The 248,336-nt window shown below is 56.4% G+C and overlaps 16 protein-coding genes across 26 annotated transcripts; 6 read left to right on the top strand and 10 right to left on the bottom strand.

Annotated features, from left to right (window-relative positions):
* Positions 1 to 5,749: 5,749 nt before the first annotated feature.
* On the top strand, positions 5,750 to 11,485 carry CCNB3 (cyclin B3). The gene is made up of 11 exons (XM_063313489.1): positions 5,750 to 5,873; positions 6,696 to 6,778; positions 6,969 to 7,087; positions 7,472 to 7,589; positions 8,007 to 8,105; positions 8,443 to 8,535; positions 8,906 to 9,043; positions 9,863 to 10,018; positions 10,213 to 10,362; positions 10,819 to 10,949; positions 11,292 to 11,485. Exons 1-11 carry the CDS (start codon positions 5,783 to 5,785, stop codon positions 11,359 to 11,361), a joined length of 1,248 nt encoding a protein of 415 aa, XP_063169559.1. The 5' UTR covers positions 5,750 to 5,782; the 3' UTR covers positions 11,362 to 11,485.
* A 2,341-nt stretch (positions 11,486 to 13,826) lies between these two features.
* Positions 13,827 to 30,550, bottom strand: DGKK (diacylglycerol kinase kappa). Its single transcript, XM_063313492.1, has 29 exons — positions 30,449 to 30,550; positions 30,021 to 30,131; positions 29,531 to 29,611; positions 28,559 to 28,663; positions 28,015 to 28,147; positions 27,677 to 27,783; positions 27,438 to 27,563; positions 26,826 to 26,928; positions 26,159 to 26,321; positions 25,830 to 25,938; positions 25,011 to 25,150; positions 24,732 to 24,813; positions 24,512 to 24,603; positions 22,878 to 22,977; positions 22,384 to 22,606; positions 21,823 to 21,921; positions 21,286 to 21,385; positions 20,262 to 20,369; positions 19,137 to 19,233; positions 18,786 to 18,893; positions 18,456 to 18,569; positions 18,224 to 18,358; positions 17,706 to 17,872; positions 16,910 to 17,030; positions 16,648 to 16,734; positions 16,426 to 16,545; positions 15,930 to 16,053; positions 14,970 to 15,100; positions 13,827 to 14,527 (listed from the first exon to the last, which is right to left on the bottom strand). Exons 4-29 carry the CDS (start codon positions 28,610 to 28,612, stop codon positions 14,453 to 14,455), a joined length of 3,018 nt encoding a protein of 1,005 aa, XP_063169562.1. The 5' UTR covers positions 28,613 to 28,663; positions 29,531 to 29,611; positions 30,021 to 30,131; positions 30,449 to 30,550; the 3' UTR covers positions 13,827 to 14,452.
* Positions 30,551 to 47,885: 17,335 nt separating this feature from the next.
* SHROOM4 (shroom family member 4) lies at positions 47,886 to 70,988 on the bottom strand. Its single transcript, XM_063313743.1, has 11 exons — positions 70,492 to 70,988; positions 63,574 to 63,725; positions 60,043 to 60,174; positions 56,507 to 58,676; positions 55,705 to 55,766; positions 54,000 to 54,779; positions 53,668 to 53,768; positions 53,313 to 53,586; positions 52,719 to 52,899; positions 51,389 to 51,670; positions 47,886 to 50,939 (listed from the first exon to the last, which is right to left on the bottom strand). The coding sequence occupies exons 1-11, from the start codon at positions 70,732 to 70,734 to the stop codon at positions 50,670 to 50,672; spliced, it is 4,647 nt and encodes a 1,548-aa protein (XP_063169813.1). The 5' UTR covers positions 70,735 to 70,988; the 3' UTR covers positions 47,886 to 50,669.
* Positions 70,989 to 75,071: 4,083 nt separating this feature from the next.
* On the top strand, positions 75,072 to 78,839 carry BMP15 (bone morphogenetic protein 15). The gene is made up of 2 exons (XM_063313648.1): positions 75,072 to 75,725; positions 76,570 to 78,839. The coding sequence occupies exons 1-2, from the start codon at positions 75,374 to 75,376 to the stop codon at positions 77,433 to 77,435; spliced, it is 1,218 nt and encodes a 405-aa protein (XP_063169718.1). The 5' UTR covers positions 75,072 to 75,373; the 3' UTR covers positions 77,436 to 78,839.
* Positions 78,840 to 81,503: 2,664 nt separating this feature from the next.
* PHKA1 (phosphorylase kinase regulatory subunit alpha 1) lies at positions 81,504 to 100,578 on the top strand. 2 transcript variants are annotated; one of them, XM_063313685.1, is made up of 33 exons: positions 81,504 to 81,911; positions 83,484 to 83,642; positions 84,851 to 84,898; positions 85,210 to 85,378; positions 85,553 to 85,635; positions 86,229 to 86,309; positions 86,669 to 86,767; positions 87,068 to 87,214; positions 87,325 to 87,378; positions 87,918 to 88,040; positions 88,255 to 88,350; positions 88,897 to 89,004; positions 89,670 to 89,748; positions 90,035 to 90,169; positions 90,465 to 90,574; positions 90,993 to 91,137; positions 91,282 to 91,360; positions 91,461 to 91,636; positions 93,285 to 93,461; positions 93,647 to 93,735; positions 94,073 to 94,212; positions 94,694 to 94,850; positions 94,982 to 95,061; positions 95,544 to 95,622; positions 95,704 to 95,833; positions 96,021 to 96,122; positions 96,346 to 96,461; positions 96,887 to 96,919; positions 97,729 to 97,773; positions 97,854 to 98,024; positions 98,460 to 98,513; positions 99,397 to 99,597; positions 99,913 to 100,578. In XM_063313685.1, exons 1-33 carry the CDS (start codon positions 81,834 to 81,836, stop codon positions 100,084 to 100,086), a joined length of 3,717 nt encoding a protein of 1,238 aa, XP_063169755.1. In that variant the 5' UTR covers positions 81,504 to 81,833; the 3' UTR covers positions 100,087 to 100,578. The 2 variants fall into 2 exon arrangements, with proteins under 2 accessions (XP_063169755.1, XP_063169756.1); XM_063313686.1 differs by having other exon boundaries at positions 81,506 to 81,911; positions 91,461 to 91,540.
* Positions 92,180 to 204,117, top strand: PLP1 (proteolipid protein 1). Of its 3 annotated transcripts, none has more exons than XM_063313690.1 (7): positions 92,180 to 92,186; positions 197,842 to 198,028; positions 199,002 to 199,263; positions 201,200 to 201,368; positions 202,011 to 202,084; positions 203,007 to 203,072; positions 203,438 to 204,117. In XM_063313690.1, the coding sequence occupies exons 2-7, from the start codon at positions 197,871 to 197,873 to the stop codon at positions 203,507 to 203,509; spliced, it is 801 nt and encodes a 266-aa protein (XP_063169760.1). In that variant the 5' UTR covers positions 92,180 to 92,186; positions 197,842 to 197,870; the 3' UTR covers positions 203,510 to 204,117. The 3 variants fall into 3 exon arrangements, with proteins under 3 accessions (XP_063169760.1, XP_063169761.1, XP_063169759.1); XM_063313691.1 differs by lacking the exon at positions 92,180 to 92,186 and adding an exon at positions 190,704 to 190,825 and having other exon boundaries at positions 199,002 to 199,158; XM_063313689.1 differs by lacking the exon at positions 92,180 to 92,186 and adding an exon at positions 190,704 to 190,825.
* On the top strand, positions 101,461 to 106,754 carry HDAC8 (histone deacetylase 8). 5 transcript variants are annotated; one of them, XR_010068643.1, is made up of 10 exons: positions 101,461 to 101,597; positions 101,701 to 101,753; positions 101,836 to 101,966; positions 102,062 to 102,203; positions 102,519 to 102,631; positions 103,682 to 103,759; positions 104,045 to 104,153; positions 104,735 to 104,907; positions 105,388 to 105,486; positions 105,943 to 106,053. XR_010068643.1 is itself a non-coding variant. In XM_063313415.1 (10 exons), the coding sequence occupies exons 1-10, from the start codon at positions 101,508 to 101,510 to the stop codon at positions 106,090 to 106,092; spliced, it is 1,134 nt and encodes a 377-aa protein (XP_063169485.1). In that variant the 5' UTR covers positions 101,463 to 101,507; the 3' UTR covers positions 106,093 to 106,754. The 5 variants fall into 5 exon arrangements, 4 of the variants coding, with proteins under 4 accessions (XP_063169485.1, XP_063169487.1, XP_063169486.1 ...); XM_063313415.1 differs by having other exon boundaries at positions 101,463 to 101,597; positions 105,392 to 105,486; positions 105,943 to 106,754; XM_063313417.1 differs by having other exon boundaries at positions 101,464 to 101,597; positions 101,836 to 101,914; positions 105,392 to 105,486; positions 105,943 to 106,754.
* On the top strand, positions 107,428 to 112,161 carry LOC134504276 (small ribosomal subunit protein eS4). Its single transcript, XM_063313410.1, has 7 exons — positions 107,428 to 107,499; positions 107,905 to 107,982; positions 108,799 to 108,979; positions 109,557 to 109,654; positions 110,450 to 110,621; positions 110,863 to 111,020; positions 111,989 to 112,161. The coding sequence occupies exons 1-7, from the start codon at positions 107,497 to 107,499 to the stop codon at positions 112,088 to 112,090; spliced, it is 792 nt and encodes a 263-aa protein (XP_063169480.1). The 5' UTR covers positions 107,428 to 107,496; the 3' UTR covers positions 112,091 to 112,161.
* On the bottom strand, positions 112,923 to 115,949 carry LOC134504494 (serine/threonine-protein kinase Nek3-like). Its single transcript, XM_063313742.1, has 3 exons — positions 114,792 to 115,949; positions 113,799 to 113,933; positions 112,923 to 113,119 (listed from the first exon to the last, which is right to left on the bottom strand). The coding sequence occupies exons 1-3, from the start codon at positions 115,903 to 115,905 to the stop codon at positions 112,923 to 112,925; spliced, it is 1,446 nt and encodes a 481-aa protein (XP_063169812.1). The 5' UTR covers positions 115,906 to 115,949.
* Positions 142,793 to 150,984, bottom strand: TSC22D3 (TSC22 domain family member 3). 2 transcript variants are annotated; one of them, XM_063313752.1, is made up of 3 exons: positions 150,417 to 150,984; positions 144,474 to 144,525; positions 142,793 to 143,897 (listed from the first exon to the last, which is right to left on the bottom strand). In XM_063313752.1, the coding sequence occupies exons 1-3, from the start codon at positions 150,707 to 150,709 to the stop codon at positions 143,646 to 143,648; spliced, it is 597 nt and encodes a 198-aa protein (XP_063169822.1). In that variant the 5' UTR covers positions 150,710 to 150,984; the 3' UTR covers positions 142,793 to 143,645. The 2 variants fall into 2 exon arrangements, with proteins under 2 accessions (XP_063169822.1, XP_063169823.1); XM_063313753.1 differs by lacking the exon at positions 150,417 to 150,984 and adding an exon at positions 144,619 to 145,179.
* LOC134504379 (glycine receptor subunit alpha-4-like) lies at positions 164,039 to 174,301 on the bottom strand. Its single transcript, XM_063313562.1, has 9 exons — positions 174,131 to 174,301; positions 171,979 to 172,109; positions 170,293 to 170,360; positions 169,642 to 169,865; positions 169,468 to 169,550; positions 168,667 to 168,807; positions 167,449 to 167,663; positions 165,691 to 165,840; positions 164,039 to 164,380 (listed from the first exon to the last, which is right to left on the bottom strand). Exons 1-9 carry the CDS (start codon positions 174,187 to 174,189, stop codon positions 164,087 to 164,089), a joined length of 1,365 nt encoding a protein of 454 aa, XP_063169632.1. The 5' UTR covers positions 174,190 to 174,301; the 3' UTR covers positions 164,039 to 164,086.
* A 5,405-nt stretch (positions 204,118 to 209,522) lies between the features above and the next one.
* On the bottom strand, positions 209,523 to 210,270 carry RAB9B (RAB9B, member RAS oncogene family). Its single transcript, XM_063313531.1, has one exon. The coding sequence runs from the start codon at positions 210,263 to 210,265 to the stop codon at positions 209,660 to 209,662; it is 606 nt and encodes a 201-aa protein (XP_063169601.1). The 5' UTR covers positions 210,266 to 210,270; the 3' UTR covers positions 209,523 to 209,659.
* A 5,125-nt stretch (positions 210,271 to 215,395) lies between these two features.
* On the bottom strand, positions 215,396 to 216,803 carry LOC134504371 (thymosin beta-15A homolog). The gene is made up of 2 exons (XM_063313554.1): positions 216,623 to 216,803; positions 215,396 to 215,837 (listed from the first exon to the last, which is right to left on the bottom strand). The coding sequence occupies exons 1-2, from the start codon at positions 216,720 to 216,722 to the stop codon at positions 215,800 to 215,802; spliced, it is 138 nt and encodes a 45-aa protein (XP_063169624.1). The 5' UTR covers positions 216,723 to 216,803; the 3' UTR covers positions 215,396 to 215,799.
* Positions 216,804 to 219,754: 2,951 nt separating this feature from the next.
* Positions 219,755 to 224,331, bottom strand: SLC25A53 (solute carrier family 25 member 53). 2 transcript variants are annotated; one of them, XM_063313548.1, is made up of 2 exons: positions 223,926 to 224,331; positions 219,755 to 221,466 (listed from the first exon to the last, which is right to left on the bottom strand). In XM_063313548.1, exon 2 carries the CDS (start codon positions 221,347 to 221,349, stop codon positions 220,492 to 220,494), a length of 858 nt encoding a protein of 285 aa, XP_063169618.1. In that variant the 5' UTR covers positions 221,350 to 221,466; positions 223,926 to 224,331; the 3' UTR covers positions 219,755 to 220,491. The 2 variants fall into 2 exon arrangements, with proteins under 2 accessions (XP_063169618.1, XP_063169619.1); XM_063313549.1 differs by having other exon boundaries at positions 219,755 to 221,391.
* Positions 224,332 to 225,666: 1,335 nt separating this feature from the next.
* PRPS1 (phosphoribosyl pyrophosphate synthetase 1) lies at positions 225,667 to 229,510 on the bottom strand. Of its 2 annotated transcripts, XM_063313380.1 has the most exons (7): positions 229,148 to 229,504; positions 228,866 to 229,049; positions 228,695 to 228,793; positions 228,232 to 228,356; positions 227,310 to 227,483; positions 226,846 to 227,005; positions 225,667 to 226,757 (listed from the first exon to the last, which is right to left on the bottom strand). In XM_063313380.1, the coding sequence occupies exons 1-7, from the start codon at positions 229,267 to 229,269 to the stop codon at positions 226,665 to 226,667; spliced, it is 957 nt and encodes a 318-aa protein (XP_063169450.1). In that variant the 5' UTR covers positions 229,270 to 229,504; the 3' UTR covers positions 225,667 to 226,664. The 2 variants fall into 2 exon arrangements, with proteins under 2 accessions (XP_063169450.1, XP_063169449.1); XM_063313379.1 differs by having other exon boundaries at positions 228,695 to 229,049; positions 229,148 to 229,510.
* A 1,165-nt stretch (positions 229,511 to 230,675) lies between these two features.
* On the bottom strand, positions 230,676 to 247,383 carry FRMPD3 (FERM and PDZ domain containing 3). Its single transcript, XM_063313741.1, has 14 exons — positions 247,233 to 247,383; positions 246,667 to 246,769; positions 246,259 to 246,304; positions 244,892 to 244,996; positions 243,918 to 244,025; positions 243,374 to 243,505; positions 241,987 to 242,106; positions 241,467 to 241,603; positions 240,690 to 240,816; positions 239,207 to 239,296; positions 238,892 to 239,071; positions 237,746 to 237,896; positions 235,532 to 236,362; positions 230,676 to 233,440 (listed from the first exon to the last, which is right to left on the bottom strand). The coding sequence occupies exons 1-14, from the start codon at positions 247,381 to 247,383 to the stop codon at positions 230,676 to 230,678; spliced, it is 5,046 nt and encodes a 1,681-aa protein (XP_063169811.1).
* Between the last annotated feature and the right edge of the window lie 953 nt (positions 247,384 to 248,336).

Below are 248,336 nucleotides of genomic sequence, written 5' to 3'. Positions count from 1 at the left end.
GCTGTGTGGGTAAGATTCATCTCCACCAATATTCATTTGGTCTTGAGCAGGGAAGCTGAAATTACCTGCTCCAGCCTGCCTGAACTTGCAGATCCTCTGAGAATTCAGCTCTGGTGCAAGGGAGCCGAGGGGCTGAAGGCAACTAGCTTTTCCAGCCAGGCCAACTTCCCACATGCTGCCAGGAAGTCTGCTCAGGGCTGCCTGCATATTTCTGGGAAGAAGGGCAGAGTCTGTAGTGGCAAAACTGTCCCAGTCCCAAAATTTTAAACAAATACTTTCTTCCTGAGAACATCCACAAAAGAAATTCCATTTCATTGTCATCCTGAAGGGCAGTGAATGTGGGGGGTGGGGGGTGGACACAAGAATCCAATGTAATTTGCAGCAAGGATGCTAGGCATTGGGGGAACAGGACCTCATGGCTATTCTTGGTGAATGGGCTAACTTGGGGTGCAGGAAATCAGACCTCCCAGTCCTCCAAGCAGCCTTGAACCTGCCCAGTCAGGCCATGAGCGTGACCTTGACTACCATTGCTTGCATGTGCTTGTGCATAGTTTCAGAGCATCTCCTTGTGGCTTCAAAGTGTCCAGAGCGTAAGCAGTGGGCAAGGGGGGGACATGTTTTCTCTCATGGCTGTCTTGGTGTAGAATGAGTGGGCCGGCCAAGGCTGAAGGGCAGCACAGAGCAGCCCCGTCACCCCAATTTTTAATGGGAAACCGAGTCCCACTGAAGTCAAAGTCACAGAGGCATGAGAAGCCTCTGACAAGAATCCTTGACAAGAAAGTCAAGGATTCCCAGAGAGCTGCTACTTCAGATTCTGTCCCTGTCAGCTGCCCTTTCTTCCCATCAGGAGGAGAAAAACAGCTCCACTTGGGAGAAGAATCCTTTTAAGTATGATTTGATAAATCCCTGGGAGGTGCTCTCCCTCCGGCCACAACCTGAAGGAACCACGTTTCTGCACACATAAACCACCAGAAGCGCCTCCTTGTTGTTGTCGCTTTCCTAAGAGGAGGTGCTGGAGGTCTTGGCCCCTGTTGCCAAAACGGGCCTCTCTTCAGGCTAGGAGGAAAGATCAGTGGAAGTGGAGCCTGGCCAGGCAGAGGGGCTTTCCCACATCACGGTGCAAGACCCATGTGTGATTTGACTGCCCTTGTAACATATTTGTGGTTAAAACAAATAATGGCTTAGTGTGTCATGTGAATCAGCTGTTTCTGCTCTGGATAAAGGGAAACTTGCTTGTATGAGTTGCTCTAGAAATGAAACGAAGAATGGAGTTCCTCTCCTTTTCAAACAGTGCTTGATCCAGGGGAGTCCTGCCACCATCAGGGACCGAACATGCTGTTGGAGCAGAGGAAGTGTTCTTGCAGGGGTGCCAGAGATTGGGGGGGGGGGTTGCTCCAGGTTAGCAGGGGGCTGCATGGAAGGGATTCCCAGGCAAAGACATCTGGGACCAAGGAGGGAGACCCTGGGTCCATCTGGCCAGGGAGGCATCGGCAACAGAGAGCAGGCCTGGGGGGATGCCTGGCTGGGGGGCTGCAGAGCAAGAGAGGCCTCTGGGGCCCGTGAGGCTGAGGGATGTAGCTGGTGTGCCACTGCTCAAGCTAACAAGCAGACTCTTGCATAGCATGGTCTGGAATGCAAGGGGGCTGTTATTCGATCCAGATGTTGGGCCGTTTCATTCCCCTCAGAAGGGGGTTCATCAGATGCTTTCACAGAGAGCCCAAGTCCAGCACAGGCAAATGGTGCAGAGCCTTCTTGGAGGCCCACAGAAGGGGACCCTCCCCCAGCCCTGGCTCGGCCTTCTGGACAGCCTTTTAGAAGAGGCTTAGCAGAATGGTCTCCCTGGCACACAGATGCAGAAGAGGGGCAGGGCTGAGATTTTAGCCTGCAACGCGTGGTGATGGTAGTCTTGCCTTCGCCCCAAGTCAACCCCCCCGCCCCCCCATCTGGTCCAGGCTGTCTCTCTCTCCAAGGTCTTGCCTTCCACAGAAATGAACATAAAGCCAGCCTCCTCTGCATGAAGCTAGCCCCGCCTGGACACTGTGACATCTCCAGATGCTGCTGGCCCATTGCCCCCTGCCTCTGGATTGGGGCAAAGGAACGTGTCAGCAGAGCAGCTGCCTTTGGGGCCACATGGAGTTGAGGGGGCCACATCCAAGCAGGCAACCATTTTCACAGCAGTAGACCAAGGGGGCTCCTGGAGGGTCTTCACTGCTTGGCTTTCTCTCCATCCTGCTCTGCACACACCATCTTCCAGCTGCAGCCACTCCTTGTGGCAACGTGCAGCCCGGGCATTGCTCGTGCCCTTTTCCCCAGACAGCTTTGCTGGAGCATGGTTTTGTGATGCCCCCCAGTTTATTTTTAAGCCTGGACATGTCCCTTTGTCACAGACTTGCCTGGGTAGGAAAGCTGCTCAGGCAATTTGGTTGTTCTGCCCCATCCCACTTCATCTTCAGAGAAGCTTGTCCTCTTCTCTTGACCCCAGGGGAACTTTGGAGAGAAGCGCTCCCCCGTTCTGTACGGGGACCGAGTCTACAGGGACACTGGCTCAGGTCTGCCCTGAAGACCTCCGTGCAGGGCTTGGCCAGTTGCTGTCCCTCATCCTAACCACCCAGCAAGGCAGTTGGGAACTGGGAAAGAGCTTTCTAAGCTCTTTGGGGGAGGGAAGGGTGTCCATGGGGTGCAGGCTGAGTCTGACACAGACACACACAGACACACACACACACTCTGGGATCACATTCAAATCACTTCTGTAGCAACAGAGTTCCACAACTGCAGCTGTTCTGAGAAGGTAAACAGCTTTGCCACCCAAGTGAAAGTGGCTGTGGAAGGCCACCCTGGGAGGTCTGGGTGAGTTGCAGAGATACTCTTCCTCCTAAGGCTGAAGTTTCCACAGACAGACAGACAGACAGACAGACTTTCTCTCTCTCTCTCTCCTTTATGTGCTTTGGAACAGCAGCATCCCTGTGGAGCAATACTGAACAATTCAAAAACCGAACGGAAGGGTTTCTTGTCTCATCCATATCCCTTTTCAAGAGCAGCTTGCTTGCATGACATGGCACTAAGAGGAGCCATAGAGGAAATCTGTTCAGCCTCAGATATGAGCTCAAGTCTGCCTTAGCAGGCTGCCCAGATAGACCACTGCAAGGGATAAGCTGGAGTTTGCCACAATTATCAACTGGGGGGTGCTGGTTGGCCCGGCAGCCTGGCTCCAGGGCCAGACTGGGGCTTTCCCTGGGGAAAGCAGAGCCCCACTCTTGCCCTGGGAAGAGTTGGGGCGCTTCAGCAGAGCGACTGGGGTTCCAGCTGGAGGTTACCAGCTCTGCGGCTCAGGAGGGGCGAAGCTACCCAAATGCCCTGATTTCTCCCCAGGCTCTTGCCCATCAATGGAAACCTTTCCTTCTGAAGGAACACGTGCTTTACGTACCCCTGAGCAGAGGGCCGAGGCTTGACTCAAACTGGGGAGGGGGAGAGGGCAGTTAGCAATTTTCACAAGTATTTAGAATATATTTTCAGGGGTATTAGTTATACGTAACATTTGAAAATTCTTGTACGCTACTCCAGGTCCCTTTTCAGGATGGAGGCACAGCCATATACTTCTAAAATGAATAGCATGAGGAAAGACCATTGCTAATCATCACCAGGAATGCCGGGTTGTGGTGAAGAGAAAACCTTCTCTGAGAAGGGAAAGGAGATGCAGCGCCATAGAGATCAGTGCCAGGCTGGCACGCAAATAGCCACCAGTTTCATCCCTGCCACCTCTAAGCAGGGCTGGAAAACTCTGGTTAATCCGGCCAGTCACATGGATCACTGCTTGGACTTGTTGCCCCCTGCTGATTACAACCCCAGATCCGCATTGTTTTTGCACCCTGGCTGGGGGCATGCTAGGAAAGGTGACACATTGTTGCCTTATTTCCCCTCTTCAAAATGCAAGGGCGGAACTGTTCATGTCGTTCCCTCTCTTTGCTTGCGACTGTCCGAGAGCAACCCCCTCCTTCCTTTTTTTTTCTGCACCAGGGAGGCTCAAGCCTTGACTTCTGCAGGAGACCCCAAGCAAGGCCCTTCTCGGCATCCGCAGGCAGCTTGCTCAAAATGGATCAGATAAATCAAAAGTCACCCTGACCTGACCCAGTGCATTTTTATCACCCACCAGGAAGAAAGTCTGGCTCCCTGGCTCCAGAAAGGAATCCTTTTTCTTTCCCCAGAAAGTACGATAAAATTGTTTACAGCTGAAAGGAATGTTAAGAGAGCAAAATGCTGTTGTTTGGAATAATCATTTAAGTGTTGCTGAAGAGCTGGGCTGAAAGGCAGCAATGAACTTTCAACATGTTTTGAAAGCCCAATAGCCTTTTTGTATCCTAATCAGTAAGGCTGGCTTAAAAACCAGGAACAACAAAAATATTGTGGTGTTCTCAGAATGCAAGGCTTGCGGAGGTTCCCGAGTTCTTCGATTTCTGACCGCGAAGGAGCCCCGGCCAGGTGGTCCCCCCGCCCTCCTGCTCCTCCCCGCGCCGCGCCGCAGTTGAGCCTTTTGGCAGGGCCCCTCGGCTCCCGCGCGCGACTCCTGCGGGGGACGAGGGCATTGGGGGTCCCCGCGCCAGCGCCGGCCGGGTTTTCGCGTGCAGCGCCGGCTCCAACTGGCGGAGCTCAGAGGCGCCGCAGCCGGGTCCTGGCCGGGAGTAGCCGGAGGGGTAGCGCTGCCCTCGCCGGCCCGGGGAAGCAAGGCGAGGCGGGACCCCGGGCGGGGAAGAGAGCCACTGCTGGGCGGCGCGAGGCAGGGCGGGCAGGGGCTGCCAGGAGAGCTGCGCGCGCACGAGCCGCCGCCGTCCCCCACCGCCCCACCGCAGCGGAGCCCGGGCTACTTCCCCGACCGGCTCCGGACTCCGAGGCCCCGAGCTGTGCGCTGTCATTTTCGGGCTCCCGGGCCTTTAAGGCCAGGGTCGCTCCGCCCTCCTTCGGCCAATCACGCGCGGGGAAGCGTCTTCCCTCTCCCCCGGTTTCCAGGAGCCCCCGCCCTTTCGGGGCGGAGCCACGCCTCCTCCCCTCCCCATTGGCTGCTAGAGTCCGGTTTTTAAAACTCCTTGGGCCCCGCCCTTAGCAACTGCATTCTCTCCGGCTCCGGGATTGGCTGCCGCGGGGCCAATGATGTCCGCTCTCTACTAATGTAGCAATTTTCAAATTCGCACTTTGTGCAGCGGAGAAGAAGGAGGTTTCGTAGCAGCGGGTTCAGCTCCAGGTGAGCTTTGCTGGGGGGCCAGAAGGGGCGCTTTCAGCCGACAGGAGTCCTTCGCTTTCCCCTCCCTGAGCACCGCCATGCGGCTGGGCCTCGGGTGGACAGGACGAGCTGCGGATCGCCTCCCTTGGCCCGCCGAGGGAAGGCGCCCGGGCTGCTTTCTTCTCCCAGCGCAGCCCCGGACTTGAGCGGAGCTCCTCCGCCCTCCTTCCGCCGTGGCCGCGCCCGTGTTTGACCCTGGTCGGCACCGCCCTTTGTCCCAGGGAAAAGGGCCGGACCCGCCCCTGCGCTGGCTGGAGGAGGATGCAGGGAGCCGAAGTGAGGCGCGCTTGGGGGTTTCCCTTTCAGCTGTCCTGCCCCTTCCGCCTGCGCTGCCCCTTCTGGGGTCCCTGCTCCGCCTGCGCTGGCTTTACTCAGGCGCGTCGGGAGAAACGAGGGCGAAGCTTCCGGTCAGAACTGCTTCGGCGGGGGCAGGGGGCAGCAGTTCCTGTTCCAGCCTGTCTCCCACCTTTGCCCTCTTGCAGCCCCGCCGGGAGGCCCACAGCTGGAAGGATGCCCCCTGCACGCAATTCCAAGAGCCTGAGCAGCAAGCAGGCCCGGCCCGGCCGAGGGGCAGGTGTGGAAAATGTTCAAGCTGACAAGGTGAGTCAGAGTGTGCCACAGCCAGGGGGTGCACAAGCCACACACACACACACACTTGTGTGCACCCATGTATTCTGATGCAGTTTTTCCAATGCTGTCAGAGGCGGAGGTGCTGAGTCAGAAGAGGAGCCATCTTCCAATTTAGGCAATCCCTGGAGGGGGATAACCTGTGGCTGGAGAGATGGAGCCTCCCTCTTTAGACGCAGTCTGCCTTTGGTCACAGGTTGCCAATGATAGATGTGTTTGTGCTGCTGTAGCAGTTGGGGCTGAGCCTTCCTTGAGGCACCTGGACTCTTGAAACTCAGATGGAAAGGCAGCCGGAAGGTCTACCTCATGTTCTGTAGTGGAAAGCCCAGAAGCAGGGCCCCCTGAGCGACAGCGGGTGCTCCTGTTCCCCTTTTCCCCCCCAAGTGAATTTTCCTGAGCCCCCTTAAAGTTGTTGAGGTTGGTGACTGAATCTTGTGGCAGTAGGTTCCACAAGTTTTCCTGAGCCTCGCTTTGCTGGCGGGAAGGCCTGTTCTCGGCTAATCCAGGAGCAAGTGGGAGTCAGGCAGATGGCTGTCGCATGCGCGTGCTGTCGCCCCCTATGTGCTCAGCCAAAGAGCGCCAGGTTACTCTTGCAGCACCTCTTCCAGCTCCACAATCTTCTTTTTGGCGGCCAGCAGCTGGCACTCTGTGTGGTGCTCCGGGCTTGGGACCAGCATAAGCCGCTCCCCTTGATTTTGCTCCGAAGAGGCGCATGGCTCTGCTTTCCAGATGCCTTGGTATGCCCAGAGGAAAGCCGTGGGCTGCACTGAGTGGCCTCTTGTTCCTCTTCTCTTCTAGGAGATTTCTCAGGCAAAACGATCCCCCTCTTCACCCCAGGGGGCACCCAGGAAGCGTTCTGCCTTTGGAGATATCACGAACGTAAGCATGGACCTGTCTTCTTGGGGAGTGCCTGCAGCCCGCCTGGCCATGCGGACGGTCCCTTGCCAGCTGTGGAAGGCGGTGCCTACTTCCTTTTACAGCTGTGTCATTCCAGGGTGAGTGAGTGGGTTGGGGATGCTCACTCGCTCTGGGGTGGCACTCAGAGGCCCCTCTTGGTCTCTCCGCGCAGGCACACAAGGCACAGGGCTTTGTGGGGAAGGAGGAGCCGGAGAAGGCAATTCTCAAGAAAGCCTCCAAGGGATTCGCTGCACTGAACGTAGCCAAGAACAACGAGATCAACCTGAAGAAGTGAGGGGCTGGGCAGAAGAGGGCTGTGGTGTCACCTCCTCTCCCCATGTGGCCTCCCTCCCCGAGTGGGCCCCTGGCTCCGTCCAATGCGCCCATGCCACCCGCCAGTCTCTGGTGGCTTCAAGGCGTGTTTGTACAAGGATGGCAGCTTCAGAGTGCCCTCTTTGAACAAAAGCCATGCTGGCAAAGCTGCCATTCCATTCTCACCTTGGCAGACACACACCCCATACAGTCTGAATGCGGCCTCCGGCTCCAGGGTGCCGTTGATTGGAGGCTAATAAAGTGGGGCAGAGGCTTCTTGGGGTCTGTTTCTGCCTAAGTCCCACCAACCTGGAGGTTGACTCGGGCCTGCCCTGTCCTCTAACTGTGGCCTGCCTCTTCCAGGTCCCTAGACAAAGCCCCCTCCAAGGAAGGTCCTGCTGAGCTGGGCCATGCGGTTAACAGTGACCTCAGAGAGGAGCAGGTCGACCCATCAGTGGTGGTGGCTGCGCCAGCAGGCCTGGTAGGGAAGAGCCACACTTGTGGCTGTTGGCTCCTTACTGGCAGGGCCTGCCTCTGGGGTGCACCACTCCTTTGCAGGCCGCCAGTTCTGGCACCTTGTGCTGCTTCTGGGAGACAGGCCTGAGCCCTGCCACAGGCCATCATCCCAGGGAAGGCCCCAGGACCCACGGTGACAGCCCGAGGCTCACTCTCTGCCTTGCAGCTGGGCCTGCGAATGCAGGGGACTGGGCGTCCACACCCTGCTTCCCACCATGGGCCCTTGTGGAGAGCGGCCGGGAGGAGAGCAAGGCGTTCGGGGCTGTCCGCCAAGGGGGCACAGGGCACCCTGTTGGGCTCCCCCCAACTTGGGGCCGAGCAGCTCCTGCCCTCAGTCTCCGACTCAGCAGGGTAATTTTTAAAACAAGTCCCTTTTGTCCAGGCGGCTCCGGCTGAGGACATAGACGAGGGCCAACTGGACGACCCCTGTGCCAACGCCGAGTACGCGAAAGACATCTTCATCTACATGCGGGAGCGAGAGGTGCTTGGTGGTGGCACGGGGAGGGCTTCCCTTCCTCTGCCACTCAAGGTTCCTTATGACCGTGAATGCAGGTTAAAGCCATGGCCGGAGAAGAGATTGGAGGAGGCGGTGCTGGCCGAAAGAGCCCCCCATGGCAGCCCGCCTGCCTCTTTCAGGTCTCAGAGGAGAAGCAGCAGGCTGCTTCCGGGGATGGGCCAGCTTAGACAGATGCGCTCCCTGCTGCCACCGCTCCACAGGGCTGAGTGGATTGGTCCTGGGGGATTTTCCTCCCCCGGGAAGGCTCGGGTGCTGCCTGGGGAGCCTCGTTCCCCTTCCTCACTGGCCCGTCCTTTGGCAGAAGAGCTTCCTGCTCCCAGACTACATGAAGAACCAGCCCGACATCACCACAGACATGCGGGCCATCCTGGTGGACTGGATGGTGGAGGTGCAGGTGAGGGGGCGGCACAGAGGGGTCCTGGCCAGCAGTGGGAGGAGGCGGCAGGAGAGCCTCGGGGAGGGGCAGGTCCCATTGGAGAAGGTTGCGCTTGGAAGGCTGGCAAAGTGGCCCTTGTGCACAGAGGGGGGCTTGTGGGCAGGTGTGGCGGAGGGAAGGGGTGCAAGGTGGGCTATGGCCTCCCTGTCTGCGTGTGAGCCTCCCCGACTTCTCGAGCCACTTCTGTGGTAATCGGGGGCCTCATGGTTTGCCCAGTGCCTGGAGCTCCTGGAAAGGAGGAGGACTTTGGCCCTCGGGGTCTTGCTGTGCCCAGGGGGAGCTGCCTGTGGGCAGGCAGGCTGGACTCGTGACTTCTTTGTGTCTGCAGGAGAACTTTGAGCTCACCCATGAGACCCTTTATTTGGCGGTCAAGCTGATGGATCACTACCTGGTTCAGGTGGGGGCCATGAGGGACAAGCTGCAGCTGATCGGCTCTACCGCCATCCTCATTGCCTCCAAGTTTGAGGTGAGCCCTGGCAGCAGCAGGCCAGGCAGGGAGTTGTCCCCTCTCGGTGATCTTGGGGATGGAGCAGCCCGAAGCTCTGACCCTGCAGCCCCTCCGGGGATGTTGGCCTCTGAGGAGTTGGCCCCTAACCTTAGCCTCTCAGGTTCTGGGCAGGGAAAGGCTGTGCCTTTTTGGGTGGTGGAATGTTGACTTTGTGCCAGCAAGGATTCGCGATCCACCCTGAGCGGCATTCCAAGAGGGGATTATCTAGAGAGCCTGGGGGTGGGGTGGGGCAGGGGGGAGTGTCTGCTTGTATGGTACTCAAGGAGCCCAGGCTGGAGGCATGCCTGTTTCCACGCCTCCAGAGCAGTGGTGGTCAAAGGGTGGTCTGGGGCCCCCTCGTGCCTACACCAGTCTCTCCACATCCACTTGTCAGAAGGGGGTTCGTGCTGCAGCCTCCACCATGTGTGAGCAATTGATATTTAGTTTTGGCTTTCATTGTTTGCTACAAAATTTGCCTTACAAGGCCTCTTAAAGTGGAGGGAAGGTGTTCAGGAGGGTCATCCTCATGTTTTCTGGACGTTTATTTAGTGGATGCTGACCAAGAGCATTTGGAAGCACTGCTTAGAGCCTCGTTCCCCAGGATGCTGCCCTCCAGGCGCGCCGGGTCCTGAGTTCCCTGCCGGTGTGGCCCAAGATCAGGCTGGCCAAACGTTAAGAGTGCGGGGGCTTGCTTCTGGGGGAGGGTCTTCCAGGCCTCGGCTTGAGGGGCAAAGGGATCTGCTTGTGGGGGTTCCTCCCAGGGCCGTTTGCTTCTGCTGGAGCCCTCCTTCCCTGCAGGAGCGCTGCCCACCCTGCGTGGATGACTTCCTGTACATCTGTGACGATGCCTACAAGCGGGAGGAGCTGCTTGCCACGGAGAGAAGCATCCTGCAGACGCTACGCTTCGACATCAACGTCCCCATAGCCTACCGCTTCCTCCGACGGTTTGCCAAGGTCAGCGGTGGACTGGGGGTGCTGGCCCCTGGAGCAGAAGGAGGGGCCCACTTGCAGGCCTGAGAAGGTTCTGGGGGACCAGCCAAGAGAAAGGTCTGCACCTGTTGGGCAGAGAGAATGCTACGGAGGGCACCAGGTGCTTCAGGGCGGTGGTACTGCCCCCATGCCCTTTCTCACACATCTGTTCCTCCCAGTGTGCCCAGGCTACAATGGAGACCCTGACCCTGGCCCGGTTCATCTGCGAGCTGACCCTGCAGGACTACGCGTTTGTGCAGGAGCGCGCCTCCCGCCTAGCTGCCAGCTGCCTCCTGCTGGCGCTCAAGATGAAGAGCCTTGGGGGTTGGGTGAGGAGCCCTCTCCCTTCTGCCCCAGAGCCCCACCTCCCGAATAGACTGCCCCGATCAATCGGCCAACCCACCGGTCGCCTTCCTCTGGCCTGGGGCTGTAGACATCGTGTCACCAAAGGAAGGATCTGGGCAGGGAGGAGGAAACCTGCAGAGCCAGGGTCCCGGGGAGCAGAAGTTTCCCTTTGCCACTGTTTCTCTGGCCCTTGTGGTTGCAAAGCAGGGTGGGTAGCTCTTGGTGGTGCGGAGGAAGCAGAAAGAATGGCTTGCAGAAGTTTTTGCGGGATCCCGCTCACTGCCAGACAGATCAGTCACTTCCACACCTGTGTACCAAGCAGCACACATCTGTGTGTGCATGCAATGAGTATGTGCAGCCCCTCCAGCAGCTGCCAGAGGCCACCCAGGGCGGACCCACCTGGCAGCCCCTGGAGCAGCTCCTCCCTTGTGTGTCGACAGAGCCCAACGCTGGAGTACTACAGTGGCTATGGAACCCGGGATCTTCTCCCTCTGGTGAAGCAGCTCAACTGCCTGCTGACCTATGGCCGGGATGACCGGCTCAGGGCTGTGCGCAACAAATACTCTCACCGGTGAGCTGCTTCCCCTGGGCCAGGCTGGGCCCTCTCTCTTCTCATCCTAAGGGGGACCTGCCCCCCCATCCCCAGTGCAGAAAGACTTGGGTGTTGTGGGAGGTATAAGAATCAGGTCAGTAATCGATCCACCCAACCTCAAACTGCAGTTTGGTGGACCTAGGAGTGTTCCTCCTCAGGAGGTGGAGCTGGTCCTTCACCCTCAGCCTTCCTTTTTATGACAGACAACTGGGGGCAGCCAACAAGGCCAAGTGGGGAGGGGGAGCCCCTCCCTGTCTCCTGGGGGGTTGAACCCTGCCCTCCACTCTTGCCTGCTGACTCACTTGCGGCCTCTGCCTGCAGGGTCTTCTTTGCGGTGGCCCAGACAGAGCCGGTGGACACGCAGGAGCTGGAGAAAGCCTTGCAGAGCTAGCCCTCGGGTGGAGGGTCGGGGCATCTCCACCCTTGGGCACCAGGGCCTGTCCTGCATGGAAGCTGGAGTTGGCCTACCTTGTAAATAAATGTGGGGACTTAGCCTCTGAGGCCTGTAAATATATATTTTTTTAATGATGGGAGGAAAAAAGGAAAAATGTTGTGGGAAGGGAATTGTATGGGCAAAATAACAAGCTTTCAATAAAAGAGTGTGACCATCTCAAGCCCACCTCCTTTCTGTCGTGCCTCCAGCAGGCACTCCAAGAGTGCCCCCTTTCTGGGCAAGCCCTGCCTGCCACTGGCCTGGCTCCAGGTAGAAGACCTTGCTCTGAGGGCACAAGGAAACACCAGGCCAAGTGCACCTTTGGCTGCCCAAGGCCGTGTACACTACCTCTGCACACCCCCAAGGGAATATGGAAGGGAAGACAGAACGCTGTTCTAAGATCAAATCTATGTTCAGATTTATTTTGGGACTACAGTCCACGGTCTTTCCAACTTTAGGATCAGCATTACTTTTTCTGAAACTGCAGCAATTTCACATTTACTTAGTTATCTGGCTTCTATCCCACATGCTTCGGTGAACCAACCTGCCCCCCCATCTGCCCACTTTGCTCTCGAATGTGGCTTTGCAGATGGGCTGGTGGCTCCCAACAGGTGAAGCTCTTCCTGGCAGGCAGAAGGAACACCAAGTAGTTTTGCTCATGTGGCCTTGGGGGCCAAATCTCCTGGCTTCTTGGTCAAGATCTTTCCCACCTTGAGGCAACGGGTGGTGGGTCCAAACAGCAGCCTTTCTACTGCTAACTGGTTATAGGGCAGAGCAGCAGAAAGGCAGGGAGTTGGATAAATTGACACCTAAAGGCAGCCGCCCCCCTTCACTAGGCTGCAGTGTGTAACTGTCCCAGGTTGATGCAGTGGCACAAGGATGCCCAGCTGGCAAGGAGGAGGAAGCTGCTGAGGAGCTCCAGGCTTGGGGTGGGCACAGCTGATCCATGGCCACGCATCTTTGGGAGCAGGGGCTTCACTGGGCCGCAGCCTTGAGTAAGGGGCTTTCTTCTCCCACTCTTGATTTGCTTTGCAGGGGGGACAGACTGTTCTGGGCCTCTAGGGCCACCCCAGGCAACTCCTTTACAGTGGAATTTCTTTCCAGCTCTGCTTGGTAAATCCAAGGTGACAATGAGGGTCTCTTTGGGGGCTCCTCCTTGCTGAGCCCAAAGGAGCCAGGCTTCTCTGCGCTGAGAACAGAGCTGGCTGCTCCGTGGCCAAGCTTCCTTTGCAGCAGGGAGGGATTTGCAAACGCCTTCACTCCTTGCATGTTCACAGGACAGATCCCTGCTCGGGTATGGAGAGAGACGGTCATGGCCAGCTCCCAGCACAGAAGTGCCCTGCCCAGCTGTGCCCATGCACAGCACAGGGAAGGAGTGGCACCACTGGCCACCAGTCCACTTGTCTTGGGGTGGCAGCAGCAATCTCTCCCTGCAGTTGTCCTCCAAGGCCAGCAATGGCTGTGGCAACCTTGGTCTAGAAATCCAGACAGGGTGGTACAAGGCGTTGGCTGCTGTCTCGGTTAGCTGAGAAGCCCACACGTCTGAGTGCCAGAGAGAAGCAAAGATGCCAGTGGGGTCCTCCAGTGGGGAGAAGGTGCCCTCTTGGACTAACTCCTGAGGCGATGGTCAAATGCAGCATCCGGGTTGTCTTCTGTCCTGCTGGGCAGAGTCAGCTGGCGCATGGCGTCTCAGTCTGGTGCTTGCAGCCCAACCAGGCATCCAGGGGGTCCTGGCCTGGCAACCCCCCATTTAGTTTCTGCTAAAAGCCACTCTGCACCACAGTGGCTGAAGAGCTCTCCCAGAAAGCTCCAGGTCTCCCAGGTCAGATTCCAAAGTGCATTTGCGCAACACAGGTGAAAAATAAATTAAGTTATATATTATTCTTTAAATAAATATCTTCTTTCCAAGGTATGTACATTTTTATCACACTTTATAACAGACTGGATCAATGTGGCAAAGGTGCAGATAGGGAACAAGAGTTGGGGAAAGGGGCAAATGGAAAGCCCACCAAGAGCCTGGAAGCTGGCACCATGGGGCCCAGTCTGCCATGTGGGTGGGCGGGCGCAGCACAAACCCCAACCTCTGAAAGTCTTGCTCCCTGCTTTCCAAGGTCCTTCTCTAACTGTCGGTAATATTAGCGTGTTTCCTATCTGAGCAATCTTAGGTTTCTTGATGGAATCTTCTGTCTAATAAAGAATGTTGTAGAATTTGAGAGTTTGCATGTTTATAATTAGTCGGTCAGCTGGCAAGTGACCTCGGATCATGAAATAAAACTATCTGGAATTATACGTCAGCTGAAATGTGCATGCATGCCACGACTGAGGCTTCAATGACTGGCAAGAAAAACTTTAATTTTAAAAAGAACTGCAAAGGGCTGACTGGCCACCCAAAATGGTGTGGGGGAAAAGGGCTAGCTGGGCAGGGAGTCAGTGGCAAGGGCAGGGCGGTGGCCACCTTTTGCTCCCCCTCACAGGCGCCATCACTCCTTTAACGGACCTGGAAAAGCTGGATCTGTTGTGCTTCCAACTGCCACCGACCATTGGCAGCAGAGAGGATGTCCCTTGCCTAACCCTGAAACTGGCACTGCAAGAATAGGGTGCTGCGAGCACCCCAGGTGGCACTGCAGCCGGTCATCATCAGCCTCACTGAGCCTAGCTCAAAACCGGGGACGAGGCAAGCACTGGTGTGGCATGATAGGAAAGAATAGCTGAAGGCTGCCCCCCCACACCTCCGTTACAGGAACAAGTGGGTGCGTGAAAAGAAGCACAATTCAAGCTTATGAACGTGACTCACAGCAGCTGCCACACAGAGGGGTTGGGGAGATTGGAGGCAAGGAAGGGTGAGCACAGCCATACCGCAATCTTTGGCAAATGTGGGAATGTAAACGCTTGGCCTGGGAGGGTGGAAAGTGGTCCTCGCATGAAAACCTTAGGGGCCCCGGTGCAGGCGAGGCTTGGCAATGAAACGGCCCAGCGAGCCCCGAGGCCACCAATGGCGGTGGATGATGGCCACCAAGTGCAAGGCCATCTTCCCTTTAGAGGACCCTCTCTATTGCTGGCTGGTGGTATCCTTAATGCCCTGGAGAATCCTCTTCAGATGGCCCACCTTTGATATCCCAAGTTCCTGGAGGGGAGAAGAGAAGAGAACTTGCTCAGGGAAGCAATGAGCCCCTCCCCTGTTCAGCAGGCCCTTCTCCTTGCAGTCTCTTAATTATCATTTTGCAGCTCCACACACCTTTCTGCACCATGCGTTGGAGCAAAAGGAATGACGCTATTTGACTGCAGAGCCCCATGCGGTTAGTTCCGTAGCCCTCCCCAAGCGGAGCTCCTGCATGGCCCTTCCTGTTGGAGATCCCCTTCCTGTTAAAGGAACGGCTGGGGCAAGGGCCCTCCCTGCACAGGGAAGCCAGGCAAGGGGCTGATCTGCACCCCTCCTTGTGCCTTTGCTGGGGGGGGGGCGCAAGAGGCAGATCAGGCAGGAGAAGCTTGGCCATGCGCTGCACAAGCAGGACGGTGGCAACCCCTCCCACCGCCCCCTGGGCCTGGGGCAGGACTGCATGGGGTACCTTCAAGTCTCTCCTCTCCAGCAGGATCAGCTCAGAGCCCTGGATGTCGTGGCGCATAAAAAGCTCTTTGTATTCCCCTAAATCAAGACCCTCCAGCCAGGCGGCCACTTCCTCAGGGCCCCAACTGTCCACTGGCAAAAAGGAAAATCACAGGATGGTTGGTTGGTTGAGCTGCCGGAAGGAGGGAAGGAAGGAGGGACAGACTAGGAGAGGCAGGACTGCAGGCAGAGGCAGGTGCAGAGCAGCAGGGGTGGTAGGCAAGCCAGGCAAGGGGCAAGGGGGCATCAGCAGGAACCTGTGTGGGGGAAGCAATGAGCGTGAAACAGTCGCAGCCAGGCGGGGCTCTGTTGACACAGCATGCGGAACCACAGCTAGCCAGCCTCCCTTGAACCCATGCACAGTGCAAGCTCAGCCCCTGGGATTCATTGAACGGTCTGGCAGTCAGGCGAGTCCAGAAAAGCTGGTTCACTGAGAAAGCCGCTGCTGCATCAACCTGGGCAGGCATCCTGTGTGAACATGCCCTGGCACCCCAGAGCGTCACTGCCTTTGCTGCACTTGCTCAAGGAGCAGAGGGGAGAAAGGGGCTGCTGTGGGGCATCACAGTCCTCCCCCCGGGGGACAGTGGGGGAGCCTCCAGCCCCTCCCCTGAGCTTGTCTTAGGGCCATTGCCAGAGGCGCTGCAGGCCTGCAGGGCTGACAGCTCTCGTGGGCTGACGTGGTACCCACAGCTTCTGTGCCTGTCCTTGCCGGAGGCCCCGGGGCTTCCTTCCTGACAGGCCCCCACCCCACCCTTGGGAAGCAGCACCCTGGCCACAAACCGCCCTCCCACCCTGCCCCCGGCTGAGGGGATGCCGACCACCATTTCGGAAGGGCTAGCTGGCCCGTTCCTGGTGCGCCTTTGTCCAGGTGCTGCAGTGCCACATCCAGCCCTTTCGGGTGCTGGGAGGGCTGCCAGGTTACCTGGGGTGATGCCACCAGATCTCTGCTTCTGGAGCTTCTCCTTCTCCTTCTTGGGCTTTGCGAGATTAATCCGTAACCTCAGGCTGCCCTTGTTGCTGCCCCCGGGAGCCTCCTGGCCAACAGCCTGCAAGGAGGGGAAACTGCTGCATGGAGCCAGAGACCCACCCTTGCTGCTTCTGCCCCAACACCTTTCCCTGGGCTGCAGAGGGGGGTGGCAGTGGTGGTGGCAGGTATGACTCAGTGGCCTTCCCTCCTGGCTGGGTTGACCATCCAGCATGTCGCTACTGCCCAGCCTTCCCATGGGGCCATGGGGCTGGGAATTCGGGAGGCGTCCTTCTGATGCAGCCAAGCCGTTCCATCCTTGCAGTGTTCCTCCCCCCAAAGCAGCCGTTCTGTTCCCGACTCCTGTGCTGGTTGCGTGAGGAGACGCGGCTGCCTGCCCCAGCATGGCAGCTCACCGGGCTCCTGCCGCTCCCACCTGCCCATGGGCGCCTGCCTCTTCAACGGCGCTTGCAAGTGGGGCCATCCAGTGGAGGTCGGAGAACGTCTGCAGTTCCTGGCTGACGGTGCCCAGGGCCTGGCGGAGGGCCTCCTCTTGCTGGGGCGAATCCAGCTGCTGTGGGAAAGGCTGCTGAGGAGGGCTGCCTTTGCCCCCAAAAGAAGGCAAGGCATGTCTGGGGCGTAGTGGCATGCCCAGCTGCTTTCGTCCTGTGCTCACCTGTCTTCCTTCCAGGAACGCCCGAGTTTCGGCATACAGGGCCTTGACGCTTACAGACACCTCCATTGCCGTGCTCCGGCTGACCAGCTGCAACCCCTGGAAGGAAAGAAGAGAATCAGAGGCAGCTGGTGCGGAAAGCTATGGCACGGCCGCCAGGGCTCAAGAAGCTGGAGCAACCCCCTGGGACTGATGCCTAGGGTACATTCCCAGTCCTCCAAGCGGGCCCTGCTGAGCCCCACGTGGGACAGTCCCCCACTCTCACCTCTGGGGCACCACCATTGCTCTTGCAGGACGAGACCTCGCTCAGGGCCAGGGAGCTGCTGTTCACGGCATGGGCCAGCTCCTGCTCCATGGCTTTGCGGGCCTTGGCAGCTTCACGGATCCTGCAGGAGGGAAGAGGAAATGGCCCCTCAGCCACAGGCCTGGCATGGCGGGCAAGCCACTGGCAAACTGGCTTCACCCCGTCCCCTGTACAATATGTGAGCTTGTGCAGCTGAATTGTCCCTATTGAGCACAGGAGAAAGCAAAGGAGGGCCAAGAAAAGACCCATCAGGCTCCTGTAGAGCAGGGTTTTTCAACTTTGGCAAGTTGAAGATGCATGGACTTCAACTCCCAGAATTCTGCGAGTTGGAAGTCCACACATCATAAAGTTGCCAAGTTTGAAAAATCCTTCTGTAGGGCAAAGTGGCTTATTTATTGCGTATGTCCTTCAGTCAGAGCTGAAGCCAATGTATGCAGTACTCTCCCACCCTCCTCCTCCTCCTGAGCCCCAACCTTTTGAGGGAAGTCAGACTGAGAGCACACTCAACCCACAGATCTTCAGAAAGCCACCATCGTTCATGAAAGGCTTCCCCAATGCCTTTCCCATCACCCCGTTGTGAGGTACAGAGATAACATTAATCATAAAGGCATAACTGGAGCAACATTGGAGCCATGGACCACAAGCTGGTCCATGGCTGGGAAGCAGGTCCCCTTGGCCACAGAGGGCCCTTCCAGCAAAGGCTTCCGGGGCGGCCTTTGGAAAGGTGGCCACTTCCAGGGGACCGGCATGGTGGTACCTGCTAGTGAGGGTTTCGGTGGCTTGGACCAGCTGCTGCATCTGGGCTCCCTCTTCCTCTGTCAGGTACTCCATGGACTGCTGGGAGCTGAGCCGAGGCCGAGATGGGGCTCGGTAGCCCTCCCCCTTCTGCTTGTCCTCCCATGATTTCAGGGTGTTCTCAAAGGCCTGCAGGGACACGGGATGGCCATGGCTGACTCCTGTGGACCACAGACAAACAAAGACGGGGGGCCAAGGGCCTCAACGCACAAGCCCCCTCCCAACGCCAGCCACGGTGCTGGTGGGTCTAGACTTAGGCCAACAGGCTGCCATTGTTCACACACAGCTTAAACTTCCCTGGGATGCTGATGGGCCACAGTAATTGCCCTCCCTGGTAGCTAGGTGAGAGCAGGGCAGGGCATGGCCCCCATTTTGGGGGAAGAGGCCACTTCCAGCTTGCCATAGGACTGACCCCCCCAACAATTTAGCTGCAGCTAGATTCTCATGCAACCGTCCCGCACCCTGCGATGGGTTTATCACCCTGTCTCTTGTCAGCATCTGAGCCCGGTTCTTGTGCTGGATCTTGATCGTCCCTGGGGGCTGGATCCACGCTTCCCCATCCACCTGCACCGGGACACCCTCGTCTCCCCGAATTGTGATCTTCACCATCCGGCACTGGAGAGGGAAGTGAGCCATGAGAGATGCGCTGTCCTTCTGTGCGGGAGAGCCATGGTGGACTGGCCAGCCAGGCCCAGCCCGGGCCCTGCCTCACCTGGGCGATGCGGTGATGCTGCAGGCTGATGACCCGTGAGACCGCCATCTGGATGCTCCCAAAAACAGCAACCACCTCTAGCTTCCTGTCATCGAAGGAGGGAGCCCCAAAATTCTGACAGGGAAAAGAACGAGCCTTCTTACGGCCCTGAGCCAAATCTGGGGGGGGGGGGGCTTCTCTCACGGGAGTTTCTCAGCCAGGTACGCAGAGAAACACCTCACGATTCTTCAGCAACGTGGGCAGCAAAGTCAGCCACCACTGCCCTCCCCAGTTAAAAGGAGAGGCAAGGGCAGCGCAGCTGTGGCATCCCTTGGGCCCAGGGAGACTCACGTTGTCTTCCTTGGTGCCTCCCCAGAAGTTAATGCCACCGGCGTAGCTGGGAATGTTGAGCACCGCAATGCCTTGCAGGCTGGGCAAGGAAACGGGAACCCCGTCACACTGGAAGAGAGTGGGGAGGAGCACTTTGGGCCCCAGGTGAGGATGCTTCTGCCCTGGTGCCCCCGAGGCACACAGAGGCGGGTGTGCCCGGAGTCCACCGCCTGGCGAGAACAAGAGAGCCGAGCGCCCGGCTTCTCTTGCTGGGAGGCGCCGCTCAGCAGACAGCCAGGTCGGGGCTCTCCTTCCTAGATGGCGGCCCTCCTTCAGGCAGGAAGGGGAGTGGGGCCAGCCCCCTTTGAGTACCTCGAGTTGGACCCTCTGCTCCAAGTTCTTGTAAGTCCGTTGCAGCAGCTCCTTCGTTCCCAGGACACCATACCACATCATGTTTTTGGTGCGGCTGCTGCAAAGGCAACGAAGCAGATGTGTGTGTGTTTGTGTGTGTCCTTCTCTTCTTTCTTCTGGCAGGACAGGGCAGGTTGCCCTCCTCTGTGGCTTCCAGACCCCTGAATCCTCGTGCAGTGTGGCTGCCCCAGGAGGTCGTCCGCCCACCTCCTTTCCTTTGGCCTGTTAGGATTAATCTGCTCTGGCCAACTTCCCTTCCTCCTCTTCTTGGTAGCCGGAGGATCAAATGGCCTTTCTCTCTCCAGAGCCAAGTAATTAGCCGGCTCCTTTAGGCTTAGCAGACCTTTGGAGGGCGTGCAATTACAAATAATTAATTGCACAATTAGGCTCCCTCCTCAAGCTCCCATTTCCTTGCGGAGAAGCCCGGGTCTCCTGTGCTGCTGGGGCCAGGGCACAGTTTCCATGTTCCCCAAGGTGGCCTTGGGGAGGCCTCATTAAGACCTTGTTCGCAGAGTCCTTGAGCAAAAGGCCCACCCCTCCCGAGCCAGAGAGAACAACTGCACCCATAGGTGTGTGGGCACAAATGTGTCAGCCCAGAAATGGGGCCAGGAGGCTCAGGGCGGTTCTGGCATTGGCCCCTTTCAAGGAAGGGCCCCTGAAGCTGCACCTTCGGTGTGACTCCGAGTGACTGGAGCAGCTGTGCCAGAGCTGGTTGGAAGCTGTGGTGCAGAGGCTCTGGGGCTCTAGGGCAGGCTGCAGCCATGCCACAGGTGGGGCTCAAGCAACCCACCTCCTCCAGTCTGAAGCTGCTGGGCCAGGGGAAGCGCTGCAGCGGGGGAGAGGGCCGCAAAGGGGCAGGCATCTTGTAATCAGTTGTCAAGTAGCCACCCTCTCTGAGTATGCGTGTCTGCACAGACACACGCACATGCTCCTGCATGGGGCAGGGCAGGAGAAGGAGCTTCAAAGCCGCCCCTGCAGCTTTTTCTCTGACAGCCGAGGGAAGTTCTGGCAGAAGTTTCCGACCCTGATGGAAAAGAAGGGCCTCCGTCTCTGAGGCCTCTGGGCTCCCACCTTCAGCAGACTCACCTGCACTTCTTCGGATGTTCGTCCCTCTTGTTGTTGAACTCCAGGGAGATCTTTGCGTCCAGGCCAATGCCAAAATAGTTGTTCATGACGCATCTTTCGGAAAATTGTCTGGAGCCAGCAGATGGAGGGAAAGGAAACAGTTCAGGAACGAGCATCGAAGCAGAATCAGGAGTGAGGTACCGGAATACGAATGGCTGGTCTGTCCTTTCAGCTTCTTTCCGAGCATTGCGGGAAGGTGGGCAGGAGCATTTGGACGCCAGCCCCAGAGGCACTGAAGTAGGGAAGGACGGGGGCTGGACGGCTGTAAAGCCAAATCCCGATTGATGTGACTGTGCCTTCTTCCAGCCTCCAAAGGCAGGCTAAGATTAAAGGACGCCCTGGCTGACTTCCAGAGACCCGTCCATCCGTCTCCTTGAAGGATGTTAATGGCGTGAGATGGCCAAGCTTTTCAAGGTCACCAGAAGTGGTGGCGGCTGTGGGGGGTGGGGTGGGCAGGGGATCTGCTGAAGCAGGTCTGGCCAGAAAGGAGACGGGTGGCCTCCTCATCCCAGAAGGCACCACGCTGCCTTTTTCTCGGCCCGCTAAAATGGCGGAAGAAAGAGGCAGACTGTCCAGGAGGGCACAAGCCTGTGCAAGCTGAGAGTGGCCTGGGTTGGGTATCAGAGGCAGGCGGCACAAACAGGCTCTACCAGCTGTGCCCCTCTTCTTTGCCACAGCAGTTCAGGCTTCAGGAGATGCTTTTGCTGTACTGTGTTTTATTTCACTGCCTCTTTAAGGTGGGTGTAGGCCATCAGTTTAAAATGAATTTGCTGAGCTGTTTACTAGCCCTGTCTGGCATTTTTAACTGCCATATGACGGGAAGAGCAGAGAAATCTTTTCTCTGATCAGCAAGTGATTCTTTCGACAAGGAGTCACTTTCTCAGTGTGTGCAGGCCTGAGAAGCGCCTGCCATGGCCCTTCTTTGCGCTCGTCCCACGCGCTGAGCCTCCCTCTCCAGGAGCTCTGGGCAGCTGCGGCCACTCACTCAGCATCAGGGTCCTCGGCGAAGGGGGTGGTGGTGAAGCTCTCAGGCCGGTCCAAAAGGAGGGAGGATGTGGTGGAGATGACCGTGTTGCGTCGGGACTCTGGAAGACACAGCCAGAGAGAGGCCAGGAAGGCTGTGCAGCTTCCGCTCTGCCGCTCAGGAGAGATGCCGGCCTCGACACCTCTGCCTTGACATCCCTGCCGCGCCCCCCTCTGCTCGGGACAGAGCGTCCTTGTGCTGCCTGGCCCCACCAGAGGCAGAGGGATGCTCTCGCGACCCTCGGGCCCCCGAGATGGAACTGCAGGGTCCCTGTGCCCCGTGCAGGTTTTCTGCCTGCAGAACAAAGGGCACAGGACCTGCCGCCAGCGAAGGCCTGGCATCTCAGCCAGGAAGCTGAAAAAAGCGAGCCAGAGGATCTGCTCTCTGGGTATTCCAGGGAGAGGACAGGCAGCCCCAGGGTTTTCCCTAATTCTGCTTCTCTGAAGCCAACAATCCTGCCCCCCACTCCTAGCCCAAACCAGCATCTCAGAGACGTACTGGGTGGTTCAGTCTCCTTGGTGAAGTCCTCGCTGCTGTCCTTGCCAGCCACCAAGAGGCTCCTGTAGGTCTGGGTCTGCTTGTTCTGCTCATCCACCGCTGTGTGTGGGGGGGAGTAACAAGTCCTGCTTCTGTCAAAGAGGGACATGCTCTGCCCTGCCCTGGCTTCCACAACAGCTGATACAATCAGCAGATAAAATGGGATTTAAAAGGGACTATTCCCTGTAGAAGCAGCAAAGCTATCAGTAATAAAAGGACAGAAAGTGCAGCAGCAGCAGCACACACAGGAAGCAGCAGTTTAGCCCCTCTGTGGGCCATCCACCGAGCCGGTTGCAGGGGCCTGGGCGCCTGGCAGACAGCGCCCACTATGGCCATGGGCAGGAAGGTCCTGCTGGGAAGAGTGTTCTCAGTGCCCTGCCCGCCTGACCTCCATGACCAGCGGGGCCCCAGCTCTCCGGCACATTCTGGGCTTGAGCCAAGCTCAAGTAGGTGCCACTCTGGCACCGCATCTCCAGCCGCTTCCCTGCTTGGCTCCGGCATGGAGGCCAAGGGCGTGCTTACCCTTCTCTGCCTGCTCGATGATCTGGCGCAGCGCCTTCTTGAGGCTGTTGGCCCTTAACATGAGCTGCTCCTTGGACTTGAAGATGCACGGGGGTGGGCCAGGCGGGAACACATTCTCCTGGGCATGGGGGGCTGGAGAGCTGCCTTCTGGGGCCACAGCAGCTTGCGACTCCTCGGTCAGCTCCCGAACCAGCGAGTCCAGCTTCTCACTCAGCGTGGCACACTGGAAGTTTGGGGGGGGGGTCAGCGGGAGGGCTGAGCGGGAGGGCCTGCAGCTTCCTTCACTCTCTGGACTGGCCCAAGTGGGGAAGGTGGCGATACGCATGCGTGCGCACACACACACACACAAAAGCAAAAGTAGGGGTGCCTGGCAGCGCCATGCCTCTCTTCCAAGACAGTCCAAGCCCTGCAGATCCCAGCATTTCACCATCGCTGCTCTTGAGATCCCCACCCCACCCCATAATGCTGCTTTGGGTGCTTCGGGGGCCACTTGCCTTGCCGGCCATGATGGCGGCTTCCTGCTTGCTGTCGGCTGCCCGTTCGTAAGCTCTGCCCACATCAGCTACGAAGTCGTTCACCGTCCCACACAGGAACCTGGGCGAAAGTGCAACAAAGGGTGCAATTTCCAAGCTACCCAGCTGGGCCCTTGAACCAAACAAAACCCACAAGCAGGTGGAGAAGGCAGAAGCTTCTGACTTGTGGAAGGGAACCTTATGACCACAGGAGCAACTCAAAATGACACCCAGAATGTTCGTATTTTATCTGTTATGCTTTGAAATTGCCCAGTAGCAAAGTTAAACTGATGAGAGCTGCAGAGTATATCTAAGCAACATTTACATACAGCGTGGAACGCGCTCTCAATGGGTAGGTAGAAAGTGCGTATTAATTTATATTCATGGAAACTCAGCAGTGTGGGAAAAACAGCAGAACCCTCTTCTATTTCAGTATGGTGGAGTAAAGCAAACTGCTCCATCCTGCAAGTTCTCACTGCGGAGGAAAGTTCTTGAGCATCTCAAGACAACAAGGCCAAAACCTCAATAGGGTTTGGGGCAGGCGGGGGGGTGGGAGGATTGTCCAAAGATTGTTACGACTTGCAAAGGGTTGTGGAGATGCTTGCAACTTACATTTGCCTCCCTTATTTATTTATTCATTCAATTTCTATGGCCGCCCATCTCTAACTAGTGACTCTGGGCGGCTAACTAAAACAGTCATAATACAAAACAATAGAAACAACAACAAAAATTAAAAATAAATATAAATACAGCCGAGCGATCTAAAAGCCATGGTGTTAACATAATCAGGAAACGGGGCCCTTCCCACACTCGGGTCCCCAGGCCCAGGCACAAAGCCAGGTTTTCAAGGCCTTCCGGAAAGCCAACAGGGTCGGGGCCATCCTAATCTCAGGAGGGAGGATGTTCCGGAGGGCAGGTGCCACAGCAGAAAAGGCAGGCTTCCTGGTCCTTGCCAGCCGACATTCCTTGGCTGACGGGACCCGGAGCATGCCCATCCTGCTGGACTGGATTGGACGGGCAGAAACAACTGGGAGAAGGCAGTCCCTCAGGTAACCCGGTCCCAAGCCATGGAGGACTTTAAAGGTGACAACCAGCACCTTGAACTCCACCAGGAAACACAGTGGCAACCAATGCAGCTCCCGAAGCAGGGGTGTTACGTGTGCCGAGTAGCCGACACTATTTACAACCCAGGCAGCCGCATTCTGGACCAGCTGAAGCTTCTGAATGTGTTTCCAGGGCAGCCCCATGTAGAGCATGTTGTAGTAGTCCAAAGGGGAGGTCACGAGGGCATGAGTGACAGTGAGTAGTGCCTCCTGGTCCAGGCTTGGGTGCAACTGGCGCACAACCCGAAGGCGTGCAAAGGCCCTCTTAGCCACAGCTTCCACCTGCTCTTCCAGCAGAAGCCATGAGTCCAAGAGGACCCCCAGATTGCGCACTGGGTCCGTCTGGGGCAGTGCCACCCCATCCTTTAAAGTACAAAGTGCATAAGAGAAACCAAGATGGACTGTTATGCCCGCACGACTAGCCCAGGGAGGGTTGAGATTCAGATCCAGCCAGGCAAACCAGTGGCCTGAATCCCCCCTGCCCCACCCCAGATGGAAGAGCATCACCCTTACTTTGCCGAGGAGATCACCACCGAGTGTTTGTCGGACTCCAGGATCTTTGCTAGGTGGAGGGCCACTGAGTCAGCGTAGTGAGAAATCTGAGCCTACGGGAATAGCATCCAAGCAACTGTCCTTCAGGCTCCACTATGCCACCTTTGCCTCTGCCCACAGAAGGACCCGGGCAAGGACCCGCCCCAGCACTGCCCCACTTCCAAGCAGGCCTCATGCCAACCTGGATGGTGGAATCCTCGCTCTCCTCTTCCCCGAGGGCTGGAGGTGACTGCTTGGGGGCCTCGTACGTCATGACGCTCCACCTGCAGGGCAAGTGAAGGGGATCTGCAGTGCTTCCCACCTGGGCAGGTAGACAGGCAGCCACACCTGGCCAGGGCTGAAATGGCAAGGCCCATGCCACCACCGGGAAATGGGCCAAGCGTCCTCCTTGGCCTCCCCCTGCAATCGCTTGGCTGCTGGCCCTCCTTTGGGAGAGCGCTTTGACCAGACCCCTCCCTACCTGTCCAACATCTTAGTGGTGGCCCGCTCCAGCTTCTCCAGAACCTGCAGCAACTGCGTATCATCATCGCAGAGGCTGCCCCAGCCCAGCACCCGGGCCAGGTCATTCCCGGTGCCCAGGGGCAGGACCCCAAGTTGGCACTGCAGAAACACAGAGGGGTGGTCAGTGGAGTGGCCGCAGCTGAAGCTGCATGCAGCTTCACTCCATTTCACCTGGGGAAATCGGACTCTCTCAGAGTTCATGAAATGCCACCTCCCAATTCTTTCTGAGCTTCCCAAGGCCTGCCCCCTCCCCTCCCCTCCCCAATTCCCCAGACATGCCACTCCCGCTAGACCAGCAGTGTCTCCGCATGGCGGCAGCACCAGTTGTCTGTGGCAAAGGGAAAGACGTTGGTGGCACCTTAAAGCCAACCAATGTTCTGCAGCAGAACAGTTTGTCAATTCTGAAACGGCAGACTGGTGGTAGGCACCCTTCTTTTTCTCCTGCTCCTCTTGTGTCTCCCCCTCACAAGTATCAACAACTACTCAAATTGTCTGCAAAGTTCCCTTGAGCTCAAACCCTCCACAGACCTCCACAATCTCCATTTGCCATCTGTTTCTGCACAGAGACCACATGGCCTCAGTCGCAAGTTTTCTCCCTCTGATTTGGGTTCTGGCAAGGGTGCGTGCGTGCATGCGTGCGTGTGCGTGCGTGAGATGCAGAATGGGAGAGAGAGAGAAGTAAATCAGGAAAAAAGAGGCAATGAAGCTGAATTTGCTCCCCGCCTCCTGACTCTGCTGCGCAAGGCTGACTTTGGGGCTTTGGGAAGGAAGAGTTCACCTGCTTGTGCAGTCCCAGCGAGTCGATTTCAGACAGGACCCAGCCCACGCTGCCATCCCCACCACACACCAAGATCCGGAAGGTGGAGAACTTCTGAAAGAGCCGCAGCCTGGCCGGAAGATACCAGGAGGAGGTTGGCAAGGGGCACAGTGAAGCATCAGCCATGGGTGCCCACCTGCTGTTCTTCCAGCAGGCAGATGGAATGGGGCCTGCTGCAAGGGAAGGCCATGTGGGGCCCGGGCCCGGGTGGAGCACCTCAGCTCTTGGGCTCCCTCTCCCACCACCCAGACAGGACAGCGGGGGCTCTGAGGAATCCGGATGCGGCTTACCCAAGGTGCGGCCCTCCATTCATGAGATCAAAGACTTGGGCTGGATTGAGGAACTGCTTGAACTTGCGCAGAAACTTCACCCCCTGGTTGTCCCCACTCTTGGAGTTGACAAAAGCCAGAAGCGGGCTGGAGCAGCTGGAGGGGCAGGTGGCCTTCCAGAATCCTGGCGCAGAGGAGGAAAAGCATGTGGCAGACGGAGGGCTGCTGCACCCAGCCAGCAGGCACTTCGGGCATCGCCCCAGCAGGGGCCCTCGGCTGGCAACTCCGAGAGCTCCCGCAGAGCTTCTCTTCCCAAAGGCGTTCGAAAAGCACAGAATGCCGCCCCAGAGGACCGAGGGATCTCCAGCGGAGTGAGCCCCAGGTTCCTCTGCAGCCGAAATGGACGAACAGCTGCAGCCCGACTCTGGCCCGGTGCCGCCCTGCCCAGGGAATGGGCAAGTGCCTCTCTGCCTGCCTGCCAGGCCGGGCTCCTTGAAAGGGCAAAGCGCACCCCAGGCACAACACTGCTGTGCCTCGAGCGGCTTTCCAGAGCCTGGTTCCCATCTGCAGGGGTCAGGGTGCCATTCCAGGATGCCCGGCAGGCGCAAAGGTACCCCAGGCTGGTGTTGTGCAAAAGGCTGGATGGTGGGCCAGGAGGCACCAGCTGCTCCCAGCTGGCACTGCTTACCATCAGAGTCAATGCTGTTGAGGGCGGTGGGGGGGATGATGGAGACTTTGTACTGCCCCAGAGGGCACTTCTTGCCCAGCTGCTCCCTGCAAGTGCTGTGAGCCTGTTGGAGGGGAGAAAGGAGCCGTTTGGCGATCCTGCTGGGGGAATGCCTGCCGGAGCAAGTCTCCCCAAGGAAAGGATGGGGCTGTGGACTTGGCCTTCAAACTGCGTAGGCTCCTGGCCCCTCAACTCTGAGCAGAAAAGCACAAAAGGGAACAGCTCCCCCCTCGGCAAGGCTCCACCAGAGGCTTCTGGGGAGCCCGGTGGGGCGGGTTGGGGTGGGGCCACTTCCCCTTCTACAGAGCGAAGACTTCCAGGCGGCTCCCGTGCAGACTGCCCCCTCCCTTGCCTGCCCTGCGCTTCTTTCCAGCAGTGCTGACCGATCAACTGAGGGGCACCTGAACGGGCCGGGTCATCTCTGCAAGCCAAAGCAGCCACCTCTCCTCCCCTTAGCCAAGCCGTCAGCATCCTCCTTGCCTCCCACTGTGCGAGCAGGCCCCATTCCTACTTGGAGGGAGCCCCCATAGCTGGGCTCTGCTGCCCCTCTTCCGATCCCACCGTGGCTCTTACAACGGCCTTGCACCAGAGGCAGCGCCAGTCCTGCAGCCTCCGCACGCTCCCAGACGTCTTGTCACACACAGCGCAGCGGGCACCGACTGGCAGGTTCCCCTCCAGCCACTGGTGGGGCATGGCCACCTGTGAAGAGAAGGGGTGGGCTTCATCTGCACGTCTAGCTACCTCCCTTGAGGAGGGTTCCTGGGAAGGGGGGGCCTGGCTGGGTCTGCTGCCCAAGGCAGCACTGGACTGACCCCGTCTTCATCCTCGATGATGTCATTGCCAATGGAGGCCAGTGTGGTCCACTTGCAGTTGTTGGTGGCTCTCACAGCACAGCGTTTGTGGGCTTTGAATTTACAGACTGCGAGAGAAAAAAACAGATGCTCAGGAGTTGCCAAATGGGAGAGGAGAGCAGCAGAGAAGAGAAGCTGCAGCTGCTGGAGGAGGAAAGGGATGGCTAGCCACAGCCTGGGGGAGGTGGGATCCTGCCTCTACAGTCAGAGAACCTCCTCATGGGCTGGGATGGTCCCCAGGACTAGCCGCTGCCCTCTCGTGCACCCCTGCTCACCTCCTCCGGGGAGAAAGGGCTTACCTTCACAGGAGAGGCCGTGGGATGTGACGCCGGACAGGGCCTCCCGGCAGACGTTACAGAAGGTGGGACGGGCGTGGGAGCAGGCGTACCAATTGTGCATGCCAGAGAAGTGCTCCATGTTGAACTGGGAAGCCTGAAGAGTCAAAGCAGAGCAGGGGGATTGGCGGTAGGACCGAGGCAAGACTTCCCCGGCCCCAAAGAGGTGCTCCTCCACCTGCTACCTGGGCCAGCAAGGACCTTCTCCCATCCTAATCTGCCCCAAGATTAAATGGGAGGCAAATTAGAAGATTCCCCAGTCCCTGCCCCACCCCCTCTTTTGCCCTGGACTGGCCGCTGGGAAGGGACTTTGGTTTCTCTCAAGGGTGAGCTGTAGATTCCTTTATGCGCAAACACAACCAGGCCAAGGGGGCACCTCCAGCAACGGTTCTGGGGAGAAATGGAAGGCATGAAGCACCCCCTCCCCAAACCTTTTGGCCTCATGGTTTAGGCCTGTACTAGCTTCCCACACATGCCCTCCCAGCAGGGGCCCCTCTCACGCCACCACCTCATTGATTTCCCATTTCTGGACAGACTTCAGGGCCCCAATCCAGTCCTCCATCTCCTTCCGGTTTTCTGCACAAAGAATGAGTTTTCGGAAGGGGGTGATCACCTATGGGAAGAGTAAGATCAGAAAAGTCCTGCTCTTTCTGCTGCCACCAACTCAGCAACATCTCTTTCCTCAGTTGGCCAATGGTGGGCCCCAATGGGAGGCCCATTGTCCCCTGGCTCCCTCCACAGACTGGCATTCAGGGATAGGATTCTTCTGAGCCAGGACCTCTTATCAAGTTGTCATTACCAAGACAACAACACAGTTGGCTTAATCCCCCAAATTGGTTTAGTCCCCCAAGTAATATGGGGTTCTATTTTCCCCACATGCAGTCATCCCATGTCCCCAGTGGATTAAGCGAAAGCAGCATTTGAAGCTTCTTCTGATTGCTGCCTACAACAGACAAGCATGGCTCTCCTCCTACAGTATCGACAATGAGAAGCATCCGGGTGAGCTAGAAGTTCTAAGTACTTTGAGAAATGGAGCTCTGCATCATTTGACATTCGTCAGAAGCCTTCTCGGCTGAGGCTGGTTTGCCTGGGCATCTAGCCCAGGACTGCTTGCTCTCCAGGGTTTCAGGCAGAGGGAGGCCTGTTCCCACCACCTGCTCCTGCATCTTTTGCAAAACAGGATGCCTGCTGGTGCTTTGAACATGGGCTCTACCTCTGATTCTTCCCAACATTCAACTACCAAGCCTGCAGCAAAAGAAGATTATGGATGTGGGATTATAGGATGAAGTGAGATACTGTTATCTATAGGGCACCGAAACCAGGAAAGTGCTCTAGGAGATCCTGGGCTGAGTCAGCAGAATGATGGATTACGGGAGGGAGGGAAAAGAGACTCCTGGGTGTGACAGACCAAAGCCCACTGTCAGGTTTCTGACCCCATCTGGTCTACTGGGAAGACTGCCAGCTCGAGTGGCAGACTTACTGTAAAGCTGTTGTTGATGTTCTTGGTGCTGGTTTCTGCCACGCTGGCGTCCGACAGGTCCACTTCATCAAAGATCAGTGACTGGAAGAGCAAGGGGGAAAGGGGGATGTGCCAGAGACACGGCCTAAACTCCAGAATTTTGGAGACCAACCCTTGGTCAGTCCCTCACCCTGCTCAAGCAGCTTCCCTTTAACATAACAAGTACACAGCTTGGCTCAGAATCAGATCAAGAAAACGGGCAGAGTCCAGCTGCTTATACTCCTTTGCTAGCTGCAGGATTTTTAAGAGAGATTTCTGTGGCTGTTTAGTGCAGATTTCAAGCCTGCTTCCCATTCCACACAGCCGTTTCACCCCCCTGGCTCTCCTCAGCCTTGTCCTTACTGTGCAGATCTGGGCATCTATGTGCACGCCAAGGCGGGGAGTACGTTGCCTCTTGGGGAGAGCCCAAACTGTGGGCTCTCCGAACTGCCCAGGGCTCCTGGGCTTCTACCTTGGAATCCTTGGCGTAGTAGAGGGTCCGGCCACGCAGCTTGAAGAACCGTCTCTTCCACCGCTGAAAGGAGCTTGTCTGCTTCAGCAGGAGCCCCTCCTTCACACTTTTCTGCAAGGATATGAAGAACGTGGGCTCCTTGGCATCGGAGCTTCCCTGGAAGACTCACACGCGGCCCCTCCTGCCACACAATCAGTTAGTGGGTCACACCCCGGGTTCTCCCTGGTTCCTAGAGTAGCAGACGCATCATCCATGCTTTCTCAGAGCAGGTACCCCTCAATCCACCCACCACCTTCATTCCTTGCTAAGTTCTGCCCTGTTACTGGTTGCCTCTATAAGGGCATGGCAGACGTTCAGAGGCAGCCCCCCTGCAAAATGCGGCGCATGAACCAAGGCAGGACACTGATCCTCTCCAACTCCAGCCCCACCTTGCCCTTGCCCCAAGGCAGACCTTTCTCCTGCCCCTCCTGCAAGGCCAAGTCTCCTCCACAGCTGTCGCGGGGAGGGGGGGGAATCCTTCCTGCTGCTCTCCTGCCACCGCTCTGAGGGAGGGCAGGGCCCCTCAGGCTCCCTTAAGGCTGCTGGAGGATCATCTATGCCAGAGGATCATCTATGCTGAGGGAAGGGAGGACAAAGGTAAGCTTTTATTGAAGAGCGGAGTGCCGCGGGATCAAAACGCTCAACCACAGGAACTGGAAAAACCTGATCCTCCCCAGGGGAAAGGAAGCAGAGAGCCCCCCTGCCCGAGGAGAACCCAGGCAGGCTACCAAGCACTTTTGACCTGTGACACAAGAACCCGGAGAGGGCTGTACCACGCTCTTCTTGTACTGGCGGATACAACTGCAGCTGCCTCTCAGGCCTTGCCGGTGCAGGCAGAGCATGCAGATGAAGGACGGCCTGGGTAGGGAAACGCTGATTCTGCACGTCCTTTGGGCTTCTCTGCCCCCAAATGGCCCAGCCCCACAGCGGGTGGGTGGGAGAAGCAACCAGGTAATTCCTTTACTTCCCCCAACAGAAGCCTCCCCCACAAAAGTTCCCCTGGGGGGGTCCCAGGAGAGCAGAGCCATCTGTCCACATTCCCCCACCCCCAAGAATCTTCCCCAGGAGGAGCAGAAGCATTTGGTCCTCTCTGCTTGGCTGGTTTGGTGCTGCGTTTGCGAAGGGTCACTCCCAGGTTGCCAAACGTGCTGCTCCTTGAACCTGGGCTGCTCGCAGGAGCTGACTGAGGACTAACAAGAGCAGATCAGAATCTGATCCGAGCTGCACACCCAGCTGAGGAGGCGGCTGGTGGCATGAAACAGCAGCAAACCACAAGTAGGCCTCTCCCTGTGGTTGGCGCTGGAAAAAGAAACAGCCGTACCTGTGCCGGCACGGAGGGGCTTTGGTGCCCAGCATCTGCTCATCAGAAGGCACTGCCTGAGCTAACCTGCCAGGCTGGACCCCCAACAGACAAGAGGCTCCACTTGGCAGCTGCTGCGCTCTGGACTCCAGCAGCCCTGCAGTGGCATCTGACAACTGCGCTCCACAGGCAAGGCCTCAAGGACAGCAAGGGGGGCAGGTCACCCTCCTTGCAAGATGAGCCGCCTATTCCGAACACGGAGGACATGGAGCATCCTTCTTCATCCCCCAAGCGTGTGCCTGGGGCTGCTCCTGTTCCTTCTTGCACAGGGGCCAGGAGAATGACCAGGTGAGGAGGAGGAGGAGGAGGAGGCCACCTAGCCAGGCCTTTGAGGCAAAGAGCCTGCTCTTTCCACTGCAAGGCCCGGGCATGGGTGCACCAGGAGAGCCAGGAGGGTGGACACTCAGGCACTTACTGTTTCAGTTGGGCCCAGAAGCACCCCTTAACGCCTCTGGCTCCTGCCCACAACAGGGCACCTCGGCCATGCAAAAGGTGCTGAGCGCCCCAAGTGCGGGCCGGGCAGCAGCAGCCTCGGGCAAAGCGAGGCAACGACCTCCGGCGGCAGACTCTGGAAAGCGCGCAAAGCCTGAGCGAATCGGCCCTTCTCACGCTGTTTCTCCCCGGGGCAGGAGTGGGACCTTCTCTCCAGCAAGGAGGCTGTTCTGGGTCTTACACGGCGGCGGAGGCCGAGCCGTCGACCCCCCCTTGAGCGGGAAAGCGCCTGGGGGAGCCGCGCGCGCTGCGCATAAGGCAGGCTGCCTCTGCGCGAAGGCTGAAGGCCCCGCAGACGCCCCTGCGCTTTGGGGAGCCGGTTCCGACCTCGCCCTGGGATGGAAAGCAGAGCAGCCGCCCGGAGCCTCCCCCGACCACGAAGGAGGCGGCGAGAGGAGTCTAGAGAAGGAAGAGCGCGGAGCAGGGCAGGAGCGGCGCAAGCGCGGGCGCTTCCCTGGCGCCTCTTGGACCATTCCGCCGGCCTCGCAGCCGCGCAACTCAGCGAGGAGGCGGGGGGAAGAAGCCGGGCCGCCTCGAGGAGTCGCCACCGCCGGGACTGAAAGGCGCAGGCAGCCCTTCTGCAAGGCGCGCTGCGGCTGCCGCACAGAAGCCCCCGCCTCTCCAGGCGCCGCAGCCGCGCGCTCAGCCTCTCCAAGTAGGCGACCCGTTGGGGACCGAGCGCTGGAGCCTGCGGTAGGCGAGCCCGGCCGGGGGTCACTACCCCGGCCAGCCTCAGAGAAAAGGGCAAGGAAGCCCGGCTGGATTGGGAAGGGCGGCCCGGCCCCGCCCGGCAAGAGGCCCAGCCACCGCGCACACAACGCCCGTCCACGCGGCGGGGGGGGGGATGGGGGGGAGGAGAGCTGCCTGCCGTCGGGAGGGCCACTTGCCCAGGGCCGGCAGCGGGCCCCAAAGGCAGACACCCGGTGCCTTCAACCTGGTGCAGGATGGGCATCGGGGAGGACGCCTCTCTGCCAACGTCCCTGGGTTCTTGACTCCACGAAGCTCCTGTCCGCCTGCCACAAGGCAGAGAAGCTTCCGCCCTCCTCTGGAAGGTCAGAACCCTCGCAAAAGTGCTCCGGAGAAGGCTGACCAGGCACAGGAGCCAGCCAGCCACCCACCCTTCTGACCACCTTCACTTGCAGCCAGTCGCCGCTTGTCTGCCCTGCACCAGTGGCTGCATGAGGATGCTGTGGACACCCAAGTGCCAACTCATAGCCCAGGGCCCTGGCCCAGGCAGCCCTTGGGCACCTCTGGCAAAGGACAGGCCCAGCCCTTAAGTCCGCCAAATACGTGCAGCAGCAGAACTGTGCGCCGTGCCGTTTTTCTCAGCCGTTTTGCTTTGTTCCTGAAGCTTCTCCTCCAAAGCTTTGTGCAACAGAGCACGTGCGGAGGCAGAAAAGTTCCTCGGCGCCCTTGGAAGAGTGCTTGTGCTGTGCTTTGAGAAAGGTTTTTACGCCACCTTTCCAAACAGGTTCTCCTGGGAGGGCATATAACATGCCAAATCAGAAAATAAAAATTCAGAACAATTTCTAAAATATGCCATAAAGCACAATTCTTGAAATTCACAAGAATTTAGATAATGGGACCCTAAAAGCCACCGCCAGTGCAGTTAGGCAGCTCCTAAGCGTCACACGTGTTCCAAATGCGCACAAGAAGGCGAGGGAGTGGCTAGCAGCCACCGAGCAAGAGCTGGGGAGGGGGCGGGAACGGCTCTTCACTCAGAGTGGGCTGCCAATTCAAAGAAAGGGGAGGGGGAAAGGGAGAGGGGCAGCCACCCATTTCTTGCTTTGATTGTTTTCAGGCAACTGTGTTCACTGGGCAACGGGACCTGTTTCTGCTGGGGACGGGGATGGGGATGGGGATGGGCTAGCCAGGGAATAACAGTATAAGGACCCCCTCCTCAAAAGTGTTGGGCTTCTCTTCATCGTGACTTAGGAAACATGGGTGCAATTTCCAGTTCTGCTGGGCGATTGCCTCTCCTTCCTGTCTTTCTCACATATACTGTTTTTCTTGCAGCTGGGCGTTGCAAAATTCAGTGAAACTGGAGGAACGTGGGGCTGCTTCTGCCGAACTGGTGATGGCAGAGGACTGAACTCAAAGGCGCCTCTGCTCGAGTCTTGCTGGGGGAAGCGGCTGCTGCAGCGCCCTTCCCAGGCCGGGGCACGCAGGCCAACAGCTGATAGAAAGAGTGGATCTGAGACTGTCTTGGCAGCTGCCAAGGAATCGTGACTGAGTGGCCAGACTCTTCTTGCCCCTTGAGGCATGTTGGCCCAGAGGCCATCAGAAAAGGCTCCCTGGACCTTGCCCTATGCAGCAGCCTGGGGACTTGGTGCCCTGCAGTGCCCAGGAGCAAAAATGGGAGTTTGAACCCGAACCTGCAGTGCAAGAGGGCTGAGCGAGGCCTGATGTCTGCTGTAAAGATCATGGATTGATTTTCAGCCAAGAAGGCAACTGCAATCTGACGTCAAAATCCATGAGGAGGGGAAGAAGGGAAATTATCGACTCCTTGTGTGGGGGCTATCCTGCTGATCAACATGTTAAACCCTCCCTGCCCCTCTAAATTAAGCATCTATCAGCTCTGAGGTGGTTAGTCAGGTATGCAAAACGGGCCACAGAGAATGGAGTGCCCGCTCAGGCATGCAAACCTGGAGAAGAGGTGGACAGAAGAGAAGGTTTTGTGCAGCTGGGCCCCACACAGGTCGCCTCTTGGGTCTCCTTGCTCCGAACAGCACGCAAGCAGCACGCTGGCCACTGGAGCACACCACCCCCGTCTCAACATCAGACGGCAGGCAGGCCGCGAGCTGAATTCCCAGACCACAAGCTGGGGTTGAGTCACTCATAACAGCTCCGAGGCAGCAACGGCAGAGGTGGAAGGGTGTGATCTTATCGGGCAGGAACAGCTAAAAATAGCCCCTCGGGCTGGCCTAGAAGTGCCTCTGCCAGGCTATGCTGGGGGAGGCCAGAGGTTCGGAGAGATTTGGGGTGGGGAGGGCCCCCACTCAGAAAACTGGGGTGCCCTTGGGGGCGCAGAGGTAGGAGCCTGCTCCCCTGCTGCTCCATCAGGACGATGCTTGCAGAATGGACCCTCGAGCTCTCCATGTTCGTTTAAAAACTTCTTTACAGGCCTTCTTTGAGGGGAAGGTTCTGGAGCCTGTTCGGAAGGGGCAAACATTTGGGGAACCGTATTTAACATGCTGGATTGCACAGGACACTGATGTAAAGGGGCAGGAGCTGGATCTTAGGGGAACCCTTTATTTATTTCTGAATTAGGGTACTTCTCTTTTAGGGTGCAGATGGTTTGGGGGCATTCCTGTCCCCAGTTGATGGGGAACAGCAGGAACGGCCAGAGGGGTGACAGGGTCAGCCCTACTAGGTGAAAGGGTTAGGGTGGGGCTCCAGTTTATGCCCCATATCAACATGTGGGGAGGAACTGAATTGAATGTGGGGTGTATGATGGCAAGTGCTGGCTGCTAATTCAGGGCTGCATCAGCTGCTCTCTGCCAACTCCAGACAGCCTCCAAATGGACTTGTGCACTTGTCCATTGCGCACTGCACAGCCAAGGACACATTTCTTTATGGTCTGATCAAAAGTGCACGATTATTTATTGAAACATTTCTAGGCTGCCCTTCATCCTTACTGATGTCAGTGTAGGGAACCCAACACAGGACCAGTAACCCATGCAAAACAAAAGCAACGAACATCAACATTGGCCACATGAAATAGACTGTAAAATGAAACAAAAATCAGCACGACTGGAGACTGGCCAACCCTAACACAGACGCGCTGCCATCCCAGTGTGGCACCGAAAGAGACCGGGAAAGCCTTCTGGCCCCCTGGTCTTGATCGGGCCGGGCGCCCGCCCCGCACAGCAAGGCGGTGGACCAGCTCTGCCTCCGTCTGCGAAATGGGAACTTTGGAGGCCTCCACAGGCACAGCTAGTTTGTCTCGTCCACTGCAGAGCTTCCGTTTGGCGGAGCGAAGGCAGAGGAGGGGCAAGGAGACCAGCCAGGGTGGGAGCACAATGTTGCCGTTGGGTCCTCTGGCAAAATGTGGTAGGCAAAGACAGACCGTGGGGCTCCTGAGAGCCCCCCCCCCATCTTGCTGGGCTCCAGGACACCCATGACCTGGGCACCCTTGGCAGGACTGGCCAGCCAGTGAAGCCACCTGAAAGGCAAGCAAACTATGGGGTGGGAGCGGGGGGGTGGCTGGCACCCCCTTCTTCCCTTCTCCAGGGAGCAACAATGCAGTGCTGATTCCTGAACACTGCAAGAGGCACCGGCAGGGATGCTGCTCAAGGGATGGAGCCAAATGTTGGCGGGCTGTCCTATCCTCGCTTGCCCCTTCCATCCGCACAATAACTGCTCCCCACGAGCAGATTGGAGGTGCCTACAGCAGGGATCTCTGCTGCCTGCTAATTGCAGCACAGTCAGGGAAGGGCAAACCTGAGGAGGAGGAGGCAGCCTCTTACAGCCCCCCCGCCCCAAACAGGAAGACTTGGAGCTTGGCAGCAGGGCTCAAGCATCCTGCAGTGGGCACTTGGCTGAGACCAGGCCTGGGCCTGGCATGACTGTAATCCTTGGAACTGCTTCCTGACTGGGAAGAGCCCCAGCCTCCCCACCAGGAGGCTGAGTGAACTATGTGTGTGTGGCTGACCGCCCAGAATCACATCCTGCCCAGCATTGCTGGAGTGCAGGACCACAAGCGAGGAGGAGGAGGGTCTGACCCCTTTTCTGCTAATAGCAACACATCTGGATTTATGGTGGGAATAGTGGAAACTGTTCAGAGGGTCCCTTGTGGTCTCCAGGACTAGTTGGGACTCCAGGTTTCCAAGATGGAGGGAGGGTCCCTTGGGGTGGAAACAAGAAAGAGAGGCAGAGGACTTGGCACTAGCACAGCTGAGCCCTCGCTCAAGGCTAGAGGCAGGGCCAAGCCCCACACCAGCCCAGCAACTACAGCCTGGGACCAAGAGCCCCACATGTTCTTCTGCAGAGTCCCATCTGCACCAACTAGAACCAGGTGGCATTTGGCCAGCTCTGTCGGGAGGGGCCAAGAGTTTTTTGCAGGCCAAACTGCTGCTGCACTGTAAGCCCTGGCACCGGCCTTGGCACAGCCAATCCCCTACCACTCCCTGTTGCCTTTCCCACTAAGGCACCACCAATTGGGTTACTACCTTCTCTTGCCCACCCTGGTGGTGGAGCACCCTCTACCACATACAGCCTGCAGGGCCTTGACTAGGAAGGGCAGGAGGGGATGGCTGCTTTTGCTATGCTCAGCCCCCCTTCCCTTCCCTGGCAGCAGCTCAGTGGGAGAGGGATCCCTCCCCCCTCCCCACCACTGGTGCTTCCCTGAACCCGCTGGAGGATCTGGGCAGAGGGTCCCATCCCCACTCCTCTGTCAGGGATTCTCTTAATGAAAAGCATTACGCCAGGTTACCGGGCTTATCGCCGCCACAGCTTGTACTAAAAGGAAAACAGTTTTGCTTGAGTCTCCTGATTTGGGGCAGCAGGGACTGAAGGTCAAAGATGGGGATGGGGGGGGCGGGCTCATCTTAGCAGAGCCTCCTGACACAGGCAGCTGAGCCAGGCCCGGCTGTGTTAGAGACAAGAATGCGCCCCGAGAGAATGAGCCAGGGTACCAAAGGGCGGCCTGAGAGGCCGCAGACTCCACAGAGATAGCCCCAGCCCCATCTCCCCCTCCCCGCAAGCTGCAGGCGAGGACCCCGAGGGGGTGCGGGGACTGCTGCAGGCTCGCATGCTGTTTTTCAGATGCTCCAGCAGCTGGGTTGGGGCCTGCCGGTCCAGTCGGGCGACGGGAGCGCTCTCCAGGGTGCTGGGAACAGCCCCAGCCACGGGATTCCCAAGCTGCTCCCTTTGTTCTGCTCCACGCTTGGCAGTGCCTCCGCTCTGCCCCCCGCCCCCCAGGGGCTTCTGGTGGGGCTGCAGCAGGAGGGCCGGGATCTGCTCAGCGCCCTCCGGTTGGGGTGGAGGCTGACCAGCCACCTTCCCCAGGCTCTATCAGGCATGTGGGGCAGCCTAGTTCAGCTCCGCTTCCCCAGAGCAAAGCACCCCACAAGCTGGGCTAGTCTGGGGGGCCAGACAGATGGCCACCCCAGGCAAGAAGCCTCATCTCTCTGCTTCCAGTGTCTGCAGCAGTGACTCATCACAAGCACACACACACAAAGGAACCTGCTGCTGCTGCTGCTGCCACATCCACAGGCCCAAGCGAACCCGCTCCTCCGAGTCTGATCTGGCATGGCTACTGCCCCCCCCCCCGCGACGAGCAGAGAGCGGAAAGGGTGTCAGGAGGAGATGGCCCCATCGGGGCCCCTCTTGTCAGCAACAGCTCTCAAAGCAGCTTATAAAATCATTACTCTCCAAAAACATTGAAGTCATTCCCCTCGGTGGTTCTCTACAGCTAGCAACACGCAATTGTGTGAGCTGCCTCAGCCGAAGCCAAAGGAATCACATGTCCTTGGGCTGCAGAAGCACAAGAAAGAGGAAAGCCAACTAGGCACAGATCTCACATCTTCCTATCAGCCTCAAATCAGTGAAGGTGAGAATTTCAGAATCTCAACATTTATACTAGCAATATACTCTAGCATACAAATACTTTCTTAATATTAATTCCGTGCAGACAATCAAGAAGAAAAGATTAAAAAAAAGATGAATAAATGCTATTTTTATGCTGAAGGAAGACCTTGGAGAGATGTTTTCCCTAGAATCTGGGGCATCTAGATTGGGGAGAGAAAGCGGAGGTTCTGCATCAGCCTTCAACTCAGCCCCTGCCCCAGGGGTGGGGGATTTAGCTCTCAGAATTCTTGGTCCCAATATGTGCTGAAGCACCAGGCTGGAGAAGGCTAATCTAGTTAAACAGAGCAATGAAGGACAGAGCTTAAGCCTGCAAACCTATTTGGCTGGATTTCTTTTTAATATCTGAATATTGCGTTCAACTATTTGGATCCTTGTGCAGGACAGTGAGTCAAGAGGCAGACCAATTTTTCCTATCCGAGGGCTATACGCTAGGATAAGTGGTTGTACGAACACTGTGAGCTGGTACAAGCCAGGTTGACGTTGTCAACAGCTTGCATGTGGGAGGCCCCTATAGAGCTACCACCAGTATATTCCAATCTATTTTTTTGCCAGAGAAAACAAAAAAGTAAGATTTTAGAGCTGATAAATGGCGAGTCCACAGGGCTAGGTAACTTCCATCCAAATCCCTAAAGGAATGAAAATCTGAAATCAGTCCCCACATTCAAGAACTGGAGGACAGCCAGTATAATATTAATTTTAAAAGCATTTTGGAGGGAAGCCAGGAAATTACAAGCCTATTCCACATTAATTAATTAATTAATTGAAAACACCATTAAAGCTAGATGATGTCTCAACAGCAGAGCTAGTGCAGTTCTGCTGGTCTTTCAAAACCCCTCTGTTTTCCTCTTTGTTCCCTCTGTACACTTCCTATTCAGTTCTCACTCCAAACACTCATTCCCAGAAAGCAAAGAGTATGACGGGATGGTTCTTTTCTCAGTGGAAGCAAGAAAGTGGAAGAATCCACTCAGGAGGTCAGCTCATAAGAAATCTGAAGGCTGCTTAAGCCAGATGGTGGGAGTGAAAATAGGCTGACTCTGGGAGGGTCTGGGAAAACTCAGATGACAGGGATCCCAACTTCACATCCTGCCCAAATTAGTTGACATTGCCCAGGCAAGAAGTCCAACTATCAAGGCCACCGGTCCGCTGAAAAGGCCGACGCACTGAGCAGTGGAGGTGAAAACGCTGTGGTGTTTTCCACAGGAAACAAGATTGAAAAGAAAGCTGGTAGCACATCACACCTTTAGATCTGTCTTTGGTGCAGCTATGCTTGGAAAATGGTGCACGCTGCAAATTGTGTAAATTGCTCCAGCTCTCCCTCCTAAAAGGTACTGTAGAACTGAAAAGGTGTCTGAAGACTGATGTTTTGAACATTTTTTCAACAAGGTCTAAACATGCTTTAGTTTGAAAAAAAGATGAGTTCTTTTTAATATAATTCTTAGTATATACGAGACTGATGATGAAACTAGGAACAGCGTGGAGTGGGACACTGATTCTTGTTAGAAAGTTGGAAATCACCCTATTTGGTGGCTGGTTTAAAGGGTGGCAGGGAGAAGAATTTGGATTGCATCAGCACGAACCATCTGCCCTCAGAACTGGAGGCACAATCAGCCCAGGAAGAGGGTGCCTGGAGCTGTGCTCTGGGCAGAGGCAAGGGTTGGCCAGGAACTCATGTGATGGTCAAGGAAAGACCATGACAGAGGAAGGCTGGTGACCAAGACTGGTCACCTCTGCCAGCTACTGCACTGGGAAAGCAGCCAGGTGGCACTGGCTACCCATTCACTGGGCTTTGCTGGTCCAGAAGGTGTTCAGCTTGGCGCCCTTGCTCAACTATGATGCAGGCCACCAGCCAGCACTATCTCAGGCCAGCTTCTGCTGCAGCAGTTGCCTCTATGCTCTGCTGCTCACAGAGCAGAAGCCATTGACCTTTGTTGTGTCAGTGGCGTACCAAGTGACGGCTCCATGGGGCTGACAAATCTCCCCCCTGACAAGCTGATGAGGGGTGCAGAATAAGCAGTGGACATCTTCAAGGGCAAAGTCTGGCTGCGTTAGACCTGGAGAACCCTGAGCAAAGACAATCCAAGGAGTGTGGGAGGCTGGTTTTAAATTATTGGTTGTTGACCACAGAAAATGCAGCACCGGAAGAGCCTGTCTGAGGGCGCCCTCTTAGAAACCAGCTATGCCCTGCCCTGCCCTGAGCTACAGCCCAGCTGAGCAACTTCTGGGGCACCTGGCAAGCTCTACATCAAGCATATTAACAGTGCACAAGCAGCTTGCAACTTCAGATACCCCATTTGAGGGCATGAAACAAATCTGTCCAGCATCTTTTCAGACTGAAGGCCCAGTGCAACATCCTATCAAAATACAGAGAATGTGCACAGCAAAGCAGTAAATTCTAATGAGCACCGGGGAGACCTTCTTTGCACAGCTTAATCTACAGAATTGCCGCCACAAGAAGCCAAGAGTCATTGGCTCAGGTGGCTTTCAAGCAAGAGAAAACCAACTGCTTTTGGCCAGAATAACGGGATGGAGCCCTGCTGTTCAAGTGTAACAGATGTGGGGAAGTGTCAGTGAGGAAAGATTCTTCCCTTCACATCCTGCTTTTAAGGTTTCCAGTCATGTCACCTACAAGAGTCCTAGGCAGAAGCTTAAAAGCCCTCAGGGGCTGGTGACTGCTGGAGATGGGTTGGATTTGCTCCAGCAGGGCACAGCTTCTGTTCTGATGCATGCCCTCAGCTCCAGTACCTTGTCTCAGGACACACATTTGGAGAGCTACAACCCACTGAATTCTCTTCTGACCTTGGCCCAAGCCCACCTCCACCAAAACGGGCCAGGCAAGCCCAGCCCTGCAGCCTTCCAGGAATGCCTCCTCCCAGCCAAGAATGCTTCACTGGCCCAAGGCATCCTCAGGTCACCTGGGCTGACCGCTTAGCCCTGGAACTGAGGGACAGCCTTCTGGGGTGGAAGCAGCCTTGCCTTGGAACATTTCCCCAAGGAAACACCTGCCTCAATTCAGGAGCAGGTACACCCTCCCAACAGCCCCGCCTCTTTGAGCAAGGTCAAACCTGGGGGCTCGATCCCTAACCCAAGAGCTGGCCTGCCTGCATTTCCCAGCCAAGGCAGCAGGATGCAGTCCATGGACATCATGTGCCCAGGACTGAGATCAGCACCTGGCCTGCTGCAAGAAGGACCAACAGAAGTTTGCACCACCCCTGTGGGAGCTGGCCCACTCACCTTCCTGCCCAAATGCAAGGCCCCTCCTGTGGGAAAGCCATGTGAGGCAGAGGAATTCTACGCCAAAGGAACCTACTTGCAATACACACAATTTTTTCTTTTTTCCCCAAGCCCCTCCATGTCATTTAACTGAACCCACAGCCACACATTTGGTGAGCGATGGACAAAGAAGGTCAGAGCTAAACTTCTAAAATCTAAAGACCACTGCCCGCTATATATGCCTTGCAGTCCCTGTGCTGTGTTAGAATTGTGCCATCATTTCCCTGGCTCTGTTGCCTTCTTTGCCAGAATGATTGACAGCCATCTTCTGGCTGAGGTCAAGAACTGCCCACCTGATCCTCCTTCTAAGCCTATAATGGGAGGGCTGGAAGCATCCTTCTCAAGAAAATAAAGTGGAGAGAAAGGACCTCTCTCAGGGGACCAAGGATGATTTGCACCTTTGGGAATTTCCCTTTCTTCTAAGCATTCCGTTGAACACCTTTCTAGTCTAGAGAAATAAAATTCAGGTCTACTCCACTGAGTGGATGTTGGAGCAAAGCCCAGCTCTGATTCTACCTGAAGGTCCCGAAGTATCTCACAGGCAGTCTAGAGCCTCCTGGTGCAAGAGAGCTGCTCCAAAGGTGATACGGTAACCTCCAAGCGACAGGCCTGAAAATGCTATTAGGAAATTAAAACCAGAGCGCAGTGTTCCAATTCCCAGTGCTTCCTCCTTGGCTAGTTGTTCTGCCTCTTGCATCTCCCATCCCTCTTCCAGGCAGCCCTCCGGAGCAGCGCCCCGTTTCCTGATTGCCTCTCATCAAAGGAGCAGACAGGGCCATCCTTGTAAGAAAAAGCCCTCCGTTCCTCAGCCTGGGCCAGCAGCTCCCTCTGCCAGTTTCTTGGCTGCTGCCCCCGTTGCTCTGGGGTCCCCAAGGGATGCCTACCACCCCAGAATAAAGTGACTCCCCCTCACAATTCACCCAGAGGCTTCTTTTGAGGCCTGCCCAGCCAGCAAAACAGCAGATACAGTTTTGGCAAGCATCAAATCTGCTCAGCCATCAGTCACTCCAGGAGTCTCAAGGTTGCACAAGTCATCATCTGGGGATGGATTTCAGAGAATACGCATCAGCTAATTTTTGTAATAGCTCAGAACTGATTCCCCCTTGTTGTTTCTAAGAAACAATAAAGCATCTTCCTCCACCTGCTTGTCCCTGGCTTCCAGTATCTCCCATCAGAGCTGATACGGTCTTTACAGTCCTCAGGAAGGTCTGCTGATTCCTCACCTGTGCTACAGAATGAGAGAGGAGTGTGCGTGTGATGAGGGCTGTTTCTTGGAAACACAAGATTTACAGGTAGGCACCCAAACTTTCTGCATGGAGGCCATCCCTCCAGAATGCTCTTTTCTGCATTTTACACAATCCTCTAGAGAGGAAAGAAGTTAGACCAACATGAGCTCTCATTCTACTCCATGTGGTCAAAACTCAGGAGAAACTTTTGGCTTTTTTAAGCTATAAAAAGGAAAGGAGGCTCTCCGGTAACCAGTGCAGCCTTGCTCCACACTTAGGGTATTTCATGGCTGGTTTGAGTTCAAGCAATTCAAAATCAGCTTGGGGGAAAAGGAAAAATCTGAAATGGCAACACCTCTGCAGAACTTGCCTTTGGTGAACATGCTTTAGGAATGTTGATGTCTGTGGGTGTCCTGGTTTCTGCTGAAAGTAGAGCTTTTGCCAGAGGATACCGCTTAATTAACCATGATTTAATGAATAAACCCCAACAGGTTGGTTTCACACAATAGGTTAAGCCACAAATCACAGCAACTGAGTTCAGACAACTAACCACCTGAGGCTCCACTCCCACCACCCTCCAAGCCAAAAGACCATAGCAGGGTCAGAGAGCAAGCAGGGGCTACTTCCACAAAGCTCATGGCCTGGTCTATCAACCCGCTGTGACCAGGACAGAAGTCAAGGCAATTCCACCCAGTTCGGCTGAACACAGCAAAGCTGGGCTCGCCTGAAGGCGCTTCAGGTGAGGGCACCCCAGGCGAGGTCACCCCATGAACGAGGCAGGTGCTCAGCCCCCCAGCGCTCGCGGCTCCTGGATGCAAGGATCGGCCCTGCGAGGCTGTCGGCCTGCTGGGGAGTCTTTCTGCCCCCTCTTCGCTCCACCGAAAAGTCCCCCTCCGCCGACCGGGCCAGCCAGACCCCGGAGAGTGAGACCGGTTGAGCTCGGCCAGGCAGAAAGTAAGGCGCGCTGACTCGGGAGAAACCAACCGGGGGGCGGGGGGGGCAGGGGGCGCCGCTCTTACCTTGGCCCTCATCTGGCCCGAGGTGGAGACTTTGCGGATGAGCTTGTGGGAACCGCCCTCTTGCTCGCCTTCGCTGTCCGAGGACTCGTCGCCCGGGGCCAGCCGGTCCACGTCCAGCGAGGAGACCGACTCGCGGCCCTTGCGCAGGAACAGTTCTCCCGGGGGGGCCAGTTTTTCGGCCATCCTCCGCGCGGGGCGGACGTCGAGGTCCTACGAAGGAGAGGCAGGGGCGGGCGTGAGCCACGGGGCCCTCGGAGCCGCTTCCTCTTTTGCGCCCTCCAGCCGTAAACAGGGAGAGAAACCCAGCTCGCCCTCCTCCCGAGCCCGGGGGCGCGCGCCCGCTCGCCCGCTCACCCTGTCCCCCGTCTCCACCCGCCGACTTGGATGCCGCGCCAGGGGGCCGGGGGGCGAGGGAGCGGCGCTGCTTTTCCCCGGAGAGACCGCTACGGGCTGGGTTCCCGCGCAGCCTCTCCGGCGAACAGGTGGTTGGCGAAGCGGGGGCGGCGCTGGGGTCGGCAAGCCGGCCCTTGCGCGGTCTGCTTGGGCGCAGCCGCCTGTCTCTGTTCCCCACGGCTGCCCCGGCTCCGTAGCGGGCGACCTACCGCGTAGCAACGGCGGGAGAACGTGCTGGCCCGAGCCGAGGCAGCGTCCCCTTCTGCGTCTCTGCAGCGCCGCGGGGGGCGCGCGTGCCCGCTTCACCGTTGTCCGCCCGGCGCAGCTCACCGGAGCCTCCAAGCGGAGCGAGCGCTCCCGCAGCGGCAGCAGCGGCTGCGGCTGCGACTGCCGCTGCTCCAGATCCACCACCACCGCGGCACGTGTTGCTTCCTCGCCTCTCTTCGGCGCTCTCGCTTCCTCCCGCCAGCCGGCGCTGCAGTGCGCTCTCGCCCCGCCCGCCGCTGAAAAAACAAACGCTTTTCCCCGCCCCCTCCCATCCGAATCAGTCAAAAGCCTTTTAATCCGGATGAATGAACCCGGGGAAATTTCCTCCGCCGGGCTCGAAATCAGGCGCTGCAACGGGTTAAACAGCCTTTCCAGCCGTCAATGCGGGGCTCGGGAAACGACCCTCCGTTCCTTATTAGGGGAAAGCCCAAGGATGCCACCTTCCCCTTGGCCGAATTAGTGGGGTGTGCTTGGAAAGAAAACAGGCAGATTTCGGATTTGGATTCGGATCCGATTCGCTATCGCTTGGCTTTCAGGAGCGCCGGCGGCTGCAGGCGGCTCATTTTCCTTTCAGGCTGGTTCCCCGCATACGAAGCCGCGGTTGATCGAACCGAATGCGGCTGGCTGGGATCCTATAACACGCAGCAGCTGAATTTAACCAGACGCCATGGTGGGGAGGGGGGGGCGAACAAGAGATAGCATTCAGGGGACAGACCCGCAGAGGGTTGGAAGGAGCGGCGTTTCGGAGGTGGGGATCTCGGAAGCGGCCTTCTACTAGTGATTGCTTGTGCCTGTGTTCCCATGAAACACTAACTCTTACACTAACCAGGGGGGCTGAGTCCGCACAGCAGATGGGGAGGCCCAGCTAGACTGAAACAAGGAGGTGAGTTTGTGTTTCAGGATGAAGAGACAGCCAAATTCAGGGTTCGGTGGGCTATAATACGAATCCAGGAAACGGGGTTAGCTAAATAAAACTAGTTTGCTAAACCGGCAGGCAATAGTGCCTGTTAGGTCTTAGTTAAGTTGTCCTATTGATGCTGGGCAACTCTCAGGGCAGGTCTGCCCCCCCCCCCAGCCAGATGCTGAACACCTGCCCCAAGCTGCAGCCTTTCCCAAGAACTTTGCGTCATCCTTGAAGACCCTTGGATTCGGAGAGGGGAGCGGGCCACGTCTCCAGTACTTCTTGGCCCCTTGAGGCTGCAGGCTGCTGCTTTCTGGCTTGGCAAGGGCGTCCTGGCCCCTCGTCTTCTGGGCCAAGGACAGGAAGAGCGAGGTGCCTTTGCTCCCCTCCTACAGTGACCCATTTGTTACCTCCTCCTGTTCAGAGTCAGAGCCCCCCGCACAACTAGGCGTCTTTGGGAACCAGGCACTGAGTCACCTCCAGAGCAGCCTCTGGTCAGCCTTGAGCAGGGCACCCTCCAGAGGTGCTGCACCCACAACTCCCACAATCCCCAGCCAATCAGTCAAGGAAACAGGCTAGCAGGCAGGGCCCAGGGGCATTGTGGGGCATTAGGATGGGGGAGGCTGGAAGGCCCACCAACCAGGACTCCTTGCCCACAAAGCAGGTCCTTCCAAGGATCCTGTCCCATCCCAAGCCCCAGTCCTGCCTCTCTATCCCCAGGGAACTGGGAAATGGAGCCACACTCAGGCCCGGAAACAGGACTCTGAAGATGGGGACCCCAGTGACTCCCACAGAACCCCAAAAGCTCTGGAGGCTTTAACTCCTGCTTGTGGCTGCAGTGGCCAAGCACAAGACATGCCCCACCCCACCCCTGCGGCCCCTCTAGAAACCTGTCAAGTCCAGGAGTGAGAGAAGTGGGAAGGGCGACACCTGAGCCGAGGAAGACAGAAGGTGCTGGGAGAGGCGGGTGAGGGCTGGGGGCGGGGGGACTTGAGGTCTGCCCCTCTGGGGCCAAAGAGCAGCCAGGCAGGGTCTGCCTGGGCAAGCCCACTGTGTGTGACAGTTCAGCCCTTGCCCATGCAAAGGGCTTTGGGGGAACAACCCTCCGCTGACCCCTTGCCCTGAGAGAGACACTGCACAGGGCGGGCTCAGGGCACATCTCCAGAGCAGCTCTGGGCACCACTGGGTGACTGTCTGCCCCAGCCCCAGGCAAGAACCCCTACCTGGCAGGCCCCTGGCTATGCCCTTGCCTTCCCTCAGCAGCCGCCTGGCTCAGTTTAGTGGTCCCAGCATACCGGAAGCACCTCATGCAGGACTGAGTCCCCCCCAGGCAGCTTTGCAGAGTGGACTGCAGGCTCCAGCACCATCCCCTGCCCATTTGCCAGCCCTGCACACACATGCCTGTATGGGGCAGGGGCACTTCCCCCACCCCTTGGGGGTTTGTTCTTCAACCTGCTGACAACTCCAGTGCCAAGAGGGTCTTCCCTGGTGCTGAGCACCCAAGGAGTAAAGGGAGCCCCCGAATCGTGAAAGGCCTGACTGGTCTGAGCAGCCCAGCCCCATTAAGCACCTCACAGTGGCACACGGATGGAGAGGCAGCTCCTGGAGGCTGGGCTGGCACCTGCCAGCCCAATTTCCCCTGGCGAAAGGGCAGGTCTGCTTGTGCAAAGTGTGGCTGGTCACTAAGGGGGAGTCATGTCATATCCATAAGCTGATGAAGGTCCGAAAGCTGTGCTTGGGATGCACTTCTGAGAGATCCCTACTTCCACTGTTTCCACAATCCTAAGCGATCAGAATTATTAAATGCAGCACCCATGGCTCTTTTCTGCAACAAGCGAGTTTGGTAGCAGGGCATTCTGCACCCCTTAGGCCCCAAATGCACTGGCCGGTCCCCTATAGCTGCTGCAGCCTGGCCTCTGCTCTGCGTCACACGGAAGCCTGTCCACCTTTCCAGGACTGTTGTCTCTGCAAGTCACCCGAAGCCTCGAGAGAGCCGCCCACCGTGCCTCATCATGCAAAGAACATGATCCTGGGAATCTAGCCAGCTGCCCTGGTCCGTGGTCAGAGGCAGCCTTGCTACTGAGCCCTCTGCTGGCCAGCTGCCTCTGCCAAGACCAAGCCAGCCTTGCCATGAGGGCAAAGAAGCCAGAACTGCATGATGCTTTTCCCTTAGAAAGTGGGAGACTGACACCCCCTCCCCCTCCCCCCTTTTGCACTGCACAAATAAAACACGTCTCCCTTTCAGAGCAGGCCGTGGCCAGTTTCCGACACTCCTCCTCCAGAACAAATGCCATGCAGAGCTGGAGACCCAGTTAGCACCAATTTAATGCAAAATGTGATTCCGCCTTTCCCCCATCCCCATAATTGCACCCGCAGCCGAGGCACAAGCTGCCGGAGGTGGTGTCAAAACACCTTTGGAAACACAACTGAAGAGATCTTGCTGTGGAAACGTTGGACAGGAACCATGGATTCTTTGGTGTGTAGGAAGCACAAAATTACAGCCAGCAACTCAAGCATTTAATCACATAGCAACATGCCTTCAGAGTTGGTACTTGGGTTCCACCTGCACTGAGGAGGGGCTGCTTAGGCAGAGCAGCTGCTCGGAGCAAGCCAGGAATGGTGAGAGGGGCAGGTTCGGTGACCAGAGTGGGCAGGGGGCACCCCTGTTCTTACAAGTAAGTGCAGGGAGGAGCAACGTGTTTGCCATAAAAAGTGGGGGACTTCGCAGGGGAAGGAGAGCAGTCTGGCATTTGCAAACGTCCCAAGCTATGCAGAGCTCCTTCTGGAACCACCCTGCAAGCCCACTTGATGAAGAACCCCGTGCTGGACAGCCAGAAGCTGCGTCTGAGAGCGACCAGACAACATATCCTCCTCTTTTCAATTAGCACAAATACGTAACGCTTTTACAGCCAACTCCCTGCAAAAGACTTTGGTCTCAAAGAAGCAAGAACTACCGGGCGGGTGTGGGGTGTGGCAGGAGGCCAGGCTGGTGAAGACCGAAGGTGAGTTTCCAAGATTTGCCTGGGAAGAGCAGAGAGAGGCTGGCCTGCGACTTGGTCCACTGCTTCCCCACCCCCGGCTCTCAAAAAGGCACATCTGACTCACACCTGCTCCCCAGGCCCAGCAGAGGCTAAAGCAGCCTGAGTGCAGGACACCAAAGGCAACCACCAAGTGGCACACCGGTGACGATGGGCGGCCAAACGCCTGCATCTCTGAGCGCTTTTCCGGAAGGATGCCAACAGGCAGGCATTCAAGCCCCTCAAGGCCAGCCTTCCCCACAGGAGTAAAAGCCAGGTCGGCCCTTTGGAGGACGAGGAATCCCACTGAGGGGCCCAAGGCAGGATGCGGCCAAGGCCCAAGTGGCCGGGGCTACCGGGTTTGCCTCGGCCACCTTGGGGGCTGCTGGTGAGCATTAGGGGAGCCGCAGCCCCAGCTTCAGGGAGCAGCAGGTGGAGAAGCTGCTCTGGAAAGCCAGGCCTCCTTCCTTGAAGGCTGAGGAGGGGCAAAGAGGCAAGATTACTTGGAGCATGCAGTCCTCCTCCCCTGCTCCCCAGGTGCCCAGGCCGTGGGACTTCCACTCCTCTCAAGGCCCGGAGCAGTAAGGCAGCTTGGCTTGCCCCCTGCATCTCCCTCCCTCCCTCCTCGAGGGGAGGCTGCACAGCCAGGAGTTCAAGGCAGCCCAGTGCTGAAGAGGTTAAGCCAAGCAGACCGGGCTTCCTGCGCTGGGCCAAGGACAATGGAGAGGAAGAGGATGTGGGGGTCAGAATAGCCATGGCAGGATCCCAACACATTCCTCCGGCCACGGATGCAGGGGAGGTGGGAAGAGAAGCCCTCGCATATCCACCCCAGTTCCCCTCACACCAACGTTCTTGCCAGGGAATTTCAGCTTCAGGCCACGGCAGGAAGGTGGGAAGGGAGACCCCCTCCCACAGCAGGGCTGCCTGGCCAAACGCTAGGGAAAGAGCCAGTAACTGAAGCCAGATTGCCCACTGATCCCTCGGGTAGATCAAAGCAGCCAGCAGGACGCACAGCTCACAAGACAAGACAGGCTCACATATACACCTGCTGCCCCACTGTGATCTCTGGCTAAGGGAGTCTGACCATGCCCCACCGCAAAGCAAGGGTTTTCCGAGGCTGCTCTGGTGAAGCTTCCTGGGGTCCTCCTCCCCCACTGATCCTCACACGGCCCTGGTGCTGCAGGGAGCATCTCCTGCGCTCTCTCACTGGCAAAGGTCTTGCTGCTGGACAGGTGCCACCTGAGCCCACTCTGGCCTGGAAGCTCAGCCTCCAGCTGACTGCGTGAGAGAGGCGAGGTGAGGCAGGTGAATGTCTCACGCTGATGATCTGCACACTGCTCCCCTCCATGGGAAGTCTGAAGCAGCAGCCTTAAGTGCTTGGTGGGGACAGAAGGTGATGGGTTGCAGCGAAGCCTGGCAGTGCTACTTTGGACCAAGGCAAATCTTGCCGAGTGAAGCTCAGGTGCAGAGGGCTGCTGTAGATGTGGGCTCCAAACGGCATGTGTCATGCTCCTGACCAGCCAGTCCAGCCACCTGGCCCTCGCCCGACCAAAATCCAGATTTAACTTGGAAACAAACCCTAACACAGCAGAGAGGAAAATAAATAACGTGGACCAGCAGAAAAAGCACCTTCAAGAGTTGTAGGCACAGAAGGTGAACAGTGGGTCCCACAGCTGGGCTAGGAAGGTCTCCCCAATTATTGTGAGGGAGAGTTTCCCTGGTCCACTCAAGGCTGGGATGGAGACAGTGGGGCCATCTCATCTAGCCAGCCAGGTAGTCTCGGGGGAGGCTGTGGGGACCCCAGCCTCTTCGTTCCAGGGTGACTCCAGGATTCCCATGGCTGCCTGTCTTAAGCAGCAGCCAGACAGCTGGTCCTGAGTGCAGGTGGGCACATCTCTTTGGCAACGGGCACGTGGGTGGCCCCTCTACCCCGGCCATGGAGGAGAGGAATGGGCATGGCTATTTGGCACAGCCCTCTTTGGCAGGAGGCGCCACTGCTTTCCAGAGCATGGGAAGTCACCAGAGGTCCCGCAGGCTGCAGTCAGCCCCCAACCAGCGAGGTCTGGGGGCTCCCCTAGTGCTCTCTGGGCCTCCGGGGCAGGCTCTCCCAGAGGCACCGCAGCTGCTCCTCGCCCAGCTTGATCTTTTCGTCCAGCTGCCGCTGCTGGATCGCCAGGGCAGACTTCATGCGCACAAAGTGCTGATAGTCCTGCAGCTGCTCAGCAGGTAGGCAGCGCGAGACACTGGCAGAGATAAGCTGCTCCCGCTGAGCCACGTGCTCCTGCAGCTCCTTGGCATCCTCCAGCTGCGCCAAAAGCTGCCGCTTCTTCTCCAGGAGAGCCATCTTGTGGGCAGGGGAGGGGAGAGGAAGAGGAGAGAGCTGGTCAGTGCCGGCCACCCAGGGGCCTCCCAGACAAGGAGCCTGTCCCTGCTGCCAAGCCAGGCAGGTAGTGTGCCAGAATGGGACCCCGGAGGCAGCACTGGTGCACCAGCCAGGGGAGGAAAGGGGGGTGGGGGGCAAACCGGCTGCACCGCAAACCAAAGGGCAAGTGATATAAGGGGCAGCTTAGCCTTCGAGCCTTGCAGACAGAAACATCACCCTGCAGTCTGCATGCAACGGGTACACCGACTCCCATTCTTTGAGCCCGGTTGTCATCCCGGCACATGTAGCTGGAGCCTCAGCAAGGATGGCTCAATGCAGGGACCCCAGAGCAGCCCAAGCAAGCCCCCCTCTGCTGCATGGCCAGTGCCCCTTCCCAGCAGCCTCCCTTCCCTCTCGCTTCAGCCACTTACCTTCTCCTCTTCCTCTTCTTCCCCCTCCTCTGCATCCAGGACACTAAGGGCATTCTCTACCCGGGCCAGCCTCCCGGACAGCGAGAGCAGCAGGTTGACCATCTTGTCCAGGTCGCCCATGACGAGGCGGAACTTCTCCAATTCGTGGGGCTTGCAAGCCTCCTTGATATAGTTCTCCACCTCTCTGCCAAGGGCCACATTGGCACTCAGCTCATCCTGCAGACCCTGCTGGGCCTCCTGCAGCACTGCCAGCTTCCGTCCAATGCTCTCAATCAGCTGCACCTGCAGAGCAGAAAGATCGGTCCGGCTCAGGGCTGAGTCAGCATTTCCACGGTTTTCAACCCTCGCGCCTCCCAACCTGAAGAGGTGGGCTCGCCTCCAACGGGGACTCCTCGGCCCAACCATGAATTTTCAGGACCCGGCAGAGCGCATCAAACATGTTTGGATCCCCAGGACAGATCAAGAGCATCTCTTGAGGCAGGAAAGAAACGGCAGAACAAAGGAGAGTTTATGGGGGCCCGAAGTCGGCTTCCTTGAGCTGCGAGGGAGCCTTGGGGTGGTCTGGAGGCAGCTGCTAAGCTGCTCAGGCCAGCCAGGGAAGCGAGAAGCCGCACCTGTCCTGCTGACTTCTCAGCTGCATGCAAGGAAAGGAGGGGAGGCCATTCACTCAGCCGCTTGAACCTGGACTTCTCCACTGAGCCAAGCATTTTAGACCCCAAGGATGGGGTTTCACATCATTCAGGCTGCCAATGTGTGTTGCCAGGTGGAAGAAAACAGCACAATGGGTGAAAAACACCAGGGAGTGGTACATTAGAGCCAGCCTCTGCTCCCTTCCAGGGCACCCCTCAAACAAGCAGAAGGAATCAGACCCAGAGAAGAGGGCATCCCCTTGTCGCAGGGCTGCTGGAGTCAGCTTTCAAAGGATCTCATTGGTAACTTAAATGAAGACTTCCTTCTCCTGGAGAAGCCCAGAAACTTGGGGGAGGGAGGGAGCAGGGCCCCCGTTTGGGAGTGGCTGCCAGTGGGTGCTGCATTCACTGGCAAGCTTCAGTTGGTGGCCTTCAGAGGGGGTGGTGGTGGTAGCAGGTGTTTCAGAAAGCAAAGGCTGTCCAGCCCCAATTAAAGGCCGGCTGGCTGTTGGCTCTGCTGGGGGTGTGTGGCCACTCCTCCGAGAGCAGCAGCTCCTGGCGATCAGCTGGAGCCAAGGGCCCCCCCATTCGGCTCCCCGCAGCTTTGCCAGGGTCAAGACGGCTCTCTGGCCCACAGACCCTCTGCAGCTCAGCCGTCTGTGGGCACTGATTGGCTGGGGCGGGACAGGGAGAAAGCACACCTTCTTCTGCGCCAGGTCAGGGTCCAGCTCCTCCTCTTCTGAACCGGCAGTGGCCACCTGAGACCGGTCCATCGTCTTACTCAGCAGCTCGGCCTTGCTTGCTGACAGGTTGTAATAAGTCAAGGAGGTGGTGGGGCTGGTGGCTCCTCCGCTGGCTGGGGGCTCCAGGGGCATCTGCTGCCTACGCCAAGAGAACGTGTTATGGGAGGTGTGAGCCCAGGGGGGAGAAGAGACTCTCCTCTTCTGTCTGACACCAGCAGGGAGGCTCTGCATCCACCCAAGGAAACGGGTGCTGCAGCTGGAAAGCAGCGGAGGTGCCCCCCTGCCCATGCAATTTACGTTGATCTCTCACTGCTCCAGGGCGGCAGGATGCGTGGTTTCCCCCCATTTTCTGATTCCAGCCACCTGCAAGAAGGCTAAGGGCCCAGGATTGCCTTGGCGGAGGAAGGGGGATCCAGAATCGGCCCTCCCCAAGCCAGGTCCAAGCACTGACCGTGGGCCACGTGGGCTCTCCTGAGGCTGACTGTTCCACGCCTCGGGACCCTCTGCATCTCACCCCTTCCCCCAGACTCTGCAATGCCCAAAGAGGCCTACCTTTCAGGGCAGCTGGGTCCACTCCCCAGTGGAGACCAGTCCTGCCCTCTCCATGGGGGGCCATCGCTTGCAGGAAAGAGGTCGCCCATCACCTCAGCTGCTGACCTGAGCCCCAAACCAGAGCTCAGCACTCTGGCCAGGGAGCGGTCCCTGCCCGCCACGTCTCGCATCAGCTCTTCCGAATTCAGGCGTGAGGGGGGCGGCCCTGCCCTCCAGCTGGCCCAGCTGCTCTCTCCTGTGGCATCCCTGGACGCTGGCACACAGTGTGGGGGGTCTGTGGGGCATAGGAGGGGTGAGCCCGCAGCACCACTCACCCAGTGGGGCCTTTGCCGCACCCCAAGCAGAACGGACTTACGCAGGCTGGGGGATGGCTCCAAGGGGCTGCTAACCGGCCTCTCCTGCTCCTCGTCCAGAGGGTGCTCATCGGTGGCTTCCTCCGCCAAGGGAGTGGCTGCCCTTTAAGCACAAAACCAGCCAAGCTCTTGTCAAGGCCAGGCTGTTCCTCTCACCCAGGCAGGTTGGAGGATGACCTAAATGGGGCTTTTGTGCACTTCTGTGTCTTAAAGGAAGGGGGAGGGGGGCCTTTTCACCTGTGAGGCTGCCACAAGCCCCCTTCCTTGCCTGACTGCAACTGAGGTAGGGGGGACCTAATGCCTGTGTGGGAAGGGCGGCTGGCTGCCCCGTTACTCAGCCGATGCCTCCCCTGGGACTGTCTTCCGAACTCCGCCCTCCAGCCACTTGGCACCCTGAACACTGGAGGCCAAATGTGAGGCCACTTGCCTGGGAGAGCCACTCTGGCCACTCGCCTCGGGCATCAGCCACTCCAGGCTCCGGTGTGGCGAACTGTGGCAGTAGAAGTGGTGGTTGTTTTGCTCCTGGAGGGAAAGGGCACCACTAGGTGCCACAGAAGGCAGTGGTGGGCTCTGCAGCTGAGGCCTGTTGCTCCACAGCCGCTCTGCAGGCAGGCTCCGAGACCGCTGCCTGGCTGCTTCGAGGCCGCTCTGGTTGGGGCCCCAAGAGTCGTCTGAGTGTGCGGGCAGGCCGGCCTGGGCAGGGAGAAGCTGTTGATGTGAAGCCCAGGAGGGGCGGTACTTCTCCCAGTTGGGTGGAGGAGGCCGTGGAGGGGGGACAGCCTTTCTCCTGGCTTGGCACAAGGGCGACTTCTGCCCCGTCTCCTCCAGCTTGGCCAACGGGACTTCTCGCCACTCCCTTGCAGACATGCCGGCCGGCTCAACGCAGAGGTGACTCTCTGAGTAGGCCCGTTCGCGCAAGCAGGGTTTGCGCAGCTCGCTGGGGCCCGCCTCTGAGCCAACCTTCTCCACTGCCCATCTTGATTGTTTGCAGTCCCAGGAGAGGTTGCGTGTGGACGCAGCCCGGCAGAAAGGGGACCAGGCTGGTTCGGCGCGCTCAAAGCAGGTCCAGAATGGGCTGACCCTTGCAAAGGCCATCTTGTGCTGCAAGAGCTGACTGGAAGAAAGAGGAGGGGGCTGGAGACCCAACAGTGGGCAGGAGCTGATCGCCCCTTAAACTCAATAGGTTGGGGGCTGCTTGCCAAGACACCCTCCCTCTGAGGAGGTGACCAGGGTCTCTCAGCTGTTGGGCTCCACTTATTTGGCCAAAACACTAATTTCACTCTGCAAGAGAAAAGCAGATTAACTGCAGCCACGCTGGGTGCTGCCTTGATTCCACAAGCTGGTCTCTCGCACGAGCCGTCTGATTCTCGGAGGCAACTACCCAATTCGTCTCCTTCCCCCCAAAAAACACCAGAGCAAAGGGACAGGCTTGGTCCATACTAGCAGCACCAACTCTAGGGAGGTGGTGCCAGGCAGGTGCCAGACTGGTGCACACAAATGCCATCATCTGAACTCCTGACAAGGGAGGCCATGACAACCAGCTCCGAATCGCCTCTCAGAGAATACGTGCCCTGCCCGTTGTCTCGGGAAGGGCTGCCCATCCCCTGAGCCTTTCTGGGGAACCACCCTCTATGCGGGGAAAAGGGAGGCCAGCGCAGATCTGCATCTTCCCTTCCCGCCAACGAGGGACCCTCCGCCATCTTGCCCGAGCAAGCTGCAGGCAGCCAAGAATGCCACCGGCTAGCGGCTTCAAGCCCAGAACTGACACAGAAGGAGACCGCCTGTGGCAAAGGCACAGGTCAAGGGGATGAACAGGACGTGCTCTTACAGCCAGCAAGAGTCCCCTCCAGAAGCCTCCCCCGGACCTTCTCCAGACTCTGACAGCAATGCGGAGCTGCCCAGCTGGATCTGCAGGGCCTCCGCCACACATTCAGAGCATCCTGTAACACCGGGCCAGGGAATGGCCACTGCCAACCTGCCCCAGTTTCTTTGGGGCCAATCCCCCCCCCCCTTTCTGTTCTGGCCTGGCAACCACTTACCTGATGGATTGGCTGCCTGCTCTGTCCATGGCGGGGGGCTCCCACTGATCCACCGGCAATTCCTGGCAGGCAGAAGGGGAGAGTGAGGCGACTGGATGGAACAGGTCCTGGAGCCCCTGGGAGGCCCTTGACGTTCTGTCCCTCTGGCCTGGCAAAGGGGGGGAAGCCTGGGTAGCCAAAGAAGGCCCATCCCACCCTTTCTGGGATTGCACCGCTTGAGCAGCTGAGGTGTTCTCCCCCCACCCTGGTCAGCCCCCCCCAGCTGCCAGTCTTGCCTCCCCCTCTGGCCTGAGAGACCCAGAAGTATCCTCGGCCAGACGCCCTGCGGAACACGGGCAGCCCTGGGAAGGGGTGGGCAGCCACCCTCACGTGCCTGTCGCTAAAGGTCTCCTGCTGCTAAACCGGTTGATGTCAGCCCTGCACCATAAGCCAGACTCGAACACCAAGCCACGAATACTGAGACTACTTTTATTATAGGGTTACAGTAACGTGCCCCCCTGCCTTTATCCTAGAGGGGACCAGGGAGGGTCAAGCCCGAGGTGCTTCCTCAAACTCCCCTCCTGCCTTGGGCTGGGGTATCTCTTATCTGACCCCTGCCTTGGCTGTGGCTCCTCCTCTTCCCCGAAGTGATTCTCACAGCCCATTGTAGGTCCTCCTCTTCCCTGCCACCACCCTCTTAGGATGCCTCCTGCTCCCCCAAAACCAGACTGCCTTTCCAAGGGAAGTACAGGAAGGAAGGAATATTCTGGGAACCTGGATGGACCAGGCTGACAGGCAAGATGAACTTGAGAATTCGACCTACCATCTGGAAAGGCTTCCTTGCTTGCCAGGGACCGCCGTCTTCCAGGAGCTTCTGCTGAGCTGGGCAACAGCAGTCACTGCAGCAGCTCCAGGGACAGGGGTGACAATGGTGGGCACAGTGGCTGGATGACATTGGCACGTTCCTTGCATGCAGCATGGCGCACTCCTCCCGGAAGCTGTAGCTGCAGGCTTCTCGGAGGGTGCAAGAGCAAGGAAGAGGCCGCCAACCCTCGCGGTCTGCACTGTGTCGAGCCAGGGGCTTGCACAACCCCAGCACCTCTGGCCGGAAGTCCTGGTAGCTGGGTGGCGATGCCGGGCACCAGTAGCACTGGTCAAGGGAGTGGCGGCGGGAGCCCCTGTGCTCGGCGGTCCCTGGCTTCTCTGCCTCGGGGGACTGTGCACTGCCTAGCCTGCCCTGCTGGGAGCCCGTGGGCCTGGAGGATGGCGGCTGGCTCGTCTCCTCGAAGAACTTCCGCCGGTCGGCGAAAGGCAGAAGGCCGGGTTCCTCCGCAGGTGGCTGTGAGGATGGCTCTGGCTCCGACTCCTGAGGCTGCAGCTTGTGCTCCGGGGACCACCGCCAGCGGCCTCCTCTGCGGGCTGGCGGCAGAGACTTCTCCAGCCAAGCGGTCTCCTCCTTGGGCATCAGGTCCCCAGACGGCCTCTGGGGGCTGCACGGTGCGCTCTTCCCACCAAACACACTCAGCTCGGAGCCCCAGTGCTTGGGGGGCACAGCCGGCAGCCCGGAAGAGCCATGGGGCTTGCCCTCTCCTAAGCCCAAGGGAGGGGGTGGGGCAGGAGCCCTGGTGTGGGCAGGGGGCTCCTCGGTCTCTCGGGCAGGCTCCACCTCACACCCCAGCACCTTCACGCCTTTTGCCTTCTGGAGCTGGGCTTTGCGCCACTGGATCTCGTTCCGCAAGTTGGTGGCAAAGCGGTCACTACGTCGGCGGGTGTGTGCAGAGCGATGCTGGGCCGAGCCCCGCTTCTGGGCAGCTGGTGGGCTCCTGGCAGCATTTGGCAAAGTATCCACGGTGGGGGCTGCCTGGAGGCCTGATGGGGCGGCTCTGGCCTTTCCAAATGGTGGTGGCGGCGGGGAACCTGCCAGGCCAGCAAGGGCACTCTGGGGCCTCCCTAGTGCTGTGCAAGCACCCCGAGGTGGAGAAGGCGGCCCCCCCAGAGAAGCTGGGAGAGGATCCAGCTCTTCTGTTCGTCCACGGGTGTCCTGGCCATGGTGGCCTGGACTCAGCCACGGCTCTGGTGCCGGCAGGTTCTTCTCCTCCTTGTGCAGCGGGGACACTGTCCAGCGAGGGCCCTCCTGGCCACGGGAGACATCCAGGGCCTGCAACTCGGCCACCAGCAAGTGTTCTGGGATGCTGTGGCGATGGCCCAAGGGCCCAGCCCAGCCTGCCTCCCAGGGAGATGGGGCACTTCTGTGGCTGTCTGGCTCCGCCTCGTGCGCCTTCTCTTTCAGGGGGCCTCCCGAGGGGCGTCTGGTGTTCTCCTCAGCCAAGGGGCAGTGAGGGTTTGGCGGGCCCTTCTCCATCGCAGGGTGTTGCTCTGTGTGTGAGCTCAGCAGGTAGTACTGGTCAGTGAACAGAGAGTCCTTCAGGGGGCCTGTGCTGGCCAGCTTCCCCCCGGGCCCGTGGGGATCTCCACCGGGTGTGCAGAGGGGGGAGTCCGAGCTCCACGGACCCTCGGGACACAAAGGACCTGTGTGGGAGGGGGGTCTCGGGGCTTCCGGGGGAGAGCCACACGCACGCAGACTGTCCTGCCTCACAGGTGGCCGGGGAGGGGCGGCAGCTGCCTTGGCAGGGCTGGGAAGGGAGCCTGGCTGAGTGCCAGAGGGGAGCCCGGTGCCAGGGGCTGGGAGGGGTGGGCCTGCCAGCTCGCCACCCGTTTGCAGGTAGCGGGGCTCTGGCAGCTGGCTGGGCTGGGCGCTGTCCACGGGGCCGCTCTCCTCGGGCCGTGGCGCGGAGTCGGAGGTGCTGGAGCTGGCGGAGAAGGAGCTGTAGGCAGAGTCCCGCTGGCTCTGGCGCAGGGCCGGGTCGATGGGGGAGAGACCGCCCTCGTAGTAGGCCCGGCCAGGCGGGTCCAGACTTCCCATGCTCTCGAGGGAGCCGCTCCTTTCTGTGACGCAGTGGGGAGAAAGAGGGTCCCACGGCAAAGGCAGGTCACTGGGGCGGGAAGAAAGGGGGCCCCCGCGTCAGCAGGGACAGGCAGCCCCGCCCAGCCCGACTCCGTTTGGCCCACCGCTACTCTCTGCTCGATGGTGCGGCAGCAGCCCTTCCCTCAGGGCTAATCCCTGTCGGGCCCTGAGACTCACCACCTCCCTTGACCCCCTCGACCCCTGCCCTCCCCTCTCGGGCTGCGAGCCCCCTTTGCCCCCTGCCTGGATGCAGGAGGGGAGCATCCTACCATCTGCTCATCCCTGGGACTCAGATGAGCAGCAGGCAAGGCAGGGAAAGGCTCTCAGGGCAAGGAGGGCACAGCAGCTGCCACCAGGAGCCCAGCACCTCCTGCCCGCACAGGAGGCCCCTGCATGCCACTGAGGAGCATCAGCATCAGCATCAGCAGTGTGGTTGATGCATTGGGGCCTCAGGAGCACCACAAGTCCAAGTCTCCCAAGGGCTCCTGTCCAACTGCTGCCAGGCCCCCCCTCCCATTTGGATGAGGAGAGCTGGTGCCAAGCTGGGGGGGCTGTGGGTTCTGCACCACAGAGGGCCAGCCTGGCCCAGAGTGGGAGAGGGTGCAGCTCCGTGTCCTCTGAAAGAGACAGTCCCACCTAGGGAAGGGTGCGTGGGTCCTGCCTGCCATGTCACACCCTCCAACTGAGGGAGAGTTGGCAGCTCCTCCTGCCCGCTTGGGCGAGGAGCTGAAGCCGTTATTCCTTTCCTTGCTGGCAGCCTGAGTGCCGCTGGGCTGCCTCCCTTCCCGACGGGACAAAATGCATCAAGGCCTCTGGGGGAAACGTTGCCCAGCGTCACACTCCACATCAGGAATGCCCAGGAGTGGACATAGCTGTACCTGGTTCAGCCAGAGCTCTGAGAAGGAGCCAGCCAGCAGAGAAGAGGTGCTGGGGCTGCCCCACCTACACTGCACCTACAAGTGCAGCGTAGGTGGGGCAGAGCCACCTACACTGCACTTGTAGGTGGGGAGAGCCAAGTGGGGAGAGCCAGGCACATGGCAAAGCTTTGGGGCTTCAGGGCACGGCCAGGACCTTCTCTGCATTCCCAGCCCAGGTCACCCACCATCCAAAGGCGAGGGGCACAGAGCCTGAGGCTAATTGTTACTACGGCCCGGCTGGGGTGAACCTCCCTGCGGCCCAAGCAGATTCTGCTCCCCACTTTTAGCCCAGGAGAAAATGAGTGGTGCCCCTGGAGGTGCAGAAGCAGTGACGAAAGCATACCCTCATCCCCTGCTTAGAGAGAGGGCCTGCAGGAGCCACATGGCTGCCCCCCCGTTCCTACACTGGTGCTGAGACATGCCCCTCCAGCCAGAAAGGAGCCCCCAGCCTCCCCCCCTCTCCCCTCTGGCGCTCACCTTGTCTCGCAGCCCAAATGCCAGGAGAGGCTGAGGGGGTCAGCAGGAAAGGTCATGGTGGCAGCTTCAGTCCGGACCTCGGAGAGCTTGGCCAGATGCCATGAGTGGGGCCTGATGATGGGCACGTTCCTCCTGCCAGGCGCCAGGACAAAGAGAAAGTGAGGGCCAGGAAGTAGGGGAGTCTGGTGGGCCACAAGTCTCTCCAGGCGAAGCCAGCTGCCCCTCCGCCACATGCCCAAGTGTGCCCGTTGCCCTCCCCCGTGTCCCAAGCCTCTCACTCACTGCCACTCCCCCATGACAATCTGAGCCTTTTCCTCCCTGGCCCCACCCAGCTGGCATGGCCACTGCCCCTCCCCTGTTGTGAAGGACAAGATGCTGCTGCCAGTGGGGAGACTGAGCCCCACTTCACCAAGTGGCAAAGTGCCCCATGGCCATCTCAATCCGCCCCCACCCCTGGTTCCCAACCAGCCCAGCTCAGCAGACTGCCGCCCAGAAAGGCCACTCGGTGACCTCCTGCTGGAAGCGAACTTCCGGGCTTGGTGCTGGCTGGTGCCATTATGGCTGTGCTGCTCCAGCCAGGGAAGGCTGGCCTGAAGGAAGGGCCCCTGAGCCAGTGCAGAGTGGAACCGGTCCCAGAGGAGAGCTGCATGGGTCGGCAGGGGGAACGGGGCCTCTTTGCCAGAGACTCGGCCCCCCGGCCAGAGCCCCGCCTGGCCCAAACGGACTAACGGTCCCACGAACCCCCAGCAGCTTCTTGATGGGAACCCGCAGAAGCAGCATCGACAGGAGCCACACACACCTGCCTGCCCACCCAGGTCCTGCAGCGAAGCTGAGCCCCACACCCTGCGGCAGGACCCAGCTTCTCCTTTCCTTCACCCCAGCCAAGCCCACCATTCTCTCCCCTCCCCCACAAAAAAATGAGGCCAGGCGCAAGCAGACATGGAAGGGAGACCTCCCCACCCCCCGCAGCTCAATACGTACCTGTCCCAGGAAACAGGGCAACCCTTAGGGAGGAGAGGAGGCTGTGCCAGGCTCCAGCCCAGCCCCACCGGCCACCGCAGGCAACTGAGTGGGACTGGAAGCTGCACGTCAGGCCAGCTCAGCAGGGAGGGGTTCCTGCCCCCACAAGCTCCTGGAGCCAGACCCCGTCCTCATCTCCTCCCAGCCAGGAAGCGGTGAGGAAGTGATGTCCAGGGAGATAATGGAGCTGGCAGCAGTAGTCTCAGAAGCCGAGACCCCGGGGGACGGGCTTTCCTGGATCTTGGAGCAGCAGCCTCCCCTCCCCTCCCCTCCCCGCAGCTGGGAAAAGGAAGCCTCCCTCCACGGGGACCACCTGCATCCTAGGGGAGAAGGGGGTGGTCGAGGGTCTCCAAGGTGGGAAGTGCTGAGCCCCTTGCCTGGCCAGGCGGCATGGGGAGCGGGATTCCAGAACATCTCTTGCTGGAACAACGGCCTTCAGCTGAGCTTCAGGACGCCTGACCCCCCCCCTGCCCCCCCCCACACAGAGGAAGTGGCTGGGACGGAGTGCAGGAAGGATGAGATCATTGCCAGCTCAGTTCAGGGGCAAAGGAGAAGCCGGAGCTGAGGTGGAGAAGAGCGTGCTGCGGGGCCAAGGCAAGCACACCCCTGCCTCACCACAAAGGGCTGAGGGCTCTTCCCTGTTTGCAGAGAGGCAGGAAGCTGGGAACTCCAGGGGTAGCAGCATCGAGGGGGCTTTCTCTCCAGTCCCCAACTGAGTGCCAAAGGAGAACTCCCCCCCAAGCTCCACTCCCAGGACAGGGCGGGCATGGTGGGGCTGGGAATGTCACTTTGGGTGCCCCTGCATGATGCTCAGGATGGGAAAAACCGTCCACATGCATTGTCAAGTTCTCTGGCTTTCCCCCCAAAAATGAAAATAATCCTGTCCAACCTCCCTGGCTCCAGAATCCCAAACTGATTCAGATCCACCTGACAGGCAGTGGGAATCTACTGAAGCGGCCAAGAGCTTTGCCCAAACTCCTGTAGCCCCACCTGGTCCCTGCAAGTGCAGCAGGCACTCATTTTTCCAGCCGACTCCACCCCCAAAAGGAGCTGGGCTGCCTAGGACTGGTCCCTGAGCCTGCTATACCCCGAAGGGCAGCTGATCAGGGTGCATGGCACCCCTCCAAGGCAATCTCCAGCTCTCCTTCCTCTGTGGGCATCTCCACCAGGCATCACAGAGGCCGCACCTCCACAGATTGGGGAGGCCCCACGTGTCCCTGCCCTCTTGTGGTTAATGACTTCTGCCTTGCCAAAAGTGATGGGCCCTGCAGATTTTTAATCTGTTTTGTTTTTGTCTTTTTGCAGCTCCTTTCCTCTCTTTTATGGAATCATTTTGTTTTCAATTGTTGCATCGAGTGATGCAAATAGACAGGAAGAGAAGGAAAGATATCACGTTTTCTAAAATAAGCGTGCATATAGCTGTTGGATCACCACATCAGTCCCCAATAGGGGTTCCAGAGTGTTTTGGCATCCAAAGATTTTCACCACAGAGAACAAGGGTAAGATGGCAGTTTCAGAAAGTTTACTCAGGAATATGTTCAAGTGGTCCAATGAGGCTTGTTCACTTTTAGGAAAGTGGTCACAACATTTCAGCTTCCTGGCAGCAGATACCAGAGCAAAGGCCCCTGGTCAGGACTCCAGATGGCCGCAGGGCAAACACACTTTTCTTTTCTAGCTCTGGGTTGAAAGGGTTGGAGAGGGAAATCTCCTCTTCCAGAGGGCCGGGCTACATGCCGCAAGGCTCCTTGGAGGCAGTCTGGCTTCATTACTGCAGCCCGTTCCTGGCAATTCTGCCAGAGGCCAACGGGGCAGAGTTCTGTCCTCCCCTGCTTCAGACGTGTTTTATGTACCCATAACCGATCTGTCCGGGTAGAGAAATCCCAGACAAATAAAGAAGGCAAATATTTGCCTGAACTGGTTTCTCTTTCTTAGAGAAAGACAGCACTCTGCGAAACTCAAAACTATGCATGTTTTCCTCCCAATAGCCTTGTCCCAGGCGGTGGTGCCTCTTTCACATTTCACAGTTATTCAGTTCTTATTAGCTGCAACGTCAAACACTAGAACTCCTGAAGGACTGCTGTGCTCTGGAGGCAGCAGAGGAGAGGAGGAGGAGCCCAGGGGTTTTTTAAAAACCCATTTCTGACATGGGGAAAAAGGTGTCCTGCTGTGCGTTATGCTGCCTTGGCCCACTGCAGATCAGCATGCGATCCCAAATTCCTGCCACAGGATGGCAGCAGCACCCCAGTTCAAGGAGCCCCCCCACACCCATCCCTGCCCCCCGCCCCTCCCCCCATCTGGAAAAACTGGCAGGAGCAGCGCCATGAGCCACGTGGAGTGGATTGCAACCCGCTTGCCCGCCCCTTTTGTTGTGGTGAGAACAGCACTCCTCGAGCCCCAGAGAAAAGCCATGTGCTGCCTACCACCTCTTTGCCAGGAAGAACTCTTTCCCTGGCAGGAGAGGCCCACATGGGCAGTGCCCCCCATCCAGGGTGGGGGGGGCTCCCTTCTCACCTCCGGATGATCATCTTGAGCGTGCGGTAGGACCCCTTGATCAGGATGAGTGCTTCCTGCCGAGAGCCGTAGAGAGGGGTGCCGTTGATGTTCACCAGTTCATCACCAGAGCACATCTTCTGCGAGAGGGCCGCCTTCCCTCCATCTTCCACCTGAAAGGGTCAGAGCCAAGGTGGGGGTGGGGTGGTGGATAACTGGCCAGGCTGAGGGACCATCTTCTATGCTCCCTGGGTGGCTCACAGCCACAACATACAAGAAACGATAGAAAACCAGCATCCGGGCACAGAAGCCGAACACAGAGATTTCTCCAGTGGCTCACAGTCCTCTCCAGAGGGCTGGGCCAGAGGCTCATCTCCAACCAGGCCCTGGAGCCCTTCGCTGGCTTTTATTCTACCCTTCTCTTAAAATCGGATCCCTGCCTGGTCTGGGCTGTATTGATCCACTCTCTGTGCCCACCATCCAGCAGTCCCATCATGGAGGGGAGAGGGGCTCTCCTCCCCTCCTCAAGGTCACCTGTCTGCCAGACTGTCAACAAGGAGACCCACCATGGAGCCAGCAGTTGGGAGGTCCCCCTCTAGCCACTCAGCCTGAACGATCCTGGCAATATACATTATGTAACAATGGCCATTTTGTGAGGGTGCCCAGAACATTCCGCAAATACCAGATGCCCCCACCTGCATGAAAGTTTACTTTCCTCTGTTGAATTCAAAGATCAATGTGGTGATCGGTAACTGGCAAGAGAAAAATCATTATTTCAGTTTTTCTTTCTCTTGGACAGACTTTTGGGGGATAAGGTGAAACTAACAACCATAAGAAAGTTGAAATGTTAACCAAAAGTTCCCTGACCTGGCAACCTTAGTTGGGGATCAAAGGAGCTGTAGCCCCACATATCAGACTAGTATCAGACCTGGGACAATCTTTGTCCTCCCACCCCCAGCACGCAGTTTATACTTAAATAAAATTGTCTGGAATATGATCTGCCATTTATAATTAATTGAGGTTTAGAAGTTCTTACAACCAGCCTGGTCTAGACTCTGTAACAGCAGAGCAAGTCTCTCCCCATTTGCTGGGACCAGCGACCTCAATTCACACCTATGCCTAATGCAAATTCCAGACAGACAAAGACCTCCCGGAGCTGAGGGATAAGGGTGGAATCCGTTCGCTGACTGATTGCAGCTTCGGCAGCAGCCAGGACTCCTGGATGGAGCCTTGCTTGCAGACATGACAGCTGCTGAGCTCTGGAGCACCCCGCCGGGGGATGAAGCCAGCCCTGGAGAAGACACTGCCTCTCCTGCACTCCTCTGACCATACAGCAAACCGCAGGTGAGAAGGCCTCCCACCCCCAGGTCTTCTGGAGGTGCTGGGGGCACATCTTCCAGGATTCCCAGCCTATTTAGTCACATGGGTGGGGAATTCTGGGTGCTTCTGACCTGGAGGGGCCTGGGCCACAGGCAAACAGGCTCACCTTCTGGCAGCGCCAGGCCCAGGTGAGGCAGAGAACGCACAAGTTGCAGCAACAGTGTCTAGACACCCACCGCCCTTCCGAATCTGGGAAGGACCTCACTCGGTGGCTAACAGACTGGAGTTCTGGGAACTGGAGTGAGGAAACTGAGCTTGTTCTCCCAAAAGCAAAGCCTGCAGACCAGCCCAGTTTTCAGGCTGCTCAGACACGTGCTGTGCCAAAGACCGTCCGGGGGGGGGGGGGGGGGAGGTTCCTCTGCATTAATTCTGGGAGGGGTCTATCAGACTGTGAGCTTTACTTCCCACCCTGATGCCAGTCGGTGGACCATGGGATTCCAGTAAAAGGCTAAGTGGCAAGAAGTTTGTCCTGCACAGCTCCAGGAATCCAAAATAACTTTTAACTTCTCTGCACAAAACAGAAGAGCCACCAAGTCAGGGAAAACACGGGACCATTCTCTTGCCCTTCACCCAGCAGCACCAAGAGAACGGAACTGGAAATTGAAATAATCAGGGACTGACAGCCACCCTCAGCACCTCTTCCCTTGCTCTCTCGCATTCCCAGCAAAGACATTTTCTATTTTCTGCATCCAGGGAACCCGAATCGCAAACTCAACCCAGAATCCCCAAGACCTGTGCTTGATCTCTCCCACTCCACGCCAGCAGCAAAGGCCAGAAGTCAGGAAGCAGAGGCAATCTGCCAGGAGCTCAGCTGGAGAGGCTCTGCCTAGGCCTATCTGGACTGTGAAGAACTCTGAAGCCAGTTCGGTCTAGCGGTTCAGGCTCCAGGCTAGAAACCGGCAGATGGCAAGTTCCAGTCCTGCCTCAGGCATGAGAGCCGGCTGGGTGACCCGGGGCCAGTCGCTCTCTCTCAGCCCAACTCACCTCATAGGGTGATTGTTGTGGGGAAAAGAGGAGGAGGAAGGGGTACTAGGGATGCTCCCCACCTTGAGTTATTTATAAAAATAATAAAGGCGGGATAAAAAATCTTTAAAAAAAACCCACTTCCCACAGAGGAAGAACCAAATCACAGCAATGATTAACCCCTGCCCAGCTTCCCAGTTGCAAGTCGTGCTTTGCTTCAAACTCAGAGATGGACGCACACATCTCCCCCACCAAAGGAAACATCTGGCCTGTGGTGGAGGGAACCCCTGGACTCCAGCTGTGGGAGGAAATGCTGTGTTCTCTCCCCACTTTTTGGACTGCAAAGATACTTGGCAGCTGCTGCTCTTCACTCCCCCAACATGGCACTTCAATCAAACTGAGGCTGCAGGAGCTACAAGCCCACAGCCCGGCTTTCTTTACAACCAACACCCCTCCACCCAGCCCCAGTGCTCTTTCTTGGCGGTGGGGGGGCGGGGACACAGCCTGGCCACCCCAGCAGGGTGGCTGCTAAATGCACAAAGACTGGGCAAGTGTGTAAGGCCAGTCCATCCTGTGCTCCTGGCCCCAGAGGAGGAGAGAAGGATCCCCTCGACCAGTTGAGGTCCCCCAGTGGACCCCCACTTGAATGTTTGGAGGTGGAACCAGCAGCAAGCCCAAAGAAGCTGAGAGAGGAAAGGCAGGGCCAGCCTTGAATGTGCAGAGAAAAGGGAGTTTGCCGGCTGGCGGCTAATTATGGCACAAAGCAGCCCTTGTTCTCACCCGCGACTTCACCAGACAGCAGAGAGGAAGACGGTCACTGTTCCCTGGCCTTGGCAGCCCAGCCATATGCACCAGTTCCAGGAGGAGCTCCCTTGCACCTTGAAGGAGGGAGTCTTCGCTCCCCCAAACGCTGCCTGGCCCTGCCCACACCCTGGAGGAGTCAGCCTTCTGGGGCTGGGCACCTTGAGAAGCTTTTGGGCCTCGCCTCTCAACTGGAGGGGAGCCTATGCAGCTCAGGGAAAGCACCCCATGCTTGGACTCTTAGAGGTGGGAGAGGCCTGCTCGGATGTTGGCAACTTGCCCTCAGCGGTCCTGGCCATCGTGGCTGCTTCCTGTGCATTCCTCCCCTCAGGGCCCTCATGCCCAGAAAGGACACAAACCACCAGGGGAGGCCCGGTCACCATATTGCAGCAGAGCTGGACCAAATGAAAACACGCCAATGTGCAGTGCAGGTGCTGGTGGATGCAGCTCCCACTGCACAGGACAGCCCTGTTAGGGCACGCGTGTGTGGAGAGAGAGCTAGCGACCAAGCAGGCCTCTTGGACTCCTAGGTGGCACTGCCCCCCAAGCAGATTAAAATCTTGGCCTGCCCCTCAACCTCCCCCTCTGATGCTGAGGGCCCTGCTTGCAGCCAGGGGCTCGGCAGAAGGTGCCCTGACAGACAACGCTTCTGTGCTGTGGGGAAAGGGTCTCTGGCAGAGGCTCCCCTCCGCCCCTGAAATCTGTTCTCTGGCCCTTCTTTCCCAGAGCCCTAGCACCAGCCCTGGCTACAGTGTCAGCACAAGGGCAGTTAATCATTCACTGCCTAGTGGGTGTTATCGCTCAGCACCTGGCCTCAGGGCACCCTCTCAGAGAAGCCTGGCACACTCCTGGCACTGGGAACGGCTTAGCTCCCCTTCCTTGGGGTCACAAGTTAGTCCTTACAGCTAGCACCAAATACAGGAGCCAAGGACCCCGGAGGGAGGTCCAAAGCCAGAGATGGGCCTGAAGCAGGTAGCAAGGGAGAGGCACCACCACCACGGGTGACCCCTCTGCTGCTCCCAGGGCATCCCCTAGCGGACATTTCACATTTAGGAATCCGGGTTTAGAGGGAGAGAGTGCAGCTGTGTCTTAAGAAGGAGAACCAGGGACAATCTCCTTCCTCCTCCGGCAGGCTGTTTGTCTCCCCATCACACCACCAAGGGATGGGCGCACTTGTCCTTTACTTGATGTCATGGGAATCTGAATGTATGAAGCCACTTCAGACAGAGCCCAAGGCCATCTCTCCCCACTGGCCCTCTAAATCCACACTTCTTCCAGCCTGGCACTCCAGAGCCCCTTCGCCAGACAGAAAGGGGCGAGCACACAGCTTCCTACCTGCCAAAGAGAGGCCGTGCAAGGACGACACAGCCCCCCAATGCCAGGCCTATTTTGAGACGGGACTTTCCACCAGCCCACAATGCCAAGCACTGAGCTGGGGGCCTCTGAATTAAAAACCTTTGCTTCACCACTCCATTGCACACCACGCTTTGCACGTACAACAGACTCATGGGGAACCACTTCAGGCCAGCCACCAGGCTAGAAGCCTTGGACATCCCTGGAGAAAGTACCCCTGAACAGTCAAATGGGAGCTTTTACTTGCTTGCCTCAGGAGCCAGTCGACAGGGAACAGGGTCCAGAGATCTGCTCTAGCACTGGGCAAGGCAGAGTGGGTCACTCACTGGATTCACTTTAGCTCAATGTCATCCAGGCTCCAGCCAGGGAAACCCTTGAGCTGGCAGTTGTCTGGGCCTGGCCGATTTGGCACAACTCTGGCTGTCCAGAACTGCCTGGGAATGATCACAGAATCCTAAAATGGAGATCATCTAGTCTGACCCCTTGCTCAGTGCAGGAATATACTACTAGACTACAGCATCCCTGCCAGGTGACTACCAGTCTCTGGTGAAACACCTCCAGTGGAGGAGGGTTCACCGCCTGTTCCACCGCAGAAGAACTCTAATCACTAGGAATTCTTCCTGGAAGACACTGACCTGTCTGCCCCCACTCTTCTTTTCCCCAACTAAACCTGTCCCATGCCTGCACTGTTCCCCCAAGTGTTTCCTTCCAGGCCTTTCATCACCTGGGTGGCTCTTCTCTGGACTTGCTCCGGTCCGCCAATGTCCTTCCTGCAATGCAGCAGCCAGGAGAGGTGTGATGCGCCAGGTGTGACCCATCCAGCCCAGGACGGAGAAGGACAAGCCCTCTCTTGGCCGTGACAAGAATGTAGGAACGGCTGATCCAGCTCAGGTTGTTGATGCAGCTGAGGCCAGTATTTACCCTTTTTCTGTGTAGCTGCATCCCACTTTCGGCACCAGTGTTCAGCTCGTGATCCACCCAGATCCCCTTTGGGTCCACAGCTGCCCAGCATGACCCTTCCAGTCCCACATTCACACCTTTGGTTTTTCCTGTCTAAAGGCTGACTTGGCATTTTTCCCTCTTGAAATTCATCTTGGGAGATTCTGACCACTTTTCTAGCTTCTCCTGAATGTTGATCCTGTGTTCAAAGCTCTCGCTGGCCCTGCATTTTTTGTGCCAGCCGCACATCGGATAACTGCATTTCCAGCCGCCTCATCCAAGCCAGCCCAACAGCCACGGTGGGGACCAGCACAGAGCAGGCAGGTCCTTCCAGCCGGACCATCGGCAGCAACCAGCCCCTGCCGGGGCGGGGGGCGGGGGCGAGGCCGGGAGAAGAGCCGGCCGATGTGATGTGACTTCTCCGGCGTCGCCCCCCCGCGCCCCCACCGCCAGGGCTCCTCTCCCTTGGTCTGCCAGGCCCGCGAAGGAGCCCACCCGGCCAGCCCCCCGCAGGCTCGGGTCCCAAAGGGGAGACCCGGCGAGGCAGAAGAGGAAGAAGGCCCCCTCTTCGGGGTTCTGCTGGGGAAGATTCGGGGAGAAGGTTCGCAAGTAAGGCCAGCGGAGCAGAAGGAGCAAAGCCCGGCGGGGCTCCAGCTGAGCGGGGTCGGCAACGCTCCCCTTCACAGCCCCGCCACTGCCTCGCCGCCGAGAGGCTCCTCGGGAAAGGGCCGCGGGGGCGGGTGGCCCCCAGGGTGGCCGTCGCCAAGATGAACTTGTCTTGCCCCGCCCCAGCCCGGCTTTCCCCGACTGGGTACTCGGGGGCCTGCGGCCACTCCGCCATCAGGCAAGGCTGTGGCAGCGGAGCCCCGCGAGGCCTCGGGCTGGCTACCGGCTTTTCTCCGTGCCGCTCACGCTGCCCTCCAGGGAAGCGGGCCTGGGCCTCCCCGCTCTAGGGAGGGCCGCCGAGCCGGACTCCACCACCAAATCCTAGGCGGCCACCGGCTGCCCGAGGTCCGAAGCGGGGCACTTCAGCCTCGATGGCCGCCTCCGGCAACTTCCGAACCGCGGGGGGGAGGGGAGGGGAAGGGGGGGAAGTCCCCCCGGGACGCCGCGCCCTCTGCGGGTCCCCCTCCCCTCGCCAGGGAGCTTGGGGTGGCCTCCTCGGAGCGGCGGAGCGTCGCCGCGGCCCAGGAGCGCGGCGAAGTCCTGCTCCGAGCCCCCCGGGCGCCCAGCCCTCCGCGATTCGCTCCCGGCCGGGCGGACCTGCCGGGCTCGGCGGAGGCGGGGAGGGCCGAGGGGCCGGCCGGGGAGCGAGCAACGCCCAGCCAGCTAGGGGGAGAGGCGCCTGGGCGGGAAGGCGAGACTGAGGCGGCCAGACAAAGGGCTCTCTCGAGTCCGAGCCCCAGCGCAGGGAGCCGCACGGCGGGGGCGGGGGAGGCCGCCGGCGGAGGGGCCCGGCCCGCGCTCTCCGCGGACCCGCCAGTGGCGGCGGCGAAGACTCACCTTCGAGACGATGAGCGGCTCGCCGTGCTCCAGCCCGCCCCGCAGGGTGAAGCCCCAGGGCGCGCCGCCGGCCAGCTGCACGTGCAGGTACTGGAAGGAGACCAGGAGTCGGCTCGCCAGCTGCGGCGGGTCGGGCTCGGGCTGCGCCGGGGGCCGCTGGCTCTGCCCCGACGGCTGCTCCATGGCGCCATCCCGCGGTCCCCGGGCCTGACACGCGGCAGCCGGGAAAGCGCCGCTCGGCATCAACGGGACGGGACGCTACGCACCGCTACGCCGCGCTCTGCCTGCCGGAGGGCGGACCAGCAGGCGCCCCCGGTGGGCGTGTCGCGGGCGAGCGGAGGCTCCCGGCCGGGCCGGCCTGGCGCGCCCAGATCCTGTAACTCCCCGGCCAAGGCGCGCCCCCAGCCGCGGAGCCGCTCCGCCTCCTCCTGCTGGGTAGCTTGGCGCGCGGTCTCTTGGGCTGGGCGAGGGCCGATCCGGGTCTGGGCGCCGAAGGCGAGGAAGTTAACCCGCCCCAGTTTAAACGACCCCCGAGTAAGCGCATCCTTGCCCCCCTGCGCCCCGAAGAAGGGGGGAGGTTAGGACGGGCCCCTGGGCTCCCTGATTCAAGGTGAAGGGAACGGACTTGGGGAGGAAGCGACGCCGGACGGACTGATCCCCTCTCCCCTCCATGCTTAGCAGGCGTTTTGGGCGGCGCCCCCCTCCCCCGCCCAAGGCCGATTAGCAGCTGAGATCCGAGCGCAGGAGTTGGCCCTCCGGGATCCAGGGAGAAAAGCGTTCTGTCCACTCAGGTGCGCCTACCTGCAAGTAAATCCCGTGGTGCCAAGTGGTTCGCTTGGCCTGCTGGTGGAATAGAACCCCTCCAGCTTCCTGGGTTGGTGCTAAGCGCTAAGAACTGGTTTTGCCACCACGGAGCCCTGCCTGCCCCTCAAAGCACTGCCAACTTTCTTTCAGCAGAAGGAGTCACTTTCGGGCATCCCCAGAATGCTCCTTTGTTCCCAACTGCTCCAGAGTAGGTGCCACCCTTGGCTCTGAAGACGCCACAGCCCCTGGGCATTTGCGGGCTGGGAATGTCTCCAAATTTGTGTGGGGAGGAGAAAATGTGCTTTCAGTTGCAAAGTCTCCTTGTCCCCTTCAGCGCAACAGGGCCCGTGACTGCTGGGGGCGGGGCAGGGGGCAGAATGCTGGGCGGCCCTTGGGAGCTGCAAGGCAGAGGCAGCAGGCTCACCCTCCTGCTCCTCCGGGGGCCTTGACCAGCGTCCAGCTTGGCTCCATCCTTCCATTTAGGAGTGGCTTCCTCTAGGCGCCAAGCATGTGCCAGCCCCATGCTGGAGGCCTTTCTTGTGATGTCCCCACACCTACAACCCCCACGTTCACTCTCGAGGGCCTGCACAGAAGTTGCAGGAATTGGGGGGATGCTCTGGTTTTCAGGAGCCTGGGCACAGCACAGCCTCAGATGCGGGGAGAAAGGCCAGGAACTTTGCCAACTTCCTGCCTGGCCATGCTGCAGTCATTGCATGGAACTCCCTGACACAAGAGGTCCTGATGTCTGTTGTGTTGCATTGCTTCAGGAGGGGATTATGCAGACACGTGAGAAGGGTGTGTGTGTGTGAGAGAGAGAGACATTGCTGCAAGGGCTGGAGGCAGCCCCCTGTCATTGACACTTGATCTTTCAGCCTGTGTGCACCCCAATGGCCCCTGGTGAAGAAGCGGGGTCCAGCAGCAAGGAACCCTGCCATCCAGGATAGCCTCTGCTGGGCCCCAGTGAAGAATTCCCGGCTTCCCCCGATGGGTGAATGGGAAGGGCCTTTCTCTCCTCTCCTGCAGGACAGTACCTAGAACCACAGCGCTTTAGGCCCCACCTCCCTCCCTCTGCCAGAGGTGTTGATCATTAACTGTTCCCTGGGAAACAGTTCTTTGGAAAGAGGGCTCTCCATGGAGGGCTGTCTGTGGGCGCAAGCCTCGGTTGTCCTTCATCAGCCTCTGATGGTGATTGAAAGCATGTTAACCAGTACATGAATGGCTGCCTGTCCTTAGGGAGGGGTGGCTGAGCCAACTGAGCAGGAGACCAAGGGTCATGTGGCATCCAAAAGCCATGCCAGCCCCCTCCTTGCTGCCCCTGTAGATCACCTCCTTGCTGAAAATCGGCACCACGTGGCAAGCCTCTGGGTCATCTCCTCAGGCTGTGCTATGACCAGTTTTGGCTGATCGATCTTTGGGGTTCCTCATGACTTTGTTTGCAGTAACAATTGAGCATTGCTCAGCTGATGTATAGAGCACATTGGAGTGGACCTCTGTGGAATGTCTTTCAGGCATGTAATTGACATTATGACTATATGTGCATAGGAGGGTTAGACACATACTTGACAGCAAGTTCCTGGATTATTGTTTGTGCTGGGAAGGAGCTTGGCTGGGCACCAATCATTCCCCCTCCTTGCAGAAGCCACTGGCAAGTTGGCAAGGCCACTGCCCTGTGTTAAAAGCAGGAAGTTTGCAAAATAACCAGAAAAGCCACCAGAACACCGGACTCTTGAGTTCATCTGGAATCCAGACGCTCGGGAGGGGGTCCCCTGCTGCTTCCCCAGCAGTATGAGTGAACTGCTCCTGGCTGCTGGATCCCCTTGGCTGCCTTCCTCCCCTTGCCCCCTGCTCTTTGCCTGCAGGCCCTTTCTCCAGGCAGCCTAGCTCAGGTGCCCTGGCTGCTTTGGCCGAGCACTGCTCAGACCCACCCCAAGGCTGCGGTGGGGTTGGGGCAGTTTTTCCCAGGCGAGTCCCAGGCTGGATCGCATCTGCCTGGCCTCTCTGGGTGCAGAGCGAGTCCCTCCTTGGCTGGAGACCCTCTGGAAATGCAGCAGGGGCCCCAAGAGCAGCAGCTGTCCTTCCCCAACCAGCTGGAGCTCAGGGCCCGAGAACCAGCTTAGGGGCCTCTGCTGCTTCTGGCAGCCTCACGTGGAAGGAGAGTCACTTGAGGGGCAGGAGAACAGGCCCTGCTTTCTCCAAAAACTGGTCTGTTCTGGGCTGCTGTGGAATGTAGAGGCCTAAAGCCCTGGACCCAGATCTGCTGCTCCAGCTGGGAACAGAGGCTCCTCCCCTCTCGGATCTTGAGTCCTGCCCAGAGACAGAAACACACTCCCTGCCAGAGAATGCAGTGCTGGTGCCAGAGGTGGAAGTGGGTGGGGCAGGACTGTGCCAGCGGGACCGGGTGGAGGCTCCAGTCTGGCTCTGGGGATGCCTCACGTGGATAAAAGGGAGGAGAGGCAGCCACTTGGTGGTGGCCCCCAGGCTCCCTGAAGCGTGACGTTCTAGCTGCCCCTTGCCTGCCTAGGAACAAGTTCTTCAAATGGTTTTGCCCCCATGGGTCCAAGCATCCCGATGCTTTATTTTGCCCTGGTTTTGTTTTACTGTTCTTTGCTCAATGCACTTGGTTCGGATTCTTGATTTTGTTTATAACTGCAAACTGTATTGACTTTGAAGAGTATAAAGGCCTAAATAAACAATAAACACATAGTTGTCAATACAACGTGAACAGGATGGTTTTAAAATCTCCCTGAAGACAATGCTGAAGACAAGTCATGGGAGGGTGCCGCTTTGCTGAGATTTACACATACCACATACAAAAGTGCCACATTCACCTGTCCAATAAAAATGCTTTACAACAGTTTGCTACACAAAATAACAAAGGGCGAACTTTTTCGGCATTGTGTTTTGGGGGTCAGAAGGTGGTTGCTTGAGTTTCTGAAGGCAGGAGAGGATGGAGAGGAAGACGAGGGTTAACACAAAATTGTTTTTCCTGTCTCTCCAGTCACTAAGATAAGTAGAAGTCCTGCAAACTGACTGTGTGTAAGGTAAGGGCAGGTATACCTGGGGGCTGAGCCTGTCCTACGGAATGGGTCTGCTGCAAGGAAGCCCACACATTCTTCCTGCACCTGATGAAATGAACCCCCCATCTGCTAATCCCCCCCCCCCCGTCCCATGGCCCTCAGGCATTGGCCTGCAACTGAGGAAGATGGGATTGTGCAAGGTGAAGACCCACCACGAATGGGTGGGGAGCTCACACAGCAAAGGAAGGAGGCTCTGGAAGAGTCCGCCGGTTCCTGTGGGTCAAGAGGGCAGGAGGCTTTGGTTGCCCCAACGTCTGCCACGAGGGGGCTGCTGAAGTCGCCCTTCCCCAACTGGGTGTTTTCCAGATGCGCCTGGACTCGAAATCTCGCAGTTCCCAGTGGGCGTGGCCAAGGGCTTTTATGAAAAGGTGGCTGAACGTAACTTTGCATTTCTGCCTTGGTCTTGATGGGCACCGCTGTGCTGCTGTAAGACGAACGACTACGCAGCACTCCAGCAATGCCTGTCTCGCCAAAGGCTTCACTCCGAAGCAGGGCGGTCGCGACAGTGGCTTTCGGGGCCTGAAGGCCGAGCGTAAAAACGCTTGAAGGGAAACGCCGTCAAGCAAAGCGAGGCTACCCTCCCGCTAAGTGTGGGCTAAGCCCAGTCCCTCTCTCCCCTTGCTCCCTCTCCCTGCAAGCACGAGCCCCCAGCCCTTTAAGGTGGAGCGAGGCCCGCCTTTAAAACGCAGCGCCCGGGGCGGCTCTCTTTTCACCCAGCAGCGCAGGGGCGGCGTCGGGCTGCCGGAACGGGCGCTTCCCGGCCTGCCGCTGGTCTCCGGCCGGAGGGAGCTGCCCTGGCGCCTGGCGCAGCTCTCCGGGCACCTGAAGCCGCTCCGGGCCCCTCCCCCCGGCCTGGCTGCGACTGCTCGGGGAGCCTGGCATGGGGCTCGGGGGGTGAGGGCGCGGCCGCACCGCCGCTTTCCCCCCGGGGGGGGATGCTTCTGCTGGGCTCCCCGGCTGTTGCCCTGTGACCCGGACCGCAGCGCAGCCGGAGGACTACCATGGCGAGGCCGAGGCCGTGGGGCAGCGCTCTGCTTCTCCTGGCCCTGCTGTTCCCCCTGGTGCTGCCTTTGGACGCCGGGAGGGAAGCGCTAGATTCAGAGGCGCCGGCCGCCGCGGCGCCCGGAGCCGCTTCCCTGCCGCTGATCCAAATGCTCCTGAGCCAGGCGACCCCCAGATCCTGGCCCCACGGTCGGGGCCGGAGGCGAGCCAGCGGGCAGCCCCTGCGTTACATGCGGGACCTCTACTGGAGCCTGGCGGACCGGCACGGCCGGCCCCGGAGGGACTGGCGGCTCTCCGGAAACACCATCCGCCTGGTCCGGCCCTCCGCCAAGGCCCGCCAGGCTGGGACAGGTGAGTTGGGGCTGAGGCTCCCTCTGGGGCTGCCTGCTGCCGGAGCTGGGCGCTTAGCGCCTGCTTGACGTTGCTGGCCGGGTCAAGGGGCAGGGAGCCTGCGGGTCCTTGTCACGTCCCCCCACCCCCCGGGTGCTGGGCTTCACCTCTGTTGAGCACAGCGCTGGCCAGAGGAGTCACAGGCGGCCTTCAAAACTCTGGCTGCCCAGGCCGCAGGGAGGCGTGCTAATCTGCAGCTGGTTTCTGCCCCTGGCTGGCTGCCGGCTGTTCTTTGCTTAGAGCAGTTTAGGAATAGACCGACAGCCCCGAGCAACGCTGAATCTGGCCCAGAGTTAGTCCTGCCCTGGCGAAATGCAAGGGGACTTTGACTTGGAAAGAGTGGGAATGAACTTTTTTGAGCCAGACATTTCATGAACCTTCTTTGTCTCTAGCAATTAAAAATTCTTTACAATGCAAGGCATGAGCGCAGTCATGCACAGTAGTAGCAAACTATTTTGGAATGCTGCACTTTTACCATGTCCATGTTCCAAAGGCTCTGCTTCCTCTGGGGCTGAGGCCTGCCAACCTCTTCCAGGACCTTCAGAAGTGGGGGGCAGTTTGCTCTGCCCATCCTGGGGCAAAAGCAGCTCCCTCTTTTTATTGCGAATGCTCCAAAGGTGGGATGCTGCCCCCCCATGCTGTTGGGTTCCCTTTCAGTGAAATGGACCCTGTGGCATCACAGAGAATGGGCAGGGGCTCTTCTCCAGCAGGGCAAGGGGCACTGTAGGGCCTGAAGGCGGGTCTTGGGGCTGGGCTTCTTCCTCTCCCTCCTGCCCCAGTTCTGACCCCTTCTTTGTTCCAGCAGGCTCCTGGTTCATCTGGGCCCTGGACTACCACCTGCAAGTGCAGTCGCCAGCCCAGCACCTGGTCAGGGCTGCTGTGGTGTACGCTCAGTGGCCATCCTCGCCTCACGGCCCACTCTGGTGCACGGCCAGCCTGCTCCCCGGCAGAAGTGCCCCGCCATGGGAGGCGGTCAGCCCAGCTCTGCTGAAGGATGCGACCACCAAGTCTGCCCTGGACAGCTGGGTGGAGATGGACCTCTCCTCAAGCCTCCAGCCATGGACCTGGGCTGCCCAGAAGAGCCACCTGCTTCGCCTGCACCATGTGTGCATCTTCCTGGGCTGGGCTCAGGGCTCTCCTCCTGGACCTGGCTGGGGGGACCCCCCATCCCTGGAGGACCCCTTCTTGCTGCTCTACCTCAACGACACTCAGAAACCCCCCCAGGCCGCCCTGGGGCACTCTGTGCCTTTCCCCAGGGGGCATCCCCGGGGCTCTGCCCATGCCCACAGAACCCGCCGGGCTGATGCACTGGCCCTCGACTTCCCCAGCTACAGCCGCACCCCCAGTGTCAGGCATAGCGAGTGTGCCCTCCACCCCTTCCGTGTCAGCTTTCGCCAGCTGGGCTGGGACCACTGGATCATCGCTCCCCACTGGTACCGGCCCCAGTTCTGCAAGGGTGGCTGCCCCCGCGTCCTGCGCTACGGCTACCACTCCCCCAACCACGCCATCGTCCAGAACCTGATCAACGAGCTGGTGGACCAGCACGTCCCCCGCCCCTCCTGTGTCCCCCACGAGTACAGCCCCATCAGTGTCCTCATGATTGAGCAGAACAACAACATCCTGTACAAGGTCTATGAAGACATGATTGCCAAGTCCTGCACCTGCCGGTGAGCAGCTTCAGTTGGGTGGCTGTGACTTTCCCCCCAGCCGCATCCCTCTGGCCTCTGGCAAGGACTTTGCAGGCTGCAGAATGGCCTCCTCTCCTGGGCCTTGGCTCACCTTCCACTGACTGCCACATCAAGAGGTGATCCAGGTTTTAATGCATCTGGCAACTTTTCACTTGGATCCAAGACCCTCCTTTCCCGGTGACACAGTGGACTAGCACCTTGGGCTGTTTTATGCAAGGATTTTTATGCACAGGTTGGCAAATCCTCCTCCTCCTCCTTTTTACAAGAAAAAGAGTGCACTGGCACTCCTGGAACAGTTTCACCTTGACAGAACCTGGTGGAGAACAACTGAAGGAAGCGCAGCCAGCACTCCTGAGAAGGGGCTGTGGTGAAGCAGGTGGGTCCACGGGAGGTGGGAGCCATGGATATTGGCTTTCCTGGGGGTGTCCTGGGGATGTGGGATGTAGGTGTCCCTCTGCTTATGACCACCAGCACTTTGTCTCGCTGCTTGCACATGGATCTTGATGCTGGGGGTTGCGGCCCCTTTTGGCCCAGCAGCTTGGCTGCTTCCTACAGCCTGGTCTGAAGAAAAAGGATGTGCAGGTTCTGCAGTCACAGGTTCCCCCCCCCCCCCGCCTCTCCAGTGGCCCTCTTCCCCACTGCCAGCTCTCCCTCCTCCAGCAAGGGCTGTGTGGTCTCTAGAGTACCCCCCCCCCCATTTTTTGCTCCTGCTGCTTGAGGGTCGCTGCTCTGTTGCCAGTTCTTCCCTTTGCTGCTTGTACCTCTCACTCTGCCAATAAAGTAACTCTCGCTGTCACCTGCAATCTTGGGAGATGTCAAGCAGTGAATTCCTGAAAAATTTTAAAAAGAGGGCCTTATGGCGGCGGGGGGAGTGGGAGGGAAGAATCTGCTGTGGGGGTTCTTTGCTCCCTGAGAAAGCTGTTTCTGGAAGCAAAGGGGGACGCGTATTTTAAACGAAACGAGAAGGTTGTTTGGGAGAGTGGCTGTTTTGCAGTGGGTTGGGGGCTTGCTCATCCTGACCCCACCTAGGAGAGATTGCCATTTCCACAGCCTGGCCAGACTGAGAGCCCCCCATACCCACCCCAAGCCCCTTTCTGGGACAGTTGGCCAGGCAGCTGGGCATTTGAGCTTTCCTCTCCCATCCTCTGCTTGGTGGAGTCTTGGGGGGAAGGCTCCTGGCTCAGCTTCTGACTGTCTTGCACCTGGGGGTGGATTGCGCTCCCCCTCCTCCCACTGCCCCTTGCCGTGCATTTTCGGCCTTGTCTGTGTCTTTTGCGTCACCCTTCTTTGTCTGCACCTTGTCACCTGCCCAGCCTGAATAAGCTGTCATAATTTGGGAAACCTTTCTATTTATTAATTGGTGTATTTAAATGCGATCATGCAATAAATCTGGTTTCTGTTTTGCTAAAGAGGATTGCAGCCTCTGATTTGGGGAAGGAGAAACTCAGTGCAGGGCAAAGGAAAGGGGGGGGGGTAGCCCAGACTGGCACATCTGGCCCCCAATTGGTAAAGTTGTGGGTCAGCTCCCTTCAGCCTGCCCAACCCTACCCCTGATTCCTCAGTTGCTCAAAGGGCATTCCTGGGGGGCCATTGGGAAAGGGCTGTGTGGAATCCCCAGGTTGGAAAAAGAGGTGCAGAACGGGGGGGGGGGGCGGTCATGAGTCCAGAGCAAGGCTGCCTGCAAGAGACTCTGAAAGACTCTGGGAGGGGGTCTCAAGTAAGATGCCCCCCCATGCATGCAAACGATGGGCTTTGCGTGGAGACTGAGCAGGGAAGGGCTGCAGAGCCGCTGCATCTGGGGCTAGAAATCAAGGCCCCCCAAAGCACCATCCAGTGTCTTATGGCTCCACCTCTGGGATCATCCAGTTGTGGCCCGTGGCTGGAGAGGGAAGGGGCAGCTAAAGCATGGACCAAGGCCCTGTGCCTTGCTTACAAATCTTGGGGCCCTGGCCCCCAGGGAAGACTGTCCCAGTGTCCCATGTGGAGAGATGGTCATACCTCCTGCCCAGGATGATCACCCATTCCCCAACCCTTCCTTGAAAGGGCCACAGTTTGTGGGCACTCCTCAGTTACCACCTGCGTGGCCCAAGCGCTTGCCATGCAGCCAGGGCTGCAACTGGGGGGGGGGCAATTGGGGCATGTGCCCTGGGTGCCGTGCTGGGGGGGCGCCAAAATGGGTGCAGAATCCACGTTTGCCCCGGGTGATACAGACTCTAATTGCGGCCCTGCATGCACTGCCGTTGCTCTCTTCCCAACAGGCCAGTCTGGGCTGGCCTGTGGCACCTCAGAGAAAAACAGGAATTGGTGCAGGAACAGCAATGGCACAGTCTGCCTAGCACATTTCCAACTGGAGGCTGGCTGCAATTGGGGGTGGGGGTGGGGGCATTCCAGCTCCCAGAGACTGCAGCCCCCATTTTGCAGTACCAGCTGAAATGGGCATGATGCAACCCTCGTCTGTCCTGCCCACTAAGAGTGGAGGAGGAGTTTGGGCCTCTCGGAAGTGTTTGCTCTCTTCGGCTTTGCTTCCCTGGTTGCACGGTCAGGTTGCCATCCGGCTGTGGGATTCATTTTTTCCCCTTATTAAGCATATATTGATTTATGACAGAAGGAGCATGAGGGCTCTGAGAGAATCGTTCCAGTACTAAAGTGCAGACTATGAGCAAGAACATTTGAGGAACAACATTTTGCCTATCAAGTTTGCAGATGGCACAAATTGTGCAGGATCCTAATACCCTAGAGACAGAAATAAATTTCACAATGATCTTACAGAAGTGGGCGAAGAACAACAGTGGAGAGAGGTAAATGCAAAGCTTTCTAGTTAAGAAAAAAAAAATCAAATGTACACATAGGGTGGGGATACCGGTCTTAGTAAAACTACTTGTGAAAAAGGTCTTGGAATAATAGTAGGCTTTGAACATATGATGTGGTTACAGAACCAAAAAAACCCAAAGCAAGTGCAATGTTAGGTTGCACAGTCTCCAAATTATGGTAGCTCCACCGTGTTTTGGTCGGACCCCATTTCAAGTCTTGTCCAGTTCTGGGCAAGGCACAAAGAAGGGTATGAGTAGGCCCAGAAAGAGCGAGGAGGAGGAGCAGGGCCCCAGAAATCAGGTTCTCTGAAGCAGCTGAAAAGATGCTAAGTGCCAGGACCACAAAGCAGGTCCCACTAACCTGGGAGGGTTTTCCTCTTCAGGAGACTGCTGGGGCGGGTCACACAGGAGGAGCAGGAGAGCTTCCTCTTTCATAGGAGGGGAGCCAAGGTCCAGAAGCTGCTCTCTCTGCCTCAAACCCCAGGGCAATTAAAACAATCCTTCATTATGTCAATTCAGCTTGCACTTAGTCTGCTTTTCCCATCACCATGCACATGGTCAATTCGCTCACATTGCAAGAATGACTGCATTTTGAAAATGGGCGTGGCCAAAAGGTTCATCAGCCCTGCATTTCATTTCTCCCTGAAATGAATAAACACTGATAGTACAAAATGCCTCTCCAGGGACCTCTTCCCAAAGGAAAACACAAAGTAGACAGGATTGCACCTCTTGAACTTCTCAGGAATCCAACGGCTGGAATGCAACTAACAAAACTTCACAGGTATCTTCCAGCCCTGCTGTCAAAATCAAAACTGCAGTCTGTGGCTCTCAAGTTGAAAAAGAAAATGAGAATGAGAATGGGCCTTCTTGTCCGGACTCCTCGCCTTCTGCCAAGAAAACGAATCCTCTGAACTTAACTAAACTCCTTCTCGAGAGATCATCTGCTGTTCCATCCTCTGTCCTCGCCTGCCCTTAATCGCGATGCCGTACAAAGTTGGCAAAGTGTAGTGAAGGGGAAGATCGTGGCCAACTCACAACCTCCAAAATTACCGACCGCCTTTGCGAGGAAAGGTGCAGCTCCCGCTCTCGGCAGCAGGCGGCGCGCTGCTCCTTCCCGCCGGCCACTCAGAAATAAACTTCCGAAAGAGCTCGCGAAGCGGCCGGTCCTGGCAGGGCGCTAGTCCTCGCGGTCCCGCCGCAGGCTAGCCCAGCGAGTGGCTGGAAACGCCTCTTGGCTACACCGGGGGCTCCTCTTCCCACTTTTTCGGCGGGGGCGTCTTCCCCTGCCCCCAAACCGAGCGGGAAAGCGAAACCTGATGGCTACAGGGCTTCCAGGACCGCCTGGGAGACGCAGTTAACCCCCTCTCCGCTGGGGCGGCAGCGGAGCTTCCAGCTGGTCGCCCGTCCCCGCCTCACTCCGGCAGGTGCCAGGAAGGAGGAGGGGGCGCAGCTGCTGCCGGCTGGCAGCGGGGCGGACACTGGGCGGAGCGGGCTGGGCTGGGCTGGGCTGGGCGAGCGGCGGAGCTCCGGTCTCTGGAGCGGAGCCGCGGCGGGGACGAGGCGGCGCAACCATGCGCAGCAGGAGCAACTCCGGGGTGCGGCTCGACGGCTACGCGCGCCTGGTGCAGCAGACCATCCTCGGGCACCAGGTGAGTCGGGCGGGCGGCGGCAGCGTCCCTGGTCCTGCCAGAGCGAGCGGGTGCGCAGACCTCGTCGGGCCGTCCTGGCAGCCGGCCTCCCTCCGTCCCTGCTGCCTCGCGGCCTTTCGGGCGCAGCGGGCAAGACCTTTCGGCTCCGTGGAGGCCCGGCGCCGCGCAGCCTCCGATCCCCGGCCTCGAAAGCACTGCGTGGGAGCGCTCTGGGCGGCGGCGAGCCCGAAACGTACGCTGCTCCTGCGCCCCTCGTCCCCAGCTGCTCGGACAGGGGCTGCGCAGACTGGGCTGATGGGCGCTGGAGCCCCGCAGGGTCAGAGGAGGCTCTCGCTCTCTCCCGGGCTCAGGGTACAGAGGGAGGACGCGGCGGCGCAGCCGGTGTCCGGGAGCCCCGTTTCTCGGAGCAGACCCGGGACCTGGGAGTCCGGAGGGCAGCCTGGCGAGCACCTGGCCCTCGGCTCCCCGCGATGCATCCTGCAAAGCACCCCCTCCCCCGCCCGGCGCCACTTTCTTTTTTAGTTTTAAGGCATGCCAGTGCAGTCTTTTTGTTGCTTCCTCTTAATGCCCATCCCTGCTTGGCTTCTGGCCAGGGGTCTGTTTCTTACTGGGAGGTTCTAATTGTGCCATAGTTGGACATTGTTCACTGCCAGGTGGTTATGGTGGTACGTACACCTGATAGAGAGACAGCTGAAATGAAGAATCGGGGGAAGGGTACCCAGCCGGGGGTCTCTTCAAGAGGGCCTCCTTTCCAGTGCTCTCGGCTCCCTTCCCATGGGGAAGAGGGGCCAGAGACTGTTCTGATCTCATGAATGGGCAGAATGGAAGGAAGCCAGCGGTGCCAGGCTTCCCTGCTCCCCAGAACGCAAGGGAAGGGAGGCTGGCAGGGCATTCCCAGAAGAGATGCCAAGGGGCTATTTACAGCCAGGATGTTCAGGCACAGCAAGGAGGGGAGGAAGCAACCGAGGATATCAGCCCAGTGTTTTCAGCTGTGGGTCAGTTGGCCAGGACTCCCACAGGTGGGCCAGAGATGCCTGCCTCACAGAGGTCTGGGAAGTCCAGTGAAATGGTTATTTGCAAGCTGGGCCTGTTCATAGATGGCGCAGTCCCCTGAAAGTGCGAAAGCGTTTGAAAGGGTGGGGTTACTCTGAGCAAGCTCTGTGGGTCCAGAATCTCTCACCGCCCACCTCCATCTGCTTGTGGCTCTTGAGGTGTCAGCCAGGAGCAGCTTCTCATCTGCCTCGGCTTGGGTGGTCCCGAGGAGGCTTGCTTGGTCAGCTCTGTCTTAGGAGAGTCCCAGTGGCACCCTTGGTCTGCGGGGTGGAAATCAAGGGTACCTTCTGGGCACCTGTGATCTGCTTTTGGTGATCTGGAGCCTGCGTGCTCACCAAGTGCTGCTGTGGATCAGACCACGGCAGCAGGATCACAACAACCCAGCCACCCATAGGAGGCGGAGTGTCAGACACTGGTCAGCACACTATAATTGCCACTGCTTGTGCCACTCTTGGTCCACCCGAGACTTTCTTTTCAAGCCACCATGTCTCCCCCACCCCCACCCGCTTTTGGCCCCAGAATCCCATTACAGGGTTGCTTCCAGCCAGCTGCGACCACCCAGATGCCTGGGTCCGAGATAACGTCTACAGCATCCTGGCTGTGTGGGGGCTGGGGCTGGCCTACCGGAAGAACGCGGACCGTGACGAGGACAAGGCCAAAGCATATGAGCTGGAGCAGGTACAGGACGCAATGGGGGTGGGCGGGTGGGGGGTTGTGTGGCCAGCAGGCTGCCCATTGCAAAGCCTCTTCATCCTTTGCTACCGACCATATCCAGAGCAGTGTCTCTGTGCCAAACCCCCTTGTTGATAGGGCTGCAACTGGGGGGGCGGCAAGCGGGGCATGTGCCCTGGGTGCTGCACTGGGGGGGCGCCAAAATGAGCACTGGGGGGATGCCAAAATGGGCGTGGAATCCATGTTTGCCCCGGGTGACACAGACCCTAGTTGTGGCCCTGACTGGAAAGGCCATTTGGGCAGGCTTGCAGGATTTTGCTTTCTCAGTACCCCCTTACACACCTCTTCCTCCTCGGATTTGATAGGGTGGGGTGGCTCTGGCCAATCCCCGTTTCCCCGTGAGAACAGTTTAAACAGATGTGAGTGGGGACAGATGCTTCCTCTCTTTGTGCCTGTTCTGAGGGCAAGCACTGTGGCACTGCCCTTTTGCCCCAGGGACTGTTCAGGAGGGCGTGGGGCTAGCCTGGGAGAGGTCTCTCCTTCTGAAGAGCTTCGATTGGGCATAGCTGGACCACTACCCAGATTAAAGAAAGGGAGTCCCCTGGGCCAAGCACCGGTAATGCCCTGCAGTGACCCCAGTAATCGGATCTCTTGTTTGCAAAGGTCAGGCTGGTAAAACCGGATCCTAGATCACCCGGCCAGGGCTACCCACTGGGGGTTGTGGTCAGTCCTCACCTAGGCTTGGGGGCAAGGGTGGCTGCTCTGCCACGTTAATCCTGTTGCTGTTCCTCTCCTGTCTTGGAGGCAAAGCTGCTGCGATTTCAGTTGCCAGCTGGCCGGAATCGAAGATGGTGAACCTGGTCACACAGTCCAAGTGGCCCCTCTGCTTTTTCAGCTGCAGTTTGGGACACAGGCCAACTGCCTTCTCTTTCAGGAGCTTCTATTTGTGATGGCAAGATGGAGTATAGATGGGGGGGAGGGTGGTAGTTTGCACTTTCCCCCAATATTGAGGGTAGGCAATGAGGTTGCACAGATCCTGGGGCATTGGTATGCTGGGCTGCATCAGCAAGTAAATACCATGGAGTGGACGAGCCTGGATTTGGTTACAAGCTGGGGCCTTGGGAAAGGTCACATCAGCTCTTTTGCTAAGCAAGGCATCCTGCCACCCGCTGGAATGCCTGCAACAGCCCCTCTCTCCTTTCCTCCTCCTGCAGAGTGTGGTGAAGCTGATGCGGGGCCTCCTGCAGTGCATGATGAGGCAGGTACGGCTCTTTGAAGTGCTGCGGTTTAGGCCATTTCCCCAAGGCTGAGGGCATGGCCTCCTGGGCCTCTCTCTGTTTGCAGGGGCTGTGCCAGTTCTGACACTGGTCTCTTCCTGGCATGGCCAGCAAAGATGGGTCCCTGCGCTCCTGCCAAGCCCATTCCTCACCCTCCACAAACCAACAAGCCAGCTTGCCAGGCCCACTTGCTGATTTTGGCCACGGAAACTCTTGGCCCACCAGGCTGCGACTGCATGGAGCTGGCCAAACTCTGGGGTAGCCGACTCCCTCTTGGCCATGTGTTCTTTGTCCAGGTGGACAAAGTGGAGGACTTCAAGTATAGCCAGAGCACCAAGGACTGCTTGCATGCCAAGTACAACACCCGCACCTGTGCCACCGTGGTGGGAGACGACCAGTGGGGCCACCTGCAGCTGGATGCTACCTCTCTGTACCTGCTCATGCTGGCCCAGATGACGGCCTCTGGTAGGTCCATTGATGACCCCGGGTGGTGGGAATGCTCCTCTTCTGGGCTGGTGGGGGACTGTGACCATTACCAGGGCCATTGCTGGGAGGGAGGGAGGGAGGGAGGGAGGGAGGGAGGGAGGGAGAGGTGGGGTAGGCCCCCCACCTCTGCCCTCAGCCTTCTTTCTCTTCCAGGGCTTCACATCATCCACAGCCTGGATGAAGTCAGCTTCATCCAAAACCTTGTCTTCTACATTGAAGCTGCGTACAAGACTGCAGTGAGCAGGAGTTGGCTTGGTGCTGCGGGAAGCTGGTGCCTCTTTGAGGGGGAGGGAGCCCCTCTGTGGGCAGCCATACTTGCAGGGGGCAAGCTTAGCGGCAGATCTGGGGAACCTGGATTAATCGGGGAGAGTGTCTGTGCATCCCAGGCCAAGAGCATCTCCTTGGCCAGTTGGGGTCCAGACTGGCCCAATGAAGGAAACACAAGGAAAGCTTCCGGTCCTGTTGAAGAAGGATGGTGGCTTTGCCAGGGATCCCGTGGCAGCAGCTGTTGGGCTCCCTGCAGGCGGACACTGTAATGGGTGTACTGAGAGCCCAGCTCGGCCTTGTTGCCGCATCCACGTCCGTTGCCTTCTAAGGGGAGTCCAAGGTGGGCAGGGAACAATTTGACAGCCTGGCTGGGTGCCTGCTTTTGGCCTGAGGGGGAGCAGCGAAGCACAACAGTGGCTGCCTTGACAGGAGGCCAGCACTGCCTCCCTCGTGCTGCTTTGCCCTGGTACCTGGCTGTGGTGGCTGAACGTTATGGTCCTCGATGGAGAAATGACTCTCTGTGTCCTTCCAGCATCACCAATGTGTCAATGTTGTTTGGCAGGACTTTGGGATATGGGAACGTGGCGACAAGACCAACCAAGGGATTACGGAGCTGAATGCCAGCTCGGTGGGCATGGCAAAGGTGAGGGCACCCCCTGGGCTGCTGGAGGGCCTGGAACCAGTTGTGGAGGAGCAGGCAGTGTGCCCAGTAGGCGTGGCATGGAGGCTGTTGGGGCAATGTTTCATGGTCCAGCAGGGCGCACAAAAGCCTGCCTGGTCCAAAAGACCGTTACCAATTTTGGGGAGCTATGAGGTTCCCAGAGCAGACGGTGCTTGACCCCAGCATTGCGCTCTGGAGTTCTGCTCCTCTGCAGAGAAGAGGTTCCTTTAGCAACTCGTCTGTCATTCCTTCTAAACCTCTTGGTGTGCCAGGAATTTCAGAGACAGTGAGCAGGGATTGTGCCCAGCTGCCAGATGTATATTCTCCCAAATGCTTCTCAGGCAGCTCTGGAGGCCTTGGATGAACTTGATCTCTTTGGCGCTAAAGGGAGCCCCCAGTCGGTGATTCATGTCTTGCCGGATGAGGTGCAGCACTGCCAGGTGAGGGGCAGGCTGAGCCTCAGGCTCCAGGAGGCTCCCTCTTGCCTTCGGTTGAGGGGAACGGGGAATGAGGTGGCAGAAGGCAGCCAACACTGACAGAGGCTCCTGCTTCGGTTGGCCTCTCGGCCACTGTCAGGTGCAGCAAAGGGCCAGCCTGTCAGGCCCCCAGTTGGTGTCTGCATGGGATGGGTGGAAGGCTGCAGTCCTGAGCATCTGGGCATTGCCAGCCACCCTGAAGTGCCATGCCCACCAGCCTGCCAGCCTGGTTTCCAGTGGGGTCCTTTGGCTCTGTCTCGGCAGTCTATTCTCCGCTCAATGCTGCCAAGGGCTTCCACCTCCAAGGAGATTGACGCCAGCCTCCTCTCAGTCATCTCTTACCCAGCATTTGCTGTGGAGGACATGGAAGTTGTGGAGAAGACCAAGGCGGAGATCCTTGCCAAGCTGCAGGCAGGTGCTTCGACCCTTGCTGTGGGGCTGCGGCGATGGGGGTGGCCTAGCTGCAGATCGGGCAGCCGCTCCGTTTCCCCAGGGCTTGATGCATCCCCTCTTGCTCACAGGGCCGCTACGGCTGCTGCCGGTTTCTCCGCGACGGCTACCGAACCCCCAAAGAAGTAAGTTCCAGCACGCCTGTCACAGGCCGCAGTGGCATTGCACCCGTCTTAATCTGGGCATCAGCACATCTCTGGGCAGCCAGCTGCAGGCTCTCCTTCATGCAAGCTGCTGGGGTGGGGCCCATGTGCAGCCCGGTGGGGCCTCAGCATTTTTAGAGTAGGAGCAGGACACGACAGAAGCAAAGCCGTTGCGCATCAGAGGGCTGAACAGGGTGGGCCTGCCGTCCTGCAGCTGACCTGTGCTTCGTTGAGCACTTAGCAGTGGTGTTATCCCTGGCCAAGCAGCAGCAACATTTTACTTAGAGCAGGCTAGGAGGAAATGACTTTGTTCTGGGATCAGGCATGTGCTAAAAATTAAAAGGAACTAGACTTCCGTCAACATTTGGAAAGCAGTTGTCCTGTGCTGTGTTTTGTATGGAGACTGATCTGTCAATGTGCAGTTCAGCCCGTTTCTGCACAAGGGCATCTTTGAAAAAGGCAGTGGGTTCCCTGTGCTTCTCTGCGGCCCCCCTAGTAGCCCCTCTGCTGTCACCTTGCAGGACCCCAGCCGCCTCTACTATGAGCCCGCGGAGCTGAAGCTCTTTGAGAACATAGAGTGTGAGTGGCCGCTCTTCTGGACCTACCTGATCCTTGACGGCCTCTTCAGCGGCAACACGGAGCAGGTGGGGCCTGGGGGCTGGGAAGTCGCGGAGCATGCAGGCTGAATGGCGGAGAGAGCCAGCGAGGGGAGCAGGAGCTAGCCTGGGCCCCCAATGCAAGAGCAGAGTGCAGACCAGCCCAGGAAATTCTTACTGGGGGCTGGGGGGTGGTGGAGAGGGCACCTGTCTTATCCTCACGGGCCAGGATGGCCCTGCTAAGAATCCCCCCCACTTCCAGGTTCAAGAGTACCGGGAAGCTCTCGAGGGGGTCCTGATCAAGGGGAAGAACGGTGTGCGCCTGGTGCCAGAGCTCTACAGTGTCCCGCTGGAGAAGGTCAGTGAACCAGAAGCCCTGGCCCCTGAGAAGAGATGCCAACCACCCTGCCTGTGGCGATGCCTATGGAGGCGAGAAGGCCAAATGTTGACATCTAGGGCCAGACCTGGACTCAGAGTTTAGACCAGTGTTTTGCAACCTTGGCAACTTTAAGAAGTATGCTGGCTGGGGAATTCTGGGAGTTGAAGTTCACACTTCTTAAAGTTTCCAAGGTTGAGAAACACTGGTTTAGAGAATATATTTACACCCACCAGTCGCAATCTTTTTTCCTTTAACAGTCAAAGCTGCCTTGAGAAATTTGAACCAGGCCCTTCTTTCTGAAAGCCTCTTAACTGCTTTGGAAGCTTCCTTCAATATCTTTTCAGGGCTACTGGCAATCCCTGAGCATCTGTGTGCTCTCCCACTCCTCAGTTTGCTGGCTTTGGCATTTTCCTTAACGGTGACAATTCAGCCATCTTTATGTAATTCGTGCAAAGTGTGATGAATCTGCATCTCCTGGCCTTTTCCGCGTCTCCAACCCAGGTCTGTCTTGGTCTGTTCTGGCAGGTGGAGGAGGAATGCAGCCACCCCCACACTGTGGACCGCCTACCCATGGGCAAGCTGCCGTTGATGTGGGGCCAGTCGCTCTACATCCTGGGCTGCCTCATGGCAGAGGTGAGCTTCAGCCCTGTCCGGCACACCCGCCGTCTTGAGTTCGGAATCACCTGGAGCTCTCATGTGGAGACCGGTGGGTGGCAAGGGACCTCTCTGCCCCTCCCTTGCCGGGGAAGCCTGGCTCAGGGCAAGCCAGCCTGCTGCAGCTTCCCTGGACTGGAGGGGCTTTCGTGTCTGAAGGCAAGCTGGGTAGGAGACTCCCCATCACCTAAACTAGGAGTTACCAAGCAAAGCAACTGGCAGAAAATCAAAAGAAACGCCCCATGGATTTCTTGGAATGGGGGTCGCTTCTGTGTGTACAGATTGACCGTAACGGCCTTCTCCAGGCTTCAGATCAGCACCGGGAATTAATCAGTTTTTTTGCAGGTGCCTTGCCTGCATCCCAGCAAGGCTTTCTCAGTGCAGTGGTTTGCGGGTCGGAGCGGGGCTACCACCATTGGATCAGGATACAACTTACCACCCAAGGCTGCCATGACCCATTAGTGTTGTGAGAACCCCACCTAAGTTAGCAATATGGCTCTACCCATGAGTGAGACAGCAGGAGCGGGTTTTCCTCTGGGTCTTGCTGGTGGTCTTCCCAGGGGAGACCTGGCAGACCCCTGGGGGCAAAAGTGGGCCCTTGGTCTACAGCTGCATGCTCCTTCTGAGCACCCATCTGCTTGCAGGGATTCCTGGCTCCAGGAGAAATTGACCCTCTGAACCGCAGGTTTTCAACTGTTCCCAAGCCTGTTGTGGTGGTGCAGGGTAAGAGAGGGCAGCTGGCATTCTATGGCCCTGATCCCAGTGCTGCACTGTCATGGGCTTCCTGTGTGGTAGAGGTGGACATGGGTGGCTAATGCTCTGGAGGGGCACTTGGTAGTCTGGACAGTGCTTGCCTCAGGCCAGCCCCTCCACCCTCACCTGGCCTGGCGTGGGGCAGTCAGCCTGCCCCTCCTGCCAGCTGCCAGGACCCTAACCCTAACCTCCTGGGGGTACAGGGCCCCTTCAAGTCCTGCAGGTCTGCCCTGACTCTGCCTTTTCTCCCTGCTAGTGTGCATCTTGGCAGAGACAGAGGCTATACAGGCCATCGTGCGTAAGGAGGGCATCGTGGTGGAGACTATGGCTGAAGTCTACCCCATCCGAATACAGCCAGCCAGGATTCTCAGCTACATCTATGCCCGCCTGGGTGAGTCCCAGGAGGCTCTGAGAGACCCCCTCACCCCGATCTCCCCAGGAGTCTTGCTGGTGGTTGTAAGCTTTCTCCCTGGAGCTGGTTGTCCACTAGCTTTCTCCCGGGAGCCTCAGGATTCTCCATGGAGGGCCATAAGCTGGCCCCCTGTCTTAGCAGCCCCTTGCCTCTGAGACTTAGAGTGGATGGAGGCTCTTGACCAGCTGCAGATGTGACTTGCCCTCCAGGATAAAGGCGGGGGGGTGGGGGAGGCTGCTTCTGCAGCTGATCCAGCTTTCCCATCTCCTGACAGGCTGCAACAAGCTCATGAACCTCAGTGGGCGCCCTTTCCGGCACATGGGCGTCCTTGGGACTTCCAAGTTCTACGACATCAGGAACAACATCTTTGCTTTCACTCCCCAGGTTGGTAAGGAGGCAGGAGCCCAGGGCCACACTCCCTGGGAGTTGGGGGCAGCAGCAGAAGACTGCGGGAACCTTGTGGGGTGTATGTGGCAGAAGGGGGGGGTTGCTTGTCAGTGTGTTTTTCAAGTGGAGAGGGGCTGGCTCAAGAAATCTACCCAACCTGGCAGTTCCCCCTTTTTCTCCACATGGGTAATCCTGCTTTTTCTCCTGGAACAAACCAGAGACATGACACACAGATCTGACCCCCCTCCCTCCCCCCCCAGCTCCAAGTGCTGTTGTATGCCTGGCTGAACCACCTGCTGATCGAGGGCAGTGGCTTCAAGGTCCTCCTTGGCGGTGCACTGCCCTTCCTGGCTCCTTGGGGGCCTCCCACCCCCCACCCCCTCTCACGGGCCATCTGTCCTGCCTGCCTTTGCAGTTCATTGACCAACAGCAGTTCTACCTGGCTCTTGACAACCAGATGATTGTGGAGATGCTGCGGACAGACCTCTCCTACCTGTGCAGCCGCTGGGGCATGACGGGGCGCCCGACCATCACTTTCCCCATCTTGCAGACCATGCTTGGTGCGTGCGTACCTTGCATGGTGAAGGGCTGGGCTTTCAAAAGAGGTGGGTGGTGGCCAACCTGGCTGGGGCAAAGTTTGCCTGGCCAGGTGTCTTCCTCTGAGGAGTTGCCAACACCTGGTTGCTTTTTCTCCTTATGAAAAGATGAAACGGGGGCCAACCTCCACCCAGCTATCTTGGCCACACTGCGGAAGTTGCAGGATGGGTATTTTGGAGGGGCAAGGTGAGCTGAGGTGGGGATCTTGCCCCTTCTGGGGACGGGGACCAACTGAGAGGACGGGTCTTTCCCCCTTTCCTCACTCTCCACTTTTGGGTTCCTGCAGGATCCAGACTGGTAGGTTGTCTGAGTTTCTCACCACTTCGTGCCGCACCCATCTCAGCTTCATGGATGCAGGGCCCGAGGGTAAGCTTTATGCCAATGACTATGGGCTCAGCCTTGAGAGCTTCCGAGATTTAGACCCCGAAGACTGGATGCATGGCTTTCAGTTGACAGAAGATGGTAAGGAGATGGGGCCACCCTCTCTTCCTGCACTCAGGGCGTGCCGTGGCCAGGAATGCCGGATTTCTTAATCCAGACAGTAACTCTACGGCCTTCTGGCTGGTGCGTAACTCAGTTTTCAGGCCGTGATTAACCTCCATCACATCCTCCTAATGCACTCTTTGCAAGACAGCGGGAAGGATGCCCATCCCTTTGGGGCAGGGGCTCCCTTTTCACATGCTGGAGAGTAACTTGCTGCCCCAGGCAGCTGCATAATCCTGGCTCTTGCGGGAAGGCCCTTGCAGAGCAATTCCGAGGAGCTGGCCTGGGGGCAGGGCCCAGAGGGAAGGCGGGGGAGGGGTTTCCAGAAAGGGGTTGCAGTCAGCCTCAGGACTGCCCCCCATCCCCCACACATGCTGAGGAACCCCCCTCCCCCCCAGGAGGACAAGCCTGTGCCGAATGCCTGGCAGACAGGAGAGCTCCTGGCTCCCTGCCTGCTCAGCTGGGAGAGATGCGGGTTGCCATTTTGTCCCCAAGACAAACCAGGCAGTGCTTCTCCCTCAAACCAGGGGTAGACTGCTGCAGCAGCCAGCTGTGCTGAGAGGCTGCCCTGATGATGCAGTTGTTAGGATGAAGGGCTTTCTGGTCATCCCAGGAGACTTTCTCTGCCCAACCCAAGTGCTGCCCAATGGCCTCCTGGGAAGCCAGTGGAAGCAACGCTGTCCTGGCTCCGTTGCCTCTAGGCCAAGGGGAAAGCAGGCCCATGGCAGGCTCCAGTTCAGGAGGGGGTGCTTGGCATCACCTCTGGGCAACCACTTCCCCTCCGGAGCTCTCACCAGACATCCATTGGCTTCCCCGGCTGTCACGAACAGCCGCTGCCTCCTCTCCTCTCTATCCCTCTGACTCATCACCCCACCATAACAACATCTATAACCAGCTTGTGGTCACACCCACCATACCACCTCTGAACACCGGCATGGATCCTGCGTGTTTGCAACGGGCGTAAATGCTTCACCTTCTGGGTTGGTGCATGCGCAAGGCTGTGTGCTGTGTCCTGGTGCTGAGCAGGGGCCCTGCATGGTGGTGAATCACCCAAGTACCCTCAAAGTACGCAAGCATCGCTCAGACACACTCAGCCCACAGGTTGTGGGAGAGGGTCTCCTCGGACAAGATCAGTTGGGGTCAGGCTTCTTCCAGAGGCCCAGGAAGGGTGGGGCTCACCTGGCAAAGAAAGCTGGAGGGGTGGCAAGATGTTTTCCATGCTGGGCTTTGCTGCTGTTTGCTGGCCAGCGGTACCCAGCTAGTGGCCCCAGAAGCGTGGAAGGGGCCATCTGCGGCAGTTTGTGCTACCTTTGAGGGGGGGCACAAGATGCTGCTCCTCCCCTGCTCTGTGAAGGACTTGCCCGGCTGGCACCATCAGGCTGATGCCACTTTGCAGGGCTAGCAATGGGGGCTTGTCTCCTTGTTACGTTGCTGTAAAACCAGAACAGGGGACTTGCCAGTTGCCCCTTGGTTTGTACCTGCACCAGTGCGGTCTTTGGGGAATGGCCCTTTGGTTCAGCCCAGGAGCCGTCCGGGGCAGGTGGTTTTGCTCACCTGGGCCAGTCTCCTGGGAGGCCTGTGAGCCAAGGCGACCCGAGGCCTTCTCCCATCACTTCTCTTCTTCCAGTCGACCTCTGCGATGACATTGCCCAGTACTTAGACCAACTTCTGCACCACTCCACCCCCAAAGTCAGTCTCCCACCCCCAGCTCAGAAGGGGGGGCTGTATCGTTTCCGTGCGGCGGTCCATAGCACCCAGGATCTTCTGTCCCTGATGTCAAAGGCAAAGGACCTGCATGTGGAGAGTGAGCATCTACCTTTAATAACAATGGATGGCACATTGAGGCAATGGGGAAGGTTCTCCTGCGCCCTCCACCCCCGCCCCAGAGACCTTTTTTCCTCCAGAGCTTTGCTGGCCAGCCACTCTGCCCGGCCAGCAGGCACCCACACCACATCCCTGAAAGCGGGAGCATTTTTCTCTCTATTGCAGACATCAACCTGTACATACCCTCCAAGCTTCTCCTGGAGGATCAGCCATCTGCTCACTTGCTGGGCTCAGCCTCAAATCCAGAGACCCAGGTGAGGTTCTTGTCTCCTTGGGCTGCTTCCACGGCAAAGGGGTGCGGGGGGCTTCTCAGCCTATGGCGTATCTGCCAGGACCCTTCCAAAGCTCTCCCCCCTCCCTGCTTTCTCTTGATGGCAAGTCTTGCAGCAAAGGACTTGGGCACCCTGGGGGCCATTTGCAACCTTCCCCTCCTTCCAGGAAAATAAAGTGGCTCAGCTGCATCTCTGTCCCCTTTCCTGGTTTCGGGGCATCTTGCCCAGTGCAACTTGAAGCAGCAGCTTTTCTTGTAAACTCCAGTGGGTTGATCAGAGGCATCTTTCCCCCATGCCCCCGTTGCCTTTCCTCCACAAGCTGCCCATCATCCCTGGCAAGGTGAGTCTCCCCAAGGACGCAAGCGGGAAGGTGGACTGCCGGGCCTTGGTGGACCAGCTCCGCGAGTGCCAGACACTGCAGGACCAAGCCAGCTGCCTCCATGTCCTCCACACCCTCAAGTAGGAGCCTAGTCTCAGTCCTCCCCTTGCTTTTCCCCTTGCAGTCCCAGAGGGAGAGGGAGGGAGGGAGGGAGACGTGCCCCTGGAAAACTCTTCCTGCAGCATTTGCAAAACCCAGCCTGTTGGCAACTCTGGAACCAAGGCTGCCACCAAGGAACCTCTTCCAGGGGAGGCGGGTAGGGAAATCTGCGTGCTGCTCCTGCAAGAACTCATGGCAAAAGGAGAATGGATGCTGGGGGGCTCCTCAGGAGGAAGCCCATTTCCCAGCAGACTGCATGCCTGGGAAGCTAGGGTGTCACGGCTGGCCTCGCCTGGGTGACCCTTGACAGCAATAGTGGGTGCCAGTTCCCTTGGCTTCCTCACTGCTTTCCAAGCAGGCTGCTCGCTCTGGCAACACGAGCCAGGAAGCTGGATGCCCGCTGCTGCCCAGCCAGCAGGAGGTGCTGGGCGGCCCCTTCCTCTAACCAGCTTCTGCTTCCAGGGGGCCAGACTGGGACACCGAGATCCACGGCAACAGTGGGGCCACTGTCAAGGGCCTCCTTGTGGAGCTCTATGGCAAAGTTGGGGCAACTCGCCAATGGGCCCTGATCCGCTACATCTCTGGGATCCTGAAGAAGAAGGTGGATGCCCTGGATGAGGTATTGGACCTGGGCCTGGGGGCAGCTGGACTCCTTTGGTTGCCCCTCTTCCCGAGGATGACCCTGTATGGCGCTGAGGATGATGTGGGGATTGTCTCCCCCTCCCCAGCTTGACAGGCTTCTCTCCTCAGGCCTGCACGGACCTCTTGTCACACCAGAAGCACCTGACCGTGGGGCTGCCCCCAGAGCCACGAGAGAAGACCATCTCTGCGTGAGTCCCCAGCCTAACTGGAGGCCCTGGGTAGCTTGCAGACATGGGCAGAGGGGCAGCAGAAATGCCCATGGTGGTTGGCGGTAGGCAGTTCTCCCCCAGCTTGTCTCACCCTGAGACCTTCCCAGGAGATGTGGGCCAGCCAGAAACTGCGGAGCCCCCTCGAGTCCCCCAGATATGTTAACTTGCCCAAAAATGTGGCCTAATCCAGCCTCCTTGCCCCAAAGGGATCTCCATCACCTGGCGGTGTATAAACTGCACAACCTGAGGCTTCTTCAGGCCCTTCAAGAGAGATGCAAATCAGATGCAGGAAAGGGAAAACAGGATGGGAGTTGGGCTGCTCAGCTGTGGGCCTATCCGAGGGAGCCCCCCCCCCCCCGCCCCAGCCACAGAAGTGTTGCTGTGGCAGTCAGGAAGTTGGCTTTGGTCCTCTGTGGGGCTCTCGACACGCCCTCTCATTCCCAGTCCCGTCACCTTTGCAGTCCCCTGCCGTATGAGGAGCTCACCCACCTGATAGACGAGGCCAGCGAGAAGAACATGAACATCTTCATCCTGACGCAGGTAAGCCATGACCTGGCTTTCCTCCAGCTGCTGTGCAGAGGCTGGGTCCGTGAAGACTGGCTCTTTCCTCTCTCTGGACAGGAAATCATGGTTTACCTTGCCATGTACATCCGGACACAGCCCGCCCTGTTTGCTGAGATGTTCCGCCTGCGCATTGGGCTCATCATTCGGGTGATGACAATGGAGCTGGCCCAGTCGCTCTGCTGCTCTGGTGAGTGGGACTGGCCCGGGGGCTGCTGTGCTGGCTGGCTTGTGGGATGCTACCTTTCTGCGCCTGGCGCCAGAGCTGACGGGTTGCAGAGAGGGGCCTTCAGGGGGCAGGGGGAGAAGGCTGGGTTTGCGCTGATCCAACCAGGCATGGGGAGCCACCCCATAGCCACCTCTTCCCTCGGCTCCAGATGAAGAAGCTGCCGAAAGCCTGATGAACCTCAGCCCTTCCCACATGAAGAACCTCCTCCACCACATTCTCAGCGGCAAGGAATTTGGCGTGGAGAGAAGCGGTGAGCTGCCTGCCTCAGTCAGGGGCCGGGAGGGGGCCTCTGGGTGTGGCACGAGCGCAAGCCCAAACCGATGTAATGAAAACTTGCAGCCGCCAAGCCAGCTTGGGAATTCTGGGACTTGTAGTTCCAGCTATCTGAACCCGCCTGCTGGAGGGGCTCTGGGGGACCTGGGCCAGCATTCCTAGAGCCTGAGGTTCCAGCAATGCGCCTCCCTCTCCTGCAGTGCGGGCCACGGATTCCACCCTGACCCCAGCAGTTTCCATCCATGAGATTGGGGCCGTGGGAGCAACGAAGTCAGAGCGCGCTGGCATCATCAGGCTCAAAAGTGAGATCAAGCAGGTGGGCTGCCTCTTCCTGGTCCTGCCCAGGATGCCGGGCAGGGGAGAGTGATTTCAGAGGCAGGAGGCCTGCATTTGGGGCAAGCGTGCGTTCCACCCTCATTGGCAGAGGGAAATTGCCCCCTCTGAGAAGCCACAGCTTCCTCCATCCCGGCAGACAGCTGCTCTGCTAAGCCCCAGCTGGATGGGAGCTTCCTTCCCTTGCGCAGCAGTGCTGCTGCTGGGGGTGCAGAAAGGAGGATGAGAGCGCTCTCCAGGGCCTTCCTTTCAAGCTGGTTCCCCTGGTAGCCTCCCGCCCTGGCAGACTGCGCCCTGCCTTCCAGGTGCTGGGCTGGGCTTCTCCTCCCGGGGGGGGGGGCAGGGAGAGCGCCAGGAGGCAGCCTGCTCAGCTTCCTCTCTGCGCCTAATGCCTCTTTTCTCTTCCAGCAACTGGATAGGTGGTCTTTGTCTGAAATTAAGGTGAATCCCGCCCCCCCGCTCTGCTCCCTTCAAACAGCGGCTGATTCCCACCCCTTCCTGTGGGAGGCGCCTCACCCTGCATGAGCAATATATAAGTTGTCATCAGCGGGGGTGGGGGGAGGAGGGAAGACATTTTGCAAATGGTAGAGCAAAGGGGGCAGGAGTAGGCTAACCTTGACAGGACAGGGCCGGCCTGGGGTTTCCTCGGTATTGGGTCCAGAAGAGAAGAGCAAGCATAATCCCCGCCTGTGTCCTTGGCTCAGCTCCCCTTTCCAGGGGGAGGAACCCAGCCTGTTTTGGCCTTTCCCCCTCACCTGCAGCGGTGGGCATTCGGGGGCCACAGAAGAAGGGGCTCCTTGGGGCACATCCCCAAAGAAGGCCAGCCAGAAGGAATCCATGGCCCGGAAAGCCAGCTCTCCATCTTCGCTTAGGGAGTGCAAGTGAGGGCATGCGCTGCGGCCAGCGACCCTCCGCATGACGCTGAGTTTGCCCACCCACCCTCGGACTCCGAGGGGGGGGAGGCTGCTTCACAAGCAGGCCCTGCTCTTCCCTCGGACAGCTGACCGGGGCCGGCACTGAACCACGCTTGCTTGGCCTCCCTCCCAGGGTCCGTGGGGCCTCCCCTGCCCCCGCTGGCCTTGTAAGAAGAGCGTTGCCAACTTTCCTCACAGCTTTGCTTTAGCGGAGGAGGCGCCCATGGCTTCGTGGCCCCGCTCAGCTCCAACCCTCTCGCCAGGTGGCCTGTGCTCCGGCAGGGCTGCTGCCAGTCCCTCAAGAGGGCTGCTGCAACCGGTCTCCTCTCTTTCCAGGCTGGGGCCTCGCGTTCCTTGGAAGCTGGAGCGGACCTTCCCCAGGTAGGACCTCCGCCCTGGGCTGCCTGGCTCCAGGCTGCTTCTGGGGGCTGGGCCTGACACTCAGCGCTCATTCCTTGCAGCTGTCTGGGTCCTCCCCGGCTCCAGGCAGAGGCACTCCGGCTTGGGCCCCGGAGGATTCCTTCTCCAAGGATGGGCGCCAGGGGCAGTGGCTGCGGCGGCGGCGACTGGATGGGGCCCTCAACAGAGTCCCAGTGGGGTTCTACCAGAAGGTCTGGAGGATCCTGCAGAAGGTAAGTGGGAAACAGCCCTGGAGGGGGCACCCCTCTGCTCCCCACCCCCTTCATCTCAGCTGCAGTGTGGTGGTGCTGTTGTACATGCCCAAGCCGTTAGGCAACCTGAGCGAAAGGGCTCTTCCTGCGTCCTGAGCTGCAGTGAAGGGGTAGGGCTTGTACTCTTCTGCAAGCTGTGAAGCAAGCGGTCCTGGAGAAGAGCAGCTCTGGAATTGCACAGCCAGGGTGAGCTAGCTGCCCTGGACGGCCCCAGGCTTGCTACCAGCTGCCCCAGGGAGCGAACTAGGCACTGGCCCGAGGCTACGCTGGCAGGCTGGGCCTCTTGGCTTACCTGAAAAGCTGAGTCATCTTGTGCTCAAGGCCTGTTGAAACAGCGTGTTGGTCCCCCGAAGTCCCCAGGAATGTAATTGCTCCCCTGCTCCTTTTCTTCTACAGTGCCATGGGCTCTCCATTGAAGGCTTTGTCCTCCCCTCTTCCACAACCAGAGAGGTAATGGCTGAAGCTGCCCTCCAGACCACTGCGCCCGCAGGGGGTTACTCCACTGCTACTCATGGCCCTCCCTCTTCCAGCTGAGATTCTGCTGTCTGCTGTCCAAGGCTAGGCCTCCTGGTGCCCAGTGGCTTCTGAGGAAGACTCAGAGCAGCCAGAAGCCCAAAGGGAGTGTTGTGGGGGGTGGGGGGCACTGCTCAGCCCTCAGCATAGATTTTTTTTTCTGAAAAGAATAATACTGTGAGAAGGACCCAGGGAAGCATATACCTTGTGTCTCAAGGGGAAGTGGCAGGAGCCATGGGGAAGGACCTTCCTGGCCCACCCCCGGGGAGCTGGACTGGGCAGGAGTAAGTCAGCTGGGGGTGGGGGGCATGCAGGCAGCTTTCTTCCCTGGCCTCAGGCTGCACAGCTTTCCCAGTGAAGAGCAGCTGCAGAGGTCAGCCTGAGTGGCTGGAGGGACTGGCCACCTCCAGAGGGATCCACCCGGGACTGCTGTGCTCAGCTCCCCAAGCTCCAGGTGCAGATGGCTTTCTCCAGAAGCCCTTGTCAGCAGGAGGCCTTTGTGAGCTGTATCCCTTTAGCACTAAGGGCAGGGAGGCTCTATGTTGGCTCTGCTTGTGCATCACTTCTTTGAGTTTAACATCTTCCTTGAGGCCAGAGATGGTACCTGCTCGTAATGTGCAACAAGAGGTTGAGGCCTGTACTGCTGGCTCTGCCAGGAGGCCGCCTCACGCCTTGCTCTCTTGTTCTTGTGCTCCGCATTTCACTGGGTGTCCTCATGGCTATTGGGAGCCCTCTGCTGCTGCTCTGACAAAGAGCCCCATCTGGGGGCAGTTTAGATACAGCTTAACGGAAAGAGCACTTCCTTTCCCTTTGGGTGCAGATGACTCCTGGAGAAATCAAGTTTGCAGTCCATGTTGAGTCCATACTAAACAGAGTCCCTCAGCCAGAATACCGGCAGCTCTTCGTAGAAGCTATCCTGGTCCTGACACTGCTGACGGATGCCGATGGTCCCAGCATCGGGGGCCTTGTGGCTGTGGATAGGATCGTGCATGTTGCAAATGATCTGTTCTACCAAGAGCAGGTTGGGACCCCTTGTCACTGTGGCTTCCCTGGCCAGGGAGGACCTGCAGGCCTCGTTGTGCAGCTGTTGAGGGAGGAAGGGCTCTGCAGCATGGCTCCTTACAACCCCTTGGGCTGAAAGCGGACCCAGCAGGGTCTGCCTGGGGGGAGAGCTTGGGCCCTCCTGCCCTCAGCAGTGGCTACAGCAGATGGGAACCCAGGCAGAGGGAGCGTGGCCCCAGCAGATGGGGAGCACACCCAAACTGGGCCTGTTCCCTAACTGGACAAGGAGGGACACACTGGCCTGGCAATGACACTCTCTTCCTTCCGAAACCAGAAAGTCCTGGGGGCTGACGATGACATGCTGGAGAAGGACCCAGCCACTGGCATTTGCAAGTTGCTCTACGACAGCGCTCCAAGCGGCCGATTTGGCAGCATGACCTACCTCTCCCGAGCTGTGGTCACCTGCGTGCAGGAGTTCCTCCCTAGCAGTGGCTGCTCCATGCAGTAAAGCCATCTGGATTCCTCAGCACCAGTTTGCAGAGCCACCGTGGATAGACCCTCTCCCCAGGGAGAGCCCATCGGGGGTGGGATTTCCTGCTGGAAGCCAGCAGGGCGGCAGCTGCTCTCAAGGACTGCAGAGTGAGGCTTGAGGTCGGAGGTGTCTGGCTGAGCCCTTTCCCATCCAGAGGGGTCTCTCTCTCTCTCTCTCTCTCCTGCGAATGGAAGCTGTGACTCACTGCGTGGTTCCAGATGTTGCTTTACTGCAGTTGCAGAGAGGCTGAAGGGCTGGAGGACTTTGCTTTCCTCAGGAACCAGAAGCCCCACCCAGTTCTTAGGGAGGGAGCCCTCCTTTTGAGGGGCATCTCTTAGCTGGGGTCCCCATAAGGGTAACTCCTGATGGTTTGCCATTTTGAAGGAAGGGATGGACCCTGTAAACTGCTGCTGCTTTTGCAGGGCAATGCTCCTTCCTGGGGAGCAGCTCTGTTCTAGGAGGAATGATGCCTCCTCTGGGGGAAGGGAAGGGAGGGGAGGCCACTCTGTGCTTGTGGGGAGGGGGAGGGTCTTTTCTGCCAAACACTCCACAGCTTCCCCGGGAGAAAAGTTCCCCGGGTGTCCTTTGTGGCAGGCCAGGAACCTCCTCGGCTGCGGCTTTGGCACCCGCACAGAGGGAATGGCAGGCAGTCGTTTGGGGATGGGCATCTCCCTTTCCTGTGGTGGGAGGGAGGGCCTGGTGGCAACAGCAAACTGCAGAGCCTCAGAGGGCTCCTCTTCCAGCTTGATTGCTGGCTACCCTCAGGAGCCCCCTCCTCGTTTGGGGCGGTTGGAAGCAGCGGAGCCGCTCTCGTAACCGCTGATTTCCCTCAATGAGCGTAGTGCCGCATCTCAAAAGCCGAATTCCCTCAGGCCAGGCCGGGCTTTGGGGGCTGCTGGCCCGTTCGCCACGGGGCTTTCGAGCCCTGCGAGAGAAACGAAGCACGGGGGTGGGGGCGGGTTTCCCTGTGTGTGGGAGTGATTCCCAGCCGTGTGCTGTTGTGGCTTTTGCTGTGACCGCGAAATTCTGACACGCCGGAAGGCAGGCCTCGGGTCGCGCGTCCCGCGCCTTCCGTTTGCTGCAATAAATGGCTGGGCTGCCGGAGTGACAACCGCATTGAGCGTGGTTCTTGCGCGGCCGGCCGGCCGGCCGGCGGGGCGGGCGGGACCCCCTTGGGGCAGGGCGGCGTTGGCCCCTCGCCGGGCCGGGAGGAGAGCGGGGGCCGCTCAGGTGCCGCCGACCCGCGACTGACGCGCCTCGGGACGGCGCTCGGAGGACCCGCGTCCACTCCTCGGCGAGCGAGGACTTCATTTCCCGGCGCGCCCCGCGGCAGGAAGCCCGCCCCGAAGTGCGCGCGCCGCCCGGAAGCCGCAGGGCCCGCTCGCTCCGGGGCGCCCATGGCCGGGCAGCCACAGCCGCCGCCGGTCTACGTTTACGGCGCCGAATACGTGGCGCGATGCGACGCCCTGTGCAAGGTTCCGCGGCGGGTGCGTGGCGGGGCCCTCGGGGGGGGGCCGGGCGGGGCCCTCGGGGGGCGGCCGGGGTGCTCCGGCTTGCGGGGCGAGCTGAGCCGCGTCCGTCTTTCCGCAGGCCAGCATGGTACACGCGCTGGTGGAGGCCTACTCGCTGCTGCAGCACATGAGGTAGGCGACAGCCCCGGCCCCGCTCTCCGCCCGGTCGGGGGTCTCGCCGTGGAGCCCGCCCGCCTGAGCCTTGCCTTCCTAGGGTCGTCCAGCCGCGCGCCGCGTCCATGGAGGAGATGGCGGCCTTCCACACCGACGCCTACTTGCAGCATCTGCAGCAGGTCAGCGAGGAGGGCAACGAGGACCACCCCGACTCCGCCGAGTTCGGGCTCGGTGAGCGACGGGCGGGGGGGCGGGCGGGCGAAGCGTCGGGCCGCGGCCCCCCCGGGCGCCGCTGACCCCGCGCCTCGCGTCTCCTGTCCCTGCAGGGTACGATTGCCCGGCCAGCAAGGGCGTCTTCGAGTACGCGGCCGCGGTCGGCGGCGCCACCCTCACGGCGGCGCGTTGCCTGGCCGAGAACAAGTGCAGGGTGGCGATCAACTGGCCCGGCGGCTGGCACCACGCAAAGAAGTATGGGCCGCGCTGCCCGGGGGCATGGGGGGCCCGCGGAGGTGGGGGCCGCCCGAGCGGGAGCTGCAGAAGAAGGCTGGCGGCCCTAGCTGCTGCAGGCTGGGCTAGGGCTTCTGGGGCACGCTGGGCAGGAGGGAACGGCAGGGAGATCGTGCCCGCTGAAGCAGGTCACTTCGTCTGAGCTGTGCGGCTTTTACTCAAGGGGGAAGCAGTTTGCTTTCCTGCCAAAATGGGGTGGAAGGAAGCCAGAGAGCAGCTTAATTGATAGCATAGGTTGCGCTACAAAGCCTCGCAGACCCCTGACTTTCTCCTCAGAGACGAAGCTTCTGGCTTCTGTTACCTGAATGATGCGGTCCTGGGAATCCTGCAGCTGCGCCAGAAATTCGATCGCATCCTCTACGTTGACCTAGACTTACATCATGGGGACGGTAAGGATCTTTCCAGTATTCCTGCTTGCGAAAATTGCTGCAGTATTAACCCATCCCATCCCTGCCCCCCAAAACAGTGTGCCCAGAGGAGAACAAGTATCATGCTAAAGGGTCTGGAAGGAAAAGCTTGGGAAGCGCATTAGGAAGGAAGCCCTAGGTATATTTAGTCTGTTGGAGACTAAGGGGAGATAGGCTCACAGGCTCCGAGGTGGGGCAGAGCTGTTCCACGTGGTTCTGGAAGTCAAAACCACTGGCTCAAATGACAAGGAAGCATTATCGGGATGGAATTCTGGATGGTAAGGCTGTTCACCGGTGGAACAGACTGCTTCAGAAGGTAAACCGAGGCCAGATGGTTGTCTGTTGAGGATACTGTAGAAAAGGACTTGTTACTGGGCAAGGGGTTGGACTGGATGTTCTCCAGGGTGTCTTTCAACCCTTTAGTTCTATGGGTTTATGAAAGAAGATTACATTCTATGGTTTCCAGTTCTCATAGAAGTTGCATTGTTCTCTAGGCATGGGGGAGGGGTCTGAATGATTTTGGCCATAGTTCTCCTCTTCTGTCTCTGTTTGGACTTTTTCTGTTACTTTGCGCTCTGAGTCCCTTCCTCCAGTTGTCCCTTTAATACACCTCTCTTGGAAACTGGGCCTCCCTGTGTCCTGCTGTAACATTACAGGTGGTCTTCGGTTAATGACCGCTTCAAACTTGCAACAGCGCTGAATGAGTGGTACTTATGATTGGTCCTTGAAATTCTGGCCGTCACGTCGCCATTTGCGACTTTTGCTGACTTTTGACAAGCGAAGTCAATGGGGAAGCCAGCAGGTAGTCACAAATGAGGACCACATGATGGTCTTAATGACCCGCAGTGATTTGCTTAATGGTGGAAATGGGGATTGGAATTGCGGTGGTTGTTAACTGAGGACTACTTGTAAAGGCTACAGTGCGACAGTGCTGCATGGCAGTGCCTGATGCTGGGTAGCGACAGCACCAGGATGAGATTAACCCCAGCTATGCATGCTAATGAGTATCTCTCTCTTTGCTGTTCCGTGCAGGCGTAGAAGACGCTTTCAGCTTCACCTCAAAAGTCATGACGGTGTCTCTGCACAAGTTTGCACCTGGATTTTTCCCTGGCAAGTGATCTGTTTACCAAATTGGATCTTGCCTTTTGGGGTCTCTCTCGGTCTGCTTCAGTATGGAAAAGAAAGATTGAGGAGACGCGGCTGAGCTTTGCAGCCCCTTCCTCTCCCGTCATTTTCCACGTGGTGGTGGTTGTAATGTACTGGAAGGAGGAAGTCCTTCCTCCTCATGGGGTCTCTTCTCCCTTCCTGCACTGAAGGCTAAATTGTGGGCCCCCTTTGTGACCCACCCTTGGATTTGAATGCATGCGCTAATCTGAGCTTTTCACACCTACTCAGGAACAGGGGATGTGACAGACATAGGCCTGGGGAAGGGGCGCTACTACAGCGTCAACGTGCCCCTTCAGGATGGCATCCAGAACGAAAGATACTATCAGATCTGTGAGGCGTAAGCATCTGCTCATTCAGGCCCACCTGCAAAGTGGGTGGCACCTCTTTCAGGATGAAGGTTTATTTCTGCCAAGGGCTCCCTAACCACATTACGGAAGAGCCAAGAGGCTGAACCAGGCCTTCCGTGCCCCTGGGATCAAAGCTGGGGGGAGCAGCTGTGCTTGCTCGTTCCTTCTGAGTCGGCCTGCTTCTGGTTCCTGGACAGTAACACGGATCACTCAGAATCGGGATGCATCTGTGGCCTTTCGGAAGGCAATTTTGTCTCATCCCCTTTTAAAATGGTCTCAGTCAGCAGCCCATAATGAAATCTCTCCTTTGCGTTTCCTGCCCCTCAGCTTTTTTGGCCCTTGGAATTTATGGCATCTTTAATGCAGTCCCATCAGGACCTTCTTTCTGGGGTGACAAAAGTACCCAGAGCTGCAGCTTTTCTAGAATCTCTGCCTGCCCCTACCCCAATCCACGCCCCCCGGGACCTGCCACTAAGTGGAGCAAAGAGTCAGGAGGTAGGAACAGCTGATGCTCAGCAGGGGACAGACCGGCCCAGGTGGCCTCCCTCTTCCTTCCTATCCTGTTCTGCAGGGTGCTGAAGGAAGTGTACGTGGCCTTCTGCCCTGAAGCTGTCGTCTTGCAGTTGGGAGCAGATACTGTTGCAGGTGATCCCATGTGTTCATTCAACCTGACCCCTGAGGGGATCGGCAAGTGCCTGAATTATGTTCTGCAGTGGCAGCTGCCGACCCTTGTCCTTGGAGGAGGTAAGCGAGCAAGAATGCAGGGGTGGCATCAGCCAGGCAGGTTCAGGGAAAGTAGAACATGCCCCAGGACAGAGCTTGCGTCAGCTGCATGACTATGGTCAGTTTCTAAGCCCCACTTGGAGTGCTACTTCTTAATCTTTAAAGCCCACAGCAAGGGTGTTTCGTCTTGGTGCTATCTGGAAATGTTGTTTTGTAAAATGAAGTCAAATCCTTAAGATTCCATTGGAGTTAAAAATGAAATGGCCTCAGCAGCCACTTGCTCTTTGTTTTACAATTTTTCTTACTGGTCAGTGAAATGGTTTACATCAGTTCTGCAAGTCTGCTGCTTTGTGCCACTGAGCTGGTCAGGTTCTGCAGGTGCAAAATGCATCATGCTCTTCTAACCGGGACAGGAAACGGGCGTGGTGGGGCAAAAGTGCTTTTCATTTCCTCTTCTCTCTGTTCTCTTCCTTATTTGGTGTGCATCCTTCCCTCCTGGAGATAGGAGGCTATCACCTTGCTAACACTGCCCGCTGCTGGACATACCTGACTGGTGTCATTCTGGGGAAAACGCTGCCTTCTGAAATTCCAGATCATGAGGTAAGGCTATGAGGTCTTCCCTGCTCCAAGCCCAGGAAAAGGGCTGTCCTTAGTCAGACCCATGCTGTATGGGCTCCCTGTAAACATAGCCTCTGATGGATTCAGTCTAGGGTGACCGAGAATGGTTAAAGACATGTGGAATGCAGCATTAATTGTATTTCCTTGATGTAAGTGTGAAGGAACTCAGACTGGAGCAGGGCCACTAGCAAGCTGCTCCAGGGTGGTGCTACTCTTGGCCCAAACAGGAGTGCTGGGAGAATGCACGAGGCCGGCCTGGGGAAGTAGGGGCTGCAAGAGATGCGCAGCCATGCTATGCTGCCTCCTGGGAAGAGCCTTCCTCTCCCTGTGGAGAAACTCCAGAGCTTGGTGGGAAGCGGAGGGGGCTGGGGTGCCAAGGTTCATCTCCCAGCAGCTCTTCTCTCCAGCCTGACCAACAGCTTTTTCTCTCCCGGGCAGTTCTTCACAGAATATGGCCCTGACTATGTGCTGGAAATCACTCCAAGCTGCAGGCCGGACCGTAACGAGCCTCAGCGGGTCCGAGAGGTCCTCAACTCCGTGAAAGGTGAGTCCTCTGCAAGGCAAACCCTGGTGCTCCCTTCCTTTTAGGTAGTGATGGATGGGCTGGCCAGGTGGGGTCTCCCAGGGGGCTTGCACGAGGTCTGCGTCTTCCCAATGAGTTAACTGGAGGGGACGTCTTCCTTCAGATGGGGGGAGTAGAAGCTTCCCCGGCGTTAGGGCTGTTGTGGAGGGTGTCTGGGGGCCTTGGGCACACCCACGTCTCCTTCCGGCTTGGGGACTGATCCGAGGGTGGGGACCCAAGGGCTCCAGGGGGAGAAGGGCTTTGAGGTGCTCTCTCTTTGCAGGGCACCTGAAACATGTGATGTAGCGGCAAAGAGGGTTGCCCTCTCTCCAGAGCCACTGGGCCAGAGAGCACCGAAACAAAAGAGGGAGCAGCTGCTGGAAAGTCTGCAGAGAAACTGCCCTGAAGCTCTGGTGGGGCATCGGGGGTCCCCCAGGCTGCAAGTCTGTAGTCCTGGTGTTGGTTGTGCGCCTTGGAACAGTGGGGGGACGTTAGGTTTAAAGGAAGTTGTTTCCCCCAGCCTGGGTTCCCAGCCTCTTCTTCCCCTGTGCAGGCAGCTCATTCTGGAAGGAGTAGAAGGCCTTGCACCCTCTGCCCCTCGGACCGGCAGGGCCACAGCAAGATGGAACCCTTTTCCTTTTCTCTTTTTTTGCAATTGTTTGCCTTGAAATAAAAAACTGGATGTATTCACCTCTTGGCCTGGTGTGTGGTTCTTACGTTCCCCTTGGAAGAAGAATTGTCAGTAGTGCTTTCCATCTTGTGGCAATGGTGGCTTCGTGCTTTGTGTACAGGAGCGTGACCCTCAACAGTCCGCTTGATTGAAGGAGCTGCTGCATTCAATCTCTAGTGATGGGGAGGAAAATGCCCACCCCTCGTGATTTTATAAAATTCAATCCATCTCCCATTCACCTCCCTTCTTCACAAGCCGGTGAAGCCTCCTCAAGCGTTGCAAGCACTCCAGGTTCCAGATCACCCCGCTTTGGACTCCAGGTTCCAGATCACCCCGCTTTGGACTCTGCAGTCAGCGGTGCCCCCTTCCTAGCGGCCCAGGCGGGAGACGCCGTAGGTGGAAGTTCCCAGGCAGACCTGCCGGGCGCGCCTGCCAAGCGATGACCCTCTCTTGGGGCTGCGCTCCGCGTGCGGATGCCGCGCTCTGGCTTCGGAAGTCGCGTGGAGCTGAGCCGCACGGGCTGCAGACGGGGCGGGGGCGGTGAGGAAGGAGGGCGGTGGCAGAGGGAGGCCGCGCCTTTTTCGCCAGCCCTCAGCAACGCCGAACATCGGGTCTCAGAACGTGAAGCGCCTCCGGCCGGTTGGGGGCACTGTTCACTATCGCTCCCCTGAGGCTTTTTGGGCGCGCGAAGCCGCCATACCTCAGCCCGGATATCCGGCTGGGGGTGAAAGAGGCGGCCCTTTTTCAGCGGAGCGCAGCCATGGTGAGTACGCGGTGCTTGGCTTGCGTTTCCCAAAATCCCTCGCCATCCGTCGGCCTGTTCTGAGCGAGGCGCCCTGGTTGGCAGCAGGAGGACCGGTCGCCTGGCTCGGCCCCGCGCGGCCGCCATTTGGCAGCGAGCGCCCCTCGCGATGCGGCGGGACCCCGTGAAAGCACTCCCGGCCTCGACGAAGGCTGGCCGCGGAAGCGAGCCGGGAGGCCGGGCCGCTCCCGCGCGCCGCCGCTCGAGTCGTGGAGGCCGGGCTGGGCCGCCGCAGCTCCCCCCAGGCCCGGCTGCGTTCCGGGGGGTCGGGCGGTTTCCAGGGATGGGGCCCGAGGCGTCCAGTGGGGCCGCGACTGCCCTTCCCAGGTTCGCGTCCGTAACTGCTCTTTCGCGCGGTTCCCGCAGGCTCGCGGACCCAAGAAGCACCTGAAGCGCGTGGCGGCTCCGAAGCACTGGATGCTGGACAAGCTGACGGGAGTTTTTGTAAGTGCGCCCGTTGCAGTCCGCTTTGTTGGGGCGGGGATGTTTCTCTGTAGCGCGGCCTGAAGCGGCTCCTCCCGCTGCTTGGCTGTTGCATTTGGTCGCTGCCCGGTGAGGCGCTTGTCTCGTCGGGAGAGGAGCAGCTCCCAGGCTTTGAGCGAAGCAGGCTTTCCTCTGTTACCTTCTCCGGGGTGCGGCGGCCCTCGCGTCCTTTTTCAACACCGCAGCTTTGGTGCGCACGTCCTAGCGAGCAGGAGTGGCCTACGACGTGCGTGGCTTCCGTGGGGTGGGAAGGGAACGGGCAGAGCGGTGGTAGCACACACACGGGCTGTTGGGAAGAAATGCTCCACTCGGGAGTGGCAGGGGCTGGAGGGCCTGGTGGGAATTGCGGGGTCTCTGAATACATCGATGCCTGCAGGCACCGTCTTCGTTGGAAGGAACCCGGGGCCTCGAGGGCTGCTCTCTCACCTTGAGCAGGGGAGGCGGTGTGGTGCTGTGGGCAGAGGGGCCAGGAGTGGGGACGCCCGTGATGGGATTCAAGCCCAGCGAGGAAGCGCACGGAGCGACGTTGACCCAGCCCCGCACACTTGGCCTCCTGTGTTGCTTCTGGGCAAGAGGACAACGCAGGCAACGCGGGCAAGGCCACGAGTGAACGTTGCCTTAAACGCCTTGGGGGAAAAGTTGGGCTACGGCTGAACTACATAAACCATGAAAGGCTGGTTGGTTCAGGCCAGCTTTGCGTCATCCCTGCTTTCTTGAAGTGGCTTTGCTGGAGCATCGTGGTTTGTGTGTGACAATCCATTGTCTTTGGATTTATAGGCGCCCCGTCCATCGACAGGACCCCACAAGCTGAGGGAATGCCTCCCACTGATCATCTTTCTCAGGAACAGGCTGAAATATGCCCTGACTGGTGATGAGGTCAAGAAAATCTGCATGCAGCGGTTTATCAAGATTGATGGCAAGATCCGCACAGATATTACCTATCCAGCTGGCTTCATGGGTTAGTGAAAGTCAGTTTGTGCTGGGGTGTGGAGGACAACCTATGGAGCAGAAGAGGGAGAAATGATTTTTCGTTTTTCCTTAAGACTGCTGCTCCACTGGGGAATGCAGTATAATCCCCTTGGTGTTCATTCTGGTAAGATGCCCTGATAGGGTCCACCGTACAGATAGTCTAACTGGGACTGAGTGACTGTGCCCACCTTCCCCAGCCTGGGTACCCTCAGTTGTTGGGTCTCAGCTTCTGTAAATAAAGGGTTGATTTCTGGGAATACGGTTATTGGAACTGGCCCTGCCCACCAGTTAGGGAGTTGCCCTCACTTGCTTCCGGTTTTTCCAGGCAGTCTCTGCCGTGCTTCAGCCTCTCTACCCGGATAGTTTTCCGCAAGCCCTTTTGTTTTTGAGGCGTGCTACGTTTCGTTCTTAAGATCTCAGGAGAGTCAAAATGCCGCATGCCTCAAAAGACAAAGCCGTGCGGTGCCAGGGCCGTGTGTGTGGCCTCCTCTCTTTCTGAAGCTGGGGAGTGTCTCACGGGGCATCTGTTTTTGGCTGCTCCCTGACTGGTGTGTTTTTCTTGTCAGACGTGATCAGCATTGAGAAAACAGGTGAGCACTTCCGCCTCGTGTATGACACCAAAGGACGCTTTGCTGTTCACCGCATCACGCCAGAAGAGGCAAAGGTAAGCCCGCTGGCCAAACAGTATTGGAAAGGCAGAACGGTATTCCTGGGCCACGAAACTGAATAAAAGATGATCAGAACAAGCATTCTCTGAAACTGGGACATGGTTTGTCTGAACATTTGGCCTGATGTTTTCTGCCAGACTGAATAGATCGTCTTGTTATTTAAGTCCTGCCTTAGGATGCCCGAAGGGTGGTGACTAAAACTGGTCTCTGAAATCTCTGGCCATCAGATGGTGGGGAAAATTCCCTCATGCGTTTCCTGAAATACATCTTGCCAGTTTTCTGTTCTGAAGGCTGAGGGGATCCAGGGTGTTCCTTTTCCCTGAAGCTCCCAGGAGGTACCTTGTTTTCAGAAATTGTTTTTTCAGGGTAGGCCTCGGATCTCGGGTTATGCTGAGGTTTGTTGCGGTTCTTCTCAGCTGACATAATTTGGTGGGTTTGTTATAATATGGTCAGGTCTGATGGAAACCTTGTTACTCAGACCTGCTCCCAAGCCCAAAGGATTGGCAGAGGGTTCTTGATCCTCTCCAGATGCTCAATCAACTCCTGCCTGGTGGCTGAACGAGAGGGATTGTGAGAGTGGTCAGAAACATCTGGTGGGCTCCAGGTCACCTCCACTGCTCCAGGACTGTAAGCTAAGCAGCAAGGCTCACTTCCTGGCTTACAGCAGTTGGCCACCAAATCAACAGTAGGGAAAGATGATCAGCTGTCCTTTTGCTGCTTAGTAATGCCAGAAGCCCAGTCTCACGAAAGATGCCTTCCCATATAATTCTGCCCGTTGTTTGTCTTCCCAGTACAAGCTGTGCAAGGTTAGAAAGATCTTTGTGGGCACCAAAGGAATCCCCCACCTTGTCACTCATGATGCCCGAACAATCCGGTATCCAGATCCCCTCATCAAAGTGAATGACACTGTACAGATCGATTTGGAGACAGGCAAGATTACAGAGTTCATCAAGTTTGACACAGGTTTGTTTTTAAGTGTCTTAAGAGTGGGGTGGCCAGACTGTCTCCTGAGAATCTTTTTTCAGGGATTGTAGTTTATGTTTTGAAGCGTCTGCCATGGGAAGCAACGCATCACGCTTTAGACATCTGATAGCTGAGTTGGGCAAAAGGCAGTTTTAGCGGAATGGGGGTGATGGTTACCCTTTGATCAGGGAACCTGGATGGTTGTATGTGCAGCCTCTTACAATTTCTTTTCCCCCTGCAGGCAACTTGTGCATGGTGACCGGAGGGGCTAACTTGGGTCGTATTGGTGTAATCACCAACCGGGAGAGACATCCTGGCTCCTTTGACGTGGTTCATGTTAAGGATGCCAATGGCAATAGCTTTGCCACCAGACTGTCTAACATCTTTGTGATTGGAAAGGTGAGCTGGTGGCAGCTGAGTGGCTGTGTATGGTCGGGGGTTGAAGTCTTGGGTCATTCCACCTGGCGTTGATCACAATCCCTCCTGAGGACTGATTTTCAGCAGTGGCATGTTCCAAGAAGAGCTGTTGTCAGCCAGCCTGACTTATCGGGGAGGGGCATGAATCTGCCATCCTCATACCTTACTTGCTTTAGGTATCTACCTGCCAAGAGGGAAGTTGTGCAAAGGGACGCATTCCTTAATTTGTTGAACTCTTACTAAAACGGCGTTCAGAGATTGTAAACCTATGTAGCGTAGCATCAGCAATGGAAGCCTGAATACCCTGAATACCTTGAGGAAAGATTGCTTAAATCTTTTTGCAATAGGAAAGAGAACTGCATTTTTAAAAAATTAGTAGGGGCATGGGTTTTCACAGATGAGAGCACCGACAAATGTGACTAGTCATATAACTTTTTCTTAGGGCCAGACCTTGAATTAGTTTCAGTCCATATGGTGAGAGTTGTCAATTTGACTTTTTTGCAACATTGTTCTAACACAGACTTCTTTCTTAATACTTTTTAGGTCTTAAAAAATCTCCCTGTAAATTGAGTAACAATAACTTGCTTTCTCAGTCTGTTAGATTGGAATCCCCAAATTCAGGTTGTTCTTGTTTGTTAAGGATGCACAAAGCTTACCATTCTGAGAAATGCTGAAATCCTCAATTTTTCCTCTGAACTGTGCTGATCTGGGGGTAGTCCAATAGCTTTCCAGAAATATATCTTGCAAAGCAAGAAGTAGTTCATGGTGTTCTGGAATGTCCATCAACTACTTTCTGGGCCAAAAGTTTGACTTCTGGAAAACTACTGGCCACCTCTAGAGCAACGAGACCACTGTGGTCCGGAAGAAAAATCAGATGCTTTGGGTCCGGTGTTCCCAGTAACGGCAGAGCAACGTGTGTCCCCGTAACGTATCTCCGTTTACTACTTTAGGGTAACAAGCCTTGGATCTCCCTGCCTCGTGGAAAGGGAATCCGTCTCACTATTGCTGAGGAGAGAGACAAGAGGCTGGCAGCAAAGCAGAGCAGCGGGTGAGCCCCCTGATGTGCCTGCGCAAAGCCCAGAATGATTTCCGATTTCATAAATAAAACCTTTTGCAAACTTCACCCAGGGCTTTGCTTTTCATGTCCGGCCTTGGCCCTCCTAAACCCTGAAGTGTGTCTTCTGCAGCGGAAAATACTACGGCATGGTTGGGGCAGGGAGGGAGTCTCACGAGGCTTCAGTCCCCCAGGCTGCTCTGAGGCCAGCTGTGCTTTCCACTGTTCCCACTGGAAGGTGAGCAAGTTGCTCTTGGACTGGTTAATGGCCAATTCCGGCAGAGGCAGCTTCCAGTCAAACATTTCTGGCTACGTGTGGGAGTTACCCCATCTTCTGGGCAGACTTTTTGTTCCCCACCCCACAAGAGAGAGAGGACTGCAAGCAGCCATCAACCAGGCCTTGTAACTGGCCTGGCCTTTTTAATCTGTCCTTAAAGTTCACGAGAGAAACAGCCGTACACGCGAGGAAGCTGGGTCTAGGTTTTATGAACGTGCGTGGTGTGCGTGTGCTGGGAATATTCCAAAATCGTTGGGGACAGAGAAGAGGCACTAAAGAAGGTTGCAGGGGGTTACACTGGTTTTATCCTTAATGAGTCCTACACGTTTACTGGGCCAGCTCTTTGTGGCAGTCTAGTGAGGCAGGTTCTGTATAAAATCTCTTTACAAAAAAGATCTTGGTCCAGGCTGCACAAGGATTTGAACCTGGTCCAGCCCTAGGGCTTTGTGGGAATGGGCAAGGGGCTCGTTATGTGTTGCACCGGCCTCTTCTCGTGGAGATCTGTGGAGGCTGTGGGTGACTGCTTGGGCAGGTTGGCCGGAACGTCCCACCTTCACCGACGTCCAGGGCCGGCCACTGTCCCTCGCGTTTGTGTGGGGTTGCCTCTGGCGCTCCCCCCACCATGCTCCAGGCCCAGATTTTGCAGTAGGCGGCAAACCTCTGCGTGCTCAGAGTCTTCCGAACATGACAGGTGCTCTGAGTCCCTGGAGGTGAAACTGCTGGAGTCGCTTCCCCCAAAATCACTGTCACCTGAAAGAGCGGCATAGTGAGTGTTAGGTTCTTGACTCGTGATTGACAGGTGAGTGCCCTGCCTAGGGCCTCTGCAGGGGTGGGTGGGCCAAGGCTTCCCTTCAGCCCTCTGCACATCTGTGTTCGTCTGGATTGGAAGAGCGCTAGTGTGCGAGTTTCAGCATTCCCTGGTGCCAAGGGGACACTGGGGGAAAGTGGGATGTGTTGAAGCAAGCAGCAGCCACCTGGACTGGATGAGGTGGGACGGTTTGCAGAAGGAAGGTGGCATTGAGGAAAGGAGCTGAGGGGGAAAAGATGTCACAGACTCTGGCAAGGACGGAAAACAGTGGGGACAGATAAGGTTCTCTTGGGCAGCTGAACATCTGAGTGTGTGGCAAAGGGTGCCGTCGGGCGGTTCTTACAGCCCAGACCTGGGGGCAGAACCTTGAATTGTAAAAGAATGGCTGCAGCAGGCTTGGCCATTGTGGTGTGCCAGTCTGTGGTCTGGCATGCACCGACCTTGGCTGTTGCTGAAGAGTTAAGCTGGGCTGGATCTGGTTAATACTTGGGTGGGAGTCTGCCACAGCTGCAGGCTAGGCTAAGAAGTCCACGCGTGACCTGGGAGGAGGAGCCGGGCTCGGAGGCCTTCCCTGGGTCGTGCAAGTGGAGCCGGGAAAGCCGTTGGATGCAGCAGCCTTACCCATGCGCTTCTGGGAGCTCCCGGAGGTCAAAGAGGACTTGCTGTCTTGCATGGCCCATTCAAGGTTGTCCACGGCTTCCGCCAGGGCTGCCTCCTCTGAGTCCTCAAAGTCACCGGGGTCCCAGTTCTCAGAAGCTGCAAGGAGGAAAGAGAAGCTGTTAGTAGTCTTTAGCACAGGAAGCTGGGTTTGTGGCACCAGACAGGTCCTTTGTTCAGCTGGTGCACTTTCCATCCCTGGGACATCAGCTATCTGTAAGACTTGGGCCTGGCCGGCCACCTTGCAGGGTGTGGCGGCTAAAAGAGCGAGGAAGGACGGTGCATGCGGGCTTCCTGACCAGGTTTCTCCCTGAAGCCTGATTCAATCCCTCTCCTGGCAGAAGGGCTTGACCTGGTAGGGCGCACAGGACTCGTGGACTCCTTGGGCTCCTGCTTGGCACTCTGTCGAGGGGGTGATGGAGTGTGTCAGTAAGTGTTAGGGGGAAGGGGGAAGAACCTGCTGAGTCTGAAGGAGAAGGAGGGTGTCCCCTGCGAGGCGGACGTGGTCTGCAGGCAAGGCCAGCAGGTCAGTTTGCTGGAGCCTTGCAGAGCTCTGCTGGTGCACTCTTTAGGAGATGCTGTCTTGAAGACGCCAAGCAACAGCCCTCGGTCTCCCATGTTATTGGCATGCTGGCCGGGGCTGACCGGCCACAGGGACTTTCTAGCCTCACTGCTTATTCCAGACGGCACTAAACTGCTAAATTCACAGCAGGTTCTCCACGGATCTTCCCCACACAGTGGTCTTTCAGGTCCACTGCTTTAATGCTCATAGCAACAGAGGGCAGGCAATAAACCCCTGCTCATTGGCTCAGGCACACAGGCACACTCCTTACTAGGTGTTGCCGGAGGAGAGCCGTGTTATGGTGGCAAAGCCAGGAATCTGGGAGCACCTTTTCCAGCACATTTTGTTAAAAGGCAGAAGCCTTTGTGAGCTTGCATCTAGTGAAAGGAGCTTACAAGTGTCAGTCGCCATCTCCACAGCATCAGTGTTGGGTAGATCTACATCTGAGCTGCTGCCGACAGAAGAAGTACTGGTGTCTTCAAAGTCTGCTGAGTATTGCGAACCGCTGCTGCAGACACTTGGACTGTCGTCGAGGTCCCAGCACTGCTGCAGAGAGGGGAGCCGAGTAGAGCCTGGTGCCCTGGCTTCACTGCTCGGAGAGCCCAGGGTGCCCTCTGGGCCAGCCTCAGGCAGACTGGACTTAGCCCCCTCTCCTTTGGGAAGGGCTTCTGGCTGCAGCTTGCGGGGCGGCCGAGGGTCCCGATGGAGGAAGTAAAGGCTGAGGTGCTCCTGGACGTATGGGAAGGTGAGGATGGTGCCAGCGCTGGGCCGTGCCTCGGGGTCCTTTTGCAAGAGGGTTCGGATCAAGTTGTGCAAGGAGGGTGGGTAGCCAGCTGGGACAGGGTCGGGGCTGCCATTCACAATCTTGTGGAACAAGCTGATCAGGCTGAGCGCTTGGAAGGGCGGCTGGAGGGCACACATCTCAAACAGGAGGCAGCCCAGGGCCCAGATGTCGGCCTTGGAGCTATAGGGCAGGTCCCTGCAGAGCTCGGGGCTGAGGTAGTAGGGCGTGCCCACAAAGGTGCTGGCCAGCTCCAGGGTGCCGTCCATCACCTTGGAGATGCCAAAGTCTCCCAGCTTGAGGACCCACGTCTGTGTGAGGAAGACGTTGGACGCCTTGATGTCTCGGTGCAGGATTTTCAGGGCATGGATGTATTGCACCGCCATGGCCAGCTGGACAAACCATTGCATGATGACGCTCTCGGGGAAGGGCCCCCCTTTCCGGATGTGCTGGTCAAGGGAGCCCCCGTCGCAGTACTCTTGCACAATGAAAACATGCGCCTCCTCCGTGTCCAGGAAGTGGCCATGGCAGGCAACCACGTGGGGGTGCTGGAGCTGCCGCAGGATGGCCACTTCCCGCAGGATGGCCTCTTTGCTCCGCAGCCTTTTCCCCGGGACCGCTTTGACCTTCTTCACGGCGAACAGCTGCTTCGTCTGGGCATTCCTCATCAGGAAGACTTCTGCGCTGGAGCCCTGGCCGATGCTGGAGATGGGCTCATACTGCTCCATGCTGCCTGGAAGAGGCCCCTCTGCCCGTCACCCCAGGGAGCAGCCTCCCCATGGGCACACCCCTCCCTGTACCCATGGCCGGAGGGAGAAGGGGGCCAGGAGGAGGGGATGCTGAGCCGCTTGAGCTTCAGGGCAAGGCTGGGCAGTCGGGCCACAGAGGGGCAAGGGGAGGCTGCATCATAAGGACAACTATGACACCTGCTGGCTGCCTCCAGCTGCTCTCAGATGAAGGGCCAGGGGCTGGGTGGGCTCAGGCACGGTCCTCCTGAGCCTCTCCCTGGAGCAGCCAAGCCTCGGCCACAGCCCTTCTACTTTCCTGCAACCCCAGAGTAAGTTAAACCCCTCCTGAGGGGTAGTTGAGGGATGCTGGCAGCCCTGGGTGGGAGCAGCAGGTCTGGAGGTGAAGGGCGTTGAGCAGGTGCTTTCTGTGGCCTTGTCCTCACTTGCATCCCTAGAGAGCACAGGCTTGCCCCAGCAACCTTTTTCCTGCCATACCCCTGGGGGGGCTGTCCCCTCCCCCCAGCCCCTCACTGAGAAGGTGGAGTCTCCACAGCTGTTCTGCTGTCAAGTTGGGTGCTCCCAAACCTGGCAGTCTGGCTTTGCCACCCGTTGTCCAGGCGGCCAAGAGTCAGGGCAGGACAGGGATCTTGACGGGGACAGCTGGTTTGGGGCCACCACTGTCACCCTCTTGCGGCACAAGGCTGAGTGGACCATCTTCAACTCAGTGGTAGGGAAAGGCTCAGGAGGGTCACACTGAAATTCTTGAAACGCCTGTCCGAATGATCAGAGCTGATTCACTGCTAGCCCAGGGGGTGATGGGCCTGACCATGGGCAGCCTCCTGCATGGGAATAGTCCCATGAGGCTCCCAACTACCCACCCCCACTCCCCATGCCAGCCTCAGCTGGAGCTGGAGGTCTTGTGCAAAGGGGAGGCTGCTCCCTGCTTGCCGCATGATGGAACTCTTTCCCTGCAAATTGGGCTGCAGCCCAGGAGGGCGTGTTTCGGATGCTGCCTGGTGTTTTTCACACAAGGAGCCAGGGGACGTTCTGTTCACTCCCAGCCTGGCCTGCAGACTTGGGAAGGCAGCTGAGCTGCAGGGAGAGTTCCCAGCTGGCAGGAGGCCTCAGGTGGGATGCAGACCCAGGAATCCAGAAGCCCCATTTCCTGCTCTCAGTGGCATCCTCAGAAAAGGCTCGGCCTTCTTCCTGAGCAACAGAGTGCTTGGCAGTGGAAAGACAGAGCCAGTGGGAACATGGTGCAGGGGCTCTGTTGCTCTTCGGGCCCCTTAACAGCCAGGCAAGAGCTGCAGAAGTACCTGCAATGGGGTGGCTTCTTTCAGGGATGGCAAGGGCCCCCAAGCCAGCCACCTGCCTTCGACTGATGAGAGATGGCTTGAACGGCATGAACAGAGCTGATGCCTTTGTGAGGGAGACCGTGCTGGGTTTTGGGTGCTGGGCACCAAGGCTGCCCCTTCAGCCAAACAAGCTCTCTCTGGTTAGAAGCTGCTGGCCATGTCAAGTAGGCGTGGGGGGAACTGTTTTGGTAGTTCCAGCCCCAAAGAAGGGTTTCAATTAAAAGTCTGGGAGCTGAACTCCAGTGGGTCGAGAGGTCTCAGGACTGCCACCGAGAAGCAAAGATAACTCTTCCGGGAGTGTCTGAAGCGGGTACGGGGCTCTTCCTCACTGGCAGTCTGAGGACCTGGAAGCAAATTCAAAGCTCACAGGCCAGAAGTGTGGGCAGTTCAGTGTACGCTGCTCTCAAACGCCGTGCCACCCAGGACGCAGGAGGGCAAGCCAGCTCATTTCATAGCCTCTTCTCCACAGAATGTAAGCGGGCAAGAGAAGGGCTCTGCATCCTCTTTGGGGCAGTAGTGGGCAGGCTGCCTGTCCAGGGCAGCTCTTGACTCTCATGGAAGGAGCTTGGGCCCCTGGGGCCCTTCACTCTCATGGGCACTCTCTGAAGTGGGGCTGAAGTTTTGCGTGGCACGTCCAGGGCTGCACAAGTTTTAGGGGTGAAACGGATGCCTTAAGCCTCAGCAAGCCCTTCTGCCCCCCATCTCCCCCCAAGTGCAAAAAAGGACCCACCTGTTCTGAGGTGACTTTGGAGCCACAAAAGGGATGCAGGTACATGGCAAATGGCACACTTTTTGCACCTCTGGAAGAGACGGGCGCATAAAGAGGGGTCACAGCATCTGTGCCTGGTTGTTCTGCCCCCAGGAAGGGGTTCAGTCATGAGGCAGAGGGGCCTGACCATAGCACCCCTCCCTGGAAGGAGGCCATGGCCCAGAAATAGGTTCTCTCCCCAGACCCATATCTGTCTAGATGGAAACCTGCAGCTTCCTGCACGGAGCCATCTTGCATTCTGTATTACCAACTTTCTGGCAGTCTTCAAGGGGACTGTTGAACTGTTCACACGGATATGGTTAAAAAGTAACCTTGATTTTGAGGCACAGCCCGGAAAGGTTGTTAAGGTTGCCAATCCGTTGGTCTGAAAAGGGCTTCAATGCAGCTCTCCACTTTCTGGTGGTTAATTTGGTTGGCTTGTCTTTGTCACAACCATCCCAAGTCAGGCTTAAAGGACTGTGGCCAAATGGTGCTTCTTTAGGCTCAAAGGAAAAGCCTTCCTCTTGCTCCAGACGCAGGGCCTGATCCACTTCCTGCAGAAGGGGTTCCGTGCACAGAGATGAACTTTTCTGGGTTGGAGTTAAGTGTTCTGTGCACCAGAACAGCCCGGAGCCACTTGCCTGCCTGGGGAGGCATTTCCTCCATGCTCCGGCCACTCCCTTGTACCCCAGTACCTGTGGGGTTCCCCACAGCTTAGGGGAGCGCAGAGGGGCCTGACCTGAGTTGACGTCAGGGAGAGCAGAAATAGAGGAAGTGGCGGGCGGGTGGGCTGGTATCTCAGGAAAGAACAAAACAAATTGACAACAACACAGAAAAATGTTCTCAGTCCCGCACTGTTATGTAAGAAGACTCCAGAGGCAGCCGGCAGGCAGGCGGGGGTAGGAGTGTGAACACCCTCAAACATCCAGGCTTGTAGCCTCGGCGGTCTGGAGGCAGAACCTCAGCCAAAAGCACTTGTCTTGCAGACCACGTCCCCCTCGCAAGAGGTTGTATAACACCCCGCTGCATTCCACACGGGCTGCGGTTTTGAAATTAGCCCTGGGAAGCCGTCCTTAGGCAAATTCCCCGTCTTGGCACAAGGAGTGCCTTTGCAGAACAATGTTTCCATCTGAGAGGGCTGGCAAGGAATGGCAGCAAGAGATGTGGGGGGCATTCCCTTGAGTGCCTTCCCCAGCACTCACCTCCCTGCACTGAGGACCAGTTCAGGCAGATGTGGACTTCTACGAGGTCCTCAGGCAAATGCCGACACGTCCATTTGCTCAGAATGTCAGGCTATGATGGGGTTTAGCCCTGAGGCCCCCTAAGTGGCTTTGGCGCAATCACCAGTCCTAACCTAACCTGCCTTTCAGGGTTATTGTCAGGTGGTCAGAAGGACCATGTCCTCGAAGAGAGGCAGGGCATGTGGATGTACGTCAAAGCAGGCCTTTGGGATAAGCCTCACTGAGCATCTGCCAAGCCTGCTTTTGGTCTCAGGGTTGGTCCACCAGAATGTTTTGGACATGTAAGAGTATTTTTCCCTCCCTCCTAAATCAGCACAGAGGTGGCTTCACCATGGTCCTTCCAGTTGCAGAGAGAAGGCAGAGGGAGCACAGCTGCAGCTTCATCAATTCTCTCCTGGGGTCCATAGCACTCTTGGCAACTACAGTGAAGGAAGGGGAGAAAACAAACCTCTGAAATTGCATGCTGTGACCATGAGGCTGCCCTGCTGCCCTCCACCTCCTTGCATCCTGCAGAAAGTTGACGGCCTCAGCGTGCAGGGCTGTGCAACCAGGGGACCAGGATTTGAATAGCCTTGCTGGCACTCTGGAGCATCCTGCCTGGCCCCTCAGGGCCCCTGCTGCTCTGGTGCAGTGCTTGGAGCAACCCGCGCAGTCTCCATGCCTGGCACTCTGGCAGAGTGTGCAGCCACCCTGGGGGGAGTGGGGGGAGAGGGAGCAGTGTGCCTGCCTTGGTTCTGCTCAGATAGCCCGCCGGCTGGGGAGCGCCTGCCCCGCCCCTTGGCGCCATCCAGAGGCTGCCACAATCCTGGCACAGAGCTGCTTCCAAGCAGCAGTTGCACAATCAGTAACTTGATTAGCATGGAGGACTTGTTGTTCCCTTGCTGCTGCTGGCAAGTCCTTTGTTTTGGTGCTGCTGTTGCTCACCAAAAGGGCAAAGAAGGCGGTGCTGAAGGGCGCTTGCTCAGGGAATTGGGGCAGAATGTGCTGAGAATGTGCAGGCAGAGGAGGATGCAAATAGGCCCACTCAGCAGAGCCACACAAGAGCCCCTTGTTGCACCCGCCATCTGAGTGGGGAGTTCTCTGCTCTGCAGAGAGGCCCCTGGGCTGGGTCCACTTGCCCTTGGCCATAGCAGCACCAGCCAGGGAAGGGCCACTGGTTGTACACCGGCAGCTGCATCCGGCTCCCCGTGTGCTGCCTGGAGCTCTCCTGCAGGTGGCCCACGTTGGCTGGACCTTCCTCTCGCTGAGTTGCTCAGCTCCAGCCCACCTTCCCAGCCAGAAGTGGGGGACTGCAGCAAAAGCTCCCGGTGCCTTGGAAAGACCCACCCATTTGCTGCGGCCTCCCTTTTTATGGACAAAAACGGACTCTGTCTTTTGGGGCTTTAAATCTGATCATCTTTAAATAACAAAGTGAGACTCTTTGTTATTGCCGAGAGAGTTCATAGTTTAACCTCTTTGTGCCAATCCTGCCCCTGTAACCCTGCCAAATCGAATAGCTTACATAAGCTGTGATGGGTTGGATCTGCAGATAAACAGAATGAGAAGAGGCTATGTACTCAGCCCGAAGTCTGCGAACTTCATAATGCATTTGTACGCAAAGATCGCAGTGAGTGGAGGAGAAGCTGTGTATATTGATGGGACATCTGCCAGGCAGCTTCCTAGTGCCCAGGCACTCAAAGCAGCCACACCTTTGATAAAGTTATATACGGTATCAACGAAGCAAACCTGAATGTTGGCCAAACCTCAGGGTCACCCTGGAAGTCAAGAGGTCCTGCCCACCAAGGGCCCCTCAAAGAGAAAGGGGCATTTTCCCTTAGTGTTTAAAGCTCTGCAAGGAGAGGCTGGGAGGAGGCTGGGATGGGCACGGCTGAGCCTCAGGGGTTTGGCAGCTGGGCGGCGAACCGGGCGTCCCTGGCTCCTGAGGCCAAAGCCAGGCTAAGCGCGGAATGCGAGAGCCCCTTAGCCGCTGTGCGCAGAGGCCCTGCCGGCCCTGAGCCCACGTGGCCAATGCGGGAGACGGACCGGGCCGTGCCAGCGCCTGCTCCCCTGTGGCTTGTGCCACTCATGGACGGACAGCTTGAGGGCGAGGTGGAACGTCCTTCCTGGGAAAAGGCAGCATGGGCTGTCCCAGACGAGGGGCAGAGCCAGAGCTGCCCTGCCCTTCCGGCCCAGGGTGCCAGCTGAGCCTTCCATCAGGCCTCCCCTCGGCCTCCCCTAGAATAATCCCTGACAGAGTGCTGGTCTGGGCACCCTCTCTCGGGGAAGACAGGTGGCAGTTGGTCCTCCGTTCTCTGTGCCTGCTCATCAGCTGGGCCCCTTGGGCCTCACCGCTGCCTCAGTTTCCATCTTTAGGCCCCCCCTCCCCCCACTGCACCCACCACACCAAAAGCTCTGCCTCTTTGGCACCCCTCCAGAGTATGACTGCCGTAGGTCAGGCCTGGCTGCCTCTGGTTACAGGAACTTCATCCCTGGGAAAGAGCCCCCCACCCTGGAGGTCTTCTGGTGATTGATCAAAGGGGCAGGGCACCGCCTGCTTTGCATCGCTTCAGTCTGCTTCCCTTGCCGCTGCAGAGGGTGTGGAGGAGGCCTTGTGAGGGCGTCTTCGAGTTCATCATTCAGCCTTGTGGCTCAGCAGTTGGAAAGCGAGCAGAAGGATCCTCAGAGCAGGGAGGTCAGTGCTGGGCTGACCGCCTTCTCCCCCACTCTGAAACACCAAGGTGGGTAGAGGTGGGCAAAGTCGCTGTTCTCCTTTACCCCCAGCATGACATGTGGCTGCTTTGGGCACAGAATTTAGCGGGATCCTCCAAATGTGCAGACTGAGAGTCGGATGCTACCTAATAACTCAGACTTGAGCATGTGGGCCTCTGTGGGGGACGCCTGGTCTATTCAAGGGTTAGCCACCCCCCAAAGGAGGAGGATGTGGGGAGGGTGCCCGGTCCGGGCCAGGGGGATCAGAGGGCCGTGGGTGGAAGGACAGGGAAGGCAGGAGGGTTCACGAGAGCTGCTTCTCCCAGGACGGCCATGCCTGGGCAGGGAGGCAGATGCAGCAGCCAGAGCTCCAGGACAGGAGGGCAGAAGCTTCCTGCTCCCTACAAGCATCCCGATACTCTGTACCTGCAGCAGATTGTCAGTGACCCATGGCAGGTTACAGAGAGAGACAGCCAGTCCAGCCCCTGTGAATGTCCTTCCAGGTGTTCTGGGGTGAGAAGAGAGGACAAAGCTTGGAAGGACAATGCTGCCTCAATGCCCACCCCCAGCTGTTCCCATCCAGGGTCCATGGCCTGCTGCCCCCCTCCCACACCCACTGGAGCATCTCCCAGGGCAAAATTGTGGGAAATAAAGGAAATGTCCAGGACAAAACTGATCTTGAGACAAGGGAGGCCCCCAGCCCTGACTGTGCAGCTTTCAGGAGCCCCCAGGGAGTGGGATCAAGGAAAGAGACCAAGGGTCCCACAGCCAGGGCCCCTCCTTGGCAGAGGCAGGGGAAGAGGGCACGAAACCAAGCACTCCAGGCAGACTTCTCTACACCTGGCAGTCTATCTGGTGTTTTGTGTGAATTCCTCAGGGATGAGACTTCGAGGACTAAAGATGGCAGAAGAGGTGAGGGTAAGGTGGGGACCTCATCTCTCCCCCCACCTTTATGCACAGCCTCCTCCTGAAGCAGCAGAGAAGCTGAGGGTGGGCAGCTGGGAAAGGCTGCCTCAGCTGGCCACACATCTCTGTGCCTTGCTGGAGCTCCATCTCCTAACCTGGCAGCCTTGTGCCAGGCTCTGGGGTGCCAGGGTGGAGGCATCGAAGCTGCAGGGAAGCCAGGAGGTGGAGACAGTGCCCGAGGGGTGAGGAAGTTGGCCAGCAGGTGGCACCCCTCTCCCACTGCTGGGCAAGGGATTGGGGGGGGGGGTTGATCCAGCTGTACCAGGGCCTTTTTCCCCCCCCCTCCCCCCCCTCCCCCGGCCTCCTGCAGCTCTGCCTGAGAGGGCGCCCTGGACGTGGACCCACTGGAGAAAGAAAAACATTGCTTCACCAACATGTCGGGTCTCCCCCCACAATCCCATCACAGCCAGCCACCCCTGCAAATACATTTAGCAATCTGCCTTTGCAAGACACTTTGAGGCTGGAGAGAACTTTGGGGTTTGGCCTGAAGGATGTAGAAACTGGGTTTTTATTTAGCCCAGAAATTTTCAAGTTTGGGAGTGTGTGAATTGCTGTCAAGAATGCTGCTGATTAATTTTTCAAAACATTTTACCCTGCCCTAGGGGTGGATGGGAACAGCAAGCTAAAATAACAAAACCAAGAGCAGTAAAATAAGTAAAAGGGCACTGAGGCTAGGACATTAGCTTAGCCCCATTGACCCCAGGCCTGGCTCACCAATTCTGTTTTCCTTCTTTTGTGGGTTCTGCCTGGAAGACAAAGGAGGGCACTGACTGCTCAGAGAGAGGGGTCTCGCCATAGCCCTGCCAGTCAGGAAAGTTGCACAACTAAAACCTTACTGGGGTGCAGTCCCCACATCATGTCTCCCCAAGGCCAGTCCTGCTGAAGCCAGCCAGCTATCCAAGAACAGCCGTTGTTGCCAGTCTCCCACAGACGGCCACATGCCACAGCGCCAGCCCAGAGGAGGCCCTTCCTTTCCATGAGCAGGGAAGAGTGGGGACTGTGGCGGAGCTGAGGCTGGAGGGGAGCAGAGCCTTTACTGGCCCTCCTTTTGGGGCCCTTCTCACCCTCTACCAGGGGGCTCCATAGCACAGACCTCCTTGTTGGTGCTAGTGGGGGGTAAAGGAAGCAACTGATGCCCAGCGACTGCTGTTTGCTGGGGTTGCATCCTGTCTCGAGTACTGCTGTGGAAACCAGCCTTGTGCCAACCCTCCCTTCTAGGGCTACATGGGCTCCTCCTGCCCACTGGGGAAAACCAGCAGAACTGAAGCTATTTTCTGCCTTGGTGGCCTCCTAACCGCTTGCTCCTTTCTCTAAGGCTGTCCTGCGGTTTGCAGATAAGACTCTTTCTGAACACTGTGTTCAAGGAGGAGAGACGTCACCACCCAATTATATAACTGCTGAGGGTCTTGTTTATCTCCTCCTTCCCTCCCAGGGCAGCCTCTGCCTGCTCCCTGGGTCACTCCCTGGAACTCACCTGGCACCTCTGCAAGATAAGGGCCACTCCAACAGTGGCTGGGGGTGTCGGTGATTTTGAGGCAAAGCCAAAAGTAGCATTTGGGCAACAGTATGCAGCCAGTTGTGATAACACGGGCTGTGACCTTGCAATGCTTTGTTTGAAAGCATGCCTTTGAAACCATCTTTAAAAACGCAACAAAGCACCCCGATGTTGCAATGTTGTGACTGTAATTAAGCACTCAACCTTGTTTGTACAGATTAGGAGCAGTATTTGCATACACCTTTCCACAGAGTTTATTTTGCTTCTAGAATGCAGAATCCTGAACTGAAAAGAAGATTGCTTTGCCAAGCCTGTAGGGAGGGTGGGGATCGAGTGGCCTCCACTCTGTTGTGGGAGCTCGCCCGTCACCACTCACACCATTTCCAAAGTGTCTTTGAAGGCCAACCCCTTGCATCCAGAGCAATGAGAAAAACAACAGCGCGTCCAGATTTTGTGGTGCTGATCTGGGCTTTGCCTCAGCCAGAGCTGCTGTGCAGGGGGGTGGCTCAGTGCCAGCATCAGCCACAGTTTCTCTGTAGTTAACAACACCTAGAAAGCGGAAATCAGAAAGAACAAACTGATCCCAGAGCAGCAGTGTCTGCTTCTGCTTTCCAGGGTCAGCAAAACAAGAGCCAGCCTTCCCTTGGTGCAGCTGCTGAGGGAAGGATCACGATGGCGCCCCCATGGCCCTGAGGGCAGCAAATGGCTCTCTGGCTCTGCCTGCGGGATTGCCATGGGTGGTGCTGCACAAGTCTGGCTCACTGATGGTCAGAGTGGGAAAGCCGCAGGGGCCCTTCTGCCATCCTGCTCAAAGTCCTGGCATAGCCAGGCACTGAGGCATAGCCACATTCTACCTTCCTTCCATGCCAGCAGGGCATCTTCCCTTCAGCCCCAGAGGACCTCTCTGTCCCCTTAGGCCCAGGGCAGCTGAGGACTGCAACGTTTCCTAAGGCCGCAGTGGAAGCTTTTCAGCTGAGGGCAATGTTGCTTGCCAACTCTCGTCCGGCTGCAGTCCTGTCCTAAAGACCGGCACCGAGAATGCGAGTGTAAGATGCCCAGCTGCATTGCTGCCTTCTGTCCTCCACACAGGTGCATTGGAAAGCAGGGGGGAGGAGGCACAAGAGAGCTCTGGGCCCTTTAGAGTTGGGCACAGCAGGGGCCTCTGGCTGCCTGCAGGCATCCCAACCCAGCACCAGCAGTGCTGCAGCTTGCAGTCCGCGGCCCTTGGTCTAAAGCAGGGTTCCCCAAATAGTGAGGTGTGCCTCCCTTGAGGAGGGGCAGACAGAGCCCAGGGGGGCAAAGAACCTTTTAGTTACATTGTTACAATTAATCCACCTTTCCCAAAGTTTCATTGTATTGTTTTCCTTGTTCATTTGTGTCCATTTTGGTGTTTGGATTTTTAGGGGATGTGTGTGCATTACGATTACATGAAAGGGAGAAGTGATGGGAAAAAGTTTAGGAGCCCCTAATCGAAAGGCTCGTCTTTCCCAAGCGCCCCTGCCCTGCCCCGCTGCTGCAGGGGGAGCCAGGGTGTTGCTGGGTAGCGGCTGTGCGAGCTGCAAAGGAGAAGCTGCGGTTTCATTCCGCCGAGGCAAACAAGGCGGCCGCCTGAAGTCTCATCATATGAGTCTAATTCACATGTGGGGGGGCGGGGGGGAGGATGCCATTACGTCAAACGGCTGTTTGCAGGCTTCCTTCCTCTCCCTGCGCCGCAGCTAGTATAAAAGGCACCGAGCTATAATTACCCTGCTGTGGGCTTTTTCCCATCTGCTGCAGACACAGTAAAGGCAGCCAGTTCCCCAGTCCCCACACAGAATTCATGTGGAGAGGGCCCCTCCCTGCAGAGGCACGCACTGCTCTGAGCTGTTGCCCATCGACAATCCCCTGGGAGCTGGGAGTGGAAACGGAAGCCGGGGCGCAGTGACAAAGCCCCCCTGCCGGAAGCCCCCAGCGTAGTTCAGAGCGGCAGAGTGAGGGGGACCAGGAGGGCTTTTCCCAGACGACACCAGAGGCCTTGCGAGCCCAGGAGGCTATTGGGTCCTCCATGTGGGGAGCAGGGGCTCTTCCGCCATGCTACCTCCTCCCATTATCACAAAACAAAAAGCCGCCTTCTCTTGGGCTGCGTGCTGGGTCTCCTGGCCATGGCCCTTGTGTCCCTGTGGACCTTCTGTCTCACCTCTGCTGTCCGAAAAAACCAGGGGCTGGCACAGCCTGCAGTCTTGGGGATACAAAGCTGGACACAGAATGGCTGGCTGGAAATGTGGCTAGGCTGACCTGGGTTGGGGAGCTCTGGTCCATGTGCTCTCCCCTGCTTAGGCCTCCTGTCTGCCACTTTCACTCAGCATGAGGGACATGCTCGGTTCCACTGATTTTCCTTACCCCCCCACCCCCCACTCGGCCTCATGAAACTCTTCTGAAGTTGTCCTAGCAAGGAATTGGGGGTGAGGGGGAAGGACTGCATGGCTTTCTGAACTGGCCTTCTGACCCCAAGACGAGGCCCAGTGCAGCCAAGCACAAGGGGCTACGTGCTGAGCTCCCTTCCTGAGTCAGCAGACTAGCTTCCTTTTCCCAAATCCTTCCCTTGCTCTGGCACTAGATGCTTTGAGGACATGGCTGGCTTCCAAGCCCACTGGCGTATGGCCACAGCTGGTTACCTTATTTATAGGGCCACCTCTGAAGCAGCCACATGTCCTGCGGAGGGCAAGGGCTCTGTTAGGGTAGAAATCAAACCACCCCACATTTAGGAAGGTTCTTGGACCATTGTCCAACCGCCCACTGCCTCCTGAGAGGTCCTCAAAGCTGTCTATTGATCCCTGCAAAAAAGCTCTGCCTTCGACCTCAAGCACAGGGATGTGGGCAGAGGTGCCAGAGCGTGCCTGGCCAAGTGTGCTCGTGAAGGCCAGGGTTTGCCAGCCTCACAGTGGCTTGCCTAGACAGCAAGCAGCTTCTTGTATTCAGGGATCAGAGGGCCACATGGAAGACCTCCAGGGAAGGCAGCTCCATGGCTTGAGAAGGAGGCTTTCTTCTCAAGGCAAGTCAGAGGCTAGAACCAGAAGAGTCATCTGGGCAAGAGCAGGGCAGCCCCAGTGACGGAGGCTGAGCATGCAGCCTCCCAGGAGGCCTTCTTCAACACTCTGGGGAAGGGGAGCTTGCCCAAACTCTTCAGCAAATGGATGCTGCAGAGAGGAGAAGAAAACTGGATGGCATTGTTAAAAACAGGGCAGAAGCAATCCCAAGAATTAGATGGTGATGATGTCCTTGGAAGCAGGAAGTGAGATCAGACCATGAGGAAGGAGAAAAGAAAGACAGAGGAGGAGTGAGCGGGTTTGGGGGAACCAAATGAACCCTCCGTGTCACTTTCTGGACAAACATGCAGGGCTGAAGAAGTCGGGCGGGAGGGTGGCAAAAGGATTGCATCACACCGAGCTAATTGACCAATTAGAAAGGAACAAATCACTGGATCTGAAAGAAATACATCGAGGTTGTGTGTTCAGCCACCCCCTGAGTTTCGTTTATGGTTCCATGCGTTGTGTGAAACTGGAAATGAGGGTAACTGAGGACACTAAGGCTTAGTCAGCTATGTTGGCAAAACCCAAGATTTCCTTAAGCCTTCAAACATGACAGAGTTGACCTCTAATAAAAACAGGCAGATTGATAATAAAAACACTTTGCTGGAGGACAGGAAAGAAGTTGGTGCAACTTGCTTTTAAGGGAAAGAGTCGAACTGAAGCTGGAAAATCTGTGCCCTCTGATGCGAAGCCAGAATTAAAGACCTTAATGGAAGCGTCTTGAGCTGCACCATTGAAAAGGGCACTCTCGGTAACGGTTTCACAGATAGGACTGTCTGGCTCTCTCTGACAGCCTCCAAGGAACATGGGCCGGAAGCCAGATTTGGGAAGGGATGAGGGCCAGGAAGAGTCACTCCTCTTCGCATTGCATGGACCCACAGCCATGGCCGCTTGGAGTGTTTGCAGTGCCGGGAGTGGGTGCGTGGGTGGGGCTTACGGTCCTTCAGGAAAGAAGCTGTTCCACTTGCACACATGGGTGGGGGGAGAATCACTTGTGGGGGAGGAGTCTGCCTAGCAGGAGCAAGAGAGGAATTGGATGGAACTGGATCTGCTTCCCTCTCATCATGGTTGGTAGGGAGTCACGTGGGCATTAATACAGCCCAACAAGTGGGTTGCAGCTTCTCTAAGGAACAGACCATGGTTGGTTGGGGGGTGATGACCACCAGACATAGTGGCAACATGCTGCACAGTCTGGACAACTGCTTTGGGCACATCAGCTGGTCAAAGGACAGAATTTCTCCGAGAGGCAGGCAAGGAACGTGTGCTTAGCTGCAGAGTCCCAGGGATGGGGGCAGGGTGGACTGAGCATTGGTCTCACTGTTACCAATGGGTGTTTACAACCCAGATCAGGTGACATGGTTGCAGCTAATCTCTAGAACAGGGTTTCTCAACCTTGGCCACTTGAAGATGCGTGGACTTCAACTCCCAGAATTCCCCAGCCGGCCATGGATACTAGACCTTTCTGGAGGCCCGGGAAGCCTGGCATTTGTGTGGTGTTGGCTTCTGAGGCGCCAGTGCTGAGGGCACCCTGGGGCTAGGAAGTGGGGTTGCTCTCTGCTTGGTGCTGGCTCAGCATCTCCAGGGGAGCCCTCCCATGGCTTTTGCTGTTCTGCATGCAGATTCCCATTGCTCTCGGGCAGTGGTAGCGGTTCCCCCTTCAAAGGATTCTGGCCTGGGGAGGGACTCTCAGCATGTGGCCTCCCCTTCCATCTATGCAAGCCAGGCTTTGGGGCTGGTGACCCACACTGGGGGGGTCAAAGGGCCCTGACACTTGGGGGCTCTTGGCAGAGCCATTGCCACCACAGAGCCAGGCATCCTGCATGGCCAATGGACGGGCTGGGCCAATGGGCAGCTTCAGGCTGGAGTCCTTTTGACAAAGCAGACAGGCAGGAATCTGACCAACTCCCCTCAGGCCCTCCCGTGCTTATCCCAAACAAACTGAACCGTTATTACAGTGCTTTTTCCCTCTTTCCTGAGAGTAGGCAATCCAGGGCATCTTCCACAGGCTCGCTTTCCTTCTGCAGGGGAGGACACAGAACTCAGGGCAGGAGCAAGCACCCTACTGGGGGCAGTGGGTCCAAAAACAGCCTCATTCCAACCTCTCCCCTTCCAAGCCGGCAGTGCCCTGGGAGGGAAAGAGGGAGGGGGCCCGGCTTTTCCAACAGGGGAGCAATGGCCCTTCCTTTCTCAGGCTGGAAAGGTGAGTGCCAGTGCTGCCTGGGCCCTCCAGGACCGCCGGCCACACCACCAGTGACCCCGGCCCAACTCCCGGAGAGGCTCCCAGGTCAGAAGGCTGTCCTCAGGAAGACAGCATTTGGAATGTGTGGATGCATTTATTTAGACACATTTTCCTACTTTATGCAGAGGCTCTCTATGGATGAGCCACCTTCATCACCGTGGTTAGGGATCTTCTTCAAAATATGCATATGGCATGCTTAAAATTATGCACAGGCATGCTCTGCCTTTAAACATTGCTGCCCTACTTGAGAACATAAGACCCGCCTCAGATGTCTCACTAAGCCCATCAGTCACTTAGTCCCCACCCCAGCTCCAAGCTTTGCGTCCTCCAAAAAGCTGCAGGCTGGGCATTTTCCCAGCTGTCGTGCAGCGTGTTTGGAAATACATAACATGCCTGACGTCAAAGCTTCCCACGCTTGGAGTCATCCAGCAGAAGCTCCTCCTGGCTCCCAGTGTGGTTAGGCAACTCCTTTTGTTGTGCCTGTGAGTCAGGCTTCCTTTGGTCACCATGGAGACTCACCCCCCTCTCTCTTCGGAGGTGTGCCCCTTGCACGCTGGTCCCTACTTCTTGGGTGAAGCCTTGCTTGCCTGGTTGACAGCCCAGGGAGGGGCTGATGCTGTGATGTCCTGGTCTACTCCAGGGAACTGGCTTCACCCCAATACCTGTCAAAAACCAGTCTTTGCTGGACCCAGTGGAGCCCACGGGGTACGATGCAGCTTTTAACAGCTGTGTGGAACCTTCCACCAGGACTGAAGGTGTTCGAATGTTCCAGGCCTTGCCTAGTTCTGCTTGGAGTCCGGAAGCCTGAAGCAAGTTGGGACCCAGCTCTCTGACTGTGTATTAATCTCTGGGCGGGGCGAGAAACCCAATCTCAGAGTTGACAGAAATTCAATTAGTGGCTATCCACAGAGTCACATGCAAGTGAGATGGGTGGCTATATAAATTCAGTAAGATAGCTAGCTAGCTAGCAGGGGAGTCTCAGCCACAATCCCTCATTGGAAGAATTGCTTCAAGTTTTCTGCAACTTTTAAAAACTTAATTCGCATTATATAATGGCTTTCCTTCAAGCCTGCATTATAGAGGTGTGGGTCGATATGTTTTAAGAATGCTCTTTTCAGATTTATATTATTGGACCTTGTGTTTTATTTATTGGTTGCATCCCTTTGTAAGCGTATGAAGCCCTGAAGGGCAGTTTAGACATGTAATGATGCAAACAGACAGGCTTTAAGGTAACCCTAATTCTGGGGCAGGCCAGCTTGGAGCCAGCTGGTGGCAAGTGAATTACTCAGGCCAGATTGAGATGGTGAGCCAGGAGGGCCTCCTGGGCATAGTGACGGCAAAACCTCCATCTATCAAATTTGAGGGTGTGAAAAGGGCTGTATGTAAACATGGGAGCCTCATGCTCGCTTGCTCACGCGCTCTCTCTCTCTCTCTCTCTCTCTCTGCATCTGCATCTGCATTCCCTGGGCGGCTTGTACCACCCTCCCCTGGCTCTGCCCGAGTTCCTCTCTCTCCAGCTGGCCCGGCGTCCCGTTCCTACGTTGCAGCCAGCCGGGAGGAGGCTTCCCGTGCAGGAAGCTCCGGGGGTTCACTCGGCCTCCAAAGCAGCCTTCAAGCGGTGCGTAACAGGCGGCCAGCGAGCCCGTGCCGATTCCTGCGCGGCGTTGAGCTCGGTTCTCCGCTTGCCCCAGGAAAGCGCGGCGGGAGGTCGGGCCCACCTGGCTGACGGGAGAAGTCTTCAGGGTGCCGCTGCGAGGCCGAGCCAATGGCAGGTCTGGCTGGCCAATCCCCTCGCGCTCGCCTTCCCGGAGCTCCGTGTCTCCCGCCGATGAGCTCCCTGCTCTGGGAAGACGCGGGACCTCTTCGGGAGCCCGCGGGCGGGCAGCTCAGCCAGGGCGGCGAGGAGGGGCGTCGTCGTCAGGCAGCGGCGCTGGCTAAGGGGCGATTCCCGGCGCGGCCCTGAGTTTGCAGGCAGGCATTAAACGGAACGGAATGACCGGACCTGTCGTTAGCCCCGCCGGTCCATCGAGCCATTGGACCGGGGGGGGGGCGGGTTCCGAACACTGCGTGCGTCATCCCCAGAGAGAACCCCCAAAGCATAGGGGTTTATGAACCCCCAAGAATGGCGGGTCTGGCCGCTCGCTCGCTCTCCCGTGCGGGCCTGCGTGCGCCCCGCTAAGCTCAAAAGGGAGGCTGGAGACTGCCCAAACGGAGCTGCGCTGTCGCTCTGCGGAGCCCTTTGGCTTTGTGGCAGCATGCCTTGCGAGTGGGGGGTGACCTCCCATCTCTTCTGCCAAGGCCTCTGGCCCCCAGACTCATTTCACCCACGGCCAAGGGCCCGCCAGCTGCCCTTCCCCCTTTCTGCTGCCTGCCTGCCTGCCTGCCTGCCTGCCCACGATCAGCAGTGGCTGGGCTTGCTGCATCAGCAGATGTGTCCTCCTAGGCCTCGCTGATGGGGAGTGTGAGTTTGTGTCCGTTGTGCCTGTGTGTGTGTGCTTCCACTGTATCAGTGCTTCCAAGAAATATGTCCCTGGGCACTTGCCCAGTGGAAAGTTGGGATGGACTCAGAACATCCCAGAAGTGAAGAAACATTGAAAACAAGTTTCAGAAAAACAGGGAGAACTTTGGCTCCCCCCACTGCGTGGTGGCTGTTGTTGTTTGCAGCCTTTGATCTATAAATAGCGCTTCCTGCCATTTCTTCATGGAGAGCTGCCCTGATTCCTTCCAGATGCTGAGATCTTGGGAATTCAGGCACAAAATGCGTCAGAGCTGCCCAGCAGGAGAGGGGAGAACAGGAATCTGGGGAGGGAGGGCTGCTCTGGCGGCCAGCCTGTGGCCCCTTGGTCTTCTGTGGCTCAGCTTCTTCAGGCACTCAGGGAAGTGGCCCTGAGTTCAAGCTCCAGGCCTTCCTTGCCTCACCTTTTCCACCTTCACAGATGGGGGACCTCTCACCCTGGCTCCCAAGGGATGCGGCTGCAAGTCCTCCTGGGAGTGAAGATCCCCAGAGACAGGGTTTTGGGGAGACTCTCTGTTGGCAGATGCTGGGAAAGCCTGTAGCCCAGGAGAGGTCAAAAAAGTCACACACCAAGCATTTCTATAAAAATAATTTATTTACAGAAAGCAAAACAAAAACAAAACATATTTAAAGGACTTAGCTCCCTTTGGAGCAAGCCTTGCTTGCCTACATTGCCGGCAGAGAAAAAAGAGGAAGTGAGAACAAGTCCGGGCAGGTTTCCTCCCCCCCCAGGTGATTTGCATGAAGCACGTGAGAGGAGACAATCTAATACCACCTTTTAACCTGGCCAAAATGATTAGGCACATATAGCAGTCTTAATCTGTTAGGAAAACCTCAACACTCTCCGCTGAGTATCTGGGCTTGGGAAGCTAGGGAGTTGCTGCCAATGCATGAACCCTACCAGTGCCAGGCAATGTTTCTATGCCACTCTCCACCTAGCAAGGGCAGCCATCCAGCTGGGTCCCTCTGACCTTCCTGGGAGGGGTGGGACCTTGAATGCCCCACTGAGATCTTGCAAGAGAGGGTAATACATTAAATATAAATAGAACTGTAGCAAGAAATCAGCAGCAACCCTCTGCTCCACTGGATCAAGCTGCCACCCCACTACTTCAGGGAATGGATCCCACCGAATTCTTGGGGTCTTCCTTGTGGGAAAATGTGCAGTGGCTTGTGTAGGAAATCTGGGTTTCTAGGGCCCACCAGGGTTGGTTTGTTGAGGGTGGAGACTCTGGCAGCTCAGGGCATCAAGCAGGCTCCCTCCTTCCACCCGGCTGCAGGGGGAGGCTGCCGGGCGAGGGGCCACTCAGCCGAGAGCTGCCACCTGCTTCAGAGGCACACGGCTCTTCCTCACCTGGGAGGGCAGCTGCCTCAGATCACAGGCAGGGGCAGTCCAGCGGGTCAGGGCAAAGCGTGGCGAGCGCCTCTCGAGGGAGAAATGCAAAGGAAGTGTGGAACGCGCCTCCTGCTCCCCAGGACAGGTGGGAGGCTGGGGCTGCTGGGGGGGGGGCAGGTGAGAAGAACCAAAGGATGGCAGAGAGAGGCAGCTTCAGAGGCAGGGCCCTGATTCAGTGCTGGAGCTTCTCCAGAGGGCCATAACTGTCCTAGCTTCACTTGGATGCCTTTTACCTAAGCATGGTGTGAGAGAAGGACCCTAAAACCACCACAGAGCGCAGAGCCGGAAAGAGCTCTCCTCTGAAACTTGGACAAGGCTGACTTGCGGGACCAAAGACTGAGTCAGCAGAGGGGGAAGGAGCAGTTTGGATGGGGAGCTTTCCTCCTGGCAAACAGGCAGCTTCTTCCTGCAGGGGGCACCCAGCCCTGCAGGGAAGGGGAAGCTCCCCTCAAGCTCTTCTGGCCACCCCTTCCTGGAGCCATCAGGCTGTAATCTTGGCAGGTCAGACAGAGGAGCTGCTCTCCTGCATGCCTAAACTGCTGGGGGTGGGCTCCAAAACCAGCCAGAAGGCTCCCAGTGATGCATGTGCAGGAGGGAGGGCAGAGCCTGGGTCTGTACCAGTGAGATGCCCTGTGCCCCCCAGCCAGGGTGGCCTCTTCCCAGTGCCAGGGACCGCATGGCCTAGAAGCCTGCATGTTTGAGCAAACTGGGGTCAGCTGCACTTGCACAAGAACGCGAGCCTCATCCCTGCTTGCATAACTGTGCTGCTTGTGCTATTGCTCGGAGCAAGCGGTGCTGGTTGGGGAGACAGATGTAGGCCAGCCACACTCTTGGGGGCAGGAGCTTTCTCAGCAGCCCTTTCCCTTGAGCTGACCGGGATGCAGGGTGGGCGGGAGGGCTGAGCCTGGTCTGGATCAGGCTCCAGAGGCAGCTTCCCTCCCACCAGGAAGCTCCTACTTCAGGGTGCAGGCGGTGCTTGTGGGCACTATGGTGGTTGCAGACCCCTCTTGGTGCAGACCGGCAGGAGTCACCCCACCTCTTGCTCCACTCCAACTTACGGAATTGATCTCCCCTTTTCATTAAAGCAGTTGCAGGTAGCTGAAAGCCAAACATCACAGGATCAGTCAAGAACCCACAAATAAGACGGGGTGGCCACAGAGCTCTTGACTTCTTCCAGGGAGGGCAATCTGCCCCCCCCCACTCCAGGCCTAATCAGAGTGCCCTTTACAAGAAGCCGGGTACAAGCAGACTTGGAGGAAAACGGGCAGTCTTTCTGCCTTTTGAATGAGGCTAGTGGGGCAAAGAAGGCTGAGGGAACGCCAGGGTAGCCCTACCATTGCCATCCAGCTGGGTGAGCCAGCCTGCCCTTGTGAGGAAAAAGACAGCCTCTGGCCACAAACCCTTGGAAGGGTCTTCCATCGCGGTTCGAGTGAGTGGTGGGAAGAGCACCTCAGGGCATGTGCAAAGCGTGTTTCCACTCTGTTTGAGAGCTGCGGGTCAGGCCTCTCTCTCCTCTCCCCCGTTCCAAATCAGGGGCCGTCTCCCGTCTCAGCCCAGCCAGCTCTGCAGCTCAAGCCCCTTGACTTTGTCCCGTAGGCTTCCTGGAGGCTTTGAAAGGCCTCTCTAAGCTGCTTCTCTGTGCCTGCATTCATCCTGAGTCACCTGAGGTCTCTCGTGCCCAAACCTGCCACTCCTGCCACAGACGCTGTTTGTCTGCAGGCCAAAGGGAGTTGCTTTCACACCCTGCTAACAGCCAGGTGGCTTGGAATGGCATCCGGGTTCAGGGTTATGGATGCCCCCCATCCTGGAAGGGGGTCGTTCCTGTGACGGGGGGCCTGGACCCTCTCAAGAACAAGGAACTGCCCTGTGTGTGCTGATGGGGAAAAAAAATTGGCCAGGGGCGGAATGCAAAGCTTCACCCCAAGCTTTCCTAGCTGACAGCTGGCAGTTCTGCCCTTGCCAGGAGGAGCTGGAGTGCAGCCACAGCATCAAAGGCTGGCTGCACTGTTATGGAAGGGGAGGGAGGTGGAGCCCCCAGCCTTGTCACTGCAGACTTGACTTCAGCAGCGTTCAGGTTGGGAAATGCTTTTACACAGAGTTAGCAGCCCTTGGTCCTGGTTTAGTGATGCACCCCCTTTTCAAGCCCTCCCTGGTTGGGCCAGGCTCGACTCCCCCTTTCTGGGATGCCCAGGCTCAGCAGTGGACTGGGCCAGGAATCCAGAGCCCCGGGTTCAGTCTCCTGAGCTGCTGTGCCTACCTCACAGGCTTGCTTGGCAGACTTTTTTCTTGGTTCCAGCCCACCCCCAGAGCCCGGTGGAAAGAGAGGGCCTGTCCCCCCAACTTGCAAGTGAGATTACAGCTCCACTCATGTGGGCAGGGAAGCACCCCCAGCCACTAACAACCCTTCCTCAAATTTCAGGCATCACAACAGGGTGAGGGACAGTTTGGGGATGCCTACCTGTGCATTTCGCTGCCTTAACAGGCTTGGCTTTCTTTGAAGTCTGGACTCCATGCCAGATTTCTAATACTTGACTTGCAAACTAATTACAGCCTGGTTGGTATGATGATAGCTTTCCCTACCAAGTGCATCCTCCTAGAACTTGGTTGGGGAAACTGGCCAGACAGTTGTGGGGGCTGATTTGAAAGTGGATCTGGGGCACCAGAGGGCAATGGGGGCTCAGTGCTGCATAGAGAGGAGGAACTACTGTGGGGCTAGGTAAGTGCTGAAACAAGGCAAGTGTCTTCCCACCCTAACAGCCTCCTTAACAAATCAAGGCCTCTATCAGACTTTGCAACCAGGGGGGTGCATTCTGTGCCTGTTTTTGAGAAACAGGGTGTGCTAGAAGTCAGCAGATCAGCAAAGGGATGGGCCAGGAGCAGGAGCCAGAGGACCAGCAGATTCTCAGGGTGGGCCAGGGGCTAACAGCAGCTCAGATTCCGCAAGGGATGCCATCAAAGGGCCCTCCAGAGCACCTGAAAGTGGGGGCACTTAAAAGGCACTCTGGAGATCATTTGAAGGGACTGGGCCAAGGTCCAAGCAGCGCCCCAGCCCAGTGATCAGCAGCAAGGGCGATGGGGTGGCCAAGCACCTCCTCTTATCAGGGATGGCCAGTTGCGGCCCAGTGCTGGGCAGCTGCTGCTGATCACCTTACCTGATTTGGAGGTGCAAGAAGTCGGTGGCTGTGGGTTCCCACAATGCCCTGCCTGCTGCATCATAAATACTGCAGACAGAGAGAGATAAGGGGAGGTGCCAGTGGGGGGGGGGTGATCTGGGCACTCCGGCTCTGATGCCTACAGGTTTGCTTGGGCCAAGGCATTCCCCTTGTGGCCCAGTTCCTTCCTCAAGTACCAATTCCTGGGCTGCCAAGGCCCACATGTTTCTGAATGCTGGGGAAAAGGTCTTGTTTTTTGAGATATTTCTGGTCTATGTGAGCCACCAGAATCTGTTGAAGGGGCTGGACACAAGCCACACAAATATACAACTCAGTCCCGGAACATTTCTTTGCCTTCCGCCTCATCTTTCTTCCAGGAGCTGAAGGCAGCACGCAGCCCACCTCCTCCTTTCCCCTCTGCAGCCACGCTGCAAAGCTGGAGGGGCCAAGCCTTTGCCTGGCTCAAGGGCTCATGTCCAAGGACAGCCTTGAGCTGGCCACCCTCCTTTGATTCCCAGAGTGGGAGCTGCCTGTGTGGCTCCAGGGCGCTCGGACAGTTCTGCCAGGTCCTTCTAGACTGCTTTGGCTCCTTTGCCATTTTCATGCCAACCCTGGGCCCAGGCTGGAATGTTCGACTGAAAAAGACTGAAGGCAGACCTAACATCAGCATTCAGGTACGTAGAAGGGTGCTGTAGGGAAAATGGCCAGGAACTCTTTTCCACAGCCATCAAAAGTAGGTACCAGAAATAGTGAGTACAAGTCGCAACTATCCAGATTTCATTTAGAGAAGGAAAAACTTCCTGGCAGTAGACCTATACAACAAGGGAATGGTCTAGAAGGTGGGCTCTCCATCTCTGGAGGGTTTTCAGAAGAAGCTGGACAGCCACCACAAAAGGAGGCTTGGTTTTCCTGCACAGTGCAGAGGGTGGAACAAGAAAATCCTTGGGGCATCTTCCATCTCCTTATTCTTTGATTTTACGAAATGGTGCTGTACATGTTAAGCAGCTTTTGCTGGAAGGAAATATGGGCACCCTAAACACATTCCCTGGCAGATTTCTTGGGAAGAGGCTGCCTCCCTTGTCAGGCCATGGAATGGGGGTGATGGAATCAACAATCAGTGTGCACCAGAGATGAGGCTTGCAAGCAGGGAGGAGGAGACTGGGCAGCCAGGTGTTTTGAGCTCTGCACCGGCCACCACGGGAGGGAAGGGCAGGCATGTAGCAGTGGGGGTGGGCAAGAACTGAGACTGCTGGCGTACAGGGCTGGGCCAGGCTGGTCCCTGACCTGGTTGCTCCCCTATTGATCACACTGATCCAGTGAACAGGCAGTTCTCTGCCTCCACCCGAAACGCACCTTCCCGTCATGATGTCCAGTGACCTCCTGGCAGCACAGAATGCTCAGCTCACAGCTGGGGTCAGAACTTGCGTCACGGGGGTCCTGAGTTAATGTTTGGTGTGAAACCATTGTTGGGACTGTTCTCGCTCCCCAGCAGGCCTCAGGCCCTCCCAGATTCCCAGAAGGAGTCCTGCATGTCGCTGGAGGAGGGCCAGCTGCACTCCTGGCCAACTTCCCCTCAGCGGGTGGCCAGGTGAGCAGTTGGGGAGGGGGCTTCTCCCTTGGTCAAGCAGCAGGCCATTGGCCCACTGTTGCCTTTCAACAACAGCTAGGGTCAGATGTGGTCAAGGGCTTTTAGTCAACACTGGGGATAGCGTTCACATGATCTGCTAGTAACGGCACCTCTAAGAACTGCTGGGCGGAAGGCAAGGATGAAAGAAAGGTCAATGTTTTCCTTTCCACAGTCCACAGAGGGACTGTGCCCCCACTTAGAAGCATCTTTTCCCAGATGCTCAGGCCAACAGGGAGAGCATATGCTTTCCAACACATTTCTTGGCTCTTTCCTTTCTCCCCGGTTTTTAGGTCACCAGGTTCTGAAAATGCCCGGGATAGCCAGAAGAGCCCGTGGCCTGAGTTTCTGGGCCTTCTAGAGCTGGCCATACTTGGGGCAGGAGGCGGCGACTGCACTTCCATCCACATCCAAAGGTTGCTGCTGCTCAAGGGCCCAATGCCAGAACCCCTGCTCTCCTCCCCCCACCTGCCCTTTGCTGGATTATAAATCATCTGGTTTGGCAGAACATGTCCAGCCAGACCTTCACCTGGAATGACTTGGAGGAGGTGGCAGCCTGGATGGATGGATGGCCAGGAGTGAGTGGCTTCGTGGGACAGTCCTGCCCTTCCTTCCATGGGTCTTTGGGCTGTCCTTGCCTGCTGGGGACACGGCATAGCAAAATCCTGCCGAAGTGCTGCCTTCCTGGGCCCAGGGCTGTGGGGAGACCCGGGGAGCTCGCTGGCAGATAGAGAAAGGGGAGGGGGCTGGGGGTTATGAGCAAGAATTGGCCCACTAGCCAGCTGCAGCTTTACAGGGCAACTGGGGCAGGGGGGCGGGGACACCTCCGGAAGCAAGCCTGCCCTTGGCAGGAGTGCAGAGATGGTGGTTGTTAGGACAGGGACACCCCCCACACCTCTCACCCCTGTTGTACCTCCAGCAGATTGTGCTGGGTTGCCTGTCAGAGATCAGGCAGTTCCTGGGCAACCCCTGCTTCACCGGAAAGGCGTCTGGGAACCCGGAAGCTGCTGGGGCCTGAGAAGGCTCTGCTAAGAATGACCATCCTGCTCCCAGAGGGCACTGACCACCCCTGTTCTGCCGGTGTTGCCATGGGCCCTCTGTCCCTTCCCTTGTCCTTGCTCACACCTGAGCATCAGGGAGTGCAAGCAGCAGTTCCAGGCCACTGTGGACCCCCCCGTTTTTTTCTCATCTGGACATGTGGAGGGGCAGGGGTAGGCGGGACCGAGACTTGTGCAACAAAGATTTTCTATGACTTCCCCTGCGGGAGAGTCTCCAACTGGGTGCCAAGGGAAAGGCAACCAAGAGGCATCTGCTTAGTCAGAAGCGCGCTGCAGAGGACAACCCACTATTTTCTGCACGGCACATGCAGGGAAGACGCTCCCTGGGAGGCTGGTGTGCCTGAGGGAGGAAGAACATTCCTTATCTCACCAGAAAAGGCTCCGGGAGCCCAAAGTTCTCCTCCAGGCTGGCATCTGAGCTAATCAGTGACCTGCTCCCCAGAAGCTGCAGGGAAGCCTCCCTAGTCTTCCGAGAGCTGCACAGCTGGCCTATTTCTTACCCGGCCCAACCAGAGCTTTGATGGAGCTGGCTCAGAACTGGGCCCCAGGATCCCCAGTCCTCCAAGCTGCTGGGGCAGGGCGGGGGGTGGGGGCGGGTCCATCAGCAAATAAAGCTCAGACACTCAGGGCTCCTCACTGGGGCCTTGGGGAGGGCTCTATGGCCAGAGGTCAGCCGGGTATCAGCACTCGTGACCTCTTCCTGCCAAACCTGATTCTTCTCCGCTGGGTTAATAGCTGGAGGGCTGAAGTTCTGTCTCTTCTTCTGGATTTTAAAACCATAATGGTGCCAGAGATCGCTTGGATCGCAAGTGGGATCCAGGGGGTTATGGAAACTTAGCCAAGCTGCCTCCCTTCCGCTGCAGAGGGCACTGAGGTCAGAGTAGTCACAAGCGAAAGGGTTGGCTTATTTTATTTATTTATTTATTTATTTTTCAAATTTAGTAATTGCCCATTTCACTCAGAGTGACTCTGGCAAAAGCTCGCCTATTTCTCTGAGATGGGCAGGGTACATTGTCCTGTTGGGAGCCAGGGTGGGGGTACATTTTGACCTCCTCCAGCACATGGCTCCAGGAAGACCCACCATGGGTCTTTAGCTTCCTTTGCCACGCGCAGAGCCTGGGCAGGTGAGGGGCTTTGGTCTGGCCGCCAAAGAGAAAGGGGACCGACCCTCCCCCTCCCTTTTAGCACACGGCCTTACCGAGCTGCCATGTGGAGCCACTCCAAGCAATCCTAAGTAAGCTCCAGCTGTGTTTTCCCCAAACGATGCCACAGGATAGGGCTGGGACGGCATCTCCCAGAATTCCCCACCAGGCCGGATGAAGGCTGGAGCCGTCAGACCAGGTCGGCTGCCCTCCGTGGGTGGGTGGGTGAGTGGGGGAAGCGAGCCTCCTTGCGCGGATGCCTTCCTGCAGAGACCGTCTGGCCCCAGCATCGGGACGCGTCCCTCCCGCCCCGTGGCCAAAATGCAGAGAAGGGGGAGCCCTGGCGTGGACCAAGGGAGGGAGTCGGACGATTACGCAGCGAGACAGCCCAGGACAGCCCCGCCACCTCCCCGGGGAAGCTGTGCAGCCGCGTCAGGTCACATGAGCCCTGCAGGAGCCTCCATTGGCCGAGGCCACCTCTTGCCCACCAGTTGCTGCAGCGACGTTCCTTTCGTTTGCAAAACAAGCCGGAGCGGGCGGGTGGCGAAGGGCCGCCGTCGCCCAGCTCGGCGGAGGGCGCGCCCCCTCTTTGCTCCATGGAGCTAGCAAACAAACAAGCAAACACACGGAGGGCGCGCACTGCAACCCCCACAACACAGGGCCCGGCGGATGCGTCGGGGAATCGGGGCAGCGAGGAAGGGAAGGCCGGGCGCCTAGGGACGCTGGGAACGCAGTCTCTCTTCCCCTCCGCCCCGGAGCTGCCGAGGTGGCCTGGCTCGAGGAGGACCGTTTGCTTCTGGGGAACGAGAGTCCACCGGGCTGGAGGGAAATCGGGGCAGGCTGCGTGGGGCAACCCTGAGGCTGCCACATCGCAGGGCGTGGAGGCGACGAACCCCTGGTCCTCCCCGCTCTTTTGTCCCAGGCCCATCGTGGCGAGCTGCCACTGTTCCAGCTCACCTTTCATAGCAAAAAGCAGCCGAATCCTTGGAGAGGCGCCGACGCACCCTCCTTCAAAGGGCACCGTTTCCCCAGCCTGGGGTCCCAACTAAGCCATTCGCAGCTCGGGAAGGAAGCTCAAAGTCGCCACACACGGCTCTGGATCTGCCCAGCCTCTGGCTGGTTCAGCAAGAGGGGCGGTGCAGACGTCCAGCCTCTTTACTGGGCACAGAGCCTGGAGGACCTCTTGGTGAGCAGAACGTGCATCCGGGCCCAGAGGGAGAGCTCTTTTCAGATCTTCTCCCTCAAAGCCAAATGCCTGGATAGCTGCTCTTTCTGGAACTGGGGGATGGGGTTTCGAGCTGGCAGTTGGGCCTCTTCTAGCCAGAAATGGGCTCTCAGTGCACCATCCACACGAAATGAGGTGCACCTGTGTGGGCCATAGCCCAGGGCTGGTCCTTTATGGATCGCATGGGGGGTGGGCTTTGTCAGCAGGGAAGGCCCTATGCACAGATACCAGTGCTCCTTAGAGTTCCTGACTTGGCTGCTTCTTTCTAGGTGGGGGCAAATATCCAACCCCAAGGCCTCTGCAAGCGCTCAAATGCTTCAACCCACAGGATGTTGGCCCTCTGCCCCTTAGTTCAATCACCCTTTTGATGTAGCTGTAAGATGCCCGTGAGCAGGGAGTCCCTTCATTTCTCTGCTCTTGTAGCTGTCGGTGGGAGGTCATCTTAGGGCATTACTGATTGATTCCTGCTACTCTCAGGGCCCCACCTCATGCTAACCAAAGCAGTGGATGGCTTGTTGCAGCTCTGTAGCAGTGTATACCCAGCCTGCCTGGCTAATCTATGATTCCATGCCTTGAACAAGCCCAGAAAATTGGGATGAACCAAATACAATCACACGAATCATGGGTATTTGTTTTCCATGAATATAGGTGTTTGCATTTCTTTAACCTTGAGAATCTCCTTGATGGGTGGCTGCCTTGTACCAGCCACCAAAATGTGCCAAAACACACACATCCTTTCAAATGGACAGCAGGGGCAAGCTGCAGCCTGATCAGGTAGGGGTTCCTTGGGGATTGGAGGAGCTGTCCCCTCCTGTTTTCTTCCACACCAAACAAGCTTTTGGGGTGGATGGAGAAACTGGGATCCCCTACTCCGTGGCTGCTTCTGTTGCCCCAGTCCACAGCAATCCTGTGCTTGCTCCCACTGCCCATTCTGCATACCTCCCCCTTAGCAAGAAGACTGATCTGCTGCTGGACAGGTGCGTAAAACAGACTTTATTGCAATGTCTCACCGTGCACACATTCTCAGAGAGTGCACTACAGAAGCAAGACTCCCATTTCGGGGGTGTTTAAGCCAGCGCCCCTCAGCCACCTCTTTCTGCTACCCCTGCAATCCTCTTTGGCCATGCAGGGCCCTTGGTCCCCATCAACAGATCCAGGGGCCACAGGGAACGTCAGTAAAGGAGCTGAACTGAGTCCCCCCCAGAGGGGAGGTTGTTGTCAGTATGCAAAACTCAGTGGACAAACCACAGAAGGGCAAGCACCTTCCCACTGGCATGCAGTCCTCATCCCAGTCCACATCTTGGCAGGGTTCCCCACATGTGCAAGTCTGAAACAAGCTCATGCCATGCACAGAGATCTCTGGGACTTGAGTATGAGGGCCAGTGTGGGGCCAAGGGCGGAGCCTTGCAAAGCCCCCCAGCTGCTCATGTACAGTTGGAGCAACAGCTGACTGTTCCCATCCCAGGACGGGCAGGGGCTGCCTTTCCTCTTTGCTGCTCGAAGAAAACCACCAACATGCTTCTCCCAAACAGTCTGTCTTGAGACAGGCACCCCCCGTTCAGCACAGTCTCTAGGAGTTGCTGAGGGGCGGGAAGGGGAGGCAAACCTGGGTCTCCTGCAGGCAGAGCAACTGTGTGCCCATAACAACTCCAACACAACCTTGCTCCTTTTCTCAGGAGAGTCTCTGGCCAACCCAAGGAAGGGGCCATGGATTAAGGGCCCCCTCGCACCACTATGGAGTCCTCCAAAGGAGATGTGAGGAAACCACGTTCACTTGGAGATCAAGTTGAAAAAGTTCAGTGGCTCTGCCCACCCCATGGACAGAGCCACCTTACACCGCAGAGCCTGCCCTGTGCTGGGCTGGGGCAGCCGTTCCTGGGCTCATCTTCTGGGCGGCTGGGGAGAACGCCTCCAGGGGCAAGCGGGACCTGAACTTCTGCAGCTGTTCAGGGCTGGCCAGGTTTTTCAGCAGGCTGTTCTCCCGCTCCAGCCGCGAGTTCTTCTCGGCCAGCTCCTTGATCTGTTCCTTCAGGACCTCCACCTCCTCCCTCACGGCGTACATCAGGTGATTCTTGACCAGATCCTGGGAGGAGGAACAAAGTCCCCGGTGAGTAAGAAGAGCTGGAGCCTTCCGCAGGAGCTCCACCCACCACGGCTGCGGGACAAAAGTCCAAGAGGCCGGGCAGCCCCTGCAGCTCGAGGCCTCCCGGAAGCGCTGGGACTAGATTCTTGCATCAGGCTGCACCGCCCGTGAGAGCCGCAGCCCCGGCGCTGTTGAGAGAATCTGTGGCCCCACAGGGCAGAGGGCCCTTCCGCAGCCTCTCCGGGAAGAGAGGAGGCCCGTTTGGAGTCGCCAACCCTGGAATTAACCTGCAGTGTCCGGAGCCCTTTGGCTCCCGAGAACCTCACCGCCGGGGCAGGACGCGGTAAAAGGCTCGAGCAGCAAAGCCGCCGCTCTCTGCATCTGCTCCACTGAACTCTTCCCGCGGAGCCCTGCGCCGAAATACAGCCGGTGGCTTCCTTCTCGGGCCAGAGCTAAGGGAGCGCGCTGCGCCTTCGCCTCTTCCGTCTGCCAACACCCACCGCGGAACTGCGGCGCAGTCAGTTTACGGCGGGCGTACGGCGAACTCAGGTCCGCACCTCCCACCGAGACACTCACCATGGCCTGCTCGATCTTGTTGTCAATGGCGACCACGCTGGCCCCAGACGCGCTGCAAGAAACAAGAGGAGAGCGTCGCCGTGAGCATCCGAGAGAGGCGGCCCTGCCCGGCTAAGTCCCCTCCCCAGCCCGGCGGCCTCTCTACCTGTTGTCCAGCTTGACCGAGACCACGTCTCCCCCCAGCAAGGAGGAGAAGAAGGAGATGGAGAAGTTGTGCAGCTGGTACACAGCCACCTCCATCGGGAACGGGTACACGCCAGTACTCATGGCTGGGGGCAGAGAGCGCGGCGGGGGGGCCGAGAAGAGAGCGGACGACGAAGAAGCAACGACCGGAAAAAACTACGGCTATTTCGGCGCTCGCCCGCCTTATAAGAGGCGCCTCTCGAGACGTCACATGGTCTCAGCGTGGTATGCAAATAAGGCCCCGCCCGCCCCCGCCGGGACCGCGCGCAGCTGCTGTCGCGCTTGCCGCTGCGGCCGGAGCGTTCGTGCAATCAAGCCGGTCCAGCCGCGCCCCGGAACCGCGAGCCCCAGTGCTCATTCCAGCTGCAGCAGCGGCAAGGGAGACACGCCTGTGGCAGCAGAGGCCGAAGCGTCCGGATGGCGCCAGGCTGCTGGCACCGGGGGGCCCGCGACGTTAGCGGAAGCAGCGCTTAACTTCTTCCACTCCTGCGGCTCCAGACCGGGACCCGCCAATCCTTTGTCCGGGACGTGAAAGCGGGCAGCTTCCTTCGCGGGGGCGGGACAGCTTCGGCCTTCATCCGATCCCCCTTCGGAAGCAAATTCCGGGTCTGCAGGAGACAGGCGGGACAAGGCCGCTTGCATCCTCTCCCGCCAGGTGTAGATCCGCTTACCCGCAGGGAAACTTGCCACCCCCCCGCCCCGCCCCGCCCCCGGATTCATACGTTCCGTCCCTTGCAAGAGTTTGGCAACAACCGCCACCTTTTGTTTTCTCTTGTTTTCCCTCGGCTGCTAGCGAAGGCGTTGCAAAACGGAGGCCGAGTCAGAAATGCGAAGTATCGCCCAAGCGCGGAACTAGGTCGAGGTTGGCAGTTACGTAAGAAGCTACCCAAACATGTTGCGATTTCGCGAGGCCCGAAAGCGAGCCAAGCGGCGGCTCTCTGGCCGGGCGAGGGGGACCTCTGGCGGCTGCTCCCTGCGTGGCTTTGCCGCTGGGGTCCCGGCCCGCGGGCCCTCCAGCCTCTCATGTGGGAAGAGAGCAAGAGAGGCTGGGCCCGGGCTACCCTCCACTCTTTGCGGATGGCAAAAGCCCCTCCTCTTCAGGCTGGCTCTCCTTCTGGCCCAGGCGCTAGAACAGGCGGACAGCTCCCTCTTCCTCCGCAGTCCTTGCCTGGGATCTCTTCTGGCAGCAGACAAAAGGTTTTTTTCTCCCTTGGTGCTGCTGGAGAGGCCTTGCCCAGCCAGAGGTGCTCTGGGCTCTCCTGCTGGGGTGGGGCAGCCGCTAGCTCAGTTTCCGAGGCAAGGCAGTTGTGCCTTTCCCAGCCAGGCAGGAAGACCCCCCCCCCCACTTCTCCACAGCTGCTGCTCCCCAAAAGGGATCTTTCCTGCAGGCACTGATGGGGCACGTGGTGGCAGGTGAACAGACCAAGGCCTGTGCTTGGGTGATGAGCACAAGCATGGTAGAGTTTTCTGCTGGGCAGATCCCCAAAAACTGGCATCTCATCATGATTTACGTCCTCTATCTGTAAAGGGAGCATTCCTCCAGATCCAGGCAGCGCAGGAGGAGGAGGAAGCAGCTTCCAGAGACAGAGATGTGGGAAGGCAAGGTGGCTCTCCTGGCACTAACACAGGGAAGCAGTGGCTGTGTCCACGCCACCCTACGTCAGACCCGGCTCTCTTTCACAGCTTGCCTCCGGGTGAGGACGCCTGGTGGCCTGAGACCGAACCGCTTGCTGGCAGGCTCCCACTTCCAGCTGCTTGGCGGCCGCTCCCTTTGATCAAGCCTTGGAAGAACTCCCAGTTCTGGGCTCACTGGCACGCCAGCACATGGCCTGGGCAGGGCATGCAGCACATGGCTGCCTTGTGGTCGCTCTCTCCACAGCCTGGGAGCCCAGGAGGAATTCCCTTCCACCTCCACATTGTTCAAGTTGCAAAGGGGCAGCAGCCTGTTGCAGCCCAGCCCTCTTCAGCCATCCTTCGTTGGCCTTGTCAAGGGCCCCTGGAACCAGATTGCCCAAAAGAAAGCCACTCCCTTGGTGGGAGGTGGGGGGCGTCCCAACTTCAGACAGGCACCCATCCTTTCCATGGATTGAAAATGAGACCTCTTTTAATGGGGGAAAAGTGTTTAAAGGGGCTACCTTAGGGAGCACAGAGGGAACACGTACGCTGCAGAAGGAGCTCCAGAGGAAGCTTTTAACGTCCACCTCTGCTAAACCACTGAACAGAACCCACAGACCGAGCACCCATCCACAGTGTTGTCAGCAAAGTTTGAATCATAAAGATTACTCTTCAAATTGGTGCAGTGAAAGTCTAGTTTTCACATGTGTTGTTGGCCTAAACGGGAAACTGCACATGCATAGTCACAGAAACATCTCTTTTCTATGCTGTTTTTATTGATACCACTTGAATACACATTGATAGGTCAGCACCAGCACATTTTGGGGGAGAGGGTTCTGTATGCATCCATGCATCTCCCCCCCCCCATCCCTGGAATATCTGTGCAGCTTCGGGGGGGATCCCCGGGCAGAGGCCAGCCAGCCCCTACATGGGGGTTCTTGCAGGGAGAAGATAAAGGCCGGGGAGCAAAGAGGCCCCAGAAAAGCAGGGGGGCTGTGCTCCTCTGGCCCAGCAGCCTCACTGCTTTCTGCATTCACATACAGTAGCACACTGAGCTGCATACTGATGACCCCCATAAAACACAGCCACAAAGATGTGCTGGCTTAGTATGTTGCGTGAATGTGAATCCGGCCAGCAATGGCTTTCCCCAGGCTTCAGCTGTTCTCCAGGGCCTACAACTGGCTTACGTGGAAGGACACCCCATGAGTCGATCAGCTCCACCAGCCTGGGCCATGTAACCAATGCAGGATTTGTGGCAAACTGCTTTTCCACACAATCCTCTTGGCTGATCTCACTCTCCGCCCCACATCCTAGGCCAACCCAGTTTTTTCCCTAGGAAGTGGCCAGCATTAGCCTCTGCTTTAGTTTGATTTTTAAAACTCGAGCTTCTACTCCCTATGCCCAGAGTTTTCTAGGTGCAGGCCTCCTGCTTCCACAGATCGCTTCCTTAGGCTTCGTATGTCCATGCATGTTTCTACTAGCAGGAAGATCTTGCTGTTTTGGCTACCCTCTGAAATGCATGGGGGGGTCCTTGGGCTCCATGTGAAATCAGCAACCCTAAACCATTCTGGGGAGTCCCCATCTCAGTATTTGCAGGGATGAACAGGTGGTGAACCTGAGAGCAGCTTCTCTGATACCAAGTAATGGGGCTGGCTCCTGGGCCAGAGTGGCTCACCAGCCAAGCGGTTCCTTCCCTGGCACTGCTGATCCCACCCACTCAGTGAGGATTCATTCCTCCTGAACAGCTAAAGCTGCCAGCTGCTCTGAAGGTGCCTGTGTGCTCTTCATGCAGCTGAGGGGATTCTGCACAGCCACCATCCCATTCCTTTAAAATAATGCGGGGTGGGGGTGGTGCTCCTTGTCCCTCCCACAACAGCCCAGCCAGGAAACCGGGGGTGGGGTAGGGTGGGAACCCAAAAAACAGTACCCTCCCTGCCCTGTGAGATGGGTCTCCTAGCCAGGCACCCAGCTGCAGGAGCAGTGCAGAGGGCCTGTCACAGCCAGTCCATCTCCCTGTGTGCAAGTTCAATTGCCCCAAGACAGGCTCCAGTGCTCAGTTACGGCTACCCCTGCCTTCCTAAAATGCAGCCATCCCCATTGTGCTAGCATGTGCACTGCATCAGCCTGTCTCACACCTGCCCATCTGCCATCCCCACAGCATCTGACCAAGGAAGTAGGACAGGAAACTTGATGCACCCAATGCTCCACTCCCTCCTGAAGCCAACAGCCCCCTCTAGCATGATGGTCCCTCCCAACCCCACCACAACAGGGACGAGCCTGGAGCTTCCAGCCCAGAGTTTGCTCTCCTGAACACGGGCCCGACTGTAAAGCCTCCGGCAGTCCCCAGGCAAGTGCCCTTTGGCCAGTTCAGCCCCAGTGACCCCTCTTGAAAGCCCGGAGCTGTTAACACAGCTGGCACGGTGGCTGTCCTCACTGGTACCCAAGGTGCCAAAGGACCACAGTCAGGGGTTGCCACCAAACCAGCAGGGGAAAAGATCCAAGCCCCTCAGACTGAGACGTCTGCTCCAGCTTGCTGGAACCCCTTTTCTTACCACTGGGCACTGCCTAAGCCCTGCTTGGTGCAGGACAAGACCCTGGGCGCTGCTCAAGGAACCTCGGCCCAGCCCCCCAGGCGGAGACCAATTTGGCCTGGCTTGACGGCCCAATGGCTTCTTAAGCTGGCACCACTGGCCAGAACCAGGAGCCATGGTGCCAGGCTGAGGGCTCAAAGAGAGCCGGGTCCCTCCAGGGATTGGCAGCCCCTTTCTCCTTCAGGCCTCGTGGCTCTTGCCCATGCAGAAAGCAAGAGAGAGGAAAAGGATCACTGGGGGGGGGGAGTTTGCCCCCAGCTCCCATCCCTTTGCCTGCCCACTGCGTGGGGGAAAGTTGCCCGGATGCTTCTTCGGAAGGCCAGCCTGAAAGCAGGTCTCAGAGGAAGGAGGGGAACCCAGCACTGCCTCTCCCCTTGCTCGCCTGATGTGACCTGCCTCCCACAAAAACAGACCCAACTGCCTGCCAGACCACACTGGCCCCCTCTCCAGCCTCTTCCCAGGACTTCTGTAAGGCCAGAAGGGCAGGCTCTGTCACTCCCAGTGCCTGCCCGCCAGCACCACCCTCTGCCCGCCCGTGCCACCAGCAGGGGGGAGGCATGTGCAGCAGCTCCTAAAGGAAGCATCTGAACACGGCAGGTAAGTCTTCGCTGTCCTGAGACAGGCTGATACCCAGTTCAGGTGGCCTGAGTGGATGTGGGTGCCAAGGGTGGCTGGGTGCCCCCACTTTAAGGCACAGAGATGCAGCCCAAGTGGAGCCTATTCCCTGCCACTTCCTTGACCATGGAGAGGGAGCTCTCCCTGGCCAGCATCTCCTTCCTGGCAGCACCAGACTGGAACCTCTTCTAGAACAGGGGGAGAGGGAGCCTCGCCCAGCCTGCTGGTCGCATCCTGTCCCGAGGAGCCTTGCTCCACCACCACCCCTGTGCACTAAACCAATACCTGTAGCAGCCCCCTTTTTCCTGGGAAAGACAAGCCCCACCCGCTCCTCTAAGATGACCCTGGGGTGGGGCCTGTTTCTGGTCAACCACAAGCAGCAGCTCGGAGGCACTCCCTGGGCAAAGTCTTCTCGGACACCTGCCAGGCTCGAGCAGTGGGTCCAGCCTCTGGCGGACTCCTATGGCCACTCACGCCTTGCAGGGGGGTGGCAGCCCCTGGGACCGATCAGGCCATTTCTTCCCCTCATACAGGCCTGCCTGTGCCGGCAGGGAAGCACAAGCCTCTTCCCAGCACCAGTGGCTCCCACGGATGGGCCTGGGGCCCGGGTCATGCCGTGCTGAGCGTCCCCTTCCACACCCAGGATGGCTCTGCTGCATCTCCAGGGCAAGCGAGCAGCGAGACCTCACGAGCTGGGAAGGAAGGGCCAGGCGCAGCAGGAGCAGCTGCCCGGCCCCAGCGAAGAGGGGAAGGAAGCCGTCAGGAAGGGCGCCGTGGTCCGTGCGCGCAGAGGCCTGCGCGGCTCTCCCCCAAGCCATTTGCGGCCTGTCCCCGGGCCCGCCCGCCGCCCCAGGAAAATGGCCCCCTCTCCTCCCCACTAGACCTTCCCGCTGGGAATTCTCCCCCGGGCCCGGTAGCCGCCCCGCAGGCCCTCACCCACCTGTGGAAGAAGAGCAGGATCGAGAGCAGCGTCTGGTCGATGTTCCGGTTGCAGATCCCGCGGCTGAGTAGGTATCGGGGGTCGCGCACCACCGGTTCCACTGAGTCCTGTCGCATGATGCGGCTCAGCTCGGCCGCGGCACTGAGGCTCTCGCACGCCAGTTGCTCGCGCAGCTGGAGGAGGGGGCTCAAGTTGCTGTTGTAGCCCAAGGGGCCGTTGGCCAAGTCCAGGCAGCAACTGCAGCAGTCCAGCCCCACCGGCGAGCGGCGCTCCTCCAGCGGGGAGCTCGACATTCCGGTCCCGGCCAGGGCACTGAAGCTCGCGGGCCGCGCGGAGAGGTGGCTCGGAGCGGCGGCGGCTGGCTGGCTTCCTTCGCCGGCGCTCGGGGATAGGCTCTCGGCTTCGAGGGGCTTGACTCCGGGTCAGCCCCCTGCCCTGCCTCTGTCGTTGCCCTTCTGGCCGGAGGTCCCTCCAAGGTCGTGGCGTCCGCCCGCCCGCCTGTGCTCCGCGGCCTCGGCTGGCTGCTGGATCGGTCGGTCCCTCGCCGCGCCCGTCCGCTCCGCTTCGCCTTCGCCTCCGGACTGCTCGTCCAGCAGCCCACCCCTTCTCCTCCCTTCCCCTCCCGGCCCGCCCCCTTCCTTCGGCGCCGGCCCGGATTGGTGAGGCGCTGCTCGGCCACCGCCCCCGCGCCGCGTCCAGCCGAACGCAAGATCGGTGCCGAGGGCGGCGCCTCCGCAGCAGCGGGGTGCGGGGAGCTGGGGGGGTGGAGGCAGAGGCGCGCGTTCCGCCTAGTCCCACCAGCCCTGGCCGGGCAACTCGTCGGGCGCGCTTACCGGCGGGCGGCCGTGAAGCATTTGTCGGCCGGCCCGGGCGCAGCGCGGCAGACAGTCTTCCCGGGTTTACGGCGCGCGTGAGGCGGCCTTTCGCGTTCGACCCCTAGTCCCCGGGAGCTTGGGCGTCCTCCGGTGGGGATCCAGCGCGCGTCGAGGAGGCCGAGCTGCTATCGCCCTCTGCCGGGCTCCTCTAGCGCGGCTCCTCCGCCCCGTCGCTGCCCGGCAGAAGGCCGGCTTGGGCCGCCGCCGCTGCTTTGGCTTTGCCGCCTTTGGGCGCGTGACGGACCAGGAGGCACGCCTTCGCTGGGTCCACGGAGTAGCTGCCTCGGTCACCCAGCTTCTCTCTGCCCTCAGTCGCCCCAGCTTGTGCCAGGTATAGGAGAGAAGAGCTCTGCTGTGTGATTTGGGAAGGGGAGTCCCGGGAGTCCCGTGTCATTGTGCAGTTTTCTATTTGCACAGCTGCAAAAGGGAGGCAAGGAGGATGCAACAGCCCAACCCCTTCCGTGCTGCTTCTGAGCAGCCTTCAGCACTCTCCTCACCAGGTGCCTGCGAGGCTGGTCAGTTTCTCCAGCCCGAAAGGGGTGGCTGCACCATTAAGGAAGTCTCCTCTTTGGGGCAACTTCTGCCCTGGTGTTCTCCCCCCCAACCCATCTAGTTTCACTTGTCTGAATTAGTGTCTTTGTAGTGGCACCTTTATGACTGGGAGCCATCCTGCTTTGGCAAGTAATTGCAAAGATGCAACAGATGCCCAAAATGTGGGGCAGTGAGTCAGGCAGCCTTTTTGTGTGCTGATACAAGAAGGAGCCTGGCATGTCTTCTATCAGCAAGTGGGGCAGCAACCTTAGGGAGGCTGCACAGAAACCAGGAATGGTCCAAGAAAGCACCAGAAGGGAACGATGCACACAGGCAGGCAGGGGGTCCTTGGGGAGGCTAACCTGCTTTTCAGAGTCCTGAAATTCAGAGAACAGGGCCACAGGGAGCCACAGTAGCCCACATGCTCTCCTTCAGAACATGCCCCCTTTTCCCCGTACAGCACTCCTCCTCATTTCCTCGGGATGGTACAGGAGATCATATTTTATTTTATTTTATTTTATTCATTCATTCAATTTATATTGCCTCCCATCTCAAACTAGTGACTCTGGGAACTCTCTTTTCTTGGGGAAAGAGTGAAAGACTTGCATCTTGACTTGGGCTTAAAGCCCAAGGGGCTGGGCACTGCACAGCCTTCCCACCCCTCCCTTTAGGCCTCTGAAAGGCCTGTCTGGGAAAGGTGCAATTTGCCCTTCTAAGGCCTGGGGCATTCCTCTATGCATCACAGCTGGTCAGATTTCTGTATTTTTGTTTTGGTTCATAATATTAGTCGCAAAAAATGGGAAAGGAAGGTTGGATCTCCATTTTTAAGAGTGCAGCAACTGCCAGCCCTGTTTTTATCACTTCATCTTTTTGGAGATAGTAGAAGGGGTTAGGGTTAGAAGGTCAAGCACTTTGGAGTTTGGCATGGCTTGTTAGCAGCTGATGCCAAGCATTTCTTCCAGCCTTCAGTCCTGATTTTGGCCTAATAAATGAAAACAATCCTGAACCTTCTGGAGTTACACCATGGCTGCAGTGAACAGTTTGTGGCTGCCTGTTTAATGCCGCTGGAGCTGCATTATAGGACAGCACCCCTTGCTTGACAGCTTTTCAGAAGTGCAGACTAGTGATGCTCTCATGAATTGCCCTTTACTGTGTCTGGGTGAACATACTAAGTCCTTCAACCACCAGTTGAAAACCTTTCCTGTGAGCCACAAGCCACCGCTGAGGTGTGACTTATGGACCACAGTGATGCTGATGAATGGATTTCAGCTGCTCCAGCAAGGACGGCAGTCAGTTAACTGGTTCAGCACATGCTTTACTGTAAAATAAATAGAAATCGCACAAAGCTAGGAAGTCTTCCTTTGTTTTGCAAAAGCAGAGGAAAAGCATCTGTGGTAACAAATAGGTTTGCAAGAGGCTCTTAAGAAATGCTTTTATATTTTGCATAACCATGTACCTATGGATCTTTTCTGTACTAAAGCTCCAACAATGGTGGAGCAGGTGCAGACACAAACACTACATGCTTTGAAAACTGCTCTGACAGCTTAGAAAACAATTAATATAAAATGTCCAGTTGATCAGTGTGCATGGAGATGTGCAGCTAGATCAGAGCTAATGACAGCAGAAGCTAAGAAACAAGTATATTTTTAAAAGGTGAAGTATTTTCTGGGCACCTCTGGATGTTGGTACAGGTCCCATAATACAATATGATGAAGAGAATGAGGACAGAGAGAGGCTTGGGAGGTGTGGCAAAAGCCCTTGCTTGGCATGCAAAGGCCCAGCTTCAATCTCTACTATCAGCAGCGAGACAAGATTTTCTGTGCTTGAGAGTCTGGATAACTTTGTGTGGTGAATGTTGACCAGTCTTTCCCAACCTCAAACCCTCCAGCTGTGTTGGGAGCCCAGCTTTCCAAATTCCATACTGGTTTCAGAATTCTGTGAGTTGCAGCCTCAGCATATCAGTAGAACATCAGCTTAGGGTGTCATGCCATCATAGATGGGCCAAGGATCTCTAAGGCAGCTTATTCCTGGCTCTTCTGTGCCATCTATTACCCCTGATCAATGCCTTACTTCCTTCATGAGCGTTATCCAGTGGGAGCCAGTGGCTATTCTGATCTAGAAGCCCCTGGGGTACCTTCAGAAGAAATTTATCTCATCTTGCAGCTGGCAGATAGGCTGTAAGGGCAGACCAGATATCGCAAGGACAAAGCTCACCCCTCCAGGAATGCAGTACATAGGCTGTGCTGGAAGGGAGAAGGGACTGAATCCAGAAGCTTCCCACCAGTTCTTCATCTCCTCACCAAATCCTTGTTCCCCAATGCTGGTAGGACCTCAGGACCCAGAGAAGAACAGAAAGAAAGGGGGAAGCAGGTGGCAGATGCCAGGATGGGAGCATGCTCGGAAGAGTTGATCATCCTTGACCCCCTTGCCATTCCCACCTTGGCCTGGTGCTCCAGGATGTGGTGCCCCATTGAGGAGTGCAGGTATCGCCTTGATCATGACAACAGATGCAGTATATTGTCCCTTAATTCTCCCTTTAAATATGAGTGTGTGTTAGTTAATAGCCGTAGTATTATTTTCCTTCAATTTTTCTTTCTTTCTTTCTTGATTGTATAGTTTTAGTAAATAACATTATTTCTTTACTATTGTTTATTTTTGATGTTATGTAAATATATTGAGAACTCTTCCACCGAAGTCAAATTCCTTGTATGTCTAATCATACTTGGCCAATAAAGTATTCTATTCTATTCTATTCTATTCTATTCTATTCTATTCTATTCTATTCTATTCTATTCTATTCTATTCTATTCTATTCTATTCCTATTCCTATTCCTATTCCTATTCCATTCCATTCTATTCTATTAAGGTATGCAGGAGTGTTAAGAGGAGGTCAGCAACAGCTCAGCCAGCTCTGGGAAAGGAGAGGGTGTGAGAAGGAGACTCAAAATAACTCTGTCTGGATTCTGCTTGGTGTAAGAGGAGAGGAACTCTGGCAGGGGGTTGAGATTTTGTTTTTCTGTCCAACATTCCTGCAGTCCTTGTGGCATCTGCTTACTGACCTGGCCTACCCTGAAGGGCTGGCAAGGCTACCTGACCTTGGAACACCAACCCAAAAACCATACAAAGTGAAGGCCCAGGTTCTGCTGTGCACATGTGTGTCTGGGGAGAGATCAAAGTGGAGGGGCCTGGAGGACTTAGTGGGTTCCAGGACATAGAAAGTGGGGTGATGAAAGTGGTTTCAAAGCTGTCTTGCCGACTGAAGCTCTTACCCGCTCACCCACATTATTGGCCTAGCAAGCTCTACAGGCAGTGGGAAGGGAGACCTGCCTGCCTTGTCTGCAATCTGATGGAGCAAATTTAGGCACCACCTCCAGTGACCTGGCCAGGCTCACCCAGGAGAGGAGGGTGGGCAGGGCGAGACTTCACATTTCACAGAAGGTGCCTGTGGCTCATCAGGAAAGGCCTCTTCCTCCTCTTCCATGGTGAAGGCCACGACACCTGTGGCATAGCCCCTGTGGCAGATGCCGCTTCAGGGCCAGCTTGTGCCTGTGGCTTCTGCGGGACCCTTGCCCCACTCTCCCTGCAGGAAGAACCGCTGGCTCTAGAGACTGCTTCCTTCACGCCCAGCAGGGGGCGCTCAAGTTCCAGGGCCTTCCACAAACCCTGCAGGATCCCATCCTGTTTCCAAAACTGGCCAAAAGCCTCCATGGGGAGGGAGCCAGCTTTTTGCTGCCAGAGATGCTCAGAGGCAGCCCATCTTTCTGGGGAGTCCCAGAGCAGGGGCGTCCCAGCCTGGGCCTTTGCTGGAATGGACCATGTCCCTGGAAAGAAGCTTCCCACACCCTCGGAGCAGGACCCTTTCCTCTGGGGTTCCAAGACCATCTATGGCCACCTGCACTGGAACAAAACTAGAGGAAAGCAGGGGAGGAAGAGGCCATCCAGAAAGGTCCCCCTCTCCCCAGTGCCAAGCAGAGAAGAGGTTTAGTGGTATTTAGGACTAGGCTGGAACCTTTGCTCCCAAGTCAGCCCTCATCCCTTTTGGAAAATCCCTATCTGGAGATTAACCCTCCTTCTTGGCCTACTAATTTAGGTATATTGGTTTTAAATCTGCCCAAGGACTACTGTTCTTTCAGTAGTACATTGCCAGCCTGTGGCTGCCTTCACTTGCTTAAAGCCCCCTGCCTTCTCTTCCTTGGGCCACCGGGGGTGGGGGGATCATATTTGCCCCAGCTTCTGCTTTCCCTTAGAAAGAGATCTGCATACATTTGTGTGCATCATGTGTGTGGCTTGTACAAGCTGGGTGATGTGCTGTGAGGCTCTGTAAGGGGGTTTGGGCAATAAAATAATTGCTGTTGCTGGTTGGGATCTAGGCCAGACAAAGCCGCTGAAAGCCAAGCAGTGGTTTTCTGAGCTCCTGCAGGGACAGTGGCAGGCAGTGGGGTCAAGTTGGCTGAAGAGTAATTCAGACTAGGTCTTCCAATGAGGACAGGGTGAGTTAGGCATCCCTGAAGGAGAGGGATGGCATTTACGGCAGATGTGTTAATAATTAAAAGGGTCATACAAATAACAAACCAGAAGAGTGATTTGTAAAACTTTTCTATACTGGATTTACGAAAGAATTCTTTTAACGTTTTGAAGGATTTTCTGAGAAGGGGTAAAGAAAAAAAATGAAAAGAAATCCAGTTCTAGGACATTATCTGGATTAAAAAGCAAGATTGTTAAAAGTACAGGGAAGGAATATAAAGTTGGTTTATTTGATCAGCGTTAAAATAGGTATGTAGTTATCTCTGGTAACCTTTAATGGACTTTTGCTGACCAGGAATGAACAGCAAGATTTTAAGATTTTTACAGTTAAGAGATGAGATATGGGAAGAAGAGAACATTAGCTGTACTTTAAGAGAAGGTGATAAGTTACTAAAATTGTTTATACTTGTGATGAAGGGGGAAGTTACTTTTTTATATATTTTCCATTTTTCCTTCCTTTCTTCCTGTCCTGTTTAGTCGATAGACTCTGAATTAATTAATAACAATTCTTTATTAAGCTAATTTTACATCAGTGGAAGGTCTAATAATAATTAACAGAAAGTTATTATTTAATTTTTTGAAACTGAATTCAGTATGGAATTCTGAATAGGAAAAGAATGGATTCTACATACTAGGTAATTAACTCTGAGGAAAATTGATTCTTAAAATTAAGGTATAAGCAAAGAAAGTCATAGGCAACAGACAGAATGCAATTGAGGAGTAAATGGATTGTTTGCACTGTGCTTTTTCACCAATTGGCTGAAGATTGTAGACGCCGTTGACTCTGAGGCGTTAAACAGGGTGGTTCCGAGGGAGTAGAATTAACACAGAAGCTGAGGTAGAGGAATCTGGTGATCTGAGTATTTAGCAAGATGAATCGATGGTAGAACTGGAGAACTGAGATAGACTAATGTGAGGCGGTGACTGGCTTTTTGAAGGAATCACAGGTAAGTATACGATGGCATAGATATAATTACAACAGGGCTGAATTCAGGAGCTGACAGTTGGATGATGCTGTCAGAGGCTGACCGTTGAAGCCCCACTGCACAAGGCGTTCTAAGGCCGAGAAGCGGCAGTGACTGCTGAGGTAATTAAGTCCTTGAGGAAATGTGGAATTAGGAGCCGAGACAAATGGAGGGGCAGGTGGAAGAACGACAGGCTCTACGGGAAGATTGGGGTTATCAAGATATCGTGAGGCTGTAGAGAGGAACAATTGTCTCAACGCCCTTCTGTGGCTTCCTACGCCTTTTATAGGCTGCACATCACACCGTTGCCGATCGGGAGCCAATCGGGCTTCTCGTTGCTCAGCCGCACGCCGCTCTCGAGTGCTGATTGGTGGTGGCGAACCCGATTCACTTCCCGGCTCCTTCAGCTGTTCTGCTTCTTCCCGCTCGAGGCTTTTCTTTAATTGTGAGTCTTCTTCAGTTTTTTCCTCGGCTTGGCTTAGCTGTTTTTCCCAGCTGTCCCCTTCATCCTCCGACTCAGTCTCTATTCTAACACTTCCTCGCGCACTCTCTCTCTTATTTCTTTCTTTTTTCTTTTCTGCACTTTCTAATTTTTATTTTTACTCTTATATAGTTTTTTTTAGTTTGTATTAGTTTTTATCTTTTCAGTTGTAATCTCTAATAAAATTATATAAAAAAGAGTAATTCAGACAAGAGAGACTCCAAGTTGCCCTTCCTGAGCTCAGGAGAGCATCTGTCTAGTACCTTAGGCCTGTTTGGGCTGTGGGTTAAAGTTATGTAGTTGCTTATTTTTTTTCCTACCATGGATGTATTATAATATCTGTTTTCCTTGCATGGACATTTTGTTGTATTTTATCTTGTAAGCCACCTGGGAGTCTGAATGATTTGACAGTGTACAAATTTAATAACGACAACAATAGTAGCAAAAGCAAAGGAGTTTGGAGCCCAGATTCAGCTTTGCTGTTTCTCACATCCTGCAACGTGCATCAGTCATTCTCCAGATGTTCTCGAACAGTGAAACGTGGGGAGGACTTGCACATTTCTGACAGATGCTGGCCGTATGTGCGCGTTCTCAGCCTTGCTGAGCCACCTGCACTCTGGCCTGCAGGGGGTAGCAGCACAGAACGGGGGAGAGAATCAACTGGGGGTCTGTAGCTGTTGGCTTATCTGCCTTCTGCAGAACCAGGTTCCTCAAATGCAGAAACAAGCCGGGTGAGATTTTAAATAAAATCGCCCCTTTATCCTGCTGTTCTGGGCACTCTGTATGCAGAAACAAGTCCTGCCCTGGAAAGATGAGCAGAATCACTCTAGCTCACCCTCCACCCCAGGGTTACAGGGTGAAACCGAGAGGCGGCGTGGTGTGGTAGGTTTGGGGTTGGGATGGGGGGGTGCCAGGTTCAGGTCCACCCTCAGACTCACTGGGTGCAGGGGAAAATAAGGAGTAAGTGTTCTGTGTGCTGCCTGGAGCCCATGGAGGAAAGGAGGGAGGGAAGTCAGAAAGAAGAGAATGCTGAAACCTGGCAAGGTGCCTGCCTCTGCTTCCTGGTGTGTGTATGACTAGAGTGAAGGCAGAGGTGGATTCCGTCTTTTGCACTTAAATTGCGATTAAACTCAAGACCTCTTCACAGACCCTGAAGTTGAGGAAGCCCTCTGTGAGATGCAGTCCACCAAGTGGGCCGGATCCGTGCTCCTTCGGCTCAGTTATGTGGCCCAAGAGGGGGAGTGGGCTGGATCTGAAAAGGGGGGGCTTCTTGAAGAAAGAGGGGTGCTACCACCAGCCTCGGAAGGGGCAGTTATTCCCCCTCCTCAAAGACCATTGATCCAGCCATTATGGACAACTGCCGCCCCATCCCCAACTTTCCCTTTTCAGGGGAAGTGTGGGAGATGGTGGTGCAGCAGGAACTGGTGTGGAACGGGGACGCGCTGGTTACTCCTGTGGTGGGACATGGATGGGGGAGTGCAGCCCTTTGGACCCTGCTGGGTCCCTCTGCAGGTCATGATACAGCTGACCAAGGGACCCTTCCAAGCCCTCTGCACAGGTCAGGGGCTGGAGGTGTTGTCTTGCAGTGGTGGTGGTGGCTATTTATATAGCTTATATAGTTCTGGTCTTTCTCATGTAGATATCATTAGTTAAGGTGTGGGGAAAGGAGTGGTCAAGTCCTTGGCCGCCCCATTATGGGGTACCCCGGGACTACCCCCAGACTGCTCAACATTGCTATGAAGCTGCTGGGAGAGACTGTCCTTACATTGAGGCTGGGGGATGACCCTGGAATCTCATGGGATTGGTGAACATGGAGGCAGATGAAACTGCAGCTGGTGGGTGGACCTGAAGGGGAGGCCCCAAAGGATGGGGAGGCCCCAATATCATTAGATCTGAGTGGCAGTCAAGGGAGGACATAGCAAGAACCTGGTCTACCAGCAACGGGTGGTTAGCAGTTGCGTTCATGGAAGGGCCCAGACCTTTTGGGACAAGCAGCTTATGAACATCCCCCAGGAAGCTGGGTACAATTGCTGATGTCCTCTACCATTTTCCTACCTCGAGACTTTCTCTTTAGAGACTGTAAAAACCGTGGTCGAGCAGAGACTCCAAGCAGTGTCCATTTTGCCTGAAACTCAGGTTTTGACTGGGCAAAAACCTCTTGGCCCCCCGTCCCTGGACTTGCCCATATCATCTGTGCCTCAAGGCTGATCACCTCAAAAGATCAGAGCCAGCTATGGGAAGAGGGGCAAGATGAAAGTGCACTGCAAATTAGGGCTTGTTGACTTTGCATTCAACTGCTCAGTGAAAGTGACACAGAGAGCAAATTTAGCCTCGAATCATTATCTGCATCCAGGCTATTGAAGACCCTTTTTGGCTCATCCTCAGCATCATGAGTTTCTTTCCTTGTAAATCACCGCCCTGGGAGAAGAGGCTTCTTGAGTTGCTGCTCGGGTCTGGGAGCTGAAAAGGGTCTAGGAAGTGCGGAGGCAGGTGCTCAGGGCTTGCTGCTCCAGAGTCATCCTGGCCTGGGTGTTCCTCTGCAGAGGAGCTCCCTTTGGGGGATGGGGGGAGGCAAGGCAGAGGTTAAGGGTCAGGGAAGGGAAGTTTCAGGAGCAACCTGGCAGGGCAAAATGGGAAGTGGCCTTCTATGAAGTCCAAGGTGGAGTGTTGCCCAAGAGCAGCTCGCAGGAGGCTCCACGGTGGCGCTGGCAGTCCTGCAGGGCCCACGTCTGATGCTGGATGGGAGGACTGAGAAGCGGGCTCAGCTGCGAAGGCCATCTCACCGTGGTGCCAGCTGTCCTCAGATGTGCCAGCCCTTCCTGGTACTGTGGGCTGCTTGTCCGAGGCAAAGGCTCCAAGACAGTTGGCTATTCTCTAAAGCTGGCAACTGACCAGCAAGAGGAGGAGGCCCAACCATCCTGCTCACCAGACCTGTCGGTCCAGGATGCCAAGAAAAGGGCTAAGATGGTAGAAGAGGGGCGCACGAAGGGCTCTGTGCAGAATCAGCACCCCTCAGAGACATTCTTTCTCTCCCACAGAATGGAGTCTGGGCAGGCAGCCCGTTGCTTGTCCTCCTTTCCAGCAGACCCTCTTTCTCTGTGTTCTGCAGCCAGCTGGCAACAAGGCCAGCACTGCCTTTCCCAGGAGCCCCATGGGGCAGCAGGAGGCAGACCATTCTGAGCTTCTCCTGGCCTCCATTTCTCAGAGTTCTGGGGGACAGGATTCACTGCAGCCCAGCCACTCTCTGCTGTAGGAAGAACAGTCACCTGCAAGAGCTCAGAGCCACATAGTGCCCATTCTTGGCACAGACTCACCTAGCCTGGAGCAGCAGCAGCAACAGCAACAGCAACAGCCTGCCTTGCAGAAATTGGCAGTCAAAGCTTTTCATGGCAGAGAAGAAGTTTCACCTGCAGCGGCCAATGTCAGACGTGGCAACCCAAGTCCCATTGACCTGAGGCTGGGAGCAGCTTTCTGCCCACGAGGGATTTAGGTAGCTAACATCCTGCTCCTGGTCTCAGCACTCCCTGCTACTTGGTCAGCGGGAGTCTTTTCCCTGACAAAGAGAAACAGCATGAAATAAAATCCCTGCAGCACTTTATTTTTGTAGGAAAAGCAGAGCTGTTTAGAAATGCATCGTTTTCAAAATTCCATCAGGTGCCTGCAGAGGCAGAACACATTTGCCCATCTCCATTTCTACCCTGGCAAGCCCTGCAAGCAGACAAGCTGCGGCTTTCTCAGAAAAATAGACAGGGAGCTGCTCTCAGCTTCCAGATGCTCCACTCCTAGGGAAACCGCACTCTCCAGTGGGGATGTCCAGCCCGATCAGCAACCTGGGAGGCAGCAGGGAAGAAGAGCTGACACAGCTGTGGTAGAAGCCCTGCAGTGGGGTGGGGACAGGGAGAGGAATAGGCCACCAGGCAGCATTTAGGCTGGCCGGCTGGCCCTGGCCCCTTTCAACTTCAGGGGCAAACTCTTGTTGAACCCTATGCTGCTGGCTTGGGCTGTTCCCCGGCCATCCGCTTCAGTTGGTTCCAGGGCAAGCAGAGGCTAAAGCTCTCCATCTTCCATGGTTTGGCCTCCCAAAGGGGGCTGCCTCTAACAGAACTGCCTCCCCCCGCCCCAGGTCTCACTCAACCCCCAGGTGCCAGCTGTTGCTCAACTACCAATTGAAGAAGGTTCTGTTGCTCAACTGTCACACTCCAGGGGGTTGCATGTCTTTTCCAGATAGTTTGGTGATTTCTTCCATAAAGGGCTGTTACCCCACCATGAAGGTGGGGGGCTGAAATTGTGAAGATTCCCAGGGTGCCCGACCTTCATCTTCCACTTTGTCGCCTTCTTTAAGATCTGCCAATGGGTTGCATCCTGTCTGGTGGAGGCTGCCTCAGCCCCCCAGACTGGCTCCGAGTGAGCCAGAGCACCAGGGATGCTTCAATTCCTGCTCTCCTCTCTGCAGCCCCACCCAGCTACTCCTGTGCTGAAGTGCCATTTGCAGCTGAAATGCCCCACAATAACATGCCACAGGGCAGCCGGGCAGAGTAAAGGTGGAGCTCAGACTGCTCCCAGTGCTCATCCCTGAGGGGGGCTGAATCTGGGATGTGCTGCCCTCCCTGATCACATCCAGAGAGGCGAAAACTGAACTTCAAGGGCATTCTGGCCAGACTAGATCCTCTGTGCTTTTATTCCTGAGCTGTTTAATCTTTGAGTTGTAAGTATTTAGTTTTTATGCCTGCCATATGTGTTTTAAATTGTTTTCCTTATATCATGTTATTTCCCAAGAGTTGTTGGATTGATTTAATGATAAATAAGCAAGCAAGGCTGCTGCCGAGTTGCTCTCCCAGGTCCCTGAGAGGGGGAGAAAGGTGAGGGGGCTGATGGCATCGCCCCAGCGGAGGGAAGCTGGGTGGCTGCCTCAAGTCCTTGGCCCTCTGCCAGGCTTCTGGAAAACGCTCCCCCGCTGCCTCATGAGCCCTTCTCTTTTGGCAGGCTTGGGAGGGATTATGGATTAGGTGGTGGCTGCACCCCATAAAAAGGGCTGGGAGAAGCAGGGCTGGGTCTGAGGACCTGCCCTGCTCAAAGGCTAGGACTAGCGGTAGACATGGGGGCTAGTCTTGGCCCAGGCCATTCAGGACCTTTTGTAAGCGACCTAGAGGGTGACACGGAAGGGATCCTTATCAGATTCACAGAGGACCCCAAGGTAAGGGCGTTGAATAATGCCTCGGAGGACCCCAGTGAAAGTCAACATGGCCACAACGTGCTTGATCGCTGGGCCAGGCCCATCATGAAGATGTGCAACATGACAAGCCTGAAGTCCTGCACTTGAAAGTTGTGTGCCTGGGATGGGACTGGTTTGGTGCCAGTGTGTGTGAGCAGGATATGTGTACTGGCGAACCCCAAGCTGAATATGGGCAGGCCCAGTGCTGCAGCTGCTCAAAAGGTCAATGCAATCTTGGGCCGCATTAACAGAAGCGTTGTGTCCACATCACAGGAGGCAATTGTTCCATTGTACACTGTGCTGGCTGGACTGCACTTGCACACTTTAAAAGGGGCACAGACTGGAGAGGCCAGGAAGGGTCTGCAGGATGGCTCCCAGGATGATGATAAGGGTCTGGAATCCAAGCCCTACGGGAGACAGTCATAGAAGCTGAGCATATCTGGCTTGAGCACCTACAAAAGCTGCCGTGGGCAAGAGAGGGTGACCCGTTCTCCTTTGAAACTGTAGATATTCAGGCTCAATGCGAAGAGGGATTTCTTGTTGGGAATTGCTGCAAAGCTGTGGAAAAATCTACACAGGGATGTGCTCCCCTTGCTGGAGGTTTTCAAAGAGGGACTGGATGGCCACCTGTAAGGAAGAGTTTAGCAGATTCTTGCACTGGGCAGGGGGGTGGGCTGGATGACCTGGAGCTTCTCTTCTACTTATCTCATCTACGATTCTCCCAAGGAGAGCAGCACAGATCTAGAAAAGAAAGATGGCCCCACAATGGTCCTCCTGAGACAGACCAAAGCTCCTTATGAAATATGGCCACCCCAAATCCTGTCATGCTCAGCTGCAGGCGCATTAACCATGCCTTTCTTTTGCACACCTGGACATCATGCAAAGTTTGCCATTTCTCAGCATGGCATAAAATAAATTTTATGTATGTATGCATGCATGCATGCATGCATGCATGCATGCATGCATGTATGTATGTATGTATGTTCTGTGTCCAGAAAACACTAAGGAGAGGCTTTGGGAAAGGGATTGATGTCTCTTTGCTCTTGAGTCCTGCTGGCCTGGTGCTATGTCCTGCACAGAGCTCAGGGGGCTGCTTGGTGGACATCCTTGGAGCGAAGCACTTTGTAGACCACCCAGTAGAAAATGTTGAACACCAGGAAGGTGAAGGGGAAGACTGCCCGGGAGACAGTGTCAATCCGCTTGGCCCTATCCAGATGGTGCCTCCGGAGCACTTCTCCTTCTCGCAGGAGCGAGGCCAGAGCAGGAGGACCGTAGATGGGGCTTTCCACAGCTCCCCCGCTTTTCACGCGCTGCAGACAATGGCCCAGGCCATAGCCCTTGAAGTAGAATCGGCTCTCGCGGACCACCTCCTCTTCCTGGAGAGGGGAGGCAGAAGAGGAGAGAAGAATAAAGGTGGTGGTCAGCCCTTCCAGGGAGACCCGCTCAGAAAGCAAGGCCTGGGCTGAAGCCCCTCTTATCTGACTGTTACTTGGTAGCGGCTCTCCCTCTTGTCCTTCAAGGCCACTCCCTGTCCCTCCACAGTTCTATCTCTGCACTGCAAGGATACATTCATGGTTGCAAATCACCCAGGTCTGTGTTCCAGGCAGAACTGTTATCTCTGTGAGTAGGTCGCAGGTCCTAGCACAAAGAAGTCAAGTCTGACATCCCCAGAGGGAGCACTGTTCTCCCCCCTTTTATGCTAGTGTTCTGGATGCATGCACCACCTTCTGCTTCATCCTTGCTGCCTTGTGGAGCACAGTGTTGGGAGTGGCAGCAAGGATACAGCACCCAGCAGGGAGGGGACTTGGCCCAGGCTGCCTGCACATCTACCTTCCAGTCTGGAACTGAGAAGGGCAGCGGGGGACGGTTTTGCATCATATGGGCAGCTCAAGATACGACCAAGGTTATCACATTTCCAGGCTGCCTGTTGAGCCCAGAGTGCTGAAGCTGAGCAGCAAAGGCTCAGCTGCTTGTACCTTTGCTGTGCCAGCTTTCAAAGGTGTTAGCCTTGAACATCTCTGAGTTTCCCACCTGGCCTCTGAATGCCAACCCCTGCCTTCTGTGTCAAGCCGAGGATGGGTGATGGACTGGGGGCTCTGCCCTGGAGCTGCTCAGTTCAGCACAGCTCTTTTGCCTTCTTCCTTCTCGGATGTAAAACTGGACACCCTCCTGCAGTGAGAGGCTGGCAAAGGGCTCTGCTTAAAACTGGGGCCTGCAGCTGCTTTATCAAGCACTAGAGGGCAGCCCAACTGTCCTGGCAGAGACTGGGCAGCCAGCAACTGCTGCCAAAGGGAAGAAGTGCCACTGGACCTGCGGGTTCCCAAGGGAAGCCCCCCTCACCCTCCCAGGTGGTGGGGCTGCCTAGCAAGCTGCCTTCCTGGACTGATGCATCCTAAGGCTGGGTGAGCGGCAAAACAAGTGAGGTGCAAAACCGAAGCCAGCACAAAAGAGGAAAAGTGTTTGAAACCCTTTAAGCAGCCATTTATCTTAAGAGGTGCTCACAAAAACGATGGCTGTTTCTGACTGACCACCCAGAAGTCACCCAATGGAGGATGGCTTGGCTTGGCAGGTGCTTCTCCCACGCACCCCACACACCCTCCTTGCCAACTTGTCCCAGGTGCATATCTGGGGGCACTGGGCCTGGGCCTGCTACTGCCCCCACCAGAAGCCCCCAGTTCTCACTCACCATCCGCTGCCGCCGTTGGCTCCGCTGCCGACGCAGGAGTTCCTTGTGCTGGCGCGAGACAAAGTTGACTGCAGCATACTCCAGCAGGGCAGCAAAGACGAACAGGAGGCAGACGGCCATCCAGATGTCAATGGCCTTGACGTAGGAGACCTGCCGAGGAAAAGCGATCCTGCCAGCCTTCCTGGCTGTGCCTAAGACTGCCCCCTCCCCAGCTGCCACACTGCCTCCATTAGCTCAGATGGCGTGTTTTTTCTGGGCAGCCTTGCTTCTCTCCAAGTGTCCTACAGAGCACCCAAAGGTTTTTACGGGTACTTCTCATTTGGCATGGCAAGGCACGACACCAACCCCGATGCCAAACAGGCATCAGGATGCCAGGAGTTTGGTGGTTCTCCTGAGGTGAACATTTTGTGGGGCTTTGGCTTGCTTTGCAAGAACCGGGCACAGCCCCCGGGGTCTTACTATGAAGTGTGTGGCTGCCTTGGCTCCAAGTTCAGCACCCCAGTTCGGGACAGCACCATTTGGAAGGTGAAGCCAATGTCTCTGCATGGACTTCAGCTGCTTTTGAGGAACAGAAGGGCGAGACCCACATAACCAACTCCTGCATTCATTGGCTGCCCCTAGTCTGTTGCCCTTTGGCTGGGGAGTGTGACTCACATTCAGAGGCTGAGTCCCCCTCTCACCAGCCTGCATCTGATTGTGCTCAGTAAAACCCCACGGCCACCTGCCAAAGGTGTAGCATCTGCCAGTGGCCTTTTCCTTTGGAAACTATAAATAGCCCCCTGAACAGATAGGATGCACATGCTAGAAAAGATGGGGAGGGAGTTCTCTCGACATTGTGGAAGGAAGAGATGGAACTTCTCTTTGCAAGTTCAGCTTTTGCGAATGCTCAAACCCAGGTGGGACTGGAAATCTAGGAAGGACTTTTTTCTCCCCCCTCTCCTCCTCTTCCTCTCCTCCATTTGGCAGGCCCAACACAGAATAGTAGTGGGAGAGATTTCTTATCAGGCCTGCAGTGCTGGGAGTATAAAACTTACCTCCATCCTTTTTACCCAGCTAGAAATACCCCCATTGATGCTATTTGCCTTAAAAGGCACACAGAGGTGTCAGATTGGTTCCTGCATCATTTGCTTTGTAAGCAGCACAGCAGTGCATTGTGTCCCTGCATGTGGCACAGAGAAGAGGGTTATTCCAGCTGGTCCTTCCCGTGCTTTGTAGCTGGCTTCTGGAGATGCCACAGAGCGTTACTGCCAGCAGCATCAGAGGCAGCCTGGCTCTCCCTAGTAGTCACTGGGAATATGGCATGTGCCTTCCTATCCGGCTCCCCCTCAGGACACATGATGGGAAGGGGAGGTTGTCTCTGATATTTATTTTATTTTATTTATTCAATTTGTCCCTGCCCATATTACCAGGGCAACGCTCCTGTGGGCTGAACTTAATGACTTGTGCTCCAAAGGGAGGGGTAGCAAGGAATCAAATGTGTGAGAAACCCAGTGCCCCCTCCTTCATCTCAGGGAAGGTGCAAGAGATATGTGTGATCCTTACTTCGCATAATGTCATGTTGCGGTTTGAGGGAACATCTGAAAGCCACATAAAGGGGCCAACTGAGCCTATGAAGCCCTGCTGTGGGGCTTTGCTACAGCATGGTATCCTCCCAGCTCTGGGTGTGAATCCTGGGGAGCCCTTGGAAAGAGGCTTCCTGCCTGCCTAGAGACTCATGTCCCGGAAGATGCTCCAGGTTCCCTGCCCGTGGGCCCTGACCTTTGGCAAGGATGCCCGGGAGCCTGCACTCTGGGTGGTCATTGTCAGCACAGTGGTGATGCCAAGCCCCACCCGGGCTGGTGCAGCATCCATGTTAATCCAAAAGGAAACCCAAGAAAGGATGACGATCAGCAAACTCGGGATGTACATCTGGATCAGATAGTAGCCCATCTGCCGCTCTAGATGGAACTTCACCTCAATGCAGGTGAACTGCCCTGGAAGAGAGGGAGACAGAAGGATGAGCAGCAGCAGAGCAGAGCCCGCCACCTTTGGGGCCCAGTCCCCAGACAGGCAGCCAAGAGCCTCCTCCTCACCTCTGGAAGGCCCAGGAGAGACTCCAACAGGGAAGGGTGATGAAGTGCAACTGGGGGATGCTGGGTGGTGGTGGTTGGTGGGTGTGTCAAAGCAGTGTCTTACTCCCCTAGCAGAGGAGTTGGGGAAGTTATTGTGGTTGTCATTGTGGGGAGGGTGATGGATGTGCTCTATGGCCAAGGGTGGTGGCAGAGAGGAGAGGACAGGTAGTTCTGTCCAAGTCATGATAGCAGAGGGGGATAATGAGAAGCTGAGGGTGGGAACAGCAGGGCTGGTGGTGAAGACCCGCTCCACTCTCCAGCCCTCAGTGTTCTGCCCTGAGACCAGGTCACCGGCTCTGTAGTGGCCCTGGGTGCCCGCGGCTGTTACGGAATGCCCTTTATCTGCAGTCTGTGGATGAGGCAGCCAACCAGATGTGTGTAACTGAGACTGGCAACTGGGTGGAGTTGCCTTTCTTGAGATGTGCCCACCTGGGTTTTGGATTTGGCACCAGCCATGAGCCCAGGATAGGGTGAGGAGGCAACTGTCCTCCATGAGACCTAAATGGCTTTCACAGGCTCTGCTCTGCAGATAACTGGGTGTGAGACCCTCTGGTCTCCCCCACCCTGACCTTATTTAAAGGAGCCCCTAATACCTGGTTCTTTCCCCAGCCTTGGGCTCGTGCAGGTGGCAGACTCCTTGTGGGATGTTTGGTTTGTCAGAAGCTGTTTGCTGTTTTTCTGGGTGTTTCCTTTTTGCACTGTCTGTATCATGTTGTTTTATAGTGTATGCCTGCCCAGAGTCGTGATGAAGTCAGGCAGTGAGTGACTGAGTGAGTGAATACTAGTGGCTGAGGCAGTCTGCCAGCGGGATCTTTTTAGCACTGGGAGAAGCGACCAGCACATCCCACCAGAGTGGCCTGGTCACCTGTGTTGTAAGACTTGGTGCAATAGCCCAGGTCCTTCTCATCCTGCAGAATGAACTGAGGGAGTGTCAAGCCATCGGCCACCTGCACGGCCTCCCGCTCCTTCTCCCACTCGAAGATCAGGTCGTTCATGGTGTAGCCAACTGCAAGGGAAGCAAAGACAGGGAGCATGAGGAACCGAAGAGGCGGGCAGAGTAGAGCCACCCACCTCTTGGCACAGACCAAGCCACTTCTCTTGCCAGAGACTGTCCAGGCCCAGCTCCCACAACACCCTCTCCACCTTTCATTGCTCCTGCAGTGTAGAGGGCCGACATCCAACTGACTTTCCTCTGCTCATGTTGGTTGACATGCCCAGGTAACATGGCCTCCAGCTCCATCTTTCGTTGCTCAATTCTTCAGATCTCTCCTTACTGGACTACCTGGGACTCAGTGGCTACCCTCATCTAGTTATGGCATTAACCCATTTTCTGAGTGTGTGCAATACACTGAGTTATACACTAACCACACAGAATAGTTAAGCCACAACAATGATCCAAAATTACTACTAATGAAGCTTAGTATATTGTGGAAATCCAACTCCTAGGCCTAACCTAGTTAATCATATTGTGAACCAGCCTGCTACTCCTTGTACCTCCAACTAATTCCCATTGCCTCTCAAGTGTACACTGCAGGTACAGGAAGAGTCACTTGCTGAGATGGGCAGCTGCAGAAATCGAACAAACAAACAAACAAACAAACAAACTGTGGCTCTTATGTATAGCACCAGGGACTCTGTTGATGCCACAGTTAATAAAAATACCCACAGCTCTCCAGCTGCATGGTACATGTCTGGATGTCCATAGGGAAGTTCTTGAGATCCATAGGACAAGACAGGATAAGAGTCAGCCTATGGGGAAGAAAAAGGACAGAGTTACAGGGACCATGCTGAACCATATTTTGTGTATTTAGGCTAAGCAAGATGTTGTTGATGCTGATACCTGATGCTGTACAGCACGCCTCCATTTTTGAAAATGCGCAGAAGCTTGTTGTCTGTAGTGACCTCATGGAAATTGGCTCCCTTCTCATTGGCAAAGAACAAATCTGGCTTCCAGATAGAGTCTAGCATGGAGGGGTCCAAGTCCAGAGAGTCATCAGGGTATTCCCAATAGGTTAGGCGGGGGTCATTCCAGTGCTGCCGTAGAAAGACATTGACACGGTAATCCTAGAAGAGCCAAGGGAAGCTGTCACAGGTGGAGGCAAGTCAAGAAAAGGCATACATGTACTCAGCTGGGCATCTTTGACAGCTAGGACAAGAACAGCAGCAAATACTATAAGAAGGAAACTTGCGGATTGAGGCAGCAGAGAGTGGCTTAGAAGGTAGAGCTACAAGGAGTGGCAGTGGACACACCATAGGGCTGTTCTTTTGCTCCTTCCCTCAACTACTGTTGCTCCTTAGTCCCTCCCTTGACACTATTGGTTTCCAATTATTAGCAGGTAACAGTCTTCCAAGGCCACAGCAATCAGGGATAGTTGTGACCTGCCAGCCATGCTCCTGCCAAGCCATTCGGCCTGCAGTTTCTAGGGGCTGACAGAGCTGCAGTATTCAGGTTCAGAAAGGTGTGGGAGAAGGGGGGGGGGCTAAGCCTTACCATGGCAGTTTCTGTGACTGAACCAAAGCTGTTTATGAAGATGTTGCATGTCACGTTGACAGGTGGACCTGTAAGGAAGCGAGAAAAGGACATATGACTAGCATATTATGAACCTGGCCTCTGCCAAGTCTGATGATAGGTCCCAACCAGGTAAGAACCGTCTTGCGGGATTAGACCAAGGACCATCATACTGTTTCTTACAGGGGCTCACCAAATGCGTCTAGAGTGCTTCCAAGCAGGAGGCATTCCCCTCACCCCCCACTATTCTCCTGCAGTTGACGGAGGACTGCTCCCCACCCATGGAGTCTTCAGAACCAGTAGCTTCCAATAGTCTTGTCCTCCATGATCAACTGACAGCCATCCATGAATTTACCCCCTGTATGAAGCTCATGGCCATCACCACACCTTGTGGGAATAAATTCCACAGCTTAATGATGTATTGAAGGAAAAAGTCCTCTCTTCTTTGGTATGTCAGAGTCAGGTCTAGTGGTTAAGGCAATGGGCTAGAAATCAGGAGACGGTGAGCTCTAGTCCCGCCTTAGGCATGAAAGTCGGCTGGGTGACCTGGGGCCAGTCCCTCTCTCTCAGCCCCACCCACCTCACAAGGTTGTTGTTGTGGGGAGAATAGGAGGAGGAAGGAGTACTAGGTATGTTGCCCACCTTGAGTTATTTATAAAAATAATAAAGGTGGGATAGAAAATAAATAAAAAATAAAATTAAAAAATGTCATAAATCTCCTCCCAGTCAGCTTTATTGGGAAGCTCCCAGTGCTAATTTTCAGAGATGGAGAAAACCAACTTCTCTCTGCCCACGTTCACCATGCCATCCATGCTCCCTACACCTTAATCACATCTCCCCACAGTTGCCTTTTCTCTAAGCCACTTTTTTCTATGTAACTCCCTGGAGTGGGGAACCCATAAAACTCTTCGATGGAACGTCAGGCATAAAAGTCTTTGATGGAGCATCAGGCCACTGGTCTTTGGAATGCAGAGACTCCTGACCCTCATAAATCTAATGTCATGTAAACATCCTAATATCTGCAGCTCCCCAAGATCACAAGCAAAGGGACCTCCTTCCTAGGGGAGTCGATGAGAATGAGGTCTTTCTACCTGCCAAGCAGCTGACCCACACCAGGCCATCTGTATCCTCAGCCACACCCAGCATCCTTTTGAGGTGCTCCCCATGGGAAAACTGATTCCACCTCCCCACTGCTCACACAGTGGAGAGACTGCCTTGTGGCGAGCTCTTCTGTTCCCAGGTTATCATGCCTTAATAGCATCTTTGACAGCCCTGACGGAAAAGATGAATGCAGTGCAAAGGCCATGGACCGTTGGGCCAAGCAGCTCTTTGAAAGGGCGCTTCCCTCCAGGAAGGGTCAAGGGCAGCTTCTCCGGAGGCTGGAAGGTGCCTTATAAAGCAAAATGTCCTCTCGTTTTTCAGAGTGAAGCAAGGCAGCCAGATAGCTTCACCCCTTTTCCAAGGCCTCATCTTCCAAGCTCTTGGAAGTCTGGCTGCATGCACAGATGTTTCTTCTAGCTGCTGTGAGCCCCTATCACAGTAAAGAGGGGATGTGAAAGATTGCTCTGTCTTAGTGCAGAGCCTCATTTCACTTCTGTAGTGTGAAGCAGCTAGTCCAAATGGATCCAAGTGATCTTGTGGGGGCCCAGTAGCCAAACCATACTTTACCTTTGAAATTGGGCCTAATGCGAGCATCGTACCCTGATGTCCGGCCCATCAGCTTGTCCAGGAAGTCAGAGGGAGACATCGGCTGGGGGAGGCTCTGCAGGGCTGATTTGACTCCTTTCCCTGTCACAAATCTGGTGGGGGTGGTGGGGAGAACAGAGCAGATTTCAGCCTGACGATCTTTCCACATGCACACATTGTCTTCATGGGACATATGCCAAGTAGCCAGCCACAGTTGAGCCCATCATAAGATATGGTTCATTTATGGTCTAGTGTCATGCAAACCTAGAACATTTAAGTTTCTTCCAGTCTGAGGCCCCCTTTCCTTCTGCAGCAAAAGAAGGGATTGGGGTTTTCATTGGGGTCACCTGCTAGGGACTAGGCTAAATGGCTCCAGTCAGACGGCAGGTACTTCAGGAGGCACAGTGACCCCATCAGAGCTGAGGGCTTGGGGTAATAAAGACTGCCACCAGCACTACATTTGATTGTGAAATAAGTTGGCACAAGGAGACCAAATAAATGATGGTGTGCAAAAGCAGGTGAGAATGACCCTGGACCATGGGCAATGCCTTGCTGAGCTCCCTACAACAATGCCCAGCCCTTGTGTTGCCTGGGAACCCTAGTTTTGGCCTTCTTGTAGAGTCAGCTGCAAGGTTCCCTCCCAAGAACGTTGCCCAGAATTCAGAAGGCCAGCTTGGTCAGTCAAAACGTTTCAACCAAACTGCCACTCAAGAAACCGCTGGAACCAATTGACCCTGCCAATGAGACTGCTCCAGCATTCTTCTATTGCCCCAGGAGCTTCCCTCCTGTCACCCTTGTGCCATTCCATGTGGCCTTTGGAGAGCTAGCATGGCAAAAGTAGAGCTTTCCACAGCCCAAGGAGCCATTCTTCCCAAGGGGCTGCAGAGGATGTAGACCTCTCTAACCCCCACCCCACCCCCAATCCCCAGGCAAGGGGGCACTGCAAAATCTCCACAGTCTTCTGGCTGGGCTTTGCTGAGCTCCCACACATCCATTTTACAGCAGAACATACAGATGAATCTTCAGTCCCTGAGATAAAGAAAATGTACATGGGCGTTTCCCCCTGTGCTGGTCTGTAAACTCTTATTTGAGTTTTTCTTGCCAGTTTTAAGGGGCCTAAGACATTTGTTCCAAGGCTAATCTGCTCCCATTTTGTAATCCTGAAAATTTTACTTGGGTCTCTGGAAAGAAAATGTTGTTTTGTTAAAATACAAAGAAAAACAAACAAACAAATCAGAAAGTTTTCCAGTAACAACCCCAACCCTGTTAAGAGGAGCAAAGCACTGTCTGCAAATCCGGGGAAATTCTGGGAGGAAAAACCCTATTCATAAACATTACACACCTTCCGGGGGTCAAGTAAAACCAGCTCCCTAAGAGTTCAGATGGACTTGCTTTCTGTTCTGACCACAATTTACCTCTTGCCTTACAGAAGCAGAGGTTGGTACTACCTGGAGCTTGTACTGGCTAGAAAAGAACTGCAGCATTTCTCTCTTTTGAGGCTAAAATAACCTGGTGGTGCCTATTAATCAATTCAACCTTGAAAAATTGGCTCATTGAACCGCGCTCATACCTGTTTCATCAAATAATACTTTCATAAGTAATATCTGAAGAAAAGCAAGGAACAAAATGAACATCCGAGCAAAGACCACCGCCTTCATGGCCGAGAGGGCAAGGGAAGATGGAACTGCCGAAGCCAGGGCAAAAAAGCTGCTGGGCAGCGGATGCCTCGGGAAAACCGGGACGGCTCCAAGCCGCGGAGAGGAAGAGGAAGAGGAAGAGGGGGCTTCCTAGGCCGTCCAGCCCACTGTTTCCGTCAGGGCTTAATCAGGCGATGCCCCTCGTTCTTCCTGGAGGAACTCCCGTTGGCGCTGCTGCGGGGCAGCTTCAGAGCGAATTGGACACCGTCTGCGCCGGGCGCGGCTTTATTTGCGCGCTCCTCTGAGCCTCCAGGTTGCTCCGGGAAAGAAAGCCAAGGGGTCGGGCGGGCAGAGAGGAGACCTGAGCGGTCCCAGCCTCAGTCCCGGCTGCCTGGAAGGAAACGCCCCCGCCACTGGCCTCCCAGCACGTGCAACGTCCCGCCCGGCCCTCCAAGAAGCCAGGCCCCCGGCCGAGACGGCCATCCTCCTCCACTCACCCGAGCAGGGCGCCATGCAGGAGCAGGAGCGGGACTCGCATTCCGTGGCCTCGGGGCATCACTGTGAGGCCAAAGGGGCTGAGGCCGAAGCGGGCGGGCGGCGAGGCTCGCGGGGCAGCGCTCCAGTCCAGGGAGTCGCGCGAGCATGTCCCACCGCCGCTCTCCCAGGCACGGTTTGGCGGCGGCGGCGGCAGCGGCAGCGGCAGCGGCAGCAACAGCGCCGAACCGAGGCGTCCGGAGGGCGGCCAAGCCGGCCTTGCCGGAGCCCGAGACACTTGGCTCACTTCTCCCCGCCTCCAGCGGGGAGGGCGCTGCCCACCCACGCGAAGGACAGCCCCGACGGCCGACGCGTGGCTGCCGGTCTCGCAGCCTTCTTCCGGGAGCCAGCTCCGCGGCTTCTCTACGGGCGCCCAGCCTCGACGGCGCTGACTGCAGGCGGAAAAGCCGGGGCGTGGGCAGAGCGGCTTCTTCAGCGGAAGGCTTTCCTGAAACCGCCAGCAGTTTTGGGCACTGGGTGTCCGCCGCCTCTCCGTCCTCCAATGAGGACGTGCGGAAGACAACGAAAGCGCGTTTGCCGCTGGCGGGCACCCGCCAATGCTGTTGCGAAACTATGTGTTCGCCTGACGGGACGAGCGCGGGTTCCCCGGGCTCTCGAGGGACGATCAGCCCGACGAAGCGGCCTTGCGGTTGGAGCGCGCCCGCCGGAGTGAATGGAAGAGCGTCCCCTCTCGACCTGCCAGGAGCCTTTTCTGCCGTTGCGGAGAGGCCTCTCCACGCGTCCCTTGTGATAGGAAGGTGGACTGACCCCTGGGTCGTGGCTGAGCTCCCTTTTCCCTGCCAAAAGCTGGGCCATGAGCCTCTTTCACTAGGTCCCTTTCTAACATAGCGCGGCATTCACACATTATTCATTTATACACTGCTGCTCCCTTTCTGAAGACTTGGAGCAGCGTTTACAATCAGCAACCTGCAGTTAAAACCAAGGGAACTAGTAGCACATGAAAGGTAGACATCCCTGCTTTGTCACATCTGGGGAGTGGCATCTTCAGGGTCCCCGGGGTCTCTTTGTTTTCATGACTCTGTCAAAATATAATTACGTGGCATGTTCCAGATATCTGAAGCTGGATGGTTCTAAGTCTGCTTTGTTTTGGGATGGCCTAGCGATTTGCGTGGATGACCCAGTGCTTTGGTGAGTTTGATTAAAGTTATTGTGCCAACCAAGATTATTGATTAATTCTGGAACCCAGGACATGTGTTGTGATTCAGGCATGTTGCGGACCCCGTCTATGAAAGAAAGTTGATTAGCGGGGCCCAGGAAGAGGGCCTTCTCTGCCATTGCCCCCACCCTATAGAACACTCTTCCCCCAGAGGTGAAGTGGGCCCCCACTCTCCCAGCCTTCCAGAAAGGGGTGAAGACCTGGCTCTGCCAATTTGCGTGGAGCATGAGGAAGGGTAACCAACCCTGGGGGTGGCTAGCACCCTGAAGATGCTCCTGTAGATTAAGAATGTCTAATTAACATCTGTGCCTTGGAATACATTATTTTTGAGAACATTGTTTTATTGTATTTTAAATGAGTATTTATGCTTGTTTTATTGTAAACTGCCCAGAGTTGCTTTTTGAGTGAGATGGGCAGTGACTAAATTTGAAATATAAATAAATATAAATATGTGTAGTTGAAACAGCCTTTCTAAGCTGTCGAAGGAGATGTGAGCCCGGCCTATCCTTGGAGAGGGTCCCCAGAGGAAGGTATGTACAGGGCCACTTTCTGAGGGAACCTGCAGGACAACAGCCCCATCCCGCCCAAGGGAGAATACCGTTGTCTGCGGAAATGCCTTTAGCAGGAGCAAAGGCAGGAAAAATGTGCCCATCCTGCCCAGTGGGCAAAAGGTGATGTTGACAGTTGGGGAGGGGTCGGGTAGAATGGTAAAGGGCATGGCTGCTGCTGGGGGTCTGGAATGCAGCCCTGTTTGGCCACCCTCTGCACCCTCCTTCCACCCCTCTCCCAATCAGTGCTCCAGTGAGGGAGACGGGAGGAAGAGAAACTCACTCCCAAACCACAGGGACTGTGGATTGAGAGAGGGGACAGCACCCAGCAGCAGCTCAGGTGAAGTTCCAGAAAAGGTTGCAGAGCTGTTCGTTCCCACCGCAAGGCTAAAATTAGCGGATGACAGCAGGACAATCATTTGTCCCTTGGACGGTGGATGCAGCCACTCCAGCTCAAGGTGACAAAGCCAGTGGGCTGCATGCAGCTCCACACCCCTCTCTGCCTTTTGAGCCTTGCAGTTTTGCAGAGGAAAGGCTTATAGCTGAAAGTGGGGGCAGGGGATAAAGAGAGACCGTGCAACTCTCACCTGTCCACTGGCACCTGCTCTTCCCTGGCCTTGCCACTCTGCTTGCTCTGTGCTGTCCAGCTCCTGTCCAGCCAGTCTGGGGAACAGCAACACAAGCTGCACCTCATGGCTGAAAATGGACAACAGGAGGTATGAAGAGGCACTCTGTTCCACCTGCACTGGCTTCCAGCTGTGGGGAGATGTGGGGTGCACTTGCCAGCCATGCACACTCCAGCACCCTTCAAGGACTCCATCTGGACTCCAGCATCCTTAAACAGCCATCCAGGTGGACATTCCTGGAAGTGAGCTCACCTCTCTTGTCCATCCTGTCTTGGTGCCTTGAATCCCTGGGTTTCTTAGGTTTGTCTGCATAAAGGGGTTGCTCTAGGAAAGGTTTGGGGGTACCCTTGTGCTTCATTATTGTGCCCCACCGGAGCCTTGGCAGGAGGACCAAAGGAGCTTTGGCATGGGAGAGACAGAGGTGCTCTGTCCAGCTGTGAGCGCTTCCAACCTTTCCTTCCTGGTAGCCAATGCTGTGGGAAAGATGGTAAGTATTTAGTGCCAAGGGGAGGTGATGTGGGCTGATATCCCACAGCAGAAGAGGCTGCCAAGGCTACCATGTGAACAGGATTTTGCTCATTCCCAGGATGAAGTTCACCCCAGGGCAAAGAGGAATGCTCACCCTCGGGATCCCCTTCCAGTTCCACCAGCACCTGTCCAAGGACACCAGAGGGACCTGAACAACCAGCCTGGGCAGGCGCAGTCCTTATTCAGGGTTAGCCTGGACCACATGCATGTGCCCACTGACTCTGTGTCAGCGTGTGGGTCAGCAGGGTGAGCCTCCATGGGATGGGAGAAAGAGCTGTTTGGCCCAGCCCGCTTCAGGAAGGCAGCTGCAAAAGATGTGGCTCCAAAGCTTTCACGGGGAAAGTGTTTCATGGGCACAGTGTGGCTCCTGATCCAGTGGAAAAGGGTGCTCCTTCCACAGAGGAAATCTCTCCATGGGAGGAGCAGCTGCAACTGGGTCACTGGCAGGTCTGTGGCTGCCCTGAAACATCCCCACACCAGGTAGAGGCAGAGTGAGAGAGGGTTTTTTCTCAGGGCACATGCCTGTGGGGAAGTCTGCTGGGTAGGAGATTAACATTGAAAAAGTGAGACGGGAAGCTGTTTTCCTCTCTTGGAGGCTCCCAAGGCACTCTGCCTGCTGTGAACTGCTCTGCTCACATCTTTTCCCAGCCTGCTGGGACCACATTGGTCTCCAGCTTCACAAGCATGAGCTGGGCAAGATGGGCAGTGCTCTGCTGATGGGAAGGCAGGAGGATCTTGCAAAATCCACTCCTCTGACCCTGAGAAATGTCAGCTCTTGGTGGGAATCACCCACCTGCTTTGAATTTCTCCCAGATTACATGAAGAAAGCTATGTACCTCCTGCCCCACCTGCTGTTCTGGCAGAGGAGCTCAGCACTCTCTGACTGGTGCGCTGACCATGCGGGGAGAGGTGTCCAAAGCTCAGTTTGGAGAGGCGCTCTTGGCCAGCATTGAGCCTCTTTTCTCTGTCCCCTGTTCAGAGCTAAAAATACTCAGGTGGCTTCAGTGGGAATTGCCTGCAGGCTCCAGTGAGCCAGAAACAATACAAGCAGGTCTGAGCCAAGGGGGAGGTTGCCGCAGCCAGGCCTCGAAGACACCCAGCTTCTGAGGCTTCTGCCTGGATCCTGCTTTGCTGGGACTTCTCTGACTCTTACATTCCACCCCAAAGCCTCTCCCTGCTGCCTTGAGCCCCACAGAGACAGAATGAACCTCCAGAGCACTGGTGGCATTTTCACCGAAGCAAGGAAGTTAAGCTGGTAGAGGAGTAGAGGCGGAGGTTTTTCTCTCTGCTGGAGCAAGGCATCTCTCACGCATCCCTCCTGTGCAGCTGCTTTGGGCATTGGCCACTTCCCTCCCTCCTCTAACGGCAGTTAGCCTGAATGATGGTGCGGCTCCGGTCCCTACGGGGTGCAAGGCTGCAGTTGTCATCTCCAGCCCAGGCAGGTGTGATCCGCCTCCTGCTTTGTCCTGGCTTGGCCTCCTTGCATCACGACCCCTCCCCTTCTGCCTCGGGGTTTTCCCCCTTGGACTCTGGGACAGGGAGGCTGAGTAATTCAGGGTAACAGGAAAGCCACAAAAGGGAAAGTCCAGGAACTTGAGGAGGCAGCAGACAAAGTGGGAGAGGCCAAAGGGGCCCTTGGAAAGGCCTGTCCTTGCCACAGCAGGCCTCATCCTGGGCCACAGCCCACAGCGATGATGGTATTGTCCAGAGGGCACCTCCTGATGGAATACCTTCAGCTGTGGATGGCAACCTTCCTTTGTTTGGATGACTGCTGAGGGATTCTGCTGCATCTTCACTTTCCAGGCTTAATAGCCCCAGAAGGAGAGAGGGTGGCTGCTTGCTGGAGGAGCCTTCCTTGTTTTCCATCTCTGGATTCAAGGCACTCAATGTCCACCGTTCTGGCTGAATTCTCTTGCTGGCCACTGGCCAGCTGGGCTCCATCCAGGGCCTGCTTCTGCCCCAGAGTTGCCTTGATTGCAAACAATGGTCTGGGCAGAGCCACCAATCTGTAGTGGCTGGGGGCTCCTCTTCCTGCTTGGGCTTATCACCCACTCACTGTAGTGCCAGATGGCCGACTGTAGCCATGGCCTTTGAACTAGGAGCAAGCAAGCTCCCTTTGGACGTAGCAAGGGTGGGGGGACAGAGCTCCCTCCCTCCCTGCCCATTCCTCCTTCGGTCCAGCAGAGGTAATGGCTTCCAAGCAGTGGTGGGGGAGGGGGAGTAGTTTTCCAGCCCTGGATGAAGATCTGACTGAGGAACCCGGATCTTCTTTCTGCAAAACCATTTGACATTACAGCCCTTCCCTTAAAGGACCTTTCCATGCTGGGGTTGGTTTTGAATCCTGTGTTTCCAAAAGCCTGAGCATGGGGGTGCAGGGCAGGGGGAATGGAAAACTTGCAATTCTGCTGTTGATGAAGATTCTCAGCCATCCAGGTGGAATTGTCTGTAGGTTGAGTCATGGCAACTGGACTTCTTTCTTTTTGGTTGAAACGTTTCGCTGCTTGTCCAAGCAGCTTCTTCAGTCTGGGCAAAGGTTGGTGAGGGGACCCCATATATGTCTTGCAGGGTGGCTGCATTGTCCCTGCCCCTGAATGGCTGGTAATTGTGCCATGGAGGTGTGGATTGTCTTTGGGATGTCTTACTCCTAGATCCTTTGTTCATCCCCAAGTGGATCGTCAAGAGTGGCCTTCCTGGTGGTCGAATCTTCCTGGGGACTGATGACAGAGCAGCATGAAAAATGAGGGACAAGTTGTGTCTGAGGCCTCTACTGAGGGAAGGATTTTCCACTTTGGCATGAATGGATTCCTTAACCCCTCTCTCAAACCACCTATCTTCTCTGTCCAAAATGTGAACATTGTTGTCCTCAAATGAGTGTCCTTTTTCTTTTAGATGAAGGTAAACTGCTGATTCTGGTCCTGTGGTGTTGCTCCTCCTGTGCTGGGCCATCCTCTTGTGTAAAGGCTGTTTGGTTTCCCCAGTGTAGGGCTCAGAACACCCCTCACTGCACTGGATTGCATATACTATGTTGCTCCTCTTATGTTTCCGTGTTGGATCTTTAGGGTGTACAAGCCTCTGTCTCAGTGTGTTAGAGGGTTTGAAATGTACCGGTATGTGGTGTTTTCCAAATATCTGTTTTATCCTTTCCGACACACCGGCCATGTAAGGAATGACCAGGTTCTTCTGTTGACTCTGGGTCTCAGCCCTGTCTGCTGTTGTTTTAGGTCTAGGGGTAGACTTAGATTTAGTGAAGGCCCAGTTTGGATACCCACAGGCCTTCAGGGCTGTCCTCAGTTGCTGGTTTTCTTTCTTTTTGGCATCCATGGAGGTGGGGATGGTTTCTGCCCTGTGCCATAATGTCCTGAGGACTCCTAGTTTGTGCTGCAGTGGATGGTGGGAGTCAAACATCAGGTATTGGTCTCTGTGTGTAGGTTTCCTATAAATCTCTATTTCTAGAGATTTCTTGCCACTGATCCCAATAAGAACCTCACAGTCTAGGAATGCCAGTCTGTTGTCCTTGGTGTCTTCCCTGGTGAACCTAATGTTTATGGTGTTTATATGGTCTGTGAAAGCCTGTACTTCCTGAGCCTTAATTTTAACCCAGGTGTCATCCACATACCTGAACCAGTGGGTGGGCACCATTCCCTGGAACATGCTGAATGCTTTCTTCTCCACTTCTTCCATGTATAGGTTGGCAACAATGGGTGACACGGGGGAACCCATGGCACAGCCATGTTTCTGTCTGTAGAAGTCACCTCTGTAAGAGAAGTAAGTGGTGTTGAGACACAGGTCCAGAAGATGGCAGATCTGGTTTGGGTTGAGGTTGCTTCTCCTGTTGAGGGTGCTGTCCTCTTCTAGTCTCTTCCTAACCACAGTTAGGGCATCAGTGGTGGGGATGCTGGTGAAAAGAGAGGAAACATCGAAGGAGACCATGGTTTCATCTGTATCCAGTTTCAGGACCCTACTTTAGCAACAAATTCTTCCGAGTTATGAATACTAGCACCTCCAACCAGAGGTGCTAGTATGGTGGCAAGGTGTCTGGCAATGTTATATGTTACTGAATTAATGCTGCTGATAATGGGTCTGAGGGGTGCTCCTTCCTTGTGGATCTTAGGGAGTCCATAGATGCAGGGAATGGCTTCTCCAGTATACGGACGGTGGTAGGTTATCCTATCGATGGAGCCCTCTTGTTCTAGTTGTTTCAAGCTATCAGTTCTGTTGCCTGCATGCACCATAGGCTAAGAGTTGTTAACTCAGTTGCTGCTTCCTTGATTAACTCAGACGCCTGGGTTCATACAACATGCTGAGCCACAGATTATGCAACCAACGTTTAGCCTCATATGTTGTGTGAATCCAGCGACTGTACCTGGGTCATCAAGAGCCATTATACAGTAACTGATCAAGCAAAACATTGGATGGATGTAGAGGAAGGTCCACTGCCCAGGGAGCTGTGGAGCACTCCCAACACTTATGGAAGGGAGGGAGCCTGGGTGTTCTGCGCCATCTCCTCTCCCTCTGTTTCAAGTTTTTTGCGTCTGCAGGAACAGCAGTTAAGTTGCCTCTCAAGACTGCTTGGCAGTGGGAGTCAGAAGGCCTCCTGGTTGCCATGGCAATTTGTAAGCCCTGAGGATGGAGGAACCTGGAGGAGATGCAGTTTTCCATGGCTCCTCTTGAAGTAAGTTGGTGTTTCTCATTCCCCCATCCCATCACTTTCCCAGTTAATTTCTGCCAAACCCTCTAACACGGCTGCTCCAGACTCCTGGAAGATGCTGTTGAGGTTTTCCTACTAACAGATTAAGCTGCTGTTGTACCTAGTCATTTTGGCCGGGTTAAAAGGTTGTATTAGATTGTCTCCTCTCACGTGCTTCATGCAAAATAGCCTGGGGGAGGAAACCTGCCCGGACTTGTTCTTACTTCCTCTTTTTTTTTCTCTGCCGGCAATGTAGCCAAGCAAGGCTTGCTCCAGGGGAGCTAAGTCCTTTAAATGTTTTGCTTTTGTTTTTGCTTTCTGTAAATAAATTATTTTTATAGAAATGCTTGGTGTGTGACTTTTTTGACCTCTCCTGGGCTAAAGGCTTTCCCAGCATCTGCCAACAGGTTATGGGCCCAGTAAGCCCAGTAAAACCCAGAGAGAAAAGAGAGATCAACTCCACACCTCATGCACAATTTAAAGGCAGGTAGCAAAGACCTGTGAAGATTTTCTTTGGAGCCACCTGGAGATTTTCCAGCAACTGCCAGTCTACAGGACAAAGAAGCCAGCTGAGGTGACTTGCAAAAGAAGGAAGAAGCCATGGCTACCTCCCAGCCCTCAGCGATGCCTCTGGAGCGCCTATCAGAGACCAACTATTCGAATTGGGCCCTGAAGATGGAGATGTATCTTCGCAGAGAGAATCTTTGGCTGCCAATTGGTGAGCAAACCCCCCAAAATCCCAGTGCTGAATGGCTGAGACAGGATGAGCGGGCTAGAGCCACCATTATCCTGGGAGTTGAGGACAATCAGCTAGTCCACGTGCGAGGCATGCAGTCTGCAAAGCAACTTTGGGACGCTTTGAGAGACTTATATGTAAAGGCAACAGCAGGGAGTAAAGTTACTCTGATGAAAAAGCTGTACAGAGCCTACCTTGCAGAAGGAGATAGCCTTCCTGAGCACCTGCATTATATTCAGCAGCTGTTTGTTGAGTTGCAGGAGAGAGGAATGGAATTTACACCTCTCACAAAATCCTATATCCTCCTGTCCTCACTAAATGCAACGTGGGACACGCTGATCTGTACCCTGGAGGCTATGCCTGAAGCAGACCTCACCCCATCGTATGTTACACAGTGCTTACTCGCTGAATGGGAGAAGAGAGAGGAAAGATCCCCCCCATCTCTTCTGGAAAGCTGCAATACCAGAAAATGAGGGAAAAGAAGGGAAAGGAACCTGAGGCCACAGCGCTAGCCAGCCAGCGATGCTTCACTTGTGGTTCAGCTGGACATTTGCAAAGAAACTGTGCCATGAGACCCAAGAGTAGAAAGACAGAGAAGAAAAACACAAGGGCAACACAGAAGAAGGCTCTTCAGACAACCCAAATTGCACAGGTTGCTGAGAAGGGTAATTCTGATGTATGGGTGTTAGATTCTGGGGCCAGTTGTCATTTATGTAATTGTAAAAGCTCTTTTGTGTCACTGTCTAAAACTGAAAGACAAAGTGTATCTTTGGCTGATGGGTCTGTGATCAAAATTATGGGACAAGGTGACTTGTATTTATCCTGCTTAGGAGAAACTGTAAAAGGTGTGTTGTATGTGCCAAATTTACAATCAAACCTTTTATCTGTGGCACAATTGGCTGCAACAGGGTATATCATAACATTTAAGAAAAATGGTTGTGAGATACGTAAACATGGGAAATTGTGTGCTACTGGTATGTTAAAAGACTCCTTGTACATTGTGCAAAATGCAAGGAAGCCAAGCTGCAAGGCTGCAGTTGGCAACACACCATATCATGACCAATGTGTACACCTGATGCACAGGAGATTTGGTCATGCTAATTTCAAGTATATAGCACAAATGCCACAGCTGTGTGCTGACCTAAAGATAAAACCCTGTGATAAATACTTAGACTGTGTAGTTTGCAAAGAATGCAAAACACTAAAAGCTCCTGTGAGTAAGCACAGTGACAGAGTTACAACTAGACCTTTGGAAATTGTACACTCTGACATTATTGGTCCTTTTGCTCCAAGTCTTGGACAAGCAAGGTATGCAATGACCATCATTGATGATTTCTCAAGATACACATTTATCTACATCTTAAAACATAAAGATGAGGCATTTGAGAAATTTAAAAGTTTTGTGACATGGGCAAATGGAAAATTCCCTAGGCCTGTATCTGCACTCCAATGTGATAGAGGAGGAGAATACCTTTCTCACAAATTCAGAAGGTTCCTAGTGGAAAAAGGGATAGAACAAATTCTTTCTAACCCTTACACCCCTCAGCAAAATGGTGTTGCTGAAAGAAAGGGCAGAACTTTGCAAAATGCGATGGAATGCATGTTAAAAGATTCACGATTATGTTTTAAGTACTGGGGAGAGGCCATATCTACTGCCACTTATGTACAGAACAGGTTGTATAACTCTGTGATTCAGGACACTCCATTCCATTTGTTTTATGGTGTGAAACCAAAGGTAAACCATCTTAGAGTGTTTGGTAGCACTGCATGGGTTCACATCCCAAAACAGCAGAGAAGGAAAGGAGGCCCCACAACAAAGAAAGCCATCTTTGTTGGCTATGAACAAAGCCAAAGGAGCTACAGGTTCATAGTGGGAGAGAAATTGATAATTAGCAAAAGCCTTCTTTTGCTGAACAAAACTGGGGGAGATTAAATTCTAGCTCTCCAGTTGAACTGACCACCACAAGAGAACAGCAAGGACTTGCTGATGGTGATCTTTTGCCTGATGAGGACATTAAACCAGAAAAGCAAACTGAAGATCTGTCTGATGAGACAGATGCTTCTCAGGAAAGTGATAGGAGTCAAAATTTAAGCCCTGTATTACCTCGCAGATCTCAGAGGAGTAATAAAGGCGTTTCTCCATCACGTTTTCAGGCTGAAACAGTAAAGGCTTTTCACATATTCACAGAACCTGAGTCTTTAGAACAAGTGAATGCTTTACCACCTGAGATTGCACAAAATTGGCATTCTTGAAAGAAAATAAAACATGGAAACTGGTAAATCTACCTCCCAATGAATGCTGTCTGGGTTGTAGGTGGGTTTTCAAACTGAAAAGGGATGCTGATGGCAAAATCCAAAAATATAAAGCAAGGTTGGTTGCAAAAGGGTTCACTCAAAGGAAAGATTTAGACTTTGACAAGACTTTTGCACCAGTTACTAAAGGTGAATCAATTAGATTACTGTTAAAAGTTGCTGCACTCAAGGGAATGTCAGTTAACCACTATGACATTCAAACTGCATTTCTCTATGGTGATTTAGACCACAGATTATATATGCAGCAACCCCCTGGCTATGAAAAAGGGGAGAATCTAGTCTGTGAACTGCAGAAGTCAATCTATGGGTTAAAACAAGCTGCTAGATCCTGGAACCAAAAAGTAGATGAAAAACTGCAGAATTCTGGTTTTGAAAAAGGAAAAGCAGATCCCTGTGTATATATGAAGAAGGACAAACAAGGCTGTATGTATCTGTGCATTTATGTTGATGATTTGCTGCTGTTCACATCAACAGAAAAACAAAGGCTTGATTTTGAAGCCTGCATGAAAAGCCATTTCACATTAAAAAGCCTTGGAATTATAACAACCTAGGTTTGGAAAAACACAGGAAGAAGAATGATAGCTTTCTGTTAAACCAAAGGGGAGATAATGGTAAAGTAATGTGAATGGAAAGACATATAAAGTTGTCAGAGAAGATTGGTTTGCATCTTAATCTATAGTGTAAAAAGGGGAGTGTTGAGGTTTTCCTACTAACAGATTAAGCTGCTGTTGTACCTAGTCATTTTGGCCGGGTTAAAAGGTTGTATTAGATTGTCTCCTCTCACGTGCTTCATGCAAAATAGCCTGGGGGGAGGAAACCTGCCCGGACTTGTTCTTACTTCCTCTTTTTTTTTCTCTGCCGGCAATGTAGCCAAGCAAGGCTTGCTCCAGGGGAGCTAAGTCCTTTAAATGTTTTGCTTTTGTTTTTGCTTTCTGTAAATAAATTATTTTTATAGAAATGCTTGGTGTGTGACTTTTTTGACATCTCCTGGGCTAAAGGCTTTCCCAGCATCTGCCAACAGATGCAACTGCAAAGGGGGGGGGTATGTTTTTTGTGCCACCTGGAGCCAAGAGGCAGAGGAGATGCTTAACCACCCTATCCCACCCCCTGGCCTCTTCCTTTCTCCATTCCACTGTACACCACCCTTGGCTTTTCTTATTAAGGAGGTGGCTGTGACAGATGCCTTTAATTAAAGGACAACCAGGTGTCCCCTCCCCATCCAGACAGGCACAGAAGAGGAGCAGGGAAGTAGACACCACCCAAGGTGTAAATGTGGTGCTCCCTCAAAGCAGTTTCCTTCTTCCATCTGCCACAAGCTGCTCCCATTTTCTGTAGCTGAAGAAGAGACCCCCTTGCCCCAGAGCAACACCTGTGGTCCATCTGGAGTGCTGGTCACAGCTTTCTGGGTTTTTAGGCAAGAATCTTTCTTAGCTGTACCTGCAGAGGCTACCTGGCATCTTCTGCCAAGCAGGCACTTCTCCTTCTCAAACAATTGGCAGCCTGAGAGTTTCTCTGCGTCCGGAGATCAACAGTGCAAATGAGCTTGGAGCTTCAGGACTGCTTCCAGAAGGTTGGCCAGCTAAAGCTGAGTGTCCCAGCAGCAGCTGTGGGGGTGACTGGGCCCTTATCGGGCAGGAAGATCAAAGGCTGGGGCTCAGAGAGCCTTTGCAGCAGCTGCGGGGGGAGGCAGCAAGTCTTCCTCCAAACTGGGTTGGTCTAGACTCAGAAGGAGCACGTGTCATGGCAGGGCAAGGAGTGGGGCCACTCCTCCCGCCTCCCACTGGTGTGTCCCTGCACAGCTCTGGGCTGAGGGCCATGCTCTGGGCAGCCCTGCCCGCCCTGCCCTCATCCTGAGGTCTCCTGTGCCTGTGGCAGATGTCTTCCCCTCCGCTGTTTCTGCACTGGGCCTAGAAGTAATGGTGGGTCAGAGGTTGCTGCCTGCCCCCCTTGTGATCTGATCTCTCTCCAAGGATGGAACAGAAGGGAGGACGGTCAGCCTACAGAGCAACAAGCCTTTGTGGAATGCTCCGTGCAGATCGAGCCCTTTGCTCTGGGTAGTTTATGTTACCAAGCCATGTCTTTCTCTCTCATGTGCATGTGCATGTGCACACACACACACACACACATCCTGGGCAGGGGTCCCTTCTGCCCTATGGAGAGAGGATAGAGAAAATATTTTCCTGCCTGATGAATTCAGGTGGACTGTGAAGGTCAGCAGTGGCTTCCAGTGCAGGTGGTCCCTGGTTCAGACCCCAGCAACATCTGGAGAGCCACTGGTGGGGGTTGGCCAGGTAGAACTCAAGGCTCCCTTGCCTTGGTGCCATAGAACGGGGCTTCCTGCCCACCTAAGAAGCAAGGGAGTCAAGGAAAGATGCCAGCCTGTGGGCCTCTGTGTCTTGGGGTCAGAGTGCAGAGGGGGCTGCTTGCTTCTCCTTCCCTCACCCCCGGAAGGAACCACCACAGCCTCCCCCCCTCCCTGTGGAGCACAGCTGGACTGCAGAAGGAGCCTCCTCACCAAAGACCCTCCGGCCTTCTATCCACCCACTGGACTCTTCTATCCACCCACTGGACTGCCCGGACACCACAGCCGAGGAGACCCTGCGGTAGGACTACCTCGCGGCGCTGGATTGACAGCAAAAAGATTATAGCGGGTATGCCCCCCCCCCCACTTGTTCTCCACGACGGCTGCTGCTGCCCCCTGCTGGTCCCAGGTAGAGGATCCGTTTCTCCCCACCTACAAAAAGCTCGCGCCCGAGGCCGGTCTGCCACCTGCGCTCCCCCCGAGAGTCGCCAGTGCGGCCGGGATAGGAAGGGGTGGGGGGTGGTCTACTTTAGCGGCGGCTAGAGGCCCCGGGAAAGCAAGCAAGCAAGCAAGCAAGCAAGCAGGCGGGCGGGCAAGGCTGGAGGACTCTGCGGAGCAAGTGCCGAAAGCAGCAAGCGCGTTCCAGGGACTGGGGAGGCAAGCAGGGCGGCAGGACCTCGCCCCCCGGAGGAAGCCCACACCAGACGGCGCTCCCTGTGGAGCAAGTATTGCACGCGGAGACGGTGTTAAACTGGGAGAAGAAGAGAAGGGGACAGAAGGCGGCTGCCGGCTGCCGTCAAGCGATCGTCCGGATGAGCGCAGCCCGGACCTATAGGCCTAGGTTCCCCATCCCCAGGACCACTCCTCTGCCACACAAGGCCGCCACTCCCCCTCTTTTGCGCGGGCGGCTGTTGTGACCCCGGAAAATGCCTTTGCCGGCTCGAATTCTTGACAGCCCCCGAGCTCAAGCAACAGCGGGGCTTCCCTTGGAACCAATCCTCCCCCCCGCCCCCGCCGAAAGACCAGGGTTAGTCGCGGGAAATGCGCCGCACGGAGATCCTGGCAGGCTGGAAGACTCGTTCGCGCCCAGGGAGCCCAGACCCCCTTTGGGAGGAGGCCTTTCTGACCGGCTGGGAGCAGGCAGAAATCCTCCGTCGTCCGTCTGCTGCCTCCGAGGCGACGGCGCGCCCACTCAGGCACCACACTCAAGCACGGAGAGCTTCCCGCGTTTCCCCTGGGATCTCCCCCTGCCTGGCAACTAGGGGGCGGGTGAAGGGGTCCGGGATGTCTTTGGGAACTGGGGGAGGCGCGCCGGAGAAAAGCGGCTGGACCTGCCCGGGGTCTCGCTGTCCCTCGCCTTTTGGGTCGCCTCTCTCCCGCCTCCGCTCTGGACCACCGCCTTCGGTGCTCGGCGGGTGGCGTGGGACGTCGATGTTGCACGCCCGGAGGAGCCTCCATTTGCCCCTTGGGGAGACGCGCTTTCAGCCTCCTGTGGCCAAGCGGTGGACTAGTGGCAACGCGGGCCTCGTCGCCGTACGGCCTATTGTTCCTCCGCGACCCAGGCTCTGAGGGCGTCGCTGTTGCTTGCGTAAAGGGCTCGCGCCCGTTTGTCCACAGCTCGCTCAGCAGAGTGGACCTGCCCAGAGGCCGCGGTATCAAGGCATCCACCGCGGAGAGCCGTGGGCCCCGAGTCTCACCCCCTTTCCTGGGCCAGGGCATTTCCGTGGGCGGGGAGGGGGCAAGGCAAGAAAGATGGGCGCCACTACCATCCCCCAACTACACAGAAAGGCCAGAATCAGGAGTGCTGCCTGGGTGCCTGAGGCAGCCTTGGGAGCCAGCCCTTTGGAAGTGGACCTTGCTGGGAAGGACCCTCTCTCTTTATTTAGTCTGGGCTTTAAAGTAATGAAGGCCCCTGGCCTCTTTCCAACAAAGCCCCTGCACTGGACCTTCCTGGGGCATCCAGGGGCCTTGAGGCTTTGCAGGATTCCATGCAAGGTGTGGGAATATCATCTCTGAAGTCTACCTTGGTCCAATATAGACTGTTTCAAGCTCTTTTTCCTGCTCAGCCTTGGCACATCCCAGGAGAAACCCAAGAGCTGTCGCCATGTGCCCAGATGCCCTCTTGTTCTAGTTGGGACATTCTCCTTTGGCTCAATCCCCCACTCTCCTTCCTCTGGGGAAGAAATGTGCACATGAACCCACCTGGTCGCTAGTCTTTCTGCTCCAGGCCCACTGCACCCCCTGCAGAAGCAGCAGAAGCAGCCCGCCTTCCCCTTCATGAGTTCCTGCAGTCCCTCCTGGCTTAGCCTCCAGAACCAGCCGCCATCCTCTTCCCTCCCTCTCTCAGGCCTGAAGGGTCTCGCTGATCTCAGCACACCCTCCGGAACCTCAGAGTCAGCTGGGGTGGAAGGGGAGGCTTTTCGTAATGGGGGACGAAAAGGCAGCAGCCAGGCAGGAGAGTAGCCCCAGCCAGCCCCAGCCCTTCCAGGCAATGGCCTGAGAGGCGCTGCAGGGCCTTGGCCCAGGTCAGGAAGGCAACCGACTGCAGGAATTGCCCCTCTGAGCCCCAACTGTCCAGGCTCCACTGGGCAGCAGTGCCAGTGCACAGACATTCCTGCCTCAGGGCCCTTCGCAGCTTTTCCACCAATGGCCAGCTTACTGTTTGCTGAGGTATTAGCCAAAACTGCTGGCATTTTAAGGGAGGGGTTTTTACCTTAAAAGTTAGCTCAAAGGAGTTAAAATTACTGGCTTACACTGCCCCCTCCCCCTGCATGAACAAGCTCATGCCGTTTCCTTGGCAAGATACTCGGAAGTGGCTGCCCTTGCCCGCTTCCCAGGGCAGAGAGGGAGTACCTGGCCCCCGATCACCCACCTGGCCTCGTGCCAACTTGGAGTTCCCTGCTCCCACCCAGCGCCTTAACCACTTCCAAAGCAATGGTGATTTTGCACTTACCCTCATTTATGTTACTCCCTTCGCTTTTATCTGTGGGCTTCTGTTAGATGTGCTTGGGGCTGTTTAACAACTGCAAAAAATATGGGATTGAATCTGTGAATGCCTCAGGACACGTGGGCTCCTGAGCCCTCTGATAGCAGTCAAGACCCCAAATCCTCATTGGGGATGAGGTCCCAGCCTGTGGTGCCCTTGCCTGTTGCCTTGGGGAGGTCCTTTGGAGGGGGCACAGCACAGATCATGTGCCCCCTCCAAACCTTGGCAGTCTCTGCAGAAAAGACTGGAAATCTGGAGAGCTGCTGCCAGAAACAGATTAGCCAAACAAAAAACAAGGTGAAGTGTGGTCACTGGGGTTCCAACCCCCCCAGCTCTTGTGGGGAGCACCAGAACAGCCCCAAAGCTGGATCTGGCCAAGGCTGAGTCAGGGGCTGCCCTTTCTGTTCCTACAGTGGTCCGAGGCCTGCTACAAAAGGAGGCCCACAAGTGCAACATGAGGGCACGAAGCATACCCTGCAACTTGTGCCACGCCAAGCAATGACCCCGTCCATCCACCATCCAGAGGAGGGTTAAGAGGGAAGGGAGAGTCCAAGGGGGTGGAGCAGATGAAAGGGGGGCTGTCTCTTTAAGGGGGCTGGCTGCCAACCCAAGAGCCCTTTCTTTTCTGGAGGACAGGACAAGAGAGTTACCAGAGGGAAGGAGAGAAGGCAGAGGGGCAGCACCAAAGAATTCTGCTAGCCGAGCAGGGGTGGGAAAAGACCAAGGGTATCTCGACTGGCATCCCGAAACCATGGGTAAGTTGACAACTCCAAGGAAACTTCTAATCCTTTTTGCCTTGATTCAAGTTCAGTTGGCTTTTTGCTCCACTGTGGAGAACCTATAATTAAGTATCTGGGTTGTTATTGCCGTATTGCCCTTCAAAAATAGTGCTGGGCTGAAGGGATTTGTCTGCCCTTTCTTCCAGACACCTGGGATTTTACATTTACTTACTGAATTTAGGCACAGTAAGCATGCAGAGAACTCTCTGTCCTGCCATTTTATCCCCACAAAATTCCTTGAAGAAAGGCTGACAGTGACTGGGAAATTCCATGGCTGTGAAGATTCCACCCACGTTCTACAGGGGAGCTACATGGTCCTCTGGCCCTGAGTTAGAACTGGACCCCCTTGCAGGAAGGGGTCTTTGCGACTGAGCCAGTGCCAAAATCTCCTTCGAAGGTGCAGGAGCACCCCAGAGAGCACTGGGCATGTTAGCAGTTTGGGAAAGGTTGGGTTCAGTGTGAGCTGCTCTCAGGGATAAGGGAGGCTGCCAATTTTGAGCCTGAAGCTCCAGAATGTGGGGTGCTGAAGAGGCGGGGAGTGAGATGCTTGGCGTGATGGTTGGTGGGGGAGGCGGGGGAAGAGGTACATGCGTGGCATGTGCCAAATCCACTAAATGTTAACTGACTAAGGATTTGTGGGTCTTTTTACCCTAAGAGCTCATGGAAGGAGGCTGCAGAAGCCCCACAAGCCAGGGGTCTCTCTCAGTAGGCAGGACCTGATTCAGCCCCAGAGGCAGGTCCTGGATGGCTCGGCCTCTGGCTGCATCATCATCATCACCCTGCCAGAATGTGTATCCCTGCTAACCCGTCTGACCCTTGCTCTGAAGCTTCTTCCCCACAATCTGGCTGAATAAGTTGGCACCTTCACGGAGTTGGACCCCAAGGGAGCACTCGCCTCACGTACAGCTGAGGGTGATGAGCCGGAGCTCCACCCTGAAAGCAGGTCCCTCCCAAGGGTGGCTGCTGTCTTTTCCCCCAGAGCTCCTGGATGCCCATCTCCTTGGCTTCTCGGGTCTAAATCCTGACCCTTGGCTGGAGCAGCAGCTGTGCCAGGCCACCCCACTAAAGAGACAGCTGGAGGGGCAAACGCCTTCCCCATGAATCGGGAGTGCCTCTCGGGGCTCGGAGAAGGAGCTCTCCGCTGCCCAATGGCTCCTGGGGGCTGCTTCTCCCATGTTACAAGGGTGCGGCCACTTAGGCCCCTCCCCATGCTGTTCCCAATTTATCCATGGAGGCTTAGTTCTCCTCCTGCCCCCGCCGGGCTGCCTGATAGGCATAAAACAAAGCCAGTCTCCAGTAAAACATTAAATCATGAATATGTGGCTATAAAAATAAAATGTCATAAATCCACAGTGGCTTGGGCAAATAAAATGACATTTTTCTGGTGTGGAACAAGCACAGCTCCTGGAGAATTCCAAGCGGTGGGGAGGGCCCACCACACCCAGTCCCTGCTTCCCCCTAGGAGCCAGCATGCGCCAGAAGGCAGGGAGGGATCCTTATGCTCCCAGCACTGAGTACCCTTCTCATGCCCTCTCCTTTTCTCCCACATAGAAGCTTTCCACCTTCCTCCCCCAGTTTTTTTTCCATCAGTCCAAAAATAAAAGCAAAGCAAACATGCACACAAGGAGGAGGAGAAATGGGAAGCATATATTGCAGGTGCCCTCTGTAGGCCCTGAGCGCTTTAACATTTTAGACAATGTCTTACATCAGCAGAATGTGAGGTGCTCATTGGACCATTTCTGCAGGCCAGGATCATGACCACTCACAGCAATGCCCTGGAGTGATAGAGTGAATCCTGCACTGGGCCAGGGGTTGACTAGATGACCTCTAAGGTTCCTTCCAACTTGGAGATTCTCTGATAAGATGGGCAATGCAGCTGATGATACACCTCAGAGGTTGGGAGCTGGTTCTGACTGCTTAGAGCCAAGTCTGACATCTGGGGCACGGAGCTGTTCTGCAGAGAAGCGCCTGCCTGCTGGGTTGGACGAACAGGGCCAGACTGGACTCAGACAGAAAGAGAGGTCCTCGCACAGGCAGTAGCCAGAATTTTGTGGGGTGGAAGGGGAAGAGGGGAACCTACCCCACAAGTCCTCCTCCTGCTTTCATCACACAGCAGCTTCTCTACTTCATTGTAAAATACCTTCATCTGAGTCATTTTCTGTGGTTTTGTTGTAATCGTTTATTTATTTATTTATTTATTTATTTTACTCCTTACTCTCCAAACCCATTCTTGGGACTGCTTCCACCCCTAATTTAAGTCATGGCAAGACAGCCACTTGTCTGCAAATGTCAGAAGGCCTGTTCTCCCTGGCTGCCCTTCCCATCCGAGACCTCGCTTGACAGAAGCAGCTTCCTTGGCCTCGTGAGTGGGGGGCTTCAGTCCGTGGGCCCTCCAGTCCCCTCCAGGGGCTGGGAATTGCTGGTTGGAGACAGAAGCAGAAGGGGCAGTGCCCCTGGCCAGGAACCTTCCACCTGGCTGGCCGAAAGGGAGGGTGCCCAAGGAGAACAGGGCTCCTGCCTGCTGTAAAATAGTAGCTTCAGCTCCATTTCAAGAGCATGGGGAAGGTGAGCACCCTTTCAGCAGCCACTGCCTGGCTCACTTTGATCTGTCTGAGCCTTCTCAGGGTGATGAGTGACCGGATGCCCAGGTTCACCAAATCCCCAGTGGCCCTGGGCACATGGATCCCTGGGTAAAGAGACAGACTCGCATATAGGTTGCTTTGACCCTGGGGTGGCTTAGCCACCTGCCTCTCTGTTGCCTGGCCAAAGCTCTGCTGGAGGTCTCAGAGGTTTCCACTGCTCAGAATGCTGGGAGACCCGGGCCCTTGGTGGGTCCACTCCGGCAAGCTGGGAAAAGTCTGGCTATGCAGACATCTCTAAGGGGAACCCTGCCTCTGGACAATGGCTGCATCCAGAAGTTTCCTTGAGGTATCTCCCATCCTAAGAAGCCCTGCAAAGCCAGGCTGATGGGGCTCCCACTGTGTGAGATTGTGCCCTTCCCTGCCACTGTGTCTCGGGGCAGAGAGAGGGCATAGTGGGACCACAAGAGGACAGGAGAGAGGTCTTTATGCCACTCTGTCCCACAGAGAACAGCCCCAGGATGGACCCAGCCCCAGTTTTCTGCAGGCTGAAAGGTGTCTCTTTCCTTCCTCCCCATAAGGGCCAACTCTCCTGAACACGTAGGAGAATGTGCTTGATTGGCCTTAGCCCGGCCTGATTCCTGCCCCCTACCAGCACTGCTTTGTCTGAGGGTGTCTCTTTTGGCCTCTGCCAAAACAGCCTGTTTCAGCTCTGTCAGCCTCGGAAAAGAGCACTTTCCAAGCCCCCACCTCTGCCCCTGTGGCACCCCACGCCTCTTCTTCCTCCTGCCAGTACCAGCTGGAGCTGCTCCGGACTCAGTGCAGCACTCTGTCGGGGGTGGGGGGTTGAGCTCAGGCCTCTGGGAGGCTCATCCTGGTTGTCTCCTTGTGTCCATTGTTCTGCCCTTGACACAAGGCTGGGGATTGTGTGCAGACAAGGGCCTCTTTCTGTCATCTTCCCACCAAACACCCCCTCCCTTGACCGCCATTATGTAAGCTTCATGGGCTACCCCTGAGCCTGGTGGAAGGCAAGGGATGAGCCAAGAGGTGAAGCCCCAGTGCCGAGAGTGCCTCTTTGGCTGCCACGCAACAGCTGTGGGTCCCTCTCTGCCCAAGGTCTGACAGAGATGCTTAGGCCACAAGCCCACCTGTTTTGGCCCCACCCAAAGGCACCAAGTGTGAGGAGTACAGGAATTATGAGAATAGGAAGCTGCTGCTACCAGAAAGGAAATGGATCGGCATCATGCTGGAAGTAGGTCTGGCAGAGTTCTGCTGAAAGCCTCTGCAGACTGGATGGCCTTTCTTCTTGACTTACATATATCACTTTTTATGCATGGATCTTGAGTTTAGCCAGGAAGAAGAACAAAAGAATGAAAAACCCGAAGGGTATTTAGTCCAGTCTCTCCCAGAGTGGCGGAGCAGAAGCCTTCAGGCAGGTGGTGGTGGTGGCGGCTTCCAAGGAATGGTCAAGCCACCTCAGCCTCCGGTGTGTCCCACATTAGCCACCATCCAGCTTCACAGTACCATCCCTGTGGATCCACAGCACACCTATTTGTGCATAGCTCCGCTTGCTTTTATCTCATAGCTCAAAAGCCTTGAGGTTTGTAATGGGCTCCCCAGATACCCCCCTCCAATCACACCAAACTGGTTCTCCTCAGCTTCAGAAAGAAGTGCAGCATCTTCCTGTGTCTTCAGACAAAGCCGTGGAGATGACCCTTCAGGGATTTGATACAGCTGTGAAGGGGGTACCTGTTGTACTCTTGTGGCTCCTAACAGATGCATTGTTATGGAGGAAGCTTTGCCTGAATGCAGTCAGTTTCATCAAATGTGTGAATGCTTTGCAGAGCCCAAGGCCAGGCCAACACATCCTTCTCAAAAGACTGCAGGAGCAGGGTCAGCTGGACAGCCCTGAACAAGTGGGCCAGGAACCCAACCCTGTGGCAGGCAGCCCCTTGTCCACCGGGCAAAGGTGGACCCTGTTGTCTGGGCTTGTGATATCACAGTGTTTGTGGGGCAGGTGGGAGGAAGAGGCAGAGCAATGAGCGCATTCAGGGCTGCTGAATTCCCAGGCAGCAGGAGGGTGATAGTGGAGCTTCTAGGGTGCCCACCTCCTTGGCTGCACAGCGCCTGCCAGATGCCAGCTCCAAGTGGGGGACCCTGCTGGCCAGAGGCCTCGGGGCATTTGTTTCACACCCCACTTGGGGAGAGCGGGGGAAGTCTGCTCCCAAAGAAGGGCACAGAAAATAGGGCCCCATTGTTCTTGCTGGCCCCCTTCCCGCCCCAGCCTGGGCAGGGAGAAGAGTGCGGAGCTTATCTGAGCCTGGAGGGGAGAACAAATCCCCCTTGTCCTCCTCTGTGCCACCCAGAGATCAGTACAGCTTGCAACACTGACCCTCGGCCCTCATGGCTTCTGACGGGCCCATTCTTTGGGCTGAGAAAAACACCCCGGGGGGGAGGCGGAGGAATGGTGGAAGCGCCTGGGTGGAGTGAGCAGTGCACGTCCCAAGCAAGATGGTGATGGCTGGCCAAGCAGGTGGACCGGCTCTTGAAACCCAGCGGCAATGGCGTGGCCACTGGGGGCTGCCTGGAGAGGGGGTGGGGATGGGGATGGGGTTCTGCACTGTGTTGAGTATACTCAGGCTTGCTGTTGTATTTTTTATAATGTAGATAATGTTAGTGAAGTGCCTGAGCCAAAACCCCAGAGCCAAACACATCCACAACCTTCGGGTCCTCAGAATCCAAACCTGGATCCAGTTCCACAGCCGAGGTCTCCAGGTAGCCGCCCTTCTCCCAATCTGCCCTCCTCCTGAACCCCCCCCCCCCGCCAGTTAAGAGCAGTTTTCTCCTCCTAGGCTCTTTGGCCCAGGCCACGTTCTGCCTACCCCATGAACACCACCCTCACCTGGAGCTGTGTCCTGCTCCTTGGGTGCAGGTTTCCTTCTTCCAGATGGAGCCTCTCCTCACGCCCCCCCCGCCCCCAGATTCTGAGCAAGTTCTCAGCTGGCATTGGCAGATGGAGAGTGGCTCTTGGGGGGACAGGGCAGAAGTTAAACTCCATTTTGGCCCTCACCTCTGTCCATCACCAATGATTAGGGATTTCTGCTTGCTCCAGAGAAGATGCCCAAGGAAGGGCAGAGCTGGATCCAACGCATAGGCAATGCAAAGTGCCGCACCTGCAGGCCGATCCCAGGAACCATTCCAATGCACGAGCCGATCAGTCCAGCATCCCCAAGGGCCAAGCCACTTCTTGGGGTCTAGCGTAAGAGACTTTGCATGACATCTCATCTCCCCTAGAAGGGCAAAGAGTGATGGAGCCCGAGTTGCCCAGAGCCACTAAAAGAGGCAGCCATGAGGCAGCCATAAATAGAATGAAGCAAACGCTACAAGCTTTCTGGATTCTGGGCAGTCCAAAATTCAGCCTCTTTGGGGTTAACACTTTGCCAAAGCCAGGGAAAAAACATCATTACTTGATTTAAATCTTGCCAAAAGGCCAGGCAACCTGCTAACTGTACTTCCCAGCCAGAGACGTTGCCCTCCTCCACCCCCACTGCAAAATTCAGCATCCCGCCTTCACTAAGCCTCCTCCGGAGCTTTTGTGCCTGGAGCAGCCTGGAGGGCCCCAGAGGCTGTTGTTCCTGGAGCAGAGCAGAGCAGAGCAGAGCACCACTTGGTGGAGTCGTCCTTTCTCAGCAAGCAACACACCCATAACTTTTAAGATCAGGGGAGGCAGGAGGAAATGAAAACAAGTACCCAAAACCAGAGGAAAACTATCTGAAAGTGCCTGCCCCAAATAATTGGTGGCCCCTGCCCAAATGCACGTCCCAAAGAGGAGCCTCCCCTGCCAACAGGGGGCAAGCGGAGGTGCACCCCCAGGCCCCTGTCCCTAAAGTCGGTGACTTATTTCCAAGGGAGGTGGGCTGCCTCCTTTTTGACCTTCCCCCTGCAAGAGCAGACTGTGAGGCAAGTTGCTGGCCAGGAAAGAAAGACGTGAGTGGGATAGTGTGGTTTTCAGCAGGGGTCTGTGGTTAACTTTCTGGTATTTTATATCCCTTGATTGACATTGCAGCTGGCTGTTGCAGCATCCTGTCAGCCTCTTTGAACACCCCTTGGGGGAAAAGTAGGACACAAACCTAAAAACTGTCCTTTGGGCACTTTTTGTAGAACTGGGCAGTTTCTGTCGAAGCAGGTTCTGCTCCCTCTGCCCCCACCCCACCTCAGTGCTTGGTGTTCAGACGGTTCTAGGGTTGGCTTAGGTTGCCCCACAGATCTGGGTCCAGCCTCAGCTTCTCGATTTGATGCAGCCTCCAAAAGCTCTCTCTTCTCTGCACGGGGCAGAACATCTCATTTCACCTGCGGCTGCTGCGGCTGCTGCTGATGGACAGTCTCTCTCCCCCCCTCCCCCCTTCTGCTCAGGTTTATTAGAGTGCTGTGCCAGATGCCTCATGGGAGCCCCCTTTGCCTCCCTGGTAGCCACAGGCTTGTGCTTCTTGGGAGTGGCCCTGTTTTGTGGCTGTGGCCACGAAGCGCTCACGGGCACTGAACACCTGATCGAGACCTACTTCTCCAAAAACTACCAGGACTACGAGTACCTGGTGGATGTGTAAGTACGATCCCTCTGCGCTCAGTTTTCTGGAGAGGGGAGCAGATAAACCTGGCCCCTCTACAAATGCCTGGTTTGCTTTCCCCCCTCAAATGCCTCTCCACTCCTGTGGCCCACGTTCCCGCTAAGCCAGAGAGGCAGTGGCTCCGGTTGTGGTGTCTTCTGAGAGATTAGAGCTAGCGGCTGCATGGGTGGGTGATCCACAGTGTGATTGGTAGACAGACCCAGAAGAAAGGTCAGCCTGAGCACCAGTCTGGCTGCTCTACTGGGGCCAGGGGCAGCAGATGGCCGATGAGGGGGCTCTGCTCACTGGTGTCGGGGAGAGCAGGCACCGGAGCCTCTGCTTGAGGTCTCTGGGGCAGCCTGGGGCCTACCCAGCAAGGCAGTGCTCGGGAGGGCTGAGTGAGGAGGGCAGCAGCCAGCCTTGCCTGGGGTGGTGGGGCAGGCTGAGTCCCGTGGCCCAAAGCTGAGTTCTGCCAGGGATCTCCTGCCTGCAAAACAAGGCTCTGCAGCTGCTCAGGGTTCAACACATCGCAGGGTTGTGCCTTTGGGCAAAACCAGGCTGCTGCTTCACCTTGGAGCCTCCTCCCTCCCAAGGGCCGGGCAAGACCAAGCAGTTTGCCAACCCTGACGTCAGCCTTACCAGGTAGACCAGCCAGGAAACACAGCCAGATAAACTAATTCTACTTTATTGTAAAGCTGCATTAACAGAAACTTACAAGTCTAAGTGCAATCCTCTCCCCCCACCCCTGTCTCCTTTTCAGCCCAAGAACTTAGGGAGGGTCCCTCCTGAGCCTCTTGCCCCTCCCACTATGCAGCTGTGGGCTATGCCCTCTGACCGCTCCCTAAGCAGCATCTCTGGGCCCTGTCTCCCAAGGTCTTTCCTGCACACCATCATGCCTGGCTCCCGGCAAGGCCTCTGGCTGGGGCCCTGCCCTTCTCCCCTCCTTCTGAGCTTTGCCTTTCTTCATAGGATCCACGATTTCCAGTATGCCATTTATGGGATTGCCGGGTTCTTCTTCCTCTTCGGAGCCCTCCTCCTGGCCGAAGGCTTTTACACCACTGGCGCTGTGAGGCAGATCTTTGGCGACTACAAGACCACCATCTGTGGCAAGGGCCTCAGCGCTACGGTAACAGGGGGCCACAAGGGGAGGGGTTCCAGAGGACACCGTCAGGCTCACTCTTGGGACCTGGTGTGTCACTGTTTGGGCAAATGGCTGGGACATCCTGACAAGGTGATATATCCACAGTTTGCGTCTTCTCTGGGCATGTTGGCTGGTCTGGGCATTGGCAGACAGGCATGAGACTGCAGCCCTGGTCAGCCCGGTGGCTGGTCCTGAGAAGGCTCCAGGCCCAGGCGGAGCAGCTGCACTGGACGGACAGTGGCATCTTAGAGAGAAAACCGCACAGGGCGGCAGCTTCTCCACCCCCACCCCTGCGGCTGGTGGATGCAGCCCCCTCCTAACCCCCTCCCCAGCTGTTCTGTTGACTTTGGCCTTTGCCCATGCTAACTCGCTCACTCAGCTCACGTTCCCCCCTCACGGTGCTTCCTTCCCTCCTCCTGGTGTTCCTGGTTTTGCAAGGAAGACCTGGAGGACCAGAGTCATGTCTGCCTGGCGATGCGCCCCGCCCCCATGGCCAGCCCAGAGCAGTGGGCCCAGCCTCCCTAGGCTGACCACTGGGCCTGGTGTGCTCGCTGTGAAGCGCTCCAGCCAGGGCTCCTTGGTTATCCCGGGCAGTGTTCCTGAAGGATGGGAGCCTGGAGGATACAGTGTTGACAAAGGATTGATTGAGCCATGGGGAAGCCTCAAACGGGCACTTCCAAGTGATATTTGACCGGCCAAAAATCCAGGGCACACTGAAGTGCCTGTGATGCTGGGTGACCGATGCAGCAGAAGCCCCGGCCTCCCTCGAGACGTCTCAGGCGGACTCCTTTCAGGGGAAGGAACAAAGAACAGCTGTACGGGCACAGGACTGAGAGCAGGTGGGGCGGGGGCGGGGGACTGCCGTGGACGGAGGCGTTTGCCGGGGGTTGAATCTCAAGCAAGCAGGGCTGGCCACAGCCAGAGGCATTGCCTCGGAAATGCCCAGTTGCCCGGGAAGGCAGGCCAGCAGCTTCCCCACAGGCTTGGGCTGGGGCCTGAGCAGAGCAGGTGCTGTTTTCTTTCAAGGTCACTTACTTCTGCACCTCTTGGGCAGATGCTCACCCTCAGGCATGCACAGTATGCCTTCTTGCACTCACCTAGATGTCACGCACATTTCACCCAAGCTCACAGGCCCCGTCCTCACTCCAGCCTGGAAGCACACACCGAGCACAAGCGTGGGAAGGCTGGCTCCCCGGGCGCCATAAGCAGATGCCTGATAGGCCCAGGCATACTGAGCATGCCTGTCTCTGAGCATCTGTCCCAGCCGGAAACCGGGGTTGGTGCCTGGGGGGGGGGGGCGCTCTGCACAATCAGGCACACAGCTCAGACACTTGCAGCGTTGACCTCAGAGCAACAGTAGTATGTTCAAAAACGTTGGGGGGGGGGGTTGCACTTTGCAAGCCGGGCAGAGAGCTGTCTTCTTCCTTTCAAAAGGTCTGTGGAAGTACACACAGTGTCTGAAGTGTGAAGGTCTTTGTGAACTGCAACCCAGTTCAGTGTACAGCACAACTGGAGAGGAAAGTGCGGGTGGCAGGGATGAGGGGAGAGAAGATTGACCTGCTGGCACTCACCATTCTTAACAGTGCATAAGTAAGGGAGCATCTCTGCACTTAATACATACAACTTTCTGAATTGCATGAGGTTAGCTCACAAACCAGATCATGTGTGACACCCAGCCACAACCCTGCTCCATGTTGTGAACTGCTATGGCACAGCAGACTTCAGCCTTTTGAGGGAAGATTACAGAGCCTGCAGATAGGTGGGGAACTGCTGCACCCTGTCCACCAATGGTGCTGAGAGGCCCTGGTTGGACATGTGAGCAAGAGCTGTGTGCAGGTGGGCTGCAATCCACACCCCTCCCTGGCAACTCCATTGGTGCTGGGGGGGGGGGGCGGTCCTATCCTTCCTGCTCCGGTTGAAAGAGGTTTGGGAAGTCGTCTCAGGTGCAGATCTCCAGTCTCATGCTCTTCTGGCCACAGGCTCCAAGCTGACCAGTAACGACCCCTGCCTGTTCTGACTGTTTCAGTTTGTGGGCATCACTTACATCCTGGCTGTCCTTTGGCTTCTGGTCCTCGCCTGCTCCGCTGTCCCTGTCTACGTTTACTTCAGCACCTGGACCACCTGCAACTCCATCGCCAATCCCACCAAGACCTCAGCGAGTATTGGCAACCTGTGCGCTGATGCCAGAATGTATGGTGAGTAGCAAAAGCAACTTTCTTCCTAACAATCAGGAGGTATCTCTAGAAGATGCCAGGGCAGAATGGCCCTGTCCAACCCACAGCAGAACATGCAGCTTCTCTCCCTGAGGCCAAACTACCTAGAGACAGTACAGGCCTAGGCAGTTCTCTGGGCTCTGGAACATGGCAGGGGGCGGGCAGGTGGCCAGAGTCTGTCCTGGAAACGCAGAAGTCCCCCACCGCCCATCACAGGCAAGCTGGAAGGTTGCTCATGTTAGGTGTCCTTCCTGAGGAGTGAGCAGAAAGTTGCCTTCAGGAGGTTGGAATGGTTATTTTCACATAATGCGAAGCCTTGCCTGCTTAACTGTGGGTTACAGAAAAAGCTGCAACTGGCTAGGTTCACAAAAGACACTAAGCCAAAATCAAACCGCTGTATGGTTTAGAGTGTACACTTGGACATGGTTAGGCCTTCTGGCTGCCCCCAAAGCTCTCTGGCTTGTCCTGGCTTCTCAAGCCAGATAGAGGGGCACATTTTAGGGAAAAGCAGTCCAGGAGGCTCTTGCCAGGGTTTCAGGCCACCTGCTTCCCATGCCCATGTAGACCTCCTGACCTGCAGGGGGTGGGCTGGTCTATGCTCAGGACTGCTTGTGCTCCACCCAGGTGTGCTGCCCTGGAACGCCTCACCAGGAAGAGTCTGCGGCCAGAGTCTCCTCTCCATCTGCAAGACTGCTGAGGTAAGCTTCTTCTGCTTCACAAAGGAGCAGAGGAGGGGCCAGATGTTCCCAGCAAACCAAAAGACACCAGGGAGGAGAAGGTTCCTTGAGGAGGAGGGGTGATTTTAATGCAGGAGCTGACAGCCGGGAGGGGTGGAGGCCAACAGTATCCACAGACTGATGTGTTTCTGTCAGAAAACTATAAAGAGACACACTTCTTTCTGTCAGAGGGTTAGTCACTGACCATCCTCACATTAGAAGGATCCACTGGGGCCTCCAAGTTGCTCATTTGCCCTCCCCAAAGCATTCTTTGATAACTCAATGATGTGTTTATTCACTAAGCAACCCAATAATTTGCTTTTTACTAACTTGTAATTGAGTAATTGGCAATCTGCTGGTTGTGGATAATGCATTGTGTTCAAGGCTTCAGGAGGTTGTTAAAAATCCAAGTTGAGCCATCAAACACATTTCAGTGTCTTAGTCAGCTACTGCCATTTTAGTAAAAACCCTCACTGTGAATAGCGTTCTATTCATGTCTTATTTATTTGGATGCACAAAACTGATGTAAGGTGCCATCTGGGCATGATTTTGGAGGTGACACTCTCTCACTTTTGTGTGTGGGTGGGAGAAGGAGATCCCACCTGCAGCTGAATGCTCAGTGCGATGGATCACCTAAGGAAAAAAGAGCACGTACCAGATCTGTGAGACCAGCCTTGCTGGCTCAGTGAAGGCCCCTCTTCGTCTGGCATTTGGTGGGCTGCCCAGGCAAAGGTGCTGCCTCATCTGGCCCCGAGCCAGTGCAGACCAGCCTGAGCTCCCATGGGTGGCTGGCCAGGCCTCTAACCTCTGGGCTGGCCCAGTGAGTCCCCACTCCCCAAGGGGCCTGCATCTGCCGTCCGTGAGGGGTCCCGGACTTAGACCTCTCCGTGTTCTTTGCTTGCAGTTCCAGATGACCTTCCATCTCTTTATTGCTGCCTTTGCTGGTGCTGCTGTTACCCTCGTAGCCCTGGTAAGCATGGCAAAGGCCCAACTTGCTTCCTGGACCATTTCTCTCTGACTCAAGGGCAGCAGAGGAGAGTTTCTGGGGGAGGGGGCAGTATGGCTTCTGGTCCAAATGCTCAAAGCAGCAGCAGCTTCAAACTACAAAACAGAGCAACATTGAAATTAGCTTCCAATTAATCTGCTTTGGTTATTGCTTTGGTCTTTTGCTGGGAACGAGCATAGGGCATGGCTGGAGATCTCTGGGCAAGCGGCAGCAGAAGCCCTGGGAGAAGGGGTCACCCTCCGAAGGGCATGATGGAAGCTGGGGGAGGCAGGCTACATTTCATGAGCATTTTGACCTCATTGCCTCCTTTCCACTTTCTGCCCCTCCAGCTCACATTCATCATTGCTGCCACCTACAACTTTGCAGTCCTCAGACTGATGGGAAGAGGCACCAAGTTTTAAACGTGGGAGCAAGAGAGTGCGATTCCCTTTGCCAGATGCTCTTCCTCCTCTAACCACCAGGCTTTAACCCAGCAAGGCGGCCACCCTGCCCCAGGCCTCCTCCTTTAACCGTACCCAGCTGCCCTCCCTCTCCCCTTCGTGCCAATGAAGCAGGCGTGTCCCGAGGATGGAGGAAGAGAGGCCCTTCTGCACCGCAGCCGCAGCCATGTCCTTCGTGCTCTCGTCTCTCCTCTGAGGCTATTTGGACTCCTCCAGGACCCCCAGGATGGGGGCTCTCTGCTCTGCTCTGCCCGTAGGGAGAAAGCTGCCTGCTCCAAAGAAGGCACAGGTGGTCTGGTCTGGTCAGGGGTGTGTCTGTGTGGCCTGGGCTGCTGTGAGAGAGGGAAGGAAACAGGTGTTGCTGGCTATGCTTGTTCAGGACTCTGCTCCAGAAAAGCGAGCTGTTTCCCATGGTGGCACTAGAGGTGGAGGACAGAAGCATAAGAAATGAAAGCTGCACATTTTCCCACCTTCCTGCCTGCCTTCCTGGGCAAGGGGCTTAGAGCCAGGATCTTCCCAGGAAAAGGAAAGAGAGCACTGAGCCACCTTGCTGATGGGTGCCCTTGTCCAGACCCAGCCGCCCTACTGAGATCACCGAGGAGGAACTGGGGAGGGAGGGGCCCTTCTTCTCACCCTTGGAGAGGTGAAGCCAGGCGGAGGTTCTCCAGCCTCCGGGCCACTTTGCTAACTCACTGGGCAGATTTCAGCCTCATCCCTGGAGCCCCCCTAACCAGAAGCTTGAGTGTAGAATGCCAGACGCTCCTTAGTCACCCGAGGGGGTCCTAACCGCGGGCCATGTGCTTCCCCCTGTGCCACTAGTTGCGGAACCGAAACTCTCCAACCGTCACATTGGTGCTCTTCTCTCCCAGAGACTTCTGCTTCTTTCATAAACGTGCTTCATTAGGGATCCTTTGCAGAATATAACTTGTATTTCTTTTCTTATAATTACTCTTTCCAATTTCTTGCAAGCCATAAACCACCCCAGTTATATGGAGCCTCCTGTCTTGGTTACTCGGTCAGAACAGAGAGGTAGCAGAAGAGAAATGCACTGAACGTTCTGGACTACCATTTCCACCAAACAAAAGAAAACCAGGGGTCTGTGTGGGAAAGACGCACCCCTGGATTTCACACAATTACATCACATAGTAAGAATGCAGGGCTGGAAGGGTGACCCAAGCTCTCCCCTGCCCCCCAGGCCCCCATGATGTCAGTTTTGAAGGGGGGCTTCATCCATGTAAATGGAAGCAAAGCCGTGACCAGAAGCTCCACGGCCAGCGGTGCTTGGCAAGCTGGCGGCGGGCTTCAGCCTGGGGGTGCCTTTGTTAGCAAGATGGGGAGGGGGCTGGGCTGGGCATCTGTTCTCCTGACTGCCAACAATCAGGGCAGCCCTGCTGGGCAGGCTTGGCCCAGGCAGCTGAAGCCCACCCTTGATGCACGTGCGATCAGAGCCCAACGAGAAATAGAAGCTGATTCTGGGGGCACATGAAGTCATCTGTACCTGACATTTCACGTTGATTGGAACAACATATAACTGGGACTTGTGCCCACCAACTCCCTCAATAGAAATCCTGGGGAAACATAGCTAATAAGCTAAGTGTGTTTATTTCTCCTTTGGAATTTCATTTTTTTTAACAAAGCATGACAGATTGTTTTTTGAGACTTACCTTGCAAGGTGTATTTTGTAGTATTCAAGGGAATAAAAGTTAAGGATGTTCTGAGGAATCCTCCGCTCTCTTCCTTTTTGACTGCTTTTCCTCCTGGCCCCAAGGCTAGAAGATCCTCAGGAGTTGGCCTCTTCGTCTCCCTGCCAGAGAGACTGGGGTAGGACTTCTTGCCAGAGCTAAAACCTGTCAGCAGTGCTTGCAAAAGCCTGGCCCTTCTTGGCATGGTTTTCAGAATGTCATCAAGGCAATTCAGGTTGATGCTCATTGCAAGTCCACCTGCAGCTCTGGATGGTGAGAGCAAAGATCTGGTTTTGCTGCCTGGACTTGTGTTCCCAGATTTATAAATGCTCACCACATGAAGAGAGCTGTGTGCTGCAGGAACAGAAGCCAGCCTTCAAACATATCACTCAGGAGTTCTAAAATGGCAGGATATTTGATGCAATAAATTTGCTGGCTATTGGGCCAGTGCTGGAGTGGAAATGCTCAGCTCACAAGCATACAAATGTGACTGAGGGTCACGGAGCTAGACATTGTTTCTTCACCAAATGAGGGTGAAGTATGTTCCAGATCCTGAAAACCAGAATGAAACCATCAGAGCTTCCGCAAGAAAAGATACGTGGGGGTGGGATTGTGTCTTCAAAAGCAGTACCAAGGGGTAGTGACCCTCAGGCTCCACTGCACTCCAACCAGAGGATTGCAGGCAATCCTGCCTTCCTCAGCCTCTTGGGTCTGCAGGCTTTCTGAGAAAAAGGACTGTGTTCCTTGCTTCTTCCATCCCCTTTCACTTTTGTGGCCAGATGGCTGTTCTTCACACCCACCCTTCTCAGAACTCATGGGCCTCACCCCAGGCATACCAATGGGAGCATGTTGTCCAGAAGCCTCCCCACTTTCCCTCTCTCAGGACTCTGAAAGGCCTGGTGGGTGTTCAGATGGGCTAAGGGTCAGGAATGAGACCCACAAGCAAGGGTCCCTCTTTTGCTGCCCCACAGAGAGCTTCCCACATCAGTAGGGGAGGCCCCACCGCTATGCCCAACAAAGGTATGAAAGAGGAAGGTTACCTCAGTTACACGAAAGCGTAACTGCAAAACTTGTCCTGCTTTGAGCAGGAAGAAAACCAAAGTCACAGCCACCAAGGGAGGAGGACTTCCTCTCACCTGTCAGGTGAGCCATCAACAAGTGACACCCAAGTCCATGTGGGTAGATCGCCTCAAAACTGAAGGAGTCTGCTAGCACCTTTTCAGACTAACCAATTCTATTATTAAACGTTTTTGTGTACTACAGCTCACTTTGTCAGATGCATGGAGTGGCTATACTGATACATGATTTGAATTGGGACAAGAGTGGAGACACAGGGTATTTATGCAGGTGTAGGTTACAGATAACAAGTACGTTATTGATTAACAAATGTAGTATCTTACAAACACATTGCATTTCTTGAGACCTTCTGAAATGGAATAAAACCTTTGGATGTTTGTGAGCTCAGCAGTCTCTCACTGAAGTTCATGCTGGCAAACTTGCTTTTAAAGGGCGTTCCCTGGGAATTGATTTGCTATTGATCTGGTTGGTTGGTTGGTTGGTTGGTTAGACAGATCATTCAATCTCCCGAAGGCCTGGTTTAATGCCAGCGGTTGAGGCACTCTGTAAAGTGGGTCAGAATTCCCCTCCCTCCTTTAGTCAGCTTTGATGTTTCCACAGAGCCTCTGAGGAGGAATGAGATCTGTAACTGCTGGCAAATTCTGGCATGAACCTGCATCTGCACTGTTTTTTTTTAATTGGCAAAACAGCATGAAAGCTGCCATCATATGAGTACATTCACCTTTTACTGCCCAAAGTACATGTCTGTGTTGCCTTTTTGTTTATATATTTATTTATCAAATTTGTCACCGCCCACCTCCCACCAGAGGGACTTTGGGCGGTTTACAACAATAATCAATTAAACAATAAATATACAATAAAATTACACTATATAAAAATACAATTATTTAAAAAACAGTTACAAGTAAACACACATGAGGGGGGCTTTGTTGTTGACTGACCTGGCGCTAAGCAGCAGCAGGGCCTGGGTCAGAGCGCAAAGGGCCAGAACACACCACCAACAAACACCGGGGGCATCTTCCCTGAGGATGGCCTGCCCTCCAGCTCCCACAATAGCATCCACTGCCCATTACCACCTCAGTGATATGCTGCCAACTCATGAGTACAGGACCAATAGCACCCCTGGATAATCATGGAGGAAACTGGACGAGCTGCTGACAGCCCAGCAAGGTGCTGTCAGACCAAAGGGAACACTCGCTTCCTTGCAGGCATTCGGAGAGGGTGCCTGGCAAGGAGAAGAGCAGCTAGCAGTGTGATGCCTCGCATGCAGCCACTCTAACGTGAGAGATGTTTTACGAATCTACTTCTCTTAGGGTCTTTAGGGATCTTTAGGAAGAGTCTACTTCTTCAGACCAACTGTTTCACTGGCAGTCAGGAAGAGATACACACACAGGAGGGCAAGGTGTGGGATGCACTGGTGAAGCAGGCGCCTTTCTGACGTGATAATGAACTTGCCAGTTTTAAAGGGTTAAGGTGTGAAACCCATCTTTATTAGTGCTACTGGTTTGGTTTTGCTGCAACAGGCTGACATGAACTATCTCTGGAGACAGCTTTGGAAAAAAAGTAGTCATGCTTATAACACTAGGAGTATGTTTTCATTTGAAAATGAATAAAATACTGCATTTGGACTGCATTTTAAATGTTAATCTTGTGCATCTTAATTTGTCACAAAAGACATCAAGAATACACTTGAGAGGTCTGGCTACACACTACTCTGTTCATATGTTTGGTAGTTTCCCCTTCTCCATTCATGGTCAGAAGAAAAATGAGAGCCAGTTTGGTCTAGTGGTTAAGGCTCTAGGCTAGAAACCTGCCTAGAGACGGAGAGTTCTAGTCCCACCTTAGGCATGAAAGCCGGCTGGGTGACTTTGAGTCAGTTGCTCTCTCTCAGCCCAACCCACCTCACAGGGTTGTTGTGGGGAAAATAGGAAGAGGAATGAGTATTAGGTATGTTCCCTGCCTTGAGTTATTTGTAAAAATAATAAAGGCGGGATAAAAAATAAAATAAAAAATACACCTGTTGCTTCCCTTTTTAGAGCACCCTCTGACAGATGCAGCTGGGGTGGGGCTTATCGTGTCATGGCCTCTATGCAAAAATTAATGTGGGGGCTTCGCCTCACCTATAACTGCCCCACTGTTGAAGCCACCTCTGCTGGACCCCAAAGACAATGGGGGAATGGTCAGACTTTGGCCCACATGAGACAGGAGGTCACCCATTATTGCAAACATGAATGGCGGAGCAGCAGCAGCCTGGGAATCCTGGCCCTTCTTGAGCCCAGCCAGACCTCGCACCTCCTGAGGCCACCCAGGTCTCTCCCAGGCTCTGTTCTTTGGCTCCAGAGCAGCTTGCCTTTCACCTGCACCCACGTTTTTCTAGGTGGTGGGAGGCTCTCATTTCCAGAATAGACTGGAAGGTGGACACACCTCTCCCAGCACTGGTTCAGCACAGAAAAGTTACTTCTTAGGGGTTCAGCCAACAGCTGCTACCCCGCAAAGGAGGCCAGGCAGCTGCAACCTTGGGAAGCTAAGAATTTCCCCCAAGAGAGGCGCAATTGGTGGAGATGCACAATTTGGCCAGTCTCTCCTCCCCCAAGAAGAATGGAGATGGAGTTGGGCTTTGCTCTGATCAGAAATTCAAGATTCACTGGGTTTAAACACTCACACATACATATACACATGAATGTTCTAGCCAGGTTATCAGTCACTGCCCCCACAGATTCACCTCAGAGCCATCTGCTTCCTCCAGAGTCAAAAAGAGGTGTATCCCCCACTTCCAGGTGAGGCACCTGCAGCAACCTCCCTGACCACTTTCCTTCTGTCCCGCAGAGCTTTCCCACCACCAACTCTAACTATCCAAGGAGAATTGACAGGAGCAAAGACCACCAAGGTAGGAGAAGAGATGAGGAGGTATCACAGAGATCTCTTGCTGGCTGGCACTGACAGTACCCATAGAGACAGCCTGATTCTGCTCAGCTCCCACCCCATTTGGCCCATCCATCAGCGCAACTCACCCCTTTGCCAGGTGGCTGTGCAACAGCTCCAGAGATTCTGGCCCTCCCTGGTCCTGCTCAGAGGCAAGGGGCTGCTGGGCAGGCAAAGGACCCCAGCCCTTTGTGCCTACAGCTGAGGGGCCAGGGGGAGAGGAGAGGAACTGGAGGTGCGCTCCACGAGACCCAATCCTGCACTGCAGTGATCAGGAGGCAGCAGCAGCAGCTTAACCAGCTGGGTGCTCAGTAGGCTAAACAGAGGAGTGGCCACCCCGAGAACCCTCCGTCCCCTTTGGGTTGACCTCCAGCTCAGGAACTTCCCATCCCTCCCTCTGTAAACAGCAGTCAGTCTAGTCTGGTGCCTCTCAGCAGCACGAAGACCCCGGCTTGGCACCAGGGTGCAAGTCGACCGTGCGGCCCAACGCGCAGTGCTCCGGCTGTTCCTCCAAGGCCAGCACCTGCCTCACCGCCTCCTCGAAAGCCACCGCCACATTGGTATCGTCCTTGGCACTGGTCTCCAGGTAAGGGTAGGCTCCATGCTCCAGGCACCATGCCCGGGCCTCCTCCGCAGCCACCTGCCGCTCAACCTTGTCAACCTTGTTGCCCAGCACCACAAAGGGGAAGCGCTCGGGATCCCTGATGTTGGCGTAGCAGGCAAACTCCTTCTGCCAGTGGCCCAGGTTCTCAAAGCTCTGGCGGTCATCGACGCCAAAGGTCAGGAGGCAGCAATCCGCACCACGGTAGAAGGGTGTCCGCAGGCTCTTGAAGCGCTCCTGTCCTGCCGTGTCCCAAATCTGGAGGGTCACGAAGCGCCCGTCCACTTCCAGGTCCTGGTTGAGGAACTCCACCCCAATGGTGTGGAAGGCCTGGGAGTCAAACTTGTGGGTGACGTAGCGGCTCATGAGTGAGCTCTTCCCAACACCTCCATCGCCCAGGAGGATGACTTTCAGCAGCAGGGACTTCCCACTCATGGCTGAGGTGGCAGCAGTGGCAGCAAGCTTTAAAAGAGCAGAGCACAGGGGTTAGTAGGCATGTGCCCCCCACCCCCTCAGCTCCCTGGCAGGCGGGACCCACCTTGGCTTGGAAACCCCCCTTTCTGGGGACCGAGCAGTCCCCTTCCTGCCTGGGAGCCAGACTGGAAGAGAAGCCAGTGCTTGTGGCTGAGGGAGGCAGAGGCCCCAAGGCCTCCCAGGAAACCAAACCAGGCTGGCTCAGTCCTTCTCAGGGGGCAGCTGGTTGATTTGCCTCTGAGGCCCCTTGGCCTGTCCGGCTATGACAAGAGCCTTTCTGCAGCTCTCCCTAGCTCAAAGAACCGGCTGGCTGAGGAAGGGCCCGCGTGGCTCTCAGGTCTTGATTTGGAAGCCAGGAAGAGTGGCGGTGGACGGAGCCACACGCGGGCGACAGGCGCTGGGCCGGGTGGGGGCCTGGAAAAAACACCTGCGTTGAGGAACGGGCCGGGCCCGGCGCACCGCAACCTGAGCATCACCGCCAGCTACAAGCCAGGCGGCCCTCGGGCCCCGCACCCCAGAACCGCTGGTACTCCGTTGTTCGCTTTCCGTTTTCCCCGCAAATCACTTCCGAGGGGGCCAAGCCGCCTCGACGCCACCCACAGTTTCGCCTAGCTGTTGCCACGGGCCCGGGTGGCTCCGGGCTCGCATCGCCCTGCGCCGGGCCTGGAGGACGAAGGCGAAGAGAGGCTGGGGAGCCCGCGCTCCGGGATGCGCCAATCCCAGCCGCCGCGCCTTTGCATCCGCAGCCCCGTCTCCTCCATACCGGGCATCTCTGCCCAGTAGCGGCGGGTACGCAACAAACCTTGATCCTGCTGGCGAAAAGCTGCAGGGGAACGCGGGGCTAAAAGACGCTTCCGTCCGGCAGGCACTTTTCTGCCCCCTCCAAATCTCCTCACCAGTAGGCTGTGGTTAGTCCCGGAGCACCTGCCCCACCGCGAGGGCGGGCCTCAATTCGCAACTCCGTAGCTTCCGCCCGCGCAGCCAGACCTGAAACCCGCGGCAGCATCTGGAGCCGGGCATCTCCGGTGCGCATGCGCCCGCGGCATGCGGCTACCCGGGCGTGGACTGCGAGCATCTTTCGGCCACGGCTGCACCCGCCAATCGAGGGCGGCCCCTTGATCAGGCCACGCCTCTCTGCATCTTTCCAGCTTCACGCAAAGGACCAAGGAAGCGCTGCGGCCGAGCGGCTCCGACGCGCACCGGCGAGCGCCATTCCTGCTCTGTGCTGGCGGGGTCCCGGGAGTGTCCCCAGCAACTCTGCCCGACCGGCGGAATGAGGGGCGTGCGAGGCCAAGTGCGAAAGGGGCGTGTGCCAAGAATCTCTCGAGCGCCGCTCGTGTGGTTGCGCGGCTCGCCGCCTCCCTTCAGAGGCCTGCTCGCGCGGCACAGGAACAGGAACTACCAGCTTTGAGCGTGGCCCGAAGCCAGCGCGGGTTTTTAGTTGAGGATTCGACCACAGAAAATTAGGTTCATTGCGGCAAGTGTGATCGGCTCTGCTTGGACAAATGTGTCGTGTGAGCACAGTTCTGGGGCCAGCAGGTTCCGAAGGCAGCACCCTTCTCCCAGTCCAGCACCACCAGGAGAAGAAGTTCAGGCCGACGGCGGGGCGCTTTGCGGCGGCTGTGGGTGGCCCAGTTCATTAATTAAATAGATTTATACAGCCGCCCATATCACAATTGCGATTCAGGGCTGTAACAGAGCCTGGGGCTGTCCCCGCATTTGGGAGACGGCAGGGAGGCGGGATGATTCTCCTCGACTCGAGGTCAAGCAGTCTTTGGGGAGGAAGAGGTGGGTGGGGTTGCCAGGGTTCAGAGCAGGAGAAAGAGGGAGAAAGGGTTGGTTCTGCACAGGGTCCTCCCTCTCTGGTGCTCAGGTTCATGTGAGAACGCTTGGCTGCGCAACACTTGGAAAGGCAGCATGTCCCAGCCAGCGATGTCTCCTGCTCCTTGCCTTCTCCAGCTAGCCAGATCTGTTTGTTCTGCACTGCCCAGGGAGCGGCTTGTCTCCTGACCTTCCCCTGGGGAACGAAGTGGGAGGGAGGCAGGTCTTGCCCAAATAAGGCACATATTTTTCTTAGCAGAAACACACACCTGGAAAGCAAACAGCTTTTGTCCCAGCTGGAGCTTTACTGGCAGGGCCCTGCTACTGCTGCTGCTATGCATGTGGGTGCTTGGAAGCACTCCGGGTGCAGCCAGAGGTCCAGCCAGGCTTCCAGGTAGCTGTGTCTCACTAATGGTCATCCTGGTGGGAGAAGACACTGAGCCTCATGGAAGTTCAGCTGGTTCCTAAAGGAACGTGCTTTCTGAACATGCGCAGAACATTTGACCAAATTGACCAGGCAGGCTGGGTTCCTCTAACTAACATGACCCCTGCCTGCCCCATCCTTAGAGTGAGTGCTGATCAAACTGAGTGCCTGGTCCAAATGCAGACAGGCCCCAATGCCATGTGGAAACAGCCATCTCCAAGCCCCTTCCAGCTGGCTGGGCTACCAAGGCTGAACTGCCATGTGATCTTTACCATGGAACAAGGATTCTGCTGAGAATCACTCTGATCTACTTGGCAGAGCCAGCTTAAGGGCCCGTGCAGGAGAAGAATGGGAAAAGTGCTGTCTAGCTGTTTGCCCTGGGTGCAAACTCCATTGATCTCCCATGCCCACAAACAGAGCAAATGAGTCCCAGAGCAGTAAAAAAATCAAGAGTGCTCCCCCAGCCACCAGTGTAGTTCATCACACACCTCCAATGGAGGCATGGAACAGGCAGGCCCTGCAATTGCCCATCATCACAAACCAGCATCCTTGCAAAGGCGGTGCCTTTGGTCATAAGTCCAGCAGTAGCAGATCTCGGGGAATCCACACACCATTTGGGGATCCTCCTTGCTGTTTGGGCTGCAGCATTTCCCAGGCTTCTGTGCCTGCAGTGGAACCAGCGTCATCCTGTGTGGGAAAGGGGGCTGATGCCAGTGCAAGGAGGTCACTGGCAAAAATAGCTGGCTCCTATTCCTTTTGTGGTTTTACTTTTCGTTGCTTGGTGGAATTTGGTTTAGCTTTGCATAAGGCACCGTGTGAAAGGCAGAACACTGTGTAAAACTGCTCTTGTGAATCAAACAAGCCCTCCCCCCAGTTCAGTGGTGCTCTGGTGGGTCCCCAGATTGCACAGAAAACAGGCCGGGGTCTTCAGGTAGTAGCCTGAAGCGCTGCTTCTAGACACTGCACTCTCAATGGGACCGTGGCTGCAGCAATGGGGCTTCCTCCTGCAGAGTGTGGCCCATGAGCCCTTTGGATTTACCCACCAGTGAACTTTTAAGGAGCAGGAGAGAACCCAGAGGCGCCCCTCATCTGCTGTGGCCACAAGTAGCTTTTCTCCTCCAGGGTTTCCCCACAACCCTGGCTCCAGGGAGCAGACTGCAGGGCTGCCCCAGGTCAGGCAAGGGGCTATGCTTCTCTCCCCCACACGGCCTAGGCATGTTCAGATCGAAGGCTTCTGGCTGGATGGGAGCAGGGAGCCAGCTCCGTCCTGCTGCTCTTGGGGCAGGATTGACTCACAGCACCTGCCCTTCTCAGGAAGATGGCGGGGGGGAGCAGGGGTGCACTCCACCTCCCTGCTGTCTGTCCCAGGTTGGGAGGGGGCTGGGAGGAGTCTGGCTGGGAAGCTTTTCTCTGGCTCAGAACTGCCCACCCCCTTTTTCCACCAACCCAGGATACCTGTCTGAGCAGAACAAAATGGGCCTGGGCATGCCGCTCTGTTTCCCCACCCTGCTGGAGGCTCAGCCCTGGCCTCAGAGTCCAAGGAGGCTGTCAGGCTGCTGGGTGCTTGCCTCTTCCTTGAACAGACTCGCATTGACATGCAACAGCCCTGACTGCAGAGCCAAGAAACCACCACAAGCCACCACCTGGTTCGCAGGCTTGGGGAGTCCTCAGCCATCCTCCTGCCCAGGTCCACCATAGAACTTCTGACCTGCCTGTGTAATCACCAGAGTTTAGGGAAGTGGCAGGATCCCACTTTGCATATCTAAAATTATGCACCCTTCCGGAGAGAGGCTCTGAGACTGCTGCCAATCTCTCTAGCCAGCAGAGGATCCTGTGTTCGGTGAACTTGGCCCAAAGCTTTCAGTGCAAGCATTTTCCAACTATTTTGCCTTCCCTCAAGCTGCCCCTGTCCGAGGAAGGCACACCAAGAGCAGCCTCCCTTGCATGAAGTGCCATGGGGAAGTTGCATTAAAGCCAGCAGTTTCTGCTCCCTTACTTCCTCTTTTAGTTTTTTGACATCTCCAGCAAATCCCTGCCCTGTTAACAAAGTGTGTTTGCACAGAGGCAGGTGGAGCTAGCTCAGAATTGGTGCCTGCAAAGAACACTACTGGCATTCAATTGTTACTGTTTCATGCCAGTTGTTAGTTGTTTACCATCTTTCATCACTGAAAACTTGTATCTGAATATCTAAGGAAACAATCTAGGCGTCTTTGGAAGTACACAGCTCCTTTAAGCCAAGTTTATTGATTCCTCTCCTCCTGGCCATAAAGGTGCCCTCTTGCACTGCTCTGCATACGTATCAGGGCACCTGCTCTGGGTGGGTCTCTGGCTAGCTGGAATCTGAAATGAAGCCTTGTGAGGCCCTCGGGGGCACTTCCTCCTGCACAGCAGGCCAGTAACCCCGCCTGCTTCTAAAACCTCCCCCTCTGTCTCTCAGGCAGTTTCTTCAACCTCACGTTCCCTATTCCGTGTTGGCTTACACTCAATTTCATACCTCACCCAAGCCTGGACCAGTTGCTACTTGCAGGGGGCTTCCCAGAACTGCAGTGGAACTGCCTTAACCCAGCCCCTCAGGCAGTCCTGACTTGCCAAAAGAAAATGCCCCCCTCCCCGGAAGAGACTCCTGCTGGCGGTCAAGGCAGAGATGTCAGCCCCAGTCGCTTCCATAGGACCCTTCTGCCCCCCAGCAGACAGACCATCAGCCCCTTTCAAATTGCCACCCTTTCTCAAGGCCACACAGCACAGGCCTGGGACAAATGGACACAAAAAGGCCCAGCCCCCAGAGAGGATGGCTTCAAAACTCTGGGTGCTCTGGGGAGGAAACAGAAGAGACAGCCACAAGGTCATTACATTTTAAAATTTTTAATAGATTCTTCTCTCCATGTTTAGGAAATCAAAGTAAGGCTGAAAAAACAATCACAAACAATTTTACTAAATAGGATTTAACTGATGAAATTGCCCCATCTGGCAAGAAAGGCAGAGGGTGAGAACCAAGCTGTGCAAACCCCAGAAATTTTCTGCGGATTGTTTTTCCTTCCAGCCTGGGAGCAGAAGAGGTGGCGGAGCCCAGAAGGGTAAAGCATGGGGCAGCTGCTGCAGGGCTCCGGAAAGGCCCAAAGAGGCAGCTGCCATGGATGGGCTGCAGCATTTCTCAAGGTGTAAGTTGTATAAAAAATAAAGAAAAGAAAAAAAGCTGTTTCAGAGAAACAGCTGAGAAAGGACATCAGAGCTTCATGCCGCCGGTCCACCTCTACGACGACTTGGTGCACTCTTTCTCCTGTTCGATGGCTGGGAAGAGAAGCAGCACCTGGAGCATTAAGAGTCAGTCAGCTGCACCCAGAGCCTGCCTTCAGATCCACCCTTGGGGCCTAGCGGGGGTGGGGTGGGGTGGGGGAGAGAGATGCATTTTCTGGGCAGCCCAGAGCCTAAACCCACCAGCAAGCTCTGCTGGGCACCCGGCTGCACACTAGCTCTCCCAGCAGGACCCACATGCTACCAAGGCTCTGGCAAGCCAGCTGCAGGCTGAGGTCAAGGGACCCTAAAGCAGCTTGCCTTCCCCAGCTCCTGGTCAAGGCAGGGGGGCTCTGTGGGGCAGGGTCTTGCTCCTCAGGGTAGGAGCCCGGTGGTGACCCACACTTTTGGGGGGACTTCAAACTCCATGAAAGGGACAAGCTCTTTCCATGAGAGAAACACTTCTGCCACCCTCCAATGCCCTGACTTTGCCAAAGCAAGAACTAGAGGGAAAGAACCCCACCTCAGCAGGAGGACCCACAACAAGCAGGACAGACTCCCTGCCAACAGCAAAGACCCTCGGATGGAGCACTCGGTGCCAGCTGCTCCTGGACTTTGTGAGGCTGGCAGGCAAATTCCCACTCCCCAGGGAGGCGGGGCTCAACTACAGGCTGAAAAAGCTCTGCCCAAAGCTACAGCCTTCCCAAGTCGCTGGTCCCCAAAGCTTGGGCTCTCCACCCTGCAAGCAGCAGTCCAGAAGGGTGTCCTCAAGCTTGCTTGCTTCCTTCCCCAGAGTCCGTGGGAAGTTGCTGCCGCTGGAGGTCCCCTCCCGAAATACTTACTCTCCTTGGAAGGAAGCGTATTCTTCTCCTCCGTGTTTGTTTTCTTCAGCTTCTTCTTATCAAACGTCTCAACCTCCGAAAGGTCTGGTTTGTCGCACATCTTGGTCACGCAGGAAGCTACGCCGATACCCCGAGAACTGCAGAAAGCCACACGGTCTCTTGTGGGGAGGGAACCAGCCAAAGGGGCGCGCCAGGAGCTTCCCGAAGCAAGGAAGCAGGAGTCCCAAGACAGGCGAAAAGAACGGCAGGCGCGCCGGTGTGGGGGGGCAGATCCGGGGCGGAGAGGGGGAGCAAGACGGGGCGCGCCTCTCCTCGCCCCAGGCCACGCCCCGGGACAGCTAGGCGGCAGAGGCACGCCCCTCTCGCTCTACCCCCTTTGTCCGCCGCGGCGCACCTCGCTCCCAGGCGTCCGTTTCCCCAACCACCTCTTCCGAGCCACGCCGTCGAGGGAAGCTCAGCTCGGCTCGGCTTAACGCAGCCCACCCGTTGATCTCTCAAAGCCCGCCCAGGCCCTTTACCCGGGAGTTGCGGAGAGGCACGCCCGGAAAAGGAAAGGGAGAAAGAGCTTCTCCGCTGCTCCAGCAGCCGCGCCACCAGCGGCGAAGCGTTTCCCCACCCGCAGGTTCGGGTGCATGCAGAGGGCGCTGCCTGCCACCCCGCGTGTCACCTACTCAGCCGTCAGCCGCTGCCTCGATCGTCCGCGCTCTCTAAGCCAGCGTGTCGGGGGAGCGGCCTTTTATATCTGGCGGCTGGAGCGCGGGGCACGTCGGGAAGTGTAGTTTCTTCTTCCTGAACGTGGGAGGGCGCTGTACCGTGGAAAACTACGCGCCCCAAGGGACCCCGAGGCGGGCCAGCATGCTGGAGGGCTCGCCAGGTCTGAGCTGAGTGCGCCATCCCGGCAGGGCGGTGCGTGATCGTGCATCTCGCCGGTTCCTTCTTCTGACGGTCAACGGCGCGCCGCGTTGTTCCTTCGCCCGCTCCCTCGAAGCCCTCGCCCACTTCCGGCGCAGATTTATTCCCCGGGTGCGGGGGGGCGCCGCTTCGCCCTTTCGCGAAGCCCCCCCCCCCCGGGGGCCCCTAGGAAGGACGGAAGGCGCGCTCGGAGGCTGCAACGCCGCTGCCCCGTGACCCCAGAGCTGTCCGGCTCCTCCCGCCGGCCCTGCGACTGACAAGGGATCCGCCCTCCCGAGAACCCAGCGGCCCGCGTTCCAGACGTTGCTCAAGGACCTCTCTCAGGCTGCTCGCCGTGTCGAGGGGAGGGGTAATTCGGTGGCGTTTGACGGCCGCCGGTTCTGAGCGAGCTTCAGCTGGGGGGGGGGGCGTATCCCCGGAACCTCGGAGGGAGACCGCTGGTTGCGCAAACCCGATCCTGTGGGAGTGGGGGGGGGGGGGGCTCGGGGAGCCGTTTCCTGATGTGGTGCGGTGGTGAGGGGAACGTTTTGTGGTGGTGCAGGGGGAAATGATGGTTTTAAAAAATGTTGAAGCTTGCAACACCGGAATAATGTTAAGACGTTGCTTCCTGGGCCACGCTCTCATTCTCTGTTAGGATTCGCTTTTCTTCTGTCTACTCAGCCAAGCCAGTGACCTGCATTTATTTATTTATAATTTGGATTTCTAAGGCTGCCCAACCCAACCACAACACCAAGTGGCACGCAGATGAAGAGCCAAGACCCAGGACATTAGAGGACCTTCCCTCCCTCCCTTGCCATAAAAGAGGCCGTTTGAACTGCCAAGGAGGTGCCCAGCCGTGATCGAGAAGGCCGGCTTCTTCGGGCCGTCAGTAGGCGTCGCTCGGGAAATGGGATGCGACGCGAGACCGCTCGGTTGGAGCGTACCAAATGTTCAGGAGCTATGCGAGACCGGTGGCCTCTCAGATAAGCAGGCCCCGGGCCGCGAAGGGCTTGTGAGTAACAGCAGCACGCGAGTTGCCTCCAGAAGCAGGCCTGGCATACCGGGGTGTGCCGACAACCGCTCAGGCTGCTGCAGTCTGGACAGGCTGTGGCTTCCCAGTGGCTTTCAGAGGCAGCCCCGTGCAGAGCCCATTACGCTACTCCAGGCGTGAGGAGACTTTCTGTGATGAGTAAGCGTGAGAAGAGTCTCCAAGGAAGGGCACAAATGGTGCACCCGACGGATCTGGACAGAGGTCTTGCCACAGCTGGTGGCCTCCCCTTGGCCCACTAGGAACGGAAAGGGGGGTCAGTCAAATCGGCGAACGGCAACGCCGCCCCCCGGCTAAGCGCCGCCCTAGACCCCATGGGTGGCACCTGGGCGGGGAGGCTGGACGGCCCCGCCCCCCGCGCTTTGTTGTGGCAGCCCCCGCCCCTTCACAGGTGGGCGGGCTGCAGTGCTCCATTTCCCGCGCCGGAGAGGCGGGTTTGCGCGCTGCACAGCGGCGGAACGGAACCTGCAAATCTGGCACGTGCTTGGCTAGTTTTTTTCCCCTTCCTTTTTAAGTGTAGCTGGTTCAGAATGGACATTTGAACTTAAGGTTATATGTAAAAGTTAAAGCTAAATAAAGTAATAAGATGTTGTGGTAAGACAGTGCATGGCTATTATCTGTTACCTTGCAGGTTACAAATAATTTGCTGGTGAGCTGCAGGGGTGGTATGCAGTTTTGCTCACTCATTTTCTATGCCAATAAAAATTTTGTGTGCTTGCTTGTGTGTATTGCACTTCTAAAAGAAGAAAAGTTTTAAAAAGTTTGGAGGCCCTATAAAATAAAAGCACAGGTGATGAAATATAAGTGCCAAAATTCATTTCCTGCTTGTGGGTTTTTAACCAGCAGATGATGGTTATGGTGGGGGTGAAAGGTCCCCTGTGCAAGCACCGAGTCACGTCTGACCCTTTGGGGGGACGCCGCTTTCACAACATGTTCTTGGCAGACTATAGAGCGGGATGGTTTGCCATTGCCTTCCCCAGTCGTCGCCTTCCCCAGCAAGCTGGGCGCTCATTTTACCGACCTCGGAAGGCTGGGTCAACCTGAGAAGGCTACCCGAGAATCCAGCTTCCATTGGGATCGAACTCTGGTCATGGGGAGAGTTTCGGCTGCAATGCTGAGACTGGGGTGTATATGTGGATGAAAAACAGGCCATGAATACCCAGGTTACTCAACAGAACGATCAACAGCTACACTTATTAATTCAAAATTAATTTATGCCATTAAAATCCAGCTCAGCTGAAGATAAAGTTTATAGAAACAGTACTCAGTTGATTATTTATAACTAAAAACAAAACACACCTTTCTCCAAAAGATCCAAGATGAGTTGGCTGATATAATTGATACACATTTCGAATAATTCAATCAGAGCTTAATTCACAAATCAGAGTCAGGGTTACAATTAATGCATCCTGGCATATCTAATGGGACTTAATTCCCCTATGACATCCTGCTTGTAGCTTAAGGTTCCAGTGGGCATGTAAGAACAGAAAACATGGATCCCCTCATCTGAAATGCAGCTGGAGCCCCTCCCTTTAGGCCAAACTCGCTGTTGCCCTGCAGGAAAGTGAAAGAGATGTTTTGTGCTGGCCACTGACGACCCGGTTTGGGGCAGAGGGGCGTTCTGGAGATCAGATGGAATTAGGTTGGTCGAGATGTGCTTGCAACCTAAGCAACTGGTGGTCCCCACTTCAGATTTCTAGAAAGTCTCCAAGTGAACCAAACCCCCAATTCTGAGTTTGCTGTGCATTCCTCTCTCTCCAGCCTGATACTATTTGGTTCCCTTACCCCCCACCCCACATGGGGCACATTTCCTTTCCTTCTTGTGTCACTGTCTCCATTTACGCCGTGTTTTGCAGGTTGGTCTATCGACACTGAGGGCCCTCCTAGCCCAGCTGTTGTGAGGGTGCCTGGTCCAAACCAGGATCAGCCCTCAGCTTGCGACCTTGGACAAGAAGTGGTAGAGGCCGGTTGTAAGTCCCCATGTGAGGCTAGAGCGGAGAATGAGGAGAGAGCCACCCCTATACAGCAGCCAGGCTTTCCTCCCCCGGGCCTGCCAGGCGTTTGTCATCGTGGCCAAGAGGCCAAGGGTTTCCTGCCTCCCCACTTGTGATTGCACATTGGCAATGAGGATGCTAAGCGGGTAGAGGAGCAGGCACACCACAGTGCCACTGATGCTGCCTGACAGAAAGGCTGGGATTCCGGCAGGCAAACCCTGCTTGGAGAGACTGCTGCGGAGAGGCTCTTCTAGGGCAAAATAGAGGGAGCTCCCCAGACCGTTGCGCACCAGGATGAGCCCGAGGCCTTGGTAGAAGCCCAGGCTGAAGCTCTCCCAGAGAGTGTAGGAATGGAAGGTCGCCAGGATGTGCCTTGTTGTGGGGAACTGCTGGACCTTCCTCCCATCCTGGAGCACGTTCTGAACCCTCTCGAAGGGACAGAAAACCAAGGCTTCCAAGAAGCCAGAAAGCAGCCCAGCTGTGGCCCTTTTGGAGCACGGCCCCAAAGGCTGAGTTGAGAGGAAGCCGTAGAAGCTGTTATAGGTGCCAAACATCAATGTTCCTTGCAGTGTCTTGGCCATGAGTGGTGGAAAGACACCTCGGTAGATTTGGCAGAAGCCTTCGCAGCGCAGCTGGTGCACCGCTTCAGTGATGGAGGAGGCGTGCAGCTGCTGGCGGAAGATGGTCTTGTAGACAGGGAAGGTTGCCAGGGTGGAGAGGCTTGCAGAGGCGGCACCCACAAAGTAGCTTCTGGAACTCCACTGCCTTTTATGCCTCTCTGTATCCTCCTCCATTGTTGTGGAGCACCTGGGAAGGGTTCTGACTTGCTTCTTGCTCTATGGGAACAGAGGCAGTGTGGGATTGCTGCAGGGGGTGACTGCAGAGACCTGGGATTTGAATGGGTGAGGTTGCTGCAAAGGACATGTGGGGGACACGTGGGGGAAAGGCTTCATCCCCCTTCTGTCATGAGTAATGACGGTGAGCAGGAGGGGGCCTCTATCCAGGGGGGAAAATGCATGCGTAGTACTGAGGAATTAAGCAGCCATTCAAAGAGACACAGATCAGGCCTGCCTTAGCTTTTGGGGTTTATATGTCTGAGTTTTTCCCACGCTTATTCAGTTTGTTAGGATTCTGTTTATGTAGCAGTACTAAACACTAGAGAACTACTCCTCGTCTCAGTGTGTGTCTCACTGTTAGGACACCTTCCCAGTTAAGAAAAACATCCAAGCCAGGCTACATTTTGCAAAAACCTACATCAAGTCTGACAAAAGCATGTGGGAAAATGTGCTATGGTCTAATGAGACCAAGGCTGAACTTTTTGACCATAATTCCAGAAAAGTATGTTTGGCACAAAAACAACACCGCGCATCACCAAAAGTACACCACACCCACAGGGAAGCCTGGTGGTGGCAGCATGATGCTTTGGGGCTTCTTTTCTTCAGCTGGAGATGGGGCTTCAGTCAAGGTGGAGGGAGTTATGAACAATTCCAAATATCAGTCAATTTTGGCACAAAACCTTCAGGCCACTGCTAAAATGCTGACGATGAAGAGGAATTTCACCTTTCCACACAACAACGACCCAACAACGAGCATACCTCCAGATCAACAAAAGAATGGCTTCACCAGAAGAAGATCAAAGTTTTGGGATGGCCCAGCCAGAGCCTGGACCTGAATCCAGTTGAAAATCTGGGGGGTGACCTAAAGAGGGCTGTGCTCAGGAGATGCCCTTGCAATCTGACAGATTTGGGGTGCTTCTGCAAGGAAGAGCGGGCAAAGCTTCCCAAGGCAAGATGTGCCATGCTGATTGACTCCCACCCCAGAAGACTGAATGCTGTCATAAAATCAAAAGGTGCTTCAACAACATATTAGTTTAAAGGTGTGCACACTTATGCAACCACATTATTCTAGTTTTTTATTTTTTCACCCTAAAAGATTTCAGTTTGTTTTTCAATTGAATTGTAGAGCTTGTATGTTATATTAAAGGTGGAAAAAATTCTGAAGTGATTTATCTTGGTCTGATTTTTTTACATCTCAAAAACCTGGCATTTTAACAGGGGTGTATAGACTTTTTATATCCACTGTATATCCCTGCAGCCTGTGGGGTTGCCTTAGCTAATCCTCCCTCAGCTTCTTTATGATACTCAGTTCTGCTCTCTTACCAATTTCACTACTTTTGAAGTTGGTTCAAACTAAGTTCTTGCAGCCCCAAAGTGTATTAAGAACTTTGTCTTATGTTTGGAGATGGGTGTGGTTCCTGTGGATGCTAGATCTTGGTCCCTATCCATCAATTTTTGGTTAAAATTAATTTTCTTCCCCAAGGGTTTGGTCCCCTTGTTTTTTAGGGACCACTTCAAATTGTGGTTTAAGAAGGCAACTGACAAAATCCACAGGTTGGAGAAGCTCTGCTCATTAGGCTTTGAAATCCCAGAAGTGCTCTCAAGCAATAGATCTGGGACGTTGACCTCCAAGCCAATCTATGCCTAGCATCTTGCCCTACAATCTGGGGATTCTTCCGAAAGGATTTGTGCCAGCCTCCTGTCTATCATCCATCGCAATACTGAAATTCCATAGGGCCTTTTCAGAGCCAGGCTGGACGCACTGCCCTTAGTGAGCCTCTCAGGTTACTATAAGGATACCCTGCACACCAGCATCTATGCCAATATGTATTACATTATATTGCTGCAATAAATTATTCAATTGAGCTGCTTTCCAACCTCTTCCCGGCAGTTCCTGTTAATATGTTTTTTACTACAGATTAAGGTTACTATGGTAACTAATCATTTTGGCCGGGTGAAGAGGTTGAATTTAATTGTCCTCTTTTCGAATGTTAATTTTTGCACCTGGGGAGAAGAACTTGCCTGGACTTGTTTTAGTTTCAGTTTCCCTTCTGTGTAGGCATGTAGAGAGTTAAGCAGCTCTCACTGAGAGCCTGTAAATATGTTTGCTTTCTGTAAATCAAATTATTTTTATAGAAATGCCTGGCGTGTGACTTTTCTGATCTCTCCGGGGCCAAAGGCTTTCCTAGCGATCTGCTAACAGTTCCCCTCTGGATCACCGGGGCAGCAGGAGGGAGGGCTGCCTTTCCCTGGCGGTGGGGGTCCTCTGCAGCTCCTAGCATGATCTGGGCCATTTTTCAACTCCACCCTTCCGGGACTGGCTTCTCCCCGCTTGCACAGGGGGCACCCAGCCCACCAGCCCCGGGACAGCCATCCCAATGCTCTTGGCTCACCTTCCGGGCTCTTCAGAGCCCCTCAGTCTCGAGAGTGCCAGTACCCTCCTCCCTCCGGACCTGAGGCAACTTTTAACCCCTCTACACCCTGGATGCCCCGGGGGCGCTGTACCCCTCCCGCGGCAGCCCGATGTACCTTACCTTCCCGCCCCTGAGCGTGCCTCGCCGTCTTTTGGCGCACAGCTGCAGACCCGCTCCGGGCGCAGCATCCTCTCTCTGAAGGCCCCACCCACGGGGCTTCCGGCGGGGCTTCCGGCGCGGCTTCGTCGGGGGCCTTCTCGCGGCTAGGGAAAACTCGGAGCCCAACGCAACCCTGAGAAGAAATGGCCAGCCGGGCTCCGGCTTCCCAAGGAGACGAGAGAGAACAAAAGAAGAGTAAGACTTCCGCAAGCACTTTGAACTGTACCGTACAGGGGGAAACGCCAGGGCCCCGATTCGCCCCCAGGACCTTAGGACCGTATGGGGAAAACCGGCTAGATCCGAGAGTGCAGGAGAGCCTTTTTGTGGTTAAGGGAAACCGCGCTTCTTCCAGGCGGCGGCACTGCCGGAAAGAAAGAGCCGTGACTCTGGTTGGCGGGCGGGGGGTGGTGGAGGGGAGCAGCGGCGCATCACCCACTTATTTCGCGGCCACTTCCTCACTGCTCCGCCTTGGCCAGTTGCACCGGGCGGGATCGCCGCTGCTCTGGTCCATTTCGCTCTGCCTTGGTTAGTGGCGAGCAATGCTTTCTCCTTGTCAGCGAGGGGAGGGGGCTTTGTTTAGGGGCAGGAATCGTTCCTTGGCGTCCGACAGGGTTTGCGAGCTCAGAAGCCCCTTTGAAATAAACGCCTCATTTCAGCCAAGCACTCGGAGCAAAGGACGCAGCTAGCGACCCGTCGAAAGCTGCTCTCCTGCACGAAGAGCTGGTTCACCCCTTGAGAACGAAGTGGAACCTGATGCAGCACCTGCCCCCCCCCCCCGCTTTCTGCCGGACACGCCCCATGCAGGGACCCCTGATCAAGTCCAGAGGAACCTCCAGCCTTCTCTCAGGGTAGTTGCAAGACAGCAAGAACCCCCCTTCACCAGGAGCACGCACATTTTTGCTCTCCACAACAGGAAGTGCTGCAAGCTGCTTTGGGGAGTGGTGGTGGTGGCAGGCACCAGATCAGAGCACCCCCAACCAGCAGCTGGGCAGACAGCACCCCACCCCTCAGCCTCGCAGAGTCAGCACCCCAAGACAGCAAAGCAGCAGGGCACCGCCCTCACAAAGGCGCACCAGCCTGGCTGTCACAGGGGAGCACAGCAGCATGCCCCCATGAAACACAGGCTTGGCTCACTCCCCTCCCTGGATTTTGCACTGGGGGGAGCACCAGTCTCTGCATAACCCTCAACTCCGTGGACAAAAGAGCTCTGTCCAGCCCTGCCCTTTACCTAGCAAGTGTGCTCCAGCCAGTTGGCCTGATGTCCCCGTGGCTACCTGCCCCGCTTGGGAGAAGAGGCGCTGCGGATGGAGAACCCCATAAGGCAGGCAGAGGAGCAGCATCCCCCCACCCCTCAAGGTGCCCTTCCACAGGCTGCCTTCCTGCTGCATGTGCAGTTTTTGGCATGGCACAGCTGCTGTCTTGACTTGGGGAGGTTTCCAGTTAATAAGGACTGCTAATTCTGGGCCACGTTTATTGGCTTGAGAAGTAGCTCGCATTGTATCAAAGGAACAAGTGTGTGGTGTTGGGCTGCAACTGTCACAGCTACCTACAGCACAAAGGACCACTTAATACAACTGGGTTCAGCCATGCCAAGACCTGTTTCCTCCCTACCCCCCTTTATTCTGCCTTCACTGGGGAGAAGTGCTATGCTCCAAGGAACCTCCCCAGAACATTGTGTGTGGGAACAGCATCCAGAAAGCTCTTGATGTTTGAAAAGTTTAATTCCTCCTGCTCTGAAATTGTGAGTAGCACAAACGTCACGGTGGAACCCTTCTATGGATTCAGCGGAAGCAAAGCAGAGGCAGCAGGAAGGGCCCAAATAAGAAGCAAAATAAAGATATATAGATACATAGATATGCACACACATGTACCAGACCAACAGGCACAAAATCAAGAGAGCTGCTGCTTAGAACCTAGTTGAACTGCCACGGGATCAAAGGCAACATTCCCAGGCTGCAAATCTATTTTTCTGGAAGCTGCATTTCTCCTGTCTTCAAATGCTCTGGAAACCTTTGGGATAATGGATGGCCATCTGGTTGCTGGTTTTGCCTCTAAAATGGATGCAGGCCCCCACTGCTCTGAAGTCATCCCTGCTGCTGTCAGAAAGGGGGTAAAGTTACCCCAAAAGGAGGAACCAAGAGACATGCCTGAGCACAGAGTGTCCCTGTATCACAGGGTGTACCAATTCCCTGGGAAACCTTTAAAAGGAAGGGGCAAGGGACACTCCAACTGGCCCCTTTGGAAATGGAATGGACATAAAGCAGGAGGGAAAATAGGTGGGCAAGTTCCAGTCAAGGCAAGCCTTAAACTGCAGTCGTTTTTTGGCACAGAAAGGCTTTTCTCTGCGTGTTGTATCTGGACGTCCCTTCTACCCAGTGATCATTCTAGGTCTGACTAAAAACGTAGTCCTGAACTTTTGCACCCAGGAAAAACAACAGCTAGTTGCTACCTCCTTCCAGGGAAATGTGATGACGTGCAATGCTAGTTCTGTTCTCCTCCAAATGAAGAGGAGTCAGCAATTTCATGAGAAGCCCAATTTGCATAAAAGCACCTGGCCAGTGGACAGGCTGAGAACGGGAACTGTGACACCCCACACCGAGAAGTAGAGAGGAAGAGTGTGGCAGTCAAACAAGCAACATCTACTGAACCTTAAAACAAATTTGGTTTTTCAAGAAGCCACCCAAGCAGCAGCATCTACAGTTATAAAGGGACGTGACTGAAGAGGTAAGAGACAGATTCCCCGTTGTGAGTCCTCCTGATGGCCTCGGCCAGGATCATGGAGATGTCGATCACCTGCAGAGGGAGAGGGAGGGACAGGTCAAGTCACCCAGAGCCCGCAGGCTGCCTAGATTGTCCAAGACCTTTTCCTCTGCAGCCCCACCTGGATCTTGGGGCAGTGCTTCATCTTGTCCTCCTGGGGGATGGTGTTTGTGACCACAACTGCTTCAAAGCAGGCGTGGTTGATTCGGGAAATGGCTGGCCCAGAAAAGATCCCATGAGTCAGGATGGCATAAACTTTGGTAGCGCCAGCTGAAAGCAGCCTATGTAGAAGAAAGACAGGAGGGAGGGTTTACTGGGTGGCCAGGCCACTCATCCCCTAATAGAATAAGCATTCCTGCATGCTATTAGCGAACCAGGGGCCTTCTGTGCAGCCTTTCTGATCACAGCCAGGGCATCGTATCGCTGCCCTGCTTCCAGGAAATCCAGCTGCACTAAGAGAAGCAAACCAAGGCTGAGGACAAAGGCCAGAGGGGAAATCGGCGGGGCAGAACCACCCACCTCACCTGCTTGATGCTCCCTTCCTTGGAACCCAGGTGGATGCCCACGCCCATGTGGGATACTCACTTGTCTGCTGCGTGGCAGATGGTGCCACAAGTGTCTGCCATGTCGTCCACAAGGATGGCCACTCGGTCCTTCACATCCCCTACCAGAACCATGCGGTCTACCTCGCTGGCCTTCTTCCTCTCCTTGTGAATGAGGGCAAAGTCCACGTTCAGCCGGTCAGCAATGGAGGTCACTCTGTGGAGGGACAGACAATTTCAAGAAACATGGCAATCAGTCTCCACGTCTTCCCCTTCCTAATGCCCTTCAGCTGCACGGGAGCAACTCCTTGAATACTTGTTAAGCGCTGCAGTCCTGAGTCCACCCAGGAGACCCCAGGCTGGGCAAGGCTAGCACGAGTGTTGCCAGCAGCACACGCCCAACATAACCAACACCCCAATGCCGCACAATGGCTTGTCCTGCAGTTCTCACAACAGAGGCAAGCTCTCGATTATTTAGGAACGCCTAGATGACTTTTCTTCTGTGCCAGGTGCATAAGCAGATGACAGGAAAAGCCCATCTGCTCCAAGCCTGAGGACCAGAATGTAGAGGAGACAAACTGGAGCCAACAGCTGGCCAAGAGAGCCAAATAATTCGTGTCTGTAAAGGGTATCCCAGTCAAAGAATTCTGTGAATGCAAGCAGCCCCCTGCAGCTACATTTTCAAAGCCCAGTGGCCAAGCTGGGAGCCTGGGGTGCCACTGCAGCAGAGGTCTTCCGCTGGGGTAGCTTCCCTTTGACGCCAGCGCTATGCAAAGCCAAGAGCCAGAAAAGTCACACTGAAAGCCAACTGTGTTACAGATGTGTTCTGAATTGGGAGACTGAACGGGGATGTTGGCCCCCTCCCTTCAAGGTTGTCGCCTGTCAAGATGTCACCTCACCCGCGGTTTGAGACTGAAAACGTTCAACAGAGCACCCCTCACCCCCAACAGCTCTGGGTGCCTCACCTTTTGGCTCCCCCAGCGTCAGGAGAGACGATCGTGCAGTTCTTCCACTCGACAATGTTCTCCTTGATCCACTTCAGGACAGCTGGCTCAGCATACAGGTTGTCCACAGGGATATCAAAGAAACCCTTGGGGAAAGGGAGGGAGCTGCCTTCTAGCCCAAGCCTGGCAATGCCCAGAGACTCCACAGTCTCCCCCCCCCCCCCGCAAGGCTTTGTAGCCATGTCCTGGGAGGCAGGAGAGGGGCAGAAGCGCCCTCCCTCGCCCTGCTGGACTGCCCCCTCACGGGCTTTTCAGTCAGGGACCTCCAGGCCAGCAACCCCCAGGCCTGCAGGAGCAGCCCAAGAGCCACTCAGAGGGTGCTTCCTCTCCAGGCAGATGGGCCTGCAATGGCACCCTGGGCCTGCCCTGCAGGGTTCACAGTTGCTCCCAGGAGGGCCGCCCCTCCCCACCAAGAGCTCCAAACCTGGATCTGGGAGGCGTGCAGGTCCATGGTGATGATGTGGTCAGCGCCGGCGACAGAGAGCATATTAGCCACCAGCTTGGCGGAAATCGGGGCGCGGCTCTGGAAAAGAGGCAGCGCGGTCAGGGGCGGGCGGGGCGGTCCCGGCAGGGGGGCGGCGGGGCGGCGGGGCACCTTGTCCTTCTTGTCCTGGCGCGCGTAGGGGAAGCAGGGGATGACGGCCGTGACGCGGCTGGCCGAGGCGATCTTGCAGGCGTTGATCATGATCAGCAGCTCCATCAGGTTGTCGTTGATCTCCCCGCAGCCGCTCTGCACGATGTAGACGTCCTCACCGCGGACACTCTCGCCGATCTCCACGCTGCGGGGGGCGGGGCGTGAGGGCGGGGCGCAAGGCACCGGCACTCCCCTCCCCCTCCCTCCCTCCCTCCCCGCGCATGCGCCGCTCCTCACGCGCACCAGGTCTCCTGGTTGGAGAACTTCTTGGTGACGACCTTGCCTAGCTCGAGGCCCAGCCGGTCGGCGATCTTCTGCGAGAGGTCCTGGTGCGAGCTGCCGCTGAAGATTTTGATGTTGGGCATCCTGCTGGCCAGTGGCGGCGGCGGGCAGCGCGACGCGGCGGAGGACGAGGCGCGCTCCGCGGGCCCGCCGGCCTCCTGCGGCACCGGCAGCAGCTCCGCCTCGACCGTCACCTCCGCCGCCTCCCTGCGCCGCTCCCGCCCGCCGCTCTCGGGATCCAGCAGCAGCCGCAGCAGCGCCGCGCGGCCTCCGCCTTCCGGGCGCCGGCTCCGCTCGGACGGAGGGCGCGACGCACAGGCGGCCTCGAACGCGCAGGCGCCGACGGAAGGGCCGCGCGCGCTAGCCCGCCATCTTGGCGCCACGCCCCCTTTGTCGCCTCACCGCGGCTCGCATGGCAACGCGCACGCGCGGGGAAGGAGGGAGGGGCGCGGAGAGGCCGCCTCCCCGGGCGGCTAAGGAGGGGCGAAGCCGCTCAAGGAGACGCCCACGCAGCAGGTCCGGAATCAACAGATTTACTCTCCCTCGTTTGCGAGACAAGAGCGCTTTGTTCTGAGTACGATATACAGGTAGTTTTAAAAAGGTCTCTTTGGCCGGCAGGGAGGGGGCGGGGCGGAGCCCCTCCAGCCTCGGGGCGGCGGGGTTCCTTAAAGCACTGGGCGCATCTGGGAAACGAGCCTCGGGCTGGAGCTCCGGGGGCGCCTCCGGGCCCTCCCAGCCGGGCGCTTGGCGTTGGCGGCGTTGGCGTGGCCGGCGGCAGCTGGGGGCCGCGGCAGTGTGGGGCGGCCCGGCTGGGGGGGACGGCCTCACGAAGCGCTCTGCGTAACTACCTTCGGCAGCGGGGGGGCTGCGCCTCCCTTTCAACCGAGGGCTTGCGGGCCTCCGCTGCCTCAGAATCCCAGGAGGGTCCTCGGCCATCCATTCGCAGCAGCAGCAGCAGCAGCAGCAGCAGCTCCTCCCACCCGCACAGACTTGGTCCCCGGAGGCCGAGTAGCCCGTGTGACTCAGTGCGGCCAGAGGGAGAAGCTCTCGGGAGGCGAATATGCCCCTTTCTGACCGCTGAGGCTGCAAGTCCTGAAGGTGCTGGTAAGCTGAGGCCCTGGTGTGTGGCCGGGTCTCCGGTTACCCATTGGAGGGTGCAAGCAGCAGCTCCAGGGTGGGCTTTTGGATGGAACCAGAGCCCTTCCCTCTGTTTCCTGCCTCCAGGCGAGCCCAGCATGATCCCTGGGAAGCCAGAGATGCTCTCAGGAGGAGATGGGACTGGGTTTGTGGGGCAAAGCTGTCTCTCCACCCATGGCAGACAGCATTGAAGGCATGCATTGCATGGTGGAGGCAATTAACCACATTCCTTCTCCTCCTCGCATTTCCCCGTGGCCTGCAGCCCTACAATCTCTCAGGCACCTGATCTAGGCTGTGCGGGCCAGCAGAGGGGGAAAGCGGCGGGCACTGGGCTCCTACCGCAGGCACGGCTTTATTTGTTCATCAGCATCTTCAAGGAGCGTGTGAGCGTGTTCACTACAGAGGCCACTGATTGGCGGCCCAGCTGCTCAGCTTCCTGGTTCCCTCGGTGGCTCGTTCGGGCAGTGGATTCCTCAGCCGCTCTCAGCAAGAAAGTGTAGTTCCTCACAATCTCTTCGACTTTGGCTAAGAGCGCGTAGCGCTGAGACTCTGAGCGCACCACGTTCACCAGCCGCACAAAGGTCTCTATCAAGCTGCCCAAAACCTGGAAGCTGCTGCTAACTGCCGACAGCATGCGGGTCGGGCTCTTGTGGACTGCAGCAACTCTCCGGCAGGAGGCCCGGAAGTCTTTGAACTTAAGGGCCAACTCTTGCTTGTACTCAGTCAGCTGGGGGAGGTGAGGCTTGCCTCCATGGATCTCGGGGCTTATGACGCACTGCCGCAAGATGGTCAAGAGTTCACTAGTGTCAAGCTGCACGGCCAGGAATCCATTGGGCCAGGTGTAGGTGCGGCCCTTCAGGGCGTGGATCTTGGCCAGGCTGCCCTCAAAGGAGGAGGTCCGCAGGTCTATCTCCTGGGTCTGGTTGTCCGGAGTGCTGCAGGCGGTGGCATCCAGAACTTGGAGGGTTCTGCTGACGACCGGGATTGCCTGGTGGCTGAGCTTCCCTTCTGGGAGAACCTGCATGGGGATGGCATAAGACAGCTCGTCTTTCTCGCTGCCGTTGTCAGCCATGTCACACTTCCTGTAGTAGAAGCAGTACCGGAAAGAGCAACACCTCTCCCCGTCTGCATCCTCCTCTGGCAGGTTGGGGGGACTTGGGTACACATCCTCCTGAAAAGGAAGCACTGCACTGCCCTTCTGGTCCTGCTCAGTCACCTGAACATAGAAGGGGTCTGCTGCTGCAGAGAGGGGCTCTGGCTCTTTTCCCTTCAAGGCAGGGATCTGGGCTGTGGTGTCCCTCTCTCTCTGCTTGCTTGAATGATGGCTCTGATAGCCCAGAGAACTTGGGGAGGTTTGCTCCATCTTTTCAATTTCACTGACGCTGTAGCGGCGCATCAGCCTCTTGTAGCGCGGTGGTGCTCCTACGCACTCCCCAGGAGAGGCACATGTGGTCAGGCACGACAGGCCGTTCTCGGGGTCAGAACGGCAATCCCTGGATTCCAGGCTGGTGGACCTGATCCGGCTGCCCTTTGGAGGGGTTCTAATGCTGGAATTTCTTGGCCCTTCTGCCTGCTGCGGCTCTGTCCCACTCCCCTGCCTTTCCAATCCTGATGCTGCTGGCTGGCCGGGCCGGGCCCCGGTGCCACGGCTGAGCCGCTTGCAGTCACAGCTCCGCCTCTGTTCCCTGGACATCCCTGGCACTTTCTGCACAGGGCTGGTCCGGAGCTGGCAGGTGCAGCGCCCTGTGGTTGAGGGGTCCAGACAGTCTGGAGATACGGGGGGTCTCTTAGTCTTTGGCTTAAGGAGCTCTTCCAAGAATTCAAGCTCGTACTGCTTCACCTTCTGCAGCTGAGCCTGTCGCTCGTCCGTCTCTCTCTTGAGCCGTGTTGGAAAAGTGGCTGAAATGAGGTTCCTGAACCGGAATGACGCTTTGGGCACTTTGGGCTTAGCTGGGAGGTCTGAATCTGGTGGCATAATGGCCGGAGCCTTTTCAAGCCTTTTTGAAAGCACGGAATTGGAGAGCGGGCCCTCGGTCTGGGGACCTGGGGGGACCTTCTCCTTCAGAGCCTCGCTGCCGGAGCCACCAAAAGTCTGTGGGCTTTTGGAAGGCGGGTCCCTCAGGTTGCTGGCATCAGCCCTGCGGCTGTCAGTGCCTGCTTCGTGCTGTCCTTTTCCCCCTTGGCTGGCGAGAACAGTCTCTCTCTGGCCAGCTGGCCTGGCAGCCTCCCCCCGGCCTTTCTGACCAAGTTCCTCGCCAGCCCCTGGAGGCCCGGCCCCCGGAGGCCCGGCCCCCGGCAGCCTGGCCCCCTCCGGCCTTCCCAGTGGCTGGCAGCTCTGGGGCACCTGTCTGTCCTCTCCTGCTGCTGGGACCCTCTCTGCTGCGCTGCCCTGGGGCCCTCGGCACCACTGGCAGACATTGCTTGTTTGCTGCTTCTGGGAACAGGGGGGGCTTGGGGGGAGCCGGCCCACAGTGGCCATCCCCGAAAGGCAAGGCTGGGGGCTGGCTTGCTGCCTGCAGCTGAGACCCCAGGGGGGAGTGCCGCCTTCAGTCAGAGAGGAGGCAGCTGCTGCTGAGGAAGGGGAGGCTCTGTGGCTGACTGGCTGCACAGCATATGGAATGGTGGCAGGAGCCGCTCCCATGTCCTGTAGTCCATTCTCTGGCTGGCTGTTGCCCTGGGCAGTGGCAGTGGTGTGTGGGGTTCCCGCAGCTGCCCCGTCGGGACTGGAGCCCTTGGGCTCTGGGCCTGCCCTTATGGTGTTGGGCTCACTGAGCTGCTGGGAGGGCAAGGGCTGCGTTGCAGGGGCATGGTCTTTTCCCCTCTGCGGAAGCTCCCACTTGCTTCTAGCGCAGGAGGGGTTGGGGGCTGGGTTTGAGGACGCGCTTGGGCCTGGATGCTGCAGTGGCTCTTTGGCCCTACTGCCCTGAATGCAGAAAGGGAGATCCTTCTGGGCCAGGAGGCTTTCCTTGTTGAGGTGCTGAGTCAGGAAGAAGGCAGCGTTCTTGTGTTGTTTCATGGCTGCGACAATCTCAGTGACTTCGGGGACCTCTGGGGAGGTGGTTTCGTGGCTGGGGTCCATTGGTGACTCGGGCGTGATGGTGGCGAGAACGATGAGGCCTGGAGAATGAGAAGCCAGGCATGAGGGTCAGGCAGAGGAAATGTCTCTCCTGCTGGAGGAGGTCCAAGTCCACCCACAGCCACTGGATGACTTTGGACTGGTCAGTGCCTCTCAGCCCAGCTGGCTGGGGAGTGGGGGAGAAATGGAGAGAGCGCTGCTTTTTTAAATGTGAGGAATAAATAATGGGGGGGGGATCACTACTACTTAAAAGACATAATCTCTGCAGCAAACAAGTTGGGGCCCTGCAAGCATTGCTCCTCCTGTCCAGCAGGGTAAGTAGAGGGCACTGCAGACAGGCCATGGCCCAGGATGAGCCACGTGCGCCAACTGCCACTGGGCCTCTTGTCCTTCTGTAGGCCCAAGTTGTGGACCAGGATCTGGAAGGATCCCAAGGGCCCCTGTCTGCAGAGCCTGGGCCAGAGGAGGGGAGGGACGCTGCCTGCTCTGTGCCACCGGTTGTGGCTGATGGGTTTCCTCCCCCCAGCTGCTTTGCTTCGGCAGAGGCCAGTGACTGCAGCAGCACTGCTCAAAGGGCCAAATCCACCTGCTCCTCCCCTCCTGTTTTGCAGCTGCCATTCTAGCATCGAGGTCGCTCCATCTGAGCAGTGGTCAGAAGTGAGGGGTGGATGGTGGTTGCTTAAGAGAGCATGCAGCCCCTTTGCTGCTCTCTCGCTCCTTGCCAGTGAGCCTTGGGAGAGTCGAGGAGAAGCCTCCAGTCTGGTGGAGTGGGGAGGGGGGTTGTGTGGGGGAAGACCCTTTCCAGGTTATTAAAAAGAAGAAAAAGCCTTTCATGCTGTCCTTCCTGCACTACAACTGCGTGCCATGAAAAAAATACCGTGCCAGGAGAAAAAACCCTTGTTCTCAAGGACGGAAAATGGGAAGGGTAGAATTAGTCCTGTTTGCTGCTTAGTGCGTGCCTGTTCAACTGTCCCAACTAACTCTTGATCAAGAGACCTGTGAAACCATTTGGGGGGCTCTGGAAGGGTGCAGGAGCTCTGGATCTTTCAAGAAAACCTCTCACAAAGTGATTCCTTAAGATTTGGAAAATGCGTTCTGGAGTCTGTCAAAGACCACATTGGACCAATCAAAGGCTTATGTGAGAACACCGATACCATGGAAGATGTGCAGTATGTTTAAACTGATAAGCTGTTTCTGGGTTTGCACCACACTGAACTATAGCAGAACAAAATGCAAGGTTAACGTACCAGCCAGGCCTAGCTGGTTAGGAATAAGCTACCAGATCTGAGCTGCAAAATCCAGGTGCCAGCAAAAACTCAACTAGAGCTGAGCAGCCATATTGAAAACAGGCAAGGGTGCTTCTGGCTCAGGCTAGGCCTCCTGCTGTTCTGCTGGCAGGTCATTGAAAGACCCCCCCCCCCTTTTCCTTGGGCTTGTCCTGGGTCATGAAGTTTCAGAGCACCCAGGTGCTGCAACGGGGTACGATGCAATTCTGTGTGGCCACTTCCTAACCTGAAACCTGCATGTTTCCTTCAAGGTCTACACTGCAGTTGTAATGTAGGGGTCATCTGGGTCTTCACAGCTGTTAAAGAGTACTGTGTGAACACAGCCTGTGTGTGGCACGGATATGTCTTTGTTGGCCTAGTTCCTCTCGAAAAGGGGGCAGGTTCAGATATGCACGCTCAGAGGGCTGCATGGATAAGGGACCAAAGCGACCACGTGCCAGGCACAAAGGCGAACACATTCTCTGTTTGGGTCCCTCAGTTATGCCTTAATGTTCAGAAGATCAAGAGCCCCCTTTCTGTGTCAGGTTCTGGACCTCCTGAAGATGAACCTCAGGCCAGCTGCACCCTGGCCCGTGGGCCTTCCTATCTGGGTCTGAAATGGGGCTGGAGATAATTTGGTCAGTTGAATCTTTTCAACTGCGTGGCAAACTGCTGCAGCCAGAACCCTTGGGAAGAGCACCTCAGGGCCCAGCTACAGGCTCCCCCTCCTCTGACTTGGGGAGAGGGTCCTTCCAACCTCCAAGTGGGGGCCAGCTCCCTCCCTCTCTGGAGTGATGCTGGTGGGCTTTGGAGGATATTGCTATTTTGCTGTGCGCGTTCCAACAGGAGCCACTAGAAGGGAGGTACCTGCTGTCTGCTGTGGCTGAGGATGCGGACTGTCTTCTGAGGCTGCTAACGCTTCCAGGGCCTGGAGGGTAGAGACCAGAGCATCGTCCAGGTCCTGGGCGTGGTCCCGAACTGTCCGCGTCTGCATACTGTCTATGAGTGTTATGGGAATCTCCTCGTAGAGGATGCCGCAGAGGTGACGTCCTTGCTCTTGCCCTTTTGCTGCTGCTGCTGCCCGGCGCTTGGAGTCATCCTCGTCGGAGCTGTTGTCTTGGAAACCAGGAGGGGGTGCAGCGATGGCCGGGAGGAGGGCCGTGGTTTCGTCGTCCTCTTCATCACTCCCTGGAGGGGGGAGGGATGTCAGGTCCACCACATTGTCCCGTGTGGGGCCAGGATTGCCACCTCTGTGGGCGGTTGGCTGTTGGTGCTGGACTCTGGCCTTGCATGAGTCGCAGTACAGCTGCAGAGGCTGACTCCCCTGGTGGCCATCCATGGTGTATGCCCTGGCTCGGTTGGCCTGGTGCTCCTGGTCCAGGCCATCTGGGTCCTGATCCTGGGTGGCCCTGCTGCAGTCTCGCCCAGTCCTCTTGGATGTGGGGTCAGACTTGGTCCGGGGCCGAGACTCCTCGAAGAGGATCACATTTTCATTGATGTCTGTCCTGCTCTTGCATTCCTTCTGCTCCCGTGTGTGCAGGTAGCAAAAGCTGACGAGCTCCGAGTCGGAGGCCAGGGGAGCTTGAGGGCCACGCCCCAACCCGGGGTTGGGGAGGCAGGCTCCCAGGAGCCTGCTCTCTTTCTTAGCCAGGTGCCCTGCTGGTGGAGGAGGCTGCGGGCTGATGAATGTGCTGCCATCTGAAGCAGAAAGCAAGGTAGCTGTTAGAACACTTCCCGCAGGGAGCTCTCACCCGTGGCTCCAAACGGTTACCGGAGGACAGGCAGCAGAGGAATTCAGGCTGTGCCTGCTTGGCATGAGGCTCAGCAGATGGCCCCGTGGGGATCAATTGGTTCCATGCAGCAGAATGGGAGAGCAAGACTCAACGATGGTTCTGTGGAAGTTTCTGCTGCTTCCCTTCTTCCCCCTCGGCCTCCCCCTCCCCACTTTCACTTCTTGAACTTTCAGCTTAATCACAAATCGCAGTATGACCACTACAGGAACTGTTTTTTGAGCAGGCATTGACTGCTGGCAAATGGCTCCCCTTTTGAGAATAAGCTGAGCCATCATGGGGCTGGGTGTCAAGTGATCCACCTCTAGCACACCTGTGCAAAGATGAAATTCCAAATGCATCGAAAGAAGAAAGTGAGGTGAAAGCCTGGCCCACTCTTCTCCCAAACTGCCAGTTTTCTATGTGGCGAGAGGGATTTTGTTCCCCATCTGTTGCACAAGCTCTCTTGACTGGCCACCAAGGGCTGATCTGGGGTGATCTGGATGCCCCTGGCAAGCCTGCCTGCTTCCTTTCTAAGGCTCTGTGCTATTCTGCAAAAGGTCTTGAACACCGGAGCAAGCAAATGCCCTTTTGGGCCATCTCGGAACACCTACGAGCGGCAAGTGCAGGGATGCTGGGAGATGAGGAGTTCTGCTGTTGGAATCCTCACAGCTCCCACATCCTGCCTGACTTCTGGGTCCTGTCTCTCTCACCTGTGGCATCCTCACCGGGTGCCTGGCCCAAGGACTCTGTGACCTCCCACCTTCCTCCCTCCAAGGGATCCTCAGTGCACCCCTGTCTGAGCAGCTGCGGAGACATCCTGAGGGGGACCACTCTGAAACCAGGCTCAATGGTGGTTGCTCCACAGAGCACCACAGGAGAGCTCTGGCCCAGGGCACTTCTGCCAAGCTTTGCACATGTGCTGCCAGGGTCAGTTTGGTCCACAAGGAAATAGGACTGCATGGGGCTGCCCAAAGGAGGCTCTTGGAGGTGGTGAGGAACTTGGGAGGCAAAGTGGCCTGCGCTCTCTGGGCAAGGAAAGGGAGAAGAGAATGCTGCTGCCTGCTGGCTGTGCAGTCCTGTTGAGCAAAAAGCTCCTTCCCCAGCACTACTGGTGCCTCCACACCTGCTTGGCTCAGCGGGGTAAGAGGGGATACCACGCCTTGAGGGGCTTTGACTGTGATGCTGCTGCCGCCGCAGCCACCTACGGAGCCACCCAGGGGAGAGGCCCATCGTTGGAGCCCTGGGTCAAGGGACAGCCCTGGTCAGGGGAGCTGACCGAGGGGCACAAATCAGGGAGGATGAAACGCACCTGCCTTGATCAGAGGAGGCGGTGGTGGTGGTGCCTGACTGGTGGGCCGGGAAAAGATCATCCTCTTGGAATCCACCAGGAGGCGGCAGTAGCCGGCAATGAGGCAGGTGAAGTTGGTGGCCTCCGGCCATTCCATTAGCAGCACCAGAGGCTGGAAAGGACAGACAAGCCGGAGGGTCAGAAGTCTGTTTGGCCACAGGACAAGCAGAGGAGGAGGGGGGAGGCGGCGGCTTCCCTCCCCCAGCAAAGGGAAGCAGCCGGCTGCCCAATCCCTTCCCGCCCGTAAGGCCAGGCGTGCCGAGCCCCCCCTCAGCTCTTTCCGGGCCGCGTCATCTCTGTCAGGGAGGGAGGGAGGGAGGGAAGGGGCAGGCTTGCCTGTGGTTGCACCTGCGCAGTGCAGAGGAGAGCCTCTGAATTCCCTTTGCCCTTGCTGCATGGGGGATGGTGGGAGCAAGCAAAGGCAGGTCTCCTTCAGGGTGGGCTGGGATTTCATGGGCACATGTCTGCGGTCGTCTTGGCGGAGGGATGGAAATTGTTTGCTGCCTCCGGGATGCTTTTTGCTTTCCCAGTCTAGCCCATAGCCCTGGTCTGCGCTATTGTCCCCAGATAAAATATGGCCAAGATAGTACAATCCCATAGAGGAACAACCAAGAATGAGGGCAACTGGAACGGCTGTCTTTGTCAAGCATCTGCCTGTTCTGAAATATTAATCGGACTGCCCCCAAAGTGTGGTATCCCTGAGCAACTGGCGTTCTTTTTTATACTGGAGGAGGAGGATGAGGAGGAGGAGGAGGAGGAGGAGGAGGATCATCCATCTTCAAGACTTGCCCTCTACAGGCTTTCCTAAATCACACCTGGAAGCAAACTGGCAGACAGCAGAGCCCAGGAACTTGGTGGCTGCCCTTCTCCTGATGAAAAGCATCTCCCACCTTCCCTCCAGGCACCTTCCTGTCCTGCCAGCAGCAGCTTTGGGCCTGCCCCAAAGGGGCTTACATCTCTGCCTTGTTGGCTGCTTTGCCCATCTTTGAGGAGAGTTGCCTTTCTGCTCAGGCTTTGGCCTCCATGACTCTTGGGCCTCAACTGAGTCAGGGGGCCTCTCCTTCCAGCCCGTCAGGACATACAGCCCATGGCAGCAGCTGGACCTACCTTGGCATCCAGGATGCTTGTTTCCACCCGGGCCACGCCCTGGTTCTCTCTGAAGAGCTGGATCTTGCTGACTTTGCTGAACTCAGAGAGCACGGTGGTGAGGTTTGTCTTCAGGTCAATGACGTGGCTGATGCCATGGCGAGGCCCCACCAGGAGGGTGGTGGCTGGCTGTTTCTCATCCTGTGTGGAGCGAGATGCCAGTCAGGGAGAGAAGGGTGGAGGCAGGGAAGGGGGATGGTCAGAGGCAGGCCTTGGGGTCTGGCTGGGAGCCAGTCACTGCTCTCTCCCCTCCCTTATGTGCCAGAATTACTGTACCAGTCCCACAGTGCTGAACAGGACGCCTGCAAAGGTCGGCAGCTCATTCAGGATGTGCAGGTAGTGGAGCTTGGCTTGGGTGGTGGTGATCTGTGGAGAGACATTGGGCCCTTCTTTGTGAGAGTCCCAAGAGGCAAGGTTCCCTCAAGAATTGCTCTGCCCTGCCAACAATGGCATGGCGGTGGCGGCTTTTCTGGAGGATGAAGCAATTCAGCCCTGGCAACCTTTCCTGGCTTGACTACTGCTGTGTGTTCTGCCTGGGCTTTGCTGGAGGAGCATCCAGTACGAAATGTGGCAGCCAAGCTGCTAATTGATGCAAACTGTTCCTGTGTTGAAAGATCTGCACTGGCTGCCAGCAGTTTTCTGAGCACAAGGCCAAGTGCTGGCATTAACCTCTGAAAGCCTGGATGGCTTGTGGCCCAACTACCCATGGGACTATTTGCCTGGACAGCAACTCTTTGGAATTTAAGATCAGTAGGAGGCGCCCTCGGAAAGATCCCCCCATGTCCTGATGCCTGCTTTTGAGTGCACAGGGGATGGCTGCTTCTGTGGCACTGTTGACCCAGACTAGGCTGCACCCTCCCCTGTACTGGGCATAGAACTGCCGATACGGAAAAGCATCTTTGGTGGGCACTTGGGCAGCCGTCGGCCTGCATTCTCATTCCAGCCCTCACCCACTAGTCTGAAAGTTGCACCAGGAGGAGGAAAGCCCGTGAGAAAGAGGTTCTTCCTAGAAGTGCTGATTTTGTATAAGAGCCCCCTTCTGAGAGTGGGGAGAGAGGCTCACTGCAGGTGGTGAGTAACTGGGGAAGTGGTCTTATCACCAACGTTGGTTCTTCTGTGTCAGCTTATTTTCTGCCTTATGCAGAATTGCCCATTGATCTTTGTATGTCATACACCTCTCTTTCCAGGGGAAGACCGTTTATAGAAAGAAGAAGGCAATTTTTCCAGGTGGATTACACACATCTCACAACATGTCCAAACACCCAACCCATCTCATAATCAGGAATAATAGCTCCTAAATACTGGCAACAGAGACTGTAAAATCTCTCTCCCAATCCAGTGTGCCTTTAAACAAGAAAGCTGGTTTTTGTAACAAAGAAATTGATTTGATTACAGTAAACTATCTCCATCCACCAGCATATAAACTAAACTACTACAGAGGAAGGTCCTAGATGCCTTCCAGTCTTCCTTCTATGGCCCTTATTTCAAAGGATGCAAACTTGGGCACAGAAGAAAGTGCAGGGGTAGAATGGGCAACACAGCTTTGGAACAGCTCTAGGAAACCTCTATATTTTAGGACAAGTATGTTTTTCTCTCACAGCCTGTCGGAGGTGCAACTGTGTGCTGGTGGGAGGAGGCAACATTTGAGCACCATCTGGGGCCAAAGGGGTCACGCTGGTCCTCCCTGCTTTGATGGCCACCTGGGCCTAGCAGGCCATGCTGAGACCCGGCCATTGGCCTCCCCGCATCCTCGCCTTGCCTTGGTGCCACAGGGGGGCTGGTTCTGATGTGCCTTCAGCTGCTGAGAAAGCGCCTTCCGAAGACTCTTGTCTTTGATGCCTTGCAACAGTGAGGGGGGCAGGAATGGCTCCAGGCCCCATTCCTTCCTAGGCAGGAGGGGAGAGACACCCATGAGGGAAGGGTGCGGTGGATTTCCCTCCTTTTCACCTGCAATCCCTGGGCTGATGGGGGAAGAGGGTAGAGGAATGGGCCCAGGATGAGAACTGCTGCTAATCCTAGGAAGAGTCCCTCTGGCTTGCAACCCCATCCAAACCAGGTTGGCCTTTGTGGATGGAACTCCTTTTCTGTACTGGGAGACCCTGCCACATTAATCTTCCTCAGCGGCCCAGAGGCGGTAGATACATGGCATAAAGGAATAAAGAATGCTGAGTCTCCCTGCTTTGGGCTCCTCGCCACTGTGCCATGGGGCTCTCATTGGATGGAACATCCAGAACGTCACTGGGAGGGAGTAACAGGAGACAGGTGAGAAGGGCCAATATTCAGCCATCCCAAACTGACCGGTAGCAGGGCTGGGGGAGTTGACAGGCAGAACTGGAATGTTTGTGGGGTCAGATCTGTGGCCAGGGGAGGCTGAAGGCCCTGCCAGAACAATACTACAAGGCTGGCTTAGTGCTGGGGGAGACTCTGGTGCTGGGGAGACTCTTAGTGCTGGGGGAGACTCCAGAAGCAGCTTGTGCATGGCCTGGGTGTGTGAGGGAAGATGGGAAGCAGCTGCAGTTTTCACTGCAGAACTTACTCCACGTTTTTGAGAGACACTTTCTGGCTTGGCCGTGTGGCTGAAACAGTGATGTAAATGTGCAGGGCAGTCAGGCCGAGCAGCATTTCCGGCTTGGGCTCCATCCCAAATCGTTCCCTGATCACATCATTGCGGCTCTGGGGAGAGAAGGCAAGGCTGCTCAGAACAGCTGCCATCCCCTATTCCCATCTGTGCTGCAGCAAGGGGACATTGCGCAGGCCCGCAGCTGAGTAAGTGAATAAGCAACTGCCTCAAGTCTTTTGAGCATCTTCACCGCATGCTCTGGTTCCAGTGGAACTGTACTCCCAGTGCTGTTTGACAGCGGTTGTGGGCAGGAGCCTGTTTGGATCATCCTGGTGCCAAGGCACTAGGTTGGTGCCCCGAGGAAGGCAGAGTGGGAAGAGGGCCAGCCCTCTGCAGAAAAGCAAGAGGGTACCTTTTGCTAGTAGGGACAGAAGCCCTGGGAGGTCCAGGGCCTGGGCCTCTTCTCTCTCCACACCCCATTCCCCCCCATGTTCACCTGGATGTACAGGTACTCAAAGGCTGCAGGGTCTCTCTGCAGCAGCTCCACGGGGTCTTTGGGAAAGAAGCTGACACGGAAGAGGCATCGCATGCCTTGGTAGTGTGTCCTCTGTACCACCTGTGGAGAAGCAGAAGGGGATGGCCAGGCAGGTTCACAGGACCACCCCCCCAGTCCTCTGAATTTGGAGGTCTACATCTGGCAGATGTTGCAACTCTGTTGCATATTCGGCTGGTAACCGGCTAGCCTTTTCTAAGCAGAGTGGAGGGTCACAGATGGTGTTTCCAGTTCCCCTAAATGCTGAAGCCAAGGCTGCCCCAGGTTCAAACCCCTTTCAGGGCCCTGGTTCCTTCCCACACAGAAACATTGGCAATATTGCCTCAGGGTTGGAAGGGAAGTCTTCCAAAGCAGGAACCCTCAGACAAATGGCTTTCCGATTGTGACCTTTGTTTCAAAACCTCCAGCAATGGAGTTTCCATGACTTCAGAAGGCAAGCTGTCTTTAATAGCTCCCACAGTCAGGAAATGACTCCATATTTCAAGTTTGCATCTCTCTCTGAAAAGCTTCTACCCAGTGGTTGGTTCTTGTTCTGCTCTTGGGTACTACAGAGAATAATGCCACACCCTCTTCCCTGTGACAGCCCTTCATGTTTTGAAGGCTGCTGTCATGTCGCTCCACCTTCTCTTGGGCTTAACATACCCAGTTCTTTTAGCTGTTCTTTGTAGGATCTAGCCTCCAACCCCTCACTGTCTTTGTTGCTCTCCTCTGTGCTCTTTCCAGTTCCTCAGCATCTCTCTTGAATTTTGGGGACCAGAACTGGACACCAGTTTCCAGGGGTGGTCTGACCAGTGCAGCACAGAGTGGCGCTTTCATTTCCTGTGATCTCAACATTCTACCTCTGTTGTTGCAGCCCAAAATTGCATTGGCTGTTTGGACAGCCAGAGCACACTGCTGGGTCACACGTAACCTGTGATCTACCGGGACACCTACATCCTTTGCACAAGTGCTACTGCTAAGCCAGGTACTACCTCTCTTGTGCTTGTACAGCTGATTTTTCCTACCTAAGTATAGACCCATACATTCCTTGCCTTGCCACTGAATGGCATTTTGTTGGAAAGGGCCCAGTGTTCCAAGTATTACCAGGATCCTTTCGAACCTTGAGCTGGTCTTCTGAAATTTTAGCAATCCTTTCCCCTCCACTTTGTGTCATCTGCAAATTTGCTGAGCATCCCTTCTATCCCCTCATCTAGGCCATGCCAGGAGGAGAGCAGGCAGCCATGGAAGGGCGGAGTTCTTCCCAGGCAGCTTCCTGCTCATTCACAGTGGGAGCCTTGAGGCCCAATTCCTGCAGCAGAGAGAATGAAGCCACCATGGGGCAGTGGCTTACATGGGCCAGGGGCTGCTTGTCCTGCAGAAGGAGGAACTTATGGCTCTGTTCAGGGCTGGAGTATTCCAAGACCAGGGAGAAATGCTCAATCTGCCTCAGGGACAGTCGATCCTGCAGGGTCATCACCACATCCTGGTGGGAAAGAGGAAGAGAGGAGCTAATTGTGGGGGGGAGTGCTTCCTCGATGCTCAGAGCCGTCCCTTCCTCCCAGGAAGGCCCAGAGTGTTGCAGTTCCCCAGGGGACGGGTCCAGCTGCTTAGCAGCTCTCAGAATTAAAGGAACAGCCCAGATGCCAGTGCAGGAGGGAATACCCGCTACCCCTTCCATTGCATCTTTGCTGGGCTATTCACAGGCAGAGGTGGTGTATTTCAGAATAAACAAGGCAACCATGGAAATAAATGGGTCCAGTTGTGCCTGTTGGGTTAGTGGTAGACAAAATGCCCCTCCCACTGAGGCTGGTGGGAAGCCTGCATCTGGACTGGCTGGATGGGTCGCCCAGCTTGGGAGTAGCCTAGTGGCAGAATCCTTCTTGGGCGGCACCTACCTTGACAGTGGTTCGGCCATCAAACGTGAAAGACTTGATCTGTCCATTCTCAAGGAAAACCTTCAGCACGTTTGGGATAAGAAGAAGAGCTTCCTTCTTCAGCATGTCCTTGGAGAACATGAGGGAGCCCATCCGCCCACCGAGCAGGGGCAGGACAGAGAGAAGAGGGTTGGAGGTATAGAAAGCGGGGGACGGGGGAGAATAGCGAGTCAGTCTTGTCCTGCCCATTCAGCCATACTTTGCTTTTAAAAGATCAGGTCTGTGGAATAGGACACCACTGGGGGGGAACAGACTCTGCTTGCTGTAGGAGATCCTTGAGGACTGACCAAATGCCACACACCGGCCACACCAGATCTTTGGCAGTGCTCTCAGCTAGAGTCCATGGGCCAGATGCTCTGTGAGGGGCCTGGATGGAGGCTGGAGGCCCCCAATAGAGCAGAGGCCCAAAGCAGGGAGACGGCAGCACGCGTACATGGTCTTGGTCTCAAGTTGGGAGCTGCTGCATGGAGGGGGCGAGGGGTCAGCTGCCTCCTGCCTGGCCAAAAAGGGCTGTTGCTGGGCACTCCCCTCAGTTAAATGCCAAGCAAGGCTCTATCCTGCCTTTAACATTGATTTGAACATAAACTGAAACAGCTGCCTCCAGATCTTGGTGAACTTCAGCAGGTGTCCCCAGAAACCGTCTATCCCGAGCAATGCCTCCTTTTTTCCATACCGAATTGAGATATATGTGCCTCCTTAATTGTCTCAAGAACACAAGGGTCTTTTCACAACTTACATCTGCACATAGATAGCACAATATCAGAGTTTGTTGGACGGGTGAATCGGCATGCAGTGGAGGCCCTCTCTGCTGGCCTCAGTTGTACTTTCTAAAGACCCGGGTTGGTGAGCCATGCCCACCTGACCGGAGGATGCCTGGAGGGCTCCTCCTCTGACAGCTGCTAAGGCTGCATGGAATGCACCGGGGAGGCACTCACTGGATCAGTCTCGCCAATGGTGACGTGTTCCGAAAAGCGCACTTTCACGGGGTTGGACCGCAACTTTGCCTTTTTGGCTGCACTGATAAAGGCCGATTTGGGGGACTGCAAAGAGAATGCACAAGTCAGATTATCTCTGCACAGCGGGACCAACCAAGTCTGATAGTGCTGGACCATCCCCCCTCCCTGGGGTTTTGATGAACCAAAGGCCTTGCCTCTGCCCCTTGAGGCCACCTCCCCAGAGATTGAGGGTAGATCTGGCCACGCTGCTCTCCAGAGACGGGAGGGCATTGTGTGCCCGCTTGGCTCACACTCCCTCTCCCTCGCTGAGCTGCAGCCAATGGCAACGCATCCTCTGAAAGGGAAAACAGGCAGGTGGCCAGGGTCTTCTCAAGCCATTCCTGTTTACCAAGATCAAAGGTTTGGCAAAGCCTTCAGTGAGAAGGGCCAACTGTTCAGCCTGTCCCACCATGTGGGCTCCAGGGCATAGACTGTCCTCCCTGCTGTCTAAGAGTCCCTGCCCTGGCCAGGTGAAGACTGCTGGGACACCCTGGCACAGCACACGCTGACTCTAGGTCAGACCGCCAGCCTTTCCTCCCTGTGCCCAGAGAGCAGGGCACTTCACCTTTGTAGAGGATGAGCAACAGTCATCCTCGGGTCCACAGCAGAGGGGGAGGTTTCCAACCAGGGGACAGGGAGCAAGGTTGCTTCCCTCCCGGTCTGCTGGTGGTCTGGAAAACAAATGCCAGCTGCCATGCTCCCCCTTGAGGGAGAAGAGCACGTGGGCTCAGGAGCCACAAGAAGAGAGGAGCAAACCCTGAGCCAGAATGTGGATGAAGCAAGTCCCAGGGATGCTGCATGTGGGGTAATGAAGGGAGGACCTCAGGGCAGCTCCCTTGATGCCTGCAGTTTATGGGTGGAGGAGACAAACAGGGCTGCCTCTGGAGCCCTTCCTGGGTGGATCACAGAGCAACAGCCCCGCCTTCTGCCCAGGACTGGAGAAAGCGTGAACCTGCAGCCTGTCCCTTCCAATGGCATGACAGCCATGATGGCCAAGGCTGGCTGCCGCTGCCGCCACCACTGTCATTACCAAAAAAGAGGGGTAGTTCCACTATGACACCTGGGTCATTTGCTGGCTGGAGGCAACACCTCCAGACCCTGGCCAACGTGATCCAGCCTTCCTTCCACGGCCCTGGGTTGCATTGCCCCAACAAGGTAAGGTGAGTTGGAGTGGGACCGGGAAGCTTGTGGCTCAGCCCATTAGGGGGAACCAGCCATCTCTTCCCATGTGGTGTGAATAAGACCATCAGGTTCACTGGTAATGTGGCATAAGCCCGGTGCCCCCCACCCCAAAGTTTGGCTCCCACCTGATGAGTCTGTAGCACTGTAAGAACCACGGCCTCCTTGGCGCCTCTGCAAAGAAAAGGGAGAACGGGCTGCTTCTGCGGGAATTGCAGAAGGGGCTTTGCAGGGAAAACGGAGCCAGACCCCCACCCCCGGCCCCTGCTGTGTCACTCCCTGGGTCCACAGAGCAGGCCTTCCTGTTCGCAAGCCAGGTTTTTATTCTGTCCCACCCCAATCACTGATTCACTTGGGGTGGCCTCGCCCTTCGGTCATGGGGGGTTGCCCTCCTCCTGCCCCCAGAGGTCAGTGCTTGGAGCAGTGCTGGGTGAGCTTCAGGCAGTGCTCTCTGGAGCAGGTCCAACCGGTTAAAGCTTGGCTTGCAGGTAGGGGGCATCTGAGTCCCCCTCTTTCATTCAGGCGGCCCCTCTTACCTGACAAGTTCTATGATTTTCTCTCTGGGGGCGTCACTTACATCTTCGTGGTTTATGGCCAAAATTTGGTCACCTGCCAAGAGCTTATCCTCAGATGGCCCTCCTGTCAAAGAAAGGGTGGTCACTGCGTGTCACTGCCCAGTTGGGGGGGGGGGTGCTGCGGGCATGGCAGCCCCTCCTGTTGCTTTTGATGTTTTCATTGAGTGCCTGGGTCCCATTGCCCTGCAGGCACCGCCTGGCTCCCTGCTGTCCTGCCACCCACACCTTTGTTTGGCGCACTGAGTCTTTTGAGCTGGGGACAGGCTGTTCTGATCATCCTGGGAGGCTTTGAGCCCAGATGGCTCTGCAGCTTAAAGTGGTCACTTCAGAAGGGCCTGTTTTGGAGACAGGATGCTCTGCACACTCCCACTTTGCTCCTGTTCACTCTCATGGCTTTGGGGGAGGGGGTTCCTGACATGCAGTAGCTGTACCCCCAGTGAACAGAGAGGAGAGTCCCCTGTGCCCACTCCTCATACTTGTGACCTTCACTGGCCCAGCTCCTCAGTGCACTTCCCTTCTCACCGCACCTGAGGTCACGGAGCGCACTACCACAGGTCTCTCGCTTCCGGCCACAAAGCCAAATCCATAGGCAGGGTCACGCTGGATTTTCACCTGTCGGAGGGTGTCTGCAGGCAACTGGCCACATTCCATATCATCCCAGCAGCGCTCCTCCTGCATCACATGTCTGGGCATGTGGAGACACAAAACAGCAGAGCTGAGGGCAGGAATGGGGCACCGGCTGACTCCACGGCTGCTTCTGTTCCATCCCCCACCCCGAGAAAGGCCTCCCTCTCACACCCTCTTCCTCAGATGAGCCTGTGCTCTCCTTTGCAGCCTGGGAGGGCCACAAGGCCATCTCTGGCACCACCTGGCCTGGCCCAGTTCCTGGTGGGTGGTGCTTCACCACGTGGGCGGGGGGATCAGCAACAGGGCTGACATCGCCTTTCCCAGGCACCTGTAGCGGAACCCTCTCCTTCCAAAGCATGAGCTGGCTGGTCCTCCCTGGGGCTTTGGCGCTGAAGGGCATGAAGATCTGCAAAGGAGCCATGAGATCAGGAGGGAGGCAGGGCGCCCCCACCTGAGGACCAGCACGCCTGCCTCCGCAGCTAAGGCAGAGTCCGAGGCTGCTCGAGCAAGAAGAGCATGCTGTGGAGGGAGAATCCAAGCAGGGTCCACCCTTCACTCGGGCAGTGGAACAGATGCTGTCCTTCTCTCTCCTGTTCCACATGCATTTTCCCAGGGGCTGCAACATCTGGAGTGTCCCACACTGCAGTGTGTGTTAAGTTGAGCCAGGAAGAGATGCCTGCTGCCCGGAGTGGCTGCCTTGGGGGAAACAGCCCATGGCTCCACGGTCTTTAGGAAGGGCAGGTTGTAGCATTTCTCCTCCTCTGCAGCACTGACCATCTCCAAGGGAGAGGCCATGTTTGGAGCTGGCTGGCAGCTTCATGCATCTCAGCACGAATTAATATTTTGTTGCTAGATCTCATGTGATATCCCCAAGCGCTCCCTCCTTCCCCTTCTGTCCTCCTGTTCGTGGAGAAGATTTTGCCAGCTAACCCAGTAAGCCTCTGTCCCTCCTGGCAGACTAGATCGGTGGGGAACACCCTCTGGGCCTCAGCTTCTCTTTAACT

Source organism: Candoia aspera, chromosome 12, assembly GCF_035149785.1.
Source record: "Candoia aspera isolate rCanAsp1 chromosome 12, rCanAsp1.hap2, whole genome shotgun sequence".
Lineage (NCBI taxonomy): Eukaryota > Metazoa > Chordata > Lepidosauria > Squamata > Boidae > Candoia > Candoia aspera.
The sequence above is the reverse complement of the archived record's forward strand: the minus strand, read 5'-3'. Positions and strand labels throughout refer to the sequence as shown.

Bases quoted from the DNA above. Each gene is read 5' to 3' on its own strand.
- LOC134504379 (XM_063313562.1), bottom strand. From the start codon at position 174,189: ATGCCCCGAGGCCACGGAATGCGAGTCCCGCTCCTGCTCCTGCATGGC. The intron at 169,551-169,641 runs GTATCAGCATCA...TCTTCCCCATAG, and splicing joins GGCGTGCTGTACAGCATCAG to GCTGACTCTTATCCTGTCTT. The intron at 164,381-165,690 runs GTGAGTGAGAAC...TCCCCTCTCCAG, and splicing joins GCCAACGGCGGCAGCGGATG to GAAGAGGAGGTGGTCCGCGA.
- LOC134504494 (XM_063313742.1), bottom strand. From the start codon at position 115,905: ATGGAGCAGTATGAGCCCATCTCCAGCATCGGCCAGGGCTCCAGCGCA. The intron at 113,934-114,791 runs GTAAGCTCCTTT...TCCTCCTTGCAG, and splicing joins GGAGATGGCGACTGACACTT to CTTCTGAGAACTGGGACCCC. The intron at 113,120-113,798 runs GTAAGGCTGCTG...CCGCTCTTTCAG, and splicing joins GAGCTCCCAGAAGCGCATGG to GTGACAGTGATTTTGGGGGA.
- BMP15 (XM_063313648.1), top strand. From the start codon at position 75,374: ATGGCGAGGCCGAGGCCGTGGGGCAGCGCTCTGCTTCTCCTGGCCCTG. The intron at 75,726-76,569 runs GTGAGTTGGGGC...TTGTTCCAGCAG, and splicing joins GGCCCGCCAGGCTGGGACAG to GCTCCTGGTTCATCTGGGCC.
- CCNB3 (XM_063313489.1), top strand. From the start codon at position 5,783: ATGCCCCCTGCACGCAATTCCAAGAGCCTGAGCAGCAAGCAGGCCCGG. The intron at 8,106-8,442 runs GTGCTTGGTGGT...GTCCTTTGGCAG, and splicing joins TCTACATGCGGGAGCGAGAG to AAGAGCTTCCTGCTCCCAGA. The intron at 10,019-10,212 runs GTCAGCGGTGGA...TGTTCCTCCCAG, and splicing joins TCCTCCGACGGTTTGCCAAG to TGTGCCCAGGCTACAATGGA.
- PHKA1 (XM_063313685.1), top strand. From the start codon at position 81,834: ATGCGCAGCAGGAGCAACTCCGGGGTGCGGCTCGACGGCTACGCGCGC. The intron at 91,361-91,460 runs GTGAGCTGAGGT...GGGTTCCTGCAG, and splicing joins GGGTATTTTGGAGGGGCAAG to GATCCAGACTGGTAGGTTGT. The intron at 98,514-99,396 runs GTAATGGCTGAA...CTTTGGGTGCAG, and splicing joins CCTCTTCCACAACCAGAGAG to ATGACTCCTGGAGAAATCAA.
- PLP1 (XM_063313689.1), top strand. The intron at 199,264-201,199 runs GTGATATATCCA...TGACTGTTTCAG, and splicing joins GGCTGGGACATCCTGACAAG to TTTGTGGGCATCACTTACAT. The intron at 203,073-203,437 runs GTAAGCATGGCA...CTGCCCCTCCAG, and splicing joins CTGTTACCCTCGTAGCCCTG to CTCACATTCATCATTGCTGC.
- TSC22D3 (XM_063313752.1), bottom strand. From the start codon at position 150,709: ATGTCGAGCTCCCCGCTGGAGGAGCGCCGCTCGCCGGTGGGGCTGGAC. The intron at 144,526-150,416 runs GTGGGTGAGGGC...TGTTTCTTGCAG, and splicing joins ATCCTGCTCTTCTTCCACAG to CGCGTCTGGGGCCAGCGTGG. The intron at 143,898-144,473 runs GTGAGTGTCTCG...TCCTCCTCCCAG, and splicing joins ACAAGATCGAGCAGGCCATG to GATCTGGTCAAGAATCACCT.
- LOC134504276 (XM_063313410.1), top strand. The intron at 107,983-108,798 runs GTAAGTGCGCCC...TTGGATTTATAG, and splicing joins ACAAGCTGACGGGAGTTTTT to GCGCCCCGTCCATCGACAGG. The intron at 110,622-110,862 runs GTTTGTTTTTAA...TTCCCCCTGCAG, and splicing joins GTTCATCAAGTTTGACACAG to GCAACTTGTGCATGGTGACC.
- HDAC8 (XM_063313415.1), top strand. From the start codon at position 101,508: ATGGCCGGGCAGCCACAGCCGCCGCCGGTCTACGTTTACGGCGCCGAA. The intron at 101,967-102,061 runs GTGAGCGACGGG...CTGTCCCTGCAG, and splicing joins CTCCGCCGAGTTCGGGCTCG to GGTACGATTGCCCGGCCAGC. The intron at 102,632-103,681 runs GTAAGGATCTTT...TGTTCCGTGCAG, and splicing joins AGACTTACATCATGGGGACG to GCGTAGAAGACGCTTTCAGC.
- FRMPD3 (XM_063313741.1), bottom strand. From the start codon at position 247,383: ATGCAGGAGGAGCGCTGCTGGGATGATATGGAATGTGGCCAGTTGCCT. The intron at 246,305-246,666 runs GTAAGAGGGGCC...TTTTCTTTGCAG, and splicing joins AAAATCATAGAACTTGTCAG to AGGCGCCAAGGAGGCCGTGG. The intron at 239,297-240,689 runs GCAAGGCGAGGA...GTCTCTCCACAG, and splicing joins AGCCCCCCTGTGGCACCAAG to ATCACCACCACCCAAGCCAA.
- SHROOM4 (XM_063313743.1), bottom strand. From the start codon at position 70,734: ATGCCGAGCGGCGCTTTCCCGGCTGCCGCGTGTCAGGCCCGGGGACCG. The intron at 60,175-63,573 runs GTGAGAAGGGAG...GGCGCCTGGCAG, and splicing joins CTCAAGATGATCATCCGGAG to GAGGAACGTGCCCATCATCA. The intron at 54,780-55,704 runs GTAAGTGGTTGC...TCTTTCTTCCAG, and splicing joins GCAGGCAGCCAATCCATCAG to TCAGCTCTTGCAGCACAAGA.
- LOC134504371 (XM_063313554.1), bottom strand. From the start codon at position 216,722: ATGTGCGACAAACCAGACCTTTCGGAGGTTGAGACGTTTGATAAGAAG. The intron at 215,838-216,622 runs GTAAGTATTTCG...TTCTCTTCCCAG, and splicing joins TACGCTTCCTTCCAAGGAGA to CCATCGAACAGGAGAAAGAG.
- DGKK (XM_063313492.1), bottom strand. From the start codon at position 28,612: ATGGAGGACTGGATTGGGGCCCTGAAGTCTGTCCAGAAATGGGAAATC. The intron at 27,564-27,676 runs GTCAGTCCAGTG...TTCTCTTCACAG, and splicing joins TCATCGAGGATGAAGACGGG to GTGGCCATGCCCCACCAGTG. The intron at 16,735-16,909 runs GTGAGAGTGGGG...CAGGGGTTGCAG, and splicing joins GCAATGGTGGTGCCCCAGAG to CTGGTCAGCCGGAGCACGGC.
- PRPS1 (XM_063313379.1), bottom strand. From the start codon at position 229,269: ATGCCCAACATCAAAATCTTCAGCGGCAGCTCGCACCAGGACCTCTCG. The intron at 229,050-229,147 runs GTGCGCGTGAGG...CGCCCCCCGCAG, and splicing joins TTCTCCAACCAGGAGACCTG to CGTGGAGATCGGCGAGAGTG. The intron at 226,758-226,845 runs GTGGGGCTGCAG...CTCCCTCTGCAG, and splicing joins AGCACTGCCCCAAGATCCAG to GTGATCGACATCTCCATGAT.
- RAB9B (XM_063313531.1), bottom strand. From the start codon at position 210,265: ATGAGTGGGAAGTCCCTGCTGCTGAAAGTCATCCTCCTGGGCGATGGA.
- SLC25A53 (XM_063313548.1), bottom strand. From the start codon at position 221,349: ATGGAGGAGGATACAGAGAGGCATAAAAGGCAGTGGAGTTCCAGAAGC.